This window comes from Ranitomeya variabilis, chromosome 3 (genome assembly GCF_051348905.1).
Source record: "Ranitomeya variabilis isolate aRanVar5 chromosome 3, aRanVar5.hap1, whole genome shotgun sequence".
NCBI classification, from domain to species: Eukaryota; Metazoa; Chordata; class Amphibia; order Anura; family Dendrobatidae; genus Ranitomeya; species Ranitomeya variabilis.
In genome coordinates, this window is record NC_135234.1 from 401071554 (window position 1) to 401329557 (window position 258004).

Below are 258004 nucleotides of genomic sequence, written 5' to 3' on the forward strand. Positions count from 1 at the left end.
GAACCAAACAGAGCACATCTGAATACATTGATAGCCGGCAAGGGAATGACAGAAAGGCCAGGTAAAATAGGAAACACCCAGCCTCTGATGGACAGGTGGAAACCAAAGGCCGCAACCCACCAAAGTCACCCAGTACCAGCAGTAACCACCAGAGGGAGCCCACAAACAGAATCCACAACAGTACCCCCCCCTTGAGGAGGGGTCACCGAACCCTCACGAGAACCCCCAGGGCGATCAGGGTGAGCTCTATGGAAGGCGCGGACCAAATCAGTCGCATGAACATCGGAGGCGACCACCCAGGAATTATCCTCCTGACCATAACCCTTCCACTTAACCAAATACTGGAGTCTGCGTCTGGAAACACGAGAATCCAAGATCTTCTCAACAACATACTCCAATTCTCCCTCCACCAGCACCGGAGCAGGAGGCTCAACCGAAGGAACAACGGGCACCTCATACCTCCGCAACAACGACCGATGGAACACATTATGAATAGCAAACGATGCTGGGAGATCCAAACGAAAAGATACAGGGTTAAGAATCTCCGAGATCCTATAAGGACCGATGAACCGAGGCTTGAACTTAGGAGAAGAGACCTTCATAGGGACAAAACGAGAAGACAACCACACCAAATCCCCAACAAGAAGTCGGGGACCCACGCGGCGACGGCGATTAGCAAACTGCTGAGTCTTCTCCTGAGATAACTTCAAATTGTCCACCACCTGATTCCAAATCTGATGTAGCCTGTCCACCACCACGTCCACTCCAGGACAATCCGAAGACTCCACCTGACCAGAGGAAAAACGAGGATGAAACCCCGAATTACAAAAAAAAGGAGAGACCAACGTGGCAGAACTAGCCCGATTATTAAGAGCAAATTCGGCCAGTGGCAAAAAAGCAACCCAGTCATCTTGATCAGCAGAAACAAAACACCTCAAATAAGTTTCCAAGGTCTGATTAGTTCGCTCCGTCTGGCCATTCGTCTGAGGATGGAATGCAGACGAGAAAGACAAATCAATGCCCATCTTGGCACAAAACGTCCGCCAAAATCTAGACACAAACTGGGATCCCCTGTCAGAAACAATATTCTCCGGAATCCCATGCAAACAAACCACGTTCTGAAAAAATAAAGGGACCAACTCAGAGGAGGAGGGCAACTTAGGCAAGGGCACCAAATGAACCATCTTAGAAAAGCGGTCACACACACAACCCAGATAACGGACATTTTCTGTGAAACCGGGAGATCAGAAATAAAATCCATGGAAATGTGCGTCCAAGGCCTCTTCGGGATGGGCAAGGATAACAACAACCCACTGGCCCGAGAACAGCAAGGCTTAGCTCGAGCACACACTTCACAAGACTGCACAAAGGTACGCACATCCCTAGACAAGGAAGGCCACCAAAAAGACCTGGCCACCAAGTCTCTAGTACCAAATATTCCAGGATGACCAGCCAACACAGAAGAATGGACCTCGGAGATGACTCTACTGGTCCAATCATCCGGGACAAACAGTCTTTCTGGTGGACAACGATCTGGTTTATCCACCTGAAACTCCTGCAATGCACGTCGCAAGTCTGGGGACAATATTACCCCATCCCTAAGGATACCAGTAGGCCCAGAGTCTCCAGGAGAGTCAGGCACAAAACTCCTGGAAAGAGCATCTGCCTTCACATTCTTTGAACCTGGCAGGTACGAAACCACGAAATTGAAACGAGAAAAAAACAACGACCAACGAGCCTGTCTAGGATTCAAACGCCTGGCAGACTCAAGGTAAATGAGATTCTTGTGATCAGTCAAGACCACCACACGATGTTTAGCACCCTCAAGCCAATGACGCCACTCCTCAAATGCCCACTTCATGGCCAAAAGCTCCCGATTACCCACATCATAATTGCGCTCGGCGGGCGAGAATTTTATAGAGAAGAATGCACATGGCTTCATCACCGAGCCATTAGAACTTCTCTGTGACAAAACCGCCCCCGCTCCAATCTCGGAAGCATCAACCTCAACCTGAAAAGGAAGTGAAACATCTGGTTGACACAACACAGGAGCAGAAGAAAACCGGCGCTTAAGTTCCTGAAAGGCCTCCACGGCCGCAGGAGACCAATCAGCAACATCAGCACCCTTTTTAGTCAAATCAGTCAAAGGTTTAACAATACTGGAAAAATTAGCAATGAACCGACGATAAAAATTAGCAAACCCCAAGAACTTCTGAAGGCTCTTAACAGACGTAGGTTGTGTCCAGTCACAAATAGCCTGAACCTTGACGGGATCCATCTCAATAGTAGAAGGAGAAAAAATGTACCCCAAAAAAGAAATCTTCTGGACTCCGAAGAGACACTTTGAGCCCTTCACAAACAGAGAATTGGCCCGCAGAACCTGAAACACCTTCCTGACCTGTAGAACATGAGACTCCCAGTCATCAGAAAACACCAAAATATCATCCAAATACACAATCATAAACTTATCCAGATATTCACGGAAAATATTGTGCATAAAGGACTGAAAGACTGACGGAGCATTGGAGAGTCCAAAAGGCATTACCAAATACTCAAAATGGCCCTCAGGCGTATTAAATGCGGTTTTCCACTCATCACCCTGTTTTATCCGCACCAGATTATACGCACCGCGAAGATCTATCTTAGTGAACCACCTAGCCCCCTTAATGCGAGCAAACAAATCAGTTAATAAAGGCAATGGATACTGATATTTGACTGTAATCTTATTCAGAAGGCGATAATCTATACAAGGCCTCAGGGAACCATCTTTTTTTGCCACGAAAAAAAAACCTGCTCCCAGAGGGGACGAAGATGGACGAATATGTCCCTTTTCCAAGGACTCCTTAATATAACTCCGCATAGCAGTATGCTCTGGCAGTGACAGATTAAATAAACGACCCTTAGGGAACTTACTGCCAGGAATCAATTCTATAGCACAGTCACACTCTCTATGAGGAGGGAGCGAATTGAGCTTAGGCTCCTCAAAAACATCCCTATAGTCAGACAAAAACGCAGGGATCTCAGAAGGAGTAGATGAAGCGATTGTAATCGGAGGTGCATCATCATGAACCCCCTGACATCCCCAGCTTAACACAGACATTGTTTTCCAGTCCAGGACAGGATTATGAGTTTGTAACCATGGCAGACCAAGCACTAGTACATCATGTAAATTATACAGTACAAGGAAGCGAATCACCTCCTGATGAACGGGAGTCATGCGCATGGTCACTTGTGTCCAGTACTGCGGTTTATTCATAGCCAATGGTGTAGAGTCAATTCCCTTCAGAGGAATAGGAACTTCCAGAGGCTCCAGACTAAAACCGCAGCGTTTAGCAAATGACCAATCCATAAGACTCAGGGCAGCGCCCGAATCCACATAGGCATCGACGGAAATGGAAGACAGTGAAAAAATCAGAGTCACAGACAAAATGAACTTAGGCTGCAGAGTACCAATGGCAAAAGATTTATCAACCCTTTTTGTGCGTTTAGAGCATGCTGATATAACATGAGCTGAATCACCACAATAAAAACACAAACCATTTTTCCGCCTATAATTTTGCCGTTCACTTCTGGACTGAATTCTATCACATTGCATAGTCTCAGGTGCCTGTTCAGAAGACACCGCCAACTGGTGCACGGGTTTGCGCTCCCGTAAACGCCGATCAATCTGAATGGCCATAGCCATAGACTCATTCAGACCTGTAGGCGTAGGGAACCCCACCATAACATCCTTAATGGCCTCAGAAAGACCATTTCTGAAGTTTGCAGCCAGGGCGCACTCATTCCACTGAGTAAGCACCGACCATTTCCGAAATTTTTGACAATATATTTCCGCTTCATCATGCCCCTGAGAGAGGGCTAATAAAGCCTTTTCAGTCTGAATCTCCAGGTTAGGTTCCTTATAGAGCAATCCCAATGCCAGAAAAAACGCATCCACACTGAGCAATGCAGGATCCCCTGGTGCCAATGCAAATGCCCAATTTTGAGGGTCGCCCCGCAGGAAAGATATTACAATCTTGACCTGTTGAGCAGGGTCTCCAGAGGAGCGAGATTTTAAAGAAAGAAACAATTTACAATTGTTCCTGAAATTCAGGAAGGTAGATCTATCTCCAGAAAAGAACTCTGGAATAGGAATTCTAGGTTCAGACATGGGAGTGTGAACAACAAAATCCTGTATGTTTTGAACTTTTGCCGCGAGATTACTCAGGCTGGAAGCCAAACTCTGGACATCCATGTTAAACAGCTAAGATCAGAGCCATTCAAGGGTTAAGAGGAGGTAAGAAGCAGCTAGACAGCAATTAAGGGCTAGGCAGCAAAACTCTGAAGGGAAAAAAAAAAAAAAATTCCCTTAAACACTTCTTTTTCTCCTGCTTCAGCCCAAACAATTAACACTTTGTGGGCCGGCTATACTGTCATGAATCCCCAATGGCTAGGGATAGCACAGGACAAGCAAGGTATAAATAAATAACGGACGAGCTCTAGGGTGATGGAACCTGGGCTGACCGCTGCCCTACGCCTGACAAACGCAACTAGAGATAGCCAGGGAGCGTGCCTACGTTGGTTCTAGACGCCACGCACCAGCCTAAGAGCTAACTAGTACTGCAGAGAAAATAAGACCTCACTTGCCTCCAGAGGAATGAACCCCAAAAGATATAGTTGCCCCCTCACATGTATTGACGGTGAAATAAGAGGAAGGCACACACATAGAGATGATATATATAGCTTTAGCAAATTGAGGCCCGCTGTAAACTAGAAAGCAGAACGATACAAAAGGGGACTGAGCGGTCAGCAAAAAACCCTAATCAAAAAAACCATCCTGAGATTACAAGAACCCATGTGCCAACTCATGACACATGGGGAGAACCTCAGTCCACTAGAGCTACCAGCTAGCATAGAGACATAATAAGCAAGCTGGACAAAAAAACCAAACAACTGAAAATCAGCACTTAGCTTATCCTGAAAGATCTGGGAGCAGGTAGGCAGGAACCAAACAGAGCACATCTGAATACATTGATAGCCGGCAAGGGAATGACAGAAAGGCCAGGTAAAATAGGAAACACCCAGCCTCTGATGGACAGGTGGAAACCAAAGGCCGCAACCCACCAAAGTCACCCAGTACCAGCAGTAACCACCAGAGGGAGCCCACAAACAGAATCCACAACAGTCCACAGAGTCATGTGAGGTCTTTTTGCGGGACGAGTTGACGTTTTTATTGGTACCATTTGCGGGCACGTGACATTTTTTTATCTTTTTTATTCTGATTTTTGTGAGGTAGAATGAACAAAAACCAGCTATTCATGAATTTCTTTTGGGGGGGGCACTTATACCATTCCATGTTTGGTAAAATTGATAAAGATTTTAGTTGATGATGCTGCATGGTGGCTCGTTTTTTTGCGGGACAAGATGACATTTTCAGTGGTACCATGGTTATTTATATCCTTCTTTTTGATCGCGTGTTATTCCACTTTTTGTTTGGCGGTATGATAATAAAGCGTTGTTTTTTGCCTCTTTTTTTACGGTGTTCACTGAAGGGGTTAACTAGTGGGACAGTTTTATAGGTTGGGTCGTTATGGACACGACGATACTAAATATGTGTACTTTTATTGTTTGCTTTTTTTATTTAAATAAAGAAATGTATTTATTGGAACAATATTTTTTTTTTCTTTATTTAGGAATTTTTTTTTTTTTTTTTTTTTTTTTACACATGTGAATATATATTTTTTTTACTTTTCTATATTGCCCCAGGGGGGGACATCACATTATAGTGACAGATCGCTGATCTGACACTTTGCAGTGCACTGTGTCAGGTCAGCGGTCACACAGGCACTGCAGGGAGGCTTCCCGACGCCTGCTCTGAGCAGGCGCTTGAAAGCCACCTCCCTGCAGAACCCAAAAGGCTCCCCGCGGCCATTTTGGATCCGGGCCTGCAGGGAGGAGGAGGTAGGAGACCCTCGGAGGAACGCATTGCTCCGAGGGTCTCAGGGAAGCACGCAGGGAGCCCCCTCCCTGTGCGATGCTTCCCTATGCTGCCGGAACGCTGCAATCATCCTTCATCGCAGTGTTCTGGGGGTTAAAATGCCATGACCACTCCTGGCACATAGTGCCGGATGTGAGCTGCGATAGTCAGCTGACACCCGGCTGCGATTGGCCGTGTTCCCCCCGTGAGCATGGCCAATCAACTATGACGTACTATCCCATCACTGGGAATTAAGTCCCAGGTCACCTCGATGGGATAGTACATCATATTGGATTAAGGGGTTAAAAATAAAGGTCTATCAATTACTGTCAGGGCCGCCATTACCGCATTACTGCCCTTACTGGCATATGGGACCCGGGAGCAGAGAGGGCCCCATACGTCAGTAAGGGCAGTAATGAGCTTCTGCTCACCTGGTACTAAGCCGGAGCGCAGGGTATCAGTGCAGCCGCGCTCATTCATTCTCTGCTTCTTCACACTCTACACAGTGAGGAGCAGAGCGCCGGCAATGCTGCGGCCATGCAGAGAGTTGCCTGGTGCAGTGGAGCAGGGACATGCAGTTACAGCGTGTGATAATACTCACCTCCGCACCTGCAGTCAGCAGCACAGCCAGGACCTAAGCATCTGATCCCTCCCCTCCAGGAGCCTCACAGCTCTCAGACTGTAAAGAGATATGGAGGGGTGGGGCTAAACAGAGGGGGTGGAGCCACATACAAGCAGGAAGAAGAAGGCAGAAGAAAAGATAAAAATAAGAGCGGGAGAGAGAAAAGATGGAAGAAGTGAGAGGAGAGAGACAGAAAGCACAACAGAGAGGCAAGACACAGGAGAGAATGCTATATATAAGACACTGGCTGCAGTTGTGGGATTCAGGGGGCTCTCTAGTTTAGTGACATTGCTTGTAAAAATTAGGCGGTTATCCAAACCGTCAAGAAGCAGTGCCACAATCTGTTTTCCTGTCCCGCAATTTTCAACGAAATGTGCATCTGAGGACGCAAATTCAGTTGCAATATATTGCGGTACAGAAAGACACCGGCTTTCTCCACAGCAATAGTTGCTAGCTGTCAGCCAATCACAAGCATAAGCTGACGTCAGCACACATGTCGCCGGCGCATGATGTCACTGTCATGTGCCGGTGCATCCGCACCTCAAATAAATGAGGGGAAATTGCACCGCTGGGCCACGTGCAGGTAAGCAGAATTTTTTTTAACTTTCTTTTTGTACTAAATGCCACAGGATGGGAGCTCACATGGAGGCAGGATGGGAGCTCACATGGAGGCAGGATGGGAGCTCACATGGAGGCAGGATGGGAACTCATATGGGGGCAGGATGGGAGCTCATATGGGGCTGAATGGGAGAACATATGGGGGCAGAATGGGAGCTCCTATGGGGGCACGATGGGAGCTCATATGGGGCACGATGGGAGCTCATATGGGGGCAGGATGGGAGCTCATGGGGCACGATGGGAGCTCATATGGGGGTAGGATGGGAACTCTTATGAGGACAGGATATGCGCTCATATGGGGGCAGGATGGGAGGGCATATGGCTGGAGCCAGGAATGAGACAGGATGTGCGCTCATAAGGGGGCAGGATGGGGAATATTATTACTGTAGGGGCTAATTAAGGGATATTATTACTGCAGTGATGTATTTTATTTTTGGAGTATACTGTTTTCAATGGGGGGGTCCTGATATTGTACAGAGCGACACTATGTCGCCTTTTTTCTTCATCTGGTGTAGTATAGAAGTTGGGAAAAAAATAAGTAATGTGCCCTGCAAGCGGTGCTCTAGATAACTGTGTTATTTTCATCAGAGATGAGTCCTGGCTGGAAGAAGTAATGGCGGTTGAAATGAAGAAGAAAAGCGAAGATTGAGGACTTCACCTAGAGATGTCACTGGTGAGTAAGTGTATTACACGTACACACACAGTATACACTGTATATTATATACAGAGCTCCTGTGTACAATGTCACCAGTGATCACTGTATTACCTGTACACTGACTCTATATACAGAGCTCCTGTGTATAGTGTCACTGGTGATCCCCATATTACCTGTACACTGACCCCATATACAGAGCTCCTGTGTGCAATGTCACCAGCGATCACTGTATTAGCTGTACACTGACACTATATACAGAGCTCCTGTGTATAGTGTCACTGGTGATCCCCATATTACCTGTACACTGACACTATACACAGAGCTCCTGTGTGCAATGTCACTAGTGATGACTGTATTAGCTGTACACTGACACTGTATACTGAGCTCCTGTGTATAATGTCACCAGTGATCAGTGTATTACCTATACACTGACACTATATACAGAGCTCCTGTGTATAATGTCACTGGTGATCACTCTATTACAGGTATACTGACACTATATACAGAGCTCCTGTGTATAATGTCACCAGTGATCACTGTATTACCTCTACACTGACACTATATACAGAGCTCCTGTGTATAATGTCACCAGTGATCACTGTATTACCTCTACACTAACACTATATACAGAGCTCCTGTGTATAATGTCACTGGTGATTACTGTATTACCTGTGCACTGACACTATATACAGAGCTCCTGTGAATAATGTCACTGGTGATCCCTGTATTATATGTACACTGACACTATTTACAGAGCTCCTGTGTATAATGTCACTGATGATCACTGTATTACCTGTACACGGACACTGTATTCTAAGTACAGATGCCATTATACACCAATCCACTTTCCAGGAAACACAAAAATTGGAACACAAAAATTGATGGTATGGTGTGGTATATGGGGTACAAAGATAGTGGGGCCAGTCTTCATCAATGTAAACCTCAATGCCACTGGATATCTGAAATTGCTACATGATGATGTGTTGCCCTCTTTATGCAGTGAAGATGGCACATTCCCTGAGTTTTTCCAGCAAGATGGTGCACAACCACATTATGGGTGTCAGGTCCGAACATTCCTACATGAACAGTTTGCTGGAAAGTGGATTGGTGGTCGTGGGCCAGTTGAATGGCCACCAAGGTCTCCCGATTTGACCCCCTGAGACTTTTATCTTTGGGGTCATCTGAAGGCGATTGTCTATGCTGTGAAGATACGAGATGTTCAGCATCTGAAACAGCAGGTACTGGAAGCCTGTGCTAGTATGTCAAGACTGGGAGATGAGGGTTGCATTGACAAGCCAACAGAATGGGCAGCACTTTAAACACATTTTATAAGTGGTCATAAACTTGTAAATAACTCATGAAAGAATAAAGTTGCATTAAAACCAAGCACACCATTGTTTTTCTTGTGAAATTCTCCATAAGTTTGATGTGTCACGTGACCCTCTTCCCATTGAAAATAAAGTTGGATCCAAAATGGGTGACTTCAAAATGGCCACCATGGTCACCACCCATCTTGAAAAGTTTTCCCCCTCCCATATACTAATGTGCCACAAACAGGAAGTTGATATCACCAACCATTCCCATTTTATTTAGGTGTATCCATATAAATGGCTCACCCTGTACATTATGCTGCTCACAGATTAGGTGGCAAAAACCTGGTGATAGATTCCCTTCAAAAAGTTTATGGAGGAAGGTGAAAGGATTCTTTGTGCCCAATTTGATTGCAATGACTCTTTTTAACCCCTTCCCGACCTGTGACACAGCGTATGCGTCATGAAAGTCGGTGCCTTCCCGACCTGTGACGCATATGCTGTGTCACAGAATGATCGCGTCCCTGCAGATCGGGTGAAGGGGTTAACTCCTATTTTACCCGATCTGCAGGGAGAGGGGGAGTGGTACTTCAGCCCAGGGGGGGTGGCTTCACCCCCCCGTGGCTACGATCGCTCTGATTGGCTGTTGAAAGTGAAACTGCCAATCAGAGCGATTTGTAATATTTCACCTATGAAAATGGTGAAATATTACAATCCAGCCATGGCCGATGCTGCAATAGCATCTGCCATGGCTGGAGACCCCGATCTGCCCCCACCCCAGCCCACCGATCGCCCCCCCAGTCGTCCTTTTTGCCCCGATCTCCGTTCCGCTCCCCTCCTCCCTCCTGTCGGCTCCCCCGGTCCTCCTGTCCGCTCCCCAGGTCCTCCGATCCCCCCCCCGTGTTCCGGTCCCACCCCCCCATACTTACCTAGCTCCGATGTCCCTCCCGGTGTCCGGCCGTCTGCTTCATGGGCGCCGCCATCTTGGAAAATGGCGGGCGCATGCGCAGTACGCCCGCCGAATCTGCAAGCCGGCAGATTCGTTCCTGCACATTTTGGTCGCTGTGATAAGTTCTATCACAGCGATCAAAATAAAAAAAATAGTGAATAAATCACCCCCTTTATCACCCCCATAGGTAGGGATAATAATAAAATACAGAAAATATAATTATTTTTGTTTTTCCATTAGGGTTAGGGTTAGGGGTAGGGTTAGGGGTAGGGTTAGGGGTAGGGTTGCACTTAGGGTTGCACTTAGGGTTGCACTTAGGGCTAGGGTTGCACTTAGGGTTGCACTTAGGGTTGCACTTAGGGCTAGGGTTGAACTTAGGGTTGCACTTAGGGTTGCACTTAGGGCTAGGGTTGCACTTAGGGTTGCACTTAGGGTTGCACTTAGGGCTAGGGTTGCACTTAGGGTTGCACTTAGGGTTGCACTTAGGGCTAGGGTTGCACTTAGGGTTGCACTTAGGGTTGCACTTAGGGTTACACTTAGGGTTGCACTTAGGGTTGCACTTAGGGTTGCACTTAGGGTTGCACTTAGGGCTAGGGTTGCACTTAGGGTTGCACTTAGGGCTAGGGTTGCACTTAGGGTTGCACTTAGGGCTAGGGTTGCACTTAGGGTTGCACTTAGGGTTGCACTTAGGGTTGCACTTAGGGCTAGGGTTGCACTTAGGGTTACACTTAGGGTTGCACTTAGGGTTGCACTTAGGGCTAGGGTTGCACTTAGGGTTGCACTTAGGGCTAGGGTTGCACTTAGGGTTGCACTTAGGGTTGCACTTAGGGCTAGGGTTGCACTTAGGGCTAGAATTAGGGTTAGAATTAGGGTTAGAATTAGGCTATGTGCACACGGTGCGGATTTGGCTGCGGATCCGCAGCGGATTGGTCGCTGCGGATTCGTATCAGTTTTCCATCACGTTTACAGTACCACGTAAACCTATGGAAAACCAAATCCGCTGTGCCCATGGTGCAGAAAATACAGCGCGGAAACGCTGCGTTGTATTTTCCGCAGCATGTCAATTCTTTGTGCAATTCCGCAGCGTTTTACACCTGCTCCATAATAGGAATCCGCAAGTGAAATCCACACAAAAAACACTGGAAATCCGCGGTAAATCCGCAGGTAAAGCGCAGTGCGTTTTACCTGCAGATTTTTCAAAAACTGCGGAAAAATCCACACAAATCCGCAACGTGAGCACATAGCCTTAAGGTTGGAATTAGGGGTAAGACTAGGGTTAGGGGTGTGTTGGGGTTAGGGTTGTGGTTAGGGTTGGGATTAGAGTTAGGGGTGTGTTGGGGTTAGTGTTGGAGTTAGAATTGAGGGGTTTCCACTTTTTAGGCACATCAGGGGGTCTCCAAACGCGACACGGCGCCACCATTGATTCCAGCCAATCTTGCGTTGAAAAAGTAAAATGGTGCTCTCTCCCTTCCGAGCCCCGACGTGTGCCCAAACAGTGCTTTACCCCCACATATGGGGTACCAGCGTACTCAGGAGAAACTGATCAACAACTTTTGGGGTCCAATTTCTCCTGTAACCCTTGGGAAAATAAAAAATTGCGGGCTAAAAAATTATTTTTGAGGAAAGAAAAATGATTTTTTATTTTCACGGCTCTGCGTTATAAACTTCTGTGAAGCACTTGGGGGTTCAAAGTGCTCACCACACATCTAGATAAGTTCCCTTGGGGGTTTAGTTTCCAAAATGGGGTCACTTGTGGGGAGTTTCTACTGTTTAGGCACATCAGGGGCTCTGCAAACGCAACGTGATGCCCGCAGAGCATTCCATCAAAGTCTGCATTTCAAAACGTCACTACTTCACTTCCGAGCTCCGGCAAGTGCCCAAACAGTGGTTTACCCCCACATATGGGGTATCACCGTACTCAGGAGAAACTGGACAACAACTCTTGGGGTCAAATTTCTCCTGTTACCCTTGGGAAAATAAAAAAATCAGGGCTTAAAAAATGTTTTTGAGGAAAGAAAACGTATTTATTATTTTCACGGCTCTGTGTTATAAACTTCTGTGAAGCACTTAGAGGTTCAAAGTGCTCACCACACATCTAGATAAGTCCCCTTGGGGGTTTAGTTTCCAAAATGGGGTCACTTGTGGGGGGTTTCTACTGTTTAGGCACATCAGGGGCTCTGCAAACGCAACGTGACGCCCGCAGAGCATTCCATCAAAGTCTGCATTTCAAAACGTCACTACTTCCCTTCCGAACCCCGACGTGTGCCCAAGCAGTGGTTTACCCCCACATATGGGGTATCAGCGTACTCAGGAGAAACTGGACAACAACTATTGGGGTCAAATTTCCCCTGTTACCCTTGGGAAAATAAAAAATTCAGGGCTAAAAAAAATTTTTTGAGAAAAGAAAAAATATTTTTTATTTTCATGGCTCTGCGTTATAAACTTCTGTGAAGCACTTGGGGGTTCAAAGTGCTCACCACACATCTAGATTAGTTCCTTGGGAGGTCTAGTTTCCAAAATGGGGTCACTTATGGGGAAGCTCCAATGTTTAGGCACACAGGGGCTCTCCAAACGCGACATGGTGTCCGCTAATGATTGGAGCTAATTTTCCATTCAAAAAGCCAAATGGCGTGCCTTCCCTTCCAAGCCCTGCCATGCACCCAAACAGTGGTTTACCCCCACATATGGGGTATCATCGTACTCAGGACAAACTGGACAACAACATTTGGGGTCCAATTTCTCCTGTTACCCTTGGGAAAATAAAAAATTCTGGGCTAAAAATCATTTTTGAGGAAAGAAAAATTATTTTTTATTTTCACGGCTCTGCGTTATAAACTTCTGTGAAGCACTTGTTGGTTTAAAGTGCTCACTATGCATCTAGATAAGTTCCTTGGGGGGTCTAGTTTCCAAAATGGGGTCACTTGTGGGGGAGCTCCAATGTTTAGGCACACAGGGGCTCTCCAAACGCGACATGGTGTCCGCTAACGATTGGAGCTACTTTTCCATTCAAAAAGTCAAATGGCGCGCCTTCCCTTCCGAGCCTTGCCATGCGCCCAAACAGTGGTTTACCCCCACATATGAGGTATCGGTGTACTCAGGAGAAATTGTCCAACAAATTTTAGGATCCATTTTATCCTGTTGCCCATGTGAAAATTAAAAAATTGAGGCTAAAAGAATTTTTTTGTGAAAATAAAGTACTTTTTCATTTTTACGGATCAATTTGTGAAGCACCTGAGGGTTTAAAGTGCTCACTATGCATCTAGATAAGTTCCTTGGGGGGTCTCCTTTCCAAAATGGGGTCACTTGTGGGGAAGCTCCAATGTTTAGTCACACAGGGGCTCTCCAAACGCGACATGGTGTCCGCTAACGATGGAGATAATTTTTCATTCAAAAAGTCAAATGGCGCTCCTTCCCTTCCGAGACTTACCATGTGCCCAAACAGTGGTTTACCCCCACATGTGAGGTATCAGTGTACTCAGGAGAAATTGACCAACAAATTTTAGGATCCATTTTATCCTGTTGCCCATGTGAAAATTAAAAAATTGAGGCTAAAATATTTTTTTTGTGAAAAAAAAGTACTTTTTCATTTTTACGGATCAATTTGTGAAGCACCTGGGGGTTTAAAGTGCTCACTATGCATCTAGATAAGTTCCTTGGGGGGTCTAGTTTCCAAAATGGGGTCACTTGTGGTGGAGCTCCAATGTTTAGGCACACGGGGGCTCTCCAAACGCGACATGGTGTCCGCTAAAGATTGGAGCCAATTTTTCATTCAAAAAGTCAAATGGCGCTCCTTCCCTTCCGAGTTCTGCCGTGCGCCCAAACAGTGGTTTACCCCCACATATGAGGTATCAGCGTACTCAGGACAAATTGGACAACAACGTTCGTGGTCCAGTTTCTCCTTTTACCCTTGGGAAAATAAAAAAATTGTTGCTAAAAGATCATTTTTGTGACTAAAAAGTTAAATGTTCATTTTTTCCTTCCATGTTGCTTCTGCTGCTGTGAAACACCTGAAGGGTTAATAAACTTCTTGAATGTGGTTTTGAGCACCTTGAGGGGTGCAGTTTTTAGAATGGTGTCACTTTTGGGTATTTTCAGCCATATAGAACCCTCAAACTGACTTCAAATGTGAGGTGGTCCCTAAAAAAAATGGTTTTGTAAATTTTGTTGTAAAAATGAGAAATCACTGGTCAAATTTTAACCCTTATAACTTCCTAGCAAAAAAAAATGTTGTTTCCAAAATTGTGCTGATGTAAAGTAAACATGTGGTAAATGTTATTTATTAACTATTTTGTGTCACATAACTCTCTGGTTTAACAGAATAAAAATTCAAAATGTGAAAATTGCAAAATTTTCAAAATTTTCGCCAGATTTCCATTTTTTCACAAATAAACGCAGAAATTATCGACCTAAATTTACCACTAACATGAAGCCCAATATGTCACGAAAAAACAATCTCAGAATCGCTAGGATCCGTTGAAGCGTTCCCGAGTTATTACCTCATAAAGGGACACTGGTCAGAATTGCAAAAAACGGCAAGGTCATTAAGGCCAAAATAGGCTGGGTCATGAAGGGGTTAAAAAGCCCATACTATTTCTCATCCACCAAACTTTATGGCAGGCGCCATCCATTCTGGTAAATCATGTTCTCTAGGTATCTGACAAACTTAGAGATTGATTCATCAATCTGCTAGACAGTGAAATGTGATTTATCTGTCCAGGGAACATTTTTCCGCTGCTCCCCAGTCCAGTAGTAGAGTGCTGAGCATTACATGTCATTACTGTCATCACTGGGTATTTTACATGGTGACCTTGGGAATTGCTTTATTTTAAAACCCATTTAATGGCGCTCCTGATGTACACTACTTGTGAAGTCGTCACCTAGAGGGATAAATCTAAAATTCTTCAGTGACTAATTTGCGAAACATCAGGAATATTTATGTGTCATACTCATCAGCACATGCTATGAGTTTGTGTGATCCACCACTTTTGGGCTTAGCTTTAGTTAGTTACCCCTGGAAGCATTCCCTATAATAATAATCAGCAGATCTAGTGGATAAGAAATATCAATTTCTGACATGTGGCTCATGTGGCATAAATCATGTTCTTTTTCTTTTTTCTTTTCCAATAATCTTTATTATATTTTTTAGACATTCAAATGGGAAGGGAGGGGAAGAGAAAACATGGGGAAATATGGAAGAGGGAAGATTAATACAGAATAATAAAATATAGAGAACTCCAACACAGTACTTAAGCATTCATTAAATGAAAGGTCATCGCTTCAACATGAAACTGAAAGCAAAGGAGAATTTTATACCTAGAAAGTATTTTAGTTGTTAGAAATGGAAGGGGGGATGTCCTTGATTTGCATTTAAAACTCCAGGATCCCCATTTCCTCGTATATTTTTGGAGGAAGTTGTTTATCGCGAATCTCCACTTTAGGCCGGTTTCACACGTCAGTGGCTCCGGTACGTGAGGTGACAGTTTCCTCCCGTACCGGAGACACTGACACACGTAGACCCATAAAAATCAATGCATCTGTTCAGATGTCATTGATTTTGTGCGGACCGTGTGCGGACCGTGTCTCCGTGTGCCAAACACGGAGACATGTCAGTGTTCATGGGAGCGCACGGATTACACGGACCCAATAGAGTCAATGGGTCCGTGTAAAACACGGACCTCACACGGACATTCTCCGTCTGGGGTCCGTGTGGCGTGCCGGAGACAGCGCTACAGTAAGCGCTGTCCCCCCCCACATGGTGCTGAAGCCGCCATTCATATGTTCCCTGTAGCAGCGTTTGCTACAGAGAAAATATGAATGATAGTGTTTAAAATAAAGATCCATGTGTCCGCCGCCCCCCCACCCCCTGTGCGCCCCCCCCGCTGGTCAGAAAATACTCACCCGGATCCCCCGTCGGCAGTCGCTCCTTCCTGGTCTGGCCGCGGCTTCTCTACTGTATGCGGCCGATTACACTCATGAATATGTGGCTCCACCTCCAATAGGGGCGGAGCCGCCTATTCATGAGTGTAAATGAGCGGCCCCACGTGACCGCATACAGTAAGCCGCGGCCAGACCAGGAAGGAGCGACTGCCGACGGGGGATCCGGGTGAGTATTTTCTGACCAGCGGGGGGGGCGCACAGGGGGTGGGGGGGCGGCGGACACATAGATCTTTATTTTAAACACTATTCTTCATATTTTCCCTGCAGCAAACGTTGCTGCAGGGATGATATGAATCGCAGCTTCAGCACCATGCAGAGTGGGTACCACACGCTCCGTGTGGTACCCACTCGCCATACGGGCGGCACACGTGTGCCGCACGTATGGCCTCCGTGAGTTCCCAGGCACACGGACACGGATAACTCCGGTACCGATTTATTCCGGTACCGGAATTATCTGGACGTGTGGGTCAGCCCTTAAAGCGCTGTGGATCAGAAGGGTATCTAAAATTTCTGAAAATTTTGGAGGGTCAAGTTTCTTCCATCTTGCAGCCAGGGAATTCTTTACCACTAGAAAGATGTTTATAACAATCATCTTATCGGCAGGGTCGATTTTATCCAAGTCTAAGGATAAAAAAGGCCATCTATGGAGAAACCCTAAAATTTCTGCCTAGTAAGAGATATATATGATTCTTCACTTGTTTCCACAAATATTTTATTTTAGGGCAGCTCCAGAAGAAATGATACAAGTCTCCTGGTAGACAGCATCATCTCCAGCACAAGATGGAATTTTCTTGGTTTATATGGTGGATCCTTGTTGGTGTATAATACCATCTCACCATCATTTTGTAATATGGTTCCTGAAGAATCATTGAGATGTTTGAAGTTACATAGTTACATAGTTACATAGTTATTAAGGTTGAAGGAAGACTTTAAGTCCATCTAGTTCAACCCATAGCCTAACCTAACATGCCCTAACATCTTGATCCAGAGGAAGGCAAAAAAAACCCATGTGGCAAACAGTAAGCTCCACCATGGGGAAGAGAGTGTATGAGAGTTTTAATGTCCAATGATTTAATTGGGGAGTAACATTTAACTCGGATTCCCAACGTTTTATGTAATCGGGTTTTTTATAAAGAACACATCTTTGTTAAAAATTTTGTAGATATTTTTTAGACTCCATAGATTTTTTTTAATCTAAATTACCAATGAACCAGGAGACAGTGTTCATATTAAGTGTTTTAGAACTCGAAAGTTTTGTAATTTTATCTTTCAGAATAGTAAAAAATAGTGAATTCCGAGGAAGGTAAAATAAATTTACCTTTAATCTCACTGAAGGATAAGAGATTATCGCCTGAATATAAATCTCCGACTTTGCGGACATTGGATTTAGGCCATGTTCACACTTTGCGGGTTTTACCGCGGATCCGCGGCGATTTTGATGCTGCGGGTCCGCAGCAGTTTCCATAGCGTTTACATTAACATGTAAACCCTATGGAAACCGCAAACCGCAGTGCACATGCTGCGGGAAAAACCACGCAGAAACGCAGCGGTTTACAACCCGCAGCATGTCACTTCTTTGTGCAGAATCGCAGCGATTCTGCACCCATAGAAATGCATTGATCCGCTTACTTCCCGCCTGGGGCTGTGCCCACGATGCGGGAAGTAAGCGGATAATGTGCGGTTGCTACCCGGGTGGAGGAGGCCCTGGGAAGCATAAATAGTGTAAAAAAAAGAATTAAAATAAAAAATGATGCTATACTCACCTCTCAGCGCTGCACGCGGCCGTCCGGTCTCAGTTGCTGTGCGAGCAGGGCCTGAGATGACGTTGCGGTCACATGACCGTGACGTCACGAAGGTCCTTCTCGCACAGCATCTTTGGAACCGGAGCGCCGCGTGCAGCGCCGAGGAGATCGGGACATCAGAGGGTGAGTATAACCATTTTTATTATTTTTAACATTACTATTGTTGCTGCATATTGCTGCATATACAGCATCAATAGTATAGGAGTAAAACCCGCAGCGGAAACCGCAAAACAAACCGCGATAAATCTGCAGGGATAACCGCAGCGGTTTTGCCCTGCAGATTTAGCAATTCAGCTGCGGGAGAACCCACAGAGCACGCCGCAAAGTGTGCACATAGCCTAAAACCAAATATTGAGAGTGGGACATTTTTGAAGAGTTGTAATCTACTTTCTTTCTTTCCTAATTTAGTAAAGTTTTTCCATGCTAAAGTAATAGCCTGGAATATTGGATGAGAGGGATTTTTTTGAGAAGGAGTAAAGAGATATTTAAAGAGAACCTCTTGTAAAGGGTTATTATTATTCTGGGCTTCTTCTAATTCAATCTAGGAGGGTCCTGGCTTTTCTTTGAACCAGTAAATACTGTGTCTGATTAGAGTAGCTTGATGGTAAGCCAAAATGTTTGGCAATCCCAGGCCTCCATTATACTTTTTATATAAGATGTCCGAAGCCACTCTTGCCTTTTTGCCACACCACACATAGGACTTTAAGATCATGGTCTTTTGACAGTGATAAGTGTAATGTCACTGAACTCATCTAGAACTCATTTAACACAGGTATCACTATAACCCAAAATAAAAGACTAAAAACAAAGCATGTAGCTGAAAAGATTGCTGCCTTTTATTAAAAGGATTGTTCACTATATTAATTTAATATCAATAATTGCCCCATTGGGAAAGTAAAAGAAAAGGAACAGATACTCACCTATCAGATATGACTCAAGACCACTGCAGCCATTCAGCGGCCACTTATAGGCTGCAGCCTTCACATTCTGTTTCAATCAGAAGAAACAATCTCTCTTGTTAAAAACCATACAACTTATAAAACAATTCTTTATTTAACAAATATTATCAGTAGCTGTATTAATAAAAGTATCCTATCAGTATTAACTGGGTAACAATCTGTCACGAGGGTGTCACATCCTCCCGTAAGACTAGTAGTTTGACGGTCATATCAGATAATGAATCGCAGACCTCTTTAGAGATGGTGTGATTCATGTCCTAATTTAAATGGATTTCCCTTTCCTTCATTGCTGAGATGGTTAAAGACTCTTTCCATGCTGGCTGAGACCATACAGCCTGGTTGTTCTCAGCTGCAACTGCTTACCCTTTACTCCCACTACATATACAGGCTCTGGGCATTTAGTCCCCACTGGTGAAACATTCATCTTCCTGTGCTGTGTTCAAACTTCTAACTGATAAGCAGTTGAAGTTTGCAGTTGGAGTTGGAGTGTTCTGTATTTTGCTGTTGTACGTGTGTGTTTATCTCCTGGTCCCTTTTCCCATTTAGTTTATTCCTCCCTGTTCCTATTCTGCTCCCTATTGCTGGTTACAAAACTAGCAGGTATAAAGAAACAAAGTTTACTTAAATGAAACACAGTACATAACAAAGCATAATGATGTCAGGATCCCGATTCCACACATCAGAGTAGTGTACACGTCTCAGGATAACAGACGAAGGCAGGAGGACATCACGGGTTGATGAAGTCCAGGGTTATCTGGCACGGGCATGCTAGGACGGCCTCGCTCTCAGGCCTCAGCGCAGCACAGGCTCAGCAGGAGAACATCAGACACCGACCTCGGATGGACTTCTGATGATGGCAAGGGTCATCACAGGTTGATGCAGTCCAGGGTCATCTGGCACAGGCTTACTAGGATGGCCTCTCTCTCTCAGGCCTCAGGCGCAGCACAGGCTCAGCAGGAGAACATCAGACACCGACCTTGGACAGACGTCAGACGATGGCAGGGGTCATCACGGGTTGATGCAGTCCAGGGTCATCTGGCATGGGCTTACTAGGCCGGCCTCTCTCAGGCGTAGCACAGGCTCAGAAGGAGAACATCAGACACCGACCCAGGACAGAAGTCATCACAGGGTGGACCCTGGGGAACCGGTGGAACATCGGGTCACAGGCAGGACATCAGACACAGGCTGGACATCAGGACACAGACTGGACATCAGGACACAGACTGGACATCAGGATAGACATCCGGGACACTGGCGTGGCAGACCAGGTCATTGGCTGGGACACTGGCATGGCAGCCCAGGACATCAGGACATCGGACACAGGAAGGATATCAGGACATAGGCAGGGCATCAAGATATCAGGAATATGGATAGACATCTCGGACACTGGTGTGGCAGCCCAGGTCATCGGCTGGGACACTAGCATGGCAGCCTAGGGCATCAGGACATCGGACACAGGAAGGACATCAGGACATCAGGAATACCGGAGAGACATCTGGGACACTGGCGAGGCAGCCCAGGTCATCGGCTGAGACTCAGATGGCACAGGATCAGGTAGCGGTGGTCATCAGGTTCCTAGCTACGGACGTCAGGCTCCGAGCATCGGACCTAGGAAGAAACTCAAGCGTGATGGTGCAAGCACCGCCAGACTGGACCTGGGCCGGACGGGGTTAGCTCCGCGTAACAGGCTGAGCACAGCATAGTAAGGGCTCAGCATAAACACCAGACTCCATCTTTAAAAGATGAGCCCAGGAAGTTCAGTCACTGGGTACGGGATGTCAGACACAAAAGGACTTCAGGAACATAACAGAGGACACAGTTCAGACAAGGTCAGGTACTGGATATGCAGCCTCCAGGATAGGCAGGTCTGGGTACTCTGCCCCCAGATTAGGCAGAAAAACAAAACACAAACAGATCTGGATATGCAGCCTCCAGGATAGGCGGACCTGGGTACTCTGCCCCCAGAACAGGCGGAAGACAGGTATCAGCTCTCCCAGAACATACTGCAGACAGAACGGGAGCTGGATACCTAACTCACAAGGCAAGACACAGAAACACAATGCTCTGGCAATGCCCAACAGGAAAGAGGGAGTTTATATAGGAGCTGCCCCTCAGCAATAGGCTGAGGAAGCAACACAGGTGCACACTCAAACTCTAATAAAAGCAGGGTAGGTGTGGCACCCTAAGCACAAACAGAAACCATTACAGCACAGACAGCACAGGGCACCTGGCAGTGGCTGCTAGCCTGAACACACATGGAAAGTCGTGCACCAGCTGCAGAGGACCTTGCAAGCTGCGGATAGCTTCCACAGCGGCAGCCAGGGACCGCACATGCGAGTGGTCATGCAGCAGAGCAAATACATCACAGCACATGTACAGCTACACAGCAGCACAGGGAACTGAGCCACATCCATACAGCTAACAGACTACAGTATCCCTGCAAGTTAGGGGGAGAGGAGCAAGAGTTAAAGCAGAGACATGCAAAAGTAACGCAGAAGAAACAAGGTATAAACCCAGCGGCGTTACACATGCCTCATGGGCTGGGGGAGGGGACAGATTAGGGTTTTTACAGGAGCACAGTAAGGTTGAAGACTTGGGCCTCTCTTAAAGGTTTAAGAGTACCCCCAGGACAGGAATAGTAAGGGTCCCAGTTTCAGGGACAGTTTGAGACCCCTCTTCTTTAAAGAAGACTGTCACAGCATGACACAATTCCTCAAATAAATAACACCGGAGCCACAGCAGATGACCCTTAAAGGGACAGGAAGAAAGGACTGTCCAGAAACTGGTTAGCAGGAGAACATGCAGCTGGTTCAGGAAAAGGACTGCATGGCTGGTAGGCAGAACAGGTTCTGGATCCGGAATGGGCAGGATAGGTTCAGGAACACAGGGCAGACTCGGGTGCAGGATAAAAAGTGCAGGTTCAGACAGGAGAGGATAGTGGTACAGGTGCGAACAAGCTGGATTTGGCTCAGGACTGGATAGTGGCAGGATGGACTCATGAACGAGTTACAACAGGATGAAGTTCAGACAGGGCAGACAGGATCATGTTCAGGGAGCACAGGTACAGGGACTTTACAACTAGATAACAGGATACACACTGATAACTAACATTGCTAGGGCACCTTAGAATAGACGAGGGTGCCTTAAATACTTGTTGTCTCCCAGCTATAGTCTGGGGAAGTTTCAAAGAAGCACATGTGCTGCCCGTTTAAAGGAGCGCACACCCTAAGCACACTCCCAGGAGACCTGCATGCCATGCGCAGGTGCTGGGAGGAAACAGACGCCGCAGGAGCAAGGGTGGGTAATCAAACACACCGGCATCCCTGCTGGGAGGAAGAAGGGGACTCATGCAGGAGCACCGGCACTCTTCTAACAGTATGATGACCTCCACACAGCCCACACAATCCTCCACACTGTATAATGGCCTGCACACATTATAATGGCCTCCACTAGCTATCTAAACAGTATAATGGCCCCAACATAACCCTTCAGACAGTATAACTGGCTCTTCACACCACCCTCCAAACAGTATAATTGGTCCCCACACAGCCATCCAAATATTATGACACTCCCCACACATAGCCATCTAAAAAGTATGAAGGCTACCCAAGTAGACCTCCAAATAGTATGATAGCTCATACAAAGTACTTTTTTTGAGTAAAAAAAAATACTCACCTCTCCCGCTGCTTCGGTCTCTGCACTGTGTGGTCTGAAGCTCTGCACTGCTCGGCACAGTGGTCATGATGTAGTGACATCCAGTGTTGAACTGGAGTGCCCAGGGCCCACAGGAGGAATTGATTCTACAGGGCCCACCTTACTGCTACTCTACATAAACATTTTATTTGTTCCTACTCCAGCTTCATGCACAAATACATGAGACACAATTCAGTGTGTAAAACCTCTTAGGCCATGTTCCCACATTGAGTATTTGGTGAGTTTTTTACCTCAGTATTTGTATTGTATAGGTACCTTCACACGAAACGACATTATAACGATATCGCTAGCAATCCGTGACGTTGCAGCGTCCTCGCTAGCGATATCGTTTCGTTTGACACGCAGCAGCGATCAGGATCCTGCTGTGATGTCGCTGGTCGCTGAATAAAGTCCAGAACTTTATTTGGTCGTCCGATCGCTGTGTATCGTTGTGTTTGAAAGCAAAAGCAACGATACCAGCGATATTTTACACTGGTAACCAGGGTAAACATCGGGTTACTAAGCGCAGGGCCGCGCTTAGTTACCCGATGTTTACCCTGGTTACTAGCGTAAAATGTAAAAAAAACAAACAGCACATACTCACATTGCGTCCCCTGCAGTCTGCTTCCTCCTCTGACTCAGCGCCGCAAAGTGAAAGTGAAAGCAGCACAGCGGTGACGTCACCGCTCTGCTCTCACTGTACGGCGCTCAGTCAGTCAGGAAGTGGACGCAGGGGGACGTGAATGTAAGTATGTGCTGTTTGTTTTTTTTAGATTTTACGCTGGTAACCAGGGTAAACATCGGGTTACTAAGCGCGGCCCTGCGCTTAGTTACCCGATGTTTACCCTGGTTACCAGGGGACCTCGGCATAGTTGATCGCTGGAGAGCGGTCTGTGTGACAGCTCTCCAGCGACCAAACAGCGACGCTGCAGCGATCGACATCGTTGTCGCTATCGCTGCAGCGTCGCTTCGTGTGAAGGTACCTTAAGCCAAAACCAGGAGTGGAACAATCTGAGGAAAAGTATAATAGAAACACGTCACCTCTTCTGTTTTCATCACTCACTCCTGGTTTTGGCTTACAAATACTGAGGTAAAATACTGACCAAATGCTCAATGTGCGAACGTGGCCTTAATGAATTTGGCGCATTTTTCAGTTTACTTGCAACACCACAAGAAATGTAGTATAATCAGTGATTGTCTTACAATTCTATTGCATGTACACCAGTTTTGTGGAGTAAATTATGTGGAATTTCTAAGCCGCGCTTGCCTGTACCCCCTTTCCATGAAGCTTGCCCTCTTTTTAAAAAGCCCATCTCCCCCACATATAGCATATATTGCCTAGTCTCTCCTGTCCCACATATAGCCTATACAGTCTACTCTCCACTCTCCCACATATAGCCTGGTCCCCACTCCCCCACATATAGCCTATATAACCTAATCCCCACTTTCACACACTGATGACACACCGATGGTAAAAACAGACACATGGATGACACACTGATGGTAAAAACTGACACGGATGAGACACTGATGGTAAGAACTGACACACTGATGGTAAATACTGACACGCTGATGACACACTGATGGTAAAACTAGACCCACGGATGACACACTGATGGTAAAAACAGACACACTGATGGTAAATACTGACACACTGATGGTAAAAACGGACACACGGATTGCACACTGATGGTAAAAATGGACACACGGATGACATACTGATGGTAAAAACTGACACTATGATGATACACTGATGGTAAATACTGTCCCACGCATGACACAGTGATGGTAAAAACAGACACACTGATGACACACTGATGTTAAAAACGGACACACAGATTGCACACTGATGGTAAAAACGGACACACGGATGACACGCTGATGGTAAATACTGACACACTGTTGGTAAAAACAGACATAGATTACACACTGATGGTAAAAACGGAAACACGGATAACACACTGATGGTAAGAATTGACACACTGTTGACACACTGATGGTAAAAACAGACACATGGATGACACACTGATGGTAACAACTGACACTATGATGATACACTGATGGTAAATACTGACACATGGATGACACACTGATGGTAAAAACAGATGGATGACACACTGATGGTAAAAACTGACACACTGATGCAGGGCACGACTGGCCATCGGACAGTTCTGGCAAATGCCAGAAGGGCCGGTGCCAGTAGTGGGACGCTGCTCACCGACTCACCCTCCCCACCAGCGCCGCCGCCGCATTCAACTATAGTTGAATGCAATGATGGAGGAGAGCGCGTCTGCTGACGCTCCCTCTCCCGTCATTCCCCGCTCTGCCTCTGACACTGCGGGTGCGCGCGCACTCACTGTTTCCCAGGCAGTGAAATGGCAGCCGCCGAGACAGGAGCAGGGACAGTGGGCTGTGCTATATACTACTGTGTAGGCAGTGCTGTATACTACTGTGTGGGCAGTGCTGTATACTACTGTGAGGGCTGTGCTGTATACTACTGTGAGGGCTGTGCTGTATACTACTGTTTGGGCTGTGCTATATACTACTGTGTGGGCTGTGCTATATACTACTATGTGGGCTGTGCTATATACTACTATGTGGGCTGTGCTGTATACTACTATGTGGGCTGTGCTATATACTACTGTGTGGGCTGTGCTGTATTCTACTGTGTGGGCTGTGCTATATACTACTATGTGGGCTGTGCTGTATACTACTATGTGGGCTGTGCTATATACTACTGTGTAGGCTGTGCTGTATACTACTGTGTGGGCTGTGCTATATACTACTGTGTGGCCTGTGTTGTATACTACTATGTGGGCTGTGCTATATACTACTGTGTGGGCTGTGCTATATACTACTGTGTGGACTGTGCTATATACTACTATGTGGGCTGTGCTGTATACTACTATGTGGGCTGTGCTGTATACTACTATGTGGGCTGTGCTATGCACTACTGTGTGGGCTGTGCTGTATACTACTGTGTGGGCTGTGCTGTATACTACAGTGTGAGCAGTTGTGTATACTATTGTGTGGGCAGTACTGTATACTACTGTGTGGGCTGTGCTATATACTACTATGTGGGCTGTGCTATATACTACTATGTGAGCTGTTGTGATTCGGTTCGTGGGCTCCCCCGGTGGTCTCTTGTGGTACTGGTGTCCTGCAAGCTTTGCCTTCTCAGTTCACCTGTTCCTATCAGGATGTGGGAGTATCCTATTTAACCTTGCTCCTCAGTCATTCTAATGCTGGCCATCAATGTATCCAGAGTGATTCTGTTGCATGTTCCTGCTCCCAGTTTTCTGCTCAGCTAAGTTGGACACTTTAGTCCTTAAGTCTATTTTTGTATGTTTTGTCCAGTTTGCACTTATGTGAATCTCTGCAGCTGGAAGCTCTTGTTGGGCTGAAATTACCACTCCAGTGGCATGAGTTGTCACATGAGTTAAGGTAATTTCAGGATGGTGTTTTGAAGGGTTTTGCAGCTGACCGCGAAGTCCTCTGTTGTATCTTTCTGCTATTTAGTTAGCGGGCCTCTCTGTGCTAAATCTGCTTTCTTACTACGTGTGTCTTTTCATCTGCTCTCACCGTTATTATATGTGGGGGGCTGCTATCTCCTGTGGGGACATTCTCTGGAGGCAAGCCAGGACTGTGTTTTCTTCTACCAGGGGTAGTTAGTTCTCCGGCTGGCGCGCGGCATCTAGAGACAACGCAGGAATGCCCCCTGGCTACTTCTAGTGTGGTGTGTGTGTAGGTTTAGCATCGCGGTCAGCTCTAGTTTCCATCACCCGAGAGCTTGTCCGTTTATTCTATGCTTCTGATGTTTCCTTGCCATTGGAAACCATAACAGTATGGCCAGCCCAAATGTTTAATCTATAGGCTGAAGCAGGAGAGAAAAGGAACTGTGTGAAACCTTTTTTTTTTTTTTTTTTTTCCCTTCCTCTGAAGTTGCACTCCAGCTCTAATTGCAGTCTCCTGTTTTCCTCTCCTCTTAACCCCTGAATGGCTCAGACTTTATCTGTTGAAATATGGATCCCCAGAGTCTGGCTACCAATTTGAATAATCTTGCCTCTAAAGTTCAGAATATACAAGATTTTTTGTTACATGCTCCTCGGTCTGAACCTAAAATTCCTATACCGGAGTTTTTTTCTGGAGATCGATCTTGTTTTCTAAATTTTAAATACAATTGTAAATTGTTTCTTTCGCTGAGATCTCATTCTGCTGGAGATCCTGCCCAGCAAGTAAAAATTGTTATTTCTTTACTGCGGGGTGACCCCCAAAATTGGGCATTTTCATTGGCACCAGGGGATCCTGCGTTGCTCAATGTGGATGCGTTTTTTCTGGCTTTGGGGTTGCTTTATGAGGAACCAAATTTGCAGATTCAGGCTGAGAAAGCCCTAATAGCCCTCTCTCAGGGGCAAGATGAAGCCGAAATATATTGCCAAAAATTTCGAAAATGGTCTGTGCTTACTCAGTGGAATGAGTGCGCTCTGGCGGCAATTTTCAGAGAAGGTCTCTCTGATGCTGTAAAAGACGTCATGGTGGGGTTTCCTGCGCCTACTGGTCTGAATGAGTCCATGACAATGGCAATTCAGATTGATCGGCGTTTACGGGAACGCAAACCTGTGCACCAGTTGGCGGTGTCTTCTGAAGAGGCACCACAGAGTATGCAATGTGATAGCTTTCTGTCCAGAAGCGAACGACAGATTTATAGGCGCAAAAATCATTTGTGCTTCTATTGTGGAAATTCTACTCATGTTATATCAGCATGCTCTAAACGAACAAAGAAAGTTGATAAATCCTCTGCTATTGGCACTTTGCAGTCCAAGTTTATTTTGTCTGTAACTCTAATTTGTTCGTTATCTTCTATTGTTGCGGATGCGTATGTGGATTCTGGCGCCGCTTTGAGTCTTATGGATTGGTCCTTTGCCAGGCGCTGTGGGTTTGATCTAGAGCCTCTGGAAGTTCCTATACCTTTAAAGGGTATTGATTCTACACCATTGGCTAGTAATAAACCACAATACTGGACACAAGTGACTATGCGTATGACTCCAGACCATCAAGAGGTGATTCGCTTCCTTGTACTGTATAATCTACATGATGTGTTGGTGCTGGGATTGCCATGGTTGCAAACTCATAACCCAGTCCTTGACTGGAAAACAATGTCTGTACTAAGCTGGGGATGTCAGGGAAATCATGGGGACACATCTTTGGTCTCCATTGCTTCATCTATTCCCTCTGAAATTCCTGAGTTTTTGTCTGATTATCGTGAGGTTTTTGAGGAATCTACTCTTAATTCTCTTCCTCCTCACAGAGATTGCGATTGCGCCATAGATTTGATCCCTGGCAGTAAATTTCCTAAGGGTCGTCTATTCAATCTGTCTGTACCTGAACATGCTGCCATGCGAGAGTATATTAGGGAGTCCTTGGAAAAGGGACATATTTGTCCTTCTTCGTCTCCTCTTGGAGCGGGGTTCTTTTTCGTAGCTAAAAGCGATGGTTCTTTGAGACCTTGTATTGATTATAGACTCTTGAATAAGATCACAGTCAAGTATCAGTATCCTTTGCCATTGCTGACAGATTTATTTGCTCGCATTGAGGGGGCGAAGTGGTTCTCTAAGATTGATCTTCGCGGTGCGTATAATTTGGTGCGAATTAAGCAGGGGGATGAGTGGAAAACCGCATTTAATACGCCCGAGGGCCATTTTGAGTATTTGGTGATGCCTTTTGGTCTGTCAAATGCCCCTTCGGTCTTTCAGTCTTTTATGCACAATATTTTCCGTGAATATCTGGATAAATTTATGATTGTGTATTTGGACGATATCTTGATTTTTTCGGATGACTGGGAATCTCATGTTCAACAAGTTAGGAGGGTTTTTCAGGTTTTGCGGACCAATTCTCTGTTTGTTAAAGGTTCAAAGTGTGTTTTTGGGATTCAGAAGATTTCTTTTTTGGGGTACATTTTTTCCCCCTCTTCTATTGAGATGGATCCTGTGAAGGTTCGGGCTATTTGTGACTGGACGCAACCGACTTCTCTTAAGGGCCTTCAGAAATTTTTGGGCTTTGCTAACTTTTATCGTCGATTCATAACTGGTTTTTCTAGCGTTGTCAGGCCTTTGACTGATTTGACTAAAAAGGGTGCTGATGTTGCAGATTGGTCTCCTGCTGCTGTGGAGGCCTTTCGGGAGCTTAAGCGCCGTTTTTCTTCTGCTCCGGTGTGGTGCCAGCCTGATGTTTCTCTTCCTTTTCAGGTGGAAGTTGATGCTTCCGAGATCGGAGCAGGGGCGGTTTTGTCGCAGAAAAGTTCAGATTGTTCAGTGATGAGACCTTGTGCGTTCTTTTCTCGAAAATGTTCGCCCGCCGAGCGAAATTATGACGTCGGTAATCGGGAGCTTTTGGCGATGAAGTGGGCATTCGAGGAGTGGCGTCATTGGCTTGAGGGTGCTAAACATCAGGTGGTGGTCTTGACTGATCACAAAAATTTGATTTATCTTGAGTCGGCCAGACGTCTGAATCCTAGACAGGCGCGCTGGTCGTTGTTTTTCTCCCGGTTTAATTTTGTGGTTTCGTATCTGCCAGGTACTAAGAATGTGAAGGCGGATGCCCTTTCTAGGAGTTTTGAACCTGATTCCCCTGGTGATTCTAAACCTACGGGTATACTTAAGGATGGGGTGATATTGTCTGCTGTCTTCCCAGACCTGCGACGTGCTTTACAAGAGTTTCAGGCGGATCGGCCTGATCGTTGTCCGCCTGGTAGATTGTTTGTGCCGGATGAGTGGACCAATAGAGTCATCTCGGAGGTTCATTCTTCTGCGTTGGCAGGTCATCCGGGAATTTTTGGTACCAGAGATTTGGTGGCTAGGTCCTTCTGGTGGCCTTCCCTGTCTCGGGACGTGCGTACTTTTGTGCAGTCTTGCGATGTTTGTGCTTGGGCCAAGCCTTGTTGTTCTCGGGCTAGTGGGTTGTTGTTGCCCTTGCCTGTTCCTAAGAGGCCTTGGACACACATCTCTATGGATTTTATTTCTGATCTCCCTGTTTCTCAGAAGATGTCCGTCATTTGGGTGGTGTGTGACCGCTTTTCTAAGATGGTTCATTTGGTGCCCTTGCCCAAGCTGCCTTCCTCATCTGAGTTGGTGCCCCTGTTTTTTCAGAATGTGGTTCGGCTGCATGGTATTCCGGAGAATATCGCTTCCGACAGGGGATCCCAGTTTGTGTCCAGATTTTGGCGGGCGTTTTGTGCCAGGATGGGCATTGATTTGTCTTTTTCGTCTGCATTTCATCCCCAGACAAATGGCCAGACGGAACGTACTAATCAGACCTTGGAGACTTATTTGAGGTGTTTCGTGTCTGCTGATCAGGATGACTGGGTCTCCTTTTTGCCGTTGGCTGAGTTTGCCCTTAATAATCGGGCCAGTTCTGCCACTTTGGTCTCCCCTTTCTTTTGCAATTCAGGGTTCCATCCTCGTTTTTCATCTGGTCAGGTGGAGTCTTCGGATTGTCCTGGAGTGGATACCATGGTGGATAGGTTGCATCGTATTTGGGGGCAGGTGGTGGACAATTTGGAGTTGTCCCAGGAGAGGACTCAACGTTTTGCTAATCGCCATCGTCGTGTTGGTCCTCGTCTTCGTGTTGGGGACTTGGTGTGGTTGTCCTCCCGTTTTGTCCCTATGAGGGTCTCTTCTCCTAAGTTTAAGCCTCGGTTCATCGGTCCTTATAAGATTTTGGAAATTCTTAACCCTGTGTCTTTTCGCTTGGACCTCCCAGCATCCTTTGCTATCCATAATGTCTTCCATCGGTCATTATTGCGGAGGTATGAGGTACCACTTGTGCCTTCTGTTGAGCCTCCTGCTCCTGTGCTGGTTGAGGGTGAATTGGAGTACGTGGTGGAGAAAATCTTGGACTCCCGTGTTTCCAGACGGAGACTTCAATATCTGGTGAAATGGAAGGGCTACGGTCAAGAGGATAATTCTTGGGTTACAGCTTCTGATGTTCATGCTTCTGATTTGGTCCGTGCCTTTCATAGGGCTCATCCAGATCGCCCTGGTGGTTCTTGTGAGGGTTCGGTGCCCCCTCCTTAAGGGGGGTGTACTGTTGTGATTCGGTTCGTGGGCTCCCCCGGTGGTCTCTTGTGGTACTGGTGTCCTGCAAGCTTTGCCTTCTCAGTTCACCTGTTCCTATCAGGATGTGGGAGTATCCTATTTAACCTTGCTCCTCAGTCATTCTAATGCTGGCCATCAATGTATCCAGAGTGATTCTGTTGCATGTTCCTGCTCCCAGTTTTCTGCTCAGCTAAGTTGGACACTTTAGTCCTTAAGTCTATTTTTGTATGTTTTGTCCAGTTTGCACTTATGTGAATCTCTGCAGCTGGAAGCTCTTGTTGGGCTGAAATTACCACTCCAGTGGCATGAGTTGTCACATGAGTTAAGGTAATTTCAGGATGGTGTTTTGAAGGGTTTTGCAGCTGACCGCGAAGTCCTCTGTTGTATCTTTCTGCTATTTAGTTAGCGGGCCTCTCTGTGCTAAATCTGCTTTCTTACTACGTGTGTATTTTCATCTGCTCTCACCGTTATTATATGTGGGGGGCTGCTATCTCCTGTGGGGACATTCTCTGGAGGCAAGCCAGGACTGTGTTTTCTTCTACCAGGGGTAGTTAGTTCTCCGGCTGGCGCGCGGCATCTAGAGACAACGCAGGAATGCCCCCTGGCTACTTCTAGTGTGGTGTGTAGGTTTAGCATCGCGGTCAGCGCTAGTTTCCATCACCCGAGAGCTTGTCCGTTTATTCTATGCTTCTGATGTTTCCTTGCCATTGGAAACCATAACAGTGGGCTGTGCTATATACTACTATGTGGGCTGTACTATATACTACTATGTGGGCTGTGCTGTATACTACTGTGTGGGCTGTGCTGTATACTACTGTGTGGGCTGTGCTGTATACTACTGTGTGGGCTGTGCTGTATACTACAGTGTGGGCAGTTGTGTATACTATTGTGTGGGCTGTGCTATATACTACTATGTAGCCTGTGCTATATACTACTATGTGGGCTGTGCTATATACTACTCTGTGGGCTGTGCTGTATACTACTCTGTGGGCTGTGCTATATACTACTGTGTGGGCTGTGCTGTATACTACTGTGTGGGCTGTGCTGTATACTACAGTGTGGACTGTGCTGTATACTACAGTGTGGGCAGTTGTGTATACTACTGTGTGGGCAGTGCTGTATACTACTGCGTGGGCTGTGCTATATACTACTATGTGGGCTGTGCTATATACTACTATGTGGGCTGTGCTGTATACTACTATGTGGGCTGTGCTATATACTACTGTGTGGGCTGTGCTGTATACTACTACGTGGGCTGTGCTGTATACTGCTACGTGGGCTGTGCTGTATACTGCTACAGGGGCTGTGCTGCATACTGCTACGTGGGCTGTGCTGTATACTACTGTGTGGGCTGTGCTGTATACTACTACGTGGGCTGTGTTATTTGCTATGCGGGTTGTGCTATATGCTATGCGGGTTGTGCGATATACTATGCGGGTTGTGCTATATACTATGCGGGTTGTGCTATATACTATGCGGGCTTTGCTATATACTATGGGGGTATATTATATTCTATGGGGGAGGCCGTGCTATATACTATATGGTTGTTATATACTAGTGTGGGGGTATATTATATTCTAGGGGGAGGCTGTGTTATATACTATGGGGGGTATATTATATTCTATGGGGGAGGCTGTGTTATATACTATGGGGGGCTGCATTATATTCTATGGGGGCTACATCATGTATTATGGGGAGGTGGGCTGTATTATATTCTATGGGGGGCTGTATTAGATTTTATGAGGGATGATTGCATCATACTCTTTGATGGGGCTGCATTATATTCTGTGGGGAGGTGGGCTGTATTATATTTTATTCGGAGCTACATTATATTCTATGGGGTGGCTGCATTATACTCTGGGTTGGCTGCATTATACTCTGGTTTGGCTGCATTATATTCTGTAGTGTGGTGGCTGCATTATACTTTATGTGGGCTGAATTATACTGTCTTGAGGACTATGGGGAATACGTTATACTATATGAAGAACTATGGGGTGCATTATACTATGGGAAGTGAATTGTACTACATGGATGACTATGGCGGTGCATTATAATATATGGAGCACTATGAGGACTGTATTATACTATGTGGAGGACTGAGCAGTGTATTTTAATATATGGAGGAGTGTATTATACTATGTGGTGCAGCCTCCGTTCCTAAGAATGAGGAGTTTAGGACCTGCGATGACGTCGCGGCTTGTGATTGGTCGCGTGAGCGGTCACATGAGCGGCACGCGACCAATCACAAGCCGCGACGTCATCGAGGGTCCTAAACTCCTCATTCTTAGGAACGGAGGCTGCCGGTTACAATCGGTAAGGTCCAGGGGCCGCCGGAGGGGTGAGTATATCCATATTTTTTATTTTAATTCTTTATTTTTTACATGAATATGGATCCCAGGGCCTGAAGGAGAGTCTCCTCTCCTCCAGACCCTGGGAACCATACAATGGGAAATTCCGATTCCGATTTCCGATACCACAAAAAAATCGGAACTCGGTATCGGAATTCCGATACCGCAAGTATCGGCCGATACCCGATACTTGCGGTATCGGAATGCTCAACACTAGTCTCTGGTGTTTATCAGCATTCAACGCCTTCGTGAAGATGTCTGCTGTCATTTCTTCAGTAGGACAGTACTCTACAAGACTCCTTGTTCCTGATGATCTCTCAAGAAATGATATTTCACATCAATATGCTTGGTTCTTGGATTGACTCTTTCCATTTGAGCAAGAATAAGACATCCTTGATTGTCCTCTTTCAGTTTTGTTGGTTCCAACTGTGGTTGTCCTAATTCTGTCAACAATTGTCTTAACCACAGTACTTCTTGACTCGCATGTGCTGCGGCAACATATTCTGCTTCTGTTGAAGATAGTGTCACAATTGACTGTTTCTTATTTGGCCAACTTATTGGTCCACCTGAGAGAAAAAAAATATGTCCACTGGTAGATCTTCTGTCAGTTGGATCTCCAGCCCCATCTGCATCAACATATCCTGTTAAAATGCAATCATCACTTGTGGGTAATTTCAGCTTAACATTGCTAGTTCCTTTCAGATAACGCATTACTCTCTTCACAGCATTCCAATCAGCTTTATTTGGTTTTGATGCCTTTCTACTCAGGATTCCTACTGCTGCTGCGATGTCTGGTCTTGTAACGGTCGCTAGATACAGTAGTTTTCCTATTGCTGTTCTGTATTCTTCATTATTTGGTAGCATATTTTTTTCACTGTTCATCTCTTTGCGATAATTAGTTTCCATTGGAGACTTTACTGTTTTTGCATCCTTTAATCCAAATGTTTCTGTTATGTCTAGAATCACGTGATTTTGATTTCTGTTTCTGTTGCTTCTATCCATTAATTAGCTTCTTCTACAGGAAGTTTAGATATGTCTTCCCAAGAGGTAGGCGCATAGATTTTTCTTATGCTTGTCTTGTATGAGAGACGTTTTGGTGGTTTTCCTTTGTTCTCTCTCATTGAACGTCTTGGTTCTGTGTCTGTTTGTAGTTCATCAGATATTTCTTCAGTTATGTCACTATTGGTTTTCTCATTTTTTGTTTCAACTGAAATCATAATGTCGTCATTTAAATCTTCAATGAATTTCACACTGTTACTCACCGTAACTCTGTCTGTTTTGGGATCTAGGATTCTGTATCCTTTGCAATTTTCACTGTATCCAACAAATATTCATTCCATGGATCTGTTTTGAAGTTTGCCACAGTTCATATGGAGTTTTTGTCAGTTTTCTGGAAAAAAGTCGGTTCTGTATATGTAGCTGTCATTGCTGCCTCATCCCAATATTTCTCTTGTAGTTTGAAATCCGTCAGCATATATCTTATCATTTCTGTTACAGTTCTGTTTTTGCTTTCTGCTACTCCATTTTGCTCAGGTGTGTATGGAACCGTTTTCTGGTGTTCTATTCCATTTTGTCTTAAGTAGTCTTCTATTCTGTGACCTGTAAATTCACCTCCATTATCACTTCTGATAACAATTGGCTTCCTTTGAAATTTGTTACTTGATCTTGTTACATAGTCTACAAGTTTATCAAAAACTTCACTTTTGTTTTTAATTATGTGACTGTGTATCTTGAGTAGTCGTCTATAAAAGTCAACATGTATCTATTGCCTCCTGATGTAGTCACTTTCATGGGTCCAGATAGGTCAGTATGCACCAAATCAAGTGGTCTTTCGCTTTTCATCTCACTTTCTTTTGGAATATATATCATTGTGGCTTTGGATTTTATGCAACATTCACATCTTATGGTAATTGAGCAATCTGATGTCTTTTGTCAATTCTTTTCTCTGTAGTTCCCTTATACTGTCAGGGTGTCTATGTCCTAGACGAATACAGTTTTTGTGATCATGTGTACATACCGTCATCTGTTCCTTTGGTGTGTCAAAATGATATAATTGTTCATCTGCCTTGACTTTGGTTATCACCTTGTTTCCTGCAATAATTGCACACTCATTGTCTTTGAATTTTACTGTAAGTCCTTTTGCTGTTAAACGTTTCACAGATAATAATCCGCCTTCCAATTTTGGAACATACAACACATCCTGTACAAGTATCTTTGAATCTTGCCTGAACTTGTTTGAACAATTTAGCATACCTTTGCGATACCTTCTGCGGTTATTTTGCTTCCATCTGCAAGATAAATGGCTTCTTTCTTATCTAAATCAAGATCAGTAAAGAAATTCTTGTCACTTGTCATATGACTCCTTGCTCCTGAATCAATAAACCAACCAAGTGATGATTTCTTGTCTGTTACTTTAAATGTGCCATTCCAATTATTCTCACATGAATCGGAAATTGTGTTTTTTACTTTCTGTGTATGGTTTTTATGTTGTAATTTTTGTTGTTCTGCTTTCCATATGGTACAGACTTTCTTTAAATGACCTTTTTTCTTACATCTGAAGCATTCTCTTGTCTCTTTATTATAGGGTTTTTTGAATTCTGTAGCTTTAAGAGCGTTTTCACTGTCCTTTTCAGTAGAAGAATCATTTCTTTGTTCTTTTCTTCTCTGATATTCATCTATTAGTCTTGTTTTCACAAAATCTAACGTAATGTCAGTTTCTGGTCTCTTCTCAAGGGCATTTATCAAGGCTGTATACAAATCTGGTAAACTGCACAATAATATAGCTGCTACATGACTTTCTTTAATGTGTTCACCAATAGATCTTAGCTGTGATATCACTTCCATCATTGAGAATATGTGCTTCTGCATGTCGTCATTTGCACTCAATCTCATACTGTAAAGCTTTCTTAATAAAAATAACTTGTGATTCAAGCTAGGTCTTTCATACAGTTTTCTTAATGCTTCCCACATTTGTTTTGCTGTTTCTTCATTTCTTATATGTATTAGTTGAGCATCATCCACTAATAAGCTAATGGTGGCTCTCGCTTGTCTATTCTTCTTATCCCATGTCTGATTATCTTGATCTGGTCTTTCTGTAAGGGTACCGTCACACAGTACCATTTTAATCGCTACAACGGCACGATCCGTGACGTCGCAGCGTCGTATGATTATCGCTCCAGCGTCGTAGACTGCGGTCACACTTTGCAATCACGGCGCTGGAGCGATGACGAAGTCCCCGGGTAACCAGGGTAAACATCGGGTTACGGGAGCGGGAAGCGGACGGCAAGGGACCTGACGGACATCAGATGGTGAGTATGTACGGTTTGTTTTTTTTAACTTTTACGCTGGTAACCACGGTAAACATTGGGTTACTAAGCGCGGCCCTGCGCTTAGTAACCCGATGTTTACCCTGGTTACCAGCGAACGCATCGCTGCATCGCTGTCACACACAACGATCCAGCGATGACAGCGGGAGATCCAGCGACGAAAGAAAGTTTCAAACGATCTGCTACGACGTACGATTCTCAGCAGGGTCCCTGATCGCTGCTGCGTGTCAGACACTGCGATATCGTAACGATATCGCTAGAACGTCACGAATCGTACCGTCGTAGCGATCAAAATTGCACTGTGTGACGGTACCCTAACAATTACTTCCCATAAATCATCCTTAGATAACAACATCTCTACTTTGAATTTCCATAACTGATAATTTTCACTATTCAGTTTAGCTACTGGGAACTTCAGTTCTGTGTTACTTATCATCTTTATATAGTCTTACTTGTTTAGAGAGTTGTACTGAAGATATTCTCCTGTTTTTTCTTCTTGATAGTTCTTGTATGTCCTGCCTGTGTTGAATTCTCTGTAATTATAGCCAGCTCCTGGGAACATGAATTCCTCTGTCACTCTGTATCTGGATTTCTTTCCTTCTGTTTACAGAGCTTATCTGTGTGCTCTGTTATCTGGAGTTATAAACCAGGATCCTGCTGCCTGGGCTTGTAGTATGGGCCTGTAGGGTCTGGGCCTATAACCTGTCGCAGAGTGCATCTTCTTACAGTCACCGCTGTACTTAAGGCCATGTGCACACGTTCAGTACTTTTCGCGTTTTTTTGCTATAAAAACATGATAAAAACGCGAAAAAAATGCGAAAAAAACGCTTACATATGCCTCCCATTATTTTAAGTGTATTCCGCATTTCTTGTGCAAATGTTGCATTTTTTTCCACGAAAAAATCGCATCGCGGAAAAAAAAGCAACATGTTCATTAAATTTGCGGAATTGCGGGATTCCGCACACCTAGGAATGCATTGATCTGCTTACTTCCCGCACGGGGCTGTGCCCACCATGCGGGAAGTAAGCGGATCATGTGCGGGTGGTACCCAGGGTGGAGGAGAGGAGACTCTCCTCCACGGACTGGGCACCATATAATTGGTAAAAAAAAAAAAAGAATTAAAATAAAAAATAGTGATATACTCACCTTCGATGGCCCCCGGAGTCTTCCCGCCTCTCATCGGTGCATGCTGCCGCTTCCATTCCTATAGATGGTGTGTGTGAAGGACCTGCGATGACGTTGCGGTCACGTGACCGCGACGTCATGGAAGGTCCTGCACACACCATCTATAGGAACGGACGCCGCTGAGGAGATTGGCTGTCTGCAGAAGGTGAGTATAACCATTTTTTTATTATTTTTAACATGATATATTTTTACTATTGATGCTGCATAAGCAGCATCTATAGTAAAAAGTTGGTCACACTTGTCAAACAGTATGTTTGACAAGTGTGACCAACCTGTCAGTCAGTTTTCCAAGCGATGCTACAGATCGCTTGGAAAACTTTTGCATTCTGCAAGCTAATTTCGCTTGCAAAATGCTAAAAAAAACGAGAAAAAAACGGGAAAAAAACGCAAAAAAAAAAATCCGGATTTCTTGCAGAAAATTTCCGGTTTTCTTCAGGAAATTTCTGCAAGAAATCCTGACGTGTGCACATACCCTAAGAGAGCTTCAATCAGCAAGATATCTTGAGTAAACAGTATTTACTTCATACTGGATAAACATGAGATACAATTCAGTGTCACACAGTCTGTGTCCTGCTGACATAACACATTCAAGAAGAAGAAGAAAACAGGAAGTAAAAAAACAACCAATGATTGAGAGCTTCCCTCTCCACATTACAGCAAGCATATAACTTTACACACTATCGCCATCTGCTGTCTGGTTAGTATAAAGTCCTCCTTTCACTTATAATAAGTCCTAATCTTTTGCATATACCAACAAATACTGACACACGGATGACACACTGATGGTAAAAACAGACACACTCATGATACACTGATGGTAAATTCGGACACATTGATGAGACACTGATGGTAAAAACAGACACACTCATGATACACTGATGGTAAATTCGGACACATTGATGACACACTGATGGTAAAAACAGACACACGGATGACACACTGATGGTAAATACTGACACACTGATGACACACTGATGGTAAAACGGACACACGGTTGACACACTGATTGTAAAAACGAACACATGGATGACACACAGATGACCCACTGATGTTAATAATAATAATAATAATAATAATAATTTTATTTATATAGCGCCAACATGTTCCGCAGCGCTTTACAACTTATAGAGGGGACTTATACAGACAACAGACATTACAGCATAACAGAAATCACAGTTCAAAACAGATACCAGGAGGAATGAGGGCCCTGCTCGCAAGCTTACAAACTATGAGGAAAAGGGGAGACACGAGAGGTGGATGGTAACAATTGCTTTAGTTATTTGGACCAGCCATAGTGTAAGGCTCGGGTGTTCATGTAAAGCTGCATGATAAAAACAGACACACTGATGACCCACTGAGGGTAAAAACAGACACACTGATGACACACTGAGGGTAAAAACGGACACACTGATGACACACTGATGGTAAAAACGGACACACGGATGACACACTGAGGGTAAAAACGGACACACTGATGACACACTGATGGTAAAAACGGACACACGGATGATACACTGATGGTAAATACTGACACGGATGACACACTGATGGTAAAAACAGACACACTCATGATACACTGATGGTAAATTCGGACACATTGATGACACACTGATGGTAAAAACAGACACACGGATGACACACTGATGGTAAATACTGACACACTGATGACACACTGATGGTAAAACGGACACACGGTTGACATACTGATTGTAAAAACGAACACACGGATGACACACTGATGACACACTGAGGGTAAAAACTGATATACTGATGACACACTGATGGTAAAAACGGACACATGGATGACACACAGATGACCCACTGATGTTAAAAACAGACACACTGATGACCCACTGAGGGTAAAAACGGACACACTGATGACACACTGATGGTAAAAACGGACACACAGATGACACACTGATGGTAAAAACGGACACAAGGATGATACACTGATGGTAAATACTGACACGGATGACACACTGATGGTAAAAACAGACACACTCATGATACACTGATGGTAAATTCGGACACATTGATGACACACTGATGGTAAAAACAGACACACGGATGACACACTGATGGTAAAAACGGACACACTGATGACACACTGATGGTAAAACGGACACACGGTTGACATACTGATTGTAAAAACGAACACACGGATGACACACTGATGACACACTGAGGGTAAAAACTGATATACTGATGACACACTGATGGTAAAAACGGACACATGGATGACACACTGTTAAAAACGGACACACGGATGACACACTGATGGTAAAAACGGACACACGGATGACACACTGGTAAAAACGGACACACGGATGACACACCGATGGAAAAAATGAATTCACGGATGACACTGTTAAAAACAGACACATGGATGACACACTGATGGTAAAAACTGACACATGGATGGCACACTGATGGTAAAAACGGACACACGGATGACACACTGATGGTAAAAACGGACACACGGATGACACACTGATGGTAAAAACTGACACACTGATGGTAAATACTGATACACTGATGGTAAAAACGGACACACGGATGATACCCTGATGGTAAAAACAGACACGCTGATGGTAAAACCGGACACATTGATGACACACTCATGGTAAAAACAGACACACTCATGATACACTGATGGTAAATTCAGACACATTGATGACACACTGATGGTAAAAATGGAGACATTGATGACACACTGATGGTAAAAATGGAAACACAGATGACACACTAATGGTAAAAACTGACACACTGATGATACACTGATGGTAAAAACAGACATATTGATGATACACTGATGGTAAATTCGGACACACTGATGACACACTGATGGTAAAAACAGACACACTGATGACACACTGATGGTAAAAACTGACACATTGATGATACACTGATGGTAAATTTGGACACACTGATAGTAAAAACTGACACACTGATGGTAAAAACAGACACACTGATGGTAAAAACGGACACATGGATGACACACTGATGGTAAATACTGATACACGGATTACACACTGATGGTAAAAACAGACACACTCATGATACACTGATGGTAAATTCAGACACATTGATGACACACTGATGGTAAAAACAGACACACTGATGACACACTGATGACACTGATGGTAAAAACAGACACACGAATGACACACTGATGGTAAAATGGACATACGGTTGACACACTGATGGTAAAAACGAACACACGGATGACTCACTGATGACACACTGATGGTAAAAACAGACACACTGATGACACACTGATGACACACTGATGGTAAAAACTGACATACTGATGAAACACTGATGGTATAGACAGAGATACTGATGACAAAAACGGACACACGGATGACACACTGATGGTAAAAACGGACACACGGATGACACACTGGTAAAAACGGACACACGGATGACACACTGATGGTAAAAACGGACACACGGATGACACACTGGTAAAAACGGACACACGGATAACACACTGATGGAAAAAATGGATTCATGGATGACACTGTTAAAAACGGACACATGGATGACACACTGATGGTAAAAACAGACACACTGATGGTAAAATCGGACACATGGATGACACACTGATGGTTAATACTGACACTCGGATGACACACTGATGGTAAAAACAGACCCACTCATGATACACTGATCGTAAATTCGGACACACTGATGACACACTGATGGTAAAAACTGAGACACTGATGTCACACTGAGGCTATGTGCACACGTTCAGGTTTTTTCGCGTTTTTTTCACTTTTTTTGTGATAAAAACGCTATAAAAACTCATTAAAAACGCATACATTATGCATCCTATCATTTAGAATGCATTCTGCATGTTTTGTGCACATGGTGCGTTTTTTAACACGAAAAAAACGCATCGCGGTAAAAAAAAGCAGCATGTTCATTAATTTTGCTGATTTTCCGTGTTTTTCCCGCAATTCTATGCATTTGGAAAAAACGCACAAAAAAATGCGTCAAAAAACGTGGTACAATCGTGGTAAAAACGCATGCGGATTTCTGGCAGAAATGTCCGGTTTTTGTCAGGAAAATTTCTACTAATGGTAAATAGGGACGCACGCATGACACACTGATGGTAAATACGGACACATTGATGACACACTGATGGTAAATACGGACACATTGATGACACACTGATGGTAAATACGGACACATTGATGACACACTGATGGTAAATACGGACACATTGATGACACACTGATGGTAAAAATGGACACACTGATGAAACACTGATGGTAAAATCGGACACACTGATGACACACTGATGTTAAAAACGGACACATGGATGACACACTGATGGTAAAAACGGAGACATTGATGACACACTGATGGTAAAAATGGAAACACAGATGACACACTAAGGGTATGTGCACACGTCCGGAATGCATGCAGAATTTTCCTGAGATAAACCTGAGGTTTTCCGCAGGAATTCTGCATGGGTTTTTTTTCGCTTTTTTTTTCGCGTTTTAACTCGGATTTTGGGCGTTTTTTTTTTGCGGATTTTATGCAGATTTTTTGTGTTTTTTTCTGGACACTTAAAAACAATGGGAATTCCGCAAAAAATCCGCAAAAATAATGAACATGATGCTTCTTTACCCGCAATGCGTTTTTTTTTCGGAAAAAAACGCATCATGTGCACAAAAAATGCGGAATGCATTCTAAATGATAGGATGCATATCTATGCGGTTTTTTATGCGTTTTTATGGCGAAAAAACGCGAAAATTCCTGAAGGTGTGCACATACCCTAATGGTAAATAGGGACACACGGATGACACACTGATGGTAAAAATGGACACATGAATGACACACTAATAGGAATAATTGACACACTGATGACACTGATAGTAAAAATGGTCACTCGAATTACAGACTGATGGTAAAAATGGACACACTGATGACTCGCAGATGACACAGTGATGACACAGATACAAACGTGGGAAGTAGGCCTTGAAAGTCAATGGATTCATCATTAGCGATTTCTTTAAGTGTTTTTTTTTTTTTGGGGGGGGAGGGTGGGAGTTTGCACCAAATTCTACAAAATAGAGCACAAAGTTTATAAATTAATTCCAAAAAATACTCTTTGTTTTTGTCTTTAACTGTTTTTGCCATTTTTTGTGTGCAAAAAGTCACATATTCATTTAAGGGTACTTTGCTGCGGGTTTGACGCTGTGTATTTATGTTACGGCACTATGTGTGTATGTGAGCTTGCGGATCCCCCGCACAACCTGACATTCGAGGAGTCTTTCAGGACCGCAGCATGTCAAGTTCTATTCCGGAAACACTAGTCTCCGCTACAGAAATGACATCAATAGAATGCATTGAATGCGATAAATCGGCACGGTTCAGTGATCACATGCGGATTTTCCTACACTCTGGACTCCGCGGACATGCACTGCATACAAATTGCTGCTCGTTCCGGATCGTGGGCACCCGGCCTTAAATGTAGCACCGCAATCTTCATCTACGCTACGCCAAAATAAAAAAATCAATCAGAAACCTTACGCAGGGACTGGGGATAGATGGGCTAAAACAATGCAACATTTGACATGAGTGACAGTTCATGAATCTGTCTAAAAACATCTGGATCAGCAACGTTGTTCAAAACAATAAAAAAAAAAAACCTTAAAAAAGAAAGACAATGGCGCAAAATATAGTGAGAATAAGGCGACAATACAAAAGCCACTAAAAAAGGAGCAAAACGCCTGAGAATTGGAGAAACTGCATTGATATATAGGGCCAAAGTCACCTAAAATGCTTATAGAAGTCTCCATGAAAAGTGCTTTCCCCTCTGGTTTAATATGACAAATGCAAAAGTGAGCGTGAAGTAGCCTATCAAAAAATACCTATGAGGGGAGAAAAAACACTGCGCCCCGTGGAAGCCTTGGAGACATTTGCTCACGCAGAACCTTTTAAATGCCACTAGGTGGCGCTATCGGCTTGTTTTCATCCCCAGCACGGCGCACGCTTCCATTACTCCAGGAAATGTTTGCAGTGTACGGATCCCCGTGGGGGACAAAAAGCTTCAGTCGCTCCGCAGCCTGGAAGGTGGGTATAACTGATGGGATGAGGTTAGGGTTCATCATCAGTGCACCCATTAGTGGTGGGGGAATGTGGAAGGTGTCGTGCTGTTATTATTAGCTTTACGGGACCAAGTGCTGGTATCATATTCTGATGGCAGCCAACATGGCTTCTCCCAGTCATGGCTAGCTGCTATAGGAGCTGGGCTAAAATGAACACTTGGGAGATTTCTGTGCAATGACTGGTGAGTGGAATAAACACTCGTGACATTCTCACTGTGTACTGTATGTGCAGGTAATCTGCTGCGTTTAACAAATATGCTGTTGAACTGTGTTTTTTTCCCCCATAGACTTCTGTGGGGAAAAACAATGTAAAACACAAAGTTGCCATTTTTCAATGCAGAATCTCAGCGTTTCTACAGGAAGAAAACCCCATAAGCAAAGCAGATTGCTCTTGCATATTTTAGCGCGGACACGCACAGAAAAAAGCAGTGTTCTTGGCCATGGGACGTGACCTTAAGGCGAAGTTCTTACAATGAGTATTTGGAGCGTTTTTGAAGCTACGTATTTTCTTTTCAGCAAAGCGCAGTGTTTTACAGTTCCAGCAAGCTGTAATGGGACTCCTGTAGCTCTCAGGCCTTCAGGCTGTTATTTGTTTTGCAGCATAAACAGAAATTTGCGATATGTCAATATCTCTGGCAGTAAATGTGTTTTTATTTGTGGATTTTTCACATAAAATTGAAAGAAATTCATATTAAATGCTAGTGATGGTTTACCTCACTATTCCCTGCAGGGGACATCTATAGTCTATAATCTATACAATTCATTGTGGTTTTCCAATATGTCCTTAAAGGGGTTGTCTGTGATTTTAAGGATAAGTGGTCCAGAAAAAAAAATCCAGTTATTAACCATGATAATTAGTGATGAGCGAGTGTACTTGTTGCTCGGGTGACCTCCGAGTATTTGTTATTGCTCGGAGATATAGTTTTCATCACCTCAGTTTCATGATTTACGGCTTCCAGATACGCTGAATACATGTGGGAATTCCCTAACAAACAGGCATTCCTCACATGTATTCAGCGTACCTGGAAGCCGTAAATCATGCAACTGGGGCAATGAAAACTATATCTCCGAGCAATAACAAATACTCAGAGGTCACCTGAGCAACGAGTACACTCGCTCATCACTATTGATAACCACAGCTTAAGGTTATTAATGGTTGTCTGAGGAATGTCTTGCAATTCTGAATGCACTTCAGCACGCAAATCATCAAGATCCACTGATGGCAGCTCCATTTTTAATTACCGATCAATGATGTCACAGATGTGCTTGATGGGAGACCAGTCCAGAGACGTTTAGGCCATGCAAGCTGTTTACAATACCACAAGCATTTGGCGGGATGAAAAACAGCTCCGGGGATACTGTAGAGAAATGGCTGTACCACTGGTTCCAGAACCAAGGCAATGTAACTATGAGCTGTTAGTGTGCCTGAAATAAAGACTTGAGGGGTCTGGCTACCGTATGTTCTGTCACCCCACACCATAATTCGGGGAGAGGCACTGGTGTGATGTTTTCTCTTGAAGGTTTCTTTATAGCATTACGGACGTGCATCCAAGACAAACACGAAACTAGTTGAAGAGGATAGACCTCCATTCCACTCTCCATTACTGTTCTGCTCTGCAGTGTAATAGTCTTTGAAAGCAGTGGCGTGAGGTCAGTGGAACTCCTATAGCTGAACATCTGGACTGTAGCCAAATGTTGTGAAAACTTCCTTCTGATGGTTTGCGTAGATACTTTCACACCTTCGGCTTGGTATGTGATGTACAACTTCACATGTAGTGGATCAATTGTGGAACCAGTGATACTACCATTTCTCCAAAGTGTCCCTGAAGCCATTTTTCAACTTGACAACGCTAGGCCACATGTTGCTCGTGCTACTGTGAGCAGCCTGTGTGCATAAACATGAAATCATGGCCGGACTTGTCTCCCATCAAATACATCTGTGACAATATTGGTCTTCAATTTCAAAGGGTGCTGCCAGCAGCGGATCTTGATGATTTACGTCCCCAATTGCATTCAGCATGGCAGAGCATTACTCAGACAACCATTAATAATCTCATTGATAGCATATCAAGACTTGTAAGTTCAGTTATTTCTGTGCATGCTGCTCAAACTAAATACTGAATCAATTGAGATAATTACAAAATTTTGTTTTCATCTTCTCATCATTAACATTACTATCGATCCTGTGATGTCCATAATTCCACAACTTTTTCTTCTTGGTTTTACAATTTCAGTGTTGAGCAGTGTGTTATTATTTGGTTGGTAAGAGAATCATAATACTGTGTCAAGGAGCAGAAATAAGGTATTTTAATCACAAATGAATCCCTCCTACCAGGATATTATTGCTGATATGATGAGTATGATTTGTGCTATTTGTGTGTTGCTCAGTATCCCTGCGGTCCTGTTGAATTCTAGCCAGGATCATTGAAAGGACTGTATGATATAGTTCTCTACATGCTGCTAGGTTTTGCTAAAAGTGCACAGCTGGTACTTTACCGGATCACATACTTATTGTGTGGGCGTTCTTAATAGCTGAGCTGATGAAATGTTATTCATTGTGTTACAGAACATTTCTAACCAAGTGCAATGGAGTGTAAATCCAGAGCTTATAAATCGGACGGTCATGGGCACTATTACCCCATTCTTCCTATTCACAAATGCAAAGATGAGCTTCTTCAGGCTGCAAGAGAGCATTTGTTTTTTATTGTGACAGGAGACACCGGTAGTGGGAAGACTACTCAGCTGCCCCAGTATCTCTACAAAGCAGGTAACTCTATTTTATAATTAACCCACCACACATCATAATTAGAGATGGGTGAACTCAAACGGTAAAGTTCGGGTCTGTATCGGACACCTAGTGACTGTGCATGGACCCTGAGCACAGACTTCTCCTGGAAGTCCGTGTTACTTTTGGGTTCAGCAGCCCGAACAAAGCTTGTTGAAAGGCTGGAAAGAAAAGACTTGGGTGCTTTGTGGTGCTTTGCCTAGCTCTTCCCACATGCCCTGGTGTGGTGGCAAATGAGGTAATATTTTTGGGGTTGATGTCAGCTTTGTAATGTTAGCTTACTTAAATCCTAGGGGTTAGTAATGGAGAGGTGTCTATCAGACACCCCCATTACTAACCCAGTTGTCAAATTTAATAGTCACACACAGAGAGAAAAGTCCTTTAATTGAAATGAACACTCCCCAACCCTCTTTTACCCATTTATTATTATTAAGAGCAAAATAAAAAATCAAAGTTATACTCACCTCTCCACTGATATTCCATATGTCCCATGATGAGCTCCAACCTTGCTACATCTGGTTGCGTTGCTGAGCTGTGACAAACGTTACCACTCAACCTGCAACCAGATCACAATGAGCTGAGCGTGAGAACGCGGCTGCGAGTGACTGGCCGTTACAAATATTCAGATTTCGAGCTCATCATGAGACATATGGATTATCAGCAGAGAGGTGAGTATAGCTTTGACTTTTTATTTTGGTCTTAATAAATGGGTAAAAGAGGGTCGGGGAGTGATTATTTCAATTAAAGGACTTTTCTCTGTGTTTGTGTGTGTCTTTATTAAATTTGACAACTGGTTTAATAATGGAGGTGTCTGATAGATACCTCTCCATTTCTAACCCCCTAGACTTGATGTTAGATGACATTTCAAAGCTGACATCGACGCCAAAACTATTACCCCACTTGCCACCGCAACAGGGCAAGTGGGAAGAACTGACCAAAGTGCCAGAATTGGCACATCTAATGTATGCGCCTTTTCTGGGCCAGTTGTGGGCTGCTATTTTTAGGCTGGGGAGGGCAATATCCATGGCCCTTTTCAGTCTGAGAATGCCAGCTGTCTGCTGTAGCTTGGCAGGTTATAAAAATGGGGGTATAAACATATCCAGAACACTGCCCCCATTCCTAAAGGGAAATATGCAAATGCATGTAGAAAAGCCGCGGAGACACCATCACGTGTTTCTCAACGCAAGCAATGAATAGCCAGGTCTTTCACCGGGAAGGAACAACCACGGGAAGGGCTTCATCCAATAAAGGAAAACCACCTATGCCAAAACATGGTATCCATCCACAAACAGCTGTTTCGGAGTATTTGCCCCTCATCAGTGTGGAGTAGGAAACTGGCTATTACGAGCAGTGCCTGGTGAAAAGACTATAAACATGAGGATGAATGACCTTGGGGAGATCAAAACATCCAACACCGCAGAGACACCATCACGTGTTGCTCAACGCAGTGATCCAGAACACTGCCCCCATCCCCAAGGGTATGTGTCCTTGTTCAGGGTTGCTTCAGGATTTGGTCAGGATTTTATGCAGGTAAAATCCTGACCAAATCTGCACCTGAGGTCACTGGCAGGTCACCTGCGTTGTCCTTGAGTTTTTTCTGCTATGTAAGGACATGCTGCGTTCTGAAAAGACGCGCCGCATGTGAGTTTTCTTGGGTGTGCCGCATGCGTCTTTTACTGCATAGTGGAGACAGGATTTCATGAAATCCCCTCCACTATGCTGTAACATCTGGACGCTGCCTTTTTTATGCATGCTGCTCAATGCTGCGTCAAAAACGCAGCGTTTCCTGAACGTGGACACATACCCTAAAGGGAAATATGCAAATGCATGTAGAAAAGCCGCGGAGACACCATCATGTGTTTCTCAACGCAAGCAATGAATAGCCAGGTCTTTCACCGGGAAGGAACAACCACGGGAAGGGCAGCGTCCAATAAAGGAAAACCACGTATGCCAAAACATGGAATCCATCCACAGACAGCTGTTTCGGGGTATTTGTCCCTCATCAGTGTGGAGTAGGAAACTGGCTATTAGGAGCAGTGCCTGGTGAAAGGACTATAAACATAAGGGTGAATTACCTCGGGGAGATCAAAACATCCAACACCGCGGAGACACCATCACGTGATGGTGTCTCCGCGGCTTTACTACATGCATTTGCATATTTCCCTTTAGGGATGGGGGCAGTGTTCTGGATCACTGCGTTGAGAAACACGTGATGGTGTCTCCGCGGTGTTGGATGTTTTGATCTCCCCGAGGTCATTCACCCTTATGTTTATAGTCCTTTCACCAGGCACTGCTCCTAATAGCCAGTTTCCTACTCCACACTGATGAGGGGCAAATACCCCGAAACAGCTGTCTGTGGATGGATACCATGTTTTGGCATAGGTGGTTTTCCTTTATTGGATGCTGCCCTTCCCGTGGTTGTACCTTCCCGGTGAAAGACCTGGCTATTCATTGCTTGCGTTGAGAAACACGTGATGGTGTCTCCGCGGCTTTTCTACATGCATAAAAATGGGGGTGACCTCACTCCATTTTTTTATAATTATTTAACCAGCTAAGATAAAGCTGACAGCTGAGGGTTGCAGCCCACAGCTGTCAGCTTTTTCTGCACTGGTAATCACGAACACAGGGAATCCCAGTCCAATTTTTTCTTTGTTTATTAGCTTATTTGACAGGCGACGGCTGGTGAATACTCTCATCAGTGTACACCTGCTCTTGCTGCTATCAGCGAGACCTGGCATACGATGGAGAGTAGTGCTCTTATCAGCCACCTGTGACCGGCAGTAACCTTTTCACCACCGGTCACAGCTACAGGCTCACACACTGTCATCTGTGTGACAGCGTGGGAATCGTAGCTCTGACTGGCAGTAACATGTAAGGTACTGCCTGTCAGAGTCTGTGTTTCTCGTGCTGTCATAAAGATGACATCTAGGGAAACGCCAGATGTTTGGGCCCTCCGTTCATTTGATTGGGTTCCGGGTTTGATTTCGGTTATTGTTCTGGAACGCAAACCAAACTTTTTGTTAGGCCGGCGTCACACTTGGCGTATGAAAATACAGTCCGTTTTTTACAGGCGTAATACGCAGAAATGATCCCAAAACAGTGATCCGTATATCATCCGTAGGCAGGGTGTGGCTGCGTATTTTACGCATGTCATCCACCGTATGTAATCTGTATGGCATCCGTACTGCGTCTCTTTTCTCGCAACCTTGCAAAATGGACATATAATGGATCCACGGGCTCAAATATTCGTGAAAACATATCTACAGTCTCTCTCTCTCTCTATCTATCTATCTATCTATCTATATATATATATATATATATATATATATATATATATATATATATATATATATATATATATATATATACTGGATGGTGGCCCGATTCTAACGCATCGGGTATTCTAGAATATGCATGTCCACGTAGTATATTTCCCAGCAACGTAGTATATTGCCCAGTTACGTAGTATATTGCCCAGCCACGTAGTATATTGGCCAGTCACGTAGTATATTGCCCAGCTACGTAGTATATTGCCCAGCCACGTATGTCATAGGTTAAAAAATAAACATATACTCACCTTCCGAGGGCCCCTTGTAGTTCTGTTGCCTGTGTGCGGTGCAGGCGGCAGCTTCATGTCCCAGGGTGTGATGATGTCGCGGTCACATGACCGTGACGTCATGGCAGGTCCTTCTCGCGCAGGCGCGCAGGACCTGTGATGACGTCGCGGTCACATGACCGTGACATCATGGCAGGTCCTTCTCGCGCAGGCGCGCAGGACCTGTGATGACGTCGCGGTCACATGACCGGGACGTCATGGTAGGTCCTTCTCGCATACCATCCTTGCCACCGGAACCTGCTGCTTGCATGGAGCGGTCAACGGAGCGTCGCGAGGAGCGGGAAAGGCGGCGGAAGGTGAGTATATAATGATTTTTTTTTTTATTATTATTATTTTTAACATTAGATGTTTTTACTATTGACGCTGCATAGGCAGCATCAATAGTAAAAACTTGGTCACACAGGGTTAATAGCAGCGGTAACGGAGTGAGTTACCCGCGGCATAACGCTGTTCGTTACCGCTGGCATTAACCCTGTGTGAGCAGTGACTGCGGGGAGTATGGAGCGGGCGCCTGGCACTGACTGCAGGGGAGTAGGGAGGGACTATTCGGACTGTGGCCGTCGCTGATTGGTCGCAGCAGCCATGACAGGCAGCTGGCGAGACCAATCAGCGACTTGGATTCCATGACAGACAGAGGCCGCGACCAATGAATATCCGTGACAGACAGACAGAAAGACGGAAGTACCTCTTAGACAATTATATAGTAGATATATCAGTGAGACACATATATGTATATATATTTATATTTCATACAGCGCTAGATAGCATAAAAGCGGGTAATTCAATTGCCGGCTTTTGCTATCTCCTTATCAAACCCGACAGGATATGAGACATGGTTTACGTACAGTAAACCATTTCATATCCCTTTTTTTTTTTTTTTTGCATATTCCTCACTAATAATGTTAGTAGAGTGTGCAAAATTTGGGGGCTCTAGCTGATAAAATAAAGGGTTAAATCACAGAAAAAACTGGCGTGGGCTCCCGCGCAATTTTCTCCGCCAGAGTGGGAAAGCCAGTGACCGAGGGCAGATATTAATAGCCTAGATAGGGACCATTGTTATTGGCTCCCCCTCTGGCTAAAAACATCTGCCCCCAGCCACCCCTGAAAAGGCACATCTGTAAGATGCGCCTATTCTGGCACTTTGCCTCTCTCTTCCCACTCCCGAGTAGCGGTGGGATATGGGGTAATAAGGGCTTAATGTCAACTTGCTAATGTAAGGTGACATTAAGCCTGGTTAATAATGGAGAGATGTCAATAAGACACCTATGCATTATTAATCCAATAATATTAACCCCTTCCCGACCTTTGACGCATACGCTGCGTCATGAAAGTCTGTGCCAATCCGACCTATGACGCAGCGTATGCGTCATGGAATGATCGCGTCCCTGCAGATCGGGTGAAGGGGTTAACTCCCATTTTACCCGATCTGCAGAGACAGGGGGAGTGGTGCTTCAGCCCAGGGGGGGTGGCTTCACCCCCCCCGTGGCTACGATCGCTCTGATTGGCTGTTGAAAGTGAAAAAGCCAATCAGAGCGATTTGTAATATTTCACCTAAAAAAATGGTGAAATATTACAATCCAGCCATGACGGATGCTGCAATATCATCGGCCATGGCTGGAAATACTTAAGTGACCCCCCCCACACCCACCGATCGCCCCCCCAGTCCTCCGTTATGGGGTCCGGTCCCCTCCGTCCGCCTGCCGGCTCCCCCGTCCTCCTGTCCGCTCCCTCCTTGTTTCAATTCACCCCCCCTGTGGTCCGATCACCCCCCCTGTGCTCCAATCCACCCCCCCACCACCCCTTCATACCTACCGATCCTCCCGGTGTCCGTACGTCTCCTCGCTGGGCGCCGCCATCTTCCAATATGGCGGGCGCATGCTCAGTGCGCCCGCCGAATCTGCCAGCCGGCAGATTCCTTACAAGTACATTTTGATCGCTGTGGTAGGTTCTATCACAGCGATCAAAATAAAAAAAATAATAAATACCCCCCCCCCTTTATCACCCCCATAGGTAGGGAGAATAATAAAATAAAGAAATTTTTTTTTTTTTTTTTTTCGTTTTCCACTAGAGTTAGGGGTAGGGTTAGGGTTACGGGTAGGGTTAGGGGTAGGGTTAGGGTTATGGCATGTGCGGATTTGGCTGCGGATCCGCAGCGGATTGGCCGCGGATCCGCAGCGGATTTGGCTGCGGATCCGCAGCGGATTGGCCGCTGCGAATTCGTTGCAGTTTTCCATCAGGTTTACAGTACCATGTACACATATGGAAAACCAAATCCGCTGTGCCCAGGGTGCGGAAAATTCCGTGCAGAAACGCTGCGTTGTATTTTCTGCAGCATGTCAATTCTTTGTGCGGATTCCGCAGCGTTTTACACCTGTTCCTCAATAGGAATCCGCAGGTGAAATCCGCACAAAAAAACACTGGAAATCTGCTGTAAATCTGCAGGTAAAACGCAGTGCCTTTTACCTGCGGATTTTTCAAAAATCATGCGGAAAAATCTCACACGAATCCGCAACGTGGGCACATAGCCTTAGGGTTAGGGTTGGAATTAGAGTTAGGGTACCGTCTCACAGTGGCACTTTGATCGCTACGACGGTACGATCCGTGACGTTCCAGCGATATCCATACGATATCGCTGTGTCTGACACGCAGCAGCGATCAGGGACCCTGCTGAGAATCGTACGTCGTAGCAGATCGTTTGGAACTTTCTTTCGTCGCTGGATCTCCCGCTGTAATCGCTGGATCGTTGTGACAGCGATCCAGTGATGCGTTCGCTTGTAACCAGGGTAAACATCGGGTTACTAAGCGCAGGGCCGCGCTTAGTAACCCGATGTTTACTGTGGTTACCAGCGTAAAAGTAAAAAAAATAAAACCGTACATACTCACATTTCGGTGTCCTTCAGGTCCCTTGCCGTCTGCTTCCCGCTCTGACTGTCTGCCAGCCGGAAAGTGAGAGCACAGCAGTGACGTCACCGCTGCGCTCTGCTCTCACTGTACGGCGGCACTCAGTCAGAGCGGGAAGCAGACGGCAAGGGACCTGAAGGACACCGAAATGTGAGTATGTACGGTTTTTTTTTTTTTTACTTTTACGCTGGTAACCACGGTAAACATCGGGTTACTAAGCGCGGCCCTGCGCTTAGTAACCCGATGTTTACCCTGGTTACCCGGGACCTTGGCATCGTTGGTCGCTGGAGAGCGGTCTGTGTGACAGCTCCCCAGCGACCACACAACGACTTTCCAACGATCACGGCCAGGTCGTATCGCTGGTCGTGAACGTTGGTAAATCGTTATGTGAGACGGTACCCTTACGGTTGGAATTAGGGCTAGGGTTGGAAATAGGGTTAAGATTAGGCTTGTGATTAGGGTTAAGGATAGGGTTAGGGTTGTGTTGGGGTTACAGTTGTGGGTAGGGTTGGGATTAGGGTTAGGATTAGGGTTAGGGTTGGATTTAGGGTTACGGGTGTGTTGGGGTTAGGGTTGTGGTTAGGGGTGTGTTGGGGTTAGGGTTGTGATTAGGGTTATGGCTACAGTTGGGATTAGGGTTAGGGGTGTGTTGGGGTTAGTGTTGAAGTTAGAATTGAGGGGTTTCCACTGTTTAGGCACATCAGGGGTCTCCAAACGCAACATGGCGCCACCATTGATTCCAGCCAATCTTGCGTTCAAAAAGTCAAATGGTGCGCCCTCCCTTCCAAGCCCCGACGTGCGCCCAAACAGTGGTTTACCCCCACATATGGGATACCAGCGTACTCAGGACAAACTGGGCAACAACTATTGGGGTCCAATTTCTCCTGTTACCCTTGCAAAAATAAAAAATTACTTGCTAAAACATAATTTTTGAGGAAAGAACAATTATTTTTTATTTTCATGGCTCTACGTTATAAACTTATGTGAAGCACTTGGGGGTTGAAAGTGCTCACCACACATCTAGATAAGATCCTTTTGGGGTCTAGTTTCCAAAATGGGGTCACTTGTGGGGTGTTTCTACTGTTTAGGCACATCAGGGGCTCTGCAAATGCAATGTGACGCCCGCAGACCATTCCATCAAAGTCTGCATTTCAAACGTCACTACTTCCCTTCCAAGCCCTGACGTGCACCCAAACAGTGGTTTACCCCCACATATGGGGTACCAGCATACTCACAACAAACTGGGCAACAAATATTGGGGTCCAATTTCTCCTGCTACCCTTGTGAAAAAAAAATTGCTTGCTAAAACATCTTTTTTGGAGGACAGAAAAATGATTTTTAATTTTCACGGCTCTGCGTTGTAAACTTCTGTCAAGCACTTGGGGGTTGAACGTGCTCACCACACATCTAGATAAGTTCTTTGGGGGGTCTAGTTTCCAAAATGGGGTCACTTAGGGGGGGTTTCTACTGTTTAGGCACATCAGGGGCTCTGCAAATGCAACGTGACGCCCGCAGACCATTCCATCAAAGTCTGCATTTCAAACGTCACTACTTCCCTTCCAAGCCCTGACGTGCGCCCAAACAGTGGTTTATCCCCACATATGGGGTACCAGCATACTCACAACAAACTGGGCAACAAATATTGGGGTCCAATTTCTCCTGCTACCCTTGTGAAAAAAAAATTGCTTGCTAAAACATCTTTTTTGGAGGACAGAAAAATGATTTTTAATTTTCACGGCTCTGCGTTGTAAACTTCTGTGAAGCACTTGGGGGTTGAACGTGCTCACCACACATCTAGATAAGTTCCTTGGGGGGTCTAGTTTCCAAAATGGGGTCACTTGTGGGGGGTTTCTACTGTTTAGGCACATCAGGGGCTCTGCAAACGTAACATGATTCCCGCAGACCATTCCATCAAAGTCTGCATTCCAAATCGTCACTACTTCCCTTCCGAGCCCCGGCATGTGCCCAAACAGTGGTTTACCCCCACATATGGGGTATCAGCGTACTCAGGAGAAACTGGACAACAACTTTTGGGGTCCAATTTCTCCTGTTACCCTTGGGAAAATAAAAAATTGTGGGTTAAAAAATCATTTTTGAGGAAAGAAAAATAATTTTTTATTTTCATGGCTCTGCGTTATAAACTTCTGTGAAGCACTTTGGGGGTTCAAAGTGCTCACCACACATCTAGATTAGTTCCTTGGGAGGTCTAGTTTCCAAAATGGGGTCACTTGTGCAGGAGCTCCAATGTTTAGGCACACAGGGGCTCTCCAAACGCGACATGGTGTCCGCTAATGATTGAAGCTAATTTTCCATTCAAAAAGCCAAATGGCGTGCCTTCCCTTCCGAGCCCTGCCGTGCGCCCAAACAGTGGTTTACCCCCACATATGGGGTATCATCGTACTCGGGACAAACTGGACAACAACATTTGGGGTCCAATTTCTCCTATTATCCTTGGGAAAATAAAAAACTCCGGGCTAAAAATCATTTTTGAGGAAAGAAAAATAATTTTTTTATTTTCATGGCTCTGCGTTATAAACTTCTGTGAAGCACCTGGGGGTTTTAAGTGCTCACTATGCATCTAGATTAGTTCCTTGGGGGGTCTAGTTTCCAAAATGGGGTCACTTGTGGGGGAGCTCCAATGTTTAGGCACACAGGGCCTCTCCAAACCTGACATGGTGTCCGCTAACTATGGAGATAATTTTTCATTCAAAAAGTCAAATGGCGCTCCTTCCCTTCCGAGCCTTAACATGTGCCCAAACAGTAGTTTACCCCCACATATGAGGTATTGGCGTACTCAGGAGAAATTGCCCAACCAATTTTAGGATCCATTTTATCCTGTTGCCCATGTGAAAATGAAAAAATTGAGGCTAAAAGAAATTTTGTGTGAAAAAAAAGTACTTTTTCATTTTTACGGATTAATTTGTGAAGCACCTGGGGGTTTAAAGTGCTCACTATGCTTCTAGATAAGTTCCTTGGGGGGTCTAGTTTCCAAAATGGGGTCACTTGTGGGGAGCTCCAATGTTTAGGCACACGGGGGCTCTCCAAACGCGACATGGTGTCCGCTAAAGATTGGAGCCAATTTTTCATTCAAAAAGTCAAATGGCGCTCCTTCCCTTCCGAGCCCTGCCGTGCGCCCAAACAGTGGTTTACCCCCACATATGAGGTATTAGCGTACTCAGGACAAATTGGACAACAACATTCGTGGTCCAGTTTCTCCTTTTACTCTTGGGAAAATAAAAAAATTGTTGCGAAAAGATCATTTTTGTGACTAAAAAGTTAAATGTTAATTTGTCCCCTCCATGTTGCTTCTGCTGCTGTGAAACACCTGAAGGGTTAATAAACTTCTTGAATGTGGTTTTGAGCACCTTGAGGGGTGCAGTTTTTAGAATGGTGTCACTTTTGGGTATTTTCAGCCATATAGAACCCTCAAACTGACTTCAAATGTGAGGTGGTCCCTAAAAAAAAATGGTTTTGTAAATTTTGTTGTAAAAATGAGAAATCACTGGTCAAATTTTACCCCTTATAACTTCCTAGCAAAATAAAAATTTGTTTCCAAAATTGTGCTGATGTAAAGTAGACATGTGGGAAATGTTATTTATTAACTATTTTGTGTCACATAACTCTCTGGTTTAACAGAATAAAAATTCAAAATGTGAAAATTGCAAAATTTTCAAATTTTTCGCCAAATTTCCGTTTTTTTCACAAATAAACTCAGAAATTATCGACCTAAATTTACCACTAACATGAAGCCCAATATGTCACGAAAAAACAATCTCAGAACTGCAAGGATCCGTTGAAGCGTTCCTGAGTTATTACCTCATAAAGGGACACTGGTCAGAATTGCAAAAAATGGCAAGGTCATTAAGGCCAAAATAGGCTGGGTCATGAAGGGGTTAAAGGGTTAATAATACACACATTAAGAATAAAGTATTTTATTGAAATTAATACACACATGGGGTAGTGAAATCTCTATTGTGCACTGAATCCACCTGAAGACCCTCGTTCTGTAAAAGAAAAAAAAACAAAAAAGCAACAATATCCCATACCTTTCCAGCGCTCAGTCACGTCCCACGCTGTAATACCATCTGAAGGGGTTAAATAATTTTACAACCAGGAGCCTGCTAATGCAGCTGTTGCTCCTGCTTGTAAAATCTGGGGAATGACTTGAAAGCAGGGGAACGTAGCATCGTAGACTTGCGGTTCTGCGCCCCCTGCTGGCATGAACTCATATGAACTCTAGCGTGGGAATTTATACGAATACTAGATGGTGGCCCGATTCTAACGCATCGGGTATTCTAGAATATGTATGTATGTATGTATGTATATAGCAGCCACATAGTATATAACACAGGCCACGTAGTATATAGGAGCCATGTAGTATATAGCAGACAAATAGTATGTGGCCTGTGCTATATACTATGTGGCTGCTATATACATACATACATACATACATACATACATACATACATACATACATACATACATACATACATACATATTGTAGAATACCCGATGCGTTAATACAGGCCACACAGTATATAACACAGCCCAAACAGTATATAACACAGCCCACGTACTATATAACACAGCCCACGCAGTATGTAACAGCCACGCAGTATCTAAAACAGGCGACGTAGGATATAATACAGCCCACGTACTAAATAACACAGCCCACACATTATATAGCAGCCATGCAGTATCTAACACAGGCGACGTAGTATATAACACAGGACACGCAGTATATAACACAGGGCACACAGTATATAGCAGCCACGCAGTATATAACACAGGCGACGTAGTATATAGCACAGGCCACACAGTATATAACACTGCCCATGTAGTATATAGCAGCCACGCAGTATGTAACACAGCCCACATAGTATACAGCAGTGTGGGCACCATATCCCTGTTAAAAAAAAGAATTAAAATAAAAAAAAATAGTTATATACTCACCCGCCGGGATCCAGCGAAGCTCTGGCGATGCACGCGCGGCTGCCGCCATCTTCCGTTCCCAGGATGCATTGCAAAATTACCCAGATGACTTAGTGGTCTCGCGAGATCGCTAAGTCTTCTGGGTAATTGCATAGGCAGCATCAGTAGTAAAAAGTTGGGGACACACAGGGTTAATAGCAGCGGTAACGGATTGGGTTACCCACGGCATAACGCGGTCCATTACCGCTGGCATTAACTCTGTGTGAGCGGTGACCGGAGGGGAGTGTGGAGCGGGCGCCGGGCACTTGACTGCAGGGGAGTAGGGAGGGACTATTCGGACTGTGCCCGTTGCTGATTGGTCGCGGCAGCCATGACAGGCAGCTGGTGAGACCAATCAGCGACGCGGGATTTCCGTGACGGAAGTTGCCGACAGAAAGACGGAAGTACCCCTTACCCAATTATATATAGATTTTCTCAATTCTAACCTGTCAGTGTGATTTTACTGTACACCGCACTGAATTACCGGCTTTTCTATAGAACACCGCTGCGTATTTATCGCAAGTCACTCTGATGGACCGTGTGTAATCCGTATTTTTCTCGCCCCCATAGACTTTCATTGGTGGATTTTTTGCGCAATACGCTGACAAACGCAGCATGCTGCAATTTTCTCAGCCCGTAAAATACAGCTGCGAAATATATGGCAGATAGGAGCTGCCCCATAGAGAATCATTGATCCGTTTGCAATGCGTTGTTTTTGTGCCTCTAATACGTCCGTAAAACTCTCTAGTGTGACGCCGGCCTTAAAGTTCATCCAAACCCAACGGACCCAAACATCAATCACTAATCATTATGTCATCAGTGGTTAGCACTTCAGCCTTGCAGTGCTGGGGTCCTGGGTTCAAATCCCACGTAGGACAACATCTGCAAAGAGTTTGTATGTTCTCCCTGTGTTTGCGTAGGTTTCCTCCAGGAACTCCGGTTTCCTCCCACATTCCAAAGACATACTGATAGGGATTCTAGATTGTGAGCCCCAATGGGGACAGTGCCAATAATATTTGTAAAACGCAGTAGAATCTTAGTATGTGATGTATAGAGGTTAAATCTTTCTTGCCATTTTGTCCAGAGACTAATTGTTTAAATTACCCTGCTTTAAGGTTTTGGAAAAAACGGTATTATAGGTGTCACCCAGCCACGACGAGTAGCAACAATTTCTGTGGCACAAAGGGTTTCAGAAGAAATGGATTGTTCGCTGGGGAGTACAGTTGGTTACCAAGTGCGTTTTGATGACTGCACTTCACAGGTAGGTCTTTTCAGTTTCTTTATCAGTCATATGCTCTATTGTAATTTAACTTGACTCCAAGAGAATATACAGTGTTTGATTCTTAAAGGTATATTCCAATTTTTTTTTTAAATATTCTAAAACCTGGGAATGTGGTAACTGTACAAACTAACACAATCTAAAACTGAAAGGTACGAGCACAGGTCTATTTTAAACTTAGGCAGACTTGATGAACTTTTTGGGTATGTGCACACGTTGTGGAAAGGTGTGTGGATTTTTCCGCACTGATTTTGGTAAATCCGCAGGTAAACCTCACTGCGGAATTACCGTGGATTTACCGCTTTTTTTTTGCGGTTTTTGTGCGGATTCCACCTGCAACGTTCTTATCAGATGGCTTCGCGGACTCTGTCTGGTTGGCGGCAAAAGCAGCGGGCCTCTCAAATGCTGTTCGGAGAGCGTTATGGCTGAAGTGCTGGCTCGGAGATAGTCAGGCCAGGTCTAGACTTTGTACTATCCCTTGCGAGGGGATTACCTCTTTGGACTGGTCCTGGATGAGCTTCTGGAAAAGGCAGGGAATCATAAAAAAATAAATTTCCCAGTCTGTCAGCTCCCTCCTACAAGCGTCCCTTCAGTAGGAGGAGGTTTAATTGTGGAAAGCCTTCCAGGGACTGTGCCAAGTGGGATGAGGAAAGGTACAGGGTTCATGTTTGGGAGCTCGCCGCGAGAGCGTAAGAAACCACCCCAATGACTGCCGGCCTAGGTAGGGGTGGTATGGACAGACTCCAGTATCTTCTTGGGAACTCTGCAGCTCCTTCAGGGTTACCTTTGGTCTTTGTGCTGCCTCTCTGAGTAATGCCCTCCTTGCCCGGGCTGAGAGTTATGATGAACTGCCCTCACTTGGCATTTTTGTTGTGGTACCATGTTCTTTCCATTTCATGATAATGGATTTGATAGTGCTTCAGGGGATCACCAGAGATTGGGATTTTTTTTTTATAACCCACACTTGTACTTCTCAATAACTTTGTCCCTGACTTGTTTGGAGATGTCTTTGGTCTTCATGGTGTTGTTCGGTTAGTGGTGCCTCTTGTTTAACCCCTTAACCCCGGAGCTTTTTTCGGTTTTGCGTTTTTAGCTCCCCTCCTTCCCAGAGCCATAACTTTTTTTATTTTTCCGTCAATATGGCCATGTGAGGGCTTATTTTTTTGCCGGACGAGTTGTACTTTTGAACGACACCATTCGTTTTACCAAGTCGTGTACAATAAAACGGGAAAAAAAATTCCAAGTGTGGTGAAATTGCGAAAGTGCAATCCCTCACTTCTTTTTTGTTTGGCTTGTTTGCTAGGTTCACTAAATGCTAAAAATGACCTGCCACTATGATTCTCCAGGTCATTACGAGTTCATAGACACCAAACATGTCTAGGTTATTTTTTATCTAAGTGGTGAAAATTTTTTTTAAAACTTTGCTTAAAAAAAAAAAAAAAAAATTGCACAATTTTCTGTTATCCGTCGCATCTCCATTATTCGTGATCTGGGGATGGGTGGCCCTCATTTTTTTGCGAGCCGAGCTGACGTTTTTAATGATACCATTTTGGTGCAGATGCGTTCTTTTGATTGCCCGTTATTGCATTTTAATGCAATGCTGCAGCGACCAAAAAAACGTAATTCTGGCGTTTTGACCTTTTTTCTCGCTATACCGTTTAGCGATCAGGTTAATTTTTTTTTTCTATTGATCGGGCAATTCTGAATGTGGCTATACCAAATATGTGTAGGTTTGATTTTTTTTATTTTTTTTATTTTGAATGGAGCAAAAGGGGGGGTGTGTGATTTAACCCCTTTCTGCCATCGGAGGTACTATCCCGTCCATGTGATCTGGAACTTAATTCCCGTGGACGGTATAGTACGTCATAGCGATCAGCCGTGCTCACGTGGGAGCTCGGCCGATCGTTGCTGGGTGTCAGCTGATTATCACAGCTGACATCCGGCACTATGTACCAGGAGCGGTCAGGGCCCCGCACTTTAACCCCTCGAACACTGCGATCACACATGATCGCAGCGTTCCGGTGTCATAGGGAAGCATAGCGCAGGGAGGGGGCTCCCTGCGTGCTTCCCTGAGACCCTCCGAACAATGCGATGTGATCGCGTTGTTCCGAGGGTCTCCTCCTGTCTCCTCCCTGCAGGCCCTCGGAACTAAGATGGCCACGGGGTCCTTCCGAGTCCTGCAGGGAGGTGGCTTGTCAGTGCCTGCTGAGAGCAGGCGCCGGCAAGGCTCCTGCACTGCCTGTCAGATCGCTGATCTGACACAGTGCTCTACAAAGTGTCAAATCAGCGATCTGACTTTATATAGTTATGCCCCACCCTGGGACAATGTAAAAAAAAAAAAAAAAAGAAGAAAATTAACGTGTAAAAATATTTTGTAAAAAATTCCTAAATAAATATTTTTCCCAAAAAATACATTTCTTTATGTAATTAAAAAAACAAACAATAAAAGTACACATATTTAGTATTCCTGCGTCCGTAACGACCCGACCTATAAAACTGTCCCACTAGTTAACCCCTTCAGTGAACACCGTAAAAAAAGACGAGGCAAAAAACAACGCTTTATTATCATACCGCCGAACAAAAAGTGGGATAACACATAAACATGGTACCGCTGAAAACAACATCTTGTCTTGCAAAAAATGAGCCGCCATACAGTGTCATCAGCAAAAAAATAAAAGTTATAGCCCTCAAAATAAAGCGATGCAAAAATAATTATTTTTTATAGAAAATGTTTTTATTGTATAAAAGCGCCAAAACATAAAATAAAATGAGGTATCGTTGTAATCGTACTAACCCAAAGAATAAAACTGCTTTATCAATTTTACCACACATGGAGCGGTATAAATGCCCCCCCACAAAAGAAATTCATGAAATACTGTTTTTTTGTTCATTCTGCCTCCCAAAAATCGTGATAAAAAGCGATCAAAAAATGTCATGTGTCCGAAAATGGTACCAATAAAAATGTCAACTCGTCCCGCAAAAAACAAGACCTCACATGACTCTGTGGGCCAAAATATGGAAAAATTATAGCTCTCAAAATGTGGTGATGCAAAAACTATTTTTTGCAATAAAAAGCGTCTTGGAAACAGGAACACATGGGCTACTTGCACAGTGAACAAGTCTGTAGGAACATGTTCACACACCACCAAGAAACTTGAAGACACAGAAGAGCATAGTAAAACCAAAAACACTCAGTTTCAAAAAATCACAGTAATCTGCAAGTGCTAGTAAAAAGATGTAAAAAACGGGGTATTTGGTTGATACGTTTTTTGCAAAAAATGTATACTAAGTTGCTCCACCAAACGTCAAGGTATACCCATATAGAGCAGTCCTAACTGCTGTATGTATGTTTTTGGTTCCCCCCACATATGGGGTATCGGCGTACTCAGGACAATTTGGACAACTTTTGGGATCCAATTTCTCCTGTTACCCTTGGGAAAATACAAAACTAGGGGCTAAAAAATCATTTTTGTGGAAAAAAAAAAAAAAAGATTTTTTATTTTCACGGCTCTGCGTTATGAACTGTAGTGAAACACTTGGGGGTTAAAAGTTCTCACAACACATCTAGATAAGTTCCTTGTGGGTCTAGTTTCCAATATGAGGTCACTTGTGGGGTTTTTCTGCTGTTTAGGTACATCAGGGGCTCTGCAAACGCAACGTGACACCCGCAGACCTATCTGTAGTGTTGAATATATGTGAAATGTTTTTATGTGCAATATAATCATTATACTGTAATTTTTTTTAACTAACCACAGTTAGTTACTATGCCCCGGCAACGCCGGGCTCTTCTGCTAGTATATAATATAATATGAAAACATGTGCATTCCTCTAGAAAACTGGAATCATGTACCTGACTGATGGATGTCTGCTGAGACACACACTGACTGATCCCAGCCTCACAAAATTCAGCACAGTTGTCTTGGATGAAGCTCACGAGCGTAGTTTAAGTACTGTAAGTGCAACTTTAGATACTTCTAGGTGTAAAATATGTGTAATGCTTGTTGTTATTGTTTAGCTAAGATGTTTTTGGGCGAAGTAGCAACAAACAGATGTTTTTTCTTCTACTCCCAATAGACATAATGGGATCATTGTATGATTTTCTTACTTTTTCTTTAAGCTCTTCTTGCCTTGCAGGTATATGAAGCGGGAGCATTGTGGGTGTTGGCAATGTAAGGCTAGTTTCACATTTGCGTTCAAATCCGCAGCGTTTAATCCGCAACCACAAGTGCAGGAAAAAACACATAGAAACATGTACAAACGCAGCATTTTTTAGACGCATGCGGGAACGCATGCGGTTTATAAAACGCCGCGTTTTAACGCTTTTCCATGCGTTTTGTCATGCGTTTGCGTTTTTTGTGCGCATGGGGGAAAATTTTACAGGAGAAAAATCTAGATTACCAGACACTTCCAATGTGGCTACAGAGGGCGTGTATTATGGAATATATATATAGACCCTAGGACTGCTGAAATCTTAACAGTGTGCTACTGTATCCTGTGTCATGATGGATGTTCACATGGAGAGCTTTTATTTCAACCTGGATTTAAACATCAAGCTGTTTCTTGCCTGTGCGTTTGCTTGGGAGCAACACAGAAATCGCGAAAGACAGAGAAGGACACGGCGTAGGCGTTTTTGGTGACACCCCATTATCGAACTCCGGGAGAGCCGTGGAGCCTATCACATGCTATATGGCAAGCTTAATGCCAACCCGGACAAATTCCCGGAATATACCAGGATGTCGCAAGACTCTTTTTGGGATTTGCTTGGTCGTGTCCAAGGAGCCATCCGGAGACAGGACACCCAGCTCCGTAGAGCGATTCCAGCAAAGGAACGTCTTCTGGTTACATTAAGGTACGTAACAATTCTAAACATATGCCAGTCACAATTTTTGTTGGTCTGACATGTATTCTTTGTATTTTCCTTTATGTCTTTAGCGGAACACCACCATAAATAGAATTGATTGTAATTTATTTTTTATTTATTTTATTACCGATTTCTGGCAACCGGAGAAAGCTTATCATCCCCCCCACTTCCAATACTGGCTTGGAATTTCCACCCTGTCCGGAATAGTTGCGGACACCTGCCGGGCTTTGTGGAACGTTCTCCGGGATGAAATTCTGGAGTGTGTGTGATTTCCCCAACTGTTTGGGTGTGGTGGATGGAAAGCACATACGGATTATCAAACCAGCCAGAACAGGATCGGAGTACTTCAACTACAAAAAATATTTTTCTGTTGTGCTCATGGCAATAGCAGATGCGGACTGTCGCTTCCTCGCTGTTGACATTGGCGCTTTTGGCCGTGGCAACGATTCCCAGACTTTCAAGAACTCGGATATGGGCCGCCATGTGTATGGCAAAAATTTTAATTTTCCACGGCCACGACCTCTCCCCAACACTGAAGGCCCACCGATGCCATTTGTTATGGTTGGGGATGAGGCCTTTCAGATGTGTGAAAACCTACTGAAGCCATATTCCAGTCGGGACTTGAATCACACTAAAAGGATCTTTAACTACAGACTGACCAGGGCCCGAAGAACAGTAGAGTGTACCTTTGGAATTCTAGTCTCAAAATGGCGCATTCTTGCAACAGCCATTAATCTAAAAATGGAGACAGTCGATGAGGTGGTCAAAGCCTGTGTGGTTCTCCACAATTACATAATGGCTAAGGAGTGACCAAACATTGAACTGGATGAACCAGTGGCAAACCCATTGCCAGATTACCAGCATCACCCACTGCGGTCAACTGCTGAAGTTGGCCACATGCGGGACCAATTTTCTGCCTTTTTTGATTCTGATATTGGACGTGTGGCATGGCAGGACAATATTGTGTAAAATGTCCTGTTGGGTTTGGGTCTGTACCAGTTATGTTTTAAATGTTACTAATATTTGTTCTTAATAAACTTTTTTTTTGTTATCTTGACCGTGTCTCCTATGCATTTCCTCTACAAACCACTTAGGTTGTTAGTGGTAAGGTTGTTGACGTCATTGCGTCCTGATTCTGTTCTGCAGTATCTATTGGACTCAGACTGAAGAGACGATGGCTTTTTAATACAAAACAGATCTATACTCATCAAGTCAGGTGTCAGAAATAATGAATTCATGATGCACATATAACAGCCTCATGAATTCACTATTTCTGACACATGTCCAGGTGAGTATAGATATGCCTTGTATGACGTCCAATGTCTCTTCACTTTGTGTGAAATAGATTACGTACACAGAAGAGAAAATGGAGGTTATACAAGGCAGTTCTCTACTCACCAGGTCAGGTGTCCTAACTAATGAGTTTTGGGACACATGACCTGTTTAGTATAGTTCTGCTTTGTATTGCCGCCATTTTCTCTTCAGTCTGCAACACTAGTCACAGTGTAAGCAGAAGGAAGAGATTATGGAGAAAATACAAGTATAAATTTTTTTGGCCACCTAATATCTCTATACCAAACACACACAAAGCTGCAGTGTTGTACTTGCTAACTACTGGAGCCATGAGGTGGCAAAAAAATAAAGTGTGCGGCGCAGTGTTTTATTTGGCGCACTGTGTATGTTGCTGGCGGCGAAATACACAATTAACCAAACATTTTTTGGGGCAAAAAACATTATTTATTTTTACACCAAAAAAAAAAGACACACTGGAAGGGTGAGACAAACCAGACATTACAAAACAATAACAAAACCCAGCACTCAACTTTGTTGTGAAAGGAAAAACGGATAATTTATTGTATCCCAATGCAACAAAACGTTTCGGTCACACATAAGACCTTCGTTAGTAACAAGAACTGGGATGAAGATAAATGCTAGTGGCTATATGTGCTGCCAATGATTTCCTGAGTACAGCGTGAATGAGAGTCTATTGATGCAGCCTTGTAGCTGGCTGATTCCGCGGTGTCCACTTATACAGCGGTGGACACCGCGGAATCAGCCAGCTACAAGGCTGCATCAATAGACTCTCATTCACGCTGTACTCAGGAAATCATTGGCAGCACATATAGCCACTAGCATTTATCTTCATCCCAGTTCTTGTTACTGACGAAGGTCTTATGTGTGACCGAAACGTTTTGTTGCATTGGGATACAATAAATTATCCGTTTTTCCTTTCACAACAAAGTTGAGTGCTGGGTTTTGTTATTGTTTAGTCTGGAGGTTTGGGAACCTACCCTTGCACCACTTTAGGTTGTGCACACGTTGATTTATCAAACCAGACATTACAGACACATTGGGAGGTGAGGGGGAGGAATAGAGATAGTCCGCTGTTTTTTTTCCCTTTTTGGGATCGGTGCTGCGGTCTGGGGAGCCTTGGCGGGCTCATTTCTTGCGGCCTGGTCATAGTGGCCGAACTGTCAGGGTCTTTGTCCCGCTGCTGCATGGTTGCGGTTGGAGGTTGGAAGGCCATGCCAGGGTCCTGCTGCTGCATGGTGGCGCGGAAGGCCATGCCTGGGTCCTGCTGCTGCATGGTGGAGCGGAAGGCCATGTCTGGGTCCTGCTGCGTCGTGGTGGCGGAGCGGAAGACCATGCCAGGGTCCTGCTGCATCGTGGTGTCAGTGGAGGAGGTCCAAGCAGGAGCAGCAGTTGTCATGGTGGTGGCGGTGGGCTGTCCAACAGCACTTGGCATGGTGGTGGTGCTGTAGTGGTGTCCGGCCGTGCTTGGAATGGAGGTGGCCGTGCAGTGGTATGCAGCAGAGGTCGGCATTGAGGTCAAGCGTGACAGTGTAGGCACAGGAGGATTTGGCGCCACTGTCTGCTGAAAATACAGACTCTGCTACATAGCCTGCACGTAAGCAGCATTGCAGGCCTACATGACACTAAGCTGGAGATCAGGAGTAAGGTGTTCCGACATGCCCTGTTCAATTTGATTAAAAAAATGATGTGCTGGCCTCTGGAGGTCGGCTTTTACTTGGTCAAGGCTTTTGGTGACCTCCTGGATACGTGTATTCATATGGCTAATGGCAGTATCCAGGCAGTCACCCATCGCCTTGAATCCATCGTGAAAAACAGAGCTCAACTGCAAAAACTCAGGCATGAGTGACCTGTCCGAGGCCCTCTGCCGCTGCCAGGAAGAGCCCCAAAAAAAGGGGGCAGAGGACTGGGAAAGGGGAACACCTGATGGACCAGCTTCCTGGTCTCCAGTTAGTGTGGCAGGCCCACTTGCTGCAGCGCTGCTGGATGGCTGGGATGGGTCCGTGGCTGTCTGATGAAGGACCGCTCCAGAACCAGGGTCAAGAATGCTGCTCCATGTGCTGTGAAAAAATAAAAAAAATAAATACAAAACATTTACAAAACGCCAACTCCTGTTTAATAGAAACATACAGATTATGGCAATACAACACAACCTAATACACCAAAAAAATACGTTCTCTGGGCAAGGACCGGTCTCAAAAATGCCAGAATGTGGTGGTATTTATATTTTCGGATCCTTGCCCCAGAACCACTAGAAACACGGCTCTATTGACGAAGGTCCTTGTTGAAGCGATCCTTCATCGAACGCCATCATGTTTTGACTTTGAGCACTGTTGAAAAAACAAAAAATAATGGTTAGACAATGCACTTTTGACCGTGATCACACAACTGTGTATGATGAGAGAAACTCCTGAGAGTTTCTCTCATCACACACAGTTGTGTGATCCCGGCCAAGGTCACTGCTGCAGCACACCGCATTGCAATACATACAAAATGCATTTCGGACCTGAGTCGGGGCGTTGTCCCAGCCATCCCACATCGCTTTGGCCACCTCATTCCATAACCGCCGGATCGTCACGTTGTCCGAATGCTGCGGAACCCGGGTGTCCCACAATGGGACTCGCTCATGGACCAGGGAGATAAGAAGGTCATTTTCAATGAGGTCCTCATCCCGTTCTGGAACCTAAAAAATAAATAAACACATTAATGTTGGAGACATTAACATAAGGAAAAGAAAGAAAACAGAGGCAGAGAAATGACATGAATATTGAAATTCAAGAAAAAAAGGAGTCCAGATGAAAATGGTAAAGAAAGAGGAAAGTAAAGAAATGAGGATTCAAGAACAGTAAAGTGAGGCTACAATAAACAGTCAGCCAGGTATACTTACTCGCTGCCGCCTTGCCACCCGACCGGGAACCCGCTGCTCCTGCTCAGCCTCTGCTGCAGTGGAAGAAGTGCTCTAAAAAAGGGAAAAAAAATTGTCATATGCGTAAATGTGACAGTGAATACTTACCAATCTGAAGAGGTGAGTACTCACTTCACTGACATGTTCGGCTTGTGCAGGCCCAGGCCTTTGCTCCTCATCAGAAGAAGATGACATTCTGATGCATGCAGAAAGAAAGAAATGGCAGAAATTAGGACATATAGAGATAGAAAATTAAAGACATTGGCTTGGATATACTTGTTCAGAGTGTAGACTCCTTCCTGTGTCTGCTCTGCTGCGTCTGGAAAGCTTCTCTGTCTGCTGAGTAGTGACCTGCAAATGTCCACTCCCTCCCTTTATCACTTTGTATGTGGGGGGTGGCTAATTAGTGTCTAGACATGTTTTCCTGTGGTGCAATGCATGCGTTCACAAACGCATGTGCTTGTGGCCGCATTCGTTCACATAAACAGCAATGCGTTTTTTTGCTGCATTCCTTCCGCTAACAACCGCATACATTTCTAGGCGGCAAATTGACGCCTCTAAAATTACTACATGTAGCGTTTACCGCGCCAAACCGCAGACGACGAAACGACGCATGTGTCGTCAAACGCGGCAAAACGCAACCGAACATGCGTCCCTAATGTTAAATATAGGAATACACAATGCATGCGGATAATTGCGGAAGAAACGCTGCGGACACAACCGCAAATGTGAAACCGGCCTTATATAGCCACCATCTGCTGCTAACAGATGAGGTCAGATCTAGCTCCAATCTGTGCTGTTTAGCCTCTTAAGACTCCCCAAACATATTAGTTGAAAGTTGGTTGAACCCATCCTATTTCAGTGGCACCAAATGACCATCTGATTTGTACGAGGGTCTCCCATCTCTCCCTCGACAGGTGATGTAAAGGGAGAAGCAGGTTTTGGGCATTTTGAATTTCTATGCATTATTTTAAAGAGAGACCATCACCAGGTTTCCCCAATATAAAGAATGGCCACTACCATTGGGGCATTTTTTACAGCATACTGGAATGCACACTAGGACTTTGCTCTGCCTTTGGTGATGCCAGGGACACAAAGCAAAAAGAGAGGAGGCACTTGATCAAGACCGGAGACACCTATAGAACCGTACCGTCCCATACGTGAATATAATAAAAGCTTTTTTTGGGGGGGTCTGCAGAGTGGCTTGGAGACTTTTTTACAGCATTCCAGTATGTTGGTGATTGCCATACATTATACAGGAAAAATCTGTTGATAGTTTCCCTTTGAGGGGAGATAAGATGCTGCCAGAGATGATTGGCAGTTTTTTCTCTCTTCACTCCCAATTGAAAGCACATGGACACTGAGTGATTACATTTTGAGAGCTAGCTGTCAAGAGCTTTCACCCACAGTTACAACATGTGTATGGCCCACTTTAGGTGTCGCTTTCAGTCACTAACTGCACTATTTATGGTATTTGAAACTGAAGGGACAAGTGTTTACTCACCTATGGCACCTGGGCCTACTGAAAACCCCTATATCTGCCATGTTAATACTTCCATCTACCATGTTGGTATACGATTAAATCATCACTATCATCATGTAAAGAGTCTTAAATTAATCTTTCTGCAGTATTCTAATGTACGTCCAAGAATGGTAATCCTGGTTGTCTGAAATCACTATGTATGAGACATATTTGATTGAGGGAACATTCTTGTGTGCCAGTGTGCACATGCTTTAGTCCCCTGATTTATAGGTTTTGGGCAATAGAATGAGCGCTGGTGGAAAGTAGAGCATCAAGGAACGACATGCAGTGATCACTAATGGAGGGGACAATGTTTCCCTGCACTGTGATGGGAGGACACTTTGTGGCTCCCACTGTTATGGGGAGCATGGTTAAGTCAGCAGTTCAGAAGTTTTGCCTATGTTCTCCTCATAAGGTGGAAACTCACACATAGCAGACAATCTCCCAGAAGGGAATAATGTTTTGTTTTTGTTGTTTATCATTTGAGGTTGGTACAATATGATAATTTGGTACTTGAACCAGGGCACGTTGTACACCCCTTGCTTATAGTATTACAGTTTCTTCACTTGTGACAGATACAATTGACCAATGTGCTTGTTTTTTTTATTCCAGGACATTTTGTTTGGTCTTCTGAGGAAACAGTTCCTGATGAAATCCACTTCAAAAAGGAAACACCCTCTCCAAGTTATAGTAATGTCTGCCACTCTGGACATCGAAAAACTGTCTGAATTCTTTGGCAGTTGTCCAGTGTGCTCAATTCCTGGAAAGGTCTTTCCAATTAAAGAGAAATTCCATAACCTTATTGGCCCCAGAGACCGAGATGGCAGTGCATACGTTACAGAGGTATGTGTTTTAAGTTCTCCTAATTAACTGGTAAGCCTAATTAAGAGATTGTGGGATTTCCTGAGTGTCATGAAAATATACTTTAAGGACAGTTATAGCTGCATTACCACTGCACTTTATCGTCAACTCTAGAACTCTATGTAGCGGCTGCACCCCTGTGGTTCTACTGAATTAAACTTAGATAACTTTTGGGTACGATTTAATGTGGCATTAACAGCCGCTGGTGGAGTGGATCTCCACCTCAGCTGATAACCTTTTAAATTCCACTGTCAATCTCTGTTAGGATTTTACACGTGCCAGCAGTTGATGCACAATTCCGTACGCCCACTGTCGAACCTGTGATGTGATCGCGGGGTGCCGATGGGTTGCCATGACAGCCAGGGGGCTGTTGATGACCCTTGTACTTGTCAGTACGATCCTCCTGTGAAAGCCAGCCCGTGCCTGGCGTTCATAGGAGATCGTTATTTTCTTTCTAAGTAGCAGTGCTGATGCACTACTAGGTATAGCTAAGGCGGTCACAGCTTCAAGTACTATTAATCCCTTTCTGACATTTGGTATAATAGTACTCCAATATCGGACTCCCCATTCTGCAGACATGGGCCTGCAACAGCCGTGGGTGGAATCGCGATCCACCCATAGCTGTTAACTAGTTAAATACCGTTGTCAATCTCTGACGGTGGCATTTAACTTGCGCTTACTGGAAACGCATTATAAATCCTACCCATCAGTGACCCCGTCACATGATCGCGGGTCACGATGGGTTCGCATGACTAGTTCCAACCAGAGGTCTGCAGCCGACCTCTATGGTTGTCATTGCTAGAATGCTGTGAGCGCTATCTGCGCTCATACAGTAGCAAGTGAGCATTTTTGGTACAGTCAGGCGATCTGATCATCGCCTGTGTGTAGCAGAAGAGATCAGAGTACTGCAACTTCTAGTCTCCCATTGAAGCATGCAAAAAGTTAAAAAAAAGTTTTTAAAAATAAAAACAATATAAAAGTTCAAGTCACCCCCCTTTCAGCCCATTCAAAATAAAACAATAAAAAAAGTCAAACATACACATATTTGGTATCATCACTTTCAGAATCGCCTGATCTATCAATATAAAAAAAATAAATTAACCCGATTGCTTAATGGCGTAACGAGACAAAAGTTCAAAACGTCAGAATTAGGTTTTTTGATCACCTCTACGGTGCAATAAAATGCAATAACGGGCAACCAAAATGGTATCAGTAAAAATGTTAGCTTGGCACGCAAAAAATAAGCCCTCACCCAGTCCCAGATCACGAAAAATGTAGACTCAACAGGTCTCGAAAAATGACACCATTTTTTTTTTTTTTTTTTCACCACTCAAATACAAAAGAATCTAGACATGTTTGGTGTCTATGAACTTTTAATGACCTGGAGAATCATAATGACAGGTCAGTTTTAGCATTTTAGTGAACATGGTAAAAAAACAAACTGTGAAATTGCACTTTATTTTGCAATTTCACGGCACTTGGAATTTTTTTCCCGTTTTGCAGTACACAATATGTTAAAATCAATGGTGTCGTTACAACTTGTCCCGCCAAAAACAAGCCCTCACATGGCCATTTTGTCCAAAAAATACAAAAGTTATGGCTCTGGGAAGAAGGGGAGCAAAAGCCGAAAATGTAAAAATGGAAATCTCTGGCAGTCAAGGGGTTAAATACAGTAAAAAGTGAAATAAAGGTTGTTGTTTTTAAAATAAATAAATATATATATATATATATATATATATATATATATATATATATATATATATATATATATATATATATATATATATATATATATATATATATATACTGTATATATATTTATATTTCACCTACGCCTCATTGGGGGACACAGGACCATGAGTGTTATGCTGCTTGCCACTAGGAGGACACTAAGTAAACACAAAGAGTTAACTCCTCCTCTGCAGTATACACCCCTTGACTGGCCTGAAAGGACTCAGTTCTTGCTTAGTGTCTGTAGGAGGCACCGTTCAGACCCCACCATTCATTATTTATTTTTTATTATCTGTAAGTTTTTATTTTTTTTCTAACAGAGTGAAGGGGCGACGGACTCCTTTCTAGGGTCCGCTCTCCCCCGAACCATCAACAGGCGAGCACGGCAAGTATACCTCCCCGTACCTCTCCTGTGACGAATGGGGCACGCCTAACCTAAACCCAGGGCGACGGTTCCTACTCGGTCCCGATCTCCCCCATATAGGAGGGCGAGCACATAGAGTATATCTCTCATGTGCATCTCCCGGGCTCCACCGCACTCAAGCCCTCACCTCGGCGTCTTGTAGTCCCCACGGTAGCCGTAAGTCCCCTGCTCTCCATCCCCCGGCGCAGGGAGGACCGATTGAGCTGGAGACCGCACCGAGGCTCGATGAGTAGTTCCCTCCTCATGCTGCAGCGTGGGAGGATGCGCTCCGGGTCCCTGGGGAGAGGCACCGCTGAGTGGTGACAGTGGCGATCATTCGGCGCTACACCGCGCCCGCCGGCAGCCGGCCCAAATTTAGTCCCTGGCTTTTCAGCCGGACTAGGCCGCGCTTAGAATTCCCGCGCATCACTGGAGGCCCACCCACCGCTCAGGCGCTTCTCGTTCTGAACGAGAACAGCCCTGCAAATCTCGGGCGCCATCTTGGGACTCCTCTCCTGCGTGGAATTCGGCAGCAACCGCTTCCTCCTTCCTCCCTGGGGACACCGACACAGGACCGTGGGTAAGCTGCTCCTCCCTATAGGGAAACGCTTAACCCCTTCCTCTGCACCCACATCCCGGCTATTGCAGTATTTTGGAGGCCCAGACATATACTATGTCTCAATCTAAGGAGGCAAAAAGGGGCAACAAAAAGCACACTGTTTTTTACCGCATGTGCCACTTGCAATTCTTCTTTGCCACGTGCTCACACTACTCCTTTGTGCCATAGCTGTGACCCGGCCGGTGTGCAGCCGCCTTCTGCCTCCCCCTCCAATGTCTCCACCGACCCTGTCGGGCCTAACCCTCCTGAGTGGGCCGCGTCCTTGTCACGTTTAATGGAGTCCTTGGTCAAGGCATTGGACTCTTTTCGAGGGCCCTCCTCCGTCGGTTGCGGCAGAATCTGGCGACGGTGCGGGGCCGTCCGACCACAGGGGGCGTACCGTTTTACGGGACTCTCGAGGTGCCAGAAAAAGAACCCTTCCCTCTCCTGTCTATGCTCGAGCTTCAGCATCTGCAAGCTCATCTTCTCGCTCCCCCTCCCCTGAGGGTCGCAGCGTACATGACTCGGTATACGAGTCGGAGGAGTCTGTAACCCAAGACTACTCTATCGGTCAGGAGACACTTGACTCCCTTATTGAGGCAGTCAACAAAACACTAATGGTGGACGACGAATCTGTTTCCTCTCAGGAACATGTCGTATCTTTTAAAAAGACTAAACGCATCCAAAGGATATTTGCTAATCACCCTGAGTTTCAGGACATTATCCAAATACACAGGGAACACCCGGAGAAGCGTTTTACTTTTTTACTGCTCAAAAAGCCTCGGAAGTTAAATATCCTTTCTCCAAGGATCTAGTGAAGGAGTGGCTTCTCTCTCCTTCTGTGGATCCTGCCGTATCGCGACTCGCATCCAAAATAGTCTTATCCCTGTCCGACGGTTCATCAGTCAAAAATCCTTCTGACCGTCAAATTGATTATCTAGCTCGCTCAGTCTTTGAGGCCTCAGGAGCAGCTCTCCTTCCATCTTTTGCAGCTACCTGGGTGGCTAAGGCAATGGTGGCCTGGGCAGAGGTGTTAACCTCTACCGTCCATGGCAGTAATCTTCCCTCAGAGGCGGCCAGACTAGCTAACCAGATAGCTCATGCCGGAGAATTCGTAGTCAACGCTTCCATAGATGCGGCTAATTGCGCAGCGCAAGCGGCTGCAAACGCAATTTCCATCAGGAGGGCCTTATGGCTCCGCGATTGGTGAGCAGATTCTGCTTCCAAAAAGTCACTGACCTCTCTGCCTTACCAAGCGGGCTGCCTATTTGGGGAGAAACTAGACCGAATTATTTCTGACGCTACCGGAGGGAAGAGTAAATTTCTTTCCCGGCAAAAACCTGCCCGGCCTTTTCGGAATCAACAGCAGTTTCGATTCCAGTCCTTTCGTACCAACTCCAGTTGGTCCTCCTCTTCCCCTGGTTTGGGACGACTGGAAAACAGAAATCCCCAGGTCTCATGCAGACCAATAGACCAATCCGTTCCTGGAAGCCCAGACTGAGCCCTTCTGCCCCTAAGCCATCCGCATCCCTTAAACCTTCAACACAATGACTCGTCGACGTGTCCAGCGGACACCGACAAAATAGGCGGATGCCTTCTTTCGTTCCGTCAAAATTGTCTCTCGGTCGTTCACGACGAGTGGGTCAGAGAGCTTGTGTCTTCCGGATACAAAATCGAGTTTTCTTCCATACCCCCTCCGCGCTTCTTCCAGTCTTCCCCTCCCAAATCAAGGGCGTCACATCTTCAGGCCATACAGGTGCTTCAAAGGGACGGTGTCATCGCTCCGGTCCCTCGAGACCAAAGGTTCAAGGGGTTTTACTCCAACCTCTTCGTGGTCCCAAAGAAGGACGGGACCCTACGGCCCATACTGGACCTCAAACTGCTGAACAAGTTCGTATGGGTCCGACACTTCAGGATGGACTCGCTCCGTTCCGTTGTCACGTCCCTGGAAAAATGAGAATTCCTTGCATCCATAGACATCAAGGATGCTTATCTACATATTCCAATTTTTCCCTCTCATCAGCAGTTCCTGCGCTTCGCAGTCCAAGAAGAACACTTCCAGTTTGTGGCCTTGCCCTTCGGACTTGTTACCGCCCCAGAGTCTTCACGAAGGTCATGGCGGCCGTCATGGCCATTCTTCACGCCCGGGGAGTGGTAGTTGTGCCCTATCTGGATGACCTATTAATCAAGGGTCCGTCCCAGTCGGCCTGCAAGGAGTCTGTAAGTATCACCGTGGATTCTCTTTCTCGCCTGGGTTGGAAGATCAACTTCGAGAAATCATCCCCAGTGCCGGCTCAGCAAATCTGCTTCCTGGGCATGATTTTGGACTCTTCCCGCGGGTTAGTCATTCTCCCTCCAGAGAATGTCTTGTCCTTACAACAGGGAGCACGCAAGCTCTCCCCCCCAGTCTCTCACTCCATTCACTTCGCAATGCGCATCCTCGGGAAATGGTTGCGGCGATGGAAGCCGTTCCGTTTGCGCAGTTCCATCTCCGTCCCTTGCAACAGGCGCTTCTCTTAGCCTGGGACAGCCCGGTTTCCCTCGACCGTCGTTTTCGCCTGCCCCCACAGGTCAGGCAGACCCTCAGGTGGTGGATGCTACAGTCCTCCCTGAACCAAGGGAAGTCCTTTCTTCCAGTGCTCTGGTTAGTGGTGACCACCGATGCCAGCCTTTTGGGCTGGGGTGCAGTTTTTAATCACCACACGGCACAGGGTCGTTGGTCCACGAGAGAGTCGCGTCTCCCAATCAATATCTTGGAGATTCGAGCGATCACTCTTGCCTTACGCAACTTTCACCACCTTCTCGCTGGCCATCCCATCAGAATTCAATCCGACAACGCCACAGCCATGGCGTACATCAACCGACAAGGGGGAACCCGCAGCAGGGCAGCCATGATCGAAGTCTCCCACATCCTGCGCTGGGCCGAGACCAATCACTCGCTCATCTCGGCGATCCACATACCTGGCGTGGAAAATTGGGAAGCGGACTTCCTCAGTCGCCAAGGCCTTGCCTCGGGCGAGTGGTCCCTCCATCCGGAAGTCTTCCAGCAGATTTGCCTTTGCTGGGGAAGCCGGATGTGGATCTCATGGCCTCCAGGTTCAACAACCAGGTTCCCCAGTTCATTGCTCGTTCCCGCGATCCTTGCGCTATCGGGGCAGATGCTCTGGTCCTGTCGTGGCATCAGTTCCAGCTGCCATACATATTTCCGCCTCTTCCTCTGCTCCCGAGAGTCATCAAGAAGATCATAGCAGAAGGGAGACCGGTGATTCTCATCACGCCAGACTGGCCGCGCCGAGCATGGTACGCGGAACTCGTCCAAATGGTCGCCGACACCCCCTGGCGCCTTCCAGATCGCAAGGATCTTCTCTCACAGGGCCCGATTTGCCACCAGAACTCCGGGGCCCTGTCTTTGACGGCTTGGCCGTTGAATCCTGGATTTTAGCCAAAGCCGGATTCTCTCCAGGGGTTTCTTCTACCATGATTCGCGCTAGGAAACCCGTATCCATGCACATTTATCATCGCACCTGGCGCATCTTCTTTTCATGGTGCAATACCCATGGACGTTCTCCTTTGGTCTTTTCCATTCCGTCCATTCTGGAGTTTCTCCAATCAGGTTTGGAGTCAGGCCTTGCCCTAAGCTCACTCAAGGGGAAAGTGTCCGCATTGTCTGTTCTTTTCCAACGAAAGATCGCTTCCAGACTTCCGGTTAAGACGTTCATCCAAGGAGTCTCCCGGGTGGTCCCTCCCTATAGAATGCCTTTGGCGTCATGGGATCTTAACTTGGTTCTCGGAGTTCTTCAGGAGGCCCCTTTCGAATCATTGCAGGACACCTCTCTCACCCTCCTTTCATGGAATGTGGTCTTTCTCATGGCAATTACGTCAATCAGGAGAGTTTCTGAGTTGGCGGCTCTCTTGCCGACCCCCCTTCCTGATTTTTCACCCAGACAAGGTAGTTTTGAGAACCTCTCCCTCTTTCCTACCTAAAGACGTCTCCTCCTTTCATCTAAATGAGGACATTGTCTTGCCGTCATTCTGTCCTGCACCAACCCATCTTATCGAGAAAACTCTCCATACTCTGGATGTGGTTAGAGCTCTTTGGCGGTACATATCTCGCACGGCTCCCTCCCGTAAGTCGGATGTCCTGTTCGTGCTTCCAGAGGGACATAAGAAAGGTCTACCTGCCTCAAAGGCCACTCTAGCCAAGTGGATTCGCTCCACTATTCAGGAATCCTACCGCGTAGGCAACACCCCTGTCCCAGCAGGGATTAAGGCGCATTCGACTCGGTCGGTCGGTGCTTCTTGGGCCATTCGGCACCAGGCTTCCGCACAACAGCTTTGTAAAGCTGCGACTTGGTCCAGTCTGCATACCTTCACGAAGCACTATCACATCCATACCCAGGCTTCTTCAGACGCTGCCCTTGGCAGGCGCATTCTGCAGACAGCGGTACCTCAGTAAGCCAGTGGTACATGGGGTTTTAGCAGTGCAATTGCTCCCCATCCAGGGACTGCTTTAGGACGTCCCATGGTCCTGTGTCCCCCAATGAGGCATAGGAGAAAATGAGATTTTTGTGTACTCACCGTAAAATCTTTTTCTCCGAGCCAATCATTAGGGGACACAGCACCCACCCTGTTAGCCTAACGGCTGTTTGTTGTTGGATTTTGTTCCACAGTTTTTGACATAGTTTACTTGTCTTGGTTTCTCTTATACTCCTACTGCTTTACTACGAACTGAGTCCTTTCCGGCCAGTCAAGGGGTGTATACTGCAGAGGAGGAGTTAACTTTGTGTTTACTTAGTGTCCTCCTAGTGGCAAGCAGCATAACACCCATGGTCCTGTGTCCCCCAATGATTGGCTCGGAGAAAAAGATTTTACGGTGAGTACACAAAAATCTCTCTCTCTCTCTCTCTCTATCTATCTATCTCTCTCTCTCATCACAAGTTAAATCTCCCCTCTTTTGCTCCATTGAAAATAATACAAAAACCACCCACATATCTTGGTATCACTGCGTTCATAAAAGTCCAATCTATGAAAGTATAAATGTTCATCTGATCGGTGTAAATTTCATCTGATCGGTATACGACATAGTGAAAAGCAAAAGCCCTACAATTATGTTTTTTTGCCGAAGCTAAATTGCAATAAAATGTAGTAAGAGGCGATTAAAATATTGTATCTACCCCAAAAATGGTATCAGTAAAAACATCAGCTCAGGGTGCAAAAAATAAGCCCTCTCACAGCCCCAGATCCTGAAAAATGAAAATGTTATGGGTTTCTTAAGATGACGACAAAAGCAGCATTTTTATTCTGACTGATTTCCCCCACCAATTTTTAAACACTTAAATTAAAAAGTATAACTACGCCCTGCAGAAATCAATCCCTCATATCGCTGTATCAAAGGAAAAATAAAGTAATGGGTTTTCATAGGCAAGAGGTAAAAGGGGGTGTAAAGTACTTTTAGGGTGCAGTCAGACGGCCATATAACACGGACCTCTTTGTCTTAAAGGGGCCTCATTTGGATTTTCCCGCTGGGCACATGCAAATGAGATGAATCTTCATTTCAAATACATACACACAGATGATGTCAAAAACAAAAACGCAACACACAAACTCTTGTGTCATACATTTGAAGAATATGTAGAAGTGATCAACATAGTGTGTCAGTGGACAGCAATATGAATGTTCAGCTCTTAGTGACATACTGTTAGCCAAGGGTTTTTAAATGTTCTTGTTAACAAGTTGGTTTTTGATTTGTTTTTTTTTTGTTTACCTTAGACTGTGAAAATAACACTGCAGACACACTTAAATGAACCATCAGGGGATATTCTTGTTTTTCTTACAGGTAAGCTATTCTCATAATTTTGGTTTTGGCAATCAAAACATTTTACAGTCATAAAGTCATAACAATTCTGCTGTAATGCAGTGTGTCTCTTTGAGGGTGTGCTGGGAGAGGCAGTGAAGAAATAGACCAAAGCCTGCCTCTCCCAGATTTATTACAGCAAGCAAAAATCGCCGGGTGCGCTGCAGAGGCGGCATGAGGCGAATAGGGGATAGCGGTCGCCTCACTGGAACGCCGCCGGTCTGTGCACAGTGAAGCATGGCTACAGCGACGGGGCGACCAGGTGACAGCGGTTCCATTAACTGGATTCCGCCGGACTCTCCACGTGTGCCAGCGTGGAGCTATGCGCACGCGCCAACCGACGCCCCCCCTATGACATGAGCAAACCGCAAAGCACTACTGGGAAATCAGTAGTGCGCATGCACGGGGGCCAATGACTCGATTAGTGCAAAGCATTACTGGAAAATCCAGTAATAAGGTTTACTGCATCGCCGGAAGTAGTGGGTTGGCCCTGAAGGGGATTTAAACAAACAGAGTCACGGGGAACAGCGCTTCAAAGAGCTGAGCACCATGAGTGATCAGGAGCAGCGAGAGGAGCAGGTCTTCAAATCCAGTCCCCTCATCATGGGCATCAACCACAGTGGCAGCGCCAACAGCAGCAGCGCCAGTACCCGCAGCGGCCACAGCGGCAGGCGAAGCAAGTAGGAGAGCCTTCTTCCCAGCAACGCAGGGGCGGCAGTCATTCGGGGTCCCAGTGCAGCAGATGCTCCAGCGAAGCCACCAGGCCAAAAGAGAATCCATCCGTGAAAACGGTCCTGGGCACAAAGTCGGTATCTTTCTTTCTACAGAAGGGTAAGTGAACCTCGTGAAAGTCCACTCTTTGATCAGGGCCTGTTGTCTTCTCTCATAGGGGAAGAAATGTATGGCAAAGTCCAAGCATAGGATGCGTGCGCTCTGCACAGAGGAGCTACCCACCACGTGGGAAAAGAGGCTCTATAAGGCCTGCATAGAGCAAACAATTTTTGAAGAGACTCCAAAATTTGCATCAGACCTGAGAGCGTTAAAAATCTATTAAATCTTGTTAAAGCTATCAGAACAACCATGAGCTTAGTAGACTCACGGCCCAAGAAATCAGTTCAAGACTTAATGTTTAGTGGTCTAGAGCAGAAAAAGCGGAGAGCATTCCCAGTGAATTAAAAAATCCATTCCCTAATTAAAAGGGAGTGGAAGAGACCGGAAAAAAGGGCCTTCTAACCCCAAAAAGAAAGTACCCCTTCGAAGACCCAGCATGCTCTTTTTGGGAAAATCGCCAAAGCTGGATTTGGCGATAGCAAAAGCCTCCAAGAAATTTGCCCTGCCTTTTGAGGACATGGGGACATTGAAAGACCCCATGGATAGAAAGGCAGAAGCATTCCTGAAAGGTTCTTGGGAGCTATAGCCGCCACATGTACAGAGTCACAATTGAAAGAAAAAGTCCCTAGAGAGACAATTCTAGATTCGGTCCCTGTAATGAGAGGTGCAGCAGCATTTCTAGCAGATGCATCGGCGGACTCGGTCTGGTTAGCGGCCAGGTCTGCTTCCTTTTCTAATGCTGCGAGGCGAGCCCTATGGCTCAAGTGCTGGCCAGGGGACCTGCAGACAAAATCAGAATTTATGCTCCATCCCCTGCAAGGGCGAATTCCTGTTTGGACCTACACTAGATGACATTTTGAACAAAGCAGGAGATAAAAAAAAATATTTTCCTGGGTTCTCCAGTCAGTCCTACAGACGGCCCTTTTGGAGCAGAAGGTTCATTTGGAGGAAACCCCAAAAAGTCCACAATGAGTGGGAGGATAAAAAAAATAGAGGCAAGGAGCTCATGTTCAACAGACCCTTTGACAACAAAAAACAACCCTAATGAAGGTGTTCCCCAGGTCGGAGGGAGGTTGACTTACTTTTTCCCGGTCTGGGAAAAAATATCCAGAAGTATGTGGATCCTGAATATAATAAAACTAGGTCTAAAACTAAAATGTCATTCTCCCCAAACCCCCTTCCTTCATAGTAACTCCACAAAGGTCAGCAAAAGACGAACAATTAGTCCTTCAGAAAGAAATTCTAGGTCTAATAGAGAAGGACTTGCTTCAAGAAGTCCCCACCCAAGAAAGAGACAAAGAGTTTTATTCCCCTCTTTTCTTGAGGAAGAAACCAGATGAGATGTTCAGGACAATTGTAAATTTAAAAAAGTTGAATAATTTCTGGAAACACAACACTTCAAAATGGAAACAATAATATTATCTGTAAGAATGCTTTTTCCGGCCTGTTTCATGACTGTGTTAGACGTAAGGGACGCGTACTACCATGTACCCATCCACAAGGAAAATCGCAAGTTTCTCAGGGTGCCAGTCAAAATTCAGGGGGAATTAAAACATTACCAGTTCAGAGCTCTCCCATTCGGCCTGGCCATCGCCCCAAGAGTATTTACCAAAATAATGGCGGAAGTTATGGCCCACATAAGAGAACAAAATATTCTAATAGTTCCATATCTGGACGACCTCCTGGTAATAAGCAATTCCCCTCATTACTGCAAAGAACAGTTAGACAAAGTTATGAGGTCACTGATGAGTCTGGGATGGCTACTAAACTTATCCAAATCCCGAATCATATCGAGTCAGGTGCAAGAGTACTTGGGAATAATTCTAGACTCGAACAAACAAGAATGTCATCTCCCACAGGGAAAAATTCAGAACATGATACAGCTGGCATCACTTATGAGAGACTCCCCTGTCACTACCTTACGGAGGGCAATGTCACTTCTGGGATCAATGGCAGCTTGTATTCCGGTGGTCCAGTGGGGGCTCAAGCCCATACCCGAAAACTACAATGGGAAATATTAGCAGCAGGAACATCTCTAGGCGGAAATTTAGAAGGGTGGTTAAACATCTAGTCAAGAACGGCCCGTTCTCTAGAATGGTGGACGGATACAAACAATTTAGCCAGAGGCGTTCCCTTAGTATGGTGAATATCCCAAATCCTAACCATGGACGCAAGCCCCTGGGGGTGGGGAGCCCACCTGAGAGATCAGATAGCCCAGGGACATTGGTCAGAAGAGCAAAAATTAGCTTAATCAAACATGAAAGAGCTGTTAGTGGTAAAACTCACCCTCGTTCACTTTCGAAGCTCCCTTCAGTCCCACCATGTAAGGGTGTTCTTGGACAACCTAGTGGTAGTAGCATATCTGAACCACCAGGGGGGCACCAGATCTCGGTCTCTGATGGACGTGACAAAGTCCATCTTTCATCTAGCAGAGGCCAATTTAGACTCTGTCAGCACTTCACATAAAGGGCACAGAAAATTGGACGGCAGATTTCCTAAGTCGAACACAACTGAGACGGGGAGTGGGAGCTCAACTAGTCTGTATTCAATCAGATCGCAGAACATTGGGGTTGGCCAGAAATAGACCTGTTCGCAAACAACCGGAACCAGAAAGTAGAGGCTTTCTGCTCGATCGATCCCTTGGGGAGCCCAGTTGCTCTAGACGCCTTTACGATACCTTGGAATTACAATCTAGCTTACGCCTTCCCGCCAACAGCCCTGATTCCCTTACTACTGAGAAAAATTTGGGAGGACAACACGAGGGTGATCGTAATAGCCCCTTTCTGGCCAAGGAGGACATGGTTTTCATGGCTGAGGATGATGTCCATCTCAGACCCTTGGGTTCTCCCGGACATCCCGGATCTGCTGTCCCAAGGGCCGGTGGCTCATCCGCAGGTAGAAAACTTGCATATGACAGCATGGAACTTGAAAGGTCACTTCTGAGCAATAAGGGGTTCTCTCCAAACTTAGTTGCCACTCTGCTACAAAGTAGGAACCCTGTAACTACGAAGGCGTATGGGAGAATTTGGAAAAAATTTATTTCGGTCTCCGGTGCCAATTTAGTCTGGGAAGTTCCAATAAACGAAATCTTAGAATTCCTACAGAAGGGTTTAAAGCAGGGTCTGTCCACAAGCAATATTGCAAGTTCAGGTTGCAGCGCTAGGGGCCCTATACAACCATGACCTGGCCGGGAACCGTTGGGTACCAAGGTTTATTAAGGCTTCAAGTAGATCTGGGACCTAAATTTAGTCCTTACTGCTCTAACTAAGGCGCCCTTTGAAACTCCGTCGGAAGCCCCGCTGAAAATTCTCTTAAAACCTCCCTGCTCGTAGCTTTAACATCAGCATGTAGAGTTAGCGATATCCAGGCTTTGTCAGCATACCCGCCTTTCACACAGATACTGGAGGATAGAGTTGTCCTTAAAACCGACCCAGCCTATCTTCCGATAGTGGCATCACGGTTTCACAGGTCGCAAGAAATATCCCTGCCTTCCTTCTGCCCCAATCCCAAAAATAAGGGAAGTGCTACATACGTTAGATGTAAAGAGATGCCTAATCCAATATCTGGTAGCTTCAAGGGAGTGTAGGAAGGATAGGTTTCATATGCTTCCAGGGTGGATGGAAAGGACAAAAAGCATCGAAAGCCACGCTGGCAAGGTGGATAAGAGACGCTGTCACCCTATCATATTCCTCATGTGGGGCAGCCATTCCGGAGGAGATAAGAGCCCATTCAACCAGAGCAGTGGCGATTTCCTGGGCAGAGAGAGCCGGTGTCTCGATAGAGCAGATAAGTAGAGCTGCTACTTGGTCTTCTCACTCTACGTTCTTATCCATTATCGGCTAGACCTGGCCTCTTCTTCAGATCTTACCTTTGGGAGAAGGGGTTCTGGAGGCAGTGGTCCCTAATGTACAATCTGTGTAATTCTCTCCGTGGTGCCATCATGGGGAAGAGAAAAACATAGTTACTTACCAATAACAGTATTTCTCTGAGCCCATGACGGCACCCGTACATTCCCTCCTTTCACGTGTGGATGTGCACACCGAAATTAGTTAGTTTTGAATATAGCCCCGTGATGCCTCTATATTAATGTTAAATATTTTGTGTCGCTGTTCATATTGCCAGTCTGAAGTTCGGTTAATGATCTGTAAACCATCTGATGCGGTAGGGAGGTACCGCCTTTTTCTATGTAGGTTTTCTGTTCCTGTGGGGCGGATCCTCTCTCTCCGTGGTGCCGTCATGGGCTCAGAGAAATACCGTTATCGGTAAGTATGTTTTTATTTTAGTGGTGTATGAATTTATAATGGGGTGGTATGTGTAAGTTGTGCGAAATACATCAGATTATAAAAGTGTGTTGTGTTAACAGGTGAAAACAAATTTTATTAATTTGTGGACGTGTGGTACACTTTGAAGCAATCCTTAATGCAAAGGCCAGGTTTTTCAGGGCAGTTTTCAAAATGCTAAATTGTGTCATTTGGGATTCCTTTCTTGGAGCATACTCTGCTCTTTTTTTGTTACAGAGGAAGATTTGTGGATTACGTCCGCGCTGCTAACCAATTCAAAGCCAGTCGTAGTGAAGGAATTAATGGTGGTTTATTCAACGCGTTTCAGAGTCTATATGACTCCTTCTTCAGGAAATACCACATCAACACCAGAGTAGAAAGAGAAGTGGGAGGCCCCGCTGCACAACTGAACAACAAGACAAGTACATTAGAGTCTGTAGTTTGAGAAATCGATGCCTCACAGGTCCTCAACTAGCAAGTTCATTAAATAGTACACGCAAAACGCCAGTGTTAACGTCTACTGTGAAGAGGCAACTCTGGGATGCTGGCCTTCAGGGCAGAGTGGCAAAGAAAAAGCTATATCTGAGACTGGCTAATAAAAGGAAGAGATTAATATGGGCAAAAGAACACAGACATTGGACAGAGGAAGATTGGAAAAAAGTGTTGTGGACAGACGAATCCAAGTTTGAGGTGTTTGGATAACACAGAAGAACAATTGTGAGACGTAGAACAACTGAAAAGACGCTGGAAGAGTGCCTGACACCATCTGTCAAGCATGGTGGAGGTAATGTAATGGTCTGGGGTTGCTTTGGTGCTGGTAAAGTGGGAGATTTGTACACGGTAAAAGGGATTTTGAATAAGGAAGGCTATCACTCCATTTTGCAATGCCATGCCATGCCCTATGGACAGCCCTTCATTGGAGCCAATTTCATCCTACAACAAGACAATGACCCAAAGCACACCTCCAAATTATGCAAGAACTATTTAGGGAAGAAGCATGCAGCTGGTATTCTATCTGTAATGGAGTGGCCAGCACAGTCACCAGATCTCAGCTCCATTGAGCTGTTGTGGGAGCAGCTTGACCGTATGTTACGCAGAAAGTGCCCATCAAGCCAAACCAACTTGTGGGAGGGGCTTCTGGAAGCATGGGATGAAATTTCTCCAGATTACCTCTGCAAATTAACTGCTAGAATGCCAGAGGTCTGCAATGCTGTAATTGCTGCAAAGGGAGCATTCTTTGACGAAAGCAAAGTTTGAAGGAGAAAATTATTTCAAATTAAAATCTTTTTTTGAACCTTGTCAATGTCTGCACTAGATTTTCAATTCATTTGGCAACTCATTTGATTACTAACAGTATGAGTTTTCATGGAAAACACAAAATTGTCGGGGTGACTCAACTTTTGAACGGTAGTGTATTATAATCCAAGAAACAATCTGGCTTTGGGACTTGTGTTGTGGTACCTTGGACAGTGACAAGGGAGCTGTTGTCACTTTGTATGGTGGTAAAGATAAGGACATTCCTCTTGTCCTTATACTTGACAACCAGCATGTTGTCGCTGCATTGGACTCTGCTTTCGCTCCTTTCTCAGCATTTGCCCAATTAGCGACTTAAGGAGGCCTCGCTGATTTTTTTTTTCATACTGTGATGCATGCAACTATACCTCTGACAATGTTTTGAAGAGTGGGATGCTGGTTTAAAAGTTATCTATGTAGCAGTGATAACCCTTATCCAACAGCGGGTGCAGCTATTTCCACACAATTTTTCCCACTCATCCCTAGGACAGGGCTGCATTAGGGGCCTCAATCTACAGTTGTGGCCAAAAGTATTGACACCCCTGCAATTCTGTCAGATAATACTCAGTTTCTTCCTGAAAATGATTGCAAACATAAATTCTTTGTTATTATTATTTTCATTTAATCTTAAATGAAAAAACACAAAAAGAATTGTCCTAAAGCCAAATTGGATATAATTCCACACCAAACATAAAAAAGGGGGTGGACAAAAGTATTGGCACTGTTCGAAAAATCATGTGATGCTTCTCTAATTTGTGTAATTAACAGCACCTGTAACTTACCTGTGGCACCTAACAGGTGTTGGCATAACTAAATCACACTTGCAGCCAGTTGACATGGATTAAAGTTGACTCATCCTCTGTCCTGTGTCCTTGTGTGTACCACATTGAGCATGGAGAAAAGAAAGAAGACCAAAGAACTGTCTGAGGACTTGAGAAACCAAATTGTGAGGAAGCATGAGCAATCTCAAGGCTACAAGTCCATCTCCAAAGACCTGAATGTTCCTGTGTCTACCGTGTGCAGTGACATCAAGAAGTTTAAAGCCCATGGCACTGTGGCTAACCTCCCTAGATGTGGACGGAAAAGAAAAATTGACAAGAGATTTCAACGCAAGATTGTGCGGATGTTGGATAAAGAACCTCGACTAACATCCAAACAAGTTCAAGCTGCCCTGCAGTCCGAGGGTACAACAGTGTCAACCCGTACTATCCGTCGGCGTCTGAATGAAAAGGGACTGTTTGGTAGGAGACCCAGGAAGACCCCACTTCTTACCCCGAGACATAAAAAAGCCAGGCTGGAGTTTTCCAAAACTTACCTGAAAAAGCCTAAAATGTTTTGAAAGAATGTTCTCTGGTCAGATGAGACAAAAGTAGAGCTTTTTGGGCAAAGGCATCAACGTAGAGTTTACAGGAGAAAAAAAGAGGCTGTCAAAGAAAAGAACACGGTCCCTACAGTCAAACATGGCGGAGGTTCCCTGATGTTTTGGGGTTGCTTTGCTGCCTCTGGCACTGGACTAATTGACCATGTGCATGGCATTATGAAGTCTGAAGACTACCAACAAATTTTGCAGCATAATGTAGGGCCCAGTGTGAGAAAACTGGGTCTCCCTCATGGGTCTTCCGGCAGGACAATGACCCAAAACACACTTCAAAAAGCACTAGAAAATGGTTTGAGAGAAAGCACTGGAGACTTCTAAGGTGGCCAGCAATGAGTCCAGACCTGAATCCCATAGAACACCCGTGGAGAGATCTAAAAATGGCAGTTTGGAGAAGGCACCCTTCAAATATCAGGGACCTGGAGCAGTTTGCCAAAGAAGAATGGTCTAAAATTCCAGCAGAGCATTGTAAGAAACTCATTGATGTTTTCATCGGAGGATTTATAAAAAAACTATTTTTTTCAATAATTTTTTTTCCTATAATTTTTTAGGGTTAGGATTACACATATTAGGGTTAGCAGGAAAAAATAATACTAGAGTTAGATTAGGGTTAGTTTTTTGTTAGGCAGGGAAATAAGTAAAATGGCCCGCTGAAGTTTCAGCACGAAGCAAGCTTACAGCCTGCTTTGCTTCGGAAGTGAAACAGAATCTGTCCCTGAAGCAGATCAGTTTTCAAACAGTGAAGACGACTCTTCCTCCATGGGATCCCCCAGCCCAATGGTAGCAGAGTCGGTCGTCACTGCTGAAGCTTCAGAGACAGGACCAAGTACCGCAGTCCCACCACCGCTGTGGTATAATAACACCTCATTTTCCCCTCATATTCCCCCTTTTTCTGCAGTCCCTGGAATAAGAGTAGATGTCTCCAATTTTACCCCCATTGATTTTTTTTCCAAATTTTCATTAGTCCCGAAGTACTAGAATTAATTGCCCATTAAACTAACCTATATGCCCGACAATACATTTCCCAAAAACCCACTGCCTTTCATTCCTGTTTCTGGATCTCCACAAATGTCCCCGAAATAAAAAAATATTTTCGGCCTTACCCTGAATATGGGTTTAGTAAAAAAAAACACACACGCTCTTACTGGGCAACAAAAGCTGTCCACAGCACCCCTGTATTTGCAGCCATCATGTCCTGAGTCCGTTACGAAGCCCTGATGAGATTCTTCCACTTCATTGACAATTCCCAAGCCCCCCCACGAACTGACCCCAACTATGATTGGCTAAATAAATTGAGACCCCTAATTTCCCTCCTACAAACTTCATTTCTAAATTCCTATACCCCAGAGAAAAATGTGGCAGTCGACAAGTCCTTGATGAGCAACAAGGGCCGTCTGTCATTCCTCCAATAAATCCAAGCGTGCCAAATATGGTGTAAAATTATACAAAACTTGGGAGCGCTCATCAGGGTACACTTCCACCTTCCTAATTTAAGAAGGTATGGACCACCAAATAAACCCTTCAAACTGCCCCCAGACACTTGGCATCCCAGGAAAAATTGGGGAGCTAATGATGCTCTTTCTCCATCAAGGGTACCATGTCTATATGGACAACTATTACTCAATATCCCTCTATATAAATCCCTCCACGCTGCAAATACAGGGGCCTGTGGGACAGTCAGTAAAAACAGAGTGGGATTTCCGTCGTAGTTGGTGTCCAGACGTTTGGAAAAGGGGGCGTCATTCTCACTCACAAGTGAACAACTTTTTGCAGTGAAGTGGAGTGACAGGAAGGATGTCTACATGCTGAGCACACAGCATACGGACACTACTGTGACGGTCAGAGAAAGGGGTGCCACCAGGGACAAGGAAAAACCGCTATGCGTCACAGACTATAACAAATACATGGGTGGTGTTGACTTGTCAGACCAGGTTCTGCAACCATACCTGGTCAAGCGAAAAACCAGGGCCTGGTTCAAAAAGATGGCAATCTACCTTATTCAAACTGCCAAATACAACAGCTTTGTCCTGTATAAAAAGTCCCATGGACCACTTGCGTTCCTCCAATTTCAGGAAAAAAATTGTAGAGGGCCTCATGTTTGAGTCAATGGTTCCGGGGGAAGCCTTCGAGTCTAAGGATTCCCGGAGACTTGCAGAGCGCCATTTTCCTCACCCTGTCCCTGTCACTCCCACCCAAAGGTATCCTCAAAAAAGCCGGGTTTGCAGGAAGCACGGCAGACTGAGTGATTCCCGGTAATATTGCCCCACATGCCCATCCCAACCAGACCTTTGTATTTCCCCCTGTTTTGAGACCTACTACACCACCTACAATTATTAGTTGTTTTTTTTTATAATTTTTATTTTCTGCTTATCGGCCCCAGTAGAGTAATTTGGAACAAGTAATAGAAAATATTTTCATTAGTAGATCCCATTTTACCCCATTTCACAATTAATTCCAGGACTTGATCAATCCCATACCAAACTACTATTCCAACAAATTTTTATCCACGTACCCACGTCTGTACACCCCAGACTGTGGACCCCACAAATGTTCTTGAAAAGTCAAGTCATCTAAAAATTCTAGGACTTGATCAATCCCATACCAAACTACTATCCCAACAAATTCTTGTCCATGTACCCACGTCTGTACACTCCAGAGTGTGGACCCCACAAATTTTCCTAAAAAGTCAGGTCATCTGAAAATTAATTCTAGAACTTGATAACTCACAAACATTTTTTGACCATTTATCTAACTTTGACTGTTTTTACGATTGTCTTGCTACAAAAAACTTTGGCTTCTATTTATGTTCTTATATTTATTTTGGTGATACGGGCATGATCATTTTACTGCAGGATTTCTAAAAATGAGGAAGTTCCGTACTTATACACTTTGGGCTTTATTTTTTGGTTCTTGCCGAACCTCTGGTACCAGACAATACTCTCTGTAGAGAACTGGTTGTTTTGTGCATATAGCGGTTCTGAACATGGCGGGTGGGAGCTTGCTATGGTGTACCACGTCTATTGGCACATTCGTCTCTCATCTAGGGATTGATGGAGCTAAACGGACGTTGTACGACCAGTCTCTGAAAGTGTCTGCCATTCTAGCCCTGCTGGTTTTCTTTCATCTTTGGAACAAACTCAGCTTTGCCACGTAGTTGGCTGCATTTTCCTCCACATTTTGCCCTTCATTCCTGTACAGTTTGTTCTTCCTGGTACAATATACGCAAATGCAGGACAACTGTTTAGTTAGCAAGACCAATTTTATAATCAGCCAATGTGTTTTTAGGAGCATGCCTCCCTCTGTGAGTAATAATTCATGGAAGGATTTTCTTGTTTGCTCAATGTCTCTAGAAGCTTTGAATGGGTCCTGGAACTTCAATTTTACCCTAAAAACCAAATGGTGTGCCATCTATTATGGCAAATCCATGTGTCGAGTACTCACATTGGTGCCATATTGGATATATTTCTGAACACATAAAAACTAGTGCAATAAAATTTGAGGTGTGTTTCTCAGAAGTACACAAAAGAATCATAAAAGAGACAGCGAAAAAAATGCAAATTGTAAATTTTAAAACTTGTGTTGCATCAACTGCATAAAAAAATGGTGGCATCAAACTACTCACTACCTCCCTAGATAAATAGATTAGAGGGTACAATTTATGAAGAAGACCTTTATGGGGGATTTCTGTTGCTCTTGAACCACACAGGCTCTGCAAATATGACAAAAAAAAAAGTCAAACAGCGCTCCTTCCCTTCTGAGCTCTGCCGTGGTTTACCCCCACATATGGGGTATCAGGAAAATTGCACAACAACTTTTGGGTTCCAATTTCTCTTGCTACCCTTGGGAAAATAAAAAATTTGGGGCAAAAAGATCATTTTTGTGAAAAAATATGATTTTTTATTTTTACGTCTCTACGTTATAAACTTCTGTGAAGCACTTGGGATTCAAAGTGCTCACCACACATCTAGATATGTTCCTTGGGGGGTCTAGTTTACAAAATTGTGTAACTTGTGGGGGGTTTCCACTGTTTAGGCACACCAGGGGCTCTCCAAACGCATCATGGCATCCAATCTCAATTCCAACCAATTCTGCTTTGAAAATGTCAAATGGTTCTCCTTCCCTTCCGATCTCTGCCGTGCAGCCAAACAGAGGTTTACCTCCACATATGGGGTATCTGCAAACTCAGGACAAATTGCACAACAATGTTTGAGGTCCAATTTCTCTTCCTACCCATGGAAAAATAAAAAATTGGGGGCGAAGAGATCATTTTTGTGAAAAAAAAAAAAAATGTTTATTTTTTTATTTTTACAGCTCTGTTATAAACTTCTGTGAAGCACTTGGGGGTTCAAAGTGCTCACCACACATCCAAATAAGTTCCTTAGGGGGTCTAGTTTCCAAAATGGTGTCATTTGTTGGGGGGTTCCATTGTTTAGGCACATCAGGGGCTCTCCAAACACCACATGGCATCAGATTCCATCCAATTCTGCGTTGAAAAAGTCTAACGGCGCTCCTTCTGAGCTCTGCCGTGCACCCACACAGTGGTTTACCCCCACATATGGGGTATTGGCGTATTCAGGAGAAATTGCACAACAAATTTTGTGGTTCATTATCTGTTTTTACACTTGTGAAAATAAAAAAAATTGGTTCTGAAGTAAAATCTTTGTAAAAAAAAAGTTAAATGTTCATTTTTTCCTAACACATTGCTACAGTTCCTGTGAAGTATGTAAAGGTTTAATAAACTTCTTTAATGTGGTTTGATCAGCTTGAGGGGTGCAGTTTTTAGAATGGTGTTTTAATTTTTAGGTATTTTCTGCTTTATAGACCCCGCAAAGTGACTTCAAATGTGAGGTGGTGCCTAAAAAAATGGTTTTGTAAATTTTGTTGTAAAAATGAGAAATCGCTGGTCAACTTTTAACCCTTATAACTTCCTAACAAAAAAAAATGTTTCCAAAATTGTGCTGATGTAAAGATGAACTGTGGGAAATGTTATCTATTAACTATTTTGTGTGACATATCTCTCCGATTTAAGGTGATAAAAATTAAAAGTTTGATAATTGTGAAATTTAAAAATTTGTCACCATATTTCCGTTTTTTTCATAAACGCAAGTCATATCAAAGAAATTTTACCACTCACATGAAGTATAATACATCACGAAAAAACAGTGTGAGAATCAGCGGGATCCGTTAAAGCGTTCCAGAGTTATAACCTCATAAAGTGACAGTGGCCAGAATTGTAAAAATTGGCCTGGTCATTAAGCTGCAAATTGGCTCTGTGACTAAAGGGTTAAGTCTGCTCCTTTCTCCCTGCATCTTGGACAGGCATCATCTCCTCTATGGCCCTTCTAACATAATGCTTTGGGGGGTCCTGTAAACTCTGTACACTTTAAATAATTGAGATCTTTTCTGTGCCATATTGATTGAGATCTTCCCTGTCAATGCAAGGACAACCTCCCATTCCTCCATAGAAAATGCTTCCCACGTCTCTCTACCATCTATCTTTAACCGAGACCATGGGGTCTCCCAGAAGTTTTAACAACTAAGATTTATACAGTAGTGAGAGCAAACACTTAGTAGCTTTAGAGCATAGCACAAAATCTAGTACACCATTAGTTGAGATAGTGAGATTCAATATAGTTTCCTGAGCTCTGATAGTGTTCCTTACTTGTAAGTAGTTTTAAAACTCAGAATTACTCAGATTTGAATTCTTGTTTAAAATTAACAGAAATACCCATCTGTATATAATTGTTACACATATTCAAGCTATTCTTTTCCTGTTCCCAAATTCTTCCAAGTGCAGAAGTTCCTTCACATAAGGTTATGCCATGTAGGGGTATATTTAGAGCACACTTTCATTCCTAGCAAACATTTGCGAGTCCTCCATATTTTTTGTATAAGTAATAGAGTAGGAAACTGTCCCAAACTACCTTCAGATGTATGACATTCCAAAAGCTCTAACAGGTTGCTCACTTTTCCCCCGGTATTTCAACACCGATATCTCTGCCTCATGTATCTCCTCCAGGGCCCATCCTGTAAAGTGTAGGAATTAGGAGGCAAAAAAGTATCCCCATATATGTGGCAATGCTAATTTCACTGATCCTTAGGTAGCTATAACTTTTCCAACTTAATTATGGGAATGCCCCTCTTCCAAACTAAGTCTCTAAAAATGTAATGCATTCTTCGAAACCAATATTTAGGAATCCATACTGAAGAGTTATAGAAAATGTATATAATTCAGGGCAAAAGGCACATTTTTATTAAGTTTGTTCTAGCTAGCGCCAACAGCGGTAGTTTTTCCCCAGACTCTAACTTTACTCTTCATTTTAGTCACCATAGGCCTGAGATTTAGGGGAATATAATCATGCGTTTTCCTTGTAATGTGAATACCAAGATATTTAAATTTATGGACTTCTGAAATACCGTAGCTGAAATATTTTCAAGAATTAAGGTGTCTCTGTTTTCCAAAGGAAGTAAAGCTGATTTAGACCAGTTAATATTTAATTCCAAGAATTAATCTCTCTATAGCTTCCATTATAACGGGGAGTGAAGTATTAAAATTAACAAATAAGAGTAGGTCATCAGCATGTAATGCAATCTTTTGTTCCCTATCCCCATATTTAAAGCCTTCAATCCCAAGATGTCTTCTAATAATGCAGGCAAGAGGTTCAATCGTTAAGACAAAAAGTAACGGTGATAGAGGGCAGCCCTGCCTTGTACCCCTATGCAGTACTAGACAATCAGAAATATTTCCATTAGCCCTTACTCTAGCTGTCAGAGCCATATATAGTAGCATAATCCATTTAATGAAATTAGGACCAAAGTTAATTTCTTTTAGAACAGTCCATAGATAACCCAACCCCACTCCACTCCCACTCAGCAGGCCTTAGGGGCATCAAAGAAAAGAATAGGCCTATTTCTCAGTTACCAAAAACCGCAGCAAACATACGATCAAATATACCCCAAAGACTTTAGTAATAAATGTAAAAAATACTTTATTAGAAAAATGATCAGAGCAGGAGACATAGGAAAAACAAGGCACATGCCGTTTCACACATGTTTGGAAACGCAAGGGTGCACACCATGCAAATGGCTTTGAATATACAGAGGAATGAAAATGATCATGATCTAAATATATATACACAATGTAATCCTCTGAACTGGCAACACAGGCACTATATTAGTGTTAAATAGCCTATTTCAAGATACATGGTATACAATTTACCTGCGGAGCACAGAGATCAATCCCACCGCGGCGTGCACCCGCCCCGACGCGCGTTTCGGCGTGATGGCCTTTTTCAAGGGGTACCATGTTTCTTGAAATAGGCTATTTAACACTAATATAGTGCCTGTGTTGCCAGTTCAGAGGATTACATTGTGTATATATATTTAGATCATGATCATTTTCATTCCTCTGTATATTCAAAGCCATTTGCATGGTGTGCACCCTTGCGTTTCCAAACATGTGTGAAACGGCATGTGCCTTGTTTTTCCTATGTCTCCTGTTCTGATCATTTTTCTAATAAAGTATTTTTTACATTTATTACTAAAGTCTTTGGGGTATATTTTATCGTATGTTTGCTGCGGTTTTTGGTTTACAAAATTGCGATTACCCCACAACATCCTACGATATGGCCCACAATTGAATATAGTAATTTTTATTACACTTAATTAACTCTTTTTGGGCATGTGTCTTGTGAAGGTGTTATGCTATTTCTCAGTTACGCCTGGGACACCTGTATATGTAGGAATAGCCTACATAAATTAATAGATGTAGATTTATAGGGCATAAAGCATGCAAGATCGGAGTGGATTACCAATGTTATAGCTGTATTAATTGTTGTGAGGATCTGGCACAGAATCTTGACATCCAACATCAATAGCGAGATTGGCCTGTATAAAACCGGTACTTCCTTATCGTCTTTGGGTAGCGCCACAAACACAGTGTCAGGTAAGGATCTTGGATGTTCTCCAGACAGAAATGTACTACACTACTCAAAAAAAAATAAAGGAAACACTTAAACAGAATATAACTCCAAGTAAATCAAACTTCTTTGAAATCAAACACTCCACTTAGGAAGCAACACTGTTTGACAATCAATTTCACATGCTGTTGTGCAAATGGAATAGACAACAGATGGAAATTATTGGCAATTATCAAGACACAATAAAGGAGTGGTTCTGCAGGTGGGGACCACAGACCACATCTCGGTACCAATGCTTTCTGGCTGATGTTTTGGTCACTTTTGAATGTTGGTTGTGCTTTCACACTCGTGGTAGCATGAGACAGACTCTACAACCCACACAAGTGGCTCAGGTAGTGCAGCTAATCCAGGATGGCACATCAATGCGAGTTGTGGCAAGAAGGTTTGCTGTGTCTGTCAGCATAGTGTCCAGAGGCTGGAGGGGCTACCAGGAGACAGGCCAGTACACCAGGAGACGTGGAGGGGGCAACAACCCAGCAGCAGGACCGCTACCTCAGCCTTTGTTCAAGGAGGAACAGGAGGAGCACTGCCAAAGCCCTGCAAAATGACTTCCAGCAGGCCTCAAATGTGCATGTATCTGCACAAACGGTTAGAAACCGACTCCATGAGGATGGTCTGAGTGCCTGACGTCCACAGGTGGGGGTTGTGCTCACCGCCCAACACCGTGCAGGACGCTTGGCATTTGCCACAGAACACCAGGATTGACAAATTTGCCACTGGCACCCTGTGCTCTTCACAGATGAAAGCATGTTCACACAGCAAATGTGACAGACATGACAGAGTCTGGAGATGCCGTGGAGAGCTATCTGCTGCCTGCAACATCCTTCAGCATGACCAGTTTGGCAGTGGGTTGGTAATGGTGTGAGGTGGCATTTCTTTGGAGGGCCGCACAGCCCTCCATGTGCTCGCCAGAGGTAGCCTGACTGCCATTAGGTACCAAGATGAGATCCTCAGACCCCTTGTGAGACCATATGTTGGTGCGGTTGGCCCTGGGTTCCTCCTAATGCGGGACAATGCCAGACCTCATGTGGCTGGAGTGTGTCAGAACTTCCTGCAAGATGAAGGCATTGAAAGTGTGGACTGGTCCGCCCATTCCCCAGACCTGAACCCGATTGAACACATCTGGGACATCATGTCTCGCAACATCCACCAACGTCACGTTGCATCACAGACTGTCCAGGAGTTGGCGGATGCTTAAGTCCAGGTCTGGGAGGAGGTCCCTCAGGAGACCATCCGCCGCCTCATGAAGAGCATGCCCAGGCATTGTAGGGAGTTCATACCGGCACGTGGAGGCCACACTCACTACTGAGCATCATTTCCTTGTCTTGAAGCATTTCCACTGAAGTTGGATCAGCCTGTAATTCCATTTTCCACTTTGATTTTGAGCATCATTCCAACTCCAGACCTCCGTGGGATATTAGTTGTGATCTACGTTGATAATGTTTGTTTTATTGTTCCCAACACATTCCACTTTGTAATGAATAAAGATTTACAACTGGAATATTTCATTCAGTGATCTAGGATGTGGGATTTTAGTGTTCCCTTTTTTTTTTTTGAGCAGTGTATTAATCATTTCTGAGTAATGTTGCAGTAGTTCGCCCTCAAAAAGCTTATACATTTCTATTGGAAGGTTGTCTGATTTAGGGGCTTTTATCATTAGACATTGACCCCACCGCTTGTTGGATTTCTTTCAACGAGATCAGCAAATCTAAGAAATCTTTATTTTTAACCCCCTGAGAAGGGAGGCCAATCCCTGCTAAGTACTCTGAGAGTAGTTAACTCTAAAGGATTATAAAGTAGAGAAGAATCCAAGTACAATTTGCAATATTCTAGGGGTTTGAATAATGATATTTCACTTTGTTGGTTGATAAAACATTTTCTCTTTGCGCTTGTGCTTGCTTACCTTATAATCGTCCAGTAGTTTCTCCTTTGTCAGAAAATTGTTGCTTTAAAAACGTGTTTATTACCTGTTTGTTCCAGTAAAAATGACCTTAGATGTTTTTGGACCTCCTTAAACTGTGACAAGTTGTCAGGGCATTTATTTTGCATAGAGGCCAGTTCAGTTGTCTGTTATCTTTCCTCCAGCTCCACCCCCCTGTTTCTGCACATTATCTTTTACTATGTTTATTGAGCAAATTAGCGCCCCCATCAAAAAAGCTGTTATAGCGTCCATCCACTACATTACTTTTGTAGCAAAATAAATCTGTGGCTAGGTCTGGGCTTCCATTAATAGAATGCTGATCTGAAATTCTGCATGAACGACGTTTCATCAACCATACTCAACAACAAATAAACAAAGCAAGCAAACATCTGCCATCGGTCAGTATCTATAACACCTGATAGTCTGGCAGAATGTGGTCTGAATTAACTTTTTTGAATGTCCTAAATCTCTGTTGTATAGAATACTTAGTAACACTCATTATCAATATCTTCTTTTTTTTGTCCATCTGAAATTAAGTGTCAAATCTCATTAAAGGATTCATTCCAAGTATTTTGTTTATGTATTGCAGGACAGTCAGAAATTGAGAAGGCTTGTGATGTATTGTACCAAAAAGCTGAAATGATAGACTATCGGCATGATGTATTTGACTCTACTGTGGAAGGGCTTCTTATCTTGCCATTATATGGTTCTATGCCAACAGGTAAGACATTGTTTTTCTGTTATTTTTGGTGTAGATACATAAAGAAACACATAATAGCCATATTTTACATTTAAGAGGGTTGTATGTTGCTTCTTATGGCCTCGCATACCTGCCAGGACACATGTACACTCAGCAGTTATCATGCTCATTTCCCTTTCATTGTGCATTTGTCTTGGCAGGTAAGTGAGGTCTTAAAGGGAACCTGTCACCCCCTAGGCATTTTTAACTAAAAGCCACCTTGTGCTGCACTAAGGCTGCATTCTGTCAAGGTGGCTGTTTTAGTTCGGGTAGCAGACTCAACAGCGACCACTTTGAGGAAGTGAACACACAGCAGTCTCCGTGTGTTCTGCTGCGGCCCCGGCGCCTGCGCTGTAAGTTTTTTTTTTTCGGGCATGCACAGTTTGACAGAATGCAGCATTAGTGCTGCACAAGGTGGCTCTTTTAGTTAAAAGCGTCTGGAGGGGTGACAGGTTCCCTGTAATGTAATTGACACAGCTCACCTCCAATACGGAAGTTATCAGCACTGGAATATCACTCTAAAACTTTGTTATATATAAATACCATTTAGATACCTCTCTAATGATTGACAGTGGCGTTCAAATTGCTAGCTAGTGTCTATGTGGACCAGCAACTTTCCGGCTTACTCCACAATACGGTACCGATATGTTCCCTTGGTAGCCAGGGGCCTACCGAAGACACTCATTGCTGCTATCTTTGTCATCCTATGAACCAAGTCTTTGACTAGACTTCACAGAAGAAAGTGAATTTCACAGTATACACCGTGTTCCAAATTATTATGCAAATTATATTTTTCTCGGATTTTCCTAAATGGTCAGTGCAAATGACAGTTGGTCTAATAAAAATCATCATCCGTTAGAGTATACATCAAATTTTATTGAAGAAACCTCCCAATAATAACAGTATAATCTCCAAAAAGAATAAAAACTCAAAGTGCACTGTTCCAAATTATTAGGCACAGTAGAATTTCTAAACTTTTGATATGTTTTAAAGAACTGAAAATGCTCATTTGTGGAATTTGCAGCATTAGGAGGTCACATTCACTGAACAAAAAGCTATTTAACTCCAAAACATCCTAACAGGCCAAGTTACATGTTAACATAGGAACCCTTCTTTGATACCACCTTCACAATTCTTGTATCCATTGAACTTGTGAGTTTTTGTAGAGTTTCTGCTTGTATTCCTTTGCATGAAGTCAGAATAGCCTCCCAGAGCTGCTGTTTTGATGTGAACTGCCTCCCACCCTCATAGATCTTTTGCTTGATGATAATCCAAATGTTCTCTATAGGGTTGAGGTCAGGGGAAGATGGTGGCCACACCATGAGTTTATCTCCTTTTATGCCCATAGCAGCCAATGACTCAGAGGTATTCTTTGCAGCATGAGAGGTCATTTTCACACCTGCAGGAACCTTAAAGGGCCCTACCCGCTGTTACCCCATGATTCCGGCCCAAAACATGACTCCTCCACCTCCTTGCTGACGTCGCAGCCTTGTTGAGACATGATGGCCATCCACCAACCATCCACTACTCCATCCATCTGGACCATCCAGGGTTGCTCGACACTCATTAGTAAACAAGACTGTTTATAAATTAGTGTTCATGTATGTCTGGACCCACTGCAACGTTTCTGCTTGTGAATACTGTTTGGGGGTGGCCGAATAGTAGGTTTATGCACCACAGCAAGCCTTTGAAGGATCCTACACCTTAAGGTTCAAGAGACTCCAGAGGCACCAGCAGCTTCAAATAACTGTTTGCTGCTTTGTAATGGTATTTTGGCAGCTGCTCTTAATCCAATTAATTTGTCTGGCAGAAGCCTTCCACATTATGCCTTTATCTGCATGAACTCTGTCTGTGCTCTGTTTCAGTCACAAATTTCTTCACAGTATGATGATCACTCTTAAGTTTTCGGGAAATATCTAATGTTTCCATATCTTGACCAAGGCATTGCACTATTTAGCAGCAGAGAGATCCTTTTAATTTCCCATATTTCCCATATTGCTTGAAACCTGTGGCCTGCTTAATAATGTGGAACATCATTTTTAAGTAGTTTTCCTTTAATTAGAATCACCTGGAAAACTAATTATCACATGTGTTTAAGATTGATTGCAGTGAACCATTAAGCACTAAGACACAATACTATCCACAAGTTTATTTGAATAACAAAACCATTAAATCTTTGACACCTAAATCCAATTTGCACAATAATTTGGAACACACTATCCTGTAGAACTGTAGTCTTGCAGTACATTAAACAACGATTCGAACTATCCTTAGGAGGACTAAAAATAAAGTGTAACTTTAAAATTAAATAATAAAGAAATAATACTAAAAAAAGTGTTAAAATAAAATTATATATATATATATGCCCCCGTTTTCCAGTTACAAAAAAAAAAAATGTAGGCATATTTGCTATTGTCGTATCCCTAAGGATTCATGCAATGACCGTATGTTTGGTCCAAGTGCTATCTATTGGAGAAAGCAGATCGCCCTTTGACCAATGTTATTTAATGCAGCAGTACAGATAAACCATTGTTTTCACAGACTGAATCTGTTTTGCATGTGAAAAAAGTGCAGCATGCATGATTCTCCTCCGAAATTTGGATAAAACTCACCCATTCAAGTCTATGGGTGTGAGAAACAAAATCTGATCTTTTACGGAGCAACAGTATGGTATCCGATTTTTATGGATATATTGCAATTCTGTAACATAGAAAACTGTAAATGGCCCTGTAATTCATTAATAGCTGCAGATGTAACAAAAAAAAGGGATTGTATACAGAAAGCACACAGATGACCAGTGAGAAAAAAATCATCCCACTTTTCTGGATGCAACGCTAAACTGTTTTTTATACTGTCATGTGAACCTACCCCTAATGGTTCTAACTATCAAAATATAGAATAATTTAAACCATGCATTAACACTTTCCTGTCCAGGCGATTTACTCATTTTTGCTCTTTTATTTTTTGCCCCTTCTTCCAAGAGCTACAACTTTTTTATTTTTGTGGGCGAGTTATAGTTTTAAATAGCACCATACATTTTAGCATTCATAGTAGTGGAAAATGTGAAAAAAAACCCTCCAAGAGCAGTGAAATTTAAAAAAAAAAAAAAAGCAAAAAAAAACCAACCTCCATTTCCGCAATTTTTTTCTTTATAGTATAGTAAGGGCTTGTGCAGTAGTTTAGGTTCCAGTGCAATTCATCAAAACGTCGGATCACATTTGGACCAATGTTAGTCAATGAGGTAGTGCACATGTCCGATCTTTCTTTTTCCTCAGACCAAGTAACCTGAGGAAAAAAGTTGTGGCATGCACGATTTGACTCTCATATCGGATGGCACTCACCTACTCATGTCCATGGGTCTGTGCAAAACATATGACTGCACTCGGATGAAATCTCGCTGTCCCATATTCACAGACAGATTGAACGGAGAAGAGAAGATGGAAAAAGGTGTTTTGTTTTTTTTGTTTGTTTTTATAATTACCGTATATACTCGAGTATAAGCCAACCCGAGTATAAGCCGAGACCCCTAATTTTGCCACAAAAAACTGGGAAAACTTAATGACTCGAATATAAGCCTAGAGTGGAAAATGCAGCAGCTACTGGTAAATGTCAAAAATACAAATAGATACAAATAAAAGTAAAATTAATTGAGATATCAGTAGGCTAAGGCCGGCGTCACACTAGCGAGTTTTACGGACGCATGAGCGCATAAACTACGTCCGTAAAATACGCATTGCACACGGCCCAATGAATCTCTATGGCCCAGCTCCTATCTGCCGTATATTACGCATCCATAATATACGGTCTTGTACGGCCGTAGAAAATCGCAGCATGCTGCGTTTGTCACCGTATTGCGCAAAAAAATCGCCAATGAAAGTCTATGGGGGCGAGAAAAATACGGATTACACACGGACCATGCGTTTGACTTGCGAGAAATACGCACCGGTGTTAGAGAAAAGCCGGTAATTCAATTGCCGGCTTTTCATTTCTCCTTCACAAACCCGACATGATATGAGACATGGTTTACATACAGTAAACCATCTCATATCCCTTATTTTTTTTGCATATTCCACACTACTAATGTTAGTAGTGTGTATGTGCAAAATGTGGGCGCTGTAGCTTGTAAAATAAAGGGTTAAATGGCGGAAAAAATTGGCGTGGGCTCCCGCGCAATTTTCTCCGCCAGAGTGGTAAAACCAGTGACTGAGGGCAGATATTAATAGCCTAGAGAGGGTCCATGGTTATTGGCCCCCCCGGCTACAAACATCTGCCCCCAGCCACCCCAGAAAAAGCACATCTGGAAGATGCGCCTATTCTGGCACTTGGCCACTCTCTTCCCACTCCCGTGTAGCGGTGGGATATGGGGTAATGAAGGGTTAATGTCACCTTGCTATTGTAAGGTGACATTAAGCCAGATTAATAATGGAGAGGCGTCAATTATGACACCTATCCATTATTAATCCAATAGTACGAAATGGTTAATAAAACACACACACATTATTTAAAAGTATTTTAATGAAATAAAGACACAGGTTGTTGTAATATTTTATTATACTGGTAAACCACCTGAAGACCCTCGCTCTGTAACAAAGGAAAAATAAAAAAACAACAATATCTCATACCTTCCGTTGCTCAGGTCAAGTCCCACGAAGTAAATCCATCTGAAGGGGTTAAATCATTTTACAGCCAGGAGCTTCATTAAAATACTTTTAAATAATGTGTGTGTGTTTTATTAACCATTTCGTACTATTGGATTAATAATGGATAGGTGTCATAATTGACGCCTCTCCATTATTAATCTGGCTTAATGTCACCTTACAATAGCAAGGTGACATTAACCCTTCATTACCGCCAATTTTTTCCGCCATTTAACCCTTTATTTTACAAGCTACAGCCCCCAAATTTTGCACATACACACTACTACACTACACTACATTAGTAGTGTGGAATATGCAAAAAAAAAAGGGATATGAGATGGTTTACTGTATGTAAACCATGTCTCATATCATGTCGGGTTTGGGAAGGAGAAAGAAATAGCCGGCAATTGAATTACCGGCTTTTCACATATCTCGCGCTGAATTAAATATAAATACAGTGTATATATATATATGTGCGTGTGTGTGTGTGTGTGTGTGTGTGTGTGTGTGTGTCTCAATGAGATATATATATACACACATACATACATATTTATCGTTCGTCCATGACAGCACTACGGAGAGAGGGAATCCGCCCTTCAGGAACAGGAAACCTACAGATACATAAGGGCGGCACCTCTCCCACGCATCAGTTGGTTTCCTGTTCCTGGAGGACAGGATTCCCTTCAGATACGACTTAGTTTCTCCTATCAATACCCAGGCTGGCTGTCCGACCCAGGTAGCGAGGGGGTCTCCTACCTCGGGCAGTGCGTGTCCCTGGAAACGCCACGGTGGGTCCGGGTAGGACTCCACGACAGTGAGCGGTGCAGTGTGGAGCGACGTCCGGAGGAGGTCCATCCCCAGTGGTCAGCGAGGTGAGTATGTTACCCCCGGGGTCCGCTCACCCCCCTGGACCTCGGTCTTCCCCGCTCTGATCCCCGTCGGTGCGGTGCAGTGTCCTGTGCGTTCCTTTCGGTTTGGGACCGGAGCTGGGGGTCGGACGCCGGCTTCTGCTGCGATCGCCGCTGTGCTGCGGCCGCAGGCGGCGATGGTGTAGCGGCGGGCGCTGGGTGGTCCGGCGGCACTGTCCCCCGGCTTCCGGGCGCGTTCCTGAGTGCTCTGCCCGATGGATTTGGCCACGCACCTGCACTGATTCCGGATCCGGGGGAAGGGCTATTTATAGCCAAACAGAACGCTGCAGGGCTGCTTGTGAGCCCATCTGCAGCTATGGATGAGCCGGAAGCTGCTGTCGGTCTGCTGGAGCAGTAGCAGGACAGATCCTCGGAGAAGTCCCATGCGAACCCCCAGCTGAAGACCCGCAGACGCAGTAATCAGGCCAGTCGCAGATCGAGACAGAAGGATCTGGACCGACCCCCCAATAATCCGGTATCTACCGTTACTGCCTGGGTAAGAGATCTTTGTGAATGTACCCTGATGCAGTCTTTTTCTATGTTTATTTCCGTAGGGGAAAAAATGCACTGGTAAGGCAAAAAACAAGGAGTGCGCGCTATGCGCTTGCCCTTTGCCAGACGCCTACCCTAAGAGACTTTGTCAGTCGTGTGTACGGCAGACGGTAGGAAATAAATTGATGGGAACACTGATAGCGGTAGCACCAGATAAATTACATAGCCTTTTTCTCCGCTCCCATAGGTGGCGGAAGAGTCTCCTGATTTCACATCAAACCTTAGGGAGATTATCAGGAAGGAGGTGAAAGATTCCCTGAAATCCCTGTCCCGGGGGGAGCCTTCCAAAAGAAGAAGGGAGCCTAGCGCCTCAGATTCGGATTCGTCCGCTGGCCCTAGTAGGGAGAATGAGTCAGACGCCTCTGTCTCCTCAGCGTCCTCTTCGGAAGAGGAGTCTAACCGTTTCTGTTTCCCGTTAGACCAAATGGACAAACTAATTAAATTGGTTAGATCCACCATGTGGGTGACTGACGAAAGGCCAGAACTTTCAGCGCAGGACCTAATGTTTGGCGGTCTAGACCCAAAAAAGCGTAGGTCTTTTCCGCTCAATGACAAGGTTCAGAACCTCATCAAAAGGGAATGGAAAAAGCCAGAGAAAAAAGGCTCTTTTCCACCAGCCTTTAAACGTAGATATCCCTTTGAGGACCCCATGGTGAACACATGGGATAAGGCGCCGAAATTGGACGCAGCGGTGTCCAAGGCGTCTAAAAAATCATCTATTCCCTTTGACGACATGGCTTCCCTAAAGGATCCTCTCGATAAGAAGGCTGACTCGTTCCTTAAAGGGACATGGGAGATGTCGGCGGGTGCCCTGAGACCTGCTGTAGCTGCGACATGTGCAGCCAGATCGATGATGGTCTGGCTGGATCAGCTAGGGTCTAAATTGGAAGAGGGTGTTTCCAGAGATTCTATGCTGAAATTCCTCCCAACAATTCAGAATGCCGCTGCCTTTCTTGCGGACGCATCTGCGGATTCGGCAAGAATGGCGGCTAGAGCGGCAGGACTATCAAACGCAGCACGCAGGGCCCTATGGCTGAAATGTTGGCCGGGTGACCTTCAATCCAGATCCCGTCTGTGCTCTATCCCATGCGAAGGGGAATACCTGTTTGGTCCAGTCCTAGATGAACTGCTAGAGAAAGCCGGAGACGAGAAGAAGAAGTTTCCCAATCTACCAACTACTTCTTACAGGCGTCCCTTCGCAGGGAAAAGATTCTTTCGGAGGAGACCAGCCAGAGACCAGAGCAGATGGGACGATAAAAAGAAGAAAGGTACTGGATTTTTGTTTGGAGGTGGAGGACGTCAGGAGCCATCTCGTGAGGTCAAAAAACCACCTCAATGACTAGTCGCCCCGGTGGGAGGTAGACTATCTACCTTCTACCCGGCCTGGTCCAAAATCTCCAGTAGTGATTGGATTTTGGGGATAATAGCTACGGGTCTGCGGCTAGAGTTCTCCTCTATCCCTCAGAACTTCTTCAGAATTACCCCACTCAGGTCCTCTCCAGCAGAACAGGCGGCCCTGGAAACGGAAGTTCACGACCTGCTCAATAAGAATGTCCTGTCAGAGGTTCCGGAAGGAGAACAGGGTAGTGGATTCTACTCTCCTCTATTCCTAATAAGTAAACCTGACGGCTCCTTCAGAACAATTATTAACCTTAGGGCTCTTAATAATTTCCTGACCGTTCAATCATTTAAAATGGAAACTATTAACACCGCAATAAAGCTACTGTTTAAAAACTGCTTTATGGTAGTATTGGATTTGAAGGACGCCTATTACCATATCCCTATTTATGCAGGTCACCAACGATACCTGAGGGTGGTGGTACGGTTGGATGGGGTAGTCAGACACTTTCAGTATAGGGCCCTCCCCTTTGGTATATCGGTCGCCCCTCGGGTGTTTACCAAAGTAATGGCGGAAGTTATGGCACACCTGCATGAGTCCAACATTCTAATAATCCCCTACCTGGACGATCTCCTTATTGTAGGTAAAACGGCGGATCACTGTCTGGAACAGTTACATAAAGTGATGTCTGTTCTGGATGCTAAATGTTAAAAAATCACGGTTACAGCCCATGACTGTGCAGCGATTTTTAGGCCTGACCCTGGATTCCCAGGTTCAGGAATGCCGTTTGCCTCAAGAGAAAATTGATCGCCTGCACCTTCAAGTGCTGAATGCCTCTAAAAACCCCACCATGTCCCTTAGAAGAGCCATGTCTCTGTTAGGCTCTCTCTCGTCCTGTATTCCAGCGGTCCGATGGGCCCAGTATCATACGAGGATACTTCAGGGCGAGGTGCTGTTACAACAAAAAAGGTTGGGGGGATGTCTGGAGAGCCTACTTACCCTATCCCAAGACGCTATTGTATCCCTCGGATGGTGGCTAGACCAAGAGAACCTGTCCACAGGGGTCCCCTGGGAATATAATGTAACTTGTATAGTCACCTCGGACGCTAGCCCTTCTGGGTGGGGGGCTCACATGGGGGATGCATTGGTCCAGGGGCTTTGGGATCGGGGTCAGATGGATATGTCTTCCAACCTGAAGGAATTAACGGCTGTGGAACAGGCAGTTAAAACACTCCTTGTCTATCTACAGGGCCACCACGTGCGTGTATTCTCGGACAATCGGGTCACCGTGGCATACATAAATCACCAAGGCGGGACTCGTTCCAAATCCCTAATGTGCGTAGCAGATCGTCTATTCCATCTAGCAGAGCAACATCTTCTCTCATTGACGGCTCTTCACATAAGAGGGGCAGAAAACACTACGGCGGATTTTTTAAGCCGCAACACATTGAGGCAGGGAGAGTGGTCCCTGAACGTTTCCATCTTCAACCTCATCGTGGAAAGATGGGGTCAACCAGAGGTAGACTTGTTTGCCAAAAAAAGAAAACAGGAAAGTGGCACAATTCTGCTCTCTGAACCCCAGAGAAAATCCTCTGTCAGTAGACGCCCTCCTCATAGACTGGAACTTCAGGCTGGCCTAAGCCTTTCCTCCCCTGTCTCTACTTCCTCTGGTGGTGAGGAAAATCAGGAAGGACAAAGCCACAGTGATAGTAATTGCCCCCTTCTGGCCCAGAAGGACGTGGTTTCCATGCCTGAGGGCTATGTCGATATCCGACCCATGGGTCTTGCCAGACATCCCGGATCTCCTATCCCAGGGCCCAGTCTACCATCCTCGGGCGGTTGGCCTTCATCTGACGGTGTGGATTTTGAGCGGGCGCTGTTGAAAGATAGGGGGTTCTCTCCGGCCCTCATTAACACTCTGCTGAAGAGCAGAAAAATAGTCACCACAAAGATCTATGTCAGAATCTGGAAGAGATTTCTTCAGAACTCGGGGGTAGTGGCTGGGCAGTCAATACCGATTTACCAGATCTTGGAATTTTTACAGAAGGGGTTAGATATGGGATTATCCCCAAATACTCTTAAAGTGCAGGTATCAGCCTTGGGGGCCCTCTTTGGCTGCAATATTGCTGAGAATCACTGGGTCAGCAGATTCATCAGGGCAACAAAACGGGCTAGGCCAATGGTTAAGAATAGGGTCATGCCATGGGACCTGAACCTAGTCCTCTCAGCCATGACAGAAGCCCCATTTGAGCCAATTTCTTCAGCCTCTATTAAAAATTTATCTCTTAAAGTAGCCTTCCTGGTGGCCCTAACATCGGCGCGTAGGATAGGCGACATCCAAGCATTATCCAGGGTCCCCCCTTACATGCAGCTTAGGGATGATAGAGTGATACTATCCCCTGATCCAGCATATCTTCCTAAAGTAGTGTCCAGGTTCCACAGAACACAGGAAATAGTTCTTCCATCTTTCCTCCCCAATTCTACTAACGATAAGGAAAGGAAGCTACACACTTTAGATGTAAAAAGATGTATCCTGGAGTATCTAGCAGTAACTGATCCCTGGAAGATAGATAATGCCCTATTCGTGTCCTATCAGGGTAGTAGGAAGGGTCATAGAGCATCAAAATCTACTTTAGCTAGATGGATCAGGGAGGCTATCTCGCTGGCATACATCTCAAAGGGCAAGCCGGCGCCTGAAGGTCTGAAAGCGCATTCCACTAAAGCTATGGCGGCTTTGTGGGCGGAAAGATTGGAGGTGTCGATCGACCAAATTTGTAAGGCTGCTACTGGGTCTTCCCCAAACACATTCTATAACCACTATAGATTGAACTTGGGTGCCTCTTCTGACCTCTCTTTTGGTGTAAGGGTGCTGCAAGCTGTAGTCCCTCCCTAGTTAGTTACTCTCTGTAATTCTCTCCGTAGTGCTGTCATGGACGACCGATAAAGTCTTAGTTACTCACCGGTTATTGGTGTTTTTCGGAGTCCATGACAGCACCTGTACATACCCTCCCATCTTCTTAAGTTCTGGGTGTACACCTCTTCCTTTATTTATATAATTCACGGGTAGTGAATAGTTAGTTATTGTATCATTGTTTATTATGTATGCTATTAACCTTGGTGGTCCTCTTGTGCTCTGTAAACCAACTGATGCGTGGGAGAGGTGCCGCCCTTATGTATCTGTAGGTTTCCTGTTCCTGAAGGGCGAATTCCCTCTCTCCGTAGTGCTGTCATGGACTCCGAAAAACACCGTTAACCGGTGAGTAACTAAGACTATATACACATACTGTATATATGTTTTAACGAACATTTGAGCACATAAATCCATTAGATGTCGGTTTTGCAAGCCTGCGAGAAAATATCGCAGTACGGATGCCATACGGATTACATACGGAGGATGCCATGCGCAAAAAACGCTGACACACCCTGCCTACGGATGACATACGGATCACTATTTTTGGAACATTTCTGCGTATTACGGCCGTAAAATACAGACCGTATTTTCATACGCTGAGTGTGACGCCAGCCTTAGTGTTTTTGAATATCCATATTGAATCAGGAGCCCCATATAATGCTCCATACAGTTTATGATGGGCCCCATAAGATGCTCCATATGAAATACGCCCCATATAATGCTCCATACAGTTTATGGTGGGCTCCATAAGATGCTCCATATTAAAATATGTCCCATATAATGCTGCACAAATGCGGATTATGGCCCCATAAGATGCTCCATAAAGATATTTGCCCCATATGAAGCTCCACAAACGTTGATTATGGCCCCATAAGATGCTCCATACAGACATTTGCCCCATATAATGCTGCACAAATGCTGATTATGGCCCCATAGATACTCCATACAGACATTTGCCCCATATAATGCTGCACAAATGCTGATTATGGCCCCATAAGATGCTCTATAAAGATATTTGCCCCATGTAATGCTCCACAAACGTTGCTTATGGCCCCATAAGATGCTCCATACAGTCATTTGCCCCCTCTGCTGTTGCTGCGATAAAAAAAAAAAAAATCACATACTCACCTCTCAGGCCCCCGGCACTTGCTATATTCACCTTCTCCTCCTTGTCAGCATGATTCTCCAGGTCGGTGCAATTATGACAATGGAAGAAAAATACAGGGTTCTTCATAGTGCAGATATCCTTATGAAATGAGTGGTAATTAGTGATGAGCGAGTGTGCTTGTTACTCTAGTTTTCCGAGCATGCTCAGGTGTTCGAGTATTTTGGGCGTCCTCATAGGTTATGTTTGTGTCCCCGCAGCTGCATAATTTGCGGTTGCTAGACAGCCTGAATACATGTGGGGATTCCCTAACAAACAGGCAATCCCTGCATGTGTTCAGGCTGTCTAACAGCCACAAATGATGCAGCTGCGGCGACACAAGCATAATCTACATAATTGTCCTCACTCTCCATTGTCCACTGTTCCACTGCTTAACCGAAGATGTTTTAAAGGTGACTAAATAAAATGTTGAATTTTATTCTGGCGTGTGTCAGCCTTTACTCTACAAGCATGCCCAAGATACTCATGAAGAACACCCAAGCACGCTCGGAAAACTTGAGTACCGAGCACACTCACTCATCACTAGTGGTAATGGCAAAACTATCAAAGGTGTAATGTAATATGCTCGCCTTATGAGGATGTGTTACTACCAAGCACAATGCAGTTTCAAGGTCAAAGTATATATATATACAGTATATATATTTATACTTTTATGCCTAAACAAGAAATATGTTTCGTAGGAGTGATACAAACCAATTGATTCTGTATTTTTTATTCATAAAAATATGTTCAAAATAAACCAAGTACGTTTAGTATCTATGTAATAAAATAAATGTGCCAAAGGACTATCTGGCAGGTAGTTAACCACCTGCCTGTTGTGCTCGGCACCATTCTTCGGCACAGAGTGGACATAGACTGCTCCTGTTGGTGATTCAGCTGCTTCTGCTGTACATCACGTCACTCAGCAGCAGCTTCTCTGCTCTATTGACCGGTTGGGACTGCTGTTGCATGCTGATTGACAGCTGGCCTCCCGCTTCCTAAATGTGGGAGCCAGCTGTCAATCAGCATGACATCAACAGACCAGCTCGGAAGAAGAAGAGCTGCTCTGTTGACAGGTAGCGGCTGAATCATCGGTAGGAGAAGTCTATGACCACTCTGTGGCACCACTTTTTTAATTTTAAAGTCCCGGATATCCCCTTTTAATGTCATGAAAATAAAACTAAAAAAATAATGGCCCAATTGCTTTATTTCACCAAACCTGAACATTTTTTTTCCTCGTTTTATGGTGCATTATGTGATAAAATGAACAGGGTCATAAAAAAACTACAATTCATTTTCTAAAAAAAAGCCCTTTTATACGGTGTGGCTATGTCGATGAAAAAATAAAGTCAAAGGATTTTAGAAGAAGGGTGAGGGGGAACAAAAAAAAAACCGGACAACCGCCCAACAATAAAGGGATTCATTTAAATTTCTAGTTTAATTTAACTTCTAGGTTCAGTGTACATTTTTCAGCTAAGTTCACACGACTTTTTAATGTTGCAGATTTTCTGCACCTGTTAAGTAAATTAGGCTACTTTGTGTTTTTTAATTGTTTTTTCCCATTTTTGATGCTGCGTTTTTTTTCCTCTTGTTGGCATGTCATGTTTTAACCCCTTAATTTTGACCTTAACCCCTTTACCCCCAAGGGTTGTTTGCACGTTAATGACCGGGCCAATTTTTTCAATTCTGACCACTGTCCCTTTATGAGGTTATAACTCTGGAACACTTCAACGTATCCCGGTGATTCTGACAATGTTTTCTCTTGACATATTGTACTTCATGATAGTGGTAAAATTTCTTTGACATTACCTGCGTTTATTTGTGAAAAAAACGAAAATTTGCCGAAAATTTTGAAAATTTAGCAATTTTCCAACTTTGAATTTTTATGCAATTAAATCACAGAGATATGTCACACAAAATACTTAATAAGTAACATTTCCCACATGTCTAGTTTACATCAGCACAATTTTGGAACCAACATTTTTTTTGTTGTTAGGGAGTTATAAGGGTTAAAAGTTGACCAGCAATTTCTCATTTTTACAACACCATTTTTTTTTTAGGGAAAACATCTCATTTGAAGTCAGATTGAGGGGTCTATATGATAGAAAATAACCAAGTGTGACACCATTATAAAAACTGCACCCCTCAAGGTGCTCAAAACCACATTCAAGAAGTTTATTAACACTTCAGGTGTTTCACAGGAATTTTTGGAATGTTTAAATGAAAATGAACATTTAACTTTTTTTCACAAAAAATGTACTTCAGCTCCAATTTGTTATTTTACCAAGGGTAACAAGAGAAAATGGACCCCAAAAGTTGTTGTACAATTTGTCCTGAGTACGCCGATACCCCATATGTGGGGGTACACCACTGTTTAGGCGCATGGCAGAGCTCGGAAGCGAAGGAGCGCCATTTGACTTTTCAATACAAAATTTACAGGAATTGAGATGGGACGCCATGTTGCTTTTGGAGAGCCCCTGATGTGCCTAAACATTGAAACCCCCCACAAGTGACACCATTTTGGAAACTAGACCCCTAAGGAACTTATCTAGATGTGTGGTGAGCACTTTGACCCATTAAGTGATTCACAGAAGTTTATAATGCAGAGCCGTAAAAATAAAAAATCATATTTTTTCACAAAAATTATCTTTTCGCCCCCAATTTTTTATTTTCCCAAAGGTAAGAGAAGAAATTGGACTCCAAAAGTTGTTGTACAATTTGTCCTGAGTACGCTGATACCCCATATGTGGGGGTAAACCACTGTTTGGGCGCATGGGAGAGCTCGGAAGGGAAAGAGCGCCGTTTGACTTTTCAATGCAAAATTGACAGGAATTGAGATGGGATGCCATATTGCGTTTGGAGAGCCCCTGATGTGCCTAAACAGTGGAAACCCCCAATTATAACTGAAACCCTAATCCAAACACACCCCTAACCCTAATCCCAATGGTAACCCTAACCACACCCCTAACCCTGACACACCTCTAACCCTAATCCCAACCCTATTCCCAACCGTAAATGTAATCCAAACCCTAAACCTAACTTTAGCCCCAACCCTAACTGTAGCCTTAACCCTAACCCTAGTCCTAGCCATAACCCTAGCCATAACCCTAGCCCTAACCCTAATGGGAAAATGGAAATAATTACATTTTTTTAATTTTTCCCTAACTAAGGAGGTGATGAAGGGGGGTTTGATTTACTTTTATAGCGGGTTTTTTAGCGGATTTTTATGATTGGCAGCCGTCACACACTCAAAGACGCTTTTTATTGCAAAAAATATTTTTTGCGTTACCACATTTTGAGAGCTATAATTTTTCCATATTTTGGTCCAGAGAGTCATGTGAGGTCTTGTTTTTTGCGGGACGAGTTGACGCTTTTATTGGTAACATTTTCGGGCATGTGACATTGTTTGATCGCTTTTTATTCCGATTTTTGTGAGGCAGAATGACCAAAAACCAGCTATTCATTAATTTCTTTTTGGGGGGGCGTTTATACCGTTCCACGTTTTGTAAAATTGATAAAGCAGTTTTATTCTTCGGGTCAGTACGATTACAGCGATACCTCATTTATATAATTTTTTTATGTTTTGGCGCTTTTATACGATAAAAACTATTTTATAGAAAAAATAATTATTTTTGCATCACTTTATTCTGGGGACTATAACTTTTTTATTTTTCCGCTGATGATGCTGTATGGCAGCTCGTTTTTTGCAGGACAAGATGACGTTTTCAGCGGTACCATGGTTATTTATATCTGTCTTTTTTATCGCGTGCTATTCCACTTTTTGTTCGGCGGTATGATAATAAAGCGTTGTTTTTTGCCTCGTTTTTTTTTTTTTTTTTTACGGTGTTCACTGAAGGGGTTAACTAGTGGGACAGTTTTATAGGTCGGGTCGTTACGGACGCGGTGATACTAAATATGTGTACTTTTATTTATTTTTTTTAATTTAGATAAAGAAATGTATGGGAGCAATATACACTCACCGGCCACTTTATTAGGTACACCATGCTAGTAACGGGTTGGACCCCCTTTTGCCTTCAGAACTGCCTCAATTTTTCGTGGCATAGATTCAACAAGGTGCTGGAAGCATTCCTCAGAGATTTTGGTCCATATTGACATGATGGCATCACACAGTTGCCGCAGATTTGTCGGCTGCACATCCCAAAGATGCTCCATACAAGGCAGGATGGATCCATGCTTTCATGTTGTTTACGCCAAATTCTGACCCTACCATCCGAATGTCGCAGCAGAAATCGAGACTCATCAGACCAAGCAACGTTTTTCCAATCTTCTACTGTCCAATTTCGATGAGCTTGTACAAATTGTAGCCTCAGTTTCCTGTTCTTAGCTGAAAGGAGTGGTACCCGGTGTGGTCTTCTGCTGCTGTAGCCCATCTGCCTCAAAGTTCGACGCACTGTGCGTTCAGAGATGCTCTTAGGCCTACCTTGGTTGTAACGGGTGGCGATTTGAGTCACTGTTGCGGCCCTGCGCTTAGTAACCCGATGTTTACCCTGGTTACCAGTGAAGACATCGCTGGATCGGTGTCACACACACCGATTCAGCGATGTCAGCGGGGCCTCAACGACCAAAAAAAGGTCCAGGCCATTCCGACACGACCAGCGATCTCGCAGCAGGGGCCTGATCGCTGGTACGTGTCACACATAGCGAGATCGCTATGGAGGTCGCTGTTGCGTCACAAAACTTGTGACTCAGCAGCGATCTCGCTAGCGATCTCGCTATGTGAGACGGGGCCTTTAGACTTCAAAACACCCATTTATCATTATGAAATAAAAAAAAAAATGGTATTTTAAAGAAGCACTGGATTGTGTGATGGAATGTATCCAATTTGCTTCATGTCCTGCCAGCCTGCAGGCTCTGTTTGACAAGGATGAACGGCTGAAAACTTCAAATTACTACCAGGTAAGCACAAGGGCATCATGTTATAGTGTAAGATCGCTGATCTGGCACTTTGCAGAGCACTGTGTCAGCGATCTGACTTACAGTGCTGCAGGCTTACCAACTTGGTAAGCCACCTCCCTGCAGGACCCGGATGCAGCCCCGTGGCCATTTTGGATCCGGGGCCTGCATGGAGAAGAAGGTAGGAGACCCTCGGAGCAACGCGATCACATCGCGTTGCTCCGGGGGTCTCAGGAAAGCCCACAGGGAGCCCCCTCCCTGCGCGATGCTTCCCTATACCGCTGGAACACTGCGATCATGTTTGTTCGCAGTGTGCCAGGGGTTAATGTGCCGTGGGCGGTCCGTGACCGCTCCTGGCACATAGTGCCAGATGTCAGCTGCGACAGGCAGCTGACACCCGGCCGCGCTCCCCCCCGTGAGCGCGGCCGATCGCTATGACGTACTATCCCGTCGGTGGTCATACGGGCCCACCCCACCTCGACGGGATAATACGTCAGATGTCAGAAAGGGGATAATGACCAAGCCAAATCTTACAATTCTTACCAGTGTCAGTTTATGTGGTTATAACTCTGGAATGCTTCAACGGATCCCACTGATTCGGATTCCGTTTATTTGTGAAAGGAAAAGCGGAAATTGGGCAAACATTTTGAATATTTCACAATTTTCAAACTTTTAACTCTTATGCCTTTAAATCAGAGAGTTATGTCACAGAAAATAGTTAATAAATAACATTTCCCACATGTCCACTTTACATCAGTACAATTTTAGAAACATAATTTTTTTTTGTGGGTGGGGGATTCGCATTTTTCCAACAAAATTTACAAAACCATTTTTTTGAAGGGACCAAATCTTGTTTGAGGTGACTTTGAGGGTCTTATATGACGGCAAGTACCCAAAAGTGACAACAATCTAAAAACTGAACCCCTCACGGTGCTCAAAATCACATTCTAGTAGTTTAACCCTTCAGGTGCTTCACAGGAACTGAAGCAATGTGGAAGGAAAAAATGAACATTTTAACTTTTTTTTAACCAAAAATTTACTTTACACCCAAACTTTTTTTATTTTAACAGGAGAAAATGGTCCCCAAAATATGTTGTGGAAGTTCTCCTAAATATGTCGATACCTCACTTGAGGGAGAAATCTACTGTTTGGGCACATGGCAAGGCTCAGAAGTGAAGGAGTGCCATTTACCTTTGTCCGTGTAAAATTTGTTGAAATAATTAGCGGATGCCATGTTGCGTGTTGAGAAGCCCCTATTATGCCTAAACAGTGGAAAGTGCCCTCAAGTGACCCCATTTTGGATGCCACACACATCAAGGATTTTATCCAGGGGTATAGTGAGCATTTTCAACCCATAGGTATGGCACAGAATTTATAACATTAAGTCGTCATATTGAATATGTTGTCATTAGTGTTGAGCGCAAGTGCTCGCTACTCCAGTTTGCATAGGGGGGTTGGGTATGCACCGAATATCGTGGTTGCTCGAGTGACATGCTTGAGTCCATACCCACATGTTTCGCAGCTGTTAGATACCCCCTAATAAACATGAAAAATAGGAGAAAAATACGGAGTATAAAGGTATCAAATACTTTATTAATACATATACATAATAATTAGTCAGTGCACAAAAATAATAACACAAGGTGTAATAAAACCAGGATGGTAAAAGAGATGAGTGGGGGTCGCCCGGTGTGCACCGCCTATGGGGCCAGCATGCATACCATTATTGGTAAGAGGCCTACTGCTATAGTAGCATATATATCTATGTGCCAAACTGGCATGAAAAAGACCGGTAATAAAGGTTGCTCTTACCGCTGCTAGGCACCAAGGCGGCGCACCCCCGGGTAGATCCTCAGGCACAGTCCCCTAATAAACATGCGGGGATCCGCTAAACTCTGTGCCTACCGGAGCACCCATTGCAAACTCAAGTAGTGAGCACTTCGCTCAAAACCAGCTGTCATATTGTCATTTTTTTTTTACTTTTGAAAAAAAAAACAATTCTAACCCTATCACCAACCCTAACCCCAACTGCAAAGAATGGAAAAAATAATAAAAAAATATTTTAGCTTTTTTATTAGTGATGAGCGAATATACTTGTTACTCGAGATTTCCCGAGCATGCTCGGGTGTTCTCCGAGTATTTTTTATGCTCGGAAATTTAGTTTTTATTGCCGTAGCTGAATTATTTACATCTGTTAGCCAGCATAAGTACATGTGGGGGTTGCTAGGTACCCATTATTAATGTGATGGTTATATACACTGAAACTATTGAGGCTTTATGTTTATACACCCTTAGCGTTTTGATTATTCTCTATCATTTGGTCCACCTGCTGTACCAGCAGGTCTTTACACTTGTCCCTCTTTGTTTTCATGCTGCCTGGTATTTGGCATTGGCAAGGACTGGAGCAGACAACCCGCGATACTGGGTACATACTTGAGCACCCGACGCAAACTGGAGTAGCGAGCACTTGCGCTCAACACTAATGACGACGTATTCAGTATGACGACGTAATATCAAATTCTGTGTCGTACCTGTGGGTTCAAAAAGCTCATTCTACCCGTGGATCCTTTAGTGGTTTCGTTTCCCAACTTGGGTCACTTGTAGAGGATTTCCACTGTCTAGGCACATCAGGGGCTCTCCAAACGACGTGGCGACTGCTCTCGATTCCAACCAATTTTCGTTCACACAGTTAAACAGTGCTCCTTCTTTACAAGCCCTGCCGTGCGCCCCGCATATGAGGTATCGACGTTCTCAGGAAAAATTACACAACAAATTTGTGTGGTCCGTTTTCTCTCATTTCCCTTGTGAAAATAAAAATTTTGGATCTCAAGTAAATTTTTTTGTGGAACAAAAAAGTAAAATGTTCATTTTTTTCCTTCCATGTTTCTTTAGTTCCTGTGAAGCAACTGAAGGGTTAATAAACTTCTTGAATGTTTTGAGAACCTTGAGTGGTGCAGATTTTTAGAATGGTGTCACTTTTGGTTGTTTTCTGTCATATAGACCACTCAGTCACTACAAATGTAGTGTAGTGTAATGTGGTCCCTAAAAAAATGGTTTTGTAAATTTTGTTGGAAGAATTACAACTTGTCGATCAACTTTTAACCTTTATAACTTCCTAACAAAAAAAGTTTCCAAATTTGTGCTGATGTAAAGTAGACATGTGGGAAATGTTATTTATGAACTGATTTGGGTGATGTAACTCTATGATTTAAGGGCACAAAAATTAAAAGTTTTAAAATTGTGAAATTTTTGCCAAATTTCCATTTTTTCCATTAATAAACACAAGTCATATTGAACATTTTTTACCACTATCATAAAGTACAATATGTCAAGAAAAACCAGTATCCGAATTAGTGGGATCCGTTGAAGCGTTCCAGAGTTATAACCTCATAAAGTGACACTAGTTAGAATTGTAAAATTTAAGTCTTGGTCATTTAGGTCCAAATTGGCTCGGTCACTAAAGGGTTAAGGATTTACACTTTTGCCCCTTATGTAATATATATATGTGTGTGTTTATATATAATGTATGTTCCCAATTTTGAAATGCCACCAATTGATGACTTGTTAATTACTGTGGAAGTCTTGACTTGTTGAGATGGTTGTATATTGCTAGACACCAACTAGCATTCCCTGAATCTAAAGAAAACTGCAGAATCCCAATAAAGCTATTCATTAGACAAACCTTCACACTCCCTAAAGAATAATTTTCTGGTTCTGCAATTACTTGGAAAAATGTTTGCTCAGTTTGAGAGCAAACTGCCTCAGTAATTGTGTTTTTTAATATTTAAATGACCCAGGGTATTTCTCCGCAGTTCTATTTGGTTATCAAAGTTTGTGGATATTCACATACATAAGTTGTAATGTGATATACAAATTTTTTGTCTGCTGCCACCTTTTAATGGGCTTACTTAAGTAATAGCGGCAGTATAAGCCTACATTGATTTAAGGACAATAACGTATAAATATAACTGCAAGGGATATGTTTATTTCTATCCGAGACAGTATGAATGTTTTATGTAGTTACAGTATGTAGAGGGGATATTCTAATGGAATTTGTGTAATAAAGCACTGAACTACATTTCCTGTTTTTATATCCTGTGTCAATTTGCAGATCAGCAAAAAAGAATTTTTCTCCCACCTCCAAAAGGCATCAGGAAATGTGTAGTAGCCACAAACATTGCTGCAACATCTGTAACAATTGAAGGCATTAGGTACAAAGTAGTTTACAAGTTGTGTATGTTGTTACAAATTCCGTTATTTATGTGCTTGCTGGTGTGGTATTTCTTTATATTCCTGGCTTTTTCCAAGGTAGTGTTGCACCAAGATAGCATTAAGTCCTCTGGTTTCTGTGTTTGGTAAAGGCCCTCATAGATATTAGATTGAAAGGGTTGTCCACGCACAAGATATTGATGTGAGTGCAATAAAAGTGAGACTTGTGCTTACCTGGTAGTAATTTGAAGTTTTCAGCCGTTCATCCTTGTCAAACAGAGCCTGCAGGCTGGCAGGACATGAAGCAAATTGGATACATTCCATCACACAATCCAGTGCTTCTTTAAAATACCTTTTTTTTTTTTATTTCATAATGATAAATGGGTGTTTTGAAGTCTAACAGTTTTAACTCCTGATATAATTCGTTACGAAATAAAGCAGTTATCAATTTTAAGAAGTGCTGGATTGCGTAATGGAATTTATCCAGTTTATAGGATATTGTTGACCTATCCCATGGATTCGTTATGAATATCAGATCATGTGGGTCTGACACCTGACGCCCAGACCAGTCACTGGATTTAAGCACTCAGTGGAGCAAGTGTGTGCAAATCTATTGTGTGCAGAAGCCACTGCTATGTACTACAGAGCAGCTCATTTTGTCTTGAATATGAGCTCTTCTGCAGTACTAAGCAGCGGCCGCTACACATTGAATAGAGCTGCAAAGTGAAGATCTGTTCAATGTCTACAGGGTTATCAATATTTTGTTATTGGACAACCCCTTTAATGTTGGCTGACTCCGACTGTGTGTACATGGGTTTTCTGACTGTACTCTGACAAATGATGTCGGGTGAGATAAGAGTGGTCAATTTTGATTCAGGTGCTCAATCTTTTTACTCTCCCTAATGAAACTTAGATGCCGGGCATTCATATGTGAGGGAGTCTAGAGGGGTAGCTATCTCAGACCTATTGCAATGACGTGTTTCTCCCACCAAATCATTGCCACTGCACATTTTTTGTTATGCACATGTTTATTTCCTTTGTGTGTTAAAACAACACATAAAAAGCGAGGGAAAAATGGCAAATTGGACAAAACTCAGCTGGGTAAAATTGTTGCCACGCTCAACTAAATATTTGGTTGCACACCCTTTCTAATAAAATAACTGCAGTCAATCACTTCCTATAACCATCAACAAGCTTGTTACACCTCTCAATTGAAATCTTTGACAACTGTACTTTTGCAAACTGCTCCAGTTTTCCCATATTTGAAGGATGCCTTCTCCAAACAGCAATTTTAAGTTCTCTCCACAGGTGTTCCATGGAATTTAGATCCTGACTCATTGCTGACCACTTCAGAACTCTCCAGTGCTTTGTTTCCATCTATTTTCTGGGTGCATTTTTTTGTCACTGGGCACTACATTGTGACCCAACATTTTTTGGTAATACTCAGATTTCATGATGCCTTGAACACAGTCAAGGCATCCAGTGCCAGAGGCAGCAAAATAATTGTAAAACCTCTTTGAACCTCCACCATATTTGACTGTAGGTACTGTGTTTATTTCTTTGTAGGCCTCATTCCGTTTTTGGTAAACAGTATAATAGTGTGCTTTACAAAAAAAAAGACTCTCAGAAGGATTTTGTCTTACTCACTTACATTTTGGCAAACTTCAGTCTAGCTTATTTATGTCTCTGTGTTAGCAGTGGGTCTCCTGCCATAGCGTTTAATTTCATTTAAATGTCAACGGATAGTTCGTGCTGACACTGATGCACCTGGAGCTTGCAGGACAGCTTGAATTTCTTAACAACTTGATTGTGGCTGCTTATCCACCATCTGGACTATCCTGCATTGCAACTTTTCATCAATTTTTCTCTGCTGTCCTCGTCCAGAGAGTGACATGGTTTGTAAACTTCTTAATTTTGCTGTGCACCATGGACAAAGAAACATCAAGATCTCTGGAAAAGGACTTATAACCTTGAGATTGTTGATCTTTTTCAACAATTTTGGATATCAAGTTCTCAGACAGTTCTCTTCTCCTGTTTCTGTTGGGTATCACGGTGGCTCAGTGGTTAGCACTACAGCCTTGCAGCGCTGGGGTCCTGGGTTCAAATCCCACCAGGGACAACATCTGCATGTTCTCCCCATGTTTGCGTGGGTTTCCTCCAGTACTCCGGTTTCCTCCCTCTTTCTAAAGACATACTGATAGGGAATTTAGGTTGTGAGCCCCTTCGGGGACAGCGATGATAATGTGTGCAAACTGTAAAGCGCTACAGAAAATGTTAGCGCTATATAAAAATAAAGATGATTATTGTTTATTATTCTGTTCTGCATGCGTAGGATGAAAATCACAGACAATGCAAAGATTGAGTCAACTTCTCCCTTTTTTTATCTGGTTTCAAGTGTGGGGGAAATACGTATTTGAGCCCTTGCTGATTTTGTAAGTTTTCCCACTGTCAACCTGAGCAGTCTATAATTTTAAGAGTAGGTTAATTTTAACATTGAGAGATGGAATATCAAAAATAAAATCCAGAAAATCACATTGTATAAATTTATATGCATTTTGCAGTGAGAAATCAGTATTTGATCCCTCTGGCAAACAAAACTTAATACTTGGTGGCAATACTCTTGTTGGCAATCACAGCAGTCAGATGTTTTTTGTAGTTGATGATGGCGTTTGCGCACATGTCAGGAGGAATTTTGACAGATCATCTCTAAATCATTAAGATTTTGAGGCTGTCGCTTGGCAACTTGGAGCTTTATCTCCCTCCATAAGTTTTCTATGGGATTATGGTCTGGAGACTGGCTAGGCCACTGTATCACCTTAATGTGCTTCTTTTTGAGCCACTCCTTTGTTGCCTTGGCTGTATATTTTGGGTCATTGTCTTGCTGGAAGACCCAGCCACAACCCATTTTTAATGTCCTGGCAGAGGAAAGGAGGTTGCTACTCAGGATTTTACGGTACATGGCTCCATCCATTCTCTCACTGATGCGGTGAAGTAATCCAGTGCCCTTAGCAGAAAAACATCCCCAAAGTATAATGTTTCCACCTCTATGCTTGACAATGGGGTCGGTGTTCTTTGGGTCATAGGCAGCATTTCTCTTCCTCCAAGAAATAAATTTTTGTCTCATCTGACCACAGCACCTTCTCTCAATCACTCACAGAATCATCCAGGTGTTCATTGGCAAACTTCAGACGAGCCTGTACATGTGCCTTCTTGAGCAGGAGGACCTTGCGGGCACTGCAGGATTTTAAACCTTTACGGCGTAATGTGTTAACAATGATTTTCTTGGTGACTGTGGTCCCAGGTGCCTTGAGATCATTAACAAGTTCCCCCCCCCGTGTAGTTTTAGGCTGATCGCTCACCTTCCTCATGATCAAGATTACCACACGAGGTGAGATTTTGCATGGTACCCCAGATCGATGTTGATTGACAGTTATTTTGTATTTCTTCCATTTTCTTAGTATTGCAGCAACAGTTGTCTGTACGAGGTTGGGGCAAGCAGCATGGGTTCACAAAGCTAAGCCGAGGTGAGGAATGGAGAGGTAATAACGGGTTAACAAACAAGGTTAGTAACAGGATAAGATGAGACAAAAACACTAGACTACTCTGGAGACGGACAATGTCATGATTTCCAATGGCAGGGACTTAGGCAAAAACGGACTAGCTCTAGGATGATGGAATCTCAGATGACCGCGATACTGAACCTAACACACAACTAATAGTAGCCGGGGGGCGTGCCTACGTTTTATCCCTAGACGTCTCGCACCAGCCGGAGATCTAGCTACCCCTAGTAGAGGAATACACAGACCTGGCTTGCCTCCAGGGAAACCCCAAAAGTGATAGTAGCCCCCCACATATAATAACGGGTAGGTAAGAGGAAAACACGTACGTACTATGAATATAGGTTCAGCAAAGAGAGGCCCTCTGACTATATAGCAGAAGATACAAAAGAGGACTTCGCGGTCACCTAAAAACCCTCACAAGCCATCCTGAAATTACTTTAACTCCGATATCAACTCATGACACCGGAGTAGTAATTTCAGATCACTAGAGCTTCCAGCAGCAAGAGTATATAAATGCGTGCTGGACAAACAAACACAAAAAATGCAGAAGATCCAACTTAGCTGAATTGCAGACTTAGAGCAGGTAGCAAGCAACAGAGGTACTCTGGTAACATTGATTGCCGGCACTAGAATGACTGAAAAGCCAGACTAAATAGGAAACTCCCAATACCTGATGGGAACAGGTGCACTGGAAATAAAAGACAAAAGTAAGCCAGTACCACCAGTAGCCACCAGAGGGAGCCAAAAACAGAATTCACAACAGGACAAGAACAGGAACCTTAGTTCAGATGGGGAACAGGAGAAGCAGCCTAATGTATCCCCTACTGGCAGGGGATAGGCTGGGGAACCCATACTCTATAGAACACCGCATGGTTAAATTCCTGCAGGATCTGTCCGTGCCTCCCTATAGGCAGATGTAGACAGCAGGAATATGTAACAGAGTTGCAAGTGCTGTATGAGGTACTCAGCACAGCGGCCTGACACGGAAAGGAGCAGAGCAGTGAGTAGCACGGGGCTGGAAATGCATGCAAGTTACTGCTGTGACAGTACCCCCCCCCCCACACACACACCTTATGCCTATTCCTTACTTGGCCAGATTGACAGAAACCTTTGTAACTTGACGGGCACAGATGTTTTCGCAGTCTCCTCAGGACCAAAGCTCTTCCAGTCCACCAGATAGAAAGTCCTCCCCCAAACTTTAGAGTCGAGGATGTCCCTAACCTCAAAGACATCTGAGGAACCCTCAGGAAAAGAGGTAGCGGAAGAAGATCGGGGCTTTCGAAAAGCGATTCAGGACGACCGGCTTAAGGAAGGAAATATGAAAGAAGTTTGAGATATGTACATTCACTGGGAGTTAAAGACAGTATAACACTAGATTAAGTTGCCTGAGGATCTTGTATGGAGGTATCCCATTATCAGGGGGCGAACTTGTAAGAAGGCGTCTTCAGGTGAATATTCCAGGATGACAGCCTGACTTTTTGTCCAAGTTGATACTGGTGCAAAGAACCTCTATTCTTGTCCACATGAGTCTTCATCGGAGAAATGGCCTTAAGGATGGAGACCTGTGTTTGTCGGCAGATCTTCTGGAAGTCGCCATAAGAGAAATCGGCTGTTGGTACCTGGACAGGCTGGGGAAACCAAAGCCTACCTGACACATCAGAGATATATTCTTGTAGGATCTGGCCATGCCTCCCTATAGCCAGGTGGAGATAGCAGGAATATGCAGCAGAGTTGGAAGTTCTGTATGAGGTACTCACCGCTGCAGTCAGACACGGGAAAGCGCAGAGCGGCAAATACAGTGTGTAGCATGGTGCTAGGAGCAAGGTACAAGTTACTGCCATGACGGTAGAATTTTCTAGACATTTTCTTAATTGCATTTTACAGCAAAAGTCACGGTCTGTAAACAGCTTACAACACAGCAAAGTACGGTAATCTTATTGTTGAAAGTAATTAGGGGAAGGGTACAAAATAAATTCCAAGGCATTAGATGTACCATGGAGCACTGTGAGGATGATCATCATCAAGATGTGGCTTAACTTTGGTGCAACAGTGACATTATCTAGAACTGGATGTGTGTTATGGTTCTCAATGGCAAGAGAACATAGCCCAGCAAACATGAGTACTAGCTCTTGGAAGGATGGAAACTAAACTGACCATGAACTAAACCTGCCGCACAACTAACAGTAGCCGGGTAGCGTTGCCTACGTTTTTATCCCTAGACGCCCAGCGCCGGCTGGAGGACTAACTAATCCTGGCAGAGGAAAATATAGTCCTGGCTCACCTCTAGAGAAATTTCCCCGATAGGCAGACAGAGGCCCCCACATATATTGGCGGTGATTTTAGATGAAATGACAAACGTAGTATGAAAATAGGTTTAGCAAAATTGAGGTCCGCTTACTAGATAGCAGGAAGACAGAAAGGGCACTTTCATGGTCAGCTGAAAACCCTATCAAAATACCATCCTGAAATTACTTTAAGACTCTAGTATTAACTCATAACATCAGAGTGGCAATTTCAGATCACAAGAGCTTTCCAGACACAGAAACGAAACTACAGCTGTGAACTGGAACAAAATGCAAAAACAAACGAGGACTAAAGTCCAACTTAGCTGGGAGTTGTCTAGCAGCAGGAACATGCACAGAAAGGCTTCTGATTACAATGTTGACCGGCATGGAAGTGACAGAGGAGCAAGGTTAAATAGCGACTCCCACATCCTGATGGAAACAGGTGAACAGAGGGGAAGATGCACACCAGTTCAATTCCACCAGTGGCCACCGGGGGAGCCCAAAATCCAATTTCACAACAGTACCCCCCCCCCTCAAGGAGGGGGCACCGAACCCTCACCAGAACCACCAGGGCGATCAGGATGAGCCCTATGAAAGGCACGGACCAGATCGGAGGCATGAACATCAGAGGCAGTCACCCAAGAATTATCCTCCTGACCGTATCCCTTCCATTTGACCAGATACTGGAGTTTCCGTCTGGAAACACGGGAGTCCAAGATTTTTTCCACAACGTACTCCAACTCGCCCTCAACCAACACCGGAGCAGGAGGCTCAACGGAAGGCACAACCGGTACCTCATACCTGCGCAACAATGACCGATGAAAAACATTATGAATAGAAAAAGATGCAGGGAGGTCCAAACGGAAGGACACAGGGTTAAGAATCTCCAATATCTTGTACGGGCCGATGAACCGAGGCTTAAACTTAGGAGAAGAAACCCTCATAGGGACAAAACGAGAAGACAACCACACCAAGTACCCAACACAAAGCCGAGGACCAACCCGACGCCGGCGGTTGGCAAAAAGCTGAGTCTTCTCCTGGGACAACTTCAAATTGTCCACTACCTGCCCCCAAATCTGATGCAATCTCTCCACCACAGCATCCACTCCAGGACAATCCGAAGATTCCACCTGACCAGAAGAAAATCGAGGATGAAACCCCGAATTACAGAAAAAAGGAGACACCAAGGTGGCAGAGCTGGCCCGATTATTGAGGGCAAACTCCGCTAAAGGCAAAAAAGCAACCCAATCATCCTGATCTGCAGACACAAAACACCTCAAATATGTCTCCAAGGTCTGATTCGTCCGCTCGGTCTGGCCATTTGTCTGAGGATGGAAAGCAGACGAGAAAGACAAATCTATGCCCATCCTAGCACAGAATGCTCGCCAAAATCTAGACACGAATTGGGTTCCTCTGTCAGAAACGATATTCTCCGGAATACCATGCAAACGGACCACATTTTGAAAAAACAGAGGAACCAACTCGGAAGAAGAAGGCAACTTAGGCAGGGGAACCAAATGGACCATCTTAGAGAAACGGTCACACACCACCCAGATGACAGACATCTTCTGAGAAACAGGAAGATCCGAAATAAAATCCATCGAGATGTGCGTCCAGGGCCTCTTCGGGATAGGCAAGGGCAACAACAATCCACTAGCCCGAGAACAACAAGGCTTGGCCCGAGCACAAACGTCACAAGACTGCACAAAGCCCCGCACATCTCGAGACAGGGAAGGCCACCAGAAGGACCTTGCCACCAAATCCCTGGTACCAAAGATTCCAGGATGACCTGTCAACGCAGAAGAATGAACCTCAGAAATGACTTTACTGGTCCAATCATCAGGAACAAACAGTCTACCAGGTGGGCAACGATCAGGTCTATCCGCCTGAAACTCCTGCAAGGCCCGCCGCAGGTCTGGAGAAACGGCAGACAATATCACTCCATCCTTAAGGATACCTGTAGGTTCAGAGTTACCAGGGGAGTCAGGCTCAAAACTCCTAGAAAGGGCATCCGCCTTAACATTCTTAGAACCCGGCAGGTAGGACACCACAAAATTAAACCGAGAGAAAAACAACGACCAGCGCGCCTGTCTAGGATTCAGGCGTCTGGCGGACTCAAGATAAATTAGATTTTTGTGGTCAGTCAATACCACCACCTGATGTCTAGCCCCCTCAAGCCAATGACGCCACTCCTCAAAAGCCCACTTCATGGCCAAAAGCTCCCGATTCCCAACATCATAATTCCGCTCGGCGGGCGAAAATTTACGCGAGAAAAAGGCACAAGGTCTCATCACGGAACAATCGGAACTTCTCTGCGACAAAACTGCCCCAGCTCCGATTTCAGAAGCGTCGACCTCAACCTGAAAAGGAAGAGCAACATCAGGCTGACGCAACACAGGGGCGGAAGAAAAGCGGCGCTTAAGCTCCCGAAAGGCCTCCACAGCAGCAGGGGACCAATCAGCAACATCAGCACCCTTCTTAGTCAAATCAGTCAATGGTTTAACAACATCAGAAAAACCAGCAATAAATCGACGATAAAAGTTAGCAAAGCCCAAAAATTTCTGAAGACTCTTAAGAGAAGAGGGTTGCGTCCAATCACAAATAGCCTGAACCTTGACAGGATCCATCTCGATGGAAGAGGGGGAAAAAATATATCCCAAAAAGGAAATCTTTTGAACCCCAAAAACGCACTTAGAACCCTTCACACACAAGGAATTAGACCGCAAAACCTGAAAAACCCTCCTGACCTGTTGGACATGAGAGTCCCAGTCATCCGAAAAAATCAAAATATCATCCAGATACACAATCATAAATTTATCCAAATAATCACGGAAAATGTCATGCATAAAGGACTGAAAGACTGAAGGGGCATTTGAAAGACCAAAAGGCATCACCAAATACTCAAAGTGGCCCTCGGGCGTATTAAATGCGGTCTTCCACTCATCCCCCTGCTTAATTCGCACCAAATTATACGCCCCACGGAGATCTATCTTAGAGAACCACTTGGCCCCCTTTATGCGAGCAAACAAATCAGTCAGCAGTGGCAACGGATATTGATATTTAACCGTGATTTTATTCAAAAGCCGATAATCAATACACGGTCTCAAAGAGCCATCTTTCTTAGCCACAAAGAAAAAACCGGCTCCTAAGGGAGATGACGAAGGACGAATATGTCCCTTTTCCAAGGACTCCTTTATATATTCTCGCATAGCAGCATGTTCAGGCACAGACAGATTAAATAAACGACCCTTAGGGTATTTACTACCCGGAATCAAATCTATGGCACAATCGCACTCCCGGTGCGGAGGTAATGAACCAAGCTTAGGCTCCTCAAAAACGTCACGATATTCAGTCAAGAATTCAGGAATCTCAGAGGGAATAGATGATGAAATGGAAACCACAGGTACGTCCCCATGCGTCCCCCTACATCCCCAGCTTAACACAGACATAGCTTTCCAGTCAAGGACTGGGTTATGAGATTGCAGCCATGGCAATCCAAGCACCAACACATCATGTAGGTTATACAGCACAAGAAAGCGAATAATCTCCTGATGATCCGGACTAATCCGCATAGTTACTTGTGTCCAGTATTGTGGTTTATTACTAGCCAATGGGGTGGAGTCAATCCCCTTCAGGGGTATAGGAGTTTCAAGAGGCTCCAAATCATACCCACAGCGTTTGGCAAAGGACCAATCCATAAGACTCAAAGCGGCGCCAGAGTCGACATAGGCATCCGCGGTAATAGATGATAAAGAACAAATCAGGGTCACAGATAGAATAAACTTAGACTGTAAAGTGCCAATTGGAACAGACTTATCAAGCTTCTTAGTACGCTTAGAGCATGCTGATATAACATGAGTTGAATCACCGCAATAGAAGCACAACCCATTTTTTCGTCTTAAATTCTGCCGTTCGCTTCTGGACAGAATTCTATCACATTGCATATTCTCTGGCGTCTTCTCAGTAGACACCGCCAAATGGTGCACAGGTTTGCGCTCCCGCAGACGCCTATCGATCTGGATAGCCATTGTCATGGACTCATTCAGACCCGCAGGCACAGGGAACCCCACCATAACATCCTTAATGGCATCAGAGAGACCCTCTCTGAAATTCGCCGCCAGGGCGCACTCATTCCACTGAGTAAGCACAGCCCATTTACGGAATTTCTGGCAGTATATTTCAGCTTCGTCTTGCCCCTGAGATAGGGACATCAAGGCCTTTTCCGCCTGAAGCTCTAACTGAGGTTCCTCATAAAGCAACCCCAAGGCCAGAAAAAACGCATCCACATTGAGCAACGCAGGATCCCCTGGAGCCAATGCAAAAGCCCAATCCTGAGGGTCGCCCCGGAGCAAGGAAATCACAATCCTGACCTGCTGAGCAGGATCTCCAGCAGAGCGAGATTTCAGGGACAAAAACAACTTGCAATTATTTTTGAAATTTTGAAAGCAAGATCTATTCCCCAAGAAAAATTCAGGTAAAGGAATTCTAGGTTCAGATATAGGAACATGAACAACAAAATCTTGTAAATTTTGAACTTTCGTGGTGAGATTATTGAAACCTGCAGCTAAACTCTGAATATCCATTTTAAACAGGTGAACACAAAGCCATTCCAGGATTAGAAGGAGAGAGAGAGAGAAAGGCTGCAATATAGGCAGACTTGCAAGAGATTAAATTACAAGCACACTCAGAACTGAAGGGAAGGGAAAAAAAAAAAAAAAAAATCTTCAGCAGACTTCTCTTTTCTCTCCTTTCTCTGTCAATTAATTTAACCCTTTTTAGGCCGGTCAAACTGTTATGGTTCTCAATGGCAAGAGAACATAGCCCAGCAAACATGAGTACTAGCTCTTGGAAGGATGGAAACTAAACTGACCATGAACTAAACCTGCCGCACAACTAACAGTAGCCGGGTAGCGTTGCCTACGTTTTTATCCCTAGACGCCCAGCGCCGGCCGGAGGACTAACTAATCCTGGCAGAGGAAAATATAGTCCTGGCTCACCTCTAGAGAAATTTCCCCGATAGGCAGACAGAGGCCCCCACATATATTGGCGGTGATTTTAGATGAAATGACAAACGTAGTATGAAAATAGGTTTAGCAAAATTGAGGTCCGCTTACTAGATAGCAGGAAGACAGAAAGGGCACTTTCATGGTCAGCTGAAAACCCTATCAAAATACCATCCTGAAATTACTTTAAGACTCTAGTATTAACTCATAACATCAGAGTGGCAATTTCAGATCACAAGAGCTTTCCAGACACAGAAACGAAACTACAGCTGTGAACTGGAACAAAATGCAAAAACAAACGAGGACTAAAGTCCAACTTAGCTGGGAGTTGTCTAGCAGCAGGAACATGCACAGAAAGGCTTCTGATTACAATGTTGACCGGCATGGAAGTGACAGAGGAGCAAGGTTAAATAGCGACTCCCACATCCTGATGGAAACAGGTGAACAGAGGGGAAGATGCACACCAGTTCAATTCCACCAGTGGCCACCGGGGGAGCCCAAAATCCAATTTCACAACAGATGTGCTTAAAAAAATTAACGAAGAGGCCAGAAGAAAGTTGATCAGGGAGGCTGCCAAGAGACATACAGCAACATTAAAGGAGCTTCAGGAATTTCTGGCAATTACTGGTTGTGTACTGCATGTGACAACAATCTCCTGTATTTTATTTATATCTCTGGCCAGTGGGGTATGGTGGTAAAAATAAAAGCCTCTGCTTACAAAGAAAAACATCCAAACCCAGATAAGTTTGACTAAAACCTACATCAAGTCTGGCAAGTGCATGTGGGAAAACAGTGTTCTGGGCTGATGAGTTCAAGGATGAACCTTTTGGCCATAATTGACACATTCCCCTTCTTGAAGAAGCATATACGCGAAACTAGCGTCAAGGGGTCTCAGCAGGAGGACCTTTACTTTATTTAGGCATTATGGGTGAGTTATATACCACCCATGGATATGGGTGATTTCTTTTGTGGGGGATTTTGCTCTGTGGGATTCACCCTATGATATGTATTGGAAGCCCCCTTCACCTGTACCCATTACCAATATGATGGTTATATAGACTGAAAATTATTGAGGCTTTATGTTTATACACCTCCAGCGTTTTTGATTATTTTTTTATCATCTGGTCCACCTGCTGTACCAGCAGGTCTCTATACTTGTCCCTCTTTTTTGTTCTATTATCTGGTTATACTTTATATATATATATATGGAATTTTGTTTAATAAATGATTATTTGATTTTACGTTACCTCTTGGTGTTTATTTTACTCCATGGTGCTTTGTGTTTTCATATATTTGGGAGTAGTACACTAGCTGATGAATTTTCTTGTATTTATGTATATACCGTATATACTCGAGTATAAGCCGAGATTTTCAGCCCAAATTTTTGGGCTGAAAGTGCCCCTCTCGGCTTATACTCGAGTCATGATCGGTGGTGGGGTCGGCGGGTGAGGACTGTCATATACTCACCTAGTTCCGGCGTTCCTGTCGCTCCCCCTGCCCGTCCCACGGTCTCCGGGTGCCGCAGCTCTTCCCCTGAGCGGTCACGTGGGACCGCTCATTAGAGAAATGAATATGGACTCCACTCCCATAGGGGCGGAGCCGCCTATTCATTTCTCTAATGAAGCGGTAACGGTGACTGCTGATAGAGGAAGAGGCTGCGGCACCGAAGACCAGCTGTCTGGGGGAAGGAGCGGGACGCCGGGAGCAGGTAAGTATGTGATATTTACCTTCCCTCGTTCCACACGCCGGGCGCCGCTCCATCTTCCCGGCGTCTCTCCGCACAGACTGTGCAGGTCAGAGGGCGAGATGACGCATATAGTGTGCGCGCCGCCCTCTGCCTGATCAGTCAGTGCGGAGAGACGCCGGGACGGGACGCTGAGGAGCTGCAAGCAAGAGAGGTGAGTATGTGTTTTTTTTTTTTATTGCAGCAGCAGCAATGGCACAGATTTATGTGGAGTATCTATGGGGCAACGGTGCAGAGCACTATATGGCACAGCTATGGGGCAGCGGTGCAGAGCACTATATATATGGCACAGCTATGGGGCAACGGTGCAGAGCACTATATATATGGCACAGCTATGGGGCAACGATGCAGAGCATTATATATATGGCACAGCTATGGGGCAACGGTGCAGAGCACTATATATATGGCACAGCTATGGGGCAACGGTGCAGAGCATTATATATATGGCACAGCTATGGGGCAACGGTGCAGAGCATTATTTATATATGGCACAGCTATGGGGCAACGGTGCAGAGCATTATATATATGGCACAGCTATCTATGGGGCAACGGTGCAGAGCATTGTATATATGGCACAGCTTTATGTGGAGCATCTATGGGGCCATAATGAACGGTGCAGAGCATTATATGTGGCACAGCTTTATGTGGAGCATCTATGGGGCCATAATGAACGGTATGGAGTATCTATTTTTAATTTTGAAATTCACCGGTACCTGCTGCATTTTCCACCCTAGGCTTATACTCGAGTCAATAAGTTTTCCCAGTTTTTTGTGGCAAAATTAGGGGGGTCGGCTTATACTCGGGTCGGCTTATACTCGAGTATATACGGTACTTAGGGGGCGAGGCCCATGTCTCCCTCGGCCTTGGTATCATTCAGTGCTTATTTTGACTTTTGTTCTAGGGTATAGTAAAGCATGGTGGAGGTAGCCTTATGCTTTGGGACTGTTTTTCCAGCTGGAATTGAGGCTTTAGTCAAGGTGGATGGGAATATGAACAGTTCAAAATGTATGTCAATTTTGCATCAAAACCTTCAAGCCTCTGCTACAAAGTTGAAGCTGGAAAGGGATCCCAACTTTCAGAATGACAGTAGCATACATTCAAATCAACAAAAGAATGGCTTCCCCACATGTAAATTACATGTTTAGAATGGCCCAGACCCAAATCCAATTTGAAATCTGTGGGTTGACCTAAAAAGAGCTGAACACAGGAGATGCCTTCTGTTATGATCTGGTGGCCTAAGAGCAGCATGAGACGTACTCCGGAGAAGGTGGTACCTGTACTGACCGCAGACCCTGAACTTAACACCGCAACTAGAAGTAGCCGTGGAATGTACCTATCACTCCCTAGACATCTCGACACAGCCGGAGGACTAATTACCCCTAGAGATAGTTTTCCCTTTTCTATCTTGCCTCAGAGAAAATCCCCAAAGGATAGACAGCCCCCCACAAATATTGACTGTGAGAGGAGAGGGAAAAAACATACACAGACTGAAATCAGAATTTAGCAAAGGAGGCCACTTCTAGCTAAATAGAAAGGATAGGACAGAGTACTATGCGGTCAGTATTAAAACACTAGAAAATATCCACCACAGAAAATACAAAATCTCCAAATCTAACTAAAGATATGGAGGGTATATCTGCATCTCCAGAGATACCAGCTTGGCTAAACAAATCCTTATACAGACCAAGCTGGACAAGACAAAAACATGGAAAAGAACTGAACAATAAGGCCACAGCATGTGGACAGCAAAAATCAAGGCCAGAACTTATCTTTGTTGAAAAGAACAGCAAAGCAGGAGAGACCAGGCAGGGATGTGAATCCTCCAGGAACAATGGACAACTGGCACTGACTAAAGGGTCAAGCAAGACTAAATAGCCCAGTCAGAATTGCAAAAAGTGAAAACACCTGATAAATGCTGCGATCCAGAGACAGCAGTGCTACCACTTATAACCACCGGAGGGAGCCCAAGAGCAGAATTCACAACAGCCTTCATCATCTGGCAGACTTGGAACACTACTGCAAGGACTAGTGGGTAAAGATTGGCAGTTCTAGATGTGTCATACTAATGGATTCCTACCCATGAAGACTGAATGCTGTCATAAATTCAAAGATACCGTATATACTCGAATATAAGCCGAGACCCCTAATTTTGCCACAAAAAATGGGAAAACTTAATGACTCGAGTATAAGCCTAGGGTGTAAAATGCAGCAGCTACCGGTAAATGTCAAAAGTAAAAATAGATACCAATTAAAGTAAAATTAATTGAGACATCAGTAGGTTAAGTGTTTTTGAATATCCATATTGCAACAGGAGCCCCATATAATACTCCATACAGTTCATGATGGGCCCCATAAGATGCTCCATATTAAAATATGCCCCATATAATCCTGCATAAAGGTTAATAATGGCCCCATAAGATGCTCCATAAAGATATTTGCCCCATAAGATGCTCCATAAAGATATTTGCCCCATATAGTGCTGCACAAACCTTGATTATGGCCCCATAAGATGCTCCATACAGACACTTGCCCCATATAATGCTCCACAAACGTTAATTATGGCCCCATAAGATGCTCCATAAAGAAATTTGCCCCATATAGTCCTGCACAAACGTTATGGCCCTATACAGACACTTGCCCCATATAGTGCTGCACAAACGTTATGGCCCCATATGATGCTCCATACAGACACTTGCCCCATATAGTGCTGCACAAATGTTAATTATGGCCCCATAAGATGCTCCATAAAGATATTTGCCCCATATAGTCCTGCACAAACGTTATGGCCCTATACAGACACTTGCCCCATATAGTGCTGCACAAACGTTATGGCCCCATATGATGCTCCATACAGACACTTGCCCCATATAGTGCTGCACAAACGTTATGGCCCCATATAATGCTGCACATGGCCCCATATGATGCTCCATACAGACACTTGCCCCATATAGTGCTGCACATGGCCCGATATGATGCTCCATACAGACAACTGCCCCATATAGTGCTGCACAAACGTTATGGCCCCATACAGACACTTGCCCCATATAGTGCTGCACATGGCCCCATATGATGCTCCATACAGACACTTGCCCCATATAGTGCTGCACAAACGTTGATTATGCCCCATAAGATGCTCCATACAGACACTTGCCCCATTTGCTGTTGCTGCGATAAAAAAAATCACATACTCACCTCTCCGTCGCTCAGGCCCCCGGCACTTTCAATATTCACCTGCTCCTTGTTCCGGCGCCGCTTCATCTTCAGCGTCTTCTGCACTGACGGTCAGGCAGAGGGCGCGCACTAACCACGTCATCGCGCCCTCTGACCTGAGCGTCACTGTAGTAGACACTTAAGATGTAGCTGCGCCGGAACGGGGAGCAGGTGAATATCGCGCAGCGCTCCCCTCCCCGTTAAACTCACCTGCTCCCGGCGCGGTGCAGTCCCTGCTTCCCCGGCGCTGCAGCTTCTAACTGTACTGAGCGGTCACCGTTACCGCTCATTACAGTAATTAATATGCGGTTCCACCCCTATGGGAGGTGGAGCCACATATTCATTACTGTAATGAGCGGTACCATGTGACCGCTCAGTACAGGAAGAAGCTGGGGCGCCGGGAAGCCAGGGACCTGCAGGGATCGCGCCAGGAGCAGGTGAGTATAATTAGACAGCCCCCTCTCCCCCTCCCCTGCCGACCCCTGGGTATGACTCAAGTATAAGCCGAGAGGGGGACTTTCAGCCCAAAAAAATGGGCTGAAAATCTCAGCTTATACTCGAGTATATATGGTACTTCAAAAAATTAATAGTTTAAGGGTGTCTTTATTTATGGAACCCCATTTTTTTAGTTAAGTTTTCAACACAAAAATAATTCAGTTTTGTGTGCCATGAAAAGTGGAAAAAATTCTGAAATGACTGTCTTTGGTGCAATTTTTTTTTTACATGGAAAAAAAACCCTTTGCACTTTAACAGGGGTGTATATACCCATGTGTGTGTATATAGAAGTCCTTCACCTAGCAGACATTTATGTCATAGCTCATAGATAAGCCATAAATGTCTGAGCATGTTTGCATCTAGTCTTGGCCACAAATATGTACCACTGAAACCCTGAAAAATGGGATTTGGACGTTACATCAGTGGAGCCATAGACTTACATTTTCAAATGAAGTGACAAGCATTCAGCTTTATTTTTTGGGGTTTGTATCCTTCTTTGAAATTTGAAATATTAGTACAGTATACTATATTATTGTTTCTAACTTATAAGATGAATACAACTAAAAAAAAGCTCAAATGTAGTCCTCCAAAGTTGAATCTTTTCTTGGAATCCATTTGCTAATTTATGTCTATGCTCCTTTGGGGACACGAGAATCCTGTTTTTTTTTTTTGTGGTTTCAGACAGAAACCCTGACAGAATCACAAATGTGTAGCTAGAAGGTGATGTGAACATGGCTTAATGTAGATTTTGGATATACACCCTGTTATTTAAAATTTGAGAACTTCATATTTTTTTTCAGGTATGTAATAGATAGCGGATTTGTGAAACAGTTAAACCATAATCCTAGAGCTGGTCTGGATGTGTTGGAAGTTGTGCCTATTTCAAAGTAAGTGAAAATGAATATCATAATAATTTAACTTTTTATATTATTATGAGCAATTTTTTTTTAAATGTTTATTTTGTTTTCTAAAGAAGTGAAGCAGTACAGAGAGCAGGCAGGGCTGGTCGGACAGCTCCTGGAAAATGCCATCGGATTTACAGTGAGGAGTTCTGGGACAAATGTATGCCAGACCACATGATCCCCGAGATTAAGCGAACAAGCCTAACCTCTGTCATTCTGACCCTTAAATGCCTGGAGGTAAATGATGTAATCAGGTAATCCAATGTTTCCTTAAATGTGTTATGTTACCTTAGGGTACCGTCACACAGTGAAATTTCCATCGCTACGACGGTACGATTCGTGACGTTCTAGCGATATCGTTACGATATCGCAGTGTCTGACACGCAGCAGCGATCAGGGATCCTGCTGAGAATCGTACGTAGTAGCAGATCGTATGGAACTTTCTTTCGTCGCTTGATCACCCGCTGACATCGCTGGATCCTTGTGTGTGACAGCGATCCAGTGATGTGTTCGCTTGTAACCAGGGTAAACATCGGGTAACTAAGCGCAGGGCCGCGCTTAGTAACCCGATGTTTACCCTGGTTACAAGCGTAAACGTAAAAAAAACAAACAGTACATACTTACATTCCGGTGTCTGTCCTCCGGCGTCTCAGCTTCTCTCCACTGTGTGAGCGCCTGCCGGCCGGAAAGCGAGCACAGCGGTGACGTCACCGCTCTGCTTTCCGGCTATGGCGCTTACACAGTGGAGAGAAGCAGAACGCCGGGGACAGACACCGGAATGTAAGTATGTACTGTTTGTTTTTTTTACGTTAACGCTGGTAACCAGGGTAAACATCGGGTTACTAAGCGCGGCCCTGCGCTTAGTAACCCGATGTTTACCCTGGTTACCCGGGGACTTCGGCATCGCTCCAGCGCCGTGATTGCAAAGTGTGACCGCAGTCTACGACGCTGGAGCGATATTCATACGACGCTGCGACGTCACGAATCGTGCCGTCGCAGCGATGGAAATTTCACTGTGTGACGGTACCCTTAGACTGGCAGTCTTGTTGTAAGATTATCCCTGGAATTTTATGTGATGGTGGCCACTTTAATGTAAATATTGCCCTGATTCCTTTAAGCTTGAGGACCACTATTATAGGTTCAGGACCATTTATTCCTAATATATTTTTACAACTCCAATCTCAAAAAAAAAAGTTGAGACACTGTAAAATGTAAAAAGAACAAGAATGCAATAAATGTTTTGGAAATCCCTTACAGCCATATTTTGTTCAGAACATTGAACACCGATCAGAATTTGAGTCAGACATTTTTCAACTTAATTTGAAAAAAATAACTCATTTAGAAATTGATGGTAGCAAAACATCTAAAAACTGGGACAGAGCATCTTTACCATTCAGCAGCAACTTCTTTTCTTTTTTTTTCAATATCTGTAAGGGTATGTTACCACGGTCAGGAATCGGCAGTGCTTTGGACGCAGCACATATCTGCTGCGTCCAAAGCGCTGCCGGCTTTAGAACGCAGGTGATTCCGCATGTGTTCATTGTTGTTTTAATGGGAGCATATTTTGTTCTGAATCCTCTATGTAATGCTATCATTGATGGTGCCTTAAGTTTTAAGATATGTAAGCTGTCCATGTCACATGCGCTAAGGAATCTCCATTTCAAATTTTGTTTCATCTGACCACAGAATAGTTTTCAATTTTGTTTCAGTCATTATTAATTGAGCCTTGGCCCAAAGAAGTCTTATTGTGTTGATTGATATATGGCTTCTTCTTTACATGATAGAGCTTTAACCCCTTTACGACCTTAGACATATCCATGCGTCCAGGTCGCCTGGTACTTACCGACCTTGGACATATGGATATGTTCTGGCGATTTTGTGCTCACAGAGGCTGGTGTCAGCTGATTCTGGCAGCTGATACCCGACACTTTAACCCCCTAAATGCTGCAATCGCAACATTTAGTGAATCGGCAGAGGGAAGAAAGCCCCTCTGCCTTTGGATCGGCACCGATCGTTGGCATGGTGACCCAAAGTTGTCATGATGACATCTGTGTCACCAGGCACTGGCAAGTTAGTTACATCATGCACAGTGCATAATCTAGCTAACTTGCACTGACCCTTTATAAGGTATAGCAATGCTTCTGCATTGCTATGCCTTATAACTGCGATCAGACTGCAGAAAGTGAAAGTTCCATTGTGGGAATAAGAAAAACAGTGAAAAAAAGTTGTAAAAGTGCTTTTTAAAACCTCACAAAATAATAATAAATACTATCTATATTTTAACGCTGGGAGCATCACTCTGTCCACCACTTTATAGACTGCGCAAACGCCTGCGTAGTCTGGACCCCACAGAGTGATGCAGCCCAGAGGAGATCGCGGTATGCGTGAGCACTGAACGCATACCGCGATCTCTGACGGAGAAGCAGGGATGTGCCAGTAGAGTGAGTATGCTATATTCACCTGTCCCCCGTTCCACCGCTGCGCGCCGCCGTCTTCCGTGTTCTCTGCCTGTGACGTTCAGGTCAGAGGGCGTGATGACGCGATTCGTGCGCGCCGGCGCCGCCTTCTGAACAGTCACAGCCAGAGCACCCGGAAGAAGGAGCAGAGCGGCGCGGCGCGCTGCGGTGGAACGGGGGACAGGTGAATATAGCAAGTGCCGGGGGCCATCAACCTTTATGGAGCAGCATACGGGGCATATACTATGGAGCATCTTATGGGGGGCCATCAACCTTTATGGAGCAGCATACTGGGCATATACTATGGAGCATCTTATGGGGGCCATCGACCTTCATGGAGCAGCGTACAGGGCATATGGGTGGGAGCAGCACATGACAGGATGGGGGCGCAGGATGGGAGCAGCACATTACAGAATGGGGGCGCAGGATGGGAGCTGCACATGACAGAATGGGGGTGCAGGATGGGAGCAGCACATGACAATGGGGGCGCAGGATGGGAGCAGCACATGACAGCATGGGGGCGTAGGATGGGAGCAGCACATGACAGAACGGGGGCGAAGGATGGGAGCAGCACATGACAGGATTGGGGCGCAGGATGGGAGCAGCACATGAAAACGGGGGCGCAGGATGGGAGCAGCACATGACCGGATGGGGGCGCAGGATGAGAGCAGCACATGACAGGATGGCGCAGGATGGGGGCGCATGCGCCATACTGCTTTTCGGCTTTGCCCGCAATTGGGCAAAGCATACTGCACACGCGTGAGGTCACATTGCAATGCGCACGCGCAAAATCTGTACACTCTCTGCGAGATTCACGGCGAAGAATGCGTACAGCAAGCCGAGGAGGGGTGGAGAGAGAGAACAGAGGCAACGCCCATCGGACCGGACCGAATAGATTAACATACAGCGTGAGACAAATAAAAAAAAACAAACCTGACAATCAATTAAATGATATTTTTAGCTGGTAGAGCAAAAAAGTGGTGACAGGTTCCCTTTAAATTCGGACAGTAAGATGGACCCCCATCTTATAAAATCTTTTTTCTGCTATTTTCCACCCAAAATTTGGAGTGCGTCTTATGGTCCGGTGTATCTTATAGTCCGAAAAATATGGTAAATAAAAAATGGTATCACTGAAAATGTCATCTTGTCCCACTAGAAGCAAACCGCCGTACAGCACCATCAGCCGAAAAATAAAAAAGTTGTAGCTCTCAGAATAAAGCGATGCAAAAATAATTATTTTTTCTGTAATATAGTTTTAATTGTGTAAAAGCGCCAAAACCTAAATAAAATATAAATGTGGTATTGCTGTAATTGTACTGACCTGAAGAATAAAGCTGCTCTATCAATTTTACCACACACAGAACGGCATAACCCCCCCCCCCCCCCCCAAAAAAAAAAAATAAAAAAAAAAATCCTGTATTGTTTGTTTATTTTGCCTCCCAAAAATTGGAATAGAAAGCTATCAAAATATATCATGAGCCCGAAAATGGTACCAATAACAACATCAACTCGTCCTGTAAAAACAAGCCCTGAGTTTGTCAGCAGAAATATGGAAAAATTATAGCTCTCAAAATATGGTGATGCAAAAACTAGTTTTTTTGGGGAAAAAAAGTCTTTTCATGTATGACAACAGGCAATCATATAAACCTTATATAAATCTGATATCACTGTAATCGCATCGACCCTAAGAATAAAGAAGTCTAATCACTTATACCACACGAGGAACGGCGTAAAAAATAAATAAAACCAATTCTTCATCTTCTTCTTCACATTTATCTTGTGCTCTACGCTGAGCGCTTACATTGGGGTTTCCGTGTACTTCTCTGAAATACGTGCTTCAGACAGAACCCCCTGGCAGAAGTTTCCCTATAATCTGGCATATGAAGGCATTGTGGATGCTGTCTGACCTGTGATCCGGCAGTGTCCACCTGTTTATTAAGAGTGCATAAAAGTACCGTCGGCCACCGTTTTGTACACCTCTGAATAAAATGACACCGCTGGACAGAGGCCAGACTGAGTCCTGAGTACCTCAGCTGCTTCATTATAGTGAATGGATCCCTCGGGGGCTTCTTTTGAATTGCATCACTTGGAGATATAAAGGGAAACCCCAATATAAGTGCTCAGCATACAGTGCCAGATAAATGTCATCCAAGATGTTATGTAAAATGTTCCCAGTAAAAGCTTCAATTCAGTCCACAAAAAAGCAAATGTTCACACAGGTCCATCATCTGTTATCGGAAATATAGGGGTCTTCCACGTTACTAGTAGCACAAAGGCTCTGGAAAAAGCTAAAGGTACCTCGCCCCCCCAAAAGAAATTAGGCAAATTCTGTGCTCCCAAATCCAAATGTGCCCCAGTGTGTCTATCTAAACCGCAGTTAGTGTCCACATTTTTGGCATATCTGTAGCGATGAGAGCCCGCCTAATTTACATGTGCATGAGCTTGGGCACAATGTACTGGTCACTACAGCGTACTGGTCACTACAAATGCAGTTTGCAATTTTCACTTTCACATCCACTGCTGCCTGTTTCTGGAAACCATCCATGGAGTCAAAATCATCATTACACCTGTAGATAACTTCCCAAAGGGGTATAATTTCCTAAATGGGGTCACATGAGGGGGGTGTCTTTTTCTAGCACTTACGGGCTCTGTATATGGAGTCCGCAAACTATTATAGAAAATTCGGCTCTCCAGGATGCTTCCTGTATAACAGTACTGCTTAGCCATACAGCGAGACTCGGGAGGGAAGGAGTGTTATTTGCCAATAGCGCTCCATCCCTCCCGAGTCTCACTGTATGGCTAAGCAGTACTGTGCAGCCACATATTGGGTATTTGCAGATTCAGCAGAAATTGTAGTACAAATTTTGGTGCGTTTTTTTTTTTAACCCATTTCCCAGTGTGAAAATGTAAAATCTGGGGCTAAAACTAAATTTGGTGGTAAAAACGTAATTATTTTGTTCTTCATTGCCCAATGGTATAAAACTCACCTGTGGTATCAATATGATTACTGTACCCCTAGTTGAATATATTGAGATTGTAGTTTTTAAAATCGGTTCTCTTATTAGATGGCTCTGCTGTTTTGGCACCTCAGGGGCTCTGCCAATATGACATGGCATCCTCCAACCAGTCCAGCAAAATGTGCCTCAAAAATAGTGTTCGACCACATATGGGGTATCGGTGTACTCAGGAGAAATTGCACAGTTAGTCTTACGGTCCATTTTCTCCTGCGATCCTTGTGAAAATAAAAAATTGGGGCTAAAATAACATTTTTGGGGAAAAATTAGATTTTTTATTTTTTTTATTTTCATGGCTCTGCGTTATAAACTTCTGTGAAGCAGCTGGGTGTTCAAGGTGTTCACCACACATCTAGATACATTTTTTGAGGGGTCTAACTTTCAAAATGGTGGCACTTGTGGGGGTTTTCCACTGTTTAGGCACATCAGGGGCTCTCAAATTAAACATGACACTGGCAGATCATTCCATAAAAGTCTGCGTTCCAAAACTTCACACCTTTTCTGAGCTCTGCCGTAAGCCTAAGCAGTAGTTTACCCCCAGATATGGGGTATCTGCGGACTCAGGAGAAATTGCACAACAAATTTTGGGGTCGCTTTTCTCCTGCTATCCTTGTGAAAATTAAAATTGGGCTAAATAATATTTTTGTGGGAAAAATTAGATTTTTGGAGGTTTAACCCCTTAACGTCCAATGACAGGCATAGCTAGTCATGGCAGGGTGTCCGTTCCCACACCAGTACAGTCCATTTTCTCCTGTTAACTTTGGGAAAATAAAAAATTTGGGTCTAAAAGAAAAATTTTGCTGGAAAAATGTTGTTGTTTTTTTTTGTTTTTTTTTTTACATTTTCTTAGCTCTGTTATAAACTTGTATAAAGCACCTGCTGGTTCAAGAAGCTCACCACACATCTAGACAACTTCCTTGAGGGGTCTAGTTTCCAAAACGCTATTACTTGTGGGGGGTTTCCACTATTTAGGCACATCAGGGGCCCTACAAAAGTGACTTGGCTCTCTATTCCAACCAATTTTGTGTTCAAAAAGTCAAACCTTGTTCCTTCCCTTCCGGGTCATGCCATGTACCTAAACAGTGGTATTCCTCCTCACATGGGGTATCGGCGTACTCAGGAGAAATTGCACAACATTTTTTGGGGTCCATTTTCTCTTGCTACCTTTGTTAAAAATTTGGTGCTAAAAGATGATTTTTGTTGAAAAAATGTGATTTTTAATTTTCACAACTCTACGTTATAAACTTATAAGAAGCACTTGGGGGTTCAGGGTGCTCAATAAACATCTAGATAAGTCCCTTGAGGGGTCTAGTTTCTAAAACGGGGTCATTTCTTGGGGGTTTCCACTGTTTAGGCACATCAGGGGCTCTCGAAACATGACATGGTGTCCGCTCTCGATTCCAGCTAATTTTGCATTGAAAGCCTCAAATGGTGCCCCTTCCCTTCCGAACCCTGCTGTGTGCCCAAACAGTGGTCTTCCTCCACACATGGGGTATCAGCGTACTCGGGAGAAATTGCACAACAAAAATTGTGGTTAATTTTCTCCTGATACCCTTGAGAAAATAAAAAAAAATTGTGTCCGAAGTAAAATTTTTGTGAAGAAAGTTAAATGTTCATTTTTTCCTTCCACATTGCTTCAGTTCTTCTGAAGCACTTGAAGGGTTAATAAACTTCTTGAATATGTTTTTGAACACTTTGAGAGCTGCAGTTTTTTCAAATGGTGTTACTTTTGTTTTTTTTCTGTCGTATAGGCCCCCCAAAGTCACTTCAAATGTGAGGTGGTCCCTAAAAAAAATGGTTTTGTAAATTTTGTTGGAAAAATGATAAATTGCTGGTCAATTTTTTACCCTTACAACTTCCTAACACAAAAAAATATGTTTCCAAAGTTGTGCTGATGTAAAGTAGACATGTGGGAAATGTTATTTATTAACTGTTTTGTGTGGCATAACACTCTGATTTAGGTGCATAAACATAAATAAATTGAAAATTGTGAAATTTTCAAAATTCTTGCCAAATTTATATTTTTTTTTACAAATGAACACAAGTAATTTTGAAGAAATTTTACCACTATCATAAAGTACAATATGTCGCAAAAAAACAGTCTTCGTATCAGCGGGATCCGTTCATGAGTTATAACCACATAAAGTGACAGTCGTCAGATTTCAAAATTTAGGCCTGGTCATTAACCTACAAATTGGCTTGGTCCTTAAGGGGTTAAGGTGCTCACCACACATCTAGATAGATTCTCTCTTGTGTCTGTGTACTCGCTCTTTTCTGCACTCACTCTCTTGCTAGCTCGCTCTTTCGCTTTCTCACACTTTATCGCACGCTTTCTCGTGCTTTTGCTTTTTCTTGTGCTCTCTCTCGCGCGCTCATGCTCTTTCTCTCTCGTGATCTTGCTCTCTCTCGTGCGGTCCCGCTGTTTCCTTCTCCCTCTTTTTTGCATTATTGACATCTAATGTTATCCGCAGGTTCCCCTACTTGGATCCACCTGAAGAGAGATTTATTTTAGAAGCCCTTAGGAAGCTCTATCAATGCAGTGCAATTGACAGGTGATAAACTTTCTAACTAATATAGGCTTATTAACATCTATTATTAACCCCTTCATGACCGGAGCTTTTTTCGGTTTTCGCTCCCTCTTTCCCAGAGCCATAACTTTTTTATTTTTCCGTCGATATGGCCATGTGAGGGCTTATTTTTTGTGGGACGAGTTGTACTTTTTAATGACACCATTGATTTTTTTTGTCGCTACTCCGTTTAGCGATCATGTTAATCCTTTTTTTTATTGATAGATCAGGCGATTCTGAACTTGGCGATACCAAATATATCTGTTTGATTTTATTTTTATTGTTTTATTTTGAATCGGGTGATTAGTGATGAGCAAATATACTCATTAGCTGAATGGTTGCTAGGGAATCCCCACATGTACTTATGCTGGCTAACAGATGTAAATCATTCAGCTGCGGCAATAAAAACTAAATCTCCGAGCACCAAAAAATACTCGGAGGACACCTGAGCGTGCTCGGGAAATCTTGAGTAATGAGTATATTCGCTCATCATTATTGGTGATTTAAACTTTTATATATTTTTTTATTTTTTTCATATTTTTAATAACATTTTTTTTTTACTTTTGGCATGCTTCAATAGTCTCCATGGGAGGCTAGAAGCTGCCACAACTCGATCGGCTCTGCTACATAGAGGCGATGCTCAGATCGCCCCTATGTAGCAGAATTACTGCATTGCTATGAGCGCCAACCACAGGTGACGCTCATGGCAATCCTACATCAACAACCATAGAGGTCTCAAGGAGACCTCTAGTTGTCATTCCGACGCACCGCTGATCCCCTATCACGTGACCGAGGCCAGCGGTGTGCGTATTTCTGGCCCGATGGCCGGAACTGCTCGTTAAATGCCGCTGTCAGTGTTTGACCGACATTTAACTAGTTAATAGCGCCTTTTGCGGGGCTTCTGACATCGGACATACTATCCCGTCCGACGTCACAAAGGGGTGAACATTACATCTTGCAATGTCTTATTAATACAGTTTATAAGGAACCACACAGGTCTCGTGTCCTCTCAGAACCACCAGCAATTGTGTTCACTTATCTAAATTCCCTGCCTACAGTCCCATTATTATATTAGACACATAAACAGATCTTTAGAAAAAGTATTTATGAAGCCCGTTTATTTTATATAGGATATTGATATATGATATCAGATATGGATTTATGATATGATGGGCAGCACGGTGGCTCAGTGGTTAGCACTGCAGCCTTGCAGCGCTGGGATCCTGGGTTTAAGTCCCACCAAGGACAACATCTGCAAGGAGTTTGTATGTTCTCCCCGTGTTTGCGTGGGTTTCCTCCCACATTCCAAAGACATACTGATAGGGAATTTAGAATGTGAGCCCCATTGGGGACAGCGATGATAATGTGTAGTGGGTGTACATATCCTGGCTTCAGAGAGGAGCACTGCGCATGATCGGAAGTACATGAGACTAAGGTGGTCTAGCCTGGGTCAACTAACGCCCCATCAACTAGTTAAAGGGTTCATTTACATATCCTAAACGGACTGTAGAAATACTAAAGATCTGTTTATGGGTCCAGCGTAATAAAAGGACTATTAGGCAGGGAATTTACATAGGTGGGCACAACTGCTGGTGGTTCTGGGGGTGCGGGAGACCTGTCAGGTTCCTCTTAAATGCTTTCTTGTTTTCTGCAGATGTTGTGTTTATACCATTTGTTCTTGATTTCATATCTTGAAGCTTTGTAAATATTAGCAAATGATTTTTGTGACACAGAGACAACACAGATACACCTGAAAGGGTTCCCAGTACATTTATTTCCCATTGAAGTGTTATTTTTCATCTTCTCATTCATATCTGGCAATTAGTGATGAGCAAACATGCTTGGATAAGGAATTATCCGAACATACTCGTGTGCTAACCAATTGTCTTTGGTGTGCTGGAAAAATGGGTTTGAGTCCCGCGGCTGCATGTCTCGCAGTAGTTAGACAGCCGCAACACATGCAGAGGGGATTGCCTACCAAACAGCTGCAGGACTCAAACCTATTTTTCAAGGACACTCGGTTAGCATACGAGCATGCTCGTACGCCTTATCCGAGCACGTACGCTCATCACTGATGTCAATCTGTCAGAACTGACCACATTTTTCATTTTCTCTTTAATAAAGGAGCGGCAATGTTACAGATCTTGGACGTTTCATCATTGAATTTCCTTTATCTCCAAATTTGGCCTGTGCTCTTATTAAAGCAACCTATTTTGGGTGTGAGGATGTTCTTCTTCCTGTGGCAGCCATGTTATCTGTGGAACATGTGTTTATACAATCAGGTATCTTGTAGGGATTACTACTAAAATATTTCCACCATCATTTGTGGGTGCATTTGTGTAGAGTTAACTGTGCTCCGCTGGTATAGTCTGACACTGCTTAAAGGGAACCTCTCAGGTCATGTATATTTATCTAAGTAAAGTCAGAGCAGGCTAGGGGTTATAATTTGCATCCAGATCATGTCTGTTATAGGTAGCACTCTGGTGAAAGGAGAAAATCTACATTATTATGGCGCTGTCGTACGGTCCGTTCCATTCATCAGGGCGAGTGCAGCACTGAGCTCTCATAGTTGAGCACTTTCAGAGGATGAACTAAACATGTGACAAAATTGGAGAACTTGGAGTGCTTCCTATGACACGGACATGATGTGGATGACAGTTATAATCGGAGGTATATATATATATGAGGACTGACATATACCGCTGACATGAGTTGAACAGGCCTAAACCGGTGATGCAGTACAGCATCAAATAAGTATTGCATAGGGCTGTAATATATAAGGCCGTGTAGCGGTTAATGTCAATGTATTTGGTGTTCTATAGCAGTGAAGGGATTTGCTTTAGGATTCCTAGTGGTTGACGGTAATGAAGACAGTAAAGGTGTTATCCGGGACTTTTGTATTATCTTTTTTTCTTACGAAGCAAAGAATTTTCAGACAAGTAGTTGCTAATTGGTTGTTCTGCCTGTCGCCGATCTCTGCCAATTCCAAGCGATCACAGACTGTTCAAATGAAGAAGCAGAATCTTCAGCAAGGTCTCACATGCGCAGAGCAGCTCTTCTTCTTTGTCTGCTCTGTTGATGGGGAGTCACTGCCAATATCATATGGATTACCAGCCGGCTTCCCGCCGTTAGTCAACAGGGAGATGGCTCTCCAATACAGACATTTGAAAAGATGTCCCATGAACAGAGCAGAGCGGAAGGAAATATGCTGACGTCAACAGAAGCTGTAGAATTAACGTTAGGAATGGTTTGTGACCGTTCTGAGCTAGCAGAGATCGGCGCTGGGCAGAACAGGCATGTAGTTAGAAACTACCTGCCTGTAAGTTATTAGCCCCATAAGATGAAAATACTAAAGTTTTGAACAAGAATGTTCTGTGCAGTATGTGCTTGAGACTTCTGAAAATCACTGTTATTGTAGTATGCAGCACCTTTTCTGAACTGAAGATCCCTTGCATATGTGCACTGTGGGGACGTATCCTTAGGTTACAGCTTAAAAGGAAACTTTTCTACCATTTCTATGAGAAGCAAGAATAATCTATTAAGCAAAAACTTCACGGTGACCTGTTTCATGCTACAATGAGAACACACTATCTCATTACATCACATGTAATGATTTCCCATGTTATCGCATTGTGGACTATCACAACTCTGATACAGAGCCACAAATAGTTTCTAATGTGTTTCATTTTTTATCGCTGGTTGCTAGCCTCATGCGACTATCTTGCTGTACACTTCAATGCAAGTTCCATGCATCTGGAAGTTGCCTGCGATTACCGTAAGCTTTTTTTTATAGAGCAATCTCCCAGCAGTAAAATAGTCAGATGAAAAAAGTCACCGACAAGTTGCTCATTAATGAATGTAAATCTCCAAATCACATTAAAGACTTATTTCCAGAATTGAACTTTTTCCTTATCCATAACATAGGATGTAAGGCCCAAGATCCCTAGAAATAGCTGAAACTGCTGCTGAAATAACTGCCAGGCCCTATATTCATCTTCCTAGCGCAGTCTTGTAGACCATCAATGGAGCAGAGGTTGGGCTGTAATTGCTGGGCATCTCAGTGGTAGGATCCCTAGTGATCAGTGAATTATCTTATGGACACTGGATATCTTTCAGTTCTGGGAATACTCCTTTAAATGTTTACTAGAAAATGAAGACCTTTGACTTCTGTTCTGTATGGCACCAAAAGTATCTATTAAAGAAGTGATATAGTAACTACCATTAATTTCTTAGGAGTTAGACATGAGTTAAAATGTACCTTATTACACCAGTAGCTCTGCAATACATTAAACAGGGTAGAACTGACTACCTAGTATTGTACTATTGCCAAATACTTATTTTAAAAGGATTTTTTTTATTTAACCAGAGTACCACTTAAGGACTGCTGCTCTACTGATTTTGGAACCTTATTTTTTATGCCCTTTTTTTTAAGTCATGTTCCCCAATAATTAAAGATGCCCAATATGCAAATTTTGTATTTAGCCAACTTGGCGTATACCACAGAACTTCTGCTTCTTTGTGTGTTTTTGCTTTTTCTCCTCTATGATGCTAAATATTAACACATCATAGAGGGGGAAAAACAAGTGCCCACAGAGAAGGTCACAGCTGCAGCTTGATCTCCTAAACACACTGAGAACTCCGCTGTCACAGCTTTTCTTCCTGCTATTGGAGTTACGAAGGACAGAGGAGCAGCAAAACAGGAGAGCCGGACCCAACTGAATTACAGGTGATGGCTACTATTCTCCTGTACTCCAGTGCTACAGTAGCAGAAAAGGACACTGTGACTGCGGAGCTCTACGTGTGTTCATGTGAGACAAAGCTCATCTCTGGAGGACCCAAGTGTAATCTTCTCTGTGGGTGTTGTCTTATTTCCCTCTATGACACAGTCATGTTTTGATTGGACAATGTCATAGAGGAGAAAAAGACTGTGCACAGAGAAGTACTGTGGTATATATGCTCAGTTAGTTGAAGGAAAAAAAAATTGCACGTTGGGTACTCTTTATTGTCGGAGTTTAGCGGAATCATTGGAGTGTAGTAGCACAGAAAAGATAAAATAAAAACTTCCAGAATCAATGGAACAGCACCAATTGATTCAGGTGGGTTTGAACGAGCATCATATGCTATAAACAAAATTGTTTACCCACAATTTTGGAAAGGGTCTAACAATTTTGTCCAGCCCATTTTTGGGGTTTAGTGTGAAATTTTGTTAAATTTGAATTTTCTTCTTTTTTTTTGTGATGTTCCAATACACACAAAGGAAATCAATGTGTATAATACAACATGTATAATTTCAATAATTTTCTCGGAGAAATACTTCACTCTCTGGAACAATTTTAAGGATGCCAACACTTTCTATCAGGACTCAATGTGTGATACTGACACTTTTAGCTGTCATATCCAGATAGGCAGTGTGGGGCACAGGCAGTACAGCAAAACTGGCAGTTTTAGGAGAGGAGCAGAGCTGATAGAAGTGTTTGTAATTTGGCACAGTCAAACTCAGCTGCAGTGCAACTCCCTCCAAACTGTCTCATGCAGGAGGTTAGACCAGGAGATCAGAGCTATATCATTACATCTCTCACAGAGAAATCTATAAAGCAATGGGGTAGGCATGTTTTTTCCTTTAAGAATTGTTGCCTGCTCATGATTGGTCAGCGTCATACAGGGAGAAGAAATACACACCCTATTTATATGATAAAAAAAATTAGAATATTGCTTTGTGTCGCCGTTGTCCAAGACTCATAAAATGTTGAATTTTCTATTGATGGGGCTGGTGAGGGAGGGCTTATGTTTGCACGGCAAACTGACATTTTTATCTATACTAATTCTTTGTATAGAATAAACACAACAGTAGCACCTTATAGAATTATACGTTTATAAAAGTTATATACCCTGCTCAAAAAATGGGGAAATATTTGACAAACTGTGGTCTTTGTGGCTTGAAATGGGCTGAGGCAGGGTAAAGAGGGCAAGGAGGCTCAGGGCCTGGGGATGGTAGAAATACTATATATGCGGTCTTAATTGTGATAAGATATATTATGTCTCGCTCGAGGAAGTGGTAATAAAATATGTGAGCTGTCTACTGGAAGGGGGGCATAAGTTGGGGATAATTGGGGTTTGACACTGTTAAAAATGTTAAAATTTGAAATGTACACAAGGATGTCACATGTAAAATGTACTGTTATTCTTAATAAAAATTTATTTGATTTAAAAAAAAAAAAAAGGTGTCCAGAGACTGGAGGCACTACCAGGAGACAGGCCAGTACACCAGTAGACATGGAGGGGGCCGTAGGAGGGCAACAACCCAGCAGCTGGACCGCTACCTCAGCCTTTGTGCAAGGAGGAACAGGAGGAGCACTGCCAGAGCCCTGCAAAATGACCTCCAGCAGGCCACAAATGTGCATATGTCTGCACAAATGGTCAGAAACCGACTCCATGAGGATGGTCTGAGTGCCCGACGTCCACAGATGGGGGTTGTGCTCACAGCCCAACACCGTGCAGGATGCTTGGCATTTGCCACAGAACACCAGGATTGGCAAATTTGCCATTAGCGTCCTGTGCTCTTCACAGATGAAAGCAGGTTCACACTGAGCACATGTAACAGACGTGACAGTCTGGAGACATCGTGGAGAGCGAACTGCTGCCTGCAACATCCTTCAGCATGACCGGTTTGGCAGTGGGTCAGTAATGGTATGGGGTGGCATTTCTTTGGAGGGCCGCACAGCCCTCCATGTGCTCGCTAGAGGTAGCCTGACTGCCATTAGGTACCGAGATGAGATCCTCAGACCCCTTGTGAGACCATATGCTGGTGCTGTTGCCCTGGGTTCCTTCTATTGCAGGACATTGCCAGACCTCATGTGGCTGGACTGTGTCAGCAGTTCCTGCAAGATGAAGCATTGAAGCTATGGACTGGCCTGCCCATTCCCCAGACCTAAATCCGATTGAACAGATCTGGGACATCACGTCTCGCACCATCCACCAACACGTTGCACCACAGACTGTCCAGCAGTTGGCGGATGCTTTAGTCGAGGCCTGGGAGGAGATCCCTCAGGAGACCATCCTCCGCTTCATCAGGAGCATGCCCAGGCATTGTACGGAGGTCATACAGTCACGTGGAGGCCACACACACTACTGAGCATCATTTCCTTGTCTTGAGGCATTTCCACTGAAGATGGATCAGCCTGTAAATTCATTTTCCACTTTGATTTTGAGCATCATTCCAACTCCAGACCTCTGTTGGATATTAGTTGTGATTTACATTGATAATTTTTAGGTTTTATTGTTCTCAACACGTTTAACTATGTAATGAATAAAGATTTACAACTGGAATATTTCTTTCAGTGATATCTAGGATGTGGGATTTTAGTGTTCCCTTTATGTTTTTGAGCAGTGTATTTCACAAATGTATATTAAATTATTTATAGAAAACAAAATAACCACGGTGCTCTGTAAAAAAGTGGAAGCCACTCAAGAACTAACCAAAAACCCAAAACCATGGAAAGCCAAAAAAATATCCAGACGAGATAAAATGAAAGGTATATCTTTATTAAATAAAATGACACAAAGTGGTACTATATAGAAATTCTGCATGTACCAAGCATATATAAATGGTTAACATCAGAAATAATGTACAATAAAATATTTTTTATATATATATAAAAAAAAATTGCAAATGGCCGATTAAAGGTATTAGTAGCATGATCTATCTCATCAAAAGGCACATAAAATATAAATAAAATTGCATATGTGAATACCATAAAAATCCATCCAATTTAGCACCAAAGAAAGGAATTACTTGTAATACATGATTCCATACAATATGAAACAAAAATGACAGAGACACATGATCCAAATTATCTGCAATATATTTACACACATCATGTGTCTGCTAGGACTATCAGACTCATCATCATAAACCATAAATGAAAAAACCACAAAAAAGATGATACAATAGCCAATATATAGAAAATATTGTTATAAACTTTATTAGCACATATTAAAAACTCCATCACACCAAATTGGAACAGAGAGTGAATATCGGCACTACAATGCGCTCCATGTGATACATGGGTGACCGACACACTCACGCGGCACCACAGCCAAACAACCACCTGGCAGCAATATGTCTATGTTATATGTTGGCCCTCTATATGTAACGTACTAGTAGCTATAGCCATTATCTACTCCATACAAAGAAGAATGCTAGTTACTTACGCTCCTAACTGGCGCAATAGACAGGGCACACCTGCTTCACTTTACCCCATAATTCCTAATAGCAACCATATAGTAAGTAAATAATTTTACCTGTGCCGCAGGGATACCAGGGTGAGGCTGTGGTCCGGGCGAGAGCGCCTGCCCCGACGTACGTTTCGGACCTATACCTTTTTCAAGGGGCCTGATTTACACTGTTCTCTGCCCGCCTTAAGTAGTATACCGACAATGTGTATGGTGACCACGCCACCGGAAGTTGCGCACCCGACCCGGAAGTGACGCGCCGCGTCGCCGAGGCAACCGCAACAACAGCAAGCACCGGAGTCACATGATGACAAGGTAACATAACCCCGCCTCCACGTGGAGACTCCGATGCCCGCAGCCACCGCGGCGTCCCAGGCAACGGGCGCGTACAGGGCAAGGATTTGCAAGACCCGATATTTATATATATATATATGTGCAACATAGCCAATCTGCACCTTAACCACATAAAACGAGCACCACATAGATTAAAAACTGGTCATGTAGAGACAACAAAGTGGACATGGTACATCATATAAGGACTTGTTTACATAACTGTCACTCAGGGCCAGTATTACTTATCAACATAGCACATAATACCAAAAACCAATATGCACAAATACATAGCGTAGTATACAGCAGCAGTAGATTTATGATATTCTTCCTTCTTGCATCCATATAGATAGTTTCCCACGATTCACATATGCAAGTGCATCCGTCGTTCCGTGTACCTATAAGATCCACAATGTCTCCACAAATACCTGTGACTAAAAATATAAAAACAATTTAAAATATGCACACACAAAGCGCATTATGCACCGATTATGACACAGAGAGTGTGGATTAGAGAAATGGGGTATAGCTCAAATTCTCGTTGAGTCCAGATGGATGGACTGTACCCAATGTCCATATCCACCTGGACTCTAATTGAGCCAACCTCTTAAACATTCCTCCACCCCGAATATTGCCATCCAGCATATCAATGCCCCTAAATCGCAGCTGTCTACTATCACATCCGTGAGACCTGTGAAAATGCTTGGGAATCGTTTTAAGCAGTGTCACATCGTCAGCCGTGGCTGCTGCTTCGATTCCCAAAACATGCTCACGGATCCTTATCTTAAGCTGTCTAGTCGTCATCCCCACGTAGATCATATCACATGGGCAGACAGCGTAATAAATTACGTTTCTACTAGTACACGTAATATTAGTTTTTATTTTAAATTCTCTAGAGCCATCTTGATTTTTAAATGAATCTGTTCGATCCATATTAACGCAGGCCACACAATGGCCGCATGGGGCACTACCATGGCGTCTTTTTATTCGGTCGAGGAATGTGGTTGCTGGCTCACCCGTATAATGACTGCGAACTAATTGGTCCCGTAAATTTTTCGATCTTCTAGCTGTAATAACAGCTCTATCCGGGACAAATCTCGCAATCACCGGGTCGGCCTTCAGGATGTGCCAAGATTTGTCAAGAATTTTCCTCATTTTAGAGAAATGTGAATGGAAATTGGTGACAAATCTTACATCTCCACATTCCTTAGGTTGGCGTGTCCCATATAATAACTCATTTCTGGAGGACCCTTTTGCACGGTTGTAGGCTTTTTTAATCATACGGTTGCTGAAACCTCGCTCCCTCAGGCGTTGTTTTAAATCTTCCGCCTGTTTATAAAAATCACTTTCTGTGGAGCAGAGTCTCCGCAACCGCAAAAATTGTGCAGATTCACATTTCTCTAAAATGAGGAAAATTCTTGACAAATCTTGGCACATCCTGAAGGCCGACCCGGTGATTGCGAGATTTGTCCCGGATAGAGCTGTTATTACAGCTAGAAGATCGAAAAATTTACGGGACCAATTAGTTCGCAGTCATTATACGGGTGAGCCAGCAACCACATTCCTCGACCGAATAAAAAGACGCCATGGTAGTGCCCCATGCGGCCATTGTGTGGCCTGCGTTAATATGGATCGAACAGATTCATTTAAAAATCAAGATGGCTCTAGAGAATTTAAAATAAAAACTAATATTACGTGTACTAGTAGAAACGTAATTTATTACGCTGTCTGCCCATGTGATATGATCTACGTGGGGATGACGACTAGACAGCTTAAGATAAGGATCCGTGAGCATGTTTTGGGAATCGAAGCAGCAGCCACGGCTGACGATGTGACACTGCTTAAAACGATTCCCAAGCATTTTCACAGGTCTCACGGATGTGATAGTAGACAGCTGCGATTTAGGGGCATTGATATGCTGGATGGCAATATTCGGGGTGGAGGAATGTTTAAGAGGTTGGCTCAATTAGAGTCCAGGTGGATATGGACATTGGGTACAGTCCATCCATCTGGACTCAACGAGAATTTGAGCTATACCCCATTTCTCTAATCCACACTCTCTGTGTCATAATCGGTGCATAATGCGCTTTGTGTGTGCATATTTTAAATTGTTTTTATATTTTTAGTCACAGGTATTTGTGGAGACATTGTGGATCTTATAGGTACACGGAACGACGGATGCACTTGCATATGTGAATCGTGGGAAACTATCTATATGGATGCAAGAAGGAAGAATATCATAAATCTACTGCTGCTGTATACTACGCTATGTATTTGTGCATATTGGTTTTTGGTATTATGTGCTATGTTGATAAGTAATACTGGCCCTGAGTGACAGTTATGTAAACAAGTCCTTATATGATGTACCATGTCCACTTTGTTGTCTCTACATGACCAGTTTTTAATCTATGTGGTGCTCGTTTTATGTGGTTAAGGTGCAGATTGGCTATGTTGCACATATATATATATAAATATCGGGTCTTGCAAATCCTTGCCCTGTACGCGCCCGTTGCCTGGGACGCCGCGGTGGCTGCGGGCATCGGAGTCTCCACGTGGAGGCGGGGTTATGTTACCTTGTCATCATGTGACTCCGGTGCTTGCTGTTGTTGCGGTTGCCTCGGCGACGCGGCGCGTCACTTCCGGGTCGGGTGCGCAACTTCCGGTGGCGTGGTCACCATACACATTGTCGGTATACTACTTAAGGCGGGCAGAGAACAGTGTAAATCAGGCCCCTTGAAAAAGGTATAGGTCCGAAACGTACGTCGGGGCAGGCACTCTCGCCCGGACCACAGCCTCACCCTGGTATCCCTGCGGCACAGGTAAAATTATTTACTTACTATATGGTTGCTATTAGGAATTATGGGGTAAAGTGAAGCAGGTGTGCCCTGTCTATTGCGCCAGTTAGGAGCGTAAGTAACTAGCATTCTTCTTTGTATGGAGTAGATAATGGCTATAGCTACTAGTACGTTACATATAGAGGGCCAACATATAACATAGACATATTGCTGCCAGGTGGTTGTTTGGCTGTGGTGCCGCGTGAGTGTGTCGGTCACCCATGTATCACATGGAGCGCATTGTAGTGCCGATATTCACTCTCTGTTCCAATTTGGTGTGATGGAGTTTTTAATATGTGCTAATAAAGTTTATAACAATATTTTCTATATATTGGCTATTGTATCATCTTTTTTGTGGTTTTTTCATTTATGATTCCATACAAGTGTATACGTGTAAAAATAACAGGAAGCAAAAAAAGGGGGGGTCAAAAAAGGAGAGCCTCAAATGAACGCAAAAAACTAAAGTGCACAAGTGTACAAGTGTCAAGGTAAACATACCACAATACCACACTTGAAGTGCATAGTGCTAAAGTGCCATAACTGTAAAAAAAAAAAAAAAAAAAAAAAAAAAAAAAAAAAGGGTAATATACCTTTAAGGACCACGTGGTCTTGATAGTGTGCACCCCAAGACCAGGCTTACCCTCTCTGGTATTGTGGTATGTTGTTTGCCTTGACACTTGCACTTTAGTTTTTTGCCTCCATTTGAGGCTATTCTTTTTGAAACCCCCCATTTTTTTACTTCCTGTTATTTTTTCACGTATACACTTATATAGAATAATTTATTACATGTAATTCCTTTCTTTGGTGCTAAATTAGATGAATTTTTATGGTATTCACATATGTACGGTAATTTTATTTATATTTTAGGTGCCTTTTGATCATATCATGCTGCTGATACTTTTAATCTGCCATTTGTAATATTGATTTTTTTTTATATATATAAAAAATATTTTATTGTACATTTTTTCTGATGTTAACCATTTATATATGTCTTGATACGTGCACTATTTCTATATAGTACCACTTTGTGTCATTTTATTTAATACAGATTTAAAAAAAGGTATATCTGTTGTTTGGATATTTCTTGGCTTTCCATGGTTTTGGGTTAGTTAATTCTGCGTATATAAGATGCTCTATTTGCTTATTATAACGGTTTCTTACAAGGTGACTAAAACAAAAAAACACACTGCTGCTTCTTATGATTTTTTTTTTTATTACGGCATTAACCAATTGGGCTAATTCCACATTTTAATAGATCAGACTTTTACGAATGTGTTTGAACTGAATGTTTATTTTTTTCCTTTATTTATTTTTATTTGGTGAAAGGGGGTGATTTTAATTTTCTATAGCTTTTTTTTATTTTGTACATTTTTAAAACCTTTTTTTTTTTTCACTATATTTTTAGGGGACTTAAACCTGCGATTGCTTGCACTGTATACTGCAAAACCATTGTATTGCAGTATATTATGAAAACCTTGGTCTCCTATGCAGCTCAGTTTTAGGGCAGTCCCACACGTCCAGATAATTCCGGTACCGGAAAAATCGGTACCGGAATTATCCGTGTCCGTGTGCCCGTGCGTTTCTGTGGCACATCAGTGTGGCACACGTGTGCCGACTGGGTACCACACGCACCGTGCAGGAGACAGCGCTACAGTAAGCGCTGTCCCCCCCACGTGGTGCTGAAGCCGTCATTCATATCTTCTCTGCAGCAGCGTTTGCTGTAGAGAAAATATGAATAATCCTTTTTTTTTTTTGTTTCTCGTGTTTAACATAAAGATCCATGTCCCCACCCCCTGTGCACCCGCCCGCTGTTATTAAAATACTCACCCGGCTCCCTCGCTGGCGCTGCTTCCTGTCCTGGCCGCACCTTCTACTGTATGAGCGGTCACGTGGGGCCGCCGATTACAGTCATGAATATGCGGCTCCACCTCCCATAGGGGTGGAGCCGCATATTCATTTCTGTAATGGACGGCCCCACGTGACCGCATACAGGAGAAGCTGCGGCCAGGACAGGACACTTCGAGGGAGGCGGGTGAGTATTTTAATAACAGCGGGCAGGCGCACAGGGGGTGGGAGGGGGCTGGGGACATGGATCTTTATGTTAAACACGAGAAACAAAAAAAAAAAAAGGATTTTTCATATCTTCTCTACAGCAAACGCTGCTGCAGAGAAGATATGAATGGCGGCTTCAGCACCATGTGGGGGGGACAGCGCTTACTGTAGCGCTGTCTCCTGCACGGCACATGGACAACGTCCGTGTGCGGTACGTGTTTTACACGGACCCATTGACTTTAATGGGTCCGTGTAATCCGTGCGCTCCCACGAACACTGACATGTCTCCGTATTTGGCACACGGAGACACGGTCCGCAAAAAATCAATGACATCTGCACAGATGCATTGATTTCAATGTGTCTACGTGTGTCAGTGGCTCCGGTACGTGAGGAAACTGTCACCTCACGTACCGGAGCCACTGACGGTTGAAACCGGCCTTAAGGGAAAAGTGAAATGGCTCCCCCAAAAAGAAATTCAGCTAATTCTGCGCTCCTAATTCCAAATGCCCCCTCCCATCTGAGCCCAAGTGTGCCTAAACCACATTTAGCATCCACATGTTTGGCATTTCTGTAGCAATGAGAACATGCTTCGTTTATGGGTGCGTGTCTCCAGAAGCATGAGCTAGTAATAATGTACGGGCACTACAATGTACTTGACAGATTTGCAATTTTCTGCTCGTTTCTGGACAACATACATAAATTCACAGAGGGGTGTAATTTGCAAAATGGTTTCACGTGAGAGGGAATTCTTATCTTCTGGCACTCAGGGACTCTGTATATGGAATCTGCAAACGATTCTAGGAAAAGCTATTTTCCAAGAGTCAAATAGTGCTCCATCCCTCCCAAGTTTCGTGGCATGGCTAAGCAGTACTGTACAGCCATATATTGTCACATTCAGCAGAAATTACGGGACACATTTTGGTGCCATTTTTACTCATTTCTCTCTGTGAATGTAAAATCTTGGGCTAAAACAAATTTTTTGTGGTAAAAATGTAATTATTTTTCTTCACTGCCCAGTGGTATAATAATCTTTGACACACCCGTGGAGTCGATATGCTCTCTGCAACCTTGGATGAATTCAGGTATGAGGTATACTTTGTAAAAAAGAAGTAACAGGTCTGTGAGAGCCAGAAATCTTGCATGTTTTTAGGTAATACCGTATTTTTCGGATTATAAGACTCACTTTTTTCCCCAAAAATTTTTTGGGGAAATGGGGGTGCGTCTTATAATGCAGATATATCTTACTGGTACCGTTGCCGCAGGCTAGGATGATGGGGTGTCCTGCGGGGGTGTCCGCTGCTGTGGGTTTCTCCGGTGCTGCGGGGGGTCTGCCAATCTCATCTCCCAAGATCTTGGTGCCGAGATCTCCCATCTGCGCATGCGTCGCCCCCTGGTGGCCATTTAACCTGAGTCCACCGCACAGGAAACCATGGAACACAGGAAACCATGGAACTTCGGGGGGCTCTGGCCTTTCACAAAATGTCATCAGAGCCCCCCGCAGCAGCGCCGGACACCCGCAGTGGCGCGTGCTGCACATCGGAACACCCCCTGGCCTGCGGCTTGCAGCATCACCCCACTCCTGCCTCCTCCAGCAACAAACTTGGGACCCCGCTTCACTGCAGCCACCACCCCCGGTAAGCAATAAGATGCATGGATTGCACCACTATTTTATTTAAAAAAAAAACTGTTTTCCTATTTTTCTTCAAAATTTGGGGTGCGTCATATAATTTGGAGCATCTTATAATCCAAAAAATCTTGCCAAATCAGACAAGGTGATTTTCTGAATTTGTTTTCTCATTTTGACGCTCATAGTTGTTGTCTACCTATGATGTCAATTACAGGCCTCTCTCATCTTTTTAAGTGGGAGAACTTGCACAGTTGGTGCCTGACTAAATACTTTTTTTCCCCCACTGTATAGGGGAGGATCTGCTGTTCTTGCATGTCAGGGTCTCTGCCAATGTGACATAACAGCCACAAACCATAATAGCCAAATCTGCACTATAATATGGCGCTCCTTCCCTTCTGAGCTTTGCACTGTGCTTCAAAAGTATTTCCCGATTACATGTAGGGCATTATTAGCCCTTATAAATATTTGGGCTAAAATTTCTACTGAGTACACCGATACCCCATATGTGAGGGAAATTCACTGTTTGGGCGTACGGCAGTGCTCAAAAGGGAGCGAGCACTATTTGACTTTTTGAACGCAAAATCGACATGCCATAAGCATGCCGAGATGAGGAGACTTAAAGCCGCAATGCTCCTCTGGGTAATATGCTAGAGATAATTTGCATAATTAGCAAGGAGAAACGATATTTCTTGGATAACAATTTGACGAGGGGCAGTGCCCCAAAACACAGTGTCTGCAAATTGAGATTCTGGTTTGGCTATTATCCAAAGTCATGTGACAAGGCTCGTTAAAGGGTCAGCATTGACTTGTAGGATTGCTACCTTCCAATAGGTGGCACTAGAGTTCTAGCTCTCTTCCTCTCTGAAGAGACAATTTGCATAATTTTCATATTGCCCAGAGGAGCATTGCAGCTTTAAGTCTTCTCATCTTGGCATGCTTAGCATGTCTATCTCCGCAAGGCGAAACGATACCCCTTTGACAGTCACAGTAGTCTGAATCCCCCTATAACAATTACTGCCCACTTTACATTTAATAATGTCCTGAGTCTCCCCCCTGTACAGCTCCTCTATACACAATATTATGCTCTCATACACAGTACAATGCCCCCTCACTGTATATATACTGACCCCTTAATATCCCCCAAACTGTTGAATGGCTCCAGAGCTGTATGATGGCCCCCTCACTGTAACCTCCACACTGTATGATGGCCCCCTAGATAGCCTCTATATAGCATAATACACCAGATAGTCCTCAATATAGTATAATGCACTACCCATAGGTCTCCACAAAGTATAATGCACTCCCCATAGGCCTCCATATTGTATAATGCATGCCTCATAGGCCTCCTTATAGTATAATGCAGGCCCCATAGGCCTCCATCTTGTATTATGCACTCCCCATAGGCAGACTCTATATAAAGTATGATGCATTCTCCATAGGGCTCTATACTCCCCGTAGGCCTCCATATAGTATAATGCACTCCACATAGGCAGACTCTATACTGTATAATGCCAATAGGCAGACTCTATAGTATACTCAACTCCCCATAGGCAGACTCTATAGCGTAATGCACCCCCATAGGCAGCCTCTGTAGTGTAATGCACCCCTATAGGCAGCCTCTATAATGTAATGCACCACCATAGGCAGCCTCTGTAGTGTTATGCATCCCCATAGGCGTCCTCTATAATGTAAGGCTCCCCATAGGCAGCCTCTGTAGTGTTATGCATCCCCATAGGCGTCCTCTATAATGTAAGGCTTCCCCATAGGCAGCCTCTGTAGTGTAATGCAGCCCCATAGGCATCCTCTATAATGTAATGCTCCCGCATAGGCACCCTCCATAGTGTATTGCACCCAATAGGCAACCTCTATAATGTAATGTACCCCATAGGCAGCCTCTGTAGTGTAATGCAGCCCCATAGCCACCCTCTGTAGTATAATGCATCCCATAGGCATCCTTTATAATGTAATGCACCCCCATAGCCTCCCTCTGTAGTATAATGCACCCCTATAGTCACCCTCTGTAGTATAATGCACCCCCATAGGCATCCTTTATCATGTAATGCACCCCCATAGCCACCTTCTTGAGTGTAATGCACCCCCATAGGCATCCTTTATCATCTTGCGGGATCTGCCAGACCTGGGCTTGTCAAACACATCTCCAGTCTCTTCAAATCTTTTTTTAATTCTTTGTACTTGAAGCTGAGACACATTAAAGGTGCCAGCCACATCTCCAGTGGATCTGGTCTTCAGCCTCTTGATAATCCAGGCTTTGGTCGCAGGGTGGATTTTTGGCATGTTGTCAGAGCTCAAGATGCAGTTCAAGTGAAGGTCTGGGGTGCTGGGTTTCTTTTTATACACACACACTAATTAACCGATCATTTACTGAGCACAGGTGAGGATGTAAACTAGGATTGGGTGCACTATTCGACCAGGCGACAAAACTTTTGTCTTGCCAAAATTTGACCATTCTGTGTCCATTAACTGATCAATATTTCTGCATTGATGCCAATTTATTTTCTTAACCTAAATCACATTTCGGAGGGTTTCAGCTTTCAAAAGAATAATTTATACAACCAATGGATGAATTTAACGTCAGGTTATAAGCTTTTATTTACATAACATGGATAATCGACATAACTTCTGTCAGAGTGTATAATGCACCCCCATAGCCACCCTCTGTAGTATAATGCACACCCATATCCACCCTCTGTAATGTAATGTAGCCACATAAATGAAATACTCACCTCTCTTCCTCCTGGTTCCTGCGCTGCTCCCGCTCATCTCCGACTGCAGGCACCGAGTGGTGACGTCATCGCGCCAGCTGTCAGTGTCGGCGTCTGTGACGTCAGACACTGACGGGGATGATGGGAGTAGGGAGCATTACGCTCCCTCTCTCATCACTGCGGTCAGCTGTATCTGCATCAAGCCGATACAGCTGACCCTGCGATGACAGGCTGACAGGCGGCACAGGGCGCCCCCCCCCCCCCGCCTGCTCAGCGGCCTCATAGCGTCCGGGCGGCAGTGCAGGGAGATCAATTCTCCATTCCCTGCCCCAGAATGTAACTGTATTTGCGCAATGTGCACACCGATACAGTAGCATAGCTCCGGGTAGGCCCCCTCAGAGCGCTGGGCCCTGGGAGACCGCTCCCTCTGCCCTCCGGTAGCTACGCTACTGCACAGATTACTAAAGTGCTGATATTGAAGAGTGACTACATTAATTATAGTAATCTGTACAGACCATACAGGCATTCTCCCCACAGGTATTAGTAGCCAATACATAAACAGAAAAAACGCAACAAAATTCACCCCAGCGAATTCATGTCCACAAATAACCATATAACCAATGTCAAAAGTGAACATATATCAAATGATCACAAAAAAATATATATATATGTTAAAAAATGATTTTATTAAGAACCAAACATTACCAAAATTTTACAAAAAAGAAGAAGAGACAACAAAAAATACTACATTATATTACAAAATGTATAATTAATGAGAGGACCAGATCCATATAGTAAAAAAGATACTAGAAAAATATATAAATAATTCATATACATATATGTGACCTTCCAAAGTGCAAAAAGCAAAAACCAATAGATGGCACTACAATAGGCCCTCTATCCAAATAAAGTGCATATGCATCAATAATAATGGTCTAACCCAGACAACTAAAGTGCATAAATCTCTGGAAAAATACTGGTACCAGTGTGAAGATGATCTATGGCCCTCAAGGACTCCGACCCCAACGTACGTTTCACCTGAGTGGCTTTTTCAAGGAGAAAAAGCCACTCAGGTGAAACGTACGTTGCGGTCGGAGTCTGGGTTAGACCATTATTATTGATGCATATGCACTTTATTTGGATAGAGGGCCTATTGTAGTGCCATCTATTGGTTTTTGCTTTTTGCACTTTGGAAGGTCACATATATGTATATGAATTATTTATATATTTTTCTAGTATCTTTTTTACTATATGGATCTGGTCCTCTCATTAATTATACATTTTGTAATATAATGTAGTATTTTTTGTTGTCTCTTCTTCTTTTTTGTAAAATTTTGGTAATGTTTGGTTCTTAATAAAAATCATTTTTTAACATATATATTTTTTTGTGATCATTTGATATATGTTCACTTTTGACATTGGTTATATAATACATAAACAGAGCCAACTGCAAAGTAATTAAAGAACTACCAATGATATAGTAAATTATAGCTAAAGTAGCATAAGTATCGGCAGCACATAATGTCAATAAAATCAGGGCATAGAAAATACCCTGTTTCCCCGAAAATAGGGCGCCCCCCGAAAGTAAGGCATGCTAGGGGGAGCACTGTGCCTGCTAATATAATGCACCCCCACCCCGAAAATAAGGCATACCTTGTTCTGTGCATGGGGCATGCAGTTGTCTCGCTCCCACTGTCCCAGCTGTCCAGTGCCCTCCGGTGCCCACCACTGCAGCCGCGCTGTTCCCAGGAGTTAATCACAGCCTCGGAGCTGTGTGCCGATCTCTGCCCATGAGCCCTGCACCAATCACAGCGCAGGAACCATGGGCCAGCTGACGTCATCCATAGCCTCTGATCCTGGGATGTGATTGGCCCAGGGCTCCTGCGCTCTGATTGGCCCAGGGCTCCTGCACCACCAAAGCACTGAAAGCAGCACCGCGGAGGAAACCAGTAAGAAAGTGAAAGTGTGTGTGTGTGTGTGTGTCTGTGTATGGGTGTGTGTGTGTCTGTGTATGGGTGTGTGTGTGTCTACTGTACACACATGGGAGGCTGCAGTGGGATACTGTGATAATGGGAGGCTGCAGTGGGATACCGGGATGATGGGAGGCTGCAGTGGGATGATGGGAGGCTGCAATAGTGTACTGTAGAATGATGAGGGCTGTAATGGAATGATGGGGGTGCTGTATTGGGGACTGTAAAGGGATGATGAGGGCTGCAATGGGATGATGGGAATATTTGGGGCTGCAAAATGATGATGGGGCTGCTACGGTAAAGGAACTGCTGTGGGTGATTGTTGCAGTAGCGATACAGTGTCCAGAAAGTGTGTGGGAGCCCTTTTAGAGCCCTTATGTTTTGTGGCCCTGTGTGGGAGTCATCAGGCAATTACAGTACCGTACCGTAGTGTGTTACTTTGATTTGTTGTCTGCTTTTCTGCTGAACGGTCTACCGTAAAGTATCGTACTGTAAAAAATACCGTAAACAATGGTGATACGGTATCTTTTTACCCCTAGACATGAGCGCTAAAAGAAAGAGCTATTCCGTCGAGTACAAAAAAGGAATCTTGGAGCAAAAATCTTACTGAATTCTGCAAAGAGAAAATGTTGAGTGTCCGAATGGTCCAAAAATGGCGAGCAGATTACGGTAACCCCAGTCAACAAGTGGACAGCGGAAATGCTAAAAAGCGCAAGGTTGGATCTTGTCGGCAACCATTATATTCCGAGCTGGAAGACCTGATCTGTGAGTGGGTTGCTGACAGGAGAGCAAAGACATTGGTTGTGACTAGGGCTCAGATTCAAGAATTTGCCCTTGCAATGGCACCACAGTTTGAAATTGCCCCAGAAGAATTCAAGGCATCACAACACTGGCTGGATAACTTCCTTCAACGAAGTGAACTTTGCATTCAAGACCTTTGTTGATGACGCTGACTTCTCTAAATACAATCTTTCCAACATGTTTGCCATGGATGAAACTGCAGTGTTTATGGGCCAAGCATCTCAAACAACAATTGAACAATGAGGTGTCTCCTCAGTGTACGTTCCCTCCACTCCTTATGAAAGTGCACGTGTTACCTGTATTTTGGCGATGCGTCTGGATGGCACTAAAGTCCCACCTTTACTCATTTCAAAGGGCAAGAAAGACAAGATTGAACGTGTTTCAGGCATTTATATTCTTGAAACTGAAAAAGCCTGGGCCACACAAGCAGTTATAAGGAAGTGGGTCGATTTAATGCCGCCGCTTGTCATTTGAGGGAGCCAAAGAGGAATGCTGATCTGCGATGCAGCCTGCACACACCGCCCAAAGACATGAAGAACTTCCTTCATGAGAGAAAAATAGATCACATAATGATTCCTGCAGAAATGACGGCTTATCTCCAGTCTCTTGATATCGCCATTAACAAGCCATTCAAGGACAATGTGCGTGTGGAAATCAATGACTACATTGAAAATAGAATGGAGATAAATCAACATGGAAACTTTGTGAAACCTAAACTGCCAGAGATTGTGACTTGGGTGAAGAATTCATGGGAGAAGATCACTGACACTTGCATTGCAAACGCACTGCGAGCAGGCTACCTTGACAATAAGTGCTCATTTAAGGACAGTGCTATTGCTAGACATGAGAGATATGGGCCAATGATTCTGAATCATTCAGAGGAACTTCAGAGTTTGGATTGTATGATGATGTTCCAGAAGATGATGACATGGTTGTCATTGAATAATGGTTTTGTGTTATTAAATATTGAGATCAGTAAATGAACCATTGTTCGTTGTTTTACATGTTGTACATGGAAATACCGTAATTATACGGTAGTAACAAGAAATTCTTGATACGATTCACAGTTGATTTGATTCTACTGTTTTGTGATGACTACTGTTCAGCATACGCTGGTATGTTAATAAATGTTAATTTTTTTGTTAAAAAAAAAGTGTCAATTCTTTTTCTTGAGAAAATAAGACACCCCCCGAAAATAAGACATGGTGCAACTTTCGGAGCTAAAATTAATATAAGACGGTGTCTTACTTTCGGGGAAACAGGGTAGGTACATCAATTGAATGGTTGAGGAAACCCAGTCAGCCAAAGGAAAGCTTGTGTATAGCCGCACCTCCCCAAACTCCTACGCTATTTCGCCTATACTTGTTCTGTGGGGTGTGATGTCTGCTCAAAAGTGAAGTCAAGTTGCTCCTTCGCTTCCAAGCCCTGCCATTTGCCCAAACAGTGGTTTTCTACCATATATAGGGTATCTGAGTACTCAGGAGAAATTGCTCAACAAATTGTATGGTCCATTCTCTCTTGTTACCCTTGTTAAAATGCAAAATTATTTCTTGAGTAGCACCTGACGGGTTAATAAACTTCTTGACTTTGGTTTTGAGCACTTTAAGGGGTGCAGTTCTTAAAGTGGTGTTAAATCTGTGGATTTTCTGTCATATAGGCCCCTCAAAGACACTTTAAGGGCTCGCTCACACTAGCATATAATAAAGAGGAGTGCAATATGAGAAAACAATTCATTGCACTCTGACCAATGTTATCAAATTATTCTGTGCTCATCTGGATTTTTCTCTCAGCTCAAACTGGACTGAGGAAAAAAAATCACAGCATTCATGAATCGGATTGCATTCGTCAATGCAAGTCAATGAGTGCGATAAAAAAAAAAATCAATTTTTACGCACACATCTCAAATAAAACACAACATTTCATCAGTCAAGTACAGTAAATTCACAGCCCGAACCATCAGAATAGAATAGATATATGAATGGATTGATAGAATAGATAGATGTCCTGTAGATATTTAAGGTCAGAAGCCCCCTACATATGATAAACTATCACCCTTTAGTGCCTTTCATGTGGCACTAAAGGGTGTTTTTAGTCTTATTAAACCAAATTAAATATATAAATAGTTTTAAAAAAATGACGTGGGGTCCCCCCTATTTTTGATAATCAGCCAAGGTAAAGCAGATAGCTGTGGGCTCATATTATCAGCCTGGGAATATCCCTGGATATTGGATCCATCCCAGCCTATAAATACAAGCCCCCATTTGCCCCCGAATTGGTGCATCACATGAGATGCGCCAATTCTGTCAGTTGGCCCAGCTCTTCCCAATTGCCTTGGTCCAGTGGCAAACGGGGTAATGGTTTATGGGTTGATGTCAGCTTTGAAGAAATACTCCCTCATTCCCCATTTATTATGAAAAAAGAATCTCTGCAGCTCTGATGTAGTTGATGGTGCTCCCACGATGTCCATCAATTCAGTATTACAACTTATGGAGCGTCATTCTGGGAACAACGCGTCATAGGTCACTCCCGGTCATGTTTCATCAGTGATGACTTTGAATTACTGACTTCATCGCTTGTGAGACATGACAGAGTGTGACCTATGACTCGTCGGTCACTTTGGTTTTGTAAATTTTGTTGTAAAATTGAGAAATGGCTGACAAACCTTTAACCTTTCTAACTTCCTAAAAAAAAAATTTAAATGATGCTGTTGTAAAGTAGACATGTGGTAAATTTTATTTATTAATTATTTTGTGCAATATATCTGATTTAAGGGCATATAAATTAAAAGATTGAAACTTGCTAAATTTTCTACATTTTTACCAAAATGTTGATATTTTCACAAATAAATGTAAAAAAAAATCAACCTAAATTTACCACTAACGTAAATTACAATGTGCCACTAAAAAACAATCTCAGAATTGTTGGAACATGTTGAAGTGTACTAGATTGTTGCCACATAAAATGACATTGGTCAGAATTGTAAAATTTAGCCTGGTCAGGGAGGTGAAAACAAGCTTGAGGGTGAAGGGGTTAATCATACATACTTTTGCAGGAAAGGGTTGAAGGAAAGCTCAACTTTTGCACAAAGCATTAGGCTGGGTTGAAATCTTGTTTTAGGCTATGTACACACGTCAGGATTTCTTGCAGAAAATTCCTGAGAAAAACCTGAAACTTTCTGCAAGAAATCTGCGCATGAATCCTGTTTTGCTGGGATTCGGATGTAAGCCCTGACCTAGCCACTGAGCGTAGGGTAAAACACTATGTGAATATATATGTATAGGCCTTACTATTTTTACAAGCTTATTAATTTTGAAGTGTTTTGTTTTCTATTAGCTACAGTGGTAAGTTGCAGATTTTAACAATTGTAGTGCTTCGGATGACAAATACATGATTACAGCTACTTATTGTTTGTGAAGTGCACAAAAACTGAATTCTGAGTCTAGCAGAAATGTGGGTGTAAATTGTGCATAAGAAAACCATCTGAAAATCAGTAAGAAAAGGAAAGTAGTTACAAATGTATTACACTTTTTATGTAGACCTGTATTGTTAAAAGGGAGTTTGTCTTACAGAAGATTTAACAGGAATCTACTCTGCAGTGAGTCACTGGTGAGTCTTAAGTCTTAAATCTAGTGAGTAAAATTGGAGAATATAAGTAAGGTGGATCACTTCTTTATTATTCAGAAACAGGTATAGGAAGTGATGACTTGAGCTTTGTTACTCCACTGCATTAGGGGAAGTAAACCTAACAGCATACACATACAGAAGTAAAGGCATATGTCACATTTTAGGTGGACTCTTTAAATTACATTTAATGGGTTGTTCCCTATCCAAAGGATGGGGATAACTAGCTGTTCGCTGAGTTTTCAATTGCTGAGACACCCAGTGATTGTGGCTCTGTAGCCCCATCTTCAATTGAGTGGAAATGCACATACTCCTTCTGGGTCCATTCCTTATCTATGGCATGGCTTGGAAAAGCTGAGTGCTGTACTTGACTGTTCAACCACCACATTGAGCATGCACACCATTACGTTATTTATTGTCCATGACACCGCTGGAGCTAACCGAACTCTATATTTCTGAGTGTCTGCACAGGCTGCCATTACTTAGCTCTGTTATTTTCTAGTAAATGAGACTAAAGGTACCGTCACACTAGGCGATATCGCCAGCGATCCGTGACGTTGCAGCGACCTGGATAGCGATATCGCTGTATTTGACACGCAGCAGCGATCTGGATCCCGCTGTGAAATTGCTGGTCGCTGCTAGAAGGTCTGCACTTTATTTGGTCGCTAGGTCGCCGTGTATCGCCGTGTTTGACAGCAAAAGCAAGGATACCAGCGATATTTTACACTGGTAACCAGGGTAAACATCGGGTTACTAAGCGCAGGGCCGCGCTTAGTAACCCGATGTTTACCCTGGTTACCAGCGTAAAAGTTAAAAAAACAAACAGCACATACTCACCAGCGCGTCCCCCAGCCTCTGCTTCCTGACACTTACTGAGCGCCGGCCCTAAACTGAAAGTGAAAGCACAGCGGTGACGTCACCGCTCTGCTGTTAGGGCCGGAGCTCAGTCAGTGTCAGGAAGCAGAGGCTGGGGGACGCGCTGGTGAGTATGTACTGTTTGTTTTTTTAACTTTTACGCTGGTAACCAGGGTAAACATCGGGTTACTAAGCGCGGCCCTGCGCTTAGCAACCCGATGCTTACCCTGGTTACCCGGGGACCTCGGCATAGTTGGTCGCTGGAGAGCGGTCTGTGTGACAGCTCTCCAGCGATCAAACAGCGACGCTGCAGCGATCGGCATCGCTGTCGCTATCGCTGCAGCGTCGCTTAATGTGACGGTACCTTAATCAGCAATACTAGACACAGCTGAACCTGCGTAAACAATTCCACTAATTGTACTTCTACCAGTCAAACATTGATCCTTCCCAAAAGTTAAGTCCTTGTTTAAGGCCTAGAAAACCTTATAATTCTGTCATTCTTACTGTAAAAAATGGAGGTTCCCACATCCGGTATACTACAACCCCTGGCAAAAAATTATGGAATCACTGGCCTTGGAGAATGTTCATTCAGTTGTTTAATTTTGTAGAAAAAAAGCAGATCACAGACAAGGCACAAAACTAAAGTCATTTCAAATGGCAACTTTCTGGCTTTAAGAAACACTAAAGGAAATCAAGAACAAGGGAGGAGATGTAAGGGGGTGCTGCACTGTGGAGAGCTTTGTGAGTGAGAACAAGTACTTTGAATTGGATTCTATAATGAATGGGCAGCCAATGTAACGGCTGGCGAAGAGCGGACGCGTCCAAGTACCGATTAGCCAGATGGACGACCCTGGCTGCTGCATTAAGTATGGACTGGAGAGGGGAAAGTCGAGTAACAGTGTGGCCAATTAATAGAGCGTTGCAGTAGTCCAGGCGGGAGTGGATCAGGGTGACAGTGAGGGTTTGTGTTGTTTCCATGGTGAGAAAAGGGCGGATTCTAGAGATGTTATTTAGGTGTAAGCAACAAGAGCGGGCAAGAGATTGTATATGGGATGTGATGGAGACATTGGAGTCAAACATAACACCCAGACAGCGCGCCTGCTGCCTTGGTGTTATTATGGTGCCACCCACAGAGAGGGAAATTTCAGATTTAGGGAGGTTAGTAGACGGCGGGAGCAGAAGAAATTCAGTTTTGGAGAGGTTGAGTTTCAGATAGAGAGCGGACATGATGTTGGAGACTGCGGACAGTCAGTGGCGTTCTGTAGTACAGCGGAGGTAATGTCAGGGGATGACGTGTATAGTTGTGTGTCATGAGCATAAAGATGGTACGCAAAGTCAAATCTGCTGATGGTCTGTTCAATTGTGGCCGTGTAGAGAGAGAAGAGAAGGGGGCCAAGGACTTAGCCCTGAGATACAGCGAGAGGAAGAGGAGATGAAGTGGAGTCAGCGAACAAAATACTGAAGGAGCGGTCAGAAAGATAGGAAGAGAACAAGGGGAGAGAAGAGTCCTGAACGGGAATCGGTCACCCCAAAATTCTCCTATAAGCTGCAGCAACCGGCATCAGGGGCTTATCTACAGCATTCTGTAATGCTGTAGATAAGCCCCGATGTCACCTGAAAGAGAAGAAAAACAGGTTATATTGTACTCACCCAGGGGCGATCCCGATGCGGTCCGGTCCGATGGGCGTCACGGTCCGGGTCCAGCGCCTCCCATCTTCATGCGATGACGTCCTCTTCCTTGCTTCCTGCAGCTGCTCCTGCGCAGGCGTACTTTATCTGCCCTGTTGAGGGCAGCGTAGAGTACTGCAGTGCGCAGGTGCCGGGCCTCTCTGACCTTTCCCGGCGCCTGCTCACTGCAGTACTTTGCTCTGACCTCAACAGAGCAGATCAAGTACATCTGCGCAGGAGCCACGGCAGGAAGAAAAGAAGAGGACGTCATCGTATGAAGATGGGAGGCGCTGGACCCGGACCGCAATGCCCATCGACCGAACCGCATCGGGACCTCCCCTGGGTGAGTATAATCTAACTTGTTTTTCTTATCTTTCAGGTTACAGCTGGGGCTTATCTACAGCATTACAGAATGCTGTAGATAAGCCCCTGATGCCGGTGGCCGCAGCTTATAGGCGAATTTTGGGGTGACAGATTCCCTTTAATGGCTAGTGACTGGAGCCTAGCGAGTAGGAGACGGTGGTCAACAGTGTTGAAAGCTGCAGAAAGGTCGAGAAGAATGATCAGAGAGTGTTCACCATTACATTTTGCTGTCAGAAGGTCATTGGTAACTTTGATGAGTGCAGTTTCAGTTGAATGAAGGGGGCGGAAGCCGGACTGTGAAGGGTCTAGGAGGGGGTGAGTGGAATGGTAACGGGTAAGGCGGGAGTAGACCAGGCGCTCCAAGAGTTTAGAGATGAAGGGGAGATTGGAGACTGGGCTGTAGTTGTTTGTGCAGGATGGGTTGAGAGCTGTTTTTTTTAATAATGGAGTAACGATAGTGTTTGATGGAGGATGGGAAAATGCCTGAGGAGAGGGAGAGATTAAACATTGTAGTTAGGTGAGTTGTGACGACAGGAGAGAGAGACTGGAGGAGATGTGAGGGAATGGGGTCGGTAGTGCATGTATTCGGACGAGAAGAAGAGAGGAGCCTGGAGACTTCTTCTGTGATGTGATCAAATGTGGAGAGTGAGCCAGGGGAAATGCAGGGCTGTTTTACTCTGTGTTTGGAGGTTCTGAGGGTGAGGGTCGCTACTTGGTCAAGGGTGCATCTGGGAGTGTCATTGTAGTGATGTACAGGCAGATCAGGACAGGAAAAAGAGGAGATTGGGGACAGTGATGAGTGTAGGGAGTCTGAAAGTGTATGAGGGTTAATGGCTTGTAGATTTCTGAATGTGTGGTAGGTAGGAGTGTGCTGGGGTGAGCGAGGATTTGTGAGTGTGAAGGAGAGCCGGACAAAGACCAGGTCAAGGGTGTTGCCATCTTTGTGTGTCTCGGAGGTTGGGAGCTGTGAGAGGCCGAGCAATGCGCACACTGTGTATTGTCTAAGTGATTAAAGGATCACATATTGAAGTCTCTTCATAGTCTTAAATAAATATTAGAATTGCAAAACAATGTAAAAGAAAAATATTTAAAAAAGTGTTTTGTTTGTTTTTTTTAAACAAACCCCTCATAAAATATGTTCATATTTGGTATCACTGTGTCTGTAACAACTCATACTAAAATACTTATTCATTATTTAACTCACAAAGTGAAAGCCATAAAGAATATATATATGAAAAACTATGCTAGAATTGCTCTTTTTGTTCATCCCATCTCAAATATAGTGAAATAAAAAAATAATCAAAAAGTCATTTTTATCCCAACATGATACCAGCAAAGACAACAGCTTGCTATGCAAAAACAAGCACTCGCATAGCTCTGTTTGACTTGTGGCTCAATATACTTTTTATGTTCTTTTCTGGCTGTACATAAATGATTGTATTTGTTATTTAATTTCTTGTTGCCAGTTCTTGTAGGCTATGAATATAGTTAAAACACCAGTACATATGATGATAATTGTTAACAATGTAACAGAAAAAAACAAGATGGTAGAGCAAGACTGTCAAGAACATATTCCGAATTTGATGTTTTGTATATATATAGAATTATTATTAATTATTTTGGCTTTGTGTTTGTTATTACAACAGACATTTAATACCTTTGGCATTGACCTACTACTAATAGTGTCAGTCCTTGCGGCCACTATAGCATCCGTAGCTGGAGGAATCCCAGTGCAGTGTTTTGATGTACAGTGGGGCATCATACTTTTTTGTGGTGCATCATACTGTGTTGTGGAGCACAGTGAGGCATCATACTGTGTTGTGGAGCATCATACAGTGTTGTGCAGCACAGTGGGGCATCATACTGTGTTGTGGAGCACAGTGGGGTATCATACTGTGTTGCGGAGCACAGTGAGGTATCATACTGTGTTGTGGAGCATCATACTGTGTTGTGGAGCACAGAGGGGCATCATACTGTGTTGCGGAGCACAGTGGGGCATCTGTTATGATCCGGTGACCTTGGAGCCGCATGAAACTTTCTCTGGAGACGGTGGAACCTGTACTGACCGCAAATCCTGAACTAACACCGCAACTAGAAGTAGCCGTGGGGTGTGCCTAACAAACCCTAGACACCTCGACACAGCCGGAGGACTAAATACCCCTATAGGTGGAAATAGGAATGCTACATTGCCTCAGAGCAGAACCCCAAAGGATAGGCAGCCCCCCACGAATATTGACTGTGAGTAGGAGAAGAATAGACACACGCAGGTAGAAAACAGGATTTAGCAAAAGAGGCCACTCTAGCTGAATAGGAGAGGATAGGACAGATTACTAGGCGGTCAGTATTAAAACCCTTCCAAAAATATCCACAGCAGATAATACAAAAAGTTCCACAATCTAACTAAAGACATGGAATGTATATCTGCCACTCCAGAGAATCCAACAAGACTGAGAAAATACTGACACAATCTAAGCTGGACAAGAAAACACAAGGAATAGCACACCGCATGTGTGCCACAGGAAAAAAAAACCAGACACTTATCTTTGCTGATTTGGCAGAAAGGCAGGAGGAACCAGGCAGAGATCCAACACCTCCCAACAACAATTGACAACTGGCAAGGACTAATGAATCCTGCACACCTAAATACCCCAGTCAGAACTGCAATCAGCAGACACACCTGACCAGGACTGCAACCCAGAGACAACTGCATTACCACCTACTACCACCGGAGGGAGCCCAAAAGCAGAATTCACAACAGTATCCCCCCCTTGAGGAGGGGTCACCGAACCCTCACCAGAGCCCCCAGGCCGATCAGGACGAGCCAGATGAAAGGCACGGACCAAATCAGCAGCATGGACATCAGAAGCAAAAACCCAAGAATTATCCTCCTGGCCATAACCCTTCCATTTGACAAGGTGCTGAAGCCTCCGCCTCGAAAAACGAGAATCCAAAATCTTCTCAACCACATACTCCAACTCCCCATCAACCAAAACAGGGGCCGGAGGATCAATAGAGGGAACAACAGGCACCACATATTTCTGCAATAAAGATCTATGGAAGACATTATGGATAGCAAAAGAGGCCGGAAGCGCCAATCGAAAAGACACCGGATTAATAATCTCAGAAATCCTATAAGGACCAATAAACCGAGGCTTAAACTTAGAGGAAGAGACCTTCAAAGGAACATGACGGGAAGACAACCAAACCAAATCCCCAACCCGAAGCCGGGAACTAACACACCGACGATGGTTAGCAAAACGTTGAGCCTCCTCCTGAGACAACACCAAATTGTCCACCACATGAGCCCAAATCTGCTGCAACCTGTCAACCACAGAATCCACGCCAAGACAGTCAGAAGGCTCAACCTGCCCAGAAGAAAAACGAGGATGAAAACCAAAATTACAAAAAAAAGGCGAAACCAAAGTAGCCGAACTAGCCCGATTATTAAGGGCAAACGCGGCCAATGGCAAAAAGGCCACCCAATCATCCTGATCGGCAGACACAAAGCATCTCAAATAAGTCTCCAAAGTCTGATTAGTTCGCTCGGTCTGGCCATTTGTCTGAGGATGAAATGCAGAAGAAAAAGACAAATCAATGCCCAGCCTAGCACAAAAGGCCCGCCAAAACCTAAAAATGAACTGGGAACCTGTGTCGGACACAATATTCTCCGGAATACCATGCAAACGAACCACATGCTGAAAAAACAACGGAACCAACTCTGAAGAGGAAGGCAATTTAGGCAAAGGCACCAAATGAACCATCTTAGAAAACCGGTCACAAACAACCCAGATAACCGACATCCTCTGGGAAACCGGAAGATCAGAAATAAAATCCATAGAAATATGCGTCCAGGGCCTCTCAGGGACCGGCAATGGCAAAAGTAACCCACTAGCACGGGAACAACAAGGCTTGGCCCGCGCACAAGTCCCACAGGACTGCACAAAAGAACGCACATCACGTGACAACGAAGGCCACCAAAAGGACCTACCAACCAAATCTCTGGTACCAAAAATACCAGGATGACCAGCCAACACAGAACAGTGAACCCCAGAAATCACTCTACTAGTCCATCTGTCAGGAACAAACAATTTCCCCACAGGACAGCGGTCAGGTCTATCAGCCTGAAATTCCTGAAGAACCCGCCGTAAATCAGGGGAAATGGCAGAAAGGACCACCCCTTCTTTCAGAATGCCGACCGGTTCAAGGACCTCAGGAGAATCAGGCAAAAAACTCCTAGAGAGGGCATCAGCCTTAATATTAGAACCCGGAAGATACGAAACCACAAAATCAAAACGGGAAAAAAACAAGGACCATCGAGCCTGTCTAGGACTCAGCCGTTTGGCAGAATCGAGGTAAATCAAATTCTTATGATCGGTCAGGACCACAATACGGTGCTTAGCTCCCTTAAGCCAATGTCGCCACTCCTCAAACGCCCACTTGATAGCCAACAACTCCCGATTGTCGACATCATAATTGCGTTCAGCAGGCGAAAACTTGCGGGAGAAGAAGGCACACGGTTTCATCAAAGAACCAACAGAATCCCTCTGAGCCAAAACGGCCCCTGCCCCAATCTCAGAAGCCTCAACCTGAAACGGAAGAGAAACATCTGGTTGGCGCAACACCGGAGCAGAAGTAAATCGGCGTTTAAGCTCCTGAAAGGCAGAGACAGCCGCAGAGGACCAATTCGCCACATCAGCGCCTTTTTTCGTCAAATCAGTCAAGGGTTTAACCACGCTGGAGAAGTTAGCAATGAAACGGCGATAAAAATTTGCAAAACCCAAAAATTTCTGAAGGCTCTTCACAGATGTGGGTTGAATCCAATCATGAATGGCCTGAACCTTAACCGGATCCATCTCCATAGATGAGGGAGAAAAAATAAAGCCCAAAAAAGAAACCTTCTGCACCCCAAAGAGACACTTAGACCCCTTCACAAACAAAGCATTGTCACGAAGGATCTGAAATACCATCCTGACCTGTTCCACATGAGACTCCCAATCATCGGAAAAATCAAAATATCGTCCAAATACAGGTCCTTCTCAAAAAATTAGCATATAGTGTTAAATTTCATTATTTACCATAATGTAATGATTACAATTAAACTTTCATATATTATAGATTCATTATCCACCAACTGAAATTTGTCAGGTCTTTTATTGTTTTAATACTGATGATTTTGGCCTACAACTCCTGATAACCCAAAAAACCTGTCTCAATAAATTAGCATATCAAGAAAAGGTTCTCTAAACGACCTATTACCCTAATCTTCTGAATCAACTAATTAACTCTAAACACATGCAAAAGATACCTGAGGCTTTTAAAAACTCCCTGCCTGGTTCATTACTCAAAACCCCCATCATGGGTAAGACTAGCGACCTGACAGATGTCAAGAAGGCCATCATTGACACCCTCAAGCAAGAGGGTAAGACCCAGAAAGAAATTTCTCAACAAATAGGCTGTTCCCAGAGTGCTGTATCAAGGCACCTCAATGGTAAGTCTGTTGGAAGGAAACAATGTGGCAGAAAACGCTGTACAATGAGAAGAGGTGACCGGACCCTGAGGAAGATTGTGGAGAAGGACCGATTCCAGACCTTGGGGAACCTGAGGAAGCAGTGGACTGAGTCTGGTGTGGAAACATCCAGAGCCACCGTGCACAGGCGTGTGCAGGAAATGGGCTACAGGTGCCGCATTCCCCAGGTAAAGCCACTTTTGAACCATAAACAGCGGCAGAAGCGCCTGACCTGGGCTACAGAGAAGCAGCACTGGACTGTTGCTAAGTGGTCCCAAGTACTTTTTTCTGATGAAAGCAAATTTTGCATGTCATTCGGAAATCAAGGTGCCAGAGTCTGGAGGAAGACTGGGGAGAAGGAAATGCCAAAATGCCTGAAGTCCAGTGTCAAGTACCCACAGTCAGTGTGTTTCATCAAGGGCAGGGTCAATGCAGCTAGCTATCAGGAGATTTTGGAGCACTTCATGCTTCCATCGGCTGAAATGCTTTATGGAGATGAAGATTTCATTTTTCAGCACGACCTGGCACCTGCTCACAGTGCCAAAACTGTTGTGAATTTGCTTTTTGCTCCCTCTAGTGGTTACTAGTTTTTTGACTCTGGTTTTTCTGTCATTCCTTTTATCCGCACCTGGGTCGTTAGTTAGGGGTGTTGCTATATAAGCTCCCTGGACCTTCAGTTCAATGCCTGGCAACGTAGTTATCAGAGCTAGTCTGCTGTGCTCTTGTCTACTGATCCTGGTTCCAGTTATATCAGCTAAGTCTGCCTTTTGCTTTTTGCTATTTGTTTTGGTTTTGTATTTTTGTCCAGCTTGTTCCAAATCTATATCCTGACCTTTGCTGGAAGCTCTAGGGGGCTGGTGTTCTCCCCCCGGACCGTTAGACGGTTCGGGGGTTCTTGAATTTCCAGTGTGGATTTTGATAGGGTTTTTGTTGACCATATAAGTTACCTTTCTTTATTCTGCTATCAGTAAGCGGGCCTCTCTGTGCTAAACCTGATTCATTTCTGTGTTTGTCATTTCCTCTTACCTCACCGTCATTATTTGTGGGGGGCTTCTATCCAGCTTTGGGGTCCCCTTCTCTGGAGGCAAGAAAGGTCTTTGTTTTCCTCTACTAGGGGTAGCTAGATTCTCCGGCTGGCGCGTGTCATCTAGAATCAACGTAGGAATGATCCCCGGCTACTTCTAGTGTTGGCGTTAGGAGTAGATATATGGTCAACCCAGTTACCACTGCCCTATGAGCTGGATTTTTGTATTCTGCAGACTTCCACGTTCCTCTGAGACCCTCGCCATTGGGGTCATAACAGTTTGCCAGGCCAGTATTAAATGTTTAATGCATTGCAGAAGAGGGATTGTAAGAAAGAAGATTCTGAGTTTTTTTTTTTTTTTTTTCCTTCTTCCCCTTTACCTCAGAGTGGCTATGCTTGCTGCAGACATGAATGTCCAGACCTTGATTACAAGTGTGGACCAGCTGGCTACTCGTGTGCAGGGCATACAAGACTATGTTATCAGAAATCCTAGGTCAGAACCTAAAATACCGATTCCTGAACTGTTTTCCGGAGACAGGTTTAAGTTTAGGAATTTCGTGAATAATTGTAAATTGTTTTTGTCCCTGAGACCCTGTTCATCTGGAGATTCTGCTCAGCAAGTAAAAATTGTTATTTCGTTCTTACGGGGCGACCCTCAGGATTGGGCTTTTTCGCTGGCGCCAGGAGATCCGGCATTGGCTGATCTTGATGCGTTTTTTCTGGCGCTCGGTTTACTTTATGAGGAACCCAATCTTGAGATTCAGGCAGAAAAGGCCTTGCTGGCTATGTCTCAGGGGCAGGACGAGGCTGAAGTGTATTGCCAAAAATTTCGGAAATGGTCCGTGCTGACACATTGGAACGAGTGTGCACTGGCCGCTAATTTTAGAAATGGCCTTTCTGAAGCCATTAAGAATGTTATGGTGGGTTTTCCCATTCCCACAGGTCTGAATGATACTATGGCACTGGCTATTCAAATTGACCGGCGGTTGCGGGAGCGCAAAACCGCAAATTCCCTCATGGTGTTGTCTGAACAGACACCTAATTCGGTGCAATGTGATAGAAAAACCGCAAATTCCCTCATGGTGTTGTCTGAACAGACACCTGATTTAATGCAATGTGATAGAATCCTGACTAGAAATGAGCGGAAAATTCATAGACGCCGGAATGGCTTGTGCTACTACTGTGGTGATTCTACACATGTTATCTCAGCATGCTCTAAACGTATAGCTAAGGTTGTTAGTCCTGTCACCGTTGGTAATTTGCAACCTAAATTTATTCTGTCTGTAACTTTGATTTGCTCACTGTCATCTTATCCTGTCATGGCGTTTGTAGATTCAGGTGCTGCCCTGAGTCTCATGGATCTCTCATTTGCTAAGCGCTGTGGTTTTACTCTTGAACCATTAGAAAATCCTATTCCTCTTAGGGGTATTGATGCTACACCATTGGCAGCAAATAAACCGCAGTATTGGACACAGGTTACCATGTGCATGACTCCTGAACACCGCGAGGTGATACGTTTCCTGGTTTTACATAAAATGCATGATTTGGTTGTTTTAGGGCTGCCATGGTTACAGACCCATAATCCAGTCCTGGACTGGAAGGCTATGTCAGTCTCAAGTTGGGGCTGTCGTGGTATTCATGGGGATTCCCTGCCTGTGTCTATTGCTTCTTCTACGCCTTCGGAAGTTCCGGAGTATTTGTCTGATTATCAGGATGTCTTCAGTGAGTCTGAGTCCAGTGCACTGCCTCCTCATAGGGACTGTGACTGTGCTATAGATTTGATCCCAGGCAGTAAGTTTCCTAAGGGAAGACTGTTTAATCTGTCGGTACCTGAACATACCGCTATGCGTTCATATATCAAGGAGTCTCTGGAGAAAGGACATATTCGTCCGTCTTCTTCCCCTCTTGGTGCGGGATTCTTTTTTGTGGCAAAAAAGGACGGATCTTTGAGACCTTGTATTGATTATCGGCTTTTAAATAAGATCACTGTCAAATTTCAGTATCCTTTACCGCTGTTGTCTGACTTGTTTGCCCGGATTAAGGGTGCCAAGTGGTTCACCAAGATAGACCTTCGTGGTGCGTACAACCTTGTGCGCATTAAGCAAGGTGATGAATGGAAAACCGCATTCAATACGCCCGAAGGTCATTTTGAGTACTTGGTGATGCCTTTTGGGCTCTCCAATGCGCCTTCAGTTTTTCAGTCCTTTATGCATGACATTTTCCGGAAGTATCTGGATAAATTTTTGATTGTTTATCTGGATGATATTTTGGTTTTTTCTGATAATTGGGATTCGCATGTGGAGCAGGTCAGGTTGGTCTTTAAAATTTTGCGTGAAAATTCTTTGTTTGTCAAGGGCTCAAAGTGTCTCTTTGGTGTACAGAAGGTTCCCTTTTTGGGGTTCATTTTTTCCCCTTCTGCTGTGGAGATGGACCCAGTCAAGGTCCGAGCTATTCTTGATTGGACTCAGCCCTCGTCAGTTAAGAGTCTTCAGAAGTTCTTGGGCTTCGCTAACTTCTACCGTCGTTTTATTGCTAATTTTTCTAGCATTGTGAAACCTTTGACGGATATTACCAAGAAGGGCTCTGATGTAGCTAACTGGGCTCCTGCTGCCGTGGAGGCTTTCCAGGAGTTGAAACGCCGGTTTACTTCGGCGCCTGTTTTGTGCCAGCCTGACGTCTCACTTCCCTTTCAGGTTGAGGTGGATGCTTCGGAGATTGGGGCAGGGGCCGTTTTGTCGCAGAGAGGCCCTGGTTGCTCTGTTATGAAACCTTGTGCCTTTTTCTCTAGGAAGTTTTCGCCTGCCGAGCGAAATTATGATGTGGGCAATCGGGAGTTGTTGGCCATGAAATGGGCATTTGAGGAGTGGCGTCATTGGCTCGAGGGTGCTAAGCATCGTGTGGTGGTCTTGACTGATCACAAAAATCTGATGTATCTCGAGTCTGCTAAACGCCTTAATCCGAGACAGGCCCGCTGGTCATTGTTTTTCTCCCGCTTTGATTTTGTTGTCTCGTATTTACCAGGTTCAAAGAATGTGAAGGCCGATGCTCTTTCTAGGAGCTTTGTGCCTGATGCTCCTGGAGTCGCTGATCCTGTTGGTATTCTTAAAGATGGAGTTATCTTGTCAGCTATTTCTCCGGATCTGCGACGTGTGTTGCAGAGATTTCAGGCTGATAGGCCTGAGTCTTGTCCACCTGACAGACTGTTTGTCCCGGATAAGTGGACCAGCAGAGTCATTTCCGAGGTTCATTCCTCGGTGTTGGCAGGTCACCCGGGAATTTTTGGCACCAGAGATCTGGTGGCCAGGTCCTTTTGGTGGCCTTCCTTGTCAAGGGATGTGCGGTCATTTGTGCAGTCCTGTGGGACTTGTGCTCGAGCTAAGCCTTGCTGTTCTCGTGCCAGCGGTTTGCTCTTGCCCTTGCCTGTCCCGAAGAGACCTTGGACACATATCTCCATGGATTTCATTTCTGATCTTCCGCTATCTCAGGGCATGTCCGTTATCTGGGTGATATGTGATCGCTTCTCCAAGATGGTCCATTTGGTTCCTTTGCCTAAGCTGCCTTCCTCTTCCGATCTGGTTCCTGTGTTTTTCCAGAACGTGGTTCGTTTGCACGGCATCCCTGAGAATATTGTGTCAGACAGAGGATCCCAGTTCGTTTCCAGGTTCTGGCGATCCTTTTGTAGTAGGATGGGCATTGATTTGTCGTTTTCGTCTGCTTTCCATCCTCAGACTAATGGACAGACGGAGCGAACCAATCAGACTTTGGAGGCTTATTTGAGGTGTTTTGTCTCTGCTGATCAGGACGATTGGGTGACATTCTTGCCGTTGGCTGAGTTTGCCCTTAATAATCGGGCTAGTTCCGCCACCTTGGTTTCGCCTTTTTTCTGCAACTCTGGTTTCCATCCTCGCTTTTCTTCGGGTCATGTGGAGCCTTCTGACTGTCCTGGGGTGGATTCTGTGGTGTATAGGTTGCAGCAGATCTGGAATCATGTGGTGGACAACTTGAAGTTGTCACAGGAGAAGGCTCAGCGCTTTGCCAACCGCCGCCGCGGTGTGGGTCCCCGACTACGCGTTGGGGATTTGGTATGGCTTTCTTCCCGCTTTGTTCCTATGAAGGTCTCGTCTCCCAAATTTAAACCTCGTTTTATTGGGCCTTACAAGATATTGGAAATCCTTAATCCTGTATCTTTTCGTCTGGATCTTCCTGTGTCGTTTGCTATTCACAATGTATTTCATAGGTCCTTGTTGCGGCGGTACATTGTGCCTGTAGTTCCTTCTGCTGAGCCTCCTGCTCCGGTGTTGGTTGAGGGCGAGTTGGAGTACGTGGTGGAGAAGATCTTGGATTCTCGCCTCTCCAGGCGGAGGCTTCAGTACCTGGTCAAGTGGAAGGGCTATGGTCAGGAGGATAATTCCTGGGTGGTCGCCTCTGATGTTCATGCGGCCGATTTAGTTCGTGCCTTTCATGCCGCTCATCCTGATCGCCCTGGTGGTCGTGGTGAGGGTTCGGTGACCCCTCACTAAGGGGGGGGTACTGTTGTGAATTTGCTTTTTGCTCCCTCTAGTGGTTACTAGTTTTTTGACTCTGGTTTTTCTGTCATTCCTTTTATCCGCACCTGGGTCGTTAGTTAGGGGTGTTGCTATATAAGCTCCCTGGACCTTCAGTTCAATGCCTGGCAACGTAGTTATCAGAGCTAGTCTGCTGTGCTCTTGTCTACTGATCCTGGTTCCAGTTATATCAGCTAAGTCTGCCTTTTGCTTTTTGCTATTTGTTTTGGTTTTGTATTTTTGTCCAGCTTGTTCCAAATCTATATCCTGACCTTTGCTGGAAGCTCTAGGGGGCTGGTGTTCTCCCCCCGGACCGTTAGACGGTTCGGGGGTTCTTGAATTTCCAGTGTGGATTTTGATAGGGTTTTTGTTGACCATATAAGTTACCTTTCTTTATTCTGCTATCAGTAAGCGGGCCTCTCTGTGCTAAACCTGATTCATTTCTGTGTTTGTCATTTCCTCTTACCTCACCGTCATTATTTGTGGGGGGCTTCTATCCAGCTTTGGGGTCCCCTTCTCTGGAGGCAAGAAAGGTCTTTGTTTTCCTCTACTAGGGGTAGCTAGATTCTCCGGCTGGCGCGTGTCATCTAGAATCAACGTAGGAATGATCCCCGGCTACTTCTAGTGTTGGCGTTAGGAGTAGATATATGGTCAACCCAGTTACCACTGCCCTATGAGCTGGATTTTTGTATTCTGCAGACTTCCACGTTCCTCTGAGACCCTCGCCATTGGGGTCATAACACAAAACCACTGGTAAATGGTTTACTGACCATGGTATTACTGTGCTCAATTGGCCTGCCAACTCTCCTGACCTGAACCCCATAGAGAATCTGTGGGATATTGTGAAGAGAAAGTTGAGAGACGCAAGACCCAACACTCTGGATGAGCTTAAGGCCACTATTGAAGCATCCTGGGCCTCCATAACATCTCAGCAGTGTCACAGGCTGATTGCCTCCATGCCACGCCGCATTGAAGCAGTCATTTCTGCCAAAGGATTCCCGACCAAGTATTGAGTGCATAACTGAACATTATTATTTGATGGTTTTTTTGTTTGTTATTAAAAAACACTTTTATTTGATTGGACGGGTGAAATATGCTAATTTATTGAGACAGGTTTTTTGGGTTATCAGGAGTTGTAGGCCAAAATCATCAGTATTAAAACAATAAAAGACCTGACAAATTTGAGTTGGTGGATAATGAATCTATAATATATGAAAGTTTAATTGTAATCATTACATTATGGTAAATAATGAAATTTAACACTATATGCTAATTTTTTGAGAAGGACCTGTATACAATCAACACCGCAACTAGAAGTAGCCGTGGGGTGTGCCTAACAAACCCTAGACACCTCGACACAGCCGGAGGACTAAATACCCCTATAGGTGGAAATAGGAATGCTACATTGCCTCAGAGCAGACCCCCAAAGGATAGGCAGCCCCCCACGAATATTGACTGTGAGTAGGATAAGAATAGACACACGCAGGTAGAAAACAGGATTTAGCAAAAGAGGCCACTCTAGCTAAATAGGAGAGGATAGGACCGATTACTAGGCGGTCAGTATTAAAACCCTTCCAAAAATATCCACAGCAGATAATACAAAAAGTTCCACAATCTAACTAAAGACATGGAATGTATATCTGCCACTCCAGAGAATCCAACAAGACTGAGAAAATACTGACACAATCTAAGCTGGACAAGAAAACACAAGGAATAGCACTGAATTGTGAAGCACACCGCATGTGTGCCACAGGAAAAAAAAAACAGACACTTATATTTGCTGATTTGGCAGAAAGGTAGGAGGAACCAGGCAGAGATTCAACACCTCCCAACAACAATTGACAACTGGCAAGGACTAATGAATGCTGCACACCTAAATACCCCAGTCAGAACTGCAATCAGCAGACACACCTGACCAGGACTGCAACCCAGGGACAACTGCATTACCACCTACTACCACCGGAGGGAGCCCAAAAGCAGAATTCACAACAGGCATCATGCTGTGTTGTCGAGCACAGTGGGGTATCATACTGTGTTGCGGAGCACAGTGAGGTATCTAAGGCTACGTTCACATTTGCGTTGTGCGCTGCAGCGTCGGCGACGCAACGCACAATGCAAATGTAAACGCATGCACAACGCAGCGTTTTGTGACGCATGCGTCCATTTTTGCATGGTTTTGGGCGCAGAAAAAACTGCAACTTGCTGAGTCCTCTGCGCCCTGACGCATGCACCACAGTGACGCATGCGTCACAAAACACAAGTGCAACGCATGTCCATGCGCCCCCATGTTAAATATAGGGGCGCATGACGCATGCGGCGATGCTGCAGCGCCCGACGGTGCGGCGCCGAACGCTAATGTGAACGTAGCCATACTGTGTTGTGGAGCATCATACTGTGTTGTGGAGCACAGTGAGGCATCCTACTGTGTTGCGGAGCATAGTGGGGCATCATATTGTGTTGTGGAGCATCATACTGTGTTGTGGAGCACAGTGGGGCATCATAATGTGTTATGGAGCACAGTGGGGTATCATACTGTGTTGAGGAGCACAGTGGGGCTTCATACTGTGTTGCGTAGCACAGTGGGGCAGCATACTGTGGTGTGAAGCATCACACTGTGTTGTGGAGCACAGTGGGGCATCATACTGTGTTGTGGAGCACAATGGGGCATCATACTGTGTTGCGGAGCACAGTGGGGTATCATACTGTGTTGCGAAGCACAATGGGGCATTATACTGTGTTGTGGAGCATCATACAGTGTTGTGGAGCATCATACAGTGTTGTGGAGCACAGTGGGGCATCATACTGTGTTGTGGAGCACAGTGGGGCATCAGATTGTGTTGCGGAGCACAGTGGGGCATCATACTGTGCTGTGGAGCACAGTTGGGCATCATACTGTGTTGACGTGGGTACAGTGGGTGACATATTCTGTTGGAGGATCATAATATGCTTGGGGGGCACTATGAGGGCAAATTATGTAAGGGAATTCACAGTGGTGGTATCATACCATGTTTGGGGTGGGGCATTTTATAGGGCATAATACGGTTGGAGGGACATGAAAGGGTAACGTAGTAGGTGAGAATATTAAGGGGCTTCAGCAGGTGCACTATTTCTGTCTGTGTGTAAATACATATATACATAGAACTTTATTGGAGGGAGAGAGGGGGGCCCAATTCGCATTTTGTTATGGAGCCTCATGATTTCTATTTATGACGCTGACCGTTGGTACATACATTCACGAATACGAAGGAAAAATCATTTCCATCACTTGCTTTCCCACTAGTGTCCAGAGCAATAGTGACAAACTGGAAATGAGACTTCAATAAAGCCTGCTAGAGGCCATGTTTTTGTGCTGCGCCATAACGTTTGTAATCTTCTTAGTTGGCCTTCTGCAATTAAGTCCTTGTAACATATTATAAAAAAAAAACAAAACACCACCTGTTTATTTTAACAGTGACTCAGAAACAAAAGGAAGTTGAAGAAAGTCACAAAACAATATCTGAAATGGCTGGGGGAAACAATGACTTTGCCACTCTTTTTTTCATTTTTGAACAGTGCAAATCTAGGTAAGTTTAGAGAGCGTCTGTCACCAGTATTGAATCGTAAAATAAATATATTCTGCTCTATGTGATTTTGTTCTAGTAGATTATTTTATAGTTGTCCTCGATGTTATTTATGTCCACAAGATAATAAACTAATACTGATGACAAGCTAAAAATTGGTGACACGTGCATTTTAATAAACATAAAACATTTATGAGCACATTACTAGCATATAGTTTGTATTAAAAGGAGTGCATCAGATCACAGTTGGTCATTAAAGGGAGTCTGTCACCCTGAAAATGCATGTTAGATTAGCTGTACAGTGATGTAGGGGACTTGGCCCCTATAAAAATTACACTAGCACTGTATATTTTGGTGATGGAGTGCTTGGGAAAATTACTTTTAATTCAAATTCAGTGCATCAATAGTGTACAGATTGTCAGTAAAACTTATAATTTTTACACTGGCTTCTAAGCCTTATACTAGACTAATTTCCTGAAGACTTTTCAGCAGGCATTATCATCTCAGACAGGATTACAATGAAAGGTAACACCTCTATATACAAGACATCACAATGGATCCGCCTAGGTGATATTCCAGCTCCCCTCCTGCCCTCCCATCACAGTGACCTTTGCCTGAATTAGAGCATGTTCAGATTAGAAGCTCAGAAGGCTTCTATATTAACCAGTAGGTTCTCAGTCAGTCCATTGCTGCTAATGTCTATGTGCTCAACAGGAAGTAAGCTTAGAGTCTAATCTGAAAATTACAAGATTTTTTAATATAGTTATATGAAAAAAACAACAACTTTAAGTTAAAAAATACATTTAACATAAAACGTGATTTAAACAGTAGGTAATTTTATTATCATACTCCCTCAAAGAAGAATACCGGTACAGATGACTGAAGAGAGGGAATGAAAATGATGAGACACTGCTGTTTTTTTCTTTAAATGATATGTCACTAGGCCAAGAGAGGCCAGTTTTTGCTCTTATTAAACAATCTTTTTTTTTTGCTGTTTTCAAATACACCAGAGATATGGGCCTTTTTTATTTAGTGCTAATTTTTGAGGTCTGTACAAGGTGACATTGCATAAAGGGCAATAATGCAGAGCAGCATAAAACAACACCCCCACAGAATCCTGTGAACACCGCACCCTTGTTTCAACCATCAAAATTAGCACAAAGTAAAAAAATGCTAATTACTTTTGGAATCATAGGGCATATTAAAATAGTGAAAAATGGCCTCTCTTCACCTGGTGACAGGTCCTCTTTTAGTATAGGCCATCAATGAAAAGTCCGTGATTCAAACATTTATAGAAAATGACCCAGACATCATTCAAACATATTAATGTTTTCTGAAAGGAAATCTGCCAGCATGATTTCAGACCACAAACTATTTCTATGCACATGTAGCACTTTCAGACAAGTCCAGGAATACGTTTACATGGCCCGTCCTTTCCTCCGTCACTGAGAAATCAGCCTGTAAGCTGTCACTCCAGCTTGCTCTATTCCCCACCCAGCACCGCCTCCTAATGCTCGTGTAAATCTAGAAGTGGGAGACAGAGCACATAGTAGGCTGATACAGAGGGGGAAACAAGTATTTGATCCCTTGCTGATTTTGTAAGTTTGCCCACTGACAAAGACATGAATAGTCTATAATTTTAAGGGTAGGTTAATTTTCACATTGAGAGATAGAATATCAAAAATATAATCCAGAAAATCACATTGTATAAATTATATCAATTTATTTGCATTTTGCAGTGAGAAATAAGTATTTGATCCCTCTGGCAAACAACACTTGATACTTTGTGGCAAAACCCTTGTTGGCAAGCACAGCAGTCAGACGTTTTTTTGTAGTTGATGAGACAGATCACCTCTTAACCATTAATATTTTGAGGCTGTCGCTTGGCAACTCGGAGCTTCAACTCCATAAGTTTTCTATTGGATTAAGGTCTGGAGACTGGCTAGGCTACTCCATGATCTTAATATGCTTCTTTTTGAGCCACTCCTTTGTTGCCTTGGCTGTATGTTTTGGGTCATTGTCTTTCTGGAAGACCCAGTCACGACCCATTTTTAATGTCCTGGCAGAGGGAAGGAGGTTGTCACTCAGGATTTACGGTACATGGCTCCATCCATTCTCCTATTGATGTGGTGAAGTAGTCCTATGCCCTTAGCAGAGAAACGCCCCCAAAACATAATGTTTCCACCTCCGTGCTTGACAGTGGGGACGGTGTTCTTTGGGTCATAGGCAGCATTTCTCTTCCTCCAAACACGACGAGTTGAGTTAATGCCAAAGACCTCAATTTTTGTCTCATCTGACCACACCTTCTCCCAACCACTCACAGAATCATCCAGGTGTTCATTAGCAAACTTCAAACGGGCCTGCGCATGTGCCCTCTTGAGCAGGGGGACCTTGCGGGCTCTGCAGGATTTTAAACCTGTACGGCGTAATGCGTTACCAATGGCTTTCTTGGTGACTGTGGTCCCAGCTGCCTTGAGATCATTAACAAGTTCCCCCCGTGTAGTTTTTGGCTGATCTCTCACCTTCCTCATGATCAAGGATACCCCACGAGGTGAGATGTTGCATGGCGCCTCAGATCGATGTCGATTGACGGTCATTTTATATTTCTTCCATTTTCTTACTATTGCAGCGGCAGTTGTCTCCTTCTCACCCAGCGTCTTAGTTATGGTTTTGTAGCCCATTCAGCTTTGTGCAAGTCTATGATCTTGTCCCTGACATCCTTATAAAGTTCTTTGGTCTTGCCCATGTTGTAGAGGTTAGATTCTGACTGATTATTTGAGTCTGTGGACATAAGTCTTTTATAAAGGTGACTATGTAAGACAGCTGTCTTTAATGCAGGTAACGAGTTGATTTGGAGCGTCTAACTGGTCTGTAGGAGCCAGAACTCTTAATGGTTGGTAGGGGATCAAATACTTATTTTTCACTGCAAAATGCAAATACATTTATATAATTTATGCAATGTGATTTTCTGGATTTTATTTTTGATATTCTATCTCTCAATGCTAAAATTATAGACTGTTCCTGTCTTTGCTTTGTCAGTGGGCAAACTTACAAAATCAGCAAGGGATCAAATACTTATTTCCCCCACTGTACCTATGCAGGGAGAGTAGGAGGAGTGCTGGTTACGCTCACCTGGTGGTGTGATAGACACAACTCCTATGTAGGCATGAAGTAATAGAGCTGCTGCTGCCCCGGGCTGGTGGATAAATCCTCCAGGAGATATTGGGTCCAGTTGGATGAACACGTAGGTGGGCTGCGCTGCTGTAGTAAATCAATTTTTCAGAAATGATGATGAGAATAAGGTTTTTTATCCACATTATTTATGAACACGTTTCAAAGCAGTATCGGTGTCTTTATCAAGTGAAAAAAACAATTGTGAATTTGTTTCTTTTATTTGATAAAGACGCAGGTACAAAACACGTTGTGAATAAAAAAAATGTTATTCTCATCATCATTTCTGAAGAATTTATTTACTCCAGCAGCGCAGCCCACCTACGTATTCATCCAACTGGATCCAATATCTCCTAATGCTTGACCGATGACTTCTCAGTAACACAGGAACGGACTGGCCATGTAAAGATATTGCTGAACTTGTCTTTGAAAGAGCTACATGTACATATAAATAGTTTGGTGGGTGAAATCCTGGTGACAGCTTCCCTTTAATTTTTGTTACAATATATATACATCAATGTTGGCCTTTTAGGCAGAAGGAGATAAGATTATATTTTTGTTTCCCAGTGACAATCCTGTTTCCTGGTGTCACAAACATGCCGTTCACTGGAGAGCTGTAAAATCTGCCTTCAGTGTGGAAAAGCAGCTTAGAGATATTACAACTAAGCTAAAACAGGTTTGTACTTTACTTTCTGTAATTACTGTTGTCAAGAAATCTGTCCTCCACCCTTTCTTGTAATTCATACATTGACCCATACGTATCCATACCCATTTCTATGAGTAGTATACAAGGGTCAATATAAAATAGAACATGCTGGGGGAAAAACAATTCTGGAGACTTCAAATAGCTCCCTATATTTTACAAATTTACTTCTAATTTGGACATGTTCCTGACTTTGTAGTGCTAAGTGTTTGGAATAAATTGTAAGCTCTCACAGCCAGAGTTCTTGCTCTCATTGTACCTGTCTGCCACTTACAGCTCTGGCAAAAATTAAGAGACCACCATATCAAAACCCTGTCATGGGCAGCCCAATCTCCAGACCTGAACCCCATTGAAAACCTCTGGAATGTAATCAAGAGGATGATGGATAGTCACAAGCCATCAAACAAAGAAGATCTGCTTACATTCTTGCACCAGAAGCAGTGTGAGACTGGTGGAAAGCATGCCAAGACGCAAGAAAGCTGTGATTAAAAATCATGGTTATTCCACAAAATATTGATTTCTGAACTCTTCCTGAGTTAAAACATTATTATTGCTGTTTCTAAATCATTATGAACTTGTTTTCTTTGCATTATTTGAGGTCTGAAAGCACTGGTGATTTTTTTTTTTTGTTTAATTTTGACCATTTCTCCTTTTCAGAAAAAAAAATAAAAATGTATTGCTTGGAAATTCGGAGACCTGTTGTCAGAAGTTTATAGAATAAAAGAAAAATTTACATTTTACTCAAAAATATACCTATAAAGAGAAAAATCAAACAAACTGAAAATTTTGCAGTGGTCTCTTATTTTTTGCCAGCACCATATTTAGCTGCGCTTAGTTATCATTTTTGCACCTTTTGTGTTGTACAGTGATTATTATGCATTGAAAACCCTGTTTTCCAATATGCAGAGCCTCTAGAATTAAGGATGCTATAAAATGAATTATTTGGGTATGCTTACCCACACATCCTTACATGTCCTATTGATCTGTTGTACGTCACAGACACTGCTTTATAAAGCACATACAATTCTGTATGGATCATTTCTTACATTAGGTTCTCTGTCCAAAGCATTTTCATACAGTTTTCCTTTATAAATAAGCTTGGGACAGAAAAAAAAAATTTATATATATATATATATATATATATATATATATATATATATATATATATATATATATATATATATATATATCATGGATGCAATGGTAGTGCTTCCTGCTCTGCTTTACCTGCAATGTGTATAATCGTGGCCAAAAGTTTTGAGACTGACACAAAATTTAGTTTTCCAAAAGTTTATTGCTTCAGTGTCTTTAGATTTTTGTTTGCTCGGAGGTTTCTGTTATTACTGTAGGCTAATTATAAGCATTTCCTTTTAGCCCAGGCATGCTGGGTATCAGCTTCTGGGTCAAATCATTACTGATGGCAACCTTTTTTTGCCTAATCAGTACTTGAAGTTTATCAAAATGTTTGTGTTTTTTTTGTCCACCTCCTTTTTGAGGACTAGCTACAGATTCTCATTGGGATTGAGATCTGTATAGTTTCCTGGCCATGGACCCAAAATTTCAATGTTTCGTTCATCGCACCACTTAGTTATCACTTTTGCCTTGATATGGTGGTCCAGCATGCTTGATGCTTGAAAAGGCATTGCTCATAACAAAATTGCACTTGGATTCTTGGTAGTAGTTGCTCTTTGAGTCTCTTTAGATACAACTCTTTGTTCATGGGAGTGTTTTTAGGCAAAATTGAGAGTGTGCCCTCTCCTTTGTATGAAAAGCAACCTATACATGAATGGTCTTGGGATGCTTTGCTGTTGGCATGACGCAGGAGTCATGGTAGAGCTCTCATTTTTTTTTCTCTGGACAGTCATTCTTCCATATGTCTCAATCAGGCTGAAGGAATTGTCATCAGAAAAAATACCTTTACCCCAGTCTTCTGTATATTTCTTGCAGAATGTCAGTCTGTCCTTGATGTATTGCTTGGAGAGCAGTGGCTTCTTTGCTGTCCTTCTTAACACCAGGCCAACCTTCAAAAGCCTTTGCTTCACCATGCATGTAGACAAATGCCTACTGCCATTCTAGTCCATGAGCCGGGCCAGATATCGGTACCACCCGGAGTGACTAATTTTCTTTGGTATTTTTAGGTAGATGCATGTCTGTAGTTTATTTTTTGATATGATAGCCCTTACATATACGTAGCTTATTAACCCCTTCAGCCCTAGGCCTATTTGTACCCAAGTGCCTAAGCCAATCTGACCTGTGCCACTTCATGGGCTAATAACTTTGGAACGCTTTCACCTATCCAAGCCATTCTGAGATTGTTTTCTCGTGACATATTGTACTTCACGTCAGTGCTAAATGGGAGTCAATATATTTTACCTTTCTATATAAAAAAATGCTAAATATTCGGAAATTTTGGAAAAATCGGCAATTTTTTAACTTTGAAATTCTCTGCTTTTTACAAAAATACTGATACCCCCCATAATAGTTATTAATTTACACTCCCCACATGTTTACTTCATATTGGCATCATTTTGAAAATGAAACCTTATTGTTTTACGACGTAATAGGGCTTATAGTTTTATGCGCAATTTTTCACATTTACAGCAAAACCCACTTTTCAAAGGACCAAGTCACTTCTGAAGTCACTTTAAGGGGCTTACATAACAGAAACCACCCATAAATTACCCCATTTTGCAAACTACACCCCTCAAGCTGTTCAAAACTCATTTTTAAAAACTGTTAACCCTTTAGGTGTTCCACAGGAATTTTAGCATGAGCCAAGAACCAAATATGACGATATCGGTACCACCCGGAGTGACTAGATGTAGTATTTGTAACAAAATTTAATCCAAGTTATGTAAATACACACTGAACATGTCATGTGCATATATATATATATATATATATATATATATATATATATGTTACTCCATAATATCTTCAACATCGGACTCTGAATCTGACTGTTGTTCTACTGGCTCGTCTTCAGTACCCTTGTTCTGGCATGTCTGTAATCTGCACATGTCTGTGCACTTCAGGCCATTGCTGAGGCAAGTACACTGAGGAAGTTCACATGACCGCACACACTTGCAGGACAGTAGCTGTATAATAGCTTCTGGTGCTGGTGCCCCTTGCATCCACTTGACAACAAGCTTTCCGTCGTTATCTATCATCCAACCGCAGTCTGTTGGGTTTGCAACCCATGGCTGGCTCTGCAGACTTCTCCTCCAGATCGCAGCCTGGTAGTTTGCACGCAGTGCATGCATGAAAAGGCAGTCCTGGCAAGGAGGGAGTTGACTTGACTCTACCACTCCACGTCTGGCACAGAACAGCTGATAACGGAGCCTGTTTACCTCAGTTGTTTGGGTAGTTGGCAGGTACATGTGGCAGGTGATTTCCTGTAACTTCTCAAAAAGTTCGGTAGACACTTCCCATGAACGACCAACTTCCTGAAAGGCATCCTGGTATGTCTTGTTCATCTTCAACTGCTTGAGTGTCGTCATCTTCCCACGGCCAGCGAATGCACTGACGGTGTCACAGCCTGTAAATGCATGCATACCAATCAATGAATCACATACGCTGCCTCCCAATGTTCGGCTCAGAGTGGTGATATCCAGGAATCTTGTCCGGTTCTGTGTACCGCATTTCTGGAACAGGTGGGATGGGATTTTGTGGCACATGCCCAGACACAGGACCATGACATCAGTATCCTCCGAAGTGATGATGACCGACTTGTAACCAGATTCTGCTGCATGAAGAGCATGGAGAAGGAGGCGTGTGTCTGCTTCTTCTTGATTTGACTTAAGGTCAGCAGCCTCTTCCCACTGTTCTTTGGTGATCTTAAAGCAGAGCTGCTCACATGTGACATACAGCTCCTTCTCCTCAAGCTTCTCCCTGTGGTGTTTCGCCTTCCATTCTTCTACCAGAAACTTTATGAGACTTGCCTTGTTGGAGGAACTACTTAGAAGCTTTTTCCACTGCTGGATGTTGTGCCCATGTTGAATGTTCTTGAAATGGATCCCTGTGCCTTCATATCTGTTGACTCTTTCTGTATCTTTGATGGATGTCTCCTTGTAGACGTCAAAGACAATATCAATGCGCTTGCTCTTAGCACCCTCATGGATAGCGCGACTCATTGCTGTGCCTGCTAGCTGGCCAAATGTTGCATTGTTTCCCTTCAGTTTCTGAACCAGGCTCATCCCATCAATGATGGTTGCAGAGGGCTCGGGGATCACTTCTGCAGGACGAGCATTCCTCTCCAACTCCCTTGCGAGGGCAGCCTTGTTGGTCTTGCGGATAGACCCATCACCATTGGCAAGTGCCCATGGCAATGGACCCAGGGGATGAGTCAAGACATCACTCATTTGTAGCTTTCTGTTCTCAGCTACAAGTATCATCTGGCCAAATAGGTTTCTGTCAGCCTTCAAAATTACCTCCTTGCCAAGACCTTGTCTGCGTGTCTTCATTTGGATGTTAGAGAACGTTTTAAGTTTGTTCTTCGTCATCTTGTCATGAAACAATGTAGTTGGCTTATCGGTACCCAAACGCTCATCCTTGAATGTTTGATATGCATCCTCTCCTATACTGTATGCCCCTTGAAGGTCTTTGGCTACATCTGGTGGTGCTACAGTCGCTGTTGACAAACTGATAAGTTCACCATTATGCTCTTTGTTGAAGGGGTTCACCCAACCTGTCTCCAGCAGTTGAACGAAAGATTGGACATCGGCTTCATCTCTTCTAATCCTAGACACCTGTAGGTCTGAATGGCTGAAGTCAGTATATTGTTGGCCTACCAGGGCCCTCAGCTGCCTCAAGTACATACTGCGGTACTCTGATGTCAGGTAGAACCTGGAAACAGCTCCAACTTTGAGGCTGAAGCCTTTTGTGCCCCCTGGTGTCTGGGTGTCTTTGTTGATTGTCTCTTCAATGGTCTGGTCCACAGGAATTCGTCCAAAAGGATTCTTGCTACCGATCTGGACCGAAAAGCCACCTTGCATGAAGTATTCATGGACCTCTGGGTGTTCTATGGGCAGCCGAGACATTGTGGCATAGTAATAGGTTAGGTATCGGGCATAGTTGACCTTGTCATAGGCAAAACACCATGGTATCATCTGTCGGATTGCTCCTAGGTGAAGCATCCAGTTGCCTTCTCTTGAAGCTCGAACCAGGGCCAGCATGGTCTCGACCATGTCCAAGTATGACATCCAGAATGCTGAGAGTTGTTCATTTCTGAGGGTCTCAAGATAAACTTGAAAGAGCTTCAGGGTAAGTGTGCAAGATTCATTATCCAAGAGCTTTTCGAAGGATCCCTGCGACACACTGATGCGAAAGTTTGTGATGTTCTTCAGTGTTTCATCCAGATGGTGAAGGTCCCTTGCATGGTTTTCTTCTAGCCATGGAAGGAAGTTTTTCCATGCAAGCCTCATAAGTGCTTCATAGACCAGCTTGTGTAGTCTCACTGCTCTGTTGTACCTCCGGCCGTCCATCACTCCAGACACTGATCCTTCAGCGATTACACCGGATTCAACACACAGATCTCTAAGGCCTGCATCCTGAAATCTGTTCCCTATGATAGAGAGGAGATTACAGATTGTGTGGAAGACACCCATTCTAATTATAATGTTCTTGAACTTCTCCTGTTTCCAGATAACCTCGGCAGCTTTGGCATAGAGTGCTTGATCAAACACACACACAATTCTGTTAAGCTTCAGGGTCTGCATGATGGCATGTGTTTGCTCCAAGACTTCATTCACAGTGGACATGGCTGTTGCAGGAGCATTGATAGTGGGCAGGTAGCTTACAGTGTCCTGGGCCACTACAATGTCGCTGCGGATTTTTATGTTGAACCCAGTCCAACTGCTGGTGGTCTGATCCTCATGGTCTGACATTCTAGCCAGAAGCCAGATATGGTTTTTGGTTTTTGAATCCTGGACCTCCTTGGTAGTGTTAACATTCGAAGTCTCAATCCTGGGTGGCTCTCCCCGCTGCCCAACATTGTATATCGGTAGCATTAATTCTGTCAGAGTTATGCTTCTTTTCTTCGACTTGGTTACATCTGGCAGGACTTTCTTTGTTCCAGTGAATCCGCCACCCAAAAACCACATAGCGCTCCTTCCGTGTTGAGCTGTGCTGTGTGCCCATACTTTAGTTTACGAGTACATGTGGGGTGTTTCTATAAACTGCAGAATTAGGGTAACCAAGTTTGGGTTTGCCGTTAACCCTTGCTAGGTTGCAGGTAAAATTGGATTACAATGTAATATCTGGAAAAAAAATGAAATTTTGAAATTTCGCCTTCATTCTGCTAAAATTCCTGTGGAACACCTAAAGGGTTAACAGTTTTTAAAAATGAGTTTTGAACAGCTTGAGGGGTGTAGTTTGCAAAATGGGGTAATTTATGGGTGGTTTCTGTTATGTAAGCCCCTTAAAGTGACTTCAGAAGTGACTTGGTCCTTTGAAAAGTGGGTTTTGCTGTAAATGTGAAAAATTGCGCATAAAACTATAAGCCCTATTACGTCGTAAAACAATAAGGTTTCATTTTCAAAATGATGCCAATATGAAGTAAACATGTGGGGAGTGTAAATTAATAACTATTATGGGGGGTATCAGTATTTTTGTAAAAAGCAGAGAATTTCAAAGTTAAAAAATTGCCGATTTTTCCAAAATTTCCGAATATTTAGCATTTTTTTATATAGAAAGGTAAAATATATTGACTCCCATTTAGCACTGACGTGAAGTACAATATGTCACGAGAAAACAATCTCAGAATGGCTTGGATAGGTGAAAGCGTTCCAAAGTTATTAGCCCATGAAGTGGCACAGGTCAGATTGGCTTAGGCACTTGGGTACAAATAGGCCTAGGGCTGAAGGGGTTAATAAGCTACGTATATGTAAGGGCTATCATATCAAAAAATAAACTACAGACATGCATCTACCTAAAAATACCAAAGAGAATTAGTCACTCCGCTTGGTACCGATATCGTCAAATTTGGTTCTTGGCTCATGGACTATTCCTGAGTAAACTCTGCACTGGTGTTGAATCTATCCCATAGGTGAATCCTCTTTAGGAGACATTGTGGCCTTCCTAAACTTTCCTGGGAACCACGAAGTCTTACCGTATTTGCAGCAGTTGAAACTTTCTTTGAAGTTCTTGATGATCCAATGAATGGTTGATTTTAGCGACCATTTTACAAGCAGCAATGTGCTTGCCTGTAAAGCCCTTTTGATGCAAGGAAATGAAGAATTGGTGTGTTTACTTGGAGGTAAGCATTAACAGTAGAAGATGATGATTTCACGCATCAGCCCCTTTTTTAGGCCATGTTCACATGTTCAGTACTTGGTCAGTATTTTGCATCCGTATTTATAATCCAAAATCAGGAGCTGGTGATAAATACAGAAGTGGTGCACATGTTTCTATTATACTTTTCCTCTGATTGTTCCACTCCTGGTTTTGGCTTACAGATACTGATGTAAAATACTGGCCAAATACTGAACGTGTGAACTTGGCCTAAATCAGCCAGTCTGCTGTTATAATTCAGTCAGCATGGCAAAGTGGTGCCAATTTATTTGTCCTTGTTAACACTTTCTCCTGAACTAATGAGAAGTTCACTGATATGATGCAAGTAGGTAATTTTGTGGCAGAGTTGAAATTCAGTGGAAATGACGTTTTTGTGATTAAGTTAATTTTTAAGGCAAGGAATGACTTTGCAATTTTTTGCAATTCATCTGATCACTATTCATAACAATCTATAGTTAAAGCAAATTGCTACTCTGAAAACTGAAGCAAAAAAAACTGTGAAAAACAAAATTTGGGTCTCTCAATTTTTGGCAATGACTGTACAATGATAAACCAGCCTAATAATATATTATTGTGATGTCGTGCACCATACTTATCCACTTGTTCTCCAATACTAGCTTTTCTTCTGATAGAAACAAATGTATCTGTGCATCTTTCCTTTATTTCTGATCTTTTAAAGATTTATATATAGAAACTTATATGTGTGTTTAACACTAATGCCTCTACTACCCATATGTATTTATTTAGCTAAAGAATTTTCCAGTGCAGAGCAGTGATATTCCCAAGAATGAGATACTTCAGCGATGTCTATGTGCTGGATTTTTTTCGAATGTGGCTAGAAAGTAAGGCAGTTAATATTATTATTTTCCATACTATTCATACATAGTCTCCTGATTTATTAGACAACAAAAGGCAAATAAAAACTATTTATCTATATATTGTCTACAAATTTCCAGGGCCATATTTTCCGCTAGTGCCTAGGGCCCCCCCATCCAGCTTCGACACCCCACAGTGGACTAATAGCAAAATTGGCAGCTTTCAGAGAGGGTTCCAATGAGGCAGAGAGTTGGAGCACGGAAGTATAAAGATGAGCATTGCTATTTCCTCTCCTCTGCAGCACAAGCGCCGATTAGTGGAGCAGCGGTTAGCAGGTTGACAGTATTCCTCTTATCAGAGACTGCAGGCTGACAGCGAGCACTGCTGAGTAAATGATGGCTGCTAGTGATAAGCGAATAGCTTTGGATAACTCCTTAGGCTGCTTTCACACTAGCGTTGTACGACGCACGTCACAATGCGTCGTTTTGGAGAAAAAACGCATCCTGCAAAATTGTCTGCAGGATGCGTTTTTTTCTCCATACACTTGCTTTAGCGACGCATTGCGACGGATTGCCACATTTTGCATCCGTCGTGCGACGGATGCATCGTGTTGTGGCGGACCGTCGGTACAAAAAAAGTTACATGTAACTTTTTTTGTGCGTCGTGTCCGCCATTTCCGACCGCGCATGCGCGGCCGGATCTCCGCCCCCTCCTCCCCGGACATCACAATGGGGCAGCGGATGCGTTTAAAAACTGCATTCGCTGCCCCCGTTGTGTTTTTTTTTCACTGCATGCGTCGGCACGTCGCATTGCGACTTGCGTCGTACGACGCTAGTGTGAAAGTAGCCTTATCCGAATAGCTGCATCAGGAACCCGGATTCCTGGAGCGCTCCTGCTGATCAGCTGTTCGGCTCCGCAGCTGCATGTGTCGCGGCTGTGTGACAGTCACAACACATGCATGGAGAGCCTGGGTGTTGTGACTGTCACACAGCCGTGACACATGCAGCTGCGGCGCCGAACAGCTGATTATCTGGAGCGCTCCAGGTATCCAGGTTCCCGCTGCAGCTATTCGGTAAGCGCTATAGCTATTCGGATAAGGAGCTACCCAAAGCTATTCGCTCATCCCAAATGGCTGCCTCTCTGTCAGTCAGACTTGATCCCATGCAGATCACAGCATTAATTTTGAGGTATTGGAAAGCATTCAAAAGCATGTCATTTGATCAAAAAATTGAGTTACCGTATATACTCGAGTATAAGCCGACCTGAGTATAAGCCGACCCCCCTAATTTTGCCACAAAAAACTGGGAAAACTTAACCCCTTCCCGACATTTGACGTACTATCCCGTCGAGGTGGGGTGGGCCCGTATGACCGCCGACGGGATAGTACGTCATCACCGATCAGCGGCGCTCACGGGGGGAGCGCGGCCGATCGCGGCCGGGTGTCAGCTGCATATCGCAGCTGACATCCGGCACTATGTGCCAGGAGCGGTCACGGACCGCCCCCGGCACATTAACCCCCGGCACACCGCGATCAAACATGATCGCAGTGTACCGGCGGTATAGGGAAGCATCGCGCAGGGAGGGGGCTCCCTGCGGGCTTCCCTGAGACCCCCGGAGCAACGCGATGTGATCGCGTTGCTGCGAGGGTCTCCTACCTCCTTCCTGGCTGCAGGTCCCGGATCCAAGATGGCCGCGGCATCCGGGTCCTGCAGGGAAGGAGGTGGCTTACCGAGTGTCTGCTCAGAGCAGACACTTGGTAAGCCTGCAGCCCTGCACAGCAGATCGTCGATCTGGCAGAGTGCTGTGCACACTGCCAGATCATCGATCTGTCATGTCCCCCCCTGGGACAAAGTAAAAAAGTTAAAAAAAAAATTTTCCACATGTGTAAAAAAAAAAAAAAAAAAAAATCCTAAATAAATAATAAAAAAAAAATATATATTATTCCCATAAATACATTTCTTTATCTAAATAAAAAAAACAAAACAATAAAAGTACACATATTTAGTATCGCCGCGTCCGTAACGACCCAACCTATAAAACTGCCCCACTAGTTAACCCCTTCAGTAAACACCGTAAGAAAAAAAAAAAAAAAACGAGGCAAAAAACAACGCTTTATTACCATACCGCCGAACAAAAAGTGGAATAACACGCGATCAAAAAGACTGATATAAATATCCATGGTACCGCTGAAAACGTCATCTTGTCCCGCAAAAAACAAGCCGCCATACAACATTATCAGCAAAAAAATAAAAAAGTTATAGTCCTGAGAATAAAGCGATACGAAAATAATTATTTTTTCTATATTTTAGTTTTTATCGTATAAAAGCGCCAAAACATAAAAAAATGATATAAATGAGATATCGCTGTAATCGTACTGACCCGAAGAATAAAACTGCTTTATCAATTTTACCAAACGCGGAACGGTATAAACGCCTCCCCCAAAAGAAATTCATGAATAGCTGGTTTTTGGTCATTCTGCCTCACAAAAATCGGAATAAAAAGCGATCAAAAACGGTCACGTGTCCGAAAATGTTACCAATAAAAACGTCAACTCGTCCCGCAAAAAACAAGACCTCACATGACTCTGTGGAGCAAAATGTGGAAAAATTATAGGTCTCAAAATGTGGAGACGCAAAAACTTTTTTGCTATAAAAAGCGTCGCTGGTTTCACACTTGCGTTTTTGTCTGCAGCGTTTTTTGCACAAAAAAACGCATGCGTTTTTTCCCTATATTTAACATTGAAAACGCATGCGGTTTTTTTGTACGCGTTTGGTCGCGTTTTCAAACGCATGCGTTTTTTTTCTGCATGCGTTCATTTTCAGAAATACAACCTGCAGTATTTTCTTGCGTTTTTAAGCACATGCGTTTGTTTGCGTTAAAAACGCATGCATTTAAACACACTGAAAAGCCACCCACCACCATCAAGGTGATAAAGGGATCCAAACCCTAACCCTAACTCTACCCCTAACCTCACCCCTAACCGTTTAATGAACATTTTCTGACAGTCATAGTGTCACGTATTTCAGTGCCACGTATTTCAGTGCCACGTATTTCAGTGCCACGTGTTTCAGTGCCACGTATTTCAGTGCCACGTATCACATATTTCAGTGCCACGTATCACGTATTTCAGTGCCACGTATCACGTATTTCAGTGCCACATATTTTAGTGCCACGTATTTCAGTGCCACGTATTTCAGTGCCACGTATTTCAGTGCCACGTATTTCAGTGCCACGTATTTCAGTGCCACGTATCACGTATTTCAGTGCCACGTATTTCAGTGCCACGTATTTCAGTGCCACGTATTTCAGTGCCACGTATCACGTATTTCAGTGCCACGTATTTCAGTGCCACGTATTTCAGTGCCACGTATTTCAGTGCCACGTATTTCAGTGCCACGTATCACGTATTTCAGTGCCACGTGTTTCAGTGCCACGTATTTAAGTGCCACGTATCACGTATTTCAGTGCCACGTATTTCAGTGCCACGTATTTCAGTGCCACGTATTTCAGTGCCACGTATTTCAGTGCCACGTATTTCAGTGCCACGTATTTCAGTGCCACGTATTTCAGTGCCACGTATCACGTATTTCAGTGCCACGTGTTTCAGTGCCACGTATTTAAGTGCCACGTATCACGTATTTCAGTGCCACGTATTTCAGTGCCACGTATTTCAGTGCCACGTATTTCAGTGCCACGTATTTCAGTGCCACGTATTTCAGTGCCACGTATTTCAGTGCCACGTATTTCAGTGCCACGTATCACGTATTTCAGTGCCACGTGTTTCAGTGCCACGTATTTAAGTGCCACGTATCACGTATTTCAGTGCCACGTATTTCAGTGCCACGTATTTCAGTGCCACGTATTTCAGTGCCACGTATTTCAGTGCCACGTATTTCAGTGCCACGTATTTCAGTCACGTTTAGGGTTAGGGGTAGGGTTAGGGTTAGGGCTAGGGTTGGAGGTAAAGTTAGGGTTGGGGCTAAAGTTAGGGTTGGGGCTAAAGTTAGGGTTAGGGTTTGGATTACATTTACGTTTGGATTAGGGTTGGGATTAGAATTATGGGTGTGTCAGGGCTAGGGGTGTGGTTAGGGTTACCGTTGGGATTAGGGTTAGGGGTGTGTTTGGGTTAGGGTTTCAGGTAGAATTGGGGAGTTTCCACTGTCCAGGCACATCAGGGGCTCTACAAGCGCGACATGGCGTCCAATCTCAATTCCAGCCAATTCTGCGTTGAAAAAGTAAAACAGTGCTCCTTCCCTTCCGAGCTCTCCCGTGCGCCCAAAAAGGGGTTTACCCCAACATATGTGTTATCAGCGTACTCGGGACAAATTGAACAACAACTTCTGTGGTCCAAGTTCTCTTGTTATCCTTAGGAAAATAAAAATTTGGGGGGCTAAAAATCATTTTTGTGGGAAAAAAAAGATGTTTTATTTTCACGGCTCTGCGTTATAAACTGTAGTGAAACACTTGGGGGTTCAAAGTTCTCACAACACATCTAGATAAGTTCCTTGGGAGGTCTAGTTTCCAATATGGGGTCACTTGTGGGGGGTTTGTACTGTTTGGGTACATCAGGGGCTCTGCAAATGCAACGTGACGCCTGCAGACCAATCCATTTAAGGCTGCATTCCAAATGGCGCTCCTTCCCTTCCGAGCTCTGTCATGCACCCAAACAGTGGTTCCCCCCCACATATGGGGTATCAGCGTACTCAGGACAAATTGGACAACAACTTTTGGGGTCTAATTTATCCTGTTACCCTTGTGAAAATACAAAACTGGGGGCTAAAAAATCATTTTTGTGAAAAAAAAAAAGAATTTTTATTTTCACGGCTTTGCGCTATAAACTTTAGTGAAACACTTGGGGGTTCAAAGTTCTCAAAACACATCTAGATAAGTTCTTTGGGAGGTCTAGTTTCCAATATGGGGTCACTTGTGGGGGGTTTGTACTGTTTGGGTACATCAGGGGCTCTGCAAATGCAACGTGACGGCTGCTGACCAATCCATTTAAGTCTGCATTCCAAATGGCGCTCCTTCCCTTCCGAGCTCTGTCATGCGCCCAAACAGTGGTTCCCCCCCACATATGGGGTATCAGCGTACTCAGGACAAATTGGAAAACAAATTTTGGTGTCCAATTTATTCTGTTACCCTTGTAAAAATACAAAGCTGGGTGCTAAAAAATCATTTTTGAGAAAAAAAATAAAAATTATTTTCACGGCTCTGCGTTATAATCTGTAGTGAAACACTTGGGGGTTCAAAGCTCTCAAAACACATCTAGATAAGTTCCTTAGGGGGTCTACTTTCCAAAATGGTGTCACTTGTAGGGAGTTTCAATGTTTAGGCACATCAGGGGCTCTCCAAACGCAACATGGCGTCCCATCTCAATTCCAGTCAATTTTGCATTGAAAAGTCAAATGGCGCTCCTTCCCTTCCAAGCTCTGCCATGCGCCCAAACAATGGTTTACACCCACATATGGGGTATCAGCGTACTCAGGACAAATTGCACAACATTTTTTGGGGTCCAATTTCTTCTCTTACCCTTGGGAAAATAAAAAATTGGGGGCGAAAAGATCATTTTTGTGAAAAAATATGATTTTTTATTTTTACGGCTCTGCATTATAAACTTCTGTGAAGCACTTGGTGGGTCAAAGTGCTCACCACACATCAAGATAAGTTCCTTAGGGGGTCTACTTTCCAAAATGGTGTCACTTGTAGGGGGTTTCAGTGTTTAGGCACATCAGGGGCTCTCCAAACGCAACATGGCGTCCCATCTCAATTCCAGTCAATTTTGCATTGAAAAGTCAAATGGCGCTCCTTCCCTTCCAAGCTCTGCCATGCGCCCAAACAATGGTTTACACCCACATATGGGGTATCAGCGTACTCAGGACAAATTGCACAACATTTTTTGGGGTCCAATTTCTTCTCTTACCCTTGGGAAAATAAAAAATTGGGGGCAAAAAGATCATTTTTGTGAAAAAATATGATTTTTTATTTTTACGGTTCTGCATTATAAACTTCTGTGAAGCACTTGGTGGGTCAAAGTGCTCACCACACATCTAGATAAGTTCCTTAGGGGGTCTACTTTCCAAAATGGTGTCACTTGTAGGGAGTTTCAATGTTTAGGCACATCAGGGGCTCTCCAAACGCAACATGGCGTCCCATCTCAATTCCAGTCAATTTTGCATTGAAAAGTCAAATGGCGCTCCTTCCCTTCCAAGCTCTGCCATGCGCCCAAACAATGGTTTACACCCACATATGGGGTATCAGCGTACTCAGGACAAATTGCACAACATTTTTTGGGGTCCAATTTCTTCTCTTACCCTTGGGAAAATAAAAAATTGGGGGCAAAAAGATCATTTTTGTGAAAAAATATGATTTTTTATTTTTACGGCTCTGCATTATAAACTTCTGTGAAGCACTTGGTGGGTCAAAGTGCTCACCACACATCTAGATAAGTTCCTTAGGGGGTCTACTTTCCAAAATGGTGTCACTTGTAGGGAGTTTCAATGTTTAGGCACATCAGGGGCTCTCCAAACGCAACATGGCGTCCCATCTCAATTCCAGTCAATTTTGCATTGAAAAGTCAAATGGCGCTCCTTCCCTTCCAAGCTCTGCCATGCGCCCAAACAATGGTTTACACCCACATATGGGGTATCATCGTACTCAGGACAAATTGCACAACATTTTTTGGGGTCCAATTTCTTCTCTTACCCTTGGGAAAATAAAAAATTGGGGGCAAAAAGATCATTTTTGTGAAAAAATATGATTTTTTATTTTTACGGCTCTGCATTATAAACTTCTGTGAAGCACTTGGTGGGTCAAAGTGCTCACCACACATCAAGATAAGTTCCTTAGGGGGTCTACTTTCCAAAATGGTGTCACTTGTAGGGGGTTTCAGTGTTTAGGCACATCAGGGGCTCTCCAAACGCAACATGGCGTCCCATCTCAATTCCAGTCAATTTTGCATTGAAAAGTCAAATGGCGCTCCTTTCCTTCCGAGCTCTGCCATACGCCCAAACAGTGGTTTACCCTCACATATGGGGTATCAGCGTACTCAGGACAAATTGTACAACAACTTTGGGGGTCCATTTTCTCCTGTTACCCTTGGTAAAATAAAACAAATTGGAGCTGAAATAAATTGTGTGTGAAAAAAAGTTAAATGCTCATTTTTATTTAAACATTCAAAAAATTCCTGTGAAACACCTGAAGGGTTAATAAACTTCTTGAATGTGGTTTTGAGCACCTTGAGGGGTGCAGTTTTTAGAATGGTGTCACACTTGAGTATTTTCTATCATATAGACCCCTCAAAATGACTTCAAATGAGATGTGGTCCCTAAAAAAAAATGGTGTTGTAAAAATGAGAAATTGCTGGTCAACTTTTAACCCTTATAACTCCGTCACAAAAAAAAATTTTGGTTCCAAAATTGTACTGATGTAAAGTAGACATGTGGGAAATGTTACTTATTAAGTATTTTGCGTGACATATGTCTGTGATTTAAGGGCATAAAAATTCAAAGTTGGAAAATTGCGAAATTTTCAAAATTTTCGCCAAATATTCGTTTTTTTCACAAATAAATGCAAGTTATATCGAATAAATTTTACCACTAACATGAAGTACAATATGTCACGAGAAAACAATGTCAGAATCGCCAAGATCCGTCAAAGCGTTCCAGAGTTATAGCCTCATAAAGGGACAGTGGTCAGAATTGTAAAAATTGGCCCGGTCATTAACGTGCAAACCACCCTTGGGGGTGAAGGGGTTAATGACTCGAGTATAAGCCTAGGGTGGGAAATGCAGCAGCTACCGGTAAATGTCAAAAGAAAAAATAGATACCAATAAAAGTAAAATTAATTGAGACATCAGTAGGTTAAGTGTTTTTGAATATCCATATTGAATCAGGAGCCCCATATAATGCTCCATACAGTTCATGATGGCCCTATAAGATGTTCCATATTAAAATATACCCCATATAATCCTGCATAAAGGTTAATAAAGGCCCCATAAGATGCTCCATAGACACATTTGCCCAATATAATGCTGCACAAATGCTGATTATGGCCCCATAAGATGCTCTATAAAGATATTTGCCCCATATAGTGCTGCACAAACCTTGATTATGGCCCTATAAGATGCTCCATACAGACACTTGCCCCATATACTGTAGTGCCCTACAAACGTTAATTATGGCCCCATACAGACACTTGCCCCATATAGTGCTGCACAAACGTTATGGCCCCCCATATAGTGCTGCACAAACGTTATGGCCCCCATATAGTGCTGCACAAACATTATGGCCCCCATATAGTGCTGCACAAACATTATGGGCCCATATAGTGCTGCACAAACATTATGGCCCCATATAGTGCTGCACAAACATTATGGCCCCATATAGTGCTGCACAAATGTTATGGCCCTATATAGTGCTGCACAAACGTTATGGCCCCATATAGTGCTGCACAAACGTTATGGCCCCCATATAGTGCTGCACAAACATTATGGGCCCATATAGTGCTGCACAAACATTATGACCCCCATATAGTGCTGCACAAACATTATGGCCCCATATAGTGCTGCACAAACATTATGGCCCCATATAGTGCTGCACAAACGTTATGGCCCCATATAGTGCTGCACAAACGTTATGGCCCCATATAGTGCTGCACAAACATTATGGCCCCATAGATGCCCCATACAGATATTTGCCCCATTTGCTGCGATAAAAAAAAAAATCACATACTCACCTCTCCGTCGGTCAGGCCCCCGGCACTTTCAATAGTCACCCGCACCTCGTTCCGGCGCCACTCCATGTTCAGCACCGACGTTCAGCAGAGGGCGCGCACTAACTACGTCACCGCGCCCTCTGACCTGAGCGTCACTGCTGAAGAAAGATCGGCGCCCGGAACGAGGAAAGGTGACTATCGCGCAGCACTGCGCTCCCCTCCCCGTATACTCACCTGGTCCTGGCGCTGTGCAGTCCCTGCTTCCCCGATGCCGCAGCTTCTAACTGTACTGAGCGGTCACATGGTACCGCTCAATACAGTAATGAATATGCGGCTCCACCCCTAGGGGAGGTGGAGCCGCATATTCATTTACTGTAATGAGCGGTACCATGTGACCGCTCAGCACAGGAAGAAGCTGAAGCTGCTGCTGCCGGCGCCGGGGAAGCCAGGGACCTGCAGGGACCGCGCCTGGACTAGGTGAGTATTTTCAGACAGCTCCCGCTCCCCCTCCCCTGCTGACCTCTGGGTATGACTCGAGTATAAGCCGAGAGGGAGACTTTCAGCCCAAAAAAGTGGGCTGAAAATCTCGGCTTATACTCGAGTATATACGGTAAATAACTTTTACAAATCCCTGAGGCCCTGATTCTCCTGCTCTTTTCTGTTTTACACTATGTCACTCCATTGCAGAGATGTTTGCATTTGTTTCTTCTGGAGCACACCATGTGAAATCTCTGCTATGTCATCCAACTGGGCGTTTCTTCAGAGTTTTCTCTTTAGGGTTGCATTTTCACTCCTCCATCACAAATGCTGCCAATCACAGCTCACCAATTGATGTAACACACTATCATTCTCAGATGCTGCTATGATTTTGGCAGCGTCTGGGAGCAAGGGGTGAAAGACTCTGCCCCAAGAGAAGACTCTGAAGAAATGACCAGTTGGACTGCAAAGCCAAGATTTCATGGAGTGCGCCCTGTAAAAAGCAAATTTGAATATCTGTGTAATGTAGTTACATGGCAGAATCAGGGACTCAGGGATTTATACACGGTATAAACTCAATTTTATTTTATTATATTCTATTTACTCAGTTTTTTTGTGCAAGTGATGGGTCCTTTTTAAATGCTTCAGTCACTGACTGCTTGTTAAAGGGAACATGTCAGCAGAATTTGCTGAGTAACCTACAAGCTTTTTTCAGGTACGTTATACTGGTTAAAATGACGCTTTGGCTGATTAAATCAGTCTTATGGTTGTTGTTTAATCTTTATTTATGGTTTTGAGTTAATGATATGCTCGTGCTTTGGTTCGACCTGTAGAGGGGTCTTCATGTGGTACTCTGATTAGGTATTCACCAGTATGGCTTCTGACAGGTCACTGATCCCTCACTGACCTGCCCCCTAGTATACATAATGCATATTATTGATATTGAGAAAAAAAATCACCTTCAGCAGGCAGGCTTGGGCACCTGCGCTGCAGTATGATCGCATGTGTAATGTGCAGTTAATTCTTTTATTTGATGCTATAGCTAAATTCATTTAAAAAAAAAAAAAAAAAAAGTGTCTCAAAATGGCATCGGCCGTGCCTGCACAGTAGCAGCTATCCGCTATCCTATAGCTGCTGCTGCGCTATCTTGCTAAAGAAAAAAAAATTGCCTCTAAGATGGTGCCGCCTGCACCTGCCTGCTGAAGGGGATTTTTTTTCCCCAATATATATAATATTCAGTATGTAAACTAAGGGGCAGGTCAGTGAGAAATCGGTGACCTGTCAGCAGTCTGCATAATAAATACCGTATATACTCGAGTATAAGCCGAGATTTTCAGACCAAATTTTTGGGCTGAAAGTGCCCCTCTCGGCTTATACTCGAGTCACGGTCGGCGGGTGAGGGGGAGAGAGGTCTGTCATATACTCACCTGCTTCCAGGGCTCCTGGCGCTCCCCCTGCCTGTCCCATGGTCTTCGGGTGCCGCAGCTCTTCCCCTGTTCAGCGGTCACGTTGGACCGCTCATTAAAGTTATGAATATGGACTCCACTCCCAAAGGGGTGGAGCCACATATTCATTTCTCTAATGAGCGGTAACGGTGACCGCTGACAGAGGAAGAGGCTGCGGCACCCGGAGACCATCTGTCCGGGACAAGGAGCCAGGGACGCCGGGAGCAGGTGAGTATTACATATTTACCTGTCCACGTTCCACACGCCGGGCGCCGCTCCGTCTTCCCGTCCTCTTGCTCTGACTGTTCAGGTCAGAGGGCGCGATGACGTACTAGTCTGCGCGCCGCCCTTTGCCTGGACAGTCAGTGCGGAGAGACGCCGAGACGGGACGCTGAGGAGCTGCGGGCAGCAAGAGAGGTGAGTATGTCTTTTTTTTTTTTATTGCAGCAGCAGCATTATATATTGCACAGCTTTATATGGAGCATCTATGGGGCCATAATGAATGGTGCAGAGCATTCTATATGGCACAGTTTTGTATGGAGCATCTATGGGGCCATAATGAACGGTGCAGAGCATTCTATATGGCACAGCTATATATGGATCATCTATGGGGCAATAATCAACGGTATGGAGCATTATATATGGCACAGCTTTATATGGAGCATCTTATGGGGCAATAATGAACAGTATGGAGCATTATATGTGGCACCGTTTTATGTGGCGCATCTATGGGGCAATAATGAAATGTATGTAGCATTATATGTGGCACAGTTTTATATGGAGCATCTTATGGGGCCATAATGAAATGTATGGAGCATTCTATATGGCACAGTTTTATATGGAGCATCTATGGGGCCATAATGAAATGTATGGAGCATTATATGTGGCACAGCTTTATATGGAGCATCTTATGGGGCAATAATGAACGGTATGGAGCATCTATTTTTATTTTTGAAATTCACCGGTAGCTGCTGCATTTCCTACCCTAGGCTTATACTCGAGTCAAAAAGTTTTCCCAGTTTTTTGTGGCAAAATTAGGGGGGGGTCGGCTTATACTCGGGTCGGCTTATACTCGAGTATATGCGGTAATACCTAATCAGAGCACCACATGGAGACACCCCCCCCCCCCACAGGCCGCCCCGGAGCAGGAGCATGTCATTAACTGAAAACTGCAAATAAAGATTAAACAACAACTCCAAGACGGATTAAATCAGTATAACAGCGCCAACCTGACAGTGTCTGTAGGTTACTCAGCACAATCCTGCTGATAGGTTCCCTTTAAATGCATGGTAACTGAACAATCCTGGGGGAAAGGCTTCAGGCTTTAGTGACTGCACAGTTTTGTTTTTTTCGGGGGTTTTTTTTGGGGGGGGGGTTGGTAACTATAATAACAATCCTAGGAAGATGGAGAAATGATGATATCTCAGTCACTGAGAGGGAGGGTGGGCACAGGTGGCACATGAAAACAGTAATTTCCTTCAAACACACTGTTACATCCTCCGCTACGCTCCAGCGTCCTCGTTCCATCGCTCCAGCGTCCCGGTCTGCACGCTCCAGCGTCGCCGTTTCCACCGCTCCAGCGTCCCGGTCTGCACGCTCCCCTGCAGGTGTTCTTTCTCTGCGCAGGCGCTCTAGCTTCCCTGTAGCTCGCAGGCCCAGCGTCTCTGTTACCTCCTCCTGAAGTCACATGTTCTTTCCACCCAATCCTGTTCCTGCTCCTCCTATAAAAGGTAGTTCTTCCTGCTTCCTGGTGCCTGATTGTTTTAGCACGTTTGCTATTACGTTTGGCCCTTCGTATTCCCTGCTCAAGTACCTGCACTCTGTGCCTTACCGTGCTACCTTCCGGTTCTCTCTGGTTCACTCCGTTTCCTCCTTGTTGTTACCTGCAGTCCCCGTTCTTCTTTTCCTGTAGTTTACCTATGGTCTTTGGTTTGTTTTCCTTCCCTCAGCTCAGCTCCATTCCTGCCTCCCAGCCCTCCGGGCTCTCTAGCTGCTTCCCGTATTCTTCCTCAGTATCCTGCCTTCGTTTATCTCTCTTCCTGGAGCCGTCCCTACTGGTATCTCACCGTGGGTAAGTGACCTCTGGGCTTGCTCCTTGCGGTCCCTGTATAGGGGTCGTTATCTCCTAGGTCGCTCGCCCAGGGGTAGGGCTCCCCACGGTCCAGAGGGTCCACTCTTGTCTCTCCTAGTTCGCTACAGTACAATCAGGCCATGGACCCCGCGGGTACCCCTTTCTCGGCCCAGAAAGAGCTAGCCCATTTGCGTGAAAACCAACGGTGCATAATGGCTTTTATGAAGTCTATGGAGTCCCGCCTTACCTCGATACAGACTTCAGACCCAGTTAACGCTGCCCAGTTAGCTAGTCTCCAACAAGAGCTTGCCCAGCAACGCGATACCCAATCCCGCATGCTGAGTTATATGGCCTCTATTGATGACCGTTTGTTTAATCTCCAGTCTGCCCCAGCTGTGGTCACACAAGCCTCTTCCCTTGACTCCAGTTCTCCGTCTACCGCTCACCCTCCCCCTCGTTTGGGTAAACCTCCCAGGTACTCTGGCGATCCAAAACTTTGCAGGGGTTTTTTAAATCAATGCCGCCTCCACTTTGAGCTTCTCCCACTTCAGTATCCATCAGATCGGGCGAGAGTGGCGTTCATAGTGTCTCATCTTGAGGGGGAGGCATTAGCTTGGGTGAACCCCTTATGGGAGCGTGACGATCCCGTTGTCAGCCACCTGGAGGACTTTCTTGAGACGTTTCGGAAAGTTTTCGATGAGCCCGGACGTTTAGCCTCTACGACCGAGTCTCTTTTTAATCTGCGTCAGGGTTCTTCTTCCGTTGGACAATATGCCATCCGCTTTCGTACTTTGGCCTCGGAGTTAGGGTGGAACAATGAGGCTCTTGTGGGTGCTTTCTGGCGAGGCCTGTCCAGCCGTATTAAAGACGAGCTCGCCGGTCGTGACACTCCAACTACCTTGGAGGACCTTATCTCTCTCGCCACTCGGATCGACCTCCGCTTCCAGGAGCGTTCGCGGGAGTCTGCTAGAGAGAGGAGATCTATGCCTGTCTCCGCTACCTTCCGTCAGTCTAGTATTTCTCGTGCTCCCGTTTCTGTTCCCTCTACTGTTCCAACCTCTGAACCTATGCAAGTGGATCGAGTTAAAATGGCGGAACAACGCCGCAAAGAGAGACGCACCCAGGGCCTCTGCTTCTATTGTGGTAGTGCAACCCATTTACTCCGCAGTTGCCCTGACAGACCGGAAAACTCTTCCGCCTAGGACAGGTAAGAGAGGCCTCCCTAGGTGCCCGCGTTTCCTCTCAACCTTTGACTCTTTCCATTCTTTTTTTCTCTAACCAGCATCAATCTTCCGAGGTGGCGTATGTGGATTCTGGAGCGGCAGGCAATTTTATCAGTCTTGAGGCGGTTCGGAGGCTTCGCGTACCAGTAATCTCTTTGGACACCCCCCGCCTAATCGCCTCTGTGGATGGAAGACCTTTACAAGATGCAATTTCCCTCGTCACTGAAGAGGTGGAGATACAAATTGGGGCCCTTCATCGCGAGAAGATCGCTTTTTATGTTCTGCCTAACCTTTCCTACGCCTTCCTGCTGGGTCTCCCTTGGCTTCGACTACATGAGCCCACACTGAATTGGCGCACTGGAGATGTACTTCGGTGGGGTCCTTCGTGCCATGATCGTTGCCTTCGGTCTGTATGTCCGGTTTCTCGTACCCAGCCTGCTGAAGTTCCTGACGGGTTACCTTCTCCTTACTGGTCCTACGCTGACGTCTTCAACAAGCGAGAGGCTGAGAATCTTCCTCCCCATCGTTCTTACGATTGTCCTGTGGAGCTTCTTCCCGGCCGTTCTCCACCTAGGGGAAGGATTTACCCGCTTTCTGCAGCTGAGACCAAATCTATGTCTGAGTACATACAAGAGAACCTAGCTAAAGGATTCATCCGGAAATCCTCCTCCCCTGCTGGAGCAGGGTTCTTCTTTGTGAAGAAGAAGGACGGTTCCTTAAGACCTTGTATAGACTATCGGGGTTTGAACAGCATCACGATTAAGAATCGGTATCCTCTGCCCCTTATACCCGAGCTCTTCGATCGCCTCCGTGGCGCTCGTATTTTTACTAAGTTGGATTTACGAGGCGCTTACAATTTGGTCCGGATCCGCTCTGGTGATGAGTGGAAAACAGCTTTTAACACCCGGGATGGACACTACGAGTATTTAGTCATGCCTTTCGGTCTCTGCAACGCTCCTGCGGTTTTCCAAGAGTTCGTTAACGATGTGTTCCGGGATCTTCTGTACTCTTGTGTTTTGGTTTATTTGGATGATATCCTTATTTTTTCTTCTGATCTTCCGTCACATCGCAGGAGTGTCCGCGAGGTCTTGCAACGCCTAAGAGAAAACCACTTGTATGCCAAGATAGAGAAGTGCTTGTTTGAGCAAACTTCACTACCTTTCCTTGGTTACATTGTCTCTGACTCCGGCCTTAAGATGGACCCTGAGAAGGTGAATGCCATTATTAACTGGCCACGGCCCTGCGGAGTGAAAGCCATTCAACGCTTCATCGGATTCGCTAATTACTACAGGCAATTCATCCCACATTTCTCCTCCATGATTCGTCCTCTCTCTTCTCTCACTCGCAAAGGTTCCTGCTCCAAGGATTGGTCTCCTGAGGCCGAGAAGTCCTTTGTCCTTCTCAAGAGATCTTTTTCTTCTGCCCCAGTCTTGCATCACCCGGAGGTGAACAAGCCTTTTATTCTGGAAGTTGACGCCTCCTCTACCGGAGCTGGAGCTGTGCTCTCACAAAAGACTCCTGAGGGTCTAACGGCACCGTGCGGCTTCTTCTCAAAAGCCTTTTCACCCTCTGAACGAAATTACACAATTGGAGATCGAGAATTGCTGGCCATCAAATTGGCTCTAGGCGAGTGGAGATATCTACTGGAGGGCTCGGTGCACCCGTTTGTAATCTTCTCCGATCACAAGAATCTTACTTACCTACAGACTGCGCAAAGATTGAATCCACGTCAAGCTAGATGGTCCTTGTTCTTTGCTCGCTTTGAGTTCGAACTTCGTTTTCGGCCCGGCAACAAAAACATAAGAGCTGACGCTCTGTCCAGGTCCTTCCAATCGTCAGATACCGTAGAGGAGCCAGCTTACATCATTGACCCTTCTAAGATGGTCACCGTAGCCCCTTTACGGATGTTCCAACCTCCTCCGGGCAAAACCCTTGTCTTGGATGAAGACACTAAGAGGGTCTTATCTTGGGGCCATTCTTCCAAATTGGCTGGTCATGCCGGTATTAGAAAGACTTTTCTTCTCATTTCGCGTTACTATTGGTGGCCTACTTTACGTCAAGACGTAAAGGACTTCGTAGCCTCTTGTCCTTCTTGTGCCAGAAACAAGGTACCCAGGCGACTACCGCATGGAAATCTCCTTCCTCTTCCTGTTCCATCCGCACCTTGGCAACACATCGCAATGGACTTCATCACCGATCTACCTTGCTCTTCCGCCTGCACGGTCATCCTCGTCGTTGTGGACAGATTCTCTAAGATGGCTCACTTCATTCCATTATCCGGTTTACCTTCAGCTCCTGAGTTGGCTAACATTTTTATTCTTAACATCTTCAAATTCCATGGTCTTCCTCAGCACATCGTGTCAGACAGAGGGGTTCAATTTACTTCCCGCTTTTGGAGAGCTTTGTGCAAACTTTTAAAGGTGAATCTGGACTTCTCTTCCTCGTATCACCCTCAAACTAACGGTCAAGCAGAACGTACCAACCAAACCTTGGCTGCTTATCTTCGGCATTTTTCTAATGCTCACCATAATGACTGGGTCGAACTACTTCCTTGGGCGGAGTTTGCCTATAACAACCATTCCAGCGAATCCTCCGCAAAGTCTCCATTTTTTGTTGTTTTTGGACGGCATCCAAGTGTTCCCCTACCGGTTTCTCCTGCCTCTGGTGTTCCAGCTGCTGACTCTACGGCTCTCAACTTTTCTTCCATCTGGAGCGAGGTCAAAGAGACCTTAAATCTAGCTTCTTCTAGAATGAAGAGACAAGCAGACAAGAGGCGTTTAGATTCTCCTCCTTTTTCTCCTGGTGACAAAGTTTGGCTTTCTTCAAAATTCATCAGACTCAAGATTCCTTCCTACAAGCTTGGTCCACGGTTCATCGGTCCTTTTGAGATTCTACGTCGAGTCAACGAGGTCGCCTACAAGCTGAAATTGCCTGCTTCGCTCCGTATACCCAATACGTTTCATGTCTCTCTCCTCAAACCAGCCGTCTTTAACCGTTTTCATTCTCCCTCTTGTTCCTCTTCTCAACCTGCCAGCACGGACAACATTTTTGAGGTTAAGGACATTTTGGCTGTTAAAAAGGTTCGGGGAAAAGAGTTTTTTCTGGTGGACTGGAAGGGTTTTGGTCCGGAGGAGAGGTCCTGGGAGCCCTTGGAGAACATTGATGCTCCTCGTATTCTCAATAGGTTTTTTGCTACTCTTCGTAAAGGGGGGTATAAGAAGGGGGGTACTGTTACATCCTCCGCTACGCTCCAGCGTCCTCGTTCCATCGCTCCAGCGTCCCGGTCTGCACGCTCCAGCGTCGCCGTTTCCACCGCTCCAGCGTCCCGGTCTGCACGCTCCCCTGCAGGTGTTCTTTCTCTGCGCAGGCGCTCTAGCTTCCCTGTAGCTCGCAGGCCCAGCGTCTCTGTTACCTCCTCCTGAAGTCACATGTTCTTTCCACCCAATCCTGTTCCTGCTCCTCCTATAAAAGGTAGTTCTTCCTGCTTCCTGGTGCCTGATTGTTTTAGCACGTTTGCTATTACGTTTGGCCCTTCGTATTCCCTGCTCAAGTACCTGCACTCTGTGCCTTACCGTGCTACCTTCCGGTTCTCTCTGGTTCACTCCGTTTCCTCCTTGTTGTTACCTGCAGTCCCCGTTCTTCTTTTCCTGTAGTTTACCTATGGTCTTTGGTTTGTTTTCCTTCCCTCAGCTCAGCTCCATTCCTGCCTCCCAGCCCTCCGGGCTCTCTAGCTGCTTCCCGTATTCTTCCTCAGTATCCTGCCTTCGTTTATCTCTCTTCCTGGAGCCGTCCCTACTGGTATCTCACCGTGGGTAAGTGACCTCTGGGCTTGCTCCTTGCGGTCCCTGTATAGGGGTCGTTATCTCCTAGGTCGCTCGCCCAGGGGTAGGGCTCCCCACGGTCCAGAGGGTCCACTCTTGTCTCTCCTAGTTCGCTACACACACTACATAAGAAGGAGATTTCACAGGGCGTTTTTTAACGAACTTTTTAAGTGATTTTAACATATGTTTGTTATAAAAGCGATCATTGGGTTACACTATGCATGACCCATACTGGCAATCAGCACTCCACAACTGTCTAATATTACACTGGTCACAAAATCAATATTCAGGCGGTTTATTCCACACTCATGTCTGGGCTTACTGCACATGCTCAGTATTCATTTCCACATGCCGGGTTGTTTGTTTTTATGTGAATGTTATATGGCTATGATCACAAGCAAAACTGAATTCAAAATGGATCCATGGCATAGCTGATGCAATCTGAAGCACAGAGACCCCATTGGTTATTTTGATGATTGTTTTGGTTCCTTTTTTGTCAGTGTTTCCAACAGAAGTAGAAAGATTTGTATGATGCGCTTTTTCTTTAATTCTAAAAATTGAGACATAATCAAATCAAGGCGGACCTCATAATAAACAATGGGGTCCATCTGCTTTAGTTTGCATGAGTTATGTAATGGCTCCATTTTTGTTTTACTAAAACAGAGCAGACAATCAGAATTCATAAATGCATGGGTGACCATTAGATTGTCATGGGCAACTGTCTCCAAGTAACACATACATATGTAGATATTTTCAGATTTTTACAGTTATGTGCACTAATTGGATATAATTATCAGCTTTTTAACACCTTAATGAAGGTAGAAGTGCACTACCACTGTATAGAACAGGCTATACACAATTTGATGGGGTCACAACTCCCCTGAAACAGTTTGATCAGCCCAAAGTGCCACTGTTCATGGTATAATGGGCCCACACCTCCACTATAAACAGTATAATGGGCTCAGAGTTCCCTTGTACACTGTTTGATGAGCCCATAGCTTCCCTGTACTCAACACTATGGACCCCCACAGCTCCCTTATGCACAGTATTATGGACCCACATCTCCCCTATACACAGTATCATGGGTCAACAGCTCCCCTATACACAGTATTATGGGTTCATTGCTCCCCTATTTACAGTATGACCACCTCCCAGACCCCTAAATAAAATATAATGCCTGCACACTGTATGATGCCTCTGCAGCAAATTCCACACTGTGTGATGGCTCTCACACTAGCCCCCATGCTATACGATGGTCCCCACGATGTATGATGCCCCCCACGCTGTATGATTGTCCTATCACAAGTAATATTAAAATAAAAACATCACATACTCACCTAACCTCGGATCCTGGCAAGTTCTCCGACATACAGCGGCTAGGCGTGGGCAGACAGATGTGATGATATAATTGCTCCGTGGCATACACAGGATGTCAGCACTTAAAGCAACCTGCAGATTACAGAACGGAGAGCGGTAGTGCAGCAAGAAAGACCATTACAGTTAAAAGTGGCGGATGCTCTGGGTGGACCCCTCCGAGTCGGTGACCGCCCTTTCTGCTACTAAATAGAGCAAGGAGAGGCCAATGCGCTGTGGTACAAACTAGCACTAACTCTGAATTGTGGAACAGCAAAGACTGCAGAGAGAACCAATGCCCTTAGAATAAAGCATGTGAAAGATAGTGAATGAAAAAAATATTTGGTAATATTTATTGATCAAAGTTGGGTAAAAATATTTAATACTGGTGTTTCTGATCTCTGCATCATGCTGTATGCATTTGCAAATAATTCGTCTAAATGTTAGTAAAATGCTTAATTTACATTGTGTACGCTTCTGTTCTGTACTTGTAGGTCAATAGGAAGAACATTCTGCACAATGGATGGAAATGGCAGCATGGTGCATATCCATCCTTCTTCGGTTGTAAGTATTGGACGCCAAGCATAGACAGACACATGCTGATTCACGTTGGTTACTTGTCTACTACTAAGGAAACTATAGGCAGTTCGATGTTTGTTGGAATAGATGCATTGTTGTCTTCCTTTAGTTCCTAAGTAATAAATGAGACAAACCATTTGTAGAAATGAGTCCGTTATGCATTTTTCTGCTACCGCTCCATAAAAGGATTTCCAGCATTGTTCTAATAGCTTGCTTTATCGGTGCAGTGCTGTGACATGATGTAGTACGCTCCTAAGCAGCAGTAATAGCATGCTATCCCATCTCCAGCCTAGGCCCCTCAACTGTACAGTGTATAATGTCACAGTAGCAGTGTGCCTAATTTCCTTTCATCTCATCCCATAGACCTCTGTATCTTATATCACCTCTGTAGTAAACCAGACACAATCACACTTGGATGGCAGCGTATCTGGTTTCCTAACCATAGATCCCTTCCTTTCATTGTGGTGCGTTGTCATTTTACCATGTAAAATTCACTGTCTTTTTAGTAGCACATTCACATTCCTTCACATCCACAAACCTATTTCCCACTCCCATGTTACCCAAAACCTAGCCGCAGAAATGTGCACTTCCCACCACCCCTTTGTTCTCACTACTTACCTGCTGCTCCTCTTACCCGAGACGCACTCTTCTCTTCCGCGCTCTCTTTGATGTACATTATAAAAGCTCCTGACCTCTAGATATTGGAGGGCAGGTAGCCTTTGAGTTATTCAGTGCAATAGTCTAATTTTTTTTAAATACATTATTCTTTCCTTTAAGTTGTTTGGACAGGAGGCCCACCTGGAGTGGATTTTATTTCACAATGTTCTGGTTACATCCAAGATATTTGTTCGAACGGTGTGTCCTATCCGCTATGAATGGGTTAAAGATTTGCTTCCTAAACTACATGATGTTGATGCCTATGAACTGAGCAGTGTTGCCAGAGAAGAGGTGACTGAAGAGGAACTAGCAAAATGGGAATCAAGAGAACAAACAAAACGGAACGACGGTATGATTTTTTTTTTTCTATCAAACAGTATACTAATAACAGATAAGGTACTCGCTTATCCGGACTCGCTTATTCAACTCATCTTGGTGTCTGGCATCACAATAATGTAATAGTTACAGTACTCTGCTTTATTTCATCTCTTTAAAAACATGGCAGAGGAACACTAATTCTAGTATATGGACTCAAATGCTTGGCACAGTCAGTTATGGTTCCTTTGATTGCAACAAAGCCTTAGACCACATACTAGGAGTATTGTTTTCCTGCCATGTCTTTATGCGGATCATCTGTTTCTTTTTTACATACCATATGCTGTCAACATGGGAGTATATTCTCTTTCGTCATCCATGATGTAGAGCCTACTGTACATTAATTTAGTTGGGTGAGATTAAGTCATTTACAATTGCTCAGCTCAATATATTTAATAATGTACAGCAGGGGACAGAAGTATTTAACAAGTCACCATTTTTCTAAGTAAATATATTTCTAAAGAATTTATTGCCATGAAATTCTCATCACATGTCGGTAACAACCCATCCAATCCACACATGCAAAGAAATCAAACCATAGATGTCTATAAATTAAGTTATGTGTTTATGATGAGAAATTACACAGGGAAAAAAATATTGACGCCATGAAGAAAGAGGTGCAAAAGCCATGGAAGGTCATGACACCAGCTGAAATCTATCAGTAATTAGAAAGCAATCCTGCCACTTTGTGTAAAATATCAGCTGATTCAACTGATGGCCAAAAAGAAGGGGTCTCATTACCCAGGTGCCACAAAAGAAACATCTCATGATGGGTAAAACCAGTGAGCTGTGTCAAGACCTTCACAACTTTGTCGTAAAACATACTGATGGCATTGGTTACAGTAGAATTTTTAAACTACTGAAGGTTCCAGTGAGCACTGTTGGGGACATAATTTGGAAGTGGAAAGAACATCAATTCACCTTAAACTAGCAACGACCAGGCAAAATTTCAGACAGACGAATTAAAAAGAATTATCAGAAGAGTTGTCCAAGAGCCAAAGACCACTGTTGTGAATTCCGTTCTCGGACTCCCTCCTGTGGTCATGAATGGTACTTTGGTTAGTTCTGCTCTTGGACTCCCTCTGGTGGCTTCGAGTGGAACTGCTGGTCACTGAGGTTGGCTTTATCAGCTGCTCTTGTTTATTGCTATTCTGGCTTCCCTATTTAACTCCACTCAGATCGTTACTTCATGCCAGCTGTCGTTGTTTCAGTATTGGTTCAGATCTCTCTTGGACTTCTCTGAGGACCTGTCTACTCCAGCCGACGCTAAGTCTTTGCTAGTTCATTTGTTGTTACTGCTTCCTGAATATATTTCTTAGTACTGCTAATTTCTTGTCCAGCTTGCTATCATGATATTCCTTTGCTAGCTGGTAGCTCCGGGGGTGCAGAGTGGCACCTCCACACCGTGAGTCGGTGTGGGGAGTCTTTTTGCTTACTCTGCGTGGTTTTTTGTAGTCTTTTGTGCTGACCGCATAGTTCCCTTTTCTATCCTCTGACTATTTAGTGAAATCTGGCCTCCTTTGCTAAAACCTGTTTCATTCCTGTGTTTGTGACTTTCCTCTTAACTCACAGTCAATATATGTGGGGGTCTGCCTTTACCTTTGGGGAATTTCTCTGAGGCAAGGTAAGGCTTCTATTTCTATCTTTAGGTGTAGTTAGCTCTTAGGCTGTGAAGAGGCGTCTAGGGAGAGTTAGGTACGCTCCACGGCTATTTCTAGTGTGTGTGATAGGAGTAGGGTTTGCGGTCAGCAGAGTTCCCACTTCCCAAGAGCTAGTCCCGATTTTGAGTTTTACTCATCAGGTCATTCCGGGTGCTCCTAACCACCAGGTCCATAACAGACCACCTGTGGAGAGCTACAGAAAGACCTGGAATCAGCAGGTACAATTGTTTCAAAGAAAGCTATAAGTAATGCCCTCAGCCTGCATGGCCTGTATGCATGCAATATACCATTGCTGAACAAAAAACATGTTCAAGCAGGTTTAAAGTTTGTTCAGCATCATTTAAAAAGGCCTGTGAAATACTGGAAGAATATAGTCTGGTTAGATAAGACCAAAATTGAAGTCTTTGGATGCCATAATATACACTACGTTTGGAGGCCAAAAGGCACTGCATATCACCCCAAAAACACAATAATAACAGTGAAGTTTGGAGGTGGGAACATCATGGTGTGGAGCTGTTTTTCAGCATACGGCACTTGCAAACTTCATATCATTGAAGGAAGGATGAATGGACAAATGTACCAAGATAAAAATCTGCTGCCATCTAGTGATGAGCGAATATACTCGTTGCTCGAGATTTCCCAAGCACGCTCGGGGGTCCTCCGAGTATTTTTTAGTGCTCGGAGATTTAGTTTTCTTTGCCGCAGCTGAATGATTTACAGCTACTAGCCAGCATAAGTACATGTGGGGGTTGCCAGGGAATCCCCACATGTACTTATGCTGGCTAACAGATGTAAATCATTCAGCTGCGGCACTGAAAATGAAATCTCCGAGCACTAAAAAATACTCGGAGGACCCCCGAGCGGGAAATCTCGAGCAACGAGTATACTCGCTCATCACTACTGCCATCTACTAGGAAGATGAAGATGAAATAAAGGTGCAAATTGCCTCTTCAGAAAAAAAGAGGACTGAACTCTATAGCGACACCTGTTGGAAGTAGCGATCCTACAAGTCACAATCAACCCTTAACGAGTCTTGTAATATGACTTAGGATAAAAAACAAATCAGTATCTCAATTCGCAGACACGGTGTTTCGGGCTGTTGGCCCTCGTCAGTGCGAAGCATGAGAACTGATTTGGCTAGGTGAGAGGCTCTGGACTGGGGTCTAAGTGGTAAGGTTTCTCCTTATGGACAGTGTCATACCAGCTCTGGTATTGTCAAGGTAAGGAGGCTTATTCGCCGTGCAATGCTCCTCTGGGAAATTTATTATGCAAATTGCCTCTTCAGAGAAAAAGAGGACTTGAACTCTATAGCGCCACCTGTTGGAAGTAGCGATCCTACAAGTCACAGTCAACTCTTTAACGAGTCTCCTAATATGACTTAGTATAAAAGCATTTCAGCAAGACAATGATCCCAAACACATTCTAGAAGGTTTTTTTTTCTCTGACACCAATAACCTAAACTAAATTCAATAGAAATGTATGGAATGGACTAAAGCTCAGAGTTCATGGAAGGAGCCCACTGAACTTTTAGGATTTGAAGAGTGTCTGTGTGGAAGAATAGGCCAAAATCACACCTGAGGCGTCTTGAAGTTGTCATAACCAATAAAGCCTTTTGTACAAACTGTTAAATAAATTTCAGTAAGCCTGTTCAATAATTGATGAGAATTTAATGTCAATAGCAACTTTTAGAAATATATTTACTTAGAAAATTGGCAACTCGGTGTCCACTTTACTTAGAATAATACTGTAGAAATTTCCTTTTTAATGTAAATAATCAGTTAGAATGATTTTGCACTGTTTTATATTTAATTCGATCATTCTTGCAGCTTTCCACACTTTTCAGGGGAATATTTAAAATGTATTTGTGCTAGTTACTGAATAGTTCTCAATAAAAACTGAGGTCACAGTTTTTGGTTAAAAGAATGTAAATTGTAAAATAAAACAATCACAGTATACCCCCAAATCAATATATTTTCTGAATGTAGACGTCTAACAGATTGTGAAAATTTCACCCAGCACTTTGCAGTCAGACATATCCATGTAATTTTTGCATCAGATTAATGTTTTGTAAAAAATACATGCAAATTCAGCTTTGTGGCTACAGATCTAACATTTGGATACACAAAACTACTAAAAATGTAAGTTAAGAAGGTGTGAAGTTCATTCATGTGAGAAAAGAATCCCACCTAAATGTGACAGTCAGAATTCCACTGATCAAACATTGATAACCTATCCTAATTATAATAAGTGATTCTTCTGTACGTAGCATAGTTATTTACTTTTAAAGGGAAGCTATCACCACATTTGACCTATCTAAACTATTTAATATGGGCATACAGGTTATAAAATGCTGAGAAAAATACTACCTGTGTGTCTCATTTTTTTAGAAATCTGATAAATCCTCTTTTATCACTTTATATAAATGACCTCTTCCAGGCTCTGGGGAGGATGGTGTCTGGAAGATAACTCTGCCTCCAGAGATTGTTTTACATGAAGGGGAAGTTACCAGTGTAAGAGAAGTAATCAACACAGAACAGGAGAAATTACATTTGTCTTCTTGCAAACTCGTTTTTTGCTTCTCTGTGATCCTTGCTGCATTTTAACATTATTACAGCCCTGTCTGTCTGTAAGCTGGAAGCTGAGAGGAACCTGCAGATGTGTCAGTTATAACCACACACAGCTCTGCAGTGAGATCAGGAGCGCATAGAGCGGCCATTACAGGTCACACTGGGAATGCCCCCTTCTATTAAAAACAAGCTGTGGAGGCAGAGTTATTTTCCAGGTGGCATCCTCCCCAGAACCTGAAAAAGGTCATTTATATAAAGTGATAAAAGATGTTTTCTCAACCACAAGGCATCTGATGTGATGCATACAGGTAATAATGTCTTCAGCATTCTATAACCTTTCTGCTCATATTAACAGTTTAGATAGGTCAACGTGGTGACAGATTACCTGTAAAGTTGCGTAGAAGTAATGTGTGGTATGCCTACTTTATCCTTGTTGGCCCTGTCTTAACTTAAACCCACATATTATAGGGAACCTGTCACCCCCAAAATCGTAGATGAGCTAAGCCCACCGGCATCAGGGGCTTATCTACAGCACTCTGTGATGCTGTAGATAAGCCCTCGATGTTACCTGAAAGATGAGAAAAAGAGGTTAGATTATACTCACCCAGGGGCGGTCCCGCTGCGGTCCGGTCCGATGGGCGTCACGGTCCAGGGCCTCCCATCTTCTTACGATGACGTCCTCTTCTTGTTTTCATGCTGCGGCTCCTGCGCAGACGTACTTTGTCTCCCCTGTTGAGGGCAGAGCAAAGTACTGCAGTGCGCAGGCGCTGGGCCTCTCTGACCTTTCCCGGCGCCTGTGCACTGCAGTACTTTGCTCTGCCCTCAACAGGGGAGACAAAGTACGCCTGCGCCACAGCCGCTGCATGAAGACAAGAAGAGGACATCATCGTATGAATATGGGAGGTGCCAGACTGTGACACCCATCGGATTGGACCGCCCACCCAGGTGAGTATAATATAACCTCTCTTTCTCATCTTTCAGGATACATCGGGGGCTTATCTACAGCATTCCAGAATGCTGTAGATAAGCCCCTGATGCTGGTGGGCTTAGCTCATCTACGATTTTGGGGGTGACAGGTTCCCTTTAAATGGGTCACATCCCCATACTATAAAATCAGGCACAAATAAACTGTGTTATTCCATACCCAGTTTAATAATATACACCGCATCCAGCTAAATGGTGTCCTGCAACATCCAGATAATGTTGGGGCGCGTGTCTGCCCGTACTGCTATGACCACACAGGTAATCACCTCTTACGGCAATACACTTGTCATCTGGTTTCTATCTTGCACTTCTTTAGGATCATTACCCGCACAGTGCTCAGGTCTCCTATTGGAAATATGGAGATATATACTTTATCTCCTTCAATTTGACTACCCATTGTGGTTAAATATATTTCCAAGCTTACGGCACATGCACTTTATGGCTATTTTTTGCACCTGGTGTTACTACATGCGTTTGAGTTGCAAGGCCCCTTTACCTGTCTTAAACAATTGTGGCATTTGCCATACTGACATCTTGCTGCATGTATCTTCAAATAGACATACATGCCCCTCTACAATTCCTATCTGGTGTCCTTTAATTCTATCTCTTGCAAAGTGCAGATCCACAATGAGATTATTCATCTATTCATGTATGCATGCCATGACCACCTGTAAGCACACTAGTGTATATACATATATATACAAATATAAATATATTCATTCACTCTGTTGGATTAATGTGTACACTCAGTTGTTTGAATTAATGAGTACATCCAGTGTTCTATCTATGCTACGTGTCCATCGATGTCAGCATTGTATGGTCTTTTGTTTTGCTCATTTTGTATAACGGGCAGATACACTTTGTGTCGCTATCACCGTGTTATCATCCTGTGCTTCCCTCTTTTTTGTCTTTTAATAAATTTTGTATTATGCTCATTTATTGGTTCCTATTCCTGTTCATTGGACTTTATAGTTCGTTTTTTTCTTTTTGGTTTCAACATCCAGATAAATAGTCTCTTATGGAGTCCAGATAAATAGCAGTAAACTTCTAGATTAGTGGTGCATATATCCATACAGTTGTTTTCAATGACATGAAAAGACATTGTCAAAACACAACCTATAGCTCATATTGCAGTTTTTAAAAATGATGTGTGATGTTAAAGGAATCCTATGTTATCTATCTGATGCACAAATTGGATAGGTGTTGGGCTGTGACTGTCCTGGCCTAATATACTCCTGAGTGAAGCTTCTCACCACATGGCATACATTGTTGTAGCAGTGCTCGTATACGTAGGAAAAGATGGCAGGGGAGCAGAAGGCACATTGGAAAACGTCCATAACCAAAAATTTGGGGGACAAGAAGGAAAACAAATGTGTGTATCCTGGCCTGTTGGCAACTATGAATAAGAATACCACCGCACTAATTTACTAGCCACTCAATATAGTTTTGTTTTTGTTTTTTCACTTGTTTGTAGAAGGACTAGAAGCCTCATTGAAGAAAATGCAGAAAAGAAACGATGACAAGTCGATATCTGATGCGAGAACACGCTTTCTTCAACGAAAACAGCAGAAAATGTTGAATTCATATGCTCACCAAGGAGAAAAAAGTTGACAAAAGTGAAGCTGTGCTCTTTTTATATAATTACCAGTTACATCTAGACCATAAAACATATGACTATTCCGTTGTTTGGTGAAATAGGCTTAACACTGCTGTTATATTGTTGACCTGTCCTTAGGATAGCTAATATCAGATCGCTGGAGGTCCGACGCCTGATACTCCCATCCCATAGATTAGACGCCATCCGCTCTGACAGCAACCTGGAAGAAAACTGTGTACAGAGCCTGAACGCCACTGCTGAACACACTGTGTCTTGGCTGTTCCCAGGTGCTACCGCTCAGCTCCTATTGATATGAATGTGATCTGAGACACCGCACCGGGGAAAAACCACTATATAGTTTACAGCGCTGCAATATTCTGACTACATACACCGTTTACATCCAGCTGATGGGGTTGCCAGTTGTCAGACCACCATCAATGTTATATTGATGACCTAATCCAAGGATAGGCCAATATCTAAGGAGTGGTCTGTATTTTACCTATCTTCCACAAGAAAAATGAAAAAGAAATGCTGATTATACACTTTTCCAACATCCAAATTTATTTTCATCCTAAATCTGTATTTATTTAATGCCATAATCTAAACTATTTTCTAATATACTTTAATTAAAAATTCCCTTTCCTTCCCTAACTACACTATGTAACTTTTTTCCACTTCCTTTTTGATAATGCTTAGTTTGAGAATCCCAGTGCATTAGTGAATATTCCAAAAATATAAAACATGTGACTATGCCATTAAGGTTTTTTTTTAAAGAAAACTAATATTTTTAGTGTACATTTACAGTACATGACTTATCTCTACATGACAATCCAAATGTCTGTGGATTCTGTGTATTGTCCTCACGTCAACTGATGGTGTAAACAACAGGAAAACCTAATGTGCTTGTGCATTGTTCCTTCCTTTTGTAAGATAAACTGAGGTGGACGTGAATGTCATTAAGCTTGTAGATCAAAAATTCTGTCAATATATTGTTATAAAAATTGCATTTCTTCTTACAGAAATCCCTTGCTTTCATTCAAACAGCTATAATGTTAAAGAAGCACTCTTCCTTCCATCAGTTAACATTGCAATCATCATATTATATAGTGCTGTGTACTTACAATTGCTCAATTTGCCTTTCTACCCAGCTAATTCTTCACTTTTCCATTAGGTCTATGACATCACATGATTAAAACCTGAATAGCTGAATCCTTCTAAGCTCTATGTAGAATCAGGAGGTCAATTTTCCCTGTAAAAGTCATGAGTCACTGCAGATGTCCCTGGCAGTGGGGAGGGAGCTGCTGGGTCAGGAGGTGGAGAGAGGAAAGATTTATATTGAAAAGAGACTTCCTGTTTCTATATAGAGCAGAAAAAAAACAGAATAATTTACTGGGTAGAAAGGCAAAATTAGCAATTGTGAGTACACAGTGACATATAATATGATGATTTCAATATATTAAGAGGATAAAAACTTTGATGGGAGGAGTGCTTCCTTAAATTCAGCTGCCACTAGGGTAATAGGGTAAGCTTACGGCATATTGTTTTTAAAGGGGTGTTTAGACATTAATCGCATATCATCTTGTTATGTTCTAAACACCTGACCCCATATCCTGTTGCCCAAATTGGATAGGTGCCTTAAAGGGGTTGTTCATGAACAAGACAACCTCTTCTTGATCAAAATGTTTGGCTCCCATAAAATAAGAACGCCTATACACCTGTCCCGTGCCGGTGCCGTTCCTGCGGTGTCAGCACTCGCTCTCTCTCGGGCTGTCGTGCGGTGTTGTGACATGTGACTCCAGCACCCAATCAGCGTTGGCGCAACTGTCTCTACCTTCGGACGTTTTGAACATGAAGTCAGTGCTAGAGCTGATCTCGTACTTTCCTCTTCATGTTCAAAACATCTGAAGGAGGGGACAGTTACGCTAGCGCTGATTGTGCACCAGCGTCACGTGTCACAACACCGCCCTGGGAGAGCGACTGCAGACACCCCGGGAATGACGCCGCCACAGGTGGTGAATATAAGCTTTATTATGTTATCGGGCCAAGCTAGGGATATGACAAGAAGTTGTCCAAGCAGTAGACAACTTATTTAATTTGAATGTGGATTTCCTATGGATATGACTTAAATGCCCAGGGTGGGACAACACCTTTAGGCAACTCCTTTTAAACACCATGTTCATTTATCTCTTGGTAATGCCCACAGGCAGGCAGAATGTTATCATTTAAAGAGGAAGCTGGGGACAAATCCTTCTGTTGAAATTGCATGTGTCAGTGGATCACATCAGTGGAATTTCTGAGTTTAGATCAATAGTTAATTCCAGTATAAAGAGACTAAATCTCTGCAGAGTGCATAAACCTATTGGACCTTGCCCTGAGATTGCATTCACAATATTTTAATTAAAGCTTCATTGATTTGAATGGCCACGTTATCAGATGTTTGTGTGAGATATCCAGTGATGAACAGAGCTGAATGGGTTTGGCAAAATATAGATTTGAACAATAATCCAAGGTCTAAGCTTACATACTCCATGAATATGACCTGTCATCAGTTTAAATGGGTAAGGATTTGTCATCTATAAACTGGATAAATATTCTAGATTATGGCGGGATCGGTGGCGCTTAAACTGCTGAAACCTCCTCCAGTCATATGAACAGATGAATCCTATATTCCTTCCTCCACCTCAGCTGGGAGAAGTTTAAATGAAGTAGTGTTGAGGTATGTGCCATGCTGCTCCATAAATGTTTATGGCACTGAAAGAAACTGAGAAGAATTAAAGGGGTTTTTCGGGCCTGGTATATAATGACAGACCTTGGATTCTGCTGTTTAATAATTAGACCGCCCACATGAAATGTGAATATTTGCTGTCAGATGCCAACCACATTCTCTTCCGATTCTCTCAAAGCAGCATTGACCAAAGCAAAAGAATAAAAAAGTTGGTATGGGGTCGCACATATGCAAATTCCCTATAAGCACTCACATGATTATGCATTTCCCTCAATAGACTCCCTAGAGGATTTTATACCTGCCCTGGAAATCCCTTTTAAACCCTTAATGACCACCAATACGCAATAAAACAGCGGCTGTTATGAGGCCTTATTCCTGATCGCCGTTTTAAAAAAGCGGTGAGAAATAAGTGAATAGTGACCCACCCACAGGCGCAATTCCCACGGGTATCGGCCTTGACCAGTTTTGGAACCAATCAGGGCTGATTAACCCACGATAGCAGTATCTAAATGGCAGGATCTACCTCCCACGATCGTAATCATGGGTGCTAATCGTTGCCATGGTACCCATACGTAAGCAGGGTCTCACAGGCTGTCAGTGACTCACTGACAGGTCTCTCCCACTATAGTAAACGAGAACTGCAATGCATGAGACCAGCGATCAAAGTAAAAAAATATACAGGTCCCACAGTGGAACTAAGTGGAAGAGTAAATAAAATTAGATAACATCTGTAAAAAGGTAAAACAGCACACAAAAGCACACACAAATTACAAAAAATAATTTTGCCACTAAAAACGCAGCTTTTGCATATAAACAAAGTACACATACACATAAAGCCAACCCTCGATCCAACTGCTATGTCCAGCTATCGCCCAATGTCGCTGCTCCCATTCCCTTCCAAACTCCTGGAGCAGCACGTCCACTCTTAAATTTCCTCCCACCTCTCAACTTGCTCTTTGACAATCTTCAATCGGGTTTCCGCCCCCATCACTCAACTGAGACAGCCCTGACCAAAATCACTAACGACCTACTTACCGCCAAAGCTAACGGACAATACTCTGTACCCCTTCTTCTAGACCTGTCCTCTGCTTTCGACACAGTTGACCACTGCCTTCTACTACAGATCCTCTCCTCCTTTGGCATCAAAGACCTTGTCCTATCCTGGATCTCCACGTACCTTTCCAACCGCACATTCAGCATCTCCCACACTACCTCCTCATCCCACCCTCTCTCTGTTGGAGTCCCCCAAGGCTCTGTTCTAGGACCCCTACTCTTCTCAATCTATACACTTGGCCTGGGACAACTCATAAAGTCCCATGGATTCCAGTAGCACCTCTATGCTGATGACACTCAGATCTACCTCTCTGGCCCAGACGTCACCGCTCTGCTGTCCAGAATCCCAGAGTGTCTATCAGCCATATCCTCCTTCTTCTCCTCTCGCTTCCTCAAACTCAATTTGGACAAATCTGAACTCATCATCTTTCCTCCATCCCATAGATCTTCCTTACCTGACCTATCTATCGCAATCAATGACATCATGCTTTCCCCCGTACCGGAAGTCCGCTGCCTGGGAGTAACCTTTGACTCTGCCCTGTCCTTCAAACCGCACATTCAGGCTCTGTCCACCTCCTGCTCAAAAATATCTCCAGAATCCATCCTTTCCTCAACCATCAATCTACTAAAATGCTTGTGCATGCCCTCATCATCTCCCGCCTTGACTACTGCAACATCCTTTTCTGCGGCCTCCCTGCTAACACCCTTGCACCTCTCCAGTCTATCCTTAACTCTGCTGCCCGACTAATTCATCTCCTCGCTACTCCTCCGCTTCCCCCCCCAGCTAATCTCTTCATTGGCTCCCATTCCCTCAGTTCAAATTATTAATACTGACCTACAAAGCCATCCATAACCTGTCTCCTCCATATATCTGAACTAATCTCCCGATATTTTCCCTTACGTAATCTCCGGTCCTCCCAAGACCTCCGTCTCTCCTCCACACTTATTCGCTCCTCATCCAATCGCCTCTTCGCCGACTTCTCCCAAATATCCCCCATCCTCTGGAATTCTCTGCGCCAACACGTCCGACTATCAACCACATTCAGATCCTTCAGACGGAACCTGAAAACCCATCTCTTCAGGAAAGCCTACAGCCTGCACTGACCCCGCTGCCTCCTCATCACTACCGAAGCTACCGCCTCACCAAAACCGGAGCTCCTGCAACCCTCAATCTACTGTCTCCTCTCCCATAATCCTGTAGAATGTAAGCCCGCAAGGGCAGGGTCGTCACCCCTCTGTATCAGTCTGTCATTGTTAGTTTGTTTACTGTAAGTGATATCTGTAACTTATATGTAACCCATTCTCATATACAGCACCATGGAATCAATGGTGCTATATAAATAAATAATAATAATAATTGGGTCATTATGGACGCACTGATACCAATCTATAAAACTTTAATGTTATTTATTCTGTACGACAAACACTTAAAAAAAAAAAAAAAAAAATTAAAAAATGCCAAAAATTTAGGTTTTTCATCATACTGAGACACAAAAAAATGGATAAAAAGCAATCAAAAAGACATGTAAAAATAGTGGTCTAAATTGGTCTTATCACTTTTACCACATGGTGAACTGCACAAAAAAAGTAACAAACAACAAAAGGCTCAGTTTTCCTTAACATGAAAACACAGCTCTGGAGCTCCCAATTCCAGACACACCCACCACTGAATTAGCTAGAATAAAAATGAAAAGAATAATTGAAAATCTGAATTAAAAAATGATCAAAAAACATTATGTACTTCAAAAAAGTACCAAAAAATCTCCAACTCGTTGTTCACAAAGACATAAAAAAGGTACAGCTCTCAGAATATGGTGACAAAAAGAACGATATTTTTTTTATAGAAAAAAAACATTTTTACTGTGTGATGGCAGCAAAACATAATGACTACCACATATACTCGTATATAAGCCTAGAATTTCAGCACATTTTTTTGTGCTGAAAACGCCCCCTTTGGCTTATACACGAGTCAATGTCCAGAAAGCTGTCGAGGGAGCTGGAAGCTGTAGCACAGTCACAGCTGCAGCCGCCGGCTTCCAGAAGACATCTATACTCACCCTCCGTCGCTGCATCTCAGTCCCTGCATCTCTGTCCCGACATCTCTGTCCCGACACGGCAGCTCTTTCTGTTCCTGTGCTTAGCGGTCAGGCGGTACCGCTCATTAAGGAAATGAATATGGTCGCGTCTCCACTCCCATAGGCGTGGAGCGCATATTCATTACCTTAATGAGCAGTACCACTTGACCGCTGAGCACAGGAACAAGGAAGAGCTGCAGGGACGCACGAGGAGGGTGAGTAGGACGGGGGGTTGTGGGAGCCATGCGGGTTCGTGAGATGTGGAGCCAAGCATACAATTGGGAGAGCCACACATACCAGGACAAAATGGGGGAGCCACCCATACCAAGACAAAACAGGGGAGCCACATTCCAGGACAGGATGGGGTTAACACGCATAGCAGAAAAAAACGGGGGAGACACATACTAGGACAAAACGGGGGAGCCACACATACCATGACAAAACGGGGGAGCCACACAAAGCAGGACAGGGATGAGGGGACAATGCATACCTTGCTTATACTTGAGTCAATAAGCGTACCCAGTTTTCTGTGGCAAAATTAGGTGCCTCAGCATATTCTCGGGTCGGCTTATACTCGAGTATATACGGTATATACATCTGAATGTTTTATACCAGCCTAGCGTGGATGTTACAAAATAGTCACTGTAGATTAATTCTTTGAGAGGTGTAATTTCTATAATGGGATTACTTTGTTTTTTTTTCTGCTGTTCTGGCACCTTAGGGGCTCTGCAAATTTCGCCTTCAAACTATTCTAGCAAAATCTATGCTCCAAAAGCCAAATAGTGTTCCTTCCTGCTCAGCCATGATGTGTGGCTAAACAGTAGCTTCTGACAACATATGGGTCATCACTAGTGATGAGCGAGTGTACTCGTTGCTCCGGTGACCTCCGAGTATTTGTTATTGCTCGGAGATATAGTTTTCATTGCCTTAGTTTCATGATTTACGGCTTCCAGATAAGCTGAATACATGTGGGAATTCCCTAACAAACAGGCATTCCTCACATGTATTCAGCATATCTGGAAGCCTTAAATCATGCAACTGGGGCGATGAAAACTATATCTCCGAGCAATAACAAATACTCGGAGGTCACCCGAGCAGCGAGTACACTCACTCATCACTAGTCATCACCGCATTCGGGAGTAATTGCCCAATAAATTATGGGGTCCAATTTCACCTATTAACCCCAATGTAAGTGACAAATTTGCAACAAATAAAAAAAAAAAAAAAATTTTACAACTGAAATGTTATATTTCCACAACCCAATGTTATAAATTCTTTGTGGCACATGTACATTCAAAATGCTCACTACACACCTAGATGAATTGCTTAAGCAGTGAAGTTTCCAATATTGGGTCATTTGTGGGGGTTTCTGTTGTTCTGGCACCTCAGGGGCTCAATGGTGCCCACAATCTATTCAAACGGAATATGCGTTCTAAAAGCCAAGTATCGTTTCTTCCCATCTGATCCATGCCAAGTGCTCAAACAGTAGTATACAACCACATATGGGGTACTGCCACATTTGGGCAAAAATTCCATAACAAACTAGGGGGTCCATTTTCTCTAATTACCCCTTGTAGAAATGATAAATTTGGTGCTTAAACAGTATTTTAATGGAAAAAATTTACTGTTTTCTTTTCACATCAAAATGTTATGAAGTTTCACGAATCGCCTGTAGGTTAAAAATGCTTAGTATACTCCTAGATTATTTCCCTGAGAGCTCTAGTTTCCAAAATGGGGTCACTTTGTGGGGATTTCTGCTGTTTTACAATGTCATGGGCTCTGCAAAAGCAGCATGGCATTTACAATCTGTTCCAGAAAAATTTACGCTCCAAAAATCAAATGGTGCTCTTTCCTTTCTGAGCCCTGCCATGTGCTCAAGCAGCAATTTTTGACCACATAAGGGGTATTTTTGTGTTCTGACAAATTGCATAACATATTTAGGGGATTTTTTTTCTCCATTTTCCATTGTGAATATTACAAATTTGGGGCAAAAACAACATTTCAGCAGAAAAAAAACTAATTTTCATATGCACATGTTAAAAAGTTGTGTGAAGCACCTACGGGTTCAACAACCTCAACACACCCCTATATGAATTCCTTGGTGAGTCTAGTTTCCAAAATAGTCACTTGTAGGGGGTTCCTGCTGCTTTAGTACCTTAGGAGCTCTGCAAATGAGACTCTGTGTCGCAGTCTATTGCAGCCAAATTTACATTCCAAATACCAAATGTCGCTTCTTCCCTTCCGAGCTTTGCCGTGTGTCCAAACAGAACATTTTGACTGCATCTGGGGTATTGCCACCCTTATAAGAAAGTGGGTAACAAACTTCTTTTTCATGTTGCCTTTTTTCAGTTTGGAGCTAAATCAACATTTTCGTGAAAAATATTAAAATTTTCAATATGACGACCTGATGTTATCAAATTTTGTGTCGTACCTGTGAGTTCAAAATGCTCACTGTACCCCTGGATAAAATCATTGAGGGATGAAATTTCCAAAATATTTCTCTGCTGTTTGGGTGCCTTAGGGGCCAGGCAAATGCATCATGGTGTCAGTAATCTATTTCGGCCAAATTTCTGTTTAAAAATTCAAATTGTGCTCCTTCCCTTCCGAGCCCTGCTATTTGTCCAAACAGAAGTTTCTGACCACATATCGGGTATCCGCATGCTCATTAGTAACTAGGTAAGAAACTGTGAGGTCCATTTTCTTGTGCTAATCCTTGTAAAAGTGAAAAAATTTCGGCTAAAGCTACATTTTAGAATAAAAATTACTTTTTTTTTTTTTTTTCAATCGACTTTGTGTGAATTCCTGTGTAACACCTGAAGGGTTATAAAAAATGGTACTGACAGCCATTTTGAAGGATTTGAGGGGTGCGGTTTTTGAAATGGTATCACTTTTGGGGAGTTTCCAATATATAGGCCCCTTAAAGTCTATTTAAATCTGAATGGGTCTCTAAAGAAACAGGCTTGCAAATTTCTTGAAAAATAAAATTGCTACTAAACTTTTAACCCTTCTTACAGCCTAACAAAATAGATTGATGTTTGAAAAATAATGCAGATGTAAAGTAGACATATGGGAAATGTTATTTATTAATTATTTTGTATAAAATGGCTAGCTGGTTTAAGGATCTAAAGATTGAAAGTTTGAAAATTGTGAATTTTTCTAACTTTTTGCAAAAATTCCGATATTTTCCCAAAAGCAAAACATATCGACCTAAATTTATACTAACATAAAGTACAATGAAGCACACAAAAAAAACAATCTCAGAATCACTGGGATACGGTGAAGTGTTCCAGAATTCTTACCACATGAGATGACACTGGTCAGATTTTAAAAAAAATTGACCGAGTCCTTTACCCCTTGACAACCTGCGATGTGTATATCCGTCATAAGTCACCTTCCCCTCTTTTCCGGCACATGATGTCTGATCTGATCAAACTGGATATGCGTCTTAGCTCCTGTCACATGATTGCTGGGCCCAGTAGTCTGCGCACATAGCAAATGAGCATTTGTGTTACACAGAGCAGGGCTGTGCAGACACAAGAAATTAGATGATCACAGCTTCTAATTTCCCTTGGAGACTATTGAAACAAGTAAAAAGGAAAAATAGATATTTTTTAAATATAAAAAGTTTAAATCACTCCCCTTTTGCCCCATTCAAAATAAAACAAACAATAAAAAATGCACATATTTGGTATCGTCGTGTTCAGAAACGCCTGATCTATCAAGATATAAACAAAATCCGATCGGTAAATGGTCTAACTAGAAAAAAAATCTAAACACCAGAATTAGTTTTTTTGGTTGCTGTCTCATTGCAATAAAATGCAATAACTGGCAATCAAACCATCCTATCTACACCATAATGGGATCAATAAAAATGTCAGCCCTCAGATATTGAAAAATGGAGACACTATTGGTCTCGGAAAATGGCACCATTTTTTTTCACCACTTAAATAAAAAAGAACCTATAAATGTTTGGTATCTACGAACTCGTAATTACCTGGAGAATCATAATGGCAGGTCAGTTTTAGCATTTAGTGAACATGATTAAAAAAAGCAATTGTGGAATTGCACTTTTTTTTTGCAATTTCACCGCGCTTACATTTTTTTTTACATTTTCCAGTACAAGATATGGAAAAAGCAATGGTGTCATTCAAAAGTAAAACTCAGCCCGCAAAAAACAAGTCCTCACATTGCCATATTGATGAAAAAGTTATGACTGGGAAGAAGGGGATCAAAAAACGCAAAAACTGAAACACCCCTGGTCATTAAGGAGTTAAGGTCAAAATTGGTTGTTCACTAAGGGGTTAAAAAGTACAGAATGTTAGCACATAATGGAAATGTTTGTAGTGAGGGTGCACTATAAGGCTACTTTCACACACAGCGTATTTGCTGCGTATTTTTACGCGCATGTATTTTGCTGCTGCTTTACCTGCGTTTTTTTACGCAGGCAAAAAACGCAGCTGCTTTCACACACAGCGTTTTTTGCTGCGTTTTTTGCAGCTGCGTTTTTTTCAGCATTGTGTACTGAAAATAAAGTTTGTTTGAAAAAAAAAAAAAAGGGGAAAAAAAAAAGTCATTGAGGTCATTTCCTGTCTTTATGACTCAGAATACAATACACACTGGAGTTAACATCATGTCGATTCTGCCAGCTGCAATGGCCTTGAGCCAAAGACGCCTCAGCAAGCGGAACAGACATCAGCTGGGGTTTACTAACCCCACTGTCACTAACCCCAGGTTATTAGGGCAGGCGTCAGTCAGACGCCCCCCCTCGTAACCCTGTACGGTAAGGGTATGTTCACACGATCCTGATTTCAATCCTTTTTTTTCAGGACAAAAACCGCAGCTCTTGGCAGAAAACGCAGGTGCGTTTTTGATGTGATTTTTGATGCGGTTTTTAGTGCGGTTTTTTATGCAGTTTTCTCTGCAGATTGTCTGTGTTTGACACAAATAAAGCTTTAACTGCAGTGGGGAAAAAAAAAAAAGAAATGATGTCATTTCCTTGTCCAACCCTTTTCTTCTTCCATCCTCCATTTTGGGACTAAACACCAAAATGAGTGGACGTGTTTTGAATGACAGCGCTCCGCAGAGTGCTGAGCGTAGGCCAGATCACAGCCCGCGGATCCAGCTCTATCCAGCTATTTAAGTCTACGTTCACATTTGCGGTCTGCGCCGCAGTGTCGGGCGCCGCATGCGTCATGCGCCCCTATATTTAACATGGGGGCGCATGGACATGCGTCGCACTTGCGTTTTGCGCCGCATGCGTCACTGCAGCGCACGCATCCGGCCGCAGAGGACGCAGCAAGTTGCATTTTTGCTGCGTCCAAAATCAATCAAAAAAAGGACGCATGCGGCGCACAACGCAAATGTGAACATAGCCTAAGTGCCACGTATTTAAGTGCCACGTATTTAATTGCCACGTATTTCTTTGCCACGTATCACGTATTTCAGTGCCACGTATTTCAGTGCCACATATTTCAGTGCCACGTATTTCAGTGCCACGTATTTCAGTGCCACGTGCCACGTATTTCAGTGCCACGTGCCACGTATCAAAGTGCCACGTGCCACGTATTTAAGTGCCACGTATCACGTATTTCAGTGCCACGTGCCACGTATCAAAGTGCCACGTGCCACGTATTTAAGTGCCATGTATCACGTATTTCAGTGCCACGTATTTCAGTGCCACGTGCCACGTATCAAAGTGCCACATATTTCAGTGCCACGTGCCACGTATTTCAGGGCCACGTGCCACGTATTTCAGTGCCACGTATCAAAGTGCCACGTGCCACGTATCAAAGTGCCACGTGCCACATATTTCAGTGCCACGTGCCACGTATTTAAGTGACACGTGCCACGTATCACGTATTTCAGTGCCACGTATTTAAGTGACACGTATCACGTATAAGTGCCACGTGTCACGTATTTAATTGCCACGTATTTAAGTGCCACAAGATTTTCCATGGAGAACAGACACATCCAGAGATATGTCTGCTCTCCACGGCTGCAGCAACACACTGACAGGAGCCATAGTTCCTGTCGGTGTGTCACTGCGCATGCGCGAGCGAGTTTACCGGCGGTCATTGACCCCGGCACTCTCGCTTAACGGCAGTGCTGCGTGGGAAAGTTCAACGCAGCTGTACTGCTGTTAACCGAGACGCCGGAGCCAATGAACTCTGGAACAGTACGCGATACACTGCTAGGAGCTTCGCTCCTGGCAGTGTATCGCCGGAGAGCAGGGGATCGGCGTGGGACACTCGTTTTATGGAATCTGCGGACAGGGAGTATGAATTTGGTTTATTATTTTTGGATTTTTTCCTGGAGGATCGAGGGCTTCGCCTACCAGTGTGCTGTTGGTGAGTATATACTCTATGTTATGTGTTGTATGTACTGTACTGTGTGTCATGTATGTGTATTGTGTGTAGGTGTTTTGTGTAACTTTACAATTGTGCTAAGTCGCCGGACACAGGGACAACTCTCCCATCCTAATACCGGATGGGAGTAGTAGTCCCATACGGCGACTTAGCACAATGGTGGCACTAGCGTCGCATGGGGACACACACACACACACACACACACACACACACACACACACACACATACCAAATCGATCAGCAGCCCCACGTTTATGCTCATTCTGTTGAAGGACTCCATGCTGCTTCACTGGGGGGCGGGGGCTTCCCTCTTCCTGTCCGACGTCACGTCCGGTCCTGGGTGTCAACCCCTCCGTACAAAGACGCCGACACCCAGTACAAAGGCGCTGTGTGTGGACGGTAATATGGGGCCCTATGGGGATACGCAGACACGCCGCTGCGTAAAGAATTGACATGTCAATTCTTTTTACGCCGGCGTGTTTGCAGACAAAAGCGCCGCGTTTTTTTGCGGTGTGTCTGAACGGCAAAGTGAATTTCTCATTCACTTTGCCGGCAGACGAAAATGACATTGCGCATTTTTGAAAAGCGCCCGCAAAATAGCGCTCAAAAATGCGCTATGTCTGAAAGTAGCCTTAGTCTGATAGAATATAGTAACACCATCCTTTTTTACATGTGGAAACCTTTCTATTATAATGGCTTATATTTTAGCTTTAACATCTATTACATAAATGCTAAGAACATTTTGGTCGATTTACTGTTACAAATGCTAAGAAGGTTTGGTAAAGTCGCTCATGGTTTTCAAGTCTCACATTTCAGAAGCCCTTTGCAGTTTGGTTGGTTACTGTCAGCATTCCCTCCACACTATGTTTACACTAGTTTTGATAAATTTCCCAGTTTTATTTTTCATTGTTTTCCTGATAATTATCCAAGTTTGTAAATATTATTTTTTATGCAGTTTAAATAAAAAAAGTTTAATATGCTTAAGTGTCTCCCTTCTAGGTGTATTTGCACTGTTAAACAATAGTTAATCACTTTTTTATTATTATTTAGCATATTCTGTTGGTAGGAGTAGTGATATCTGATTTGGAAATCTCCAGTCTGTGTTCTCTGAACTTGGAACATGAGAGCATCGAATACCTTTTTTTATGTGTCTTACAGATATTTTGAAACAGGACTAGATTTTGAAGTACGGTACACTTTATGGTCATTTGTGCTAAAAGTTTTCCTTATCCCTTTTTCCTAGTTTAAGAAGAAAAAATAATTCCATGCATGAAATCTTATGTAAAATGTAGACTTCTGACTGTTTTTACAGAGCCGGACATGATTACTAGAAAGCTGTCCTTTTCCTAGAAGAGAGAAACAGTTTGCAGTTATCATATAATGCACCTTGTGGGTATTATCAGACGCAACTACCATATGTAAATACAGGCTTTCCACGTCTTTATTCTAGACTAAAATCTACTACGTTCCTGTCCAGCTGACTATATATACACTGCTCAAAAAAATAAAGGGAACACTAAAATCCCACATCCTATATATAACTGAATGAAATATTCCAGTTGTAATTCTTAATTCATTACATAGTGGAATGTGTTGAGAGCAATGAAACCTAAAAATTATCAAAGTAAATCACAACTAATATCCCACGGAGATCTGGAGTTGGAATGATGCTCAAAATCAAAGTGGAAAATAAAGTTACAGGCTGATCCAACTTCAGTGGAAATGCCTCAAGACAAGGAAATGATGCTCAATAGTAAGTGTGGCCTCCGCGTGCCTGTATGATCTCCCTATAATGCCTGGGCATGCTCCTGATGAGGTGGCGGATGGTCTCATGAGGGATCTCCTCCCAGTCCTGGACTAAAGTATCCGCCAACTCCTGGACAGCCTGTGGTGCAACGTGACGTTGGTGGATGGTGCGAGACATGATGTCCTAGATGTGTTCAATCGGATTCAGGTCTGGGGAACAGGCGGGCTAGTCCATAGCTTCAATGCCTTCATCTTGCAGAAACTGCTGACACACTCCAGCCACATGAGGTCTAGCATTGTCCTGTATTAGGAGGAACCCAGGGCCAACCGCACCAGGATATGGTCTCACAAGGGGTCTGAGGATCTCATCTCGGTACCTAATGGCAGTCAGGCTACCTCTGGCGAGCACATGGAGGGCTGTGCGGCCCTCCAAAAAAATGCCACCCGACACCATTACTGACCCACTGCCAAACCGGTCATGCTGAAGGATGTTGCAGGCAGCAGATCGCTCTCCACGGCGTCTCCAGACTCTCACATCTGTCACATGTGCTCAGTGTGAACCTGCTTTCATCTGTGAAGAGCACAGGGCGCCAGTGGCGAATTTGCAAATCCTGGTGTTCTGTGGCAAATGCCAAGCGTCCTGCACTGTGTTGGGCTGTGAGCACAACCCCCATCTGTGGACGTCGGGCACTCAGACCATTCTCATGGAGTCTGTTTCTAACCGTTTGTGCGGACACATGCACATTTGTGGCCTGCTGGAGGTCATTTTGCAGGGCTCTGGCAGTGCTCCTCCTGTTCCTCCTTGTACAAAGGCTGAGGTAGCGGTACTGCTGCTGGGTTGTTGCCCTCCTACAGCCCCCTCCACATCTCCTGGTGTACTGGCCTGTCTCCTGGTAGTGCCTCCAGCCTCTGGACACTATGCTGACAGACACAGCAAACCTTGCCACAGCTCGCATTGATGTTCCTTCCTGGATGAGCTGCAATACCTGAGCCACTTGCACTGGGTTGTAGAGTCCAGCTCATGCTACCACGAGTGTGAAAGCACAACCAACATTCAAAAGTGACCAAAACATCAGCCAGAAAGCATTGGTACCGAGATGTGGTCTGTGGTCCCCACCTGCAGAACCATTCCTTTATTGAGGGTGTCTTGATAATTGCAAATAATTTCCATCTGTTGTCTATTCCATTTGCACAACAGCATGTGAAATTGATTGTCAAACAGTGATGCTTCCTAAGTGGACAGTTTGATTTCAAAGAAGTTTGATTTACTTGGAGTTATATTCTGTTTAAGTGTTCCCTTTATTTTTTTGAGCAGTGTATTTATTAGTCTCAAGTGCTTAGGTAACAACCCTTTTTTATAGGTGTTAATAAATTAAAATCTACTTCAGTCTGTGGAAAACAAATACAGTGACAGCTGCCATTTTTTAGAAAATATATAAATGCTTGTGTGCACCTAGATCCTTACTGTTTGGTAAATTTGTGTTTCATCTACTTCAGATTTTTATATTCTGTAAGTTCTGCTTTTTTATGCCCTCCATATGTTAGTTGTAACATCAGTGCTCACAGTAGCTCAGTGGTCAGCACTGCGGTCCTGGGTGCAAATCCCACCAAGTACAACATCTGCAAGGGGTTTGTATGTTCTCCCAGTGCTTGCGTAGGTTTCCTCCCCCACTCCAAAGACTTACTGATAGGGAATTTGGATTACGAGCCCCAATGGGGACAATGATGTCTGTAAAGCGCTGTTGTGAGATTAATGGCGCTATATAAGTGAGCAAAGTAAATACGGTAAGTACTAGTCTATGTGCACATGACGTTTTTTAGATGCCATCGTACCTGATGAGTTTTTCAAGAAACCGCTAAGGATGTCTTTCCAGAAGCACCTTATTTGGTGAATTTTGTGCCATTTGTATTTTTTTTCAATTATATAGACAATAGTGAGTGGAATCCAAGAGGAACCTCCCTGAAGCATGATCAGTTCACTTTTTTTGCGGATTTCAAAGTGGCTAAAAGAAGCTTAAAAAAACTGAAGATAATTGTCAATACAATATCTGAAAATAAGCATCAACATTTTATTAAGGATTCCATGACATTGCATGAACCGCAGCCAAAAATGACCACCCATTTGCTACATTTTTGTCAATCACTTTCAATGTGCAGAGTATTTAATGGGTCATTGTGGGCGCATAAGCGGCTGTTGTGCTGCTGTTGTTCTATGTAGTACAGGTCCTAATTACACGGGTCGTTGTGCTGCCAAGAAAGATTATTTTTATGTGTCCTGAAAAAATCATTATGTATGAAAGTATGAAAATCGCATATGACTGAAGTGGCCATGCGATGACTGCTGGAACCTGCAAACAGAGCTGAATCCTGACAGTGAGTATATTACATGCTGTTAGGATTAGCATGCTACATAGCTTCATTTTACAATAAAAGTTTTGAGATTTAGGATCCTCCCTTCCCGCTGGCAAGAATGGACTGTCATGTGAGCACAAGTATGCGATTTGTATACTTCTGACCACATTCCAACTAGTTGTGTCTGGCCTCTCTCAATTAATTTTCATTAAGTGAGGTGATGTATGTCTAGTTGGCTTGTGATCACATGTATGCAAATCACATACTTGCGGTTTCGTTACCTCCTACTCTCAATGCCGCTTTTAATGACTATTTAATTTGGCTATTATGACCTGCAGCAAACATGATGCCAGACATCAGCTTCTGGCAGTGTTCCTGGGAAACTTCCCATTCTTTATGGGCACTGACCTGCCACACCATGCCCACGCCCTCTGTCTGTTCTCTGCCGCCCACTGTCGTCACTATCCACAACCTCAGGATGCAGACAGTGGTGAATAAATTGCTGGAGGACGGAGCTACCAGCTCCTCCCACCAATCAGCGTGTGCGACTGAGCCAGCAGGCGCTACGATGTTATTACATTGAGTCTGCTGTGCGGAGAGTCAGGGGACAGACCAAGGCGAGTATGTGGTTTTTTTTTTTGCTTTTTTCATGTGTACGGAATGTTTGCATTTGTATAAGAGCCTATGTGGGATGGTCATACTGCATATAGAGAGGCTATATGGGGCTTATACTGTATATAGGCTAGGTAGGGGCTCACACTGCATATAGAAAGTATGTAGGGGTTCATACTGTATATAGGGGGCTGTAAAGGCTCATTGTATATAGAGGGGCTATGTGGTGGCTCATACACTCATACTGTAAATAGGGTCCTGCAGGGATGGTGGCTTGTGAGCGCCTGCTAAGAGGTGGCATGCCTCTTTCCCTGCCTGCCAGATCCTGATCTGATACTCTGCAGTGCAGTGTCAGATCAGCGATCTGAGGTAATATAGTAATAGTAAAATATATATATATATATATATATATATATATATATATATATATCGTATATATATATATATATATATATATATATATATATATATATATATATATATACACATACACTGTGCGCAGAATTATTAGGCAAGTTGTATTTTAGAGGATTATTTTTATTATTGATCAACAACTATGTTCTCAATCAACCCAAAAGACTCATAAATATCAAAGCTTAATATTTTTGGAAATTGGAGTGTTTTTTTTTTAGATTTGGCTTTCTTAGGAGGATATCTGTTTGTGCAGGTGACTATTACTGTGCAGAATTATTAGGCAACTTAATAAAAAACAAATATATTCCCATCTCACTTGTTTATTTTCACAAGGTAAACCAATATAACTACACAAAATTTAGATATAGACATTTCTGACATGCAAAAACAAAACCCCCCAAAATTAGTGACCAATATAGCCACATTTCTTTATGATGACACTCAGCAGCCTCCATCCATAGATTCTGTCAGTTGCTTGATCTGTTTACGATCAACATTGTGTGCAGCAGTCACCACAGCCTCCAGACACTGTTCCGAGAGGTGTACTGTTTTCCCTCCCTGTAGATCTCACATTTTATGAGGGACCACATCTTCTCTATGGGGTTCAGATCAGGTGAACAAGGGGGCCATGTCATTATTTTTTCTTCTTTGAGACCTTTACTGGCCAGCCACGCTGTGGAGTAGTTGGAGGCATGTGATGGAGCATTGTCCTGCATGAAAATCATGTTTTTCTTGAACGATACCGACTTCTTCCTGTACCACTGCTTGAAGAAGTTGTCTTCCAGGAACTGGCAGTAGGTCTGGGAGTTGAACTTCACTCCATCCTCAACCCAAAAAGGTCCCACAAGTTCATCTTTGATGATACCAGCCCATACCAGTACCCCACCTCCACCTTGCTGGCGTCTGAGTCGGAGTGGAGCTCTCTGCCCTTTACTGATCCAGCCTCTGGCCCATCTATCTGGTCCATCAAGAGTCACTCATTTCATCAGTCCATAAAACCTTTGAAAAGTCAGTCTTAAGATATTTCTTGGCCCAGTTTTGATGTTTTATCTTATGTTTCTTGTTCAAAGGTGGTCGTTTTTCAGCCTCTTACCTTGGCCATGTCCCTGAGTATTGAACACCATGTGCTTTTTGTTACTCCAGTAATGTTGCAGTTCTGAGATATGGCAAAACTGGTGGCAAATGGCATCTTGGCAGCTTCACGCTTGATTTTCCTCAATTCATGGGCAGTTATTTTGCGCCTTTTTTGCCTAACACGCTTCTTGCGACTCTGTTGGCTATTTGCCATGAAACGCTTGATTGTTCGGTGATCACACTTCAAAAGTTTGGCAATTTCAAGACTGCTGCATCCCTCTGCAAGACATCTCACAATTTTGGACTTTTCAGAGCCCGTCAAATCTCTCTTCTGACCCATTTTGCCAAAGGAAAGGAAGTTGCCTAATAATTAAGAACACCTTATATAGGGTTTTGATGTCATTAGACAACACCCCTCCTCATTACAGAGATGCACATCACCTGATTTACTTAATTGGTAGTTGGCTCTCAAGACTAAATAGCTTGGAGTAGGACAACATGTATAAAAAGTATAATGTGAGCAAAATACAACTTGCCTAATAATTCTGCACACAGTGTATATTACAAAGTGTAAAAATATTTTTTTTAAAATCCCTAAATAATGAAATATTTTTTTCCAATAAATACATTTATTTATGTAAATAACACAATAGTACACACCTTTTGTATTGCTGCGTCGTAACGACCAGCTGTATAACACTGTCCCACTAGTTAGCCTCTTCATTGAACACCGTAAAAAAAAAAAAAAAAAATCAGGCAAAAAACAATGCTTTATCATCATATCGCTGAACAAAAAGTGCAATAAAACGCGTTAAAAAAGACGGATGTAAATATAAATGGTACCACTGAAAACATCTTGTCCAGCAAAAAAAAAAGCCGCCATACAGCTCCATCAGCGGAAAAATAAGAAAGTTATAGTGCTCAGAATAAAGCGATGCAAAAATAATTATTTTTTTAATAAAATAGTTTTTGTCTAAAAGCGTCAAAACATAAAAAAAATTTAATTGAGGTATTTCTGTAATTGTACTGACCCGAAGAATAAAACTGCCTTATCAATTTTACCACACGCGGAACAGTATAAAAAAAAGGAATTCCTGAATCGCTGGTTTTTGTTTATTTTGTCTCCCAAAAATCAGAATAGAAAGCGATCAAAAAATGTCATGTGCCCGAAAATGGTACCAATAAAAACGTCAACACGTCCCACAAAAAAACAAGCCATCACTTGACTCTGTCGGCCGAAATATGAAAGAATTATAGCTCTCAAAATATGGTGATACACAATAAAAAGCGTCTTTTACCGTGTGAAGGCAGCCAAACATAAAAACCCAATATAAATCTTGTATCTCTGTAATTGCACCGACCCAAAGAATAAAGTCACCTAATCACTTGAGAAACGGCGTAAAAAATAAATAAAACCAATTCTTCACGTTATTGATTTTTTTATTCTGCCTCCCAAAGATAGCAGTAAGGCTTGGCGCACATTTATCCTGTTCTCTATGCTAAGTGCTTACATTGGGGTTTCCGTGTAAATCTCTGAAATACGTGATTCAGACAGAACCCCCGGTGGAAGATTCCCTATGAACAGGCAGATGGAGGCACTGTGGACGCCATAGGACTTGTGATCCGGTGGTGTCAGTCTTTTAAGGATTGCATAAAAGTGCCGTCGGCCACAGTTTTGTGCAGTTCTGAAAAGGACACAGCTGAACAGAGGCCAGATGGAGTCTAGAGTAACTCTGCTGCTTCACTATAGTGAATGGATCCCTCAGGGGTTTCATCTGTCACGTCACTCAGAGATTTAGGCTGGTGTCACACCTAACGTATAAAAATACAGTCCGTTTTTTAAGGCCGAGATACGCAGAAATGTTCATGAACAGTGATCCGTGTGTCATCCGTATTCAATGTGAGGATGCGATTTTTTTTCTCAAAAAAGTATCCGTGTGTCATCCGTATGGCGAGATTTCTAGCCGGCTTGCAAAATTGACATATAATGGATTCATGGGCTCAAGGATTCGTGAAAACATATATATATTGCCTTGCGAAAGTATTCGGCCCCCTGGAACTTTTCAACATTTTCCCACATATCACGCTTAAAACATAAAGATACCAAATGTAAATTTTTGGTGAAGAATCAACAACAAGTGGAACACAATTGTGAAGTTGAACGAAATTTATTGGTTATTTTAAATTTTTGTGGAAATTCAAAAACTGAAAAGTGGGGCGTGCAATATTGTTTGGCCCCTTTAACTTAATACTTTGTTGCGACACCTTTTGCTGCAATTACAGCTGCAAGTCGCTTGGGGTATGTCTCTATCAGTTTTGTACCTCGAGAGACTGAAATTCTTGCCCATTCTTCCTTGGCAAACAGCTCGAGCTCAGTGAGGTTTGATGGAGATCGTTTGTGAACAGCAGTTTTCAGCTCTTTCCACAGATTCTCGATTGGATTGAGGTCTGGACTTTGACTTGGCCATTCTAACACCTGGATACGTTTATTTGTGAACCATTCCTTTGTAGATTTTGCTTTATGTTTGGGATCATTGTCTTGTTGGAAGACAAATCTCCATCCCAGTCTCAGGTCTTTTCCAGACTCCAACAGGTTTTCTTCAAGAAGGGTCCTGTTGTGAACTCTATTTTTGGGCTCCCTCTAGTGGTCACAAGCGGTACTGTGTAGTGTTGTCTTTCTGCAGGTTGCAGCATCAGCTGGTTCGTTATCCTTGGTTGGTTTCCTATTTAGCCCACCTGGATACTCAGTTCCTTGCCTGCTATCAATGTATTCAGTGCTCTTCAGATTCCTTGTGTCTACCTTGCTCCCAGTCTCTCCAAGACAAGCTAAGTTTTTTGTTTGATCATTTTTTGATTATCAGCGTTCATTATGTTTTTAGTCCAGCTCGCTAAAATGTGATTTCCTCGCTTGCTGGTTGCTCTAGGGGACTGAGTTTCTCCCCCCACACCGTTAGTTGGTGTGGGGGTTCTTGAAATCTCAGAGTGGATATTTTGTAAGGGTTTTTTACTGACCGCATAGATTCCCTTTTCTATTTTCTGCTATCTAGTATTAATGGGCCTCATTTGCTGAATCTGCTTTCACCCCTGTGTATGTGCCTTCCTCTTACCTCACCGTTATTATTTGTGGGGGCTTCTATATCTTTGGGGATTATTTCTCTGGAGGCAAGAGAGGTCTTTCTTTCTCTCTAGGGGTAGTTAGTTCCTCAGGCTGGCTCGAGACGTCTAGGATTTTTAGGCACGTTCACCGGCTACTTCTAGTGTGTTTGGATAGGTTCAGATTTGCGGTCAGTCCAGTTTGCCACCTCCCTAGAGCTTGTCCTATGTTTGTTACTTAGCTGGAGTAATTTGTGATCCTCAACCACTAAGGATCATAACAGTATAGCAGGCCAAAAAGTGTTTAATGCATCGCAGAAGTGGGATAAAAAGAAGACCTGAGTACATTTTTTTTTTTTTTTCCCTCCCGCTTTTCCTTTGCTGCAGTCTGTTTTGCTTCTTTCATCCCCTTGAACTCTGGGTGGTTTTGAGCTCAGCTGCAGACATGAATGTTCAGACTCTAACTTCTAGTGTGGATCATCTTACTGCACGGGTGCAAAGTATTCAGGATTTTGTTATTCATAGCCCTATGTCAGAACCAAAGATACCCATTCCTGAGTTGTTTTCTGGAGATAGATCTAGGTTTCTAAATTTTAAGAATAATTGTAAGTTATTTCTATCTCTGAGACCTCGTTCCTCTGGTGATTCCGCTCAGCAAGTTAAAATTGTTATCTGCTTGTTGCGTGGCGACCCTCAAGATTGGGCTTTCTCTCTGGCGCCAGGAGATCCTGCATTGCTTAATGTAGATGCATTTTTTCTGGCTCTTGGACTGCTTTATGAGGAGCCTAATCTTGAGAATCAGGCAGAAAAAGCGTTGCTGGCTATCTCTCAAGGTCAGGATGAAGCAGAGGTGTATTGTCAAAAATTTCGGAAATGGTCGGTGCTTACTCAATGGAATGAGTGTGCCCTGGCTGCAAATTTCAGAGAAGGTCTTTCTGAGGCCGTTAAGAATGTTATGGTGGGGTTTCCCACCCCTACAAGTCTGAGTGATTCTATGGCTTTAGCCATTCAGGTTGATCGGCGTTTGCGGGAGCGCAAATCTGCTCATCCTTTGGCGGTATTTTCTGGACAGAGACCTGAGTCTATGCAATGTGACCGAACTCTGACCAGAATTGAGCGACAAAGTCATAGACGTCAAAATGGGTTGTGCTTTTACTGTGGTGATTCTACTCATGTTATCTCAGCATGCTCTAAACGCTTAAAAAAAATCACTAAACCTGTCACCATTGGTACTATACAGCCTAAATTTATTTTGTCAGTTACTTTGATTTGTTCTTTGTCGTCCTACCCGGTTATGGCTTTTGTGGATTCGGGTGCTGCCCTGAATCTGATGGATTTGTCGTTTGCCAGGCGCTGTGGTTTTGTCCTGGAGCCTTTGGAATTTCCTATTCCTCTGAGGGGAATTGATGCTACGCCATTGGCTGAGAATAGGCCTCAGTATTGGACGCAAATGACCATGTGCATGACTCCCGTACATCAGGAGGTGATTCGCTTTCTTGTTCTGCATAATTTGCATGATGTTGTCGTTTTGGGTCTGCCATGGCTGCAAGCTCATAATCCAGTTTTAGATTGGAAAGCTATGTCTGTGTCGAGTTGGGGTTGTCAGGGAATTCATGGCGATACTCCGTTGGTGTCTATTGCTTCTTCCACTCCTTCTGAGGTCCCTGAGTTTTTGTCTGACTTCCAGGATGTATTTGATGAGCCCAGGTCCAGTGCCCTGCCCCCTCATAGGGATTGTGACTGTGCTATAAATTTAATTCCTGGTAGTAAATTCCCTAAGGGACGACTTTTTAATTTGTCTATACCAGAGCATGCCGCGATGCGGAGTTATATAAAGGAGTCTTTGGAGAAGGGACATATTCGCCCATCCTCTTCCCCTCTTGGTGCAGGATTTTTTTTTGTGGCCAAGAAGGACGGTTCTTTGAGACCTTGTATAGATTATCGTCTTCTGAATAAAATTACAGTCAAATTTCAGTATCCTTTGCCACTATTGTCTGATTTGTTTGCTCGGATTAAGGGTGCCAGTTGGTTCACCAAGATAGATCTCCGTGGTGCGTATAACCTTGTGCGCATTAAGCAGGGAGATGAATGGAAAACAGCATTTAATACGCCCGAAGGCCATTTTGAGTACTTAGTGATGCCTTTTGGACTCTCTAATGCTCCTTCTGTGTTTCAGTCCTTCATGCATGACATCTTCCGAGAATATCTGGATAAATTTATGATTGTTTATCTGGATGACATTTTGGTCTTTTCTGATGATTGGGAGTCCCATGTGAAGCAGGTCAGGATGGTGTTTCAGGTCCTGCGTGCTAATGCTTTATTTGTGAAGGGCTCAAAATGCCTCTTCGGAGTACAGAAGGTCTCCTTTTTGGGTTTTATTTTTTCTCCTTCTACTGTGGAGATGGACCCAGTCAAGCTCCAGGCTATTCATGACTGGACTCAGCCCACGTCTGTTAAGAGTCTTCAGAAGTTCTTGGGTTTTGCTAATTTTTACCGTCGTTTCATCGCTAATTTTTCTAGCGTGGTTAAACCTTTGACGGATTTGACCAAGAAGGGTTCTGATGTGACTAATTGGTCTCCTGCGGCCGTGGAGGCCTTTCGGGAGCTGAAGCACCTGTTTTCTTCAGCTCCAGTCTTATGTCAGCCAGATGTCTCTCTCCCCTTCCAGGTCGAGGTTGATGCTTCTGAGATTGGAGCAGGGGCTGTTTTGTCGCAGAGAAGCTCTGATGGCTCTGTGATGAAGCCATGTGCTTTCTTTTCAAGAAAGTTTTCGCCTGCCGAGCGGAATTATGATGTTGGTAATCGGGAGTTGTTGGCTATGAAGTGGGCATTTGAGGAGTGGCGACATTGGCTCGAAGGAGCTAAACATCGTGTGGTGGTCTTGACGGATCACAAAAATCTGATTTACCTTGAATCTGCCAAGCGCCTGAATCCTAGACAGGCTCGTTGGTCGTTGTTTTTCTCCCGTTTCAACTTCATGGTCTCATACCTGCCCGGTTCGAAGAACGTGAAAGCTGATGCACTTTCTAGGAGTTTTGTGCCTGACTCTCCGGGAGTTTCTGAGCCGGCTGGTATTCTCGGAGAGGGAGTTATTTTGTCTGCCATTTCCCCAGATTTGCAACGAGTGCTGCAGAAATTTCAGGCGGATAGACCTGACCGTTGTCCACCAGAGAGACTGTTTGTCCCGGATAGATGGACCAGCAAAGTTATTTCCGAGGTTCATTCTTCGGTGTTGGCGGGTCATCCTGGGATTTTTGGTACCAGAGATTTGGTGGCTAGGTCCTTCTGGTGGCCTTCCTTGTCGCGGGATGTGCGTTCCTTTGTGCAGTCTTGTGGGCTTTGTGCTCGGGCTAAGCCTTCCTGTTCTCGTGCCAGCGGTTTGCTTTTGCCTTTGCCTGTTCCGAAAAGGCCTTGGACGCACATTTCCATGGATTTTATTTCGGATCTTCCAGTATCTCAGAAAATGTCTGTCATCTGGGTGGTGTGTGATCGTTTTTCCAAGATGGTCCATTTGGTGCCCTTGCCTAAGTTGCCTTCTTCCTCCGATTTGGCTCCTCTATTTTTTCAGAATGTGGTTCGCTTGCACAGCATTCCTGAAAATATTGTGTCTGATAGAGGATCCCAGTTTGTGTCCAGGTTTTGGCGGACTTTTTGTGCTAAGATGGGCATTGATTTGTCTTTTTCGTCGGCCTTCCATCCTCAGACTAATGGCCAAACCGAGCGAACTAATCAGACGTTGGAAACTTATTTGAGATGTTTTGTTTCTGCTGATCAGGATGATTGGGTGACTTTTTTGCCTTTGGCCGAGTTTGCCCTTAATAATCGGGCTAGTTCTGCTACTTTGGTTTCGCCTTTTTTCTGCAATTCTGGTTTCCATCCTCGTTTTTCCTCGGGTCAGGTTGAGCCTTCTGACTGCCCTGGGGGTCTTGATGAGGGTTCGGTGACCCCTCCTCAAGGGGGGGGTACTGTTGTGAACTCTATTTTTGGGCTCCCTCTAGTGGTCACAACTTAGCGGTACTGTGTAGTGTTGTCTTTCTGCAGGTTGCATCATCAGCTGGTTCGTTATCCTTGGTTGGTTTCCTATTTAGCCCACCTGGATACTCAGTTCCTTGCCTGCTATCAATGTATTCAGTGCTCTTCAGATTCCTTGTGTCTACCTTGCTCCCAGTCTCTCCAAGACAAGCTAAGTTTTTTGTTTGATCATTTTTTGATTATCAACGTTCATTATGTTTTTAGTCCAGCTCGCTAAAATGTGATTTCCTCGCTTGCTGGTTGCTCTAGGGGACTGAGTTTCTCCCCCCACACCGTTAGTTGGTGTGGGGGTTCTTGAAATCTCAGAGTGGATATTTTGTAAGGGTTTTTTACTGACCGCATAGATGCCCTTTTCTATTTTCTGCTATCTAGTATTAGTGGGCCTCATTTGCTGAATCTGCTTTCACCCCTGTGTATGTGCCTTCCTCTTACCTCACCGTTATTATTTGTGGGGGCTTCTATATCTTTGGGGATTATTTCTCTGAAGGCAAGAGAGGTCTTTCTTTCTCTCTAGGGGTAGTTAGTTCCTCAGGCTGGCTCGAGACGTCTAGGATTTTTAGGCACGTTCACCGGCTACTTCTAGTGTGTTTGGATAGGTTCAGATTTGCGGTCAGTCCAGTTTGCCACCTCCCTAGAGCTTGTCCTATGTTTGTTACTTAGCTGGAGTAATTTGTGATCCTCAACCACTAAGGATCATAACAGGGTCCTGTATTTGGCTCCATCCATCTTCCCATCAATTTTAACCATCCTCCCTGTCCCTGCTGAAGAAAAGCAGGCCTAAACCATGATGCTGCCACCACCATGTTTGACAGTGGGGATGGTGTGTTCAGGATGATGAGCTATTGTTTGGCATTGTTGCCAAAAAGTTCGATTTTGGTTTCATCTGACCAGAGCACTTTCTTCCACATGTTTGGTGTGTCTCCCAGGTGGCTTGTTGCAAACTTTAAACAACACTTTTCATGGATATCTAAGAGAAATGGCTTTCTTCTTGCCACTCTTCCATAAAGGCCAGATTTGTGCAGTGTATGACTGATTGTTGTCCTATGGACAGACTGTCCCACCTCAGCTGTAGATCTCTGCAGTTCATCTAGAATGATCATGGGCCTCTTGGCTGCATCTCTGATCAGTCTTCTCCTTGTTTGAGATGAAAGTTCAGAGGGACAGCCGGGCCTTGGTAGATTTGCCGTGGTATGAAACTCCTTCCATTTCAATATGATCGCTTGCACAGTGCTCCTTGGGATGTTTCAAGTTTTGGAAATCATTTTGTATCCAAATCCGGCTTTAAACGTCTCCACAACAGTATCGCGGACCTGCCTGTTGTGTTCCTTGGTCTTCATGATGCTCTCTGTGCTTCAAACAGAACCCTGAGACTATCACAGAGCAGGTGCATTTATACGGAGACTTGATTACACACAGGTGGATTCTATTTATCATCATTAGGCATTTAAGACAACATTGGATCATTCGGAGATCCACAATGAACTTCTGAAGTGAGTTTGCTGCACTGAAAGTAAAGGGGCCGAATAATATTGCACGCCCCACTTTTCAGTTTTTGTTTCTCCATCGATCAGTCCAATGGTAGAGTAAAATATACCTTTTATTTATCCATTAAAAAGTTCCAGATTTCTTCAGTTACAATATTGCATACATTCAATCCCTTATGGACTATTCAATCTTGTAACTGAAGAAATCTGGAACTTTTTAATGGATAAATAAAAGGTATATTTTACTCTACCATTGGACTGATCGATGGAGAAGCAAAAAGTTTTTTCTTTACATGTGTGGAATTTGGCCCAATCCATTTTCCGTGCGAACTGTAACCACAGGTTGGATGTATTCCTGTTTCTTCAAAGTGGTAAGCTGGCTTTGCCAAAAACTGTCTCTCTCTCTCTCTCTCATGTATGTGTATATATGTACAGTATGTGTGTATGTATGTGTATGTATATACAGTTAGGTCCATATATATTTGGACAGAGACAAAATTTTTCTAATTTTGGTTATAGACATTACCACAATGAATTTTAAACAAAACAATTCAGATGCAGTTGAAGTTCAGACTTTCAGCTTTCATTTGAGGGTATCCACATTAAAATCGGATGAAGGGTTTAAGAGTTTCAGCTCCTTAACATGTGCCACCCTGTTTTTAAAGGGACCAAAAGTACCGTAATTGGACAATTGACTCCAAGGCTATTTCATGAACAGGTGTGGGCAATCCCTTCGTTATGTCATTCTCAATTAAGCAGATAAAAGGTCTGGAGTTGATTTGAAGTGTGGTGCTTGCATTTGGAAGGTTTTGCTGTGAAGTAAACATGCGGTCAAAGGAGCTCTCCATGCAAGTGAAACAAGCCATCCTTAAGCTGCGAAAACAGAAAAAAACAAGCCGAGAAATTGCTACAATATTAGGAGTGGCAAAATCTACAGTTTGGTACATCCTGAGAAAGAAAGAAAGCACTGGAACTCATCAATGCAAAAAGACCTGGGCGTCCACGGAAGACAACAGTGGTGGATGATCGCAGAATAATCTCCATGGTGAGGAGAAACCCCTTCACAACAGCCAACCAAGTGAACAACACTCTCCAGGAGGTAGGCATATCAATATCCAAATCTACCATAAAGAGAAGACTGCATGAAAGTAAATACAGAGGGTTCACTGCACGGTGCAAGCCACTCATAAGCATCAAAAAATAAAAAGGCTAGACTGGACTTTGCTAAAAAACATCTAAAAAAGCCAGCACAGTTCTGGAAGAACATTCTTTGGACAGATGAAACCATGATCAACCTCTACCAGAATGATGGAAAGAGAAAAGTATGGCGAAGGCGTGGTACAGCTCATGATCCAAAGCATACCACATCATCTGTAAAACACGGCGGAGACAGTGTGATGGCTTGGGCATGCATGGCTGCCAGTGGCACTGGGTCACTAGTGTTTATTGATGATGTGACACAGGACAGAAGCAGCCAAATGAATTCTGAGGTATTCAGAGCCATACTGTGTGCTCAGATCCAGCCAAATGCAGCCAAATTGATTGGTCGTCGTTTCATCCTACAGATAATGACCAAAACATGAAGCCAAAGCAACCCAGGAGTTTATTAAAGCAAAGAAGTGGAATATTCTTGAATGGCCAAGTCAGTCACCTGATCTCAACCCAATTGAGCATGCATTTCACTTGTTAAAGACTAAACTTCAGACAGAAAGGCCCACAAACAAACAGCAACTGAAAACCACCGCAGTGAAGGCCTGACAGAGCATCAAAAAGGAGGAAACACAGCGTCTGGTGATGTCCATGAGTTCAAGACTTCAGGCAGTCATTGCCAGCCAAGGGTTTTCAACCAAGTACTAAAAATGAACATTTTATTTAAAATTATTGAATCTGTCCAATTACTTTTGGTCCTTTTAAAAACAGGGTGGCACATGTTAAGGAGCTGAAACTCTTAAACCCTTCATCCGATTTTAATGTGGATACCCTCAAATGAAAGCTGAAAGTCTGAACTTCAACTGCATCTGAATTGTTTTGTTTAAAATTCATTGTGGTAATGTCTAAACCCAAAACTAGAAAAATGTTGTCTCTGTCCAAATATATATGGACCTAACTGTATATATATATATATATATATATATATATATATATATATATATATATATATATATATATATATATATACAGTATATATATATTTCATACAGAGCTAGTTAGCAGAAAAGCCGGTAACTCATTTGTCGGCTTTTGCTAAATCATTATCGAACCCGACAGGATATGAGACATGGTTTACATAAAGTAAACCATTGTAAAACCATTATATTTTTATATATCCCTCACTAATAATGTTAGTAGTGTGTGTGTAAAATTTTGGAGCTGTAGGTGTTAAAGGTTTAATTCACGGAAAAAAACTGGCGTGGGCTCCCACGCAATTTTCTCTGCCAGAGAGGGAAAGCCAGTGACTGAGGGCAGATATTAATAGCCTAGAGAGGGACCATGGTTATTGGCCCCTTCGGCTACAAAAATCTGCCCCCAACCACCCCACCCCTGTAAGATGCGCCTATTCCGGCACTTAGCCTCTCTCTTCCCACTGCCCTGTAGCATTGGCATATGGGGTAATAAGGGGTTAATGTCACCTTGCTATTGTAAGGTGACATTAAGCCTGGTTAATAATGGAGAGGTGTCAATAAGACACCTATTATTAATCCAATAGTATGAAAGGGTTAAAAATACACACATTAAGAATAAAGTCTTATAATGTAAAAAAAAATAAAAAATAAAAAAAAAGCAAAATAAAAAAGCAACAATATCCCATACCTGTCCGCCGTACAGTAAAGTCCCACGCAGTAATCCGGCTGCTCCTGGCTGTAAACGACTGGGGAATGAATGAAATGCAGGGAACGGAGCTTCGGTGACTAGCGGTGAGATCACCAAAGCTGCGCCCCCTGGCGGCATGAACTCTCAAAATTTTCACCAAATTTCTGTGGTTTTTTTTCTCACAAATGTGTCATATCAAATACATTTTACCACTATCATAAAGTACAATATAGTTGCGAGAAATATCTCAGAATCAGTGGGATCCACTGAAGCGTTCCAGAGTTATGACCTCATAAAGTGACAGTGGTCAGAATTGTAAAAATTGGTCTGGTCAGGAAGGTGAAAACAGGCTGTGGGACGAAGGGGTTAAACAACCACCAATCGGTTACATTTTTTATGACCCTGCCCACAAGGGCTCACAATCTACTAAGGCCGGTTTCACACGTCAGTGGCTCCGGTACGTGAGGTGACAGCTTCCTCACGTACCGGAGACACTGACACACGTAGACCCATAAAAATCAATGCATCTGTTCAGATGTCATTGATTTTTTGCGGACCGTGTCTCCGTGTGCCAAACACGGAGACATGTCAGTGTTCGTGGGAGCGCACGTATTACACGGACCCAATAGAGTCAATGGGTCCGTGTAAAACACAGACCTCACACGGACGTTCTCCGTCTGGGGTCCGTGTGCGTGCAGGAGACAGCGCTACAGTAAGCGCTGTCCCCCCCACATGGTGCTGAAGCCGCGATTCATATGTTCCCTGCAGCAGCGTTTGCTGCAGAGAAAATATGAATAATAGTGTTTAAAATAAAGATCTATGTGTCCGCCGCCCCCCCACCCCCTGTGCGCCCCCCCGCTGTCCTGAAAATACTCACCCGCTCCCTCGTTGGCTGTCACTCCTTCCTCTCTGCCCCGCGCCTCCTACTGTATGCGGTCACGTGGGGCCGATCATTTACAATCATGAATAGTCGGCTCCGCCCCTATGGGAGGTGGAGCCACATATTCATGACTGTAAATGATCGGCCCCACGTGACCGCATACACTAGAAGCCGCGGCCAGACCAGGAAGCAGCGAGGGAGGCGGGTAAGTATTTTCAGAACAGCGGGGGGGGGGGGGCGCACAGGGGGTGGGGGGCCTGCGGACAGATAGATCTTTATTTTAAACACTATTCTTCATATTTTCTCTGCAGCAAACGCTGCTGCAGGGAACATATGAATCGCGGCTTCAGCGCGATGCAGGGTACCACACGCGTGGGTACCACACGCTCCGTGTGGTACCCACTCGCCATACGGGCGGCACACGTGTGCCGCACGTATGGCCTACGTGAGTTCCCAGGCACACGGACACGGATAACTCCGGTACCGATTTATTCCGGTACCGGAATTATCTGGACGTGTGGGACAGCCCTAAGACTGTGGCCTTACTGACAATTCAGCAACAAATCTGCTGTGTGTGATAGTAGGAGAAGCCTAAGTGCATCCTATTTTTTTGTTATACACATAGGGAAACTTTTCTTTCTTTTAAGAGGCAGCTTTTTAAATCCATTTTTTTTTTCTGTGAAGAATTGGGTTAGTGTTTTATATTATGGAATGGAATGTATGGAGAGGTAGGGTACATGCTCAATCACCGCTCCATTGTAAGGACTTGCTCACCCGAGTGAATAAATCGAATGAGTGCAATCCAATAAAAAATCGGATTGCACTCAGCCCAGTGTTACTCTATGCGGTAGATCACATCTGATTATTTTCTCATGCTGATTCGTCACGCAAAAATAATTGTAGCATGCAGCAAATGGCTACGAGCATCAGATTGCATGCACCCATACAAGTGTGTGTGTGTGTGTGTGTGTGTGTGTGTGTGTGTGTGTGTGTGTGTGTGTGTGTGTGTGTGTGTGTGTGTGTGTGTGTGTGAGAAACATTGCACTGCACTCGGATATCACCTGAGTGCAGTGCGATTCCCGTGGATAAAGGCAATGGATAAATCAATCCAATGAAGAGAAAAAAGAAAAAAAAAGCGGCAGCACTTCGTTCTTTCATGGCATGTAAACCTCAATCCTTTATTGCAGCAAGTCTTTCATGGACATGGTTTTACGGGCAGGACAAGTGCAGATAAAACAGGCAAAAGGACAGGACGGTGGCCGTTCCACGTTAAGGGTATGTTTCCACGTTCAGGAAACGCTGCTTGTTTGACGCTGCGCAGCGCTGCAGCGTCAAACAAGCAGCGTCCAGATGTTCCTGCATAGTGGAGGGGATTTGATGAAATCCTGTCTCCACTATGCATGGAAACCCGCACGCGGCGGCCCTGCGACTCCGGACATGCTGCGCGTCTTTTCAGATCGCAGCATGCCCGTACACCTTGCGGGGACGCAGCGTCCCCGCAAGGCATATCACAGGGCCCTATGGGAGAGAGCGATCATCCCGGATGTGAAGAGTTAACACATCCGGCACGATCGCGTCCCATTAAGGGGGCGGGGCTTAGCGCTGAGCGGCGATACCGCCGCCCATCCGTACCGTGGAGACATAGCCTAAGATACGCTTCCACGGGGCCAGGTGCAGGCAATGGATAAATCACTTTCTCCATCTCCTCCGTACCTGTGCTGTGATTCTCTGATGCGAGAGGATGCGAGCACAAAGCACTGACACCCGGTCAGACTCGCAGCAGAGCAGGAGCCGAGTATCATTAGCACCTTGCATTCAATGCTCACATATCGGATGCCATAGGGTGGTGGGACCCCACCCTAATGTCCAGCATTCCCTCATTCTAGTGATTAGGGGGTCCATGTGGTCAATCCTGTAGATAGATAACTTGATTTTCCTGGAGTATCCCTTTAAGGCTGTGCACACGTTGCAGATTTATCTGCGGATTTTTCCGCACAGAATCCGCATCTCTTGGCAGAAAACGCAGGCCAAAATGGTTGTGGAATTAGGGTATGTTCACACGATCCTTTTTTCACTGCGGATTTTTCAGGTCCTTTTTTGGTAAAATCCGCAGTGAAATCCGCGGTGCTTTTCCCTGCGGGTTTTGATCCTTTTTCTACTGCGGATTCCACTGCGGGTTTCCAACTGCAGTTTCCTATTGGTGCTGCTGGAAACCCGCAGCGGAATCCGCAGAAATAATTGACATGGTACTTCTTTTTTCTGCAGGCAAATCCGCAGCGGATTTGCCTGGGGAAAAAAGGATCGTCGGCACAGCGGGTTTTGTTTTCCATTGGGTTACATTGTACTGTAACCTACATGGAAAAAAGCTGCGGATCCGCAGCAAAACCCGCAGCGTGTGAACATACCCTTAATGTGGAATTGATGCGGATTGTCTTGCGTTTTTTGATGTGCGGCTTTGACTTACTCAATGGGTGCAGAAACGCTGCGTTTCCGCACAAAGAAGTGACATGCTGTGGAAAATAAACTGCTACGTTTCTGCGCTTTTTCCGCAGCATGTTCACAGCGGTTTTCCATAGGTTTACATAGTACTGTACACCGTATGGAAAACTGCTGCAGATCCACAAGGCCAAATCT

At 43.8% G+C, this 258004-nt stretch overlaps 1 protein-coding gene across 4 annotated transcripts; it reads left to right on the forward strand.

Moving 5' to 3' along the window:
• The first annotated feature begins 43358 nt into the window (after positions 1–43358).
• Positions 43359–230660, forward strand: DHX40 (DEAH-box helicase 40). Of its 4 annotated transcripts, none has more exons than XM_077296171.1 (18): positions 43359–43541; positions 46143–46343; positions 58965–59110; positions 62961–63080; positions 70340–70570; positions 79090–79156; positions 97443–97574; positions 118109–118208; positions 135304–135390; positions 135477–135659; positions 143347–143427; positions 145567–145724; positions 185041–185155; positions 188891–188999; positions 197064–197158; positions 216729–216798; positions 217591–217819; positions 224532–230660. In XM_077296171.1, exons 2-18 carry the CDS (start codon positions 46163–46165, stop codon positions 224666–224668), a joined length of 2241 nt encoding a protein of 746 aa, XP_077152286.1. In that variant the 5' UTR covers positions 43359–43541; positions 46143–46162; the 3' UTR covers positions 224669–230660. The 4 variants fall into 4 exon arrangements, with proteins under 4 accessions (XP_077152286.1, XP_077152288.1, XP_077152289.1 ...); XM_077296173.1 differs by having other exon boundaries at positions 185044–185155; XM_077296174.1 differs by having other exon boundaries at positions 43537–43758; positions 185044–185155.
• The last annotated feature ends 27344 nt before the right edge of the window (positions 230661–258004 follow it).

Excerpts from the sequence above, each read along its gene's own strand:
- DHX40 (XM_077296171.1), top strand. The coding sequence starts at position 46,163 with ATGGAGTGTAAATCCAGAGCTTATAAATCGGACGGTCATGGGCACTAT. Across the intron at positions 97,575-118,108 it reads ATATGGTTCTATGCCAACAG|ATCAGCAAAAAAGAATTTTT; the intron begins GTAAGACATTGT and ends GTCAATTTGCAG. Across the intron at positions 197,159-216,728 it reads TTTTCGAATGTGGCTAGAAA|GTCAATAGGAAGAACATTCT; the intron begins GTAAGGCAGTTA and ends CTGTACTTGTAG.